General features: G+C 35.5%; 1 protein-coding gene and 1 long non-coding RNA gene across 4 annotated transcripts; one reads left to right on the plus strand and one right to left on the minus strand.

Annotated features, from left to right (window-relative positions):
• Positions 1-8,105: 8,105 nt before the first annotated feature.
• Positions 8,106-165,338, minus strand: LOC123562337 (uncharacterized). 3 transcript variants are annotated; one of them, XR_008369927.1, is made up of 149 exons: positions 165,185-165,338; positions 156,175-156,278; positions 155,709-155,777; positions 153,110-153,291; positions 151,193-151,267; positions 150,412-150,501; positions 150,152-150,250; positions 149,131-149,238; positions 148,309-148,470; positions 146,711-146,801; positions 146,257-146,405; positions 145,649-145,864; positions 145,060-145,209; positions 144,180-144,541; positions 143,665-143,889; positions 142,539-142,776; positions 141,267-141,578; positions 140,154-140,372; positions 139,632-139,760; positions 138,019-138,150; positions 137,252-137,440; positions 136,265-136,390; positions 135,674-135,985; positions 134,972-135,166; positions 133,593-133,733; positions 132,492-132,677; positions 131,127-131,288; positions 130,138-130,341; positions 129,279-129,407; positions 128,780-128,968; positions 126,539-126,679; positions 125,615-125,803; positions 124,566-124,694; positions 123,888-124,088; positions 122,332-122,469; positions 119,961-121,574; positions 119,042-119,227; positions 118,725-118,847; positions 117,673-117,861; positions 117,282-117,419; positions 116,814-116,999; positions 116,267-116,401; positions 114,859-115,050; positions 114,256-114,402; positions 113,690-113,893; positions 113,218-113,349; positions 112,099-112,275; positions 109,223-109,351; positions 108,730-108,918; positions 108,119-108,247; positions 107,488-107,679; positions 106,691-106,816; positions 105,683-105,865; positions 102,614-102,955; positions 100,345-100,656; positions 99,810-100,142; positions 99,208-99,342; positions 98,639-98,824; positions 97,178-97,318; positions 96,474-96,668; positions 95,163-95,297; positions 94,746-94,931; positions 94,247-94,384; positions 91,851-92,039; positions 91,239-91,370; positions 89,240-89,569; positions 88,093-88,284; positions 87,078-87,209; positions 86,369-86,557; positions 85,614-85,745; positions 84,697-84,882; positions 84,010-84,141; positions 83,499-83,684; positions 81,582-81,722; positions 81,052-81,246; positions 80,475-80,612; positions 69,967-70,155; positions 69,321-69,449; positions 68,251-68,427; positions 67,504-67,628; positions 65,718-66,342; positions 65,153-65,473; positions 64,100-64,288; positions 63,305-63,613; positions 62,552-62,680; positions 62,025-62,342; positions 61,487-61,669; positions 60,957-61,109; positions 60,391-60,579; positions 59,638-59,760; positions 58,669-58,851; positions 58,147-58,269; positions 57,046-57,231; positions 54,800-55,114; positions 54,220-54,366; positions 53,656-53,955; positions 53,091-53,273; positions 52,630-52,752; positions 51,630-51,830; positions 50,618-50,746; positions 50,038-50,223; positions 49,443-49,571; positions 48,905-49,084; positions 48,318-48,446; positions 47,476-47,991; positions 46,166-46,285; positions 45,513-45,695; positions 44,688-44,816; positions 43,959-44,267; positions 43,292-43,474; positions 42,195-42,326; positions 38,081-38,266; positions 37,576-37,887; positions 36,926-37,072; positions 35,833-36,015; positions 35,459-35,578; positions 34,532-34,714; positions 33,756-33,884; positions 33,329-33,520; positions 30,944-31,072; positions 30,519-30,701; positions 29,775-29,921; positions 27,474-27,622; positions 27,010-27,178; positions 25,995-26,177; positions 25,431-25,745; positions 24,365-24,496; positions 23,517-23,843; positions 22,837-23,154; positions 22,307-22,489; positions 21,909-22,031; positions 21,333-21,515; positions 20,341-20,490; positions 19,848-20,030; positions 19,129-19,251; positions 18,480-18,677; positions 17,848-17,994; positions 17,227-17,568; positions 16,531-16,789; positions 15,484-15,636; positions 14,664-14,839; positions 13,913-14,128; positions 13,407-13,672; positions 12,589-12,861; positions 12,223-12,325; positions 11,718-11,869; positions 10,918-10,954; positions 9,193-9,242; positions 8,106-8,923 (listed from the first exon to the last, which is right to left on the minus strand). XR_008369927.1 is itself a non-coding variant. In XM_053537137.1 (149 exons), exons 2-149 carry the CDS (start codon positions 156,254-156,256, stop codon positions 8,857-8,859), a joined length of 28,584 nt encoding a protein of 9,527 aa, XP_053393112.1. In that variant the 5' UTR covers positions 156,257-156,278; positions 165,185-165,338; the 3' UTR covers positions 8,106-8,856. The 3 variants fall into 3 exon arrangements, 2 of the variants coding, with proteins under 2 accessions (XP_053393112.1, XP_053393111.1); XM_053537137.1 differs by lacking the exon at positions 10,918-10,954 and adding an exon at positions 11,076-11,097 and having other exon boundaries at positions 11,718-11,866; XM_053537136.1 differs by lacking the exon at positions 10,918-10,954 and adding an exon at positions 11,076-11,097.
• LOC128555266 (uncharacterized) lies at positions 74,424-75,911 on the plus strand. The gene is made up of 2 exons (XR_008369928.1): positions 74,424-74,528; positions 75,684-75,911. It is a non-coding gene; the product is annotated as an uncharacterized LOC128555266 (long non-coding RNA).
• Positions 165,339-259,331: the final 93,993 nt, after the last annotated feature.

Consider the following 259,331-nt stretch of genomic DNA (forward strand, 5'->3'; position numbering starts at 1 on the left):
ACTAGAGCTAAAGATATTTTCATTAACAACTTGCTGGATCTTTAGTTACACTTGATTTTACCATCATTTTAAAGTTCTCTTAACACTTTTAAACAACTACTGATGAATCACTTAATCTGGTATGATGTAAGGGGCTACAACAGCTGTCACAAGAGACAGCTCATTTGACTATTTTGATGCTGGATATAGAGAAATTGGCACGTCAGAGGAAGCTGGAGCTGTCACTAGAGTGTTTAATGATGGAGAACTAAGGCAGAGTTAAATGCATTTTGTAATAACAGAGAGAGACGAAGTGTATCAAAACATTTAAGTATAAAAATAATTTGTGGAAAATTTCCACAAGAGTAATGCACCATGTGTCAGATCATGTGGCTAGTAATGTGGTACAACTATTTTAAGTTTGAATTAAATTTTGTTTAGTAATAACAGAGCAAAAGAACCTGAAATTCTCAGTAAAAAGGGGGGCATTATTCATAAAATATTGGTGCCAGAGCTATGGACCATGTGTCATATGATGTGGGTGATGACATTGACAAACGCGTTAAGTTTGAATCGAATCCATTGAGTAATAACATATATGGTGAAAGGCATCAAAATTAAGCCGACATTGTAAGTAAAAAGGGGACATAATTCATGAAATATTTTCACCAGAGTTATGGACCATGTGTCATGACAAGGATAAGGTGAAAGAACTATTTGTTTGAATCAAATCCACTATAATGTAATAAGATAGAGTGAAACTGCAAATGGAATATACAGTACTGGTTGTCCAGCAGGAGTCAGTACCAGGAACAACTATGTATTTTAAGTTTGAATCAAATCCATTTGGTGGTAATGGAGATAGAAAATGTATCAAAACCTGATTTTTTAGGTTAAAAGGAAGATAATTAAAAAATATTGGTGCTAGAGTTATGGCCCTTGTGTCATGTCCTTTGATGAACATGATGATGTGGAACACAAGTTTTAAGATTGAATCAAATCCCTCTTGTAATAACGGATGTAGCGAAATTGCATCAAAATGTACAAAAAATAAAATTGGTGGCAGCGTTATGGATGTTATGTCATGATGTGAATGGTGATGTGGAACAATTATTTTAAGTCTTAATCAGATCCATTTAGTAATAAAGTGAAAGTGCACTAATACTTTAACCTGAGATGATAAGTACACATGTAATAAGGGGGGATAATTCATGAAATATTGGTGCAAGAGTTATAGCCCTTGTGCCATATGATGTGGGTCATGATGAATTAATATTTTGAGTTTGAAGCAAATCTATCAAGCAATTACAGAGATAAAGAGAAAGTGCATCAAAACTTTAACCAAAGTGTTGATGCAGAATGGACACCAACACCGATGCCAGGTTGAGTAAGATAGCTCTCCATATACTTCAAATAGTAAAGCCAAAAATAACAAGCAAATTCGATGAATTGGTATCCCCCACCGAAAGGGTTTGTGGTGAGGAATGGCAAAAAATATATATCCAGCAAAAAGTTAAGGACGTTACTAAGAAGCAAACAATTTCATTAGACAAAATCAATTTTACAGAAAATGAATACTTTCTTTTTGTTGTTGGTGGTTGGGGGGGTTGGGCAGTGGGAGTGACCGGGTGAGGGTACCAAAAAAAACCAACAAGAAAATGTGGACGGACAACGGGGCGGGGGGGGGGGGGGGGGGGGGGGGGCAGGGGATGCATGATTGGGGTGGTGGGCATGACGGTGGAGGAGAGAGGTGGGGGAACGGTAAAACTTTGCATGTTGATAAATATTCATGGAAGGTTTGAAAAAAAAAATAAAAAGGAATGAAAAATTATTATTATTTTATATACATTTTTTTTGTGGAGGGTGTTGGGAGGGGGAGGGGGTGTGACCAAGGCAAGGTGGTGACCAGGTGTGCGTACACAACTTCATATGTTTATAATAAATGTTCATGGAAAAGAATGAAAGAAGTTTAATGAAATTCTACCAATTGGTTGGTTTGTTATGTACAGATCTGTAGATTTTTAAACAATTAAAGGGCAATAATTGACCAATTAAAAAAAGAATGACAGGCATCATTGAAGTATGTTGGTTCATATTTATTTAAAGTTTCATAAAATTCTACCAGCTTGTTACTGAGAAATGGCTGCAGACGTGGATTTTTCATTAAATCAAGGGCAATAACTCTAAGGGAAATTGACCAATCAAAAAAAAAAACTTGACAGGCATCATCACAGTATGTTGGTTCATGTTTATTTGAAGTTTCATGAAATTCTACCAGCTAATTACTAAGAAATGGAAGTGGACAGACATTTTTGGGCATTTTTCATTAAATCAAGGGCAATAACTCTAAGGGTAATTGGCCAATCAAAAAAAAAACTTGACGGGCATCATCGCAGTATGTTGATGCATGTTTATTTCTAGTTTCATGAATTTCTACCTGCTAGTTACTAAGAAATGGCTGCAGACGGACGTGACGGATGGACAACGCCATTTCAATACCCCACTCCCGATTTCATCAGCGGGGGATAAAAATATCTTTAAATGGTCTTTAGCAAATCTTCAAACTTGGTCCATAGTATTCAAGACAAGCTTACTATTGTGGAGTGGCTGCTTTTTTAATTTCTGACATTTGCAGCCACCGTTACAGTTTGACCTGTCACAATATAAAACAAACAGTATGCGTCGGATTAGTTCAACCACATAGCATCCTCCCTCATATTTGTTCAAATTGGACTACTCGACCATTTTTAGCCCACCATCATCAGATGGTGGGCTATTCAAATCACTCTGCATCCGTGGTCCGTCGTCCTTCCGTCCGTCAGTTAACAATTTCTCGTTATCGCATCTCCTCTGAAACTACTGGGGGGATTTTGACTAAACTTTGTCAGAATGATGTATTGATACCCTAGTTGTGTCTCCCTGAAAATCAGGTTCAACAATTTTTGAGTGAGTTATGGCCCTTTATTTTTATAATTTACATAGATTTATATAGGGAAAAACTTTGAAAATCTTCTTGTCCAAAACCACAGGGCCTAGGGCTTTGATATTTGGTATGTAGCATCATCTAGTGATCCTCTACCAAGATTATTCAAATTATTTCCCTGGCTTCAAATATGGCCCGCCCCGGGGGTCAGATGATTTATATAGACTTATATAGGGAAAAACCTTTTGTCTAAAACCACAGGGCCTAGGACTTTGTTATTTTGTATGTGACATCATCTAGTCACTAGTGGTCCTCTACTAAGATTGTTCAAATTATTCCCCTAGGGTCAAATATGGCCCCACCCTGGGGGTCACATGGTTTACATATACTTATATAGGGAAAAACTTTGAAAATCTTCTTGTCCAAACTGTGACAAGGTTTTTTGTCACAAGATATTTCTTTTAAATTGTATTTGTTAATTTTCATTTATCATGATCATGATGATTACTGTATCTATAATTTACCTATTTACCTGTACATACATGTTAAAATATATCAGTAATTGATTTTACTGAACAACAAATATAATCTGGTATTAATCAACACCATTTGTTATATATTTGCTTCTAAACTTTTTAAGTATTTTCAATTACCTATAAAATCTTATTTAGGACCATCTAAAAGAATTAGTGTATAAAATCCCTAGTTAGTAAATCTTACATTAAAGAAAAACTTAAATTTTCAATAAAAATAATCTGTGAGATGATCCAGTTGTTTGGCTGCTATGGACACTGTTGATGGCAACCAAGCAGTATACAAGGGGACAAGGTTCCAGTGCCCTTATCATACTGCTTCATTTAGAAAATAAAAATATAACAACTGGACATCTCTCTTCAATATTTTCAAGTAAGAAACTTTTGTGTATTTTTGTTAAGAAAATTTGTGACTTAATTTTTTCTTAAATTTTGATTTAAATGTTTTGTAATTACTGTACAATGTTGAATTTCTGAGTTACTGATTATAGTATATTTATTTAATATGGAAGATATTTTCAATAATTTGAAATTAATTAGATTTCTACTATTTCTTGACATTTTACATTTATTTTATTGTTTTCCTCATTGGTACTCTCACTTACTAAGTGAGTATTTCCCCAAGAAACTTAAACTTAATTTGTAACTTTATGTTGTATAAATTCTAATATCACTTCTATAATGTTTGTATTTATTGTACATGTATATAGATCATACTGCTTCATTTAGAAAATAAAAATATAACAACTGGACATCTCTCTTCAATATTTTCAGAAAACTCCAAAATCTTTGGTGTAACATTTGTTACAAAACAACAACAACAAATAAACCAATTTAACAAAAACATCGCCCACAAACCCCGGCGGCAAAACCACAAAGCCTAGGGCTTTGATATTTGTAATGTAGCATCATCTAGTGGTTCTCTACAAAGTTTGTTCAAACTAGAGATGCTTTTGAGAAAAGGGCATGTCTCCCACAACTGCCCCTATGAAAAATATTAGTTTCTCTAGATGTTTTAGACGAGTGGATCCAATCAGTAATTCAAGGGCCATAAATCAAAAGTGCCTGGGCGGATTTGGCTAGTTATCGAACTTGGGTTAGGTCTTGTGGCCAAACACATTTTCAAGTTTGGTGAAGATCGGATGAGAAATGTTCGACTTAGAGAGCGGACAAGAGTAAACAGACGGATTTTTTTTGGTAATTGAAGGGCCATTACTCTAAAATGCCTGGACCGATTTGGCTAGTTATCGAACTTGGACGAGGTCTCATGGTCAAACACATTTTGTTTAAGTTTGGTGAAGATCTGATGAGAAATGTTCGACTTAGAGTGCGGACAAGAGTAAAAAGGCCGATTTTTCGATAATTCGAGGGCCGTAACTCCAAAATGCCTGGACCGATTTGGCTAGTTATCGAACTTGGCTGAGGTCTCATGGTCAAACACATTTTGTTCAAGTTTGGTGAAGTTCGGATGAGAAATGTTTGATTAAGAGTGCGGACATGAGTAAAAAGGCCAATTTTTCGATAATTCAAGGGCCAAAACTCCAAAATGCCTGGACCGATTTGGCTAGTTATCGAATTTGGCTGAGGTCTCATGGTCAAACACATTTTGTTTAAGTTTGGTGAAGATTGGATGAGAAATATTCGAATTAGAGTGCGGACAAGAGTAAAAAGACCGATTTTTGGTAATTCAAGGGCCATAACTCCAAGAGGCCTGGACCGATTTGGCTATTTATCGAACTTGGTTGTGGTCTTATGGTCAAACACATTTTGTTCAAGTTTGGTGAAAATCGGATGAGAAATGTTCGACTTAGAGTGCGGAAAAGCTTTGTGACAGACACACACACACACAGACTGGAGTAAATCAATATGTCTCCCACACCACTGTGTGGTGGGAGACATAATTATCCCCCTAGGGTCAAATATGGGGATCACATGGTTCATATAGACTTATATAGGGAAAAACTTTTAAAATCTTCTTGTCCATAACCTACAACATTCAAATTTGGACCACATGTCTAGTTTTGAGTGGCAAGACAAGAGTTGACCTTGATCTTGACCTAGTGACCTACTTTCACATTTCTGTAGCTACAGCCTTTAAATTTGGACCACATGCAGGTTTGTGTACCGAAACAAACTTTTGACCTACCCTCACATTTTTAAGGTACAGGCTTTAAATTTGGACCATATGCATAGTTTTGTGTTCGAAATGAAATTTGACCTAGTGACCTTCTTTCACATTTCTCAAGCTACAGCCTACAAATTTGGACCACATGCATGGTATTGTGTACCGAAATGATCTTGAGATTCACCTAGTGACCTACTTTCACATTTCTGAAGCTACAGGCTTCAAATTTGGACCATATGCATATTTTTGTGTTCTGAACTGAAACTTGACATTGATTTTTACCTAGTACCTAATTTCACATTTCTCAAGCTACAGCCTCCAAATTTGAAGCACATGTAGTTTTGTGTACCAAAATGAACTTTGACCTTGAAATTGATCTAGTGACCTACTTTCACATTTCTCAAGCTACAGGGGTCAAATCTGAACCACATGCATGGACCACATGCACAGTGTTGTGTACCGAAATGGAAGTTTGACCTTGAGCTAGTCTTGAAATTTGGAACATGCAAAAATGGCTCAATGGTGGGTGCCAAGATCACTCTGTGATCTAGTTTGTTTTTTTTGTGCCCTGAACAGGAATGTAATCATCCGTTAAACAGAAATGTAATCATTCATAATTCTGTCAGCATACATATATTCAAGGTCAAACAGAGACTTGAGCCACTATGGCCCTCTTGTTGAAAAATATATTCAAGAATCCCGGGCACATTTCAATGCCCAGTGCCACATCAAGGACCCCTCCAACCCTGCCTTTTGAAAAATATAAGGACAATATAATTATTTAAAAAAAATAATTTTCAAATTAATGATTTCTTTTAGCTAATCCTGGCAAAAATGTTTTAGTTGGTGGTTTTTAAGGCCAAAATTGGGCCCCAATCACAATGGCAATTTTTTTTTTCTTCTTCTTTAATTTAACATTTCATTAAAAAACATGTCTATTTTAATAATTCCCAATTTATATATTTTACAACACATTTTTTCTCAAATTTAAAGGCCCCGACCCTATTCCCAAATCAGTGGGAAAAACACGGGGCAATCTGTTTAACTAGTACAAGAAAAAAATCCAGGAAATGTATTTCTTGAGAATAATGTAGGACATTGTTCAAGATATATATATATAGGTATATTATATTTCTCATAGGTCAACATGCGAGAATTGTACCAATAATGTGGGTAGGTGGGTTATATTACAAGACCCGGCAATGCACTTGGCACCTGTGGTCTAACAAAAGCAGCTGATTGTAAGGAGACTTGGACTGTTTTATTAACATAGCTGCCCTTGACTATGATCAACAATTCTAGAATTTTGTCAAATCATTTTATTCAAGTATGAACTAACTGAAATTGTAGTGCTGCTCAATAACTTGGCAGAAGTTCACAGGGATAGGTTTATAGGAATTGACAGGAGAGTTTCATACCAGTGTAACAAGTGTCACATAAGCCAGGATATATATATATATCCATTGAAATGATATATTGGCTCCTTTGCCCATTCCAGTGTTGCACTTCAGGGTGTTTGCTATGTGCTGTGGTGCACTTCAGTGTGTTTTGCAATGTGCTTGTCATTCGTGTATTCATCAACCTTTAATGTCCTAGTTTCAGAGTTCGACTTAAGATCGTAGAATATTCAATTCCCAAGAACTTTTTTTATAACAAACATACATGTACTAATAAAATTCAGTTTGATTAAAATCATCAATTAACTCTACGCATTTAGGAAGATCGAGTAATTTAGTCAGATTGTAATAACATTTCACCAAGGTATCTGTAGTTGTCTAATTTATATCCATGCAAATTTTCATTACAGTAAATGCAAATACAAGGCTTGCTTAGTAAAAATAAAATTTGGCATGTTTACGACTTAAAATTAATGAATATGGAGACCCGGCTTCATTTTAGAAAGTTTCCAGCGCTAATTCTTTCAAGCAAGTTTGACTGGTCACTGATCCAGAAAGATGGTATTAAGCATTAAGAGCAAAGTGGAGCTTGACTTCACTGCCAAGATTACTGTTACAGTTTTTGTGAGATCTCGAGGAATCTCATCTAAACTCATTTGAAATACTCATTTCAGAAGAACCTGTCTTATCAAGTTTTTCATTAATCACTTGCAATGATACACAGTGCTAAAACAATTTCATTCTTACGGGATCATGGAACATGGTGGGGTGGTTAAGGCCGCCGACTTCCACTCACCTCTCATCGATGTGGGTTCGAGCCTCACTCGGGGCGTTTAATTCTTCATGGGAGGAAGCCATCCAGCTGGCTTACAGAAGGTTGGTGGTTCTACTCGGGTGCCTGCTCGTGATGAAATAATGCACGGAGGGGCACCTGGGGTCTTCCTCCACCATCAAAGCTGGAAAGTCGCCATATGACCTATATTTGTGTCTGTGTGATGTTAAACCCAACAAAATAAATTACGGAATCATGACTACCTTTTCTGTGCAGTTTGAAGGAGAACAGAAGGATAAAGGAATTTTCTTCATTTTTCAATAAACGCGAGCTTGACACGATACTGACAATTAGTATGAAAACAACAAACAATATATTAAAGGTAGAAAAGAGTTTATTACGAATATTTTATGGTTAAGTGAAAGTAGAGTGAGCATGTAAAACAAATAAATGCCTTTAATAGTAAATATTTTAACAACTATTGATAGCACTTCCATTATACTTTACTACAGGTGACTGTATGTAACAATGTATAATTATAAAGAACACATAATCTCTCATTTCAAAAAGTAACAAAAATAATTGTCATTGCAATATAATGAGCATTATTTCTTAACAGTCAAAAATTTAAATGACAGAAAAAAATATCCAAAAGGTACAAAATACATCTTCAAAAATGGTAACATTTCAACATGAATATAAACATATGCAATATCTCTGCAATGAAAAAGTGGTGTAAATAAACTTTCACATTATGCAAATTCTTAAATTATGCAGGTAACAAAGTATTATAATATATAATATTTACCCAATATATAACAAGAGATCAGAAGGCAGCAGTATTTTACAGAAGCACATAAGAAAGTACTAAACTACATTAACTATGCTACATGTAAAGATATATATTTAAACTTTTTTTTTTTCAATCTTTTTTTTTTTAACATTTTTTCCACGGAACTATGTTGTGTTGAAATCATTCTCGGCGTGTAAGTATTTTCTTTCCATTAAATTTGAGCACAAAATAGACTGTTCAATTAACCTTTGGTTATTTTTTTTCTTAAATTTTATTATGTACAGTTTTTAAATGTCCTCATATTGTAAAGTGTCAAAATTGAAAAGTCCATGGTCTAATTGGCAGTGTAGACTACGGTATTTTCACCATCAGTTAATATTGGTCGACTGACGCTGCCTTGACTGAAAAAGTAGAAAAGAACACATTAATTTTGTAAATACTGACAGGCTGTTAATGTTACAATTTTATGACATAATTCAATTTCCTTTTCTTATACTCAAACAACACAAACTTTCATGTTTAAGAGTTTTTATAAAACTTTAAAAAAAAAAACAAGTTGGTCAAATATTTACTTTTACTTGTCATTTTCGCCTTAAATTGTTATGCTGCTAGATAGCTCCTCTTATAGTAAGATAACAAACATTTATAAAACATGTTAATTAAAACTTACCCCATAGTAACATGGTAAACATTGCCTGGTACTTCTACATTGCTGGGAGTCTGCAAAGTAATTACAGAAACAGTAAAAGCCATTTTTATTTACACAATGTAACACTCTGACAAAGAATTATTAATTTTTTAAACAATATTTTGTAAATTCAATACCTTAAAAGGTGAAGTAATAACGTAAGACTTAATTCTTTGAAAGGACAATTGTTTAAAACAAATTAGAGTGCAATCTAATTAATTACAGTTAATAAAGATGAAAGTAAATTAATTCACAACAAAAACAAATGAAAAAATACATTTTAAGATCTCTAATAACAAAAGAGCTGCACTATAATTCTGCAATGCAGATACTGGCATGCCTTACAGAAAAATAACACTGTCTGACCACTATATCCAAAGCACAAGAAAAGGAAAAGGTATGTGAATTACTTCTTGATATCTTTGCTACAGATACTATATCTAGCATCACACTGGACTTTACACAACAGCCCCACTAGTCTTGTAAAGGACAGAATATCTATTTTTCTACTCCTATTATCTTACAGAATTAATAAGGAACAATACAGTGCAAAAATATCCTGCTACTACAGGTGATCAATATGATCATGGGCTATTAAAAACACAAACCATTCCTATGCTTTATTTTGACAGGAATGCTTTAACCTTTAGCCTGCTGGCGGCAAGTGTTTCTGTCTTTGCGACCAGTACAGACCAACATCAGCCTGCACAGATCATGGTCTGCACTGTTCGCTATTCGGTCAATATAGTTTCAGTGAACACCCCTTCAAATGATAAATGGTACTGCCTAAATTGAAAGATGGCCCAGTCCATTTAAGAAATGTAGCAGGCTAAAGGTTAATGCTGTTAATAATTCCATGGTCAGGAAAACATTATTCTGTCTGAAGCATGACAGCGCCGGGTCATGATTCATTGTCAAAAATTCAATGCTGATCCAACTTTCAATATATATTTGTACAGTCAAACTTTATTAACTCTTACTCCAAAAATTCGTACACCACCCTTCTCTCAAACTCATCGTCAGGTCCCGGAAAATCCCTATATAATGAATTTTGTTCGATAACTCGAACAACCGATCACTCGAACAAATTTTGCTGGTCCCATCAAGTTTGAGTTATCGAAGTTCGACTGTATTAACATATAAAACTTGTATTTTTAATGAGGTTAAATATATTATAATAATGGTTAGTCAAACATACAAAACTTTGCAAGGAGGCGTGTTACAGAACAGCTACATGGAATGGTAGGGTCATACTGGCATAAATTTCTCGCAAGAAAACGAAACCCAACACATTCCAAAATCTTTACATCCTTGTTAGAGTAAACTCGGGGAGCAGTGTTAAAAGGTGTAGCTGACAAGTCTTGATATTTGAAGCAGGTTTACCAAAAAATTATGTAGAATATAATGCAATAAAATGGATAAATCCAGAATAAACAAACAATCATATAGAAGATTGTTGATTACATCTACATTGTAACTAGTATCTACTGTTCCACTATAGTATTTAGAAATAAACAGACAATTTGAGGACTTATTTTTCACTACATACATTTTTCCATTGGTTTGAATATTTTGGACAGTGAAACTAATTTCACTTGGAAATAGATATCAGTTATGTTTTAGTAGCAAAAACAGCTAAAAGTTAAATAAGGGAAGGTAAAGACGAATTCAGAAAACTCAACAAAATACCGTCAAGAGAAAACATACCAAAATCTGTTAGTAGTGGACTTGGCCAACCTTAACGCTAGAAAATTTAATCAAAAACATGTCAGCATTGGTTAATTAATAATGCTAAAGCTTAGTAGGTGAAGCTTAATTATATTTGCCATCCAGTAAAAGCAAAAGGTAAATTATTTCTTGCTTACCGTGGTAGTGTAAGACTCAATACTAAAGAAACATAAAATTTATCGTTAGAAAATCTTTTTTCTTCCTCAAATTTATGTATTTTTTGACATCTAAAGTTCAAAATGATACCAAGTTGCAAGAATTTTAAAGAAAAAGTAATAAATAATTTCATGAATTTTACATTAAAACATTTAAATCACATTTGATCATGTGAGCCGTGCCATGAGAAAACCAACATAGTGGCTCTGCGACCAGCATGGATCCAGACCACCCTGCGCATTCGTGCAGTCTGGTCAGGATCCATGCTGTTCACTTTCAAAGTCTACTGGAATTAGAGATACTGTTAGCGAACAGCATGGATCCTGACCAGACTGCGCGGATGCGCAGGCTGGTCTCGATCCATGCTGGTCGCAAAGCCACTATGTTGGTTTTCTCATGGCACGGCTCATGTAAGGAAATGGTATAAACAGTACAGCTATTCTATTAATAAATGTACATTTTAAGACAGATAAAACTGTTCAACTGAATCTTTAATAAAATACATATTAAATTTTTTTAAGTATCAGAAAAAAGCAATTGTGCCTATAATTTAAGAGGAATTAAGTCCATAAATTTTATCATTCAGAAAGAAGAAATATTTATGTCATTTGACAGAAACTTACTGGTACTGGGAGTTGTCGTAGACGGGGTTCCTGGTAGAGATACGTTGTACTTCACCAGTGCGGCGGGCTGTATCATTGCGGCTGAACGCAAGGTTCACCTCTCCGACATCTTGGACAGCCTCATCAGGTGGCATGTACATGTCCAGTGTCTGCTAGGGAAAAGTGAAAAAGATCATGTTTTGACAACTCTACATACTCTTTACAACATACTATTTCAAAGCGGTACTTAGTATAGTAATATTAACTACTTCAATGGTTTCAGGAAGTGCAACTTACACGTATTAAGAATTCAAACAGAAATAACTGTACATCATGTCACACATTCTACATTTCCAAGGAAAATAAGGATGATTTTGTGTTTCCATGCATTTTAGAAGTTGTACTTTAAATCCTTTTAAGTAGAATGCAGAGCTTAGTTCAGTTGACAAACGTGTAGACGGGAGATACCCTGTATTAAGTATCCAGAATGAAAAAAAAAAAAATTTTTTTAGAAAGGTATCCCTACCTGAGTTTCATATTCTTTAAGGAAGCTGGGTGGGTTGGTGAAGTCTGGCTGATGTTCATAGTTGCGGTGATACACACGGTAATTGTTCAAGTAATTACTGTACCTAAAATAGCAAGAAAATTTAAAATCAAAGAGTTCTAAAAATACAAAGGTAAAGTCTGAAAAGGCCCATCACTTAATTACAAAGTTACTGTCAGGTTTTATTTCTCTTTATTAGACCGTTCTTGCTGAATGAGGCATAGACCACAATGTGCATGTTACAATTCCAGGACTTTAAATGACAGAAAAAAAAATTGCACCAGAACATACTTAGCCTAGGCACCACTGTGGGAGTAAACTTGTCAGAAACTGATAGAGAATTCATACCTGTTCCACTGGTAGAGAAGTACGGTCAAGGCGATCAGTCCTAGCAATATAATGATGGCAGCAAGAGCAACAAAACCAGCCCATGGATCATTTGTCCACCACACATATGATTTGGTTGGGCGAGCTCTGTTGTTGAGAATCAATTCATCGGAGACACCCAGGATGTTCTCACTTGCAAATGGCACCCTAATACTGTCAATGCTGGCAAAGGAACGGAGTTCAGTTCTCAAGTTATTAAGGAAGGTAACCGATGCTCCAGATGACTGTGTGACACTGAAACACAAAACAAGAAGTCAGCACTGATATTAAGCAAGATTATGACACAGTTAAAGAACTTTTCTTCATATTTAATTGAGCAGAATCATATGGTTACTGTTACCCTTAATCGGTGGTATGAACAAGCAATTAATGTGCTATCCTGTTAAAAACAATGCTCGACCAAATTTCATTTACAGAAACCAAATATATGACAGATTCGGGTGTAGGAACAAACATTTAAAAACTACTGGTAACTTCAAAAGACTTCATTATCCAATGGATGAAACAATATTATTGTCATATGCACTTTATATCATGAATTGACCTCAACCTGACAATAATATCCATTCAGCCAATAAAATACCAGCCCCCAATAATTGGCCAATCAACTTCCAGCATTTGTATATGTATGATGATTTCAATGTAAACCTAATATCCTTACATCCCCAAAATTGTATAACTTAATCTTTGCATCTTAAATAAAATAGGCAATGTCAATGTTTCATTAATGGTTTCATAACACAATTGTAAACTGGAATGTAGAAATAAAACAAACTTACATATTGAGTTGATTATTATCATTCTCATACAAGGTGTACTCTCTCGCCAGATGGTTAACAACAACAAATGTTACATCAGTTCGTGTTTTATCTACGGAAAGTGTTCCACTGGTGAGATAACGTTTGTAGTTAACGCGCTCGATTAGAACTATTCTCTGTAACTGGTTCTGAAGACCTTGGCGGATACTTTCACGCTCTTCATTGACATCAGGGTTTCCAGTGTCCAGTACCAAAATAAATCGATTTATGTCCTCAATGATGTTGATCTGATAAAAGCAAACAGCCAATTAAAGTCCTGGACAAAAATACACATAAAACATTTGTAATATCACATAAACTCCACAAAATTCTGCATATATAGAGAAATTAAAAAGTACAGTAACATTTATTTTATTTTCAAAACTGCTGCTTGATGCATCTTCATCTTCTACTTAAGACAAACCATAGGTACAAAACAAAAAAGATTTCATTTAACTCTGAAAACAGTTAATATTCAATTAACTTACAATAACAGTTGTCTCGGCAGACAGACGTTCACCACTGCTTGGAGAGTCCAGAGCTTTGGCGTTGAATTCATACTGCTTGACTTCGCGGGGTATAAACTCTTGTGTAGGTATAATCAATCCCTCGATGGGATCAACAATGAATGGGATAATTTCATTATTAATGCCTGCAATGCTATATTCCACCAAGCCATTCTCTTCTAAATCTGGATCAGTTGCCTGTAACATTTAAATACACATTTACATATTTTCAAACAGAACACAACTTGTTTCATTTACAAGATCACCCATTATTACTCTCCTACATGGAGAACAACCTATTAAGAGTAGATAACGTGAATTTCATCCTCCTAGTTTTCAGTTTGTCAAGATAGAAAACACAGAAACTGAGTATTTGTATTCAATTTTGTTAGAAATAAGTATTTTCTTTATTTTTTGTGGGAAATATTGAAGCTAGGCTATAAAAATTTGTCTTTTGTTGTATTAAATTTCCTTTACTACTACAATTTATCTGACCTTAAACCTGATCATTCTGGACACACTTGATTCTGCCTTTGCGACCAGTGTAGATCATGATGAGCCTGCACATCTGTGCAGTCTGATCATGATCTGCACTGTTCGCTATTCAGCCAGTATCTTTTTGGTAATCGCCCCTTTTAACAGTTAATGGTACTGTCCAAATTGGAAGATGGACAAGTTCATTTTAGAAATTAGAAATTTAGCAAAGTAAGGGTTAAATGTCAGACAAACTTACATGGAGCGTAACAGGTGTAACAACACTCTGAGACAGTATAGAGATGGCACCAATATAGAAGTTCCTGTCCTGTAGGGAGGCCACTGATGGATATACTGGGTACACAAAACTTGGGTTATTATCGTTGGCATCAGTCAGTGTTATGTACACAAAAGTAACTGCGTATGATGGGTAAACTGAAAAAGGATAAAAATTCATATTTGCAACTAGTACACCATTGAAATTTAACATGTAGTACTACATAATTAAAAAAGGAATTATAAAGAGCTTATAACTACAGTGTTAAAGGTTTAAAGGCGCGTGTATATCTCTAGATCTGCAATAACAATTTCAAGTCTAGCAAATTAAATAAAATATCAAATTCATTTACATATATTACATAAATTTACATTTTGGTCATTATAAGGGAAATTCCTACAACTTTTTATTTTATTTACTATTTGACAAACAGTAAGAACATTTTCTACATACATTTCAGGCTTTCTAAAAACTTATACTAGCCAAGTCTTGTTATGAGAGCGGACGCAGTGGTCTAGTGGTAACACCGACTAAGAAATCGGGGGTCGTAAGTTTAAGCCCCGGCTCCTCCAAATAAAAAATACTAACATCGGGATAAGAGTACCGTGTATGGGTGATTGGCACACTAAGGAACCAGGGAAGCTTCAGGAATGGGGACGTCTCCTATATCTTGCACTATCCTCTCACTAAGATTACTAACAGCCTTCTGGATGAGTCACCCATATGGTTTACTGGTGGCGACTATAAATAAACTTGTATACAAAACAAAAAAAAACTCTTTTTATGTAACAAAGCAATATACCTGGTACTAATTCTGTTTCTGTCTGTCTCTTTGTACGTATGTTATCATTTATGCCAATGGTGATATTCCAGAATTGTCTGTACTCTCTGTCGAGAACTCCAATAACTTCGAGACGACAATCACCACCAGGTAATGTTGTCACTTGGAATAAGTCTGAAAATACAATAAATATCACACTTCAAATGCCCATTATCATTAACATTACCCTCAAATGAGAATGTCTGCAAGTAAGTTTATTGTAAATTGTAAAACTGTGGTAATGTTGAAGTCGAATTAAAATTTTAATACCAGTAATTGTGGCCTTAAGAATATTTTCTTTTTTAACTGACAAACTCCACAATCATTTTCCAATGAGTACAGCATTTTCTTTTCTTATTTTGCTTGGTTTAATGTCCCATCGAATTTTAAAATTATAGGTCATAATGATTTTCAGCATTTTAATGGTGAAGAAAGACTCCAGATGCTCCTCCGGGTATAATTACAGGCATATGTATAACCAATGACCTTTTGTAAGCCAGACAGATGGCTTCCTTATATGAAAGAATTCTAAATCCCATGTGAAGTTTCAAACCCAAAGTGGTAAGGGGAGCGCAATTTGAAGTCGGTGACCTTAACCACTTGATCGTGAAGGCAACTAGCAGGTTAATCATAAAACTTGATTTGGATGTCACAAGTTCAATCAACATGCAAGGCAAATGTCTTTGTGGGTGTCTACTTCTAACAGGTCATTGTAATGATGGTAATATTTATATTAACCTTTACCTGCTATATTTCTAAAATGAACTGGTCCATCATTCAATCTGGGCAGTACCACTTACTATTCAAAGGGGTGTTCACTGAAAATTTACTGACTGAATAACGAAACAGCGCAGATCATAAACAGCCTGTATAGACATGCAGGTTGATCTTGGTCTGCACTTGTCACAAAGGCAGAATCATCGGACGCCAGCAGGCTGAATGTTAAGTATGTGTCAATTTTTCAGTGAGTTACCAAATTACATTTCAGAGGGCGGTTGCTAAAAGCACGAAAAATAAAATTTATCTTACTGAAGTCTGGATTTCCTAGAGACACTCCATTGCCATTGATGAAAAGGATTCTGCACGCATAAGTATTGACTTTGTTTCTTACACCCAATGTAGCTATTAAAGGATTTGCAAGGTAATCATAGTTCTCTATCACGCTGAGATAAGTCGAGGGTACAGAGAAACCCAGTCTCCTCTCAATATTAGTGTATGTCATGTCAATTGTAACCAAGGCACGGCTACTGAGTGGCTTCCAACTGCGGTCAACAGCAATGATGTAGAACTGAAGTAGAAAATGCCAAAAATATGTTTTAAAAAGTATCAAAAAATAGAAAAACAGATACAGGGTATTATTTAACAGTTTCACCAATTAATGATTATAAATCATTTCAAAAGTAGCCTGGATTTTACTGCACAACAACACTGAAATATTTGTACAAGCCATAGACATAGCCAGCTTATTACACTGTAGACAATATTTCTCAAAAATTAAAAAAAAGGAAACTATCAAGCAGAGAACAACATATTTCTTCCTTCATTCTTGAAGTATTATCATATTTTCACAGTGATTCTACCTTCCATCTTCCTCTTGTAAGTCATTAACCTTTCCCATGTGGAATAGAACATGCCATGGGTATATCTCAATACAGATAAACTTTACCATCAGCGTTGTCAACAGCTTTTTAAGTTTGCAGCGTTATCATAAAACTCAAACTGTACCTTGAACTGGCTCCTGCCATCCGCTTTTTGGAGATCTCCTATTACATACAGAACGCCATCATTGTTAATGTCAAAGAATTGTGTTTCATAGGCATACTCATTATCATCAATAAAGTAGTCCAACTCTGCGTTTGGTGTATCCTTGCTCAATGTTACTTGTCTGTCATCATCGATGGCTGTTGCTGTGAACAAGTACGTGCCTACATTCCAGACGTCTGTGATGGCTGCCGTGTACTCTTCCTGGTTGAAGGTTGGTGTGTACTGGTTACGTACAATATCGATGTATACTGTTGCCGTGGCAGATTTTGGAATAGATGCCTCATCTGTAGCAGCTACAATTAACTGCAAGATAAACCGACAATATTTCAATATTATGCAAAATCATTTGCTACCCATATTTTGTTTGGTGTGGTGGAGGTGGGGGTATTTCTTTTTTCAAATTCCAGTGTCATTTAATTGTTGCAAATCGCTTAAAGTCATCAGAACTTCTTATAGATATTTATTATATATATATCGATTTAATACATGCCTGCATACAAGTACATTGAAATATTCACTTCTTGAGTACTAGGAAATAAAGTAATGAACAAATCTCCGACAAGGCTGCAAGAACTAACTCACCGTAAATTGATCTGGTATACCAGTCTTGGTGAGCGGCCTGCTCAAGTAGATACTGCCTTCAGTAGGACTGATAACAAACTGTTCAAGACCGCCGGGGGCTGTGTAACTATGTGACTGAATACTGTAACGTATTGTTCCACTTGGAGTCTGGATAATACGACAGAAAGACAAAGTAAGAACTATCTCAGATCTACATCTCAATTTAATAGATACTTAAAACGTTTGATACTAAAATTCAAAGCTTATTAATGTCAGTAGACATTTTAACAAGGTTCTTGATAGTATTCAATACACCTTCCCTATCTGATATGCTATCAACTTTATATAGTTAGAAAGAAATCAACCTGAAGTATGAAGGTGCTACAGCCAAGAGAGAAAATAGTACCCATTCTAAACAAAGATATTCAGATGTTTTAATTATCAAGTATAATAAGATATTTAGATGTTTTAATTATCAAGTATAATCAGCAAATAATTTCCTCAAAATATGGTATTTCATAATAATATTTGAGTAGTAGAAGACTGAAATTTATCCCCCTTTTTTAAATATTTTCCAGGAGTAAATATCTTTATCTTCCCTTTGTGTGTATGGAAACATATTAAAACAAATGTACAAATAAAAGAAGATTTACATTTGCTGGATCTAGATCATTTGCAATAGTTCTGATAACAGATGCCTGGACTGGCAGGTACTCTGAGATAGTGACGTTGTAAGTATTTGACGTGAATGTAGGACCATTGGGGTTCCTCAGCACATTTATAGTGACTCGTGCAGTGTCAGAACGTGCAACAGCATTAGGACCTGGGTTATCTGTGGCGCGTACAGTCATCTGCAAGTATATTCATTCTTATCACTATTACATGATCACAGATTCTATTCATAAATTTCTACAAAAAACCAACAGAATGATGTTTACTGATACCAAGCCGATTAATTTCATCTTTCCAGAATCAAAATGACTAAACTCAGTTCATTGTTCGTCTATTCAATCTTGATAGGAGCTAATGTTCTGTTATTTTACGTTTTCAAAATGGTGTCTGTAATGGATCGGAAGCAGATTTCCTCAAAGTGGCAGACTGGTATCCTGGATTGTATTTTCCTGGTTCAGGTTTTCCACTGAGACAAACTAGAGACTAAGTTATTGAAACACTGCTTTTAAGTTCAGTTACTTCAGCTAACTACTGAACATTTCCTTAAAAAAAGTTCATGAAGACTGAATTTAAACATATAGAGCTCTATATCAAAATACCAAGTTACTGCAGAAACGAAAAATTACTTACCACAAACTGAGTAACTCCTGTTTCTGTGAGAATGCCATTTACGCTGATTACGCCAGTTGCTTCATTGATATCAAAGTACAAGTTTCCAGATGAGCTGGCCAGAATGTCGTACCTTATTGGGTGCTGAAATCAGAAAAATACAAACATGTAGTTTGGTAATTAGATAAAACAATTTTTCTTGAAGTTATGTTCAATGTACTGCACAACACAATGTTCAATGTACTGCACAACACAATGTTCAATGTACTGCACAACACAATGTTCAATGTACTGCACAACAATGTTCTGTACAACGATTCTCAAATACACAAAATGATGTAAGCTACAAAGCCTGCTACATGCTCCACAGATGCACGTCAAAAGACCATCAGGAAAAATGGTTCCAAAAATAAATATTCTTTAACATTACTTGAAAATTATATATATAACATAGTTTAGGTTATATCAATTTGAGGCCCTGATATACAAATAAAATATATGGTAAAGTCATAATTATGCCATACACGATTACAATAAACATCCCATCAACAAGCAATTAAATCGTACAATTGTTAGTATAAAATTTCTTTCTTTGTCAAAATGCCTTGTTCCTCCTCAGATTAGTGAAAATTCAAATATTATTCAAGTTTGTCAATTGACAGACTGATGCCATCGGGAAAATGAGTCCCCACCTGATATCAATGATGTAATGTTAATATTAAATTTTGTACACGACTTACATTGTCAGCATCATCAGCAACAACGCGCAATACACTAACTCCAACTGATGTAAACTCATCGATAGTTTCTTCATACTCGTCAGACCTGAACAATGGACCATTCCTGTTCCTTCTGATCAGAACTGTGACACGAATTGCAGCCGACCTGCTTGGTACTCCTTGATCAGCTGCTACTACAAAGAACTGCAACACAAATTTCCCATAAAAATGATAAAAAAAGTTTACATTAAAATTCAATTTATTTTTATTCAAAAATGCAAAAATAAATTTTCTATTGAAATACGATCTGAAAGATCAAGAATATACACAACATTCTCTAACAGTTAATTCATAAATAAAATGCAAAATCAGGACTTTAAAAGAAACATCTTGCAAGTCGTAAAATAGATCAGACCGACATTGTTAATTCGTACAATATTACAACAGGATTCTCTACATTGTATATAAAATGGCAGCCTGAACATTTCTTCAAACTTAAAAAGAAATCACTGACCCTGTAACTCTCTGGTTGGTCTGTATCATCTGTGAGAGGTTTCTTTGCAAACAGTACACCTGAACTGGGGTTAACAAAGAAGTAGTCTGGAGCCTGATCTGGTACAGCATCTGATGCACGAATGGAGTATTGTACTAAACCATTCCTTCCCTGTAGATAAACATCAATACACATTACCATATACTGAACACGAAAAAACAGCCCATCATTAACAAAGTATACAAAATTCTATTTATGTATATTCACACTGAAGAATCCTAAAGACTTACAAGGTAATTGATTGACTATACCCGGTTCAGTTTTTCATGTAATAGCTAAGGATATTACATATCATGTAACAGCTTGGGATAACTTAGAATATTAATGTCATGTAATAGCTTAGGATATTAAATATCATGTAATAACTTAGAATATTAATGTCATGTAACAGCTTAGGATATTAAATATCATGTAATAACTTAGAATATTAATGTCATGTAACAGCTTAGGATATTAAATATCATGTAATAACTTAGAATATTAATGTCATGTAACAGCTTAGGATATTAAATATCATGTAATATAATAACTTAGAATATTAATTTCATGTAATAGCTTAGGATATTAAATATCATGTAATAACTTAGAATATTAATTTCATGTAATAGCTTAGGATATTAAATATCATGTAATAGCTTAGAATATTAATGTCATGTAATAGTTTAGGATATTAAATATCACATAATAGCACAGGATATTAATATTTCAAATATCAATGGGAGAATATTGGTCAATTAAACAATCATTTAATAAAAACAGATATAGTATCAAATATTATCAACAGAAATTGGGCTATTCCATTGAATGATTTTGCTGCTTTATTTGTGACAGATTTTCATTCAGTGACATGCTAGCCAAATACTACGTAATGGTAGATGATTATCTAAACCAAATTTCTCATAAGTCAGTACTTTATTGATATTTATGTACATGTAAATCTGTGTTGTACTCACTGAATCTGCATCCACGGCATCAACACCTCCAAATGATACACCAGGAGCTTGATCTTCAGACAGCGTATACGTGAGATCTCCATGTTGGAAGACTGGAGCAGCAGCATTGCGTATGATGTACACGCGGACAATTGTGGTTGCTTGTTCAGTCGTAAAATCCCGTCTGTATGCTCTCACACGCAACTGTTATTCAAGAAATAATAGGATTACAAAACAAAGATTAACTTAATTGTCCGACTGCCTTGGTCATAGTCAAATGTCAACATAAATTCTCAGTGTAATAAAAATTTCAACATATCAGAAACATATCTAATCCATAAATTATACAGTAGAGTAGTCAGCACCTTTTACAGAACATTTTCTAATCTAATTTTCATCGAAAGTAATATTTCTACCACATACAGTTTACCTTCGTTTGCTCCAACTCGGGGGTAATTCGTACACCACCCATCGCTCGAACTTATTGTCAGGTCCTGGCAAAATATCTATTTAATATATACTTTTCAATGGCTAAAACTACCAGTACTTGTCCCATACAGTTCAAGCCAACAAACTTCAAATGTTATGGTAACTCACCAAATACGAGTTGACATCATTATTCAGCTGGGACACTGCCAGTGTGATCACACCTGTGTCAGCATTGATCTTGAACTGAGTGTTGGCATCACCGTCGCCGTAGATATCATACACCAGTACACTCTGTAAATTTAAACAATTTGACTTTATTTATTGAACAAAATAGCTTTTGACAACTTGAGCTGTTTTTTGTCTACACATAAAAAATAAAGCCCAAAAGTAATTAGTTGTTGATATTCAATGAACAATTGCAAAACAAGCCCAACTAAACATGACAGCTTATAAATATTTTAGTTTCAATTCCTGTTAATTTAGTTTATGCTGGGTTCTATTTTTAGCATGAACACAGCGACCATTTTTTCTAATATATATCCTATGTTTCAGTATGATGTACTTACACCAGCCCTTGGATCAACTGCGTCCAGATCAAACACCTGTGTTCCAACAAGCTGGTCTTCTGGGATGCTAACTTCATACTCATTGTCCTGGAAGAACGGGTCACCTTCACGTGCAATACGGATTGTTACTGAGGCATCTGATGATCTTGGGACTACACCATGGTCAGTTGCTGTTACAGTGAACTGCAAAAGGTGACAGTGATTTCCCTTGTAGATTCGAAAATCAAATGTTTTTAAATTCTTGTAAAGACATGCTATGGAAAGGTTTTAATACAGTTACCTGGGTAACTCGCTCGAAGTTACTGTCTGCCTTCTTAAAAAAGAAAACAAAAAAAAACAAGAATCAGGTGTAAAATAATTGACAGTCTTGCTATTAAATGTTATTACTAAAGTAAAACCTTAAACATAAATAGATATCCTTCAGTAAAGGTGAAACTCCTTATCTGAAATTGTAAGACAACAAAGAGAAAAAAACACAAAGGATTTTGTTGATTTATAAACTGATACTTCGGAATTTTCAACTATCTTACCCTGTAGATGTCTTCTGTTGTTTCTAGAAGAGAAACACGGGCAAAGATCACACCAGTGTCCGCATTAATGCCAAAAATGTTAGCTTCAGGTTGGTTGGGGTTAATGCTGTATCGGATTATACCATTGATACCCTCGTCAGTATCACGTGCTGTTACGTTAAGAATTGCTTCAAGGACTGGTTTGTCATCACTGATTGTAATATCGTAGCTTCCTGTGTTGATGAAAGTTGGAGTTACACTGTTCCTTATAACATTCACAACAACCGATACTGTTGCACTTCTGGATGGGAAGGCCAAGTCCTCTGCTGTTACACGCAACTGCAAGATAATCAACTTACCATTGTAATTCAAGTGAAACTCATTTTCAGTAAACTTACATCATCATTACTTTTTCAGTGACTGAAAGTCATGACAAACAGACAGTAAATTATTCTAATTTATCTTTTAAATGGAAGCAATCTAGTAATTAATTTTAACCAATTTGTCTGTAGTTTTTCTTAGTTCAACAAATTTAAACATTCAGACCCAATTTATTTTTTTCCCCATACATTTCTGTAGGAAAATTTTTTCACAAAGCTACATGTCAAACAAAACTATGTTTTGTCAAACAAAGAGGCTGTCACTGAAAAACAATACACAAACTGGATCAGAAATGTTGACTGGTTGTACAGTTTACTTACTCTGTACGTATTAACATTTTCTGAAGTGAGGGCTCTATTGGTGGTGATCAGTCCAGTAGAAGGGTGAATGCTAAACATATTGCCAAACAAGTTATTGTTCGTGAAATCATCCAGATCATAAGAGACGAGGTTCTCTGGGCTGGTAATATCAGCATCTTCTGCATTCACAGTAATTACGCTTGTACCAATAGGGTTAAAATCGTAAATTGTGGTCTCGTAGCTCAGTTCGTCAAACACTGGAGAATTCAAGTTTCTATTGATGGTGATTAAAACTGTCTCTGTAACCTCTGCAACTGGTGCTCCGGTATCATAGGCAGTAACCAGTAACTGTAAACAAAAAATGGTACAAGCTTTAACTAATTCAATCTGACTTAACCTTAGTGGTGAAAAATTGGTGCAAGTCTGTTTTAGAAAAACTCATAACACATGTAAAGAGTCAAGTTGAAGCACAAATAAATTAATCAAAGATATCCACTGGGGATCTTTCACTTAAATATTTTATATTTAGATATTTACTTCAAATGTATAAAATCCTTATCAAATACATTTTTACTAAATATATGAATTTTGTATATATAGCTACATTCATAATTCAATGTCATGCAATAACAGCCGATTGTTAAAAAACAGCCAGTTTTTTCAGTGGTAGTACACATTTATGCTGGGTTTATCTATACAAATACACAGTGTGTACTATGTTAAAACCTAATGCATAGTACTGTTAATACACATAAACTTGTTAATTTTATGTTTACATAAACTGTATCAAGAAATATTCTGTTTTTTTAAAGTATGAAATCTGTATCTGATATACCTTTAAACTACATATAAATAAAAAATAAACTTACTGTGAAGGACTGATAAAGGTTGACGTTATTCTGCCGTAAATTGCTGGTAACGTAAATATCTCCTGTGAGCACATTCAAACCGAAATAGTTGGTGCCAGGTGCAAATCCATCAAGTCTATAACGGATCTCTCCCTAAAATAACAAGAATGAAGTCAACATTATATGGCACACGAGTCCTGAAAATGCTTGATAGAATAATAATGTTGATGAGGTCTACTTGATGGAAACAGTCCGAGTTCAGTGCACAAGAAACGATGTATGAATGTGTTGACAGATGGACATTTTAAACACTATATGCCTGTGCTGGGTTTTTGACACCAGGGTCATAAAATTAAACTAAAAATTCCTGTCATTTATAAGTATGTAAGAGAATTAGGAGATGTTATAATCCATTCGGTAAAATTTTTTTTGATTTCTCTGTAATACCAGTCCACTTAATAAATAGTTCATGAATCAGACTGTAACAGGTATACAGAAATAATGAATGTATCAGTTTTATACAGAATCTGCCAATTTATATAACAATCCAACATTTTTCAGTACAATAAACTTAGGCCATATAAAAACACTAAATGCAAGATTCCTCAAATTTCATCTATTGCATAGATGTTTGTTTGTTTTGGGTTAAACGCCGTTTTTCAACAGTACTTTTTGTATTTCAGTCATGCAACGGCGGGCAGTTAACCTAACTAGTGTTCCTGGATTCTATACCAGTACAAACCTGTTCTCCGCAAGTAACTGCCAACTTCCCCACATGAATCAGAGGTGGAGGACGAATGATTTCAGACACAATGTCTTTTATCAAATCGTCACGGAGAACATACGCCCCGCCCGAGGATCGAACTCAAGACCCCGCAATCCGTAGACCGACGCTCTCCCTATTGAGCTAAGCCGGCGGGATGACATAGATGTACAAGGAAAGAATCTTACACAGTGATTATTACAGGTTCACTCAACACATACAAAGGTACCTGTGTAATAATCCATAATAATAAACTCACCTTGCAATAAATTGTATGTTTATAAATGAACAGTGCACTCTAAATGAAAAAGGAGAGAGTAGTACCTTGAGATCAGTGTCAATTGCACGAACACTGAAGAAAGTAACATTGATAGCCTGGTTGATTGGAACTTGTGTGCTATATGGAGTATTGACAAATCGTGGTGGAGCGCTATCCCGGAGTACATTTATCTCGACAGTAGCATCGGCATTCCTCTGTACACCTATTGGTCTGTCATCCACTGCACGGACGGTGAATGTAAATGTGTTTCTGAAGGATCCAGACAATGGTTTCCTCAGAGTTATATCCCCTGTCGAGGGACTAACATAGAAGAATTCCTGGTCAGTATTGTCACCTTGGTGAATGTAATACACATCATCCTGAAATTACAAAAATAAATCATGTACTCAGCTTTTTAAGTCTTTCTCCATCTCAAATTCCTTGGGGAAAAAAGTAAGATTGGTAGCTTCTAGGAATCAAAACATGTTTGTATGTATCTGTTGAAGTATCTACAGTTTTTACCAGTCACACATCAGGGCGACACCATTAGAAGAGTGTTTACTTACTAATTAACCTTTAGCCTGCTGGTGGCAAACTCCCCAGTAATCAAGTAGAAACAATATACTTACACCGTCAGCATCATTAGCAGTAAGCTGAATCACAACCCTGCCAACTTCGTATGTATCGGCAATAGTTTCCCTGTAGATAGATGGGTTGTACACGGGGCCATTCTGGTTTCTCAGCACACGTATGGTAAGATCAGCAGTCGCTACCTGGCGGGGGTTTGCACTATCGTACGCTGTGAATCGAGCCTGTGAAATACAAAGAATATGTAATACAGTGTTACTTGCTTGAGAGACAAATTGTACCAAGAGACCACTTTTTCATTTTAAATTTTAGTTGTTTAACAAACTAGTCTCAAATTCCAAGGGATCGAGTATTTTACATCGAGACAACCGAAATTCAACTTAGAATGATATTTTGTGCACACATTTATAGCACGGGATTTGAAAATATCTTTCAAACAGCCAGAATTTTGAGATAAGTGTATTCAAGATATAGAGTTTAAACTGTATGTTGTATTAATAGACCATTTGAGCTGCGCCATGAGAAAACCAACATAGTGCGTTTGCGACCGGATGGATCCAGACAAGCCTGCGCATCCGCGCAGTCTGGTCAGGATCAATGCTTTTCGCTTTCAAAGCCTATTGCAATTATAGAAACCATTAAGTGAACAGCATGGATCCTGACCAGACAGCGCAGATGCGCAGGCTGGTCTGGATCCATGCTGGTCGCAAACGCACTATGCTGGTTCTCTCATGGTGCAGCTCATTTTTTAAAAGACCACTTTTTGCCTTTCCCTTAGGTAGTCTCTTAATGCAAGTTGTATTGTATTACGAAGTCAATATTTACTGAATAGATTTTTTTTTTTGTAATTTTAAACCTAAAACCCTATTTCTGAAAAATACATTTTCATAGAAAACCAAACAAAACTGGAGTATCTTCATAAAAGGAATTCGATAAAGCTAGAAAATATCTTTGTATTTAAACTTGACCAAATGAAGATTTAAATTTGCAATGTCAAAAGAGCCTGGAGTTAGGCATTCTAAACATGAAAACAACACTGACAGGAAGTTAACATACAGTGTAGACTGTGTTCTGTGTAGTGTCAGAAAGCAGACTGTTTCTCAGATTTACTACACCAGTATTTGAATCAACGGTGATAAAACTTTGAACTGGGAACAATCCATCCAAACCATACACAATTACACCCTCAAGGTCATCATCCACTGCGTTGACTTCATAGATAGACCTGAAAATATTTTTATGAACTACGTATCATCATCAGCACTTGCTCTAGTTACAGGTTTCAAATTAAAAAAAAGACAAACAAGCCATTTTGAGGACAGTTAAGTGTTTATTTGTATACAATGTCTGTCAGCTACAGCCATGCTTTTAATTCCTATAAGTAGTTGCTATAATGATGTCAAACAGTTATACAGATCATCATGAAGAAATATGTACAGCAAAAACAAATGGTGTATTTACTGACGTTCCAGGAGTACGGGACAGTATAAAATGCAATGCCAGATGAAACTACAGTTTACCTATCAATAGCTGTATTTTCATCCAGATCGAGTGAAGCTGGTATGTTAGTAAATCGTGGTGGCTGCAGATCTCGCAGAACAGTCACAATGACCGTCGCTGTTGTGGACTGGGGATTTGTGGCACGGTTGTCTGAGGCTCTTACTGTCAACTACAAATAAAATACAAATGCAGGAGTTTCTTTAAAGTTTCAGTAGGATGTATTAACAAAATAATTCCTTGAAGCTTTGAAGTAATTGTCAAAAAAATACATGCTACAGAATAGCACACAATAATAATATGGTCAACTCTAAATACAACAATGTTCATGACAAGGAATTACATTTTTTGTATTTTAACGAATTTGTCAGGTCAGTATATAGAGAATTTTACTGATACTGTGTTTTATATCCATGATATGAATATATATACATAACAGTCATGTGCTGGTACAAGAAACAAGAGCACCGCCTTGCGGGTGCTGACGCTCATCTGATTTTTTTTGTATAATAGAAATATTGTCCTACCCATGATTTTCTAAGTCTAAAAAGGGCCATCATTCTTGCAAAAAGCAGGATAGAGTTATGTTTCTTGATGTACAGTGTCCACTTATGATGGTGAAAAACTGTTGCAAGTATTAAAGCAATAGCTTTGATAGTTTATGAGAAAAGTTGACTTAAACATAATATTCAACCAAGAAAATGATTTTTCTAAGTCCAAAAGGGGCAATAATTATTGCAAAAAGCAGGATGGAGTTATGTTGCTTGCTTTACAGGGTCAGCTTATGATGGTGAACAACAGTTGCAAGTTTTAAAGCAATAGCTTTGATGGTTCAAGAGAAAAAGTTGACCTAAACATAAAACTTAACCAAGAAATCTGATATTTTCTAAGTCCAAAAGGGGCCATCATTCTTGCAAAAAGCAGGATGGAGTTATGTTTCTTGCTGTACAGGGTCCACTTATGATGGTGAAAAACTGTTGCAAGTTTTAAAGCAATAGCTTTGAAAGTTTAGGATAAAAGTTGACCTAAACATAAAATTTAACCAAGAAAACTGATTTTCTAAGTCCAAAAGGGGCAATAATTCTTGCAAAAAGCAAGATGGAGTTATGTTTCTTGATGTACAGGGTCTGCTTATGATGGTGAACAAGTATTCCAAGTTTCAAAGTAATAGCTTTGATAGTTTAGGAGAAAAGTTGACCTAAACATAAAACTTAACCAAGAAATCTGATATTTTCTAAGTACAAAAGGGGCCATAAATCTTGCAAAATGCAAGATGGAGTTATGTTTCTTGCTATACAGGGTCAGCTTATGATGGTGAACAAGTATTCCAAGTTTCAAAGCAATAGCTTTGATAGTTTAGGAGAAAAGCTGACCTAAACATAAAACTTAACCAAGCAACGCCGACGCAGACGCCGACGCCGACGCCGACAACCGCTCAAGTGATGACAATAACTCATCATTTTTTTTCAAAAAATCAGATGAGCTAAAAATCATACCACATTTAAGTTATATTAAAATACTGAAAATATCTACAATACATGCATTTCATTTTCATGTTAAAATGTTAAAATCCATGTACAATAAATGCATTGTATTTTCATATTAAAACACATATATATAATATAGCCCAAGGTGAATTTCTAATATGCTTGACAATTTCTGTCTTGTTTGTGTGCAACTTCTCAAGACTATTGTTTGTTATTAATGTGGGAGGATAGACCAAGATACAAAAGATGATCCAATTCCAGAAGCTTCCCCCATTTCTTTACCATGCCAGGTAAAAAGTACCTATACACAGGACATTTTTCCCAATATAAGTAATTTTTAATTGCAGAAGCGTGGCCTCAATCTTTTGTAGTCAGTAACCACAGTGTTCACTTTATAATCATTTTATGTCACTCTGTCTATTGAGTGCTAAATATACACCAATTAGTGGGTCAGTGCCGAATTTTATCATGTTGGAGTACAAACTTTAGCACTCAAGATAATTTACAGCATCGAGATACCATCATTTCTGAAATAATGGATGTTGAAGTACCACGAATACACTGTAAAAATAACTGTAAAAATAACCATTACTTGTGGGTGTCACAAGTCTATCACTCCAGGCGGGTGTCACAAGTCTGTATCACTCCAGGGGGAGGGGGGGAATGCTTATGCTAACTTAACTTATATACTGGAAGGAACAGCAAACCCCTAATTAGATTATTCAAGGAGCAACATGAACCTCATCTGCGATACTTCAACATGCTTTTTAAATGGTCCAGTCATCTAAATATAATGTAAACTTCAACACCAAAACTGACTAGAAATGTTTCTCTTACAGTATATTCCTGTCTATCACTGTTATCTGACACAAGATCTGTGTTGACGTAGACAAAACAACTATCTGCATCAACCTGGAAGTACGTTCTGAAATTATTTCCCACAGTACTTCCGGATTCCGTTGTCAAACTGCATGTAAGAACATCCTGAAAAATAAATAATTTAAAATTTGTAAGCTTTACGAAATCTGACGATTGCAGACAAAAAAATCACATTATTTATTATAACTCGGCTATTTTTATGTTAAATGGTTTATTCAGTTTGATATTTTTATGGTAAATGGAAATTTTCGAAAACTATAATTATGCAAAATAAGAACAGTTATTTATACTCTACGCTGTTTATTATCTACTTGTCTTCACAAAATTGAACTTGTACAGATGGTCATAGATACAATGTTCTATACACCAGACAAGAGCTGTCACTAATGGTGACAAATGCCCACACAGTGCCTTGACCTTTGACCTTGACCTTTGACCTGGTGACCCCAAAGTCAGTAGGGGTCGTGTACTCAATAAGTATTATCAGTATGTGAAGTTTGAAGGTCCTGGGTGCAGTGGTTTGCGAGTAAAGTGCCTTCATGCAAAAAGTTAACGTTGTGACTAATGAAGGAACGGACGGACAGTTGAAAACTAATATGCCTCCCTTCGGGGGGCATAAAAAGCAGAGGTTGTAGAATTAAACCTCTGCATGTTCATACACTTTTCGTTTTTCTACATACTAAAATGTTGCAGATCACTTACACCATCAGGATCTGAGACAGTAAGCTTCTGGATGTACTGTCCAACTGCTGTTGTCTCATCAATGGTAACTCTGTAGATTTGCGGATTAAACACTGGTCCGTTCAAGTTCCTAAGCACAGTGATAAACACTTCAGCAGTTGCAGAAAGACGTGGTGCTCCTGTATCATAAGCCACAACTCTCAGCTGAAGAAGACAAACCCATAATAATTCATTATTCCCTTGATTTTAAACACACTGGTTGTTTAATAAAATAAAGATGCTCTTTCATAATATTTAAATACTGAAACAACAATTTTACATTTCAAGTCATTAACAGTCTGACAAGTGTCGGCATCTAAAAATAGATTTCAAAACCCAATCAAAATTTTTGTCTATGAATCCTACTATATGATCCGCAGATCTATTTAAGCACGCTAAAAATTTACCGTGTAAGAACCGAGTCTGAGTCCATCATTGCGAAGATTTTGTTGGACACGGATATCTCCATCTTCTGGATCCACACTGAAGAAACTTTGAGCAGGGTAGTCACCAATCTCCCTGTACTCTATCGAGTTCTGTAAAAGGACGATTTCACAAGAAAATTAAAACTAGAAAGAAAATTAAAAAGATAACTGAAGTGCATGTAAATATAAGATGTATAGACAGAGGTCACAGAGGTAAGAAAGAAACTGATTCTTTTGGTGCTGTGTTTCTAAGCATTTGTAAAGTTGTTGTGCTATTATAGTACTTTTTTTACCAATATATATCATGTGTAAAATACTCCAGGTCTTTCTAAAAACACAGACATAGTATACATTTTGCACACCTGTCTACCTTTTCCTTATAAACCTATCACAATGTAAAATAAGAACATGAATTTATAAACAAGAGCTGTCCATATGACAGCACGTTCGACTTTCCTCAGTGCTGGACTCTGAATTAATGCTTTGCCAGTAAAAACTTTGTAAAACTTTAACAAACAAGAGGGCCATGATGGCCCTATATCGCTCACCTGTTATCATTGCACTTGAGGACAAGAAGGTCCTCAGTAAAAATATTTAAGTCCAAAGGACAGGAACAACAAAGGGAAGAAATTTAACCAAAAAGAAAAAACAATTCTTACAAGGTACAGATATGTCAAAATGCACCTAAAAATTGGAGGTACCATCCATGTTGTACCACAGAAAGGTGGTCTCGGTTTTTCCCTACGGCCAATAATAAAAAAGTTACTAAAAATAAGCTATTTATAGTAACGTAAAAGGGAAGTAATTAAAAAAAAATATTGTAAGTGAACAAAAGAAGGCTCTGCCAAATAAATCTGTTGACATAAATGAAATTTCAGATCAGTATCTTCATTAGTTACAGAGATATACCCATTTTAATTTGAAATAAAGGGAGGTAATTTGACATAAATCAGTCCATAGTTAACAACCCTGATTGTCTCAGTCCATAATGAAATTTCAAATAAGTCCTATAAGTACTTACTGATATAAATCCATTTTGATTACAATCAGGGGAGGTAATCAGATATAAAATAACTCTGGAACCTACGATTGGATCTGATTTGTCATGGAATCTAAGATTTATTGTTGTTGAAGATATTTTGGAAGTTTGTATCAAATAAAACCATAAATGAAGTCTCTATATGGCTGCAAAAGCCAAAATAGCCAATTTTGGACCTTTAAGGAGCCATAACTCTGGAACCCATGATGGAATTTGGCCAGTTCAAGAAAGGAACCAAGACCTTGTGGTGATACAAGTTGTGTGCAAGTTTGGTTAAAATCAAATCATAAATGAAGCTGCTATTGTGCAGACAAGGTCAAAATAGCTAATTTTGGCCCTTTCAGGGGCCATAACTCTGGAACCCATTATGGGATCTAGCCGGTTCAAGAAAGGAACTGAGATCTTATGGTGACACAAGTTTTGTGCAAGTTTGATTAAATTCAAATCATAAATGAAGCTGCTATTGTGCAGACAAGGTCAAAATAGCTAATTTTGGCCCTTTCAGGGGCCATAACTCTAGAACCCATAAAGGATTCTGGCCAGTTCAAGAAAGGAACCAAGATCTTATGGTGATACAAGTTGTGTGCAAGTTTGGTAAAAATCAAATCATAAAGAAAGCTGCTATTGCGCAGACAAGGTCAAAATAGCTAATTCTGGCCCTTTCAGGGGCCATAACTCTGAAACCCATAATGGGATCTGGCCAGTTCAAGAAAGGAACCGAGATCTTATGGTGATACAAGTTGTGTGCAAGTTTGGTTAAAATAAAATCATAAATGAAACCATTATTGTGCAGACAAGAAATTGTTGACGCACGCACGCACGCACGGACGGACGCACAGACGACGGACGACGGACGAAGGGTGATCACAAAAGCTCACCTTGTCACTATGTGACAGGTGAGCTAAAAAAATCAAAGTTAAAAAGGGGCATAACTCTGTCAAAATTCAAACAGAGTTATGGGGATTGTTTCTCCTCAGGTAGACTTTGATACTGAATAACTATTTTAAGTTTCAAGTCAAAAAAGCTTTGATAGTAACATTAATTTTGTATTTGACTTTATCAAAAACTTTAACCCAAAAATTCTAAATTCAAAAAGGGGCATAACTCTGTCAAAATTCAATCAAAGTTATGGAGATTGTTTCTTCCGGTGCAGACTTTGATAGTAAATAACTATTTTAAGTTTCAAGTCAATAGTTTGGATAGTAACAGAGGTATCTGGCTTTATCAAAAACTTTAATCAACAGCGATGCCGGGGCGAGTGCAATAGCTCTACTTTTTCTTCCAAAAGACGAGCTAAAAAGTGATGTCACATTATACAGTGTACTTACAATAAGTCCCTGTCGTGTAGCAGTAACCTTGATGATACTGTTATTGATTTCTTCATCCTCATTGATTGTCACCAGGTAACGTGCGTTGCTGGTGAACACAGGCATAGCAAGGTCACGTGTGATAAAGATGTTAACACTGGCCGTTGCAATATTATTGGAGGGGTAACCATTATCATTAACATTCACTCGGCACTGTAAGTTATAAAATATACACAGGTAAATATTGAGTAAACACATCTATCAAGACATTGTTAATAAACTTCCAAATCAGTTGCACTTATTATTCAAAACAAATGTATTAACTTTTATGAGCAAATTTCAATGATAAGATTATTCATATAAATTAACAAGTTTTACAAGAAATTCAAAGTTGTAGTTTACATAAATTTTGTAATCAAAATTTAAAACCTCGGCGAGTATGACTTACAGAGTAGGAGACGGCACCGTTGTTAAGGACAGATCTCTGCAGATGAATCTGGCCATTGTCGCCACGGATATAGAATGTCTCTTCACAGCCACTGTTTGTGTCTCCAGTCAAAGTGTATGTCAGATAATCCTGGAAAGAAATTTTGTAACACTATTTTAGGGATGTATTACTTAAAACTGAAGAGGTTACTACGTCATCTTATTGACAAAGTATTTATATTCTGTAATGTACAATTCATTTCAAAACATATTGCTTAACATCAATAAATGAACTGTTCACAAATTCACATTGTAGAGATCTTTACAAAGATTTTACAGGTCTTCACTTGATGTAATATTCATAAAGAATATACAATTTTAGGACAATAAAAATATTTACTCCACCAGTGAAAAAGTCACTTTAAAATAAGAAAAAATTAAGTAACAAAGTAAACTACTTATAAGTATAAAAACCAGTAACTGTATCAAAATGAACAATGTGCATGAATATCACTTTGTCGCCTCAATTCCAGAGTGACGCAAGTCCATTTTTAGCAAAATTGAGATTTTAGTGCCATTTGGTATGTCTATATGACCTTTGTATGATGCTGAATGTGTGGCCTTGTAGAAAACTAACATAAACAGGCTAAATTGTAGTTCAACAAGGCTTTACGTAGTGTAAAGTCATTGACACTCAAATCTTTAAACGTTGTTTCCCAAAACTCTCAAAAAGCTAGTTATGGCATTGTGGAAATTAGGCGATGACTTACAAAAACATACCAACACACAAAAACTTACATTATCCTGATCTGTTGCAGTTACTTTGAGGATAAATGATCCAACAGCCGTATCTTCAGGAATTGTCTGCGTGTATGATGGGGGTTGGAATACAGGTGTATTCACATTACGTAGAACACTGATGGCCACATCAGCTGTTGCTTGTTGGTTGGGAGTCAGACTATCATAAGCTATCACTCTCAACTGAAAAAGTAAATTTGCCTTTAAAGCTTTTTCATCAATTTACAGAGAAAGTCCAAAAAACTCGGAGTTATACTGTGAAGACCACAGTTGAGGTTTTCTTTTACTGAGGTATGGACCTGCAACCTGCAACTTCCATTTTTTGAGGAGTTTACAATATCATCAATTACAAAAGGAAAAGATCTGGCCTACAACTTACAACATAACCTGGAACCATCTCAGTATTAATGTGTTTATGATTTTCATTTTTTTGCAATAGTATAAAATGTGAAGATACTAATAAACTTTGATAATGTGGCAGTTGAGTCCAATAAGTCCAGGGCTGTTCAAAGATAATCCATCATAAAATAATCTTAGCTATATTGCAAAGTAATTATTAGTTACCTGTATTGCAAAATAAACAGTCGGTTGTATTGCGGTCAACTGTCACATTATCAATTTGTTTTGTTGGGTTTAATGTCGCTACAGCACAATTATAGGTCATATAGCGACTTTCCAGCTGTCATGGTGGAGGAAGACCCCAGGTGCCCCTCCGTGCATTATTTCATCACGAATGGGCACCTGAGTAGAACCACCGATCTTCCATAAGCCAGCAGGATGGCTTCCTCACATGAAGAATTCAATGCCTGGGTGAGGCTCGAACCCACACCGATGAGGGGCTAGTGATTTGCAGTCAGTGACCTTAACCACTCCGTCACGGAGGACCCGCCACATTGTCAAAGTTTATTAATAGATACATATACTTACAGTGTATTCCATATTTCTATCAGCCCTCAAAGTGCCTCTTGTAAACAGCAATCCATCATTTCCAACATAGAAGAAACTTGGTGCAGACCCTAGGCCAATAACATTGTACATCATGACACCCTGAAACAGTAAGGCCATTTTTATATTCAATTTTTATTTTGAGCCTGCCTAACCATAAGGCTATCAATACTTAGTATGATTCTCCAAAAAAATCTGCAATCTACATGTTAAACTTTATGTCAAAGTCATCACCGTCTAATTAGTTTTACCATTTGTAGCGTAACATGTTTTTCTCCATAAAATAAATTTAGCATGGTAAGGGTTAAAATGCACATCCTGCAGAAATTGGTGTGAACAATTGCAAAAAATAGTACCTGTCCATCACTGTCGGTGGCAGTCACTCTGTAGATCTGTGTTCCATTAGCTTGGTTCTCTTGTACCGTAGTTGAGTATGGAGTATTACGGAATATTGGCAGTACTGCACGTGTTATAAATATCCTCACAGTAACTATTGTACTCCTCCGTGGGTTTCCGCTGTCTGTCGCCCTCATTGTGAACTATACAAAATTAAAACAATCCCTAAGTTTTCTACAAATGTTAAAACAATAAAAATGTTAGATCCAATATACTGCTAAAGATAAAGAAAATTTTTAACAATACCGACATTTACTTTCTATACTGCAGTTGGCATAAGACAACTATCACTATGCCCTTTCTGTTTCCACTTGTATTATACATCTTTATATTACACATTCACATGCTTAAAGGGTAAGGAAAGCCTGACAATAAGTTAATTTTATATGTCAGAAAGCAATCCTCAAGCATTTCATATCAATGAAAGAATTTTTAAAATCGCACCACTATTGAAAAAGATATGGCAGTTTGAAATGTAAGAAAATGTCTCATCATGGAGGCAGCCATTTTAGTGTGTTTATGACGTCATTTACACCTGCTGAATTTTTATTTAGCAAATAACCTTTTAAATAGATTAATTTTCATATGTTTCTTGAAAGTAAGGTGAAAAACATGCTAATTTCTTCCATTATAGCTGGAAAAAAGTAGAGAAATTACTTTACAGAAAGAAGTAAACACAGTTCAAATTTGTATCTAAAAATTTAACAAATCCTCCCATTTTTTTTGTTGTTGCCATGGAAACAGAATGGCCAACAATATGACCAAATATTTAAATGCTCATAACTTTCTCAATTTTATGCCGATTTTGAAAATTCTTTCACTTCTCTAAATGATTTAAGAAATCCGAGCTTTCAAAATTAACTTAAAAACAATGCTGCCTTTCCCTTTAAAAGCAAAAAAAAATCTTGATATTTATGGACTTCTGAAAATGCCAAAAAAATGTTTCTATAGGTTTACATTTTTACGCAAATGTTTACTCTTTTTTATTGACTTTTACTGGATAATAAACAAAAGTTTACAAGGTTACACAGACTTTATATGAAATGAACTTACAGAGTACTGGTCTAGTGGTGCATTGGTAAGTGACTGTCTGAGGAAGATGTCTCCACTAGATGGGTTGACAAAGAAGAAGTCTAAAGAGCTGCTGCCGCCCAAGTTGGGGCCTGTTGTATCCTCAATAATACTGTATGAAACAGAATCCTGTCGACAAAAAAGACCTAGATTTTTAACTTTTAGATAAAATTCATCAAGGAGTTAAGTTACATTTGTAAGAACAAAGAAGAAAAAAAACATTCTTTGACTTTAATTGGCATTCACTTTACCACTTAACTCTAGGTTTCTTAACTGAAAAAATCTTTGTGTAAAATAAAATTTAAATGCCATCTCAAAGTAATTGAGCCGCGCCATGGGAAAACCAACATAGTGGGTGTGCGACCAGCATGGATCCAGACCAGCCTGCGCATCCGTGCAGTCTGGTCAGGATCCATGCTGTTCGCTAACAGTTTCTCCAACTCCAATAGGCTTTAAAAGCGAACAGCATGGAGCCTGACCAGACTGCGCGGATGCGCAGGCTGGTCTGGATCCATGCTGGTCGCACACCCACTATGTTGGTTTTCCCATGGCACGGCTCAATTACCCTTTTTTGTATATTTTATTGTACAGACTCCCAACATTTAACATGCAATGAGCACTTATTTACAAACCCCATCAGTATCTGTTGCTAGAACTGTGAGCACAGCTACTCCCATTGAATACTCTTCACTGACAGTCCTAGTGTAAGTTGATTCTGACCACTGAGGAGTACTTGGGTTTCTCGTCACTGAGATGGTAACATCTGCTGTGTCTTGCAATCTACGATCTGCTGAGTCATAGGTTATAACACGCAGGGTGTAGCGGTCCCGTCCAACACTGTCCTCCGTTAGTGAGCGTCTGACGTATACATTACCAGACAAACGTTCCACATCAAAGAATGTCTGAGCTGGATACAAGCCAATTGTTTCAAAGTTCAATGGGCCCTGAAACGTAACCATTAAAACACTGACCATAATCTTCATACACAGAAATATAAAATACCAGTTTACAAAATGCTCCACATAACCCCTTAAACATGTGGCATATATAAAGTTAAAAATTCACATTAAGTATCACTCTGAACCCAGGAGGTTCAAGCTATCAAGTTTAAATTGAATATTTCTTAAGTGAGAGTACCTGTGGATCCTGGTCGAAGGCTCTAACAGTGTAAATACTTGAGTTCAGAACCTGGTTGTCCCTAATCGTCACCTGATATGGCTCATTTGTGAATACAGGTGGATTCTGGTCTCTGATGATGTTTATAATGACTACAGAATCATCAACACGCTCAGGATTTCTCTGATCTGAGGCACGGACTGAGATCTACAAAATGTAACAGTGATTTCAGTAAAATGTATTAAACTACGTGTATAATTAAGCATTACATTCTGTATCAGAACATCCGCATCTAAAAAATTTTAAATTCTAAGGCCTTCATACCTTTATTCCAAGAAAGCAAACGTTGAAATCCTGGCTTTCAAACATAAAATTACACTTGCAAATATACTAATTTTGTAGGAGTTTAAACCAGAAGGTCATGATAGTCCTAGATTGTTCACGTGTCACAGACAGCTTGAACACTTTTGGTAAAGGGTATTGCATGAAAAACTAGATGTGTGCTTGCATAGGACACAGGTGCCCCCTTACTCCTGTCTCTGTACATGGTTTTATGACTAAAGGTGAAACATTTTTTTAAGATGTTTACAACACAAACTTTTAAGAACTTTGTGTATTTTTCACTATGTGAAGGACCATAACTCTGGCATAGCTGAGTAAAATTCAAAAAAGAACACCCAGTGCAAAACTTCATAGGCTATAAAACAATCCTCTAATGTTTTCTGACTCAAGATCAAGTTCATTTTGACATAAATGCAGCACAAACTTTTATTTTTTGACTAAGTCAAAGGCCATAACTCTGGTCTTGCAAAGTGAAAAAAAAAAACAACAAAAAGCTCAAATGCACAAATTCACATGCTGGATAATATTCCTACATTATTGCATGATTCTAGGTGATTTTTTAAGATCTATGCAACACAAGCACTTTATATGCATTTTTCACTAAGGACCATAATTCCGATCTGGCCAAGTAAAATCACAAACAGAACACCTGGTGCACAACTTCACATGCTATATAACAATCCCCTAATGTTTTATGACTCTAAGTCAAATAATTTTTTAGATACATGTGACAACTTGTATCCCATTTATGCACATTTTTGATAATCTAGGGCCTTAACTCTGGTCTGACTGATAAAAATCCAGAACAAAATCCCATGTGCACAACTTCACATACTGAATAATATTCCTATGATGTTTCATGACCCTATGTCATACTTTGAGAAATGTGCGACAAAACTTTCATGCCTTTTTTTTTTTTTATTTTTTTTTAAAAGTCAAGGGCCATAACTCTGGTCTGACTGAGTGATATCTCTAAATAAACCCATATGCTGAGTAATATTCCTGTAATGTTTCATAATACTGGTTTTTGCGATACATGCAACACAAACAAAGGACATTTTTATGCCTATTTTTGACTAAGTCAAGGGCCATAACTCTGGTCTGACTGTGTGATATCCTAATTAAACCCTTGGTGCACTGCTTCCCATGCTGAATAAAAATCCTATGAGGTTGATAACTGGGTCAAATACTTTTTTTAAATATGAACAAGAATTCGGGTGGACGTATTGACAAAGGACCCAGTAACAACTTGTCTTAAGATTTTATCGTGGGTAACATTCTGGCCAAGTTTTAATTTCGATTGGGCCAAAACTGTGACCTCTACAGTGTTAATAGTAAAATTGTTGAAGACGGACAATGACAGACACAGTGCGATCACAAGTAAGCTAAAACTAACCTTACAGAAAATGAAAAAAACTGCAATTATTATGAGTAAGATTAATGCCAGGGAAATATATAAATAAAGCATGCAATCTTCATTTCAATAAATAAAAAAAAACCACTATAACAACTTATATTCAAATATTTTGATACAAAAATATGTTTCAGAAATTGATTTTGTTAAGGGAATTGAATACTGTTTCTGTATCAAACACTGCTGATGCATCAATGAAAACACAGTATAACCTGCAAGCATTAGCAAAACAGATAGACCAAATACCCTTGAATTCTGTTAACACCATAGACTAAATATCCTTGTTAGTGTGCTGCCAGCATCAGTTTAACAGCATAGCCAAATATCACTGTAATTGTGCTTGCTGCCAGCATCAGCTTAACAGTACAGACCAAATATCCTTTAAATTGTGTGGCCAGCATAAGCGTAACAGTACAGACTAAATATACTTTAAATTGTGTTGCAAGCGTAAGCTTAAATATCCTTTAAATTGTGTTGCAAGCAAAAGCGTAACAGTACAGACCAAAAATCCTTTAAATTGTGTTGCAAGCGTAAGCTTAAAAGTACAGACCAAATATCTTTTAAATTGTGTTGCAAGCATAAGCATAACAGCGCAGACCAAATATCCTTTAAACTGTGTTGCAAGCATAAGCTTAACAGCGCAGACCAAATATCTTTGTAATTGTGCTGCCAACATACGCAAAACAGAATTTTTTTTTTTTATTTTTTTTTGGATTCAACGTCGCACCGACAGATGATAGGTCATATGGCGACTTTCCAGCAAGTATAATGAACCTTACAGCTATGCACAATGTAAAACTGGACACAAGTATAATGAACCTATTATTCTTTTGTTAACAGGTAGAATCTACCTTATTTACTCATCAAACAGCAAGAGGTAATTTAAGCTACCTGACATATATCATATCATCTTAGTAATAACAAATCAACTGAAAGCATATACAAGTTGATACAAAGCACTCTACAACTATATTAAGCAGTTTTCGCATGCTACTGGTTCAACAAAAATTGTTAACTGTAATTCTTATATGCAATGGATCTAATATTTATAAGTAACTGACTAATTTCCCAAATGAACTAATATAGTCGTAGCCAATGGATCAAGCCTGCAACCGCTCTTGTGCTCCACCTACTATTCAAGTTCACTATTTGAGCCAAACTTTTTGTATATTCTCATTTCAGTAGGAATTTCAGCTACTGTTTTCTGAGCTTTGGATCCATAATTAACCTGTGTACCTGTGTGAGATTATGGATCGTCATTACTGCATTGATATTCTGACAAAGATTTGATTTAAATTGGGAACAATAGTCATCCTGTAGATATAACTGAGCCACACCATGAGAAAACCAACAGTGCATTTGCGACCAGCATGGATCCAGACCAGCCTGCGTATCCATGCAGTCTGGTCAGGATCCATACTGTTTGCTTTCAAACCCTATTGCAACCATTAGCTAACAGTATGGGTCCTGACCAGACTGTGCGGATGCGCAGGCTGGTCTGGATCCATGCTGGTCGCAAATGCACCATGTTGGTTTTCTCATGGTGCGGCTCAGTTACTGTTGTTTATCAATCACTGAAGACTATTCTTTACCTATTTTGAATGATCTATTAGAAACTTCCAGCTTGTACCCAGTATTACCATAATCTGTTTAGCATTACAATCAACTTTTGCACAGTGATGACTTGGTTACATATTTATCAATACTTTAATGAAATTCTACTGCATGCTGGCAAGTGCAATTAGGCATAATAGGCAGCAAACTGAGAACTGAACAATGAAGTATTTACTAAAATATCACAATTTAGTTATCTCTGTCCCTTATTTACCGGGGTACCACAAAGTCCATAATAAAAACCATTTAAACCATTTAAAACAGACTGGACTAAAATTCATTCATTTTGCATCTTTTAAATGTTGCCAAAGCAACGTCATTTGAAAATAACTTTTACTACCCAAAATGGTGAAACAATTACTAATTCATCCCAAACCCTTGTATAATGAATGATATTCTAGTAAGTACATTCAAACTGTTCAAGTTAAAAGCGCACATACCTGAAGTCGCTGAAATGGCACAGAAATACAATCAAGTTTTAGCAGACAACAAATCTGCACAGCTAAGAACAGCCCATGATTCACATTTCTTTATATATTATATAACAGTGCTAAACCCTAATGTAACAAATGGTTGAATGATAAATTATGTGGATCAAATTCCTTGCCAGTTTGTCCTTGTTTGATTATGTGAATCAGTTTTAGGCAAATAAGAAGGGAATAAATGTACATATGACTTAGACATTAACAAAACATAATGTAGAAACCTTCCACCTAGAATGTCTCTCTAACACAAAGAGATATTTATCTAATAGCATATACTTACCACAATTTGTGTTTCAGCAAAGTCTGTTAGAGATTTGACAAGCCAGATGTTACCATTGTCTGGATGTAGGTAGACATAGTCTCTGATAACATTGTTTGTTATAACATCTAGAAGGCTGTAGCGGATTACATCCTGGAAACAAAGGTTTCTCATGCAGCATTAAAACAATGTTTCTCAACAGTTGGGGTTTCCCCAAAAACCAAAGTGGCTGCTTTACACAAAAAGATACAAAAACCTTTTTATAAAAGTCTTTCCAATTTAAAATTGATTAGTTTGGTGTAGAGTTTTGTTTTTATTTATAGACAATTTGAGATAATGTGAAATACTAACTTTTAGGCCCTCAATGAACATTTCTGACTAAGTCAAGGACCATAACTCTGGTTTGGCATAATGAAATCCAAACCAAAACATCAGGTGCACACATTCACATCCTGAATATATTCCTATATTGTTTCATGAATCTAGGTCAATTAATTTTTCAGATATATGCAACACAAACTTTTAAAGTCTCTATGCATAGTTTTTATTAAGTCAAGGACCATAACTCTTGTCTGCTTAACATGCTATATAATAACAATTCCCTGATGTTCCATTCACTCTAGGTCAAACACATAAAATAAAAATACATGCAACACAAACTTCAATGCTCTAAGTACATTTTTGATAAAGGGCCATAACTCTGGCAGAATGAAATCCCAAACAACACCTCAGGTGCACAACTTCACATGCTGATTAACAACCCCCTATGAGATTTGATGATTCTAGGTGAAGTACTTTTTTGAGATATGCATGACACAAATTTGGATGGACAAACATCCAGATGGACAGATACACAGAGTTCTTCTCCTAAACATTTTGAGGGTCCTCCTAAACATTTTGAGGGTCACAAAAAGAACAGTATACAAGCATAACTTCTGGTTAACAGTTTCATTTAAGTTTATGAATGCAACAAGCAATTGTAAAAAACTGTGATCCTTTTATTCCTTGAATATATTTCAGTCTTAAGCAGCATGGATAGCAGATGGTTAAAAAATATTGGCACAATCAGAAAAGTATACTTGTCAGTCAGTACTAAGATACCAAAAATAATGACTTACTCCATCAGCATCATTGGCAGTGATTCTGTACACGCTGGTTCCCACCGGGGTGCTCTCTGGTAGCGAGGTTTGGTATGGTTCCTCCAGGAAGATAGGCTCATTGTCATTTCTTGTCACAGTGATGAGCACTGTTGCCGTGGCAACATCATTAGGCACCTCACTGTCATAGGCTCCAACACGCAACTATTAAAAATAATCCAGTTGTATGTATTATGTGTACCCCTATTTACAGCAATTGTGTTTTTGGAATTTAGTTTGCAAATGAAATTTAACCTTTAGCCTGCTAGCGGCGAGCTATTCTGCCTTTGCGACCAGTGCAGACCAAGATCAGCCTGCACATCTACACTGTTCACTATTCAGTCAGTAAATTTTCAGTAAACACCCCTTCGAATAATAAATGGTATTGCCCAAATTGAATGATGGACCAGTCCATTTTAGAAATTTAGCAGGCTAAGGGTTAATAATATAAGTAAGCACAGAAAAATCTGCATATTTGCCTGATACAACTAGATGAATTCTGGAAGATACAAATGAACTATAACTGTACTGGAGACAATGTCAGCTAAAAATGGGCCTACACTTTGATCTTATAATAGATTAATTTTAAAATTTACTCAGTCATATAGACTTGCATTGTTCATGGAACTCAATAGTTTGTTGAACTTACAGTATATTGTAGACTTCTGTCCAACTGTAGATCTAAAATGGCTGTGACTACACCAGTGTTAGAGTCAACCGTGAAGTATCCAGGTGTGTACGAGTCACCAAGCACAACATAGACAATGTCACCAATCAAATCGTTATCTCTTGCTGTCACCTGATACAGCTGATCATTTAGTCCTGCACGCTCAGAAATTGTAAAGCCATATGGTGTGTTGAGGAAGAATGGCGACTGATTTCGGCGAACATTAACCGTTACTGAGACATTGGTATATCTGGTGTTAATTCCACGGTTATCATTGGCTTGAACGATCATCTGTAAAAACAGTTTTGCAATGTAATTCAGAACATCTTTTTAACAATATTTTTGCTACTTGATTACTGTCAACTTAAGTACTTAAATAAGTGAATTGTCATGTTTAACATATTTAACTGATGTGACAACTATATCAGAGCACTCTCAAGCAACATTAATCTTTCATGCTTTCCTGCTGCTCTAGCAAAAATCTGTGCATGTTTGTGCATGTGCATGCAAATGCATTACGTGTTTTATGGTTTTTACACCTCAATGAAACATGAGAAGTGAGAAGTACCTATACATACATGAAGGGTTGACAATCTATTTTATGTACATGTAAACATGGAATATTTACATCCTCAACACAAGGCATTATGGATCTCAAAGTGTACATCTATTTGTGGTATGTATTACAGTATTCAATCTGACATAACTTACAGTGTATCTATCTACGTTTTGATTGCGGAACAATTCTTTCCTCACAATGACATCACCAGTATCAAAGTTGACAAGGAAGTATTCTGTAGCAGCTAAACTGGTTCCCAGCATTCGGAATGTCAAATAGTCCTAAAACAGGAAAACAAGGTCATATATCACACATACCGGTAGTCCTAAATTTGTGAATATAAAAAACCTATAAAAATACATTAATACTACACTGCAAGAAGAAAACTTTCAAACCTTTTCTGCATTTGTTTTTTGTTGGCTTGAATGCATTTTTCAAACAAGAATTATACCAATTGTCTCAATTTCACAACATACCTATCCTAGGCAATCAACAAGTAATGACAACTCATCAAATCATATATATAAATAACTTCAGTAATCAAGAGTATTATCCAAAGATGCACCAACAATCACTGATGGGAAGTATTGCTTCAATATTCCATATCAAGTACAAGTAATAGCATTATCAAGTACAAGTAATAGCATTATCAAGTACAAGTAAATACATTATCAAGTACAAGTAATAGCATATCAAGTACAAGTAAATACATTATCAAGTACAAGTAATAGCATATCAAGTACAAGTAATACCTTATCAAGTACAAGTAAATACATTATCAAGTACAAGTAATAGCATTATCAAGTACAAGTAAATACATTATCAAGTACAAGTAATAGCATTATCAAGTACAAGTAAATACATAATCAAGTACAAGTAATAGCATTATCAAGTACAAGTAATAGCATTATCAAGTACAAGTAAATACATTATCAGATACTTCAGATAAACGAAATCATAAATTCATGTTTACTTACGCCATCTAAATCAGTTGCTGTAACATCAACAGCAACCTCTCCTAGTGGGAAGTTCTCATTTATGGTCACTTCGTAACTAGGCAGACTAAACTGAGGTGCTCGTGGATTACGGATCACGGTGATTCTTACATTCGAGTAGCCAATATTGAATGGATAGAACGTGTCGTAAGCTTGAAGTCTCAACTGAAAACCAAATTGAGGAAAAAAAAATCTTCAGCAGGTAAAATATAAATTTTCCAGTTTATGAAAACAGCAGTTGTAACATATCTCTCATTTTACAATGCCCAAAAGTTGTAACATGAAAGGTCTTGATGACCTGTCCAAGTCTCACTCTAAAGAGTACAAGGAATGCGCACTAATTGTAACACTCTGTTCATACCTAGGTCTCCCTTTCACAATACATGATAGTTGTAACATTAAAGGTCTCCTTTTTACAATACATTATAGTTGTACTATATTTCTCCTTTTTACAATGTGCAATAGTTGTTATATAAAAGGTCTCCTTTTTACAATGTGTGATAGTTCATACAAGATAGTAAGATGTATTAAATATTGCACACAATGTGCTTAATGAAGTGTTCACTACTTTCAGTACAAAATGTCAATTTTAAAAAAAGGGTTGCTATTATGGTGAATTCAATCTTTATACTCACATTGTAGATAGTCTGACTCTCTGTTAGGAGACTCTGACTAACAAAGATCTGACCATCCTGATCAATTCGGAAGAAAGACAGTGCCGACCCATCACCTATAGCTTCATAGTAGATCACACTCTGTAAAAAGTAAGAAATTTGCATTTAATTTACATGTACTGGATTTTATTTCAAAACAAACAGGACATTGTTTATTCAAAAAGTCTTATGATAATCATTTAATGTTCTATTAACTCTTGAAAATAAAACCTTGATCTTGAGCAGAGTACAGTCGACACAAGCAAACCTGACATAAGCAATGCCAGACATGTACACTTCTTTCAGAGAATTAAATTAGTTTGTCAACCTTTAGATATGGTGGGGAATTCAATCTTCAATATGACCGTTCCTTCAGAACACTAATGAAGCTCACTTAATATTTGAAATTTAGAAATATTCTTATCAATATGTTTAAATATGATATAAATATTAATTTGTAACAGTGAAGTAAACACTGAACAAAAGCTGTGGGAGGACAGCAATGCTCGACTTTTCAACAGCCTTGTAAATTGAATGAATATGAAGTTGAAAAAGGGGCATAATTTTGTAAAAATGCACAACCGAATTAGAGAACTTGTACAGTGCATGTCTGCTCATCAAAGGACAAGCATGTGAAGTTTAAATTTATTCCCATTAGTGGGTACCGAGATATCAGCTTGCATACTAAAACTTACCCAAAAATTGCTAAGTTGAAAACGGGGCATACTGGTTATTTAGTAAAAATGCAAAGTAGATTTATGAAACCTGATTTCCTTTGAAGGAACCATTTGACTCTATTGTAAACAGAGACTATTGCAGGAACATAGCCGATAAAAAATTGTCTGTGGCCGATAAAAAATTGTCTGTTATGAAAAAAATGTCTTATTTCCACAGATTTGCCCTAATGTAAACAAAACTATTTCATGTTTCGATTTTATGATAACTACCATATCTCTGCTTTTATAAAACGATAAAAATAGTTGAGGTAGAAACTGTATGTATAACAACATTTTCCGTGACTGAACTTCAAAATATGTACTGCAAATTGGAGGGCAATCAATTAAAATATGTTTAGCAGTAAGTGGTGCTTGACATAGCATACATTCAGATTGTTCTTTTTTCAGACAAAATTAAGTTTAAATTTAAGAAGGTTATATATTAAACAATGTAACTGCTTCATGCATAGCAACATGCGTGACACCAATACAGCCTCCATATACTTTGAATCTGCAGATAAAAATATGTTTATGATCTTTTGGAATACTGTGTTTGTGTGAAAGATTATATTTTACCTTAAGATCATTATCAGTGGCACGAACAGTTGTGATTGGCTGTGTACTGTTTACAGGGGAAGTCTCTTGAATAGTGACGGCATAATTCTGGAGATCAAAACGAGTTGGAAATTCATCTCTTTCAATTGTTATCTGCACGGTTGTTGTACCGAATTTCTCTGGGTATGCATGATCTCGTGCTTGAGCAGTGAATGAATACGTATCTCTGACAGACAAGAATAAATTCTTCTGTACATATATACATCCTCCAGCTGTCATGAAGAAGTAATCAGTAGCTACTTCATTCAGGTTGCCGGGATTTTGTACATTAGTAATTGCATATGACACAAAATCTCCATCAGCATCTGTGGCAGTTAAACACACAACCAGTGTGCCCAGTGGTACGTTCTCGCCTACTGTACGTGTGTAGAAGTTGTCCTGGAAGACTGGGGCACTGGGATTGCGTACAACGTCTATGTAGACATCTTCACGTGCTCTCTGGGACGGGAATGCTGTATCGTAAGCTTCAACAGTCATCTGCAATTCATTTCATACAATAACATGTCTATTTCTTTAGTAGCATGTAAAACCATGCAATATTAATACAAGCATACATGTACATTTAAGGTCATAAGTATTTATTTGGTTTTCCAACCATGTTTTGGAAGATATGGGTACTGTTATTTTATCAAGAAAAGCTGCACATGTATCAGGAAGTGAGGGAGATTATATAAGAACCAAATCACTGTTGTCTATTTTAAGATTAAAAGAAAGACATTATTTCAGTAAAATGACACATTTCACAAAACTAAAACTCTTCAAAGCTAAAAAAATATCACCAACATTGCAGAAAGTGTACAAACCACATAGAGCAATGAAGAATATTGTTCACTGATAACACTCCTGTACATTGTAATCTGTCCTGTTATTTCATTCAATCTGAAGTAATCAGTAGCGGGGAAGTATCCAACAGTCGAATAGCGAATTTCACCCTGAAATAAAGTGTCATAATGTCATAGTTTGGCAATGGACAACCATTACTTCAGTAGGTATATGAAATTTACATTTCTTTTCTGCAGTATTATTTATAAGTTATTTACCTGCTCAGTTAACCAGTGTTCCTTGATTACCAGTATATTTTAAATGGTACCCCTCCAGTATAAACTGGTTCCCACCAGTATTAACTGGTTCCCTAAAGAAGTCAACTATTCCTTCACATAAATGAAAGGTGAGAGTGCAATTTACATAAGATTAGAACCTAAACATCTCAACTTGTAAGCCTTGTGCATTACCCATTGTACTAACTGGGCACTGACAGCTTCATTTAACAGCTTATTATATTTTCAAGACCGTCATAGTTTTTCCAAAGCAAAATGTTTGTTTTCAACATAAAATTATCTTTAAAACTGAAAAATACATTTTGTATACAAGTTTGACCATGTGAACTTACAACAAGATCATTGTCTCTGGCAGTCACAGACAGAATGGTATCATTAAGTTGACGGTTAGCAAATATTGTTGTCCTGTAAGGTGTGTTGATGAAGAATGGAAGCTCGTCTATCTGTCTTGTAATAAGAATTCTCACGGTAGCAAAGGCAGTTCGTGAACGACTTCTTGCACTAACTGTCAGCTGCAAAGGAAAAAGTAACTGTATACTGTGAAATCAAAAAATTTCAGAAGAAATTTATTTTCTCTAAATTTGCTGTCATTACTCGGGGAAAATGAATTTTTGCTTGAAGCCTTCTATTTATACAGTGCCGACACACGGGTGAGTCCAATAGCTCTACTTATTCCTTGAAAAGACAAGCTAAAAACAAGAAAGCTGAAGCAGCTTATGACGAGAGAAGATTTTACACCTAAATATATACTGTATTGCTCTGCTAAATGTAACAAATGCAGGTGATCATCATTCAAGCTTTGTTTTCCTTTTACAAACAGCATATATTATGTTTGTTGAATCACTATGGTAACAAGAACAATATACTTACGAGGTATACAGTGATAAATGGGTCCCTGACCAAGTCCCTTCTTACTGAGATTTCTCCAGTATCTCTATCAAGGTAGAAGTAGGTCATTCCAGAATTTGTACCGTTTATTAAATCATATGTTACTGTATCCTGTAAAACCAGAACAATTTTGTACAATCCTCAACTTGTACAACAAGTCCTTTTAACCCTTATAATGCTGGACATGATTGATTCTGCCTTTGCGGCCAGTGTAGACCAAGTCTGCACTGTTCGCTATTCAGTCACTAATTTTTCAGTAAACACCCCTTCAAATGATAAATGGTACTGCCCAAATTAAAAGATGGACCAGTCCATTATAGAAATAGAGCATGGTAAGGGTTAATACACGAGGCATAAAATGTTTAGCAAAGTAAAAGCTGATCACTAAGTGTTCTACACAATAATTTGAATAGGCATAACTGCCAGTAATCATGGTAATAAATTTATTCATAAACTTGTAACACAAGATCATATCCTTAGTGAAATTCTATATAAAGTCCTTTTACTCAAACCATTATAATCTTGAAGCTAAAAACTTACTGACACTTCTGAAATACAATGAAAGTTTGCAACTTACGCCATCAGTATCAATTGCATCCACATCAATTACACTATTACCAATGGGAGTGGTTTCTGGAATAGTGACCTGGTACGTGGCCGAAGGTTGGAAGACTGGACCTGCCTGATCACGGAGGACTGTAATCAGGACAGTTGACGTGTCTCTGGCATTAGGATAGGCGGTATCGTAAACAATTATCTCCAGCTGAAAGTGCAATAAACAAGGTTTTCATTCATCATTTGAATACTGAAATAAAAAGAATATTACATTAACTTTATCAAAAATATCAAGTTATGGACAGAAATAGATGGGACATACTGTTAAAAGTGAAGTTGAATTTCTTTAGCCTGCTGGCAGCAAGTGATTCTGCATTTGCGACCAGTGCATACCATGATCAGCCTGCATGTCTGTGCAAGCTAGTCTTGGTCAGCACTATTCTCTATTCAGTCAGTAAATTTTCAGTGAACATCCTTTTGAATAACAACTGGTACTGCCCAAACTGAATGATGGACCAGTCCATTTTAGAAATTTGGCAGGAAAAAGATTAAAAATTAATTTTTTTTCAAAACAATAGTAAAATAATGTAAAAACTACTTACACTATATGACTGTCTATTGAGACCATCCTCTCTCAAGCTTCTGATTACTTGGATGTCTCCATCATTTGGATCAATAGCGAAGAATGACTGTGCTGGATAAATACCAGTTGCTTCATATCTCAACTGGCCCTGTAATACAAATGCCATCATTACAAAATAAGACAATATTGCATATTTCCACCGTCTGATTAGCTGAGACAGAGATGTTTGAAGCTACTGTTGATGAATGAAGGACAACAGATGAGAAGACAATGGATTTTGGTAATGGTTAACCTTTAGCATGCTAGATAAACTGTCGTCTGCTGGGAATGTCTTCTGCTTAAATTGTAAAGTTCATTCAATTTGCTCCAAAACTGGAAGAAATATTGTCAGAGTAGCAAACAGCTTGGAACCTGATCAGACGCCGATTTAATCGGCGTCTGATCTGGTTCCAAGCTGTTTGCAAAGGCTGTTAAATTCGCCTGCAGCAGGCTAAGGGTTAAAGGGACTGGCCTCCAGATTGTAAGACAACAAAGCAACCTTTTTAAAATGTCAGGACATTATTGCTAAGTTTCTGAAGACTTTGAAACTTAGTTACAGATTATTTGTTACAGAAACACATGGGAATTAGATCTAGTTTTTTGGGTTTTTTTCCATTCAAAATTGAAAAGTATTTTTAACAGGATACCAGATGTAAACTGTCTTCATTGTAAAGCTTTATACAAACTGTCATTGACTACGAGTTCCTCCATGTTGTAATGGTGAAGGTTATTACTGAGGCATCAGGAGTTGGACTCCTGACTACAACCGGCTTTTTTCTTCATTTAGCATCTTTTTTAATATTTTAGAAACAAAAACTAATGTTCTAATGTTCATAATATGAAAATTTTCAGGTTTAAAGAAAGAAATCTGGACTCAGTCCCTTTAAAATTGAATCCTATTTTACTTCTAGGGATATTTGTTTGAATACAAGTGCAAGTGAAACTGTTTAAACTGCCAAGACTGATCATTTATTTTATGAAATTTCACATACCTGTAAGTCATTGTCCCTGGCATCCACACGAGTAAAGACAACTGAATCAACTGTGGTCCCAACAAAAGAGTTCTCGCTTATCTGGGTTTGGTATGGCTCATTAATGAAGAAAGGTGGGTTATTGTCACGTATAACATTGATTATCACTTGAGCATCATCAGTTCTCTCCTGTACACGCTGGTCCGAGGCTCTCAATGTGATCTATTAATAAATTGAAGGAAACTATGAAAATCAAAGTCAAATTAAATGCTTATGATAGCAAACAAAATAAAAAATTAAGCAGAAACAAGTTATGTTTTGCAACATTGCTAAAATGTTCACCCTTGAATCTGAATTTGCAGTGCAAATTATACTGTGGGCAGCTTGCTGTCCAAATATGAAAGGTGACTTACACTATCACAACACACTACAGCTTGCTGTCCAATATGAAGGACTACACATCCAACACACTAAGCTGCTGTCCAAAAGAAGTGACTTACACTATCAAACAACTAATGCGTCAATTAGGACTACACATCCAACACTACAGCCTGCTATTCAAATATGAAGTGATTACACTACAACACTAAGCCTGTATTCAATATGGAAATGTTAACATATCAGAACACTTTATAAATTTCTATCCAAACACAAAAGGGTGTCATTCATACTAACAAAATTCTACAGCCACTTTTTATTCTAACAAAAGAAGTGATTTATATTTCTAAAACACCTTCAAGTCAGTTTTTGCTCCCAACATGAAAAGTGAGTTATATTACTGAAACACTACACAGACTTCTCTGATCCAAGCATCAATTTTGTTAAACAGTACCGATTCATCTCAAAGTTATCCTTTGATCAAAGTATGAATTGCACATTACTAATAATAATTCTTTGTTTATTCTAAAATAAAAAACTAGAAAAAATATTGAAATTCTTACAAAAGAAAAGGTAGTCAAGTTTTAGTATTTAAAATGCTCAAAAACAAAAAATCTTGTAAAAATGGGATTACTATACTCACTGTAAATCTGGAGATAGTAGATCCAAGCAGCGACTTTCTAAGGTATATGTCTCCAAGGTCTGGAGTCACATAGAAATATTCTAGACCCAATGCATCTCCCAACATGATGTAACGTACGACATCCTATATATGGATAGTAAGAATTGACTACAACTTATACAACAAATAAATGTATATACGTAAGTAAACATTACATATTAGTAAGTACTCATATCTCTGTGTTAGACCAGAGCTCTTGTGGAGGGTAACATTGAAAATAAATCTATGCATGAACACAATAAATTAAATTTTTACCATCACTCTTAATGTAAAATTCTGACGTCTTAAAACAAATCCAACTATTTCATCGAAAAAGCATAGCAAATTTAGCCAAGTACGCACAGTTTTTATAATAAAAATAAAAACCTTACACAAATTTTATTTTACCTCGAGTTATTTATAAATAAAAGACAAATGTTTACCCCATCCTGATCAATGGCCGTTGAGTTAATAACAAGCTGTCCTAGAGCATAGTTGTCTGAGATTGTTGCTTGGTAGGGATCTTGGATGAAGTTTGGACCGCTGGGATTCTGGATAATGGAGACAGTCACGTTGCTCTCATCAACTCTAGATGGATCAGCCGTGTCATATGTACGTACTCTGAACTGCAAATAAAAAGGCACTACCGACTTAAATACTAGCATGATGTCCAGCTTTCTTCATTTTTTATGCTTATCTGTAGCAGTAATAAATTTTAGAACAGTGAAATACTATCCTTCAACATGTTGTTATAATAAACATGAGTATATGTAAGACACGGTAACTATCTATAGTGGACATTACAATGATACTACAGACCAAGTTTAATCAGGATCCATCAAGGGGTTCATGAAAAGTTGTTTAAAGACATTTCTATTTTTAGCTTAGAAATCCCTAAAAGGGGCTAAGCATCCCCATTTAAAGAAATTTTGGAGAAGACCTTTTGATGATACAGATCCAATATGATGAAGATTATCATCTCATTATCATTATTGGGAATATGATTACCGAGTAGAATTGTGGTCCATAGAAGAGGTTATCATACTGCAGTGAAACGGCACCACTGAAACGATCTACGCTGAATGGATAACTTGTGGTGATAGCCTCATAAACCAAATCACCAGCAAGATCATTGTCTTGTGCTGTAACTGTTAACACAGTATCTCCAATAGGGAAGGTCTCCTGGATTGTTCGGGAGTAAGGTTCATTGAAGAAGACTGGTGGGAACTGGTTCCTTGTCACAGTTATAGTTCCAGTGCTGTTAGCACAACGAGTTGGTAGACCATTGTCACACACACGGAAGTTCAACTGCAATTACAAAATATAATTATATAATGCAATTAATTGCATTAAAAATTGAGATAATTTCCAAATATTTAACCATAGACTTTCTTGCACACTACTACTTATGAGAAATGGTATTAAGTATATTCACATTTCAACTTATTTTTCAGCTATTGTTTTGGAATAAATTGCCAATAAATGACAGAACTCTTTTATGTAATGAAAAATACAACATTGAATAAATACGACTGTATCGTTATTTTTATCATGCACAATGACAAAACTTACGAAGAAGGTGTTGATTCCTGTATTTAGCACTGTCCTGCGCAGCCATACAAGCCCAGTTGATTGGTCAATGTAGAAGTAGTTCTGATTTAGTGGATTGTTGCCAAAGTTTGATGTAGACTGAGAGGTGATGTAGTATGTCAATATATCCTGAAAAAAAAAAGCCAGTCTGTTCAGAATGTGTCTCAAAATAATAAATGGCACAGATTGCAGCAAAAGAAATTATAGAAATTGAGATTATCCTTACAGTCTATCATAAAATTTAAATTGCTGCCGTATTAGTTTTTTTACATTTCCACTTTTCTGAAGAAGACATGTGATCAGTGCAAACAAGATGTAGTAAGCAATTCAGTCATTTTAGCAACTTAGCAAGTAATTCTGCCATATTAGCAGGTTAGCAAATAATTCAACCATTTAACCATCTTTACAAATATATCAGCCAGTTTAGCAACTTAGCAAGTAATTCAGCACGCTAAGCATCTAAATAGTGCTAGATCAGTACTCTTGTAAATAAAGCCATAAAAAAACTTACAAAGTAAAATATTTGATCAAGAGATGTACTCAATATAATCAAAGGACTTACATTAATGTCTGCATCTACTGCTGTCACATTGAGAACGACAGTTCCTACATTTATTGTCTCAGCAATGGTGTTGGTGTAGCTTGGCAACAAGAACTGTGGTCCATTTTGATTGCGTAGCACTGTAAACAGTACTGTAGATGTAGCAACACGATTAGGTCGAAGGTTATCTACTGCTGTTACCCGTGCAACGTACGAACTTGAATATCCATAATCCAGTCTCAAGCTATTGGTTGTGGTAATGATACCTGTCACCGAGTCCAATCTGAAGAAACTCTGTGCCGGATAATCGCCAATCATACTGTAGCGAATACTGCCCTGTAATGGTACGGTAATATAATTAATCAATCAATTAAATTTTAAAGTATTTCAAGATAAGGAAGTCATATTTATCACTGAGGTCATCTTAAAATATAAGAGAAAATGCTGAAACAGGAAGTCTCTATCTCACCAACATCAAGTGAAATATTTTGAGAAATGCCAAACAGTGATAAAAAGAGAATTAGATTTAACATAAAGGCCACTTTTACGTTTACAAGTTCAATAAGAAAACATGTTCCATCTATAAAAGAAGAGAAAATGAAAGAGATTTTTTTTGGAGAAGGGTGGGAGAGGGGGTCTGGTAAGAGAAGAAAAATCCTACATACAATCCTAGGTGCACAACTTCACATGCTGAAAAAAACCTTTCCTATATCCTAATCTGCCTAAATATATCAAATTAACAGGAACCACAGATAAAGTTGATATCAGAGTCAATCAATCACGAAGTTAAAACAGGATACTGGATCACAAGATCTTAATAATATAGTTAGAAAAGGACAACTGACCAAAAGATCTTAATAATTTAATTGTAACAGGATAATGGACCCCAAGGTTTTAAAAATGTAATTAGAACAGGATAACACAGCATAAGGGATCTTAATGCCATAGAACAGGAAAAAGGGACCACAAGTGTTGGAACAGGTCAACTGTAAACAGTATCTGTCATACAATTAAAACAGGATAACTAACTAGAACAGGATATCTGACCACAAGAGCTGATAATGCAATTAGAATAGGACAACTAATGAGAACAGGATATCTGACCACAAGAGCTGATAAAGCAATTAGAACAGGACAACTAATTAGAACAGAATATCAGATCAAAAGAGCTGATAATGCAATTAGAACAGGACAACTAATTAGAACAGGATATCTGACCACAAGAGCTGATGATGCAATCAGAACCGGACAACTAATTATAACAGGATACCTGACCACAAGAGCTGACTAGAGATGCTTTTGAGAAAAGCACATGTCTCCCACAACTGCCTAATCATCTAAATAGTAAGTCAGTCTTTATATACTGTTTACTTAATCCACATGTGCATGCGCTTTCTTGACACCAAAAGGACGCCTATACTACTAGTAGTATAGGCACCGGTTTGGGGGCAAAACTGTGCAAGAAGTCTGAGTGTTTTGGTAATTCAAGGGCCATAATTCCGAAGTGCCTAGGCCGATTTGGCTAGTTATAGAACTTGGCCAAGCACTTATTGGCAGACATTTTGTTGAAATTTGGTGAAGATCGGATGAGAAATGTTCGACTTAGAGTGCAGACAAGCTTTGTGACAGACACACACCGTGTGGTGGGAGATATAATAATGCAATTAAAACAGGATATCTGACCAAAAGAGCTAATAATGCAATTAAAACAGGGTATCTGACCACAAGAGCTGATAATGCAATTAAAACAGGATATCCGACCACAAGAGCTGATAATGCAATTAAAACAGGATATCCGACCACAAGAGCTGATAATGCAATTAAAACAGGATATCCAACCACAAGAGCTGATAATGCAATTAAAACAGGATATCCAACCACAAGAGCTGATAATGCAATTGAAACAGGATATCCAACCACAAGAGCTGGTAATGCAATTAAAACAGGATATCTGACCTAAAGGGCTGATAATGCAATTAAAACAGGATATCCGACCACAAGAGCTGATAATGCAATTAAAACAGGATATCCGACCACAAGAGCTGATAATGCAATTAAAACAGGATATCCGACCACAAGAGCTGATAATGCAATTAAAACAGGATATCCAACCACAAGAGCTGATAATGCAATTGAAACAGGATATCCAACCACAAGAGCTGATAATGCAATTAAAACAGGATATCTGACCACAAGAGCTGATAATGCAATTAAAACAGGATATCTGACCACAAGAGCTGATAACCAATGAGAACAAAATAACTTACCACAAGATCTTGATCTGTGGCAGTAACTGTATACACAGAAGCACCAGTCTGGGTAAATTCATCCAGAGTTTGTCTGTAAGGTGTTCTGATGAACTGTGGTGGGAACTGGTCACGAATTACAGTGATGAAAGCTTCTACAAAACCAGTCTTTCCTGGACTACTGTTGTCATTGGCAACAATGGTCATCTGAAATAAAGAAAACATCATTTCATTTTCACACATATCATACAAAACAAGGTGTCTAGAAGTCAGATATCAGCTATGCAGTGCAAGTATTACTAACATCATACTGATAAAACACTGCCTCCAGAAGTATTTCTTGGCCAACAATTATAAAGCTTTCAGCAGTATTTCTGGGCCACAGTCACAAAGCTTTCAGCAGTATTTCTGGGCCACAATCACAAAGCTTTTGGAAGTATTTCTGGGCCACAGTCACAAAGCTTTTGGAAGTTTTTCTGGGCCACAGTCACAAAGCTTTTGGAAGTTTTCTGGGCCACAGTGCAAAGCTTTTGGAAGTTTTTCTGGGCCACAGTCACAAAGCTTTTGGAAGTTTTTCTAGGCCATACTCACAAAGCTTCCAGAAGTGATTCTTGGCCAATAATTCTAAAGCTTTAAGCAGCATTTCTCAACACGTGCTCATAAACCTTAGTTAAATGTTATACCAGTTTCTTGAAATTTTACAAAATCTAACACTTCAATTTCCATGGTTCCAATACATTTTCTATCAAATTCTTTTGTGCATAATTGGTTCATTCAATGAAAATAATAACTGTACACTTAGTTAGAATAGTTTTTAAAATGGAAAGGAAATTATAACAACATCTTAAATTTCGACTATAGATATCTTTTCTACAATGCCTTATGAATATTGGCTCCAGATATACAACCATGGAAAGTTTATTTGTGTTCATAATGTCATTACCAGTTTCAACTTCACACAATCATTTCTATAGTAATTTACTATCCTTTCCCATCAATCATGGGGACAGTTTTCACTATCTATGAGATAAATAAAGTATTCTGGCCTTAACTCTCAAAGTATCAATTTATCAAAAAAAACAACAATTCTATTCTTTTCATTCTTAGGATTATGAAATTTACCCTGAATTCCGTCTTTGCACTGGTGAGGAGCACAGACCTCACACAGATTACACCACTGTCTGAACCGAGGCTGAAATACTCGAGGGTGTCAGTCTCTCCTGTTGCAGAGTATGTCACACGATCCTGGAAATAGTGAAATGTAACTTGTGAATAACAGTGCAACAACAATCTGTATGAAAGTCTCAAGATAAAGCATGACGGACAAACTGAGCAATGTTTTCAACATGATACTAAGGCGGGCCTGTCAAGTGAGTTTCTCTGTTAGATATTTTCTGTAATGCCAACCAACATCTGCGATATTTCTACCAAAACTTTGAACTAATTATGACCTTGTAGATTTTGTACCAGAATGAAATCAAAGTTGTCTTGAGTCCCAAGTCTTTGCACCCAAATGTCCTTTAAATACCTTTTGCTTAGGTGAGCTACATTTGATATCAACTGTTCAGTTTTTGTTTTTTTTTACAGTTTTAGATGATAAACTTCATGTAATACAATTTTTCATAAGGAAGAAATCTGTCTCACCCCGTCATCATCTGTTGCTGAGACAGTGAGGATACAACTTCCGAGAGCAATTGTTTCATTGATGGTAACACGGTATGGTGACTGGAGGAACACTGGGGCATTCTCATTCCTCGTTACTGAAATTGTGACAATCTCCTCGGCTACCTGGCTTCTATAGGCTGTATCATAGGCTTGTACACTCAGCTAAAAGAAACATGAAACCCGTCTACAGGTATCTTTCACGCAACTACTTGAGAGAAATAAAACAATAAAAGTACGGGGAAGTGACCAATGTGATTTTCTTCTCTTGCAAAAAAATATTAGCTCTATACATATATCAGCTTCCTAGTTACTTTTACATTTTCTACTGTAAATTTTCAAGAGGAAAACCCTTTGTGACAGACACAAATACAGTCGAACTTGCTTGAGAGACCAAGTCTGTTCAGAGACCACTTGCATTAAGGCACCACTTTCTCAGTTTCTTTTGATGTTGTTAAACAACAAATTATGTTGTATTGAAACCGGTCGTATTAATCTTTAGCCCACTGCCGGCAAGTGATTCTGCTTTTGCGACCAGTGCAGACCAAGATCAGCCTGATCATGGTCTGCACTGTTCGCTATTCAGTCAGTAAATTTTCATTGAACACCGCTTCGAATGATAAATGGTACTGCCCAAATAGAAAGATAGACCAGTTCATTTTTGAAATTTAGCAGGCTAAAGGTTAAGAGAGCACATTTTGTTCTTCCCATAGGAGGTCTCTTAATGTAAATTGTACTGTACAGCAAAACAATAGCTCCCTGACTAATACAGCATCAAATAATATGCTGACTGCAACAAGTTGTTTCTTGTTAAATGGTACTAATTCTTGTGAAATGCAATGAAATGTATCCATGTTGTTGAATAAATCATAATGTCCTATGAAATTGTGTATTTAAAAACATACTGATACAAGATGCTGTTTACTAGGAGTTGTGTAAGGAAATACATACAATATACTGGAAGCTAATGCCAGTTTTGAGGCTGTTTCTTGTGAACACCTCGCCAGTTTCTGGATCCACTCTGAAGTAGTATGGAGCAGTGTCGTCTCCGTCTACAACATACTCAATTCTCTCCTGTTCATATAAAATAAAACATTTGTTACAAAATAATAAACAAAGCATTTGCAAACAAATATCCATGTCCAATTTAAACAAGGAAATGTAGAGATTTCAATATCAATTTAAAGTTGAAATACATCTTGTAATGATTTTAATTAAAATATTGCAGCAGAGTTCTTATAATTTTAATTTCATTTAATGACCATTTTTCTGGTTTTCTTGCCAGTAATTAAAGCTTCTTAGACACAAGACTTTCGTTGAACTATGCGGCCAACCAAACTGATGAATTCCTCGTTGTCAATTTCATATATACACGTACAAAGTTACATATAGCGAAAAGGTGGACTTAATGCTTGCCAGACACGGGTATGCTGGATTGACCAACATAATGCTTGCCAGACACAGGCATGCTGGATTAAACAACAATGCTTTTCAGACACAGGCAACTGGAAACAAAAAAAGGTTTGGTTTGCCTGAAAAAGGCATGCTAGTTATAATCTCTGCCATATATTGAAAGTCAAGCATACTCAAAGGTTTGATTTACATGCTTTAGGCAAAACACAACTGTAGCATACTACTTTAAACTAAAATTTAAAATCTTAGTTTCAATACTCCAAGTAGTTAATAACTTTTATTACAACTTACCTCCAAATCAGAATCCACTGCAGTCACTCTGTACACAGATGTTCCTACATTAGCATTTTCAGAGACTACGGTGGAATAAGGAGTCTGTGTGAAGATAGGTGGGTTACGTGTCCTTGTCACAAACACTGTAACCGGAGCAGTGGCAAACCTCTCTTGTGGAAATCTCTGATCACGTGCTTGAACTTGCATCTAAAAGATACAAAAATCATCATACAATAATAAACAAATTCGCAGGACAGTTTGTCGTGAAGTTAGTTTTCTGTTACAGATAGTTATTACATCAACTAAGAACTTCAACATTACAGTCCCTAAATTCGCACGTTCTCCGCATTTAGTTCCTACTACACTGATATTTACATAATGGCTGCTTATAATGCTTTTACACGTTCATACAATAAGCAAAAGTAAAACATTCTTTACTGAACTGAAGAATTATGGAAATGCCAAACTATCTGTGGTTGTGTTTAATGTTGCAGAATATATTCGCTAGATCAGAAACTGGTCAAACAACCAAACACCAGTTATATCAGATTTAAGTAGAAACCAAAAAAATTCTAAGGTCTTACAGTAAATCGGTTCTCCTCCAATGAATCTGTGTACAAAGGTGTTTTCAAGTACACAAGACCAGTGCTCTCAAGGATGTAGAAGAAGTCCAAACCACGGTTGATATTGGGATTGAAATTGTCATTTTGTGGCACAAAAGAGTATCGCACAATATCCTGGAAGTTGAAAATAGATTTGTAGCCATCAATCGTGATTAAATAAAACAGATTTTAAAGCTGAAACTATGAAAACATGATTCCATTTTTTGCCACTGCAAGCACAGCTATTATATAATGTCTTGAAATAAATTTCTGAAAAAAAAAAAACAAAAAAAAAAAACATATTCGGTCATTTTTTTAAGAAGTTTTTCAGCAAATTTCATTTCAATTGTTAACTCAGCGTAGCACAAAGTATTCCACGACACTTATTCATTCAGCATGAACTTTGTACGTTTTTGTTTAAGAGATCAAACTGTAAGTTGTCATCTACTGTACAGCTGGTATTGTATGGTCATTTTGAACTACAAATGTATATTGGTTACATCATAACTTACATTATCAGGATCTGTTGCAGTGATGTTAAAGATGGTTCGTCCAATCGGGTAGTACTCACTAATTGTTGTCTGGTATGATGTTAGTTCAAACACTGGGGTACTCGGGTTACGGGTAATCTGTATCGTTACTGTTGATGTGGCAACAAGACGAGTAGACAGACTGTCGTAGGCTGTCACAATCAGCTGTTAATAGAAAACTTTCAGTTAAATTTCTCTCATTCGACTTCTAAACGTAATTTTGTATTTTCAAAATGATTCTTTTTGTACTTATATATTATGTAATTTCATTTGTCAAAGTTTAATCCAGCTTTTTGTTGCTTTTTATATAAGAATAGCTTTTTGTTGCTTTTTTTATGCAAGAACAAAATGTTGTCTTAATTTTTCTTTTAAAGCAGACCCAGCTCGTGTTTCTTTACCCGACTTGAAACACGGCTGTCCCATATGATGTCTTTTATAATAAATCTAAATAATTATACTACCAAACTTACACACTTACTACTTAACTTTTACATGTTTGATATTCTTGTATACGAATTACCTCGAATGTTGAGGCAGCTGTCGAGTCAGTCCTCAAATTGTTTCGCACTCTCACTTCACCATCATCAGAATCCAAAGTGAAATAGTATGCAGCAATATAGTTATTCGGTGACACACCATAGACAATTGAACCACGCAAGTCACTATCAATAGCTGTTACTTGATAAATTCTTTCACCAACAGCACGGTTTTCAAGGATGTTAACAGTGTATGGCTCACGTGTGAAAACTGGCGGGTCTTGATCTCGTGCAACGTCAAACAGACAATTAGTCGAAGCTGTTTTGACTGGATTGCTTTGATCACTGGCTATAATTGTGAACTATTGACAAAAATAAAAAATAAAGATCTAAATTCTTGTTAAGTAGCTAATACTTGCACATTTTATTACATTTTAAAACTATAAAAATGGCTTAAGTTTAATAAAACAATTACTTTAATTTCATATTACAAATGAATATGTATTTATTTTCAATTACATGTATGATGAACATCTGTCAAAATTTATCCATAGTTTATTTTTAGATTTACCTGGAACTGAGAGACTGCTGTGTTTGCTAGGGGATTTTTCAGAAGAAGGTTGCCATTTTGAGGGTCCAGGTAGAAATAATCCCTATCAACTTGGTCTGCATTCGTACTAAATGAATACCTCAACACATCCTATTATAAAAAAGGCAACGTATCAATGAAGTATTTGTATCATATAAAGAATGTGCTGAACGACATAAGAAATTAACAATTACATCAAATAAATGAACAGCATACAATAAAAACAACATAACTCTGTAAACTAATGATCACAAGACATTCTTGTATACATTGTACTTGTAACAAACCACTAGTCAGTTCTGCTACCCCACCTCACTTGAACATGTTCAATATTTGCAGGATCTTCCAAATCCAATTTATTTTTGTAACATCTTTACTTCTACCAATGACATAAATTAGCATGAATAAAATCACCTATTAAAGGTTTATGCTATAAAACTAAAATACTGTGTATTAACTTGAAAAACATTCAATGGATTTTTTTCTAGTGATGTTTAAGGAAGTTTGAGCTTCTCCTTTTCATTCAAATATTTGGCAGTTTTCGTCAGAGTATGATTAAAGAATCCAAAGTAAGTTCGACAATCAAGTTGAAAAAGTCAATCAGCATTTATAATGTTAGAGCTTTACAATGAGCCTTAAATCATTAATCAATTCCTCGCTAGAATGCTAATTTCAAACGAGTCCTTCAAAAATTAAGTTGAAGGTTAAAAGATTTACTTAAAAAACAAAACATACCCCATCCAAATCAGTAGCAGTGTTGTTGAATACTAATGAACCAACAGCATTATCCTCAGAGATGGTAGCTCTACATGCTGGACTCACAAACTGGGGTGCGTTTGGATTTCTGTTGATGAAGATGGTAGCAGTGGCAGTGCCTCGGACATTTGGATACGCTGTGTCGTATGCTAGCAGCTTCAAATAGTACACGTTCAGCAGAGAGTCCGTGAAAACAGAAGACCTTAAGCTGATTGCTCCCGATACAAAATCAACACTGAAGAACACTGGCGCAGGATATATTCCGTCAGACAGGTATCTAATCTCACCCTGTAAATACATGAAACAAATGCTTTATTTTCCTCATTTAATGCACTAGCGTTACTTTTATCACCTGACAAACTGAAGCTGGCTAACAGCAGTTAGTAATACTTGCAAAATCTTAACCTCTTAAATTTGTCAGGATCATGTAATACTTGACCAGCTGGTATACTAGACCATTGAAGTTAGTATTTATTCTATGGTAGTGCTCCATGTTGTAACTGAATATTGTTCTGCTATGCTGAATTTTATAAAACCATATTTTCTAATAATAATAAATATATTGCATTCTAAGGAAAATTGTCCAACAAAAATGACAGGATCATGACCTTTCTCTTGTTAGTCCTATTTGAAAATATTAGTCCTCTGGTCAATTTTCATGATCGTTAATTCTTTCGATAGTGAAAACTGGACGATAGAATGTTTAAGAACCAATCGTTCATGAATGTACAGATCAGGTTAGTTTTAAGTGCAGTAATTAAACGATATACTTACAACAAGATCATTGTCTCTTGCTGAAGTCAACTGTACAGTGGTGTTGATAGCTTGATTTCGATTTATTGTTGTGGAATAGGGGGTGTTGATGAAGAATGGCGCAAACTGATCACGTATGATTGTGATGCGTGCCACCGACGTTCCACACTGCTGGTCAGCTTCACGATTATCACATGCCAACAGTCCAATCTGCAATACAGATCAAGTTTGTATACTTAGCAAATTATCGTTGTACTGTTTCATCATAAAATGTATAATAATGTTTTCATGATAAATCCAATTGCCTTCATACAACTTAAATGAAAGATGAACTTTTTATTAAAGGGCTGGACCATTTTCTTTAAAATGATAAGATGGTGCTCTATCACAGTATATCTAATTAAGAGATTTAAGTGACCAATCAACTGAGCAGCTGCTGTAGGTAGTTACAATATCTAAATCAACTTGCTTAACCCTGGCGCTAATCTTAACAACTCTTTGGTTGATATAATTTTGTCACATACTGCACCAGAAAAAATTTTTATGCCCTAGAGTACGACTAACCTACACATTTTAGGTGAAAAATATTTATTCTCAAAAATCCATAAAAAGTAAGTACTCTGAAGTAGACTAGTGGCACAAACTTACTGACAAAAGATTTTTGCAAGATATTCTTACAGATTATAAAAAATACAATTGTATATAAGGTCATAAACTGTCGCAACGTTTGCATTTTCACCAATATCTTTATCATTTTCAGTGTCATATATACATTCTATCCCAAACTTGGCGGAAATGAACATGCTAAAAAATTTCACCCAAACTGAGGCTGAGAAGCTTTCATATTAAAATGAAAATTAGTTCTAAAGAAAAAATTACAGGAATACTTGCATAGCCAAAGGTAGTCTTTACAATAATAATTTTATACCTTCTTTGAAGTGCTGGGGTTTAAAAACAAAGAAAATATCTAAATTTAATTCTTTAGGCATGAATGTAAATATCAAAACAAAAAGCTGCTCAACATTAAGATGAATAGTTTACACCTGCGAACTTCTGTGCCCTGTAAGCACTTACATTATCTTCCACTTGAGTTCCTTCCGTCAGAGGTTTCTTCAAGGAGATGATGCCTGTATCAGCTCCAATGTAATAGTACTCATTTGCCCGGTTTACATTGCCGAAAGTATCTCCTGTAATAGAGTATGTGATCCTGTCCCCATCGGAATCTGTTGCAGATACACGTACAACTTCCTGCCCAAGTCCCCATGTTTCTGGGATGGTCTGGGTGTATGATGGGAAATCAAATACAGGTGGGTTAAGATTACGACGAACTGTGATGGTGATATCTGTAACGTCTCTTACTTGTGGATAGGCAGAGTCGTAGCATTCTATACGGAGCTAAAAATGAAATTAAATGTTAGAAATATTCAAATAATCTGGTATAAAACATGTTATAAAAATATTAAACATGATGCATTCACAATCACAATTCATTCAATGTGCAGCAGACAATAGGACTTAAGATATTTATATATATACAATAATTCATGTCAAATATTGGACACTCCTGTCTCTGTGAAATATTCCTTACTGAAAAGGCTGGCCAGAAAATGAAACTACACACAGGGTAGGCAAAACTTACTACGTAAGTATTTCCAGAGTGCTGTCTCAATGCAGCTCCATCGTACAGGAATATATTGCCACTGTCGGAATTTACTGAGAAGAAAGCAGAGGCCACAGTATATGCAACAGTCTGATAAACGATTCTGCCCCTAAGATCAGCATCGAAACAAGACGTCTGCTCAATCGAAGTTCCATTGGTATCAATCTCTCGCACAAGACCTGAATATGGCTCCTGCTGGAACTGTGGAGCAGACTGGTCCCTCTGTATCTGTATGATAACATCAGCTTGATCTGTTCTCGTGTTGATTCTCTGGTCACTGGCCTGAACTGTGAACCTGTAACTGTCTTCACCAATGTTGTACATGTATTTACTCAATGAAATTACTCCAGTGCTTGGATTAAGGTAGAAAAATTCCATTGCCTCAATTCCATCAATTACAGAGTATCGCACAACATCGCCATCAAGGTCATTGGCAGTGACCTCGACAATGCTATTGCCAACTGGAAGTGTGTCCTGAATAACTTGTGAATAGATGTCTCTGGAGAACACTGGTGGGTTAGCATTGCGAATAACAGTGATATTGACAAAAGCTGTTGCAACTTGTTGGGAGACGGTTCCTTGTGCAACTGCCTGAATCTGTAGCCTGCAGGGAGAAAAGTTCATTCAAAATTACCACTTGTTTTCTCAGTAAGATTTTTAGCACAAAAAGATGTGAATTACTGCAATTTGAAATACATTGAAATACATTGTTTTAATTCTATTACATTCAATGCAGATTCATTCAGAATTATCAATGTCCAAAAGGTACTAGATGCCATTTAACTATACAACATCCTCAGACTATACAATGTCCTTGCATTAGGTAAGTTACTTACAACCAATTAACTATACAATGTTCTCTGATTTTTAATATTTACTAACAACCAGATAACTATACAATGCCCTCAGATTAATGGTAATAACTAATAGCCAGTTAACTATACAATGCCCTCAGATTAATGATAATAACTTAAATGGCCAGTTAACTATACATCCTAAGAACAGACATAATAACCAATGGCCAGACTTAACTATACAATGTCCTCAGAATACATAATAATACTATTAATGTATATAAGTTACATTAGTTAATACATGGCATTATATACAATGTCCTCAGAATACATATAATGATAGTTCATTAATAATGTTCCTTAGTATAACAATGGCCAGTTAACTATACAATGTCCTCAGAATACATAACTAATGACTAGTTACATGTAATTATAAAATGTCTCATTTTAGTTAATAATAACCAATGGCCAGTTAACTATACAATGTCCTCAGATAATAACAATATATATGTATATAATGTCTATTTTAGATATTTACCAATGCCAGTAATTAATTCCTAGATAATACAATATGGCAAGTGACTTACAATGTCCTCAGATATTATACAATGCAACCTCAATTATGACCAACTATGCCATTATACAACCTCATCAGATTTTTAATGATTACTAAAAAAGGCCAGTTAACTAAACAAAGTCCTCAGAATAATAATAATAACTACTGGCGTGTTAACTATACAATGTCCTCACATCATTTAAATTACTAATAACCAGTTAACTATAAATGTCCTCTGATTAGTAATAATTATTAATGGAAAGTCAGCTCTACAATGTCTTCATATTTCTAATCATTAATAACTTTCTCTGCAAGTAACTGCAAACTTTCCCATATGAAACCAAGAACAAAGAGCACTCAAATTGCCTCAAGATGGAACTGTGGTCTGTTACACCTGTAGAGAAACATCACTTACCTATAGAATGTAAGGTATGCCGGGTCTGTTCTCAGATCTCTTCGTACAAAAATGTTTCCAGTGTTTGGATTGATAGCAAAGTATGTTATGCCTGGCTCAAAACTGATGATGCTGTACAGTGGTGTCTAAAATAGTGGATGGTAGGGAGACATAATTACATCACAAAATATGGCTGAACAGTGTTGGTCACACTGTATCAACACTTGGTAAATATACTAAAGGGCATTTGGTCAAGTTTTTGGAAATACAAAATAAGAATGTGTCTCTTTTGGGAAACAATATATAGGGTTAACATGGCATCAATTGTTTATAAACTTCAGTTTCTGGAAAAAGCAAAACAAAAACTTGACTACATGGAAATTTAATGATGGAAAACATGTATATGGTTCATTAAACATTTCCAGGTCACAACAACATTTGAAAGCTTCAATCCTTAATTCAGGATTTGAGCCGCGCCATGAGAAAACCAAAGTAGTGCGTTTGCGACCATTATGGATCCAGACAAGCTGCGCGTCCACACAGTCTGGGTAGGACCCATGCTGTTTACTAACGGTTTCTCTAATTGCAATAGGCTTTGAAATTGAACAGTATGGATCCTGGCTGGTCTGGATCCATGCTGGTCGCAAATGCACTATGTTGGTTTTCTCATGGCGCAGCTCATTTAATTTTCATTCATAAAAAATTCTACATTATATGAGTGGAAGATTTTTAGGACAAGCCTGATAAATCATGCTTAAAATAACTTACCCCAGGATTTGCCAAAGTGCTGATAATGGACTCATTGACATTTCTAGTCTCTGGGATAGTCACAGAATAGGTACTGAGTGAGAACCTGAGTGTGTCTAATTCACGGATGACATTAACGTTGACAGTAATTGTGGCAAACCTCTGTGGAGTACCGCCATCTCGAGCAATAACAGTAACCTGAAATATATATGGTTGATCTCAATAGAAATAGTACCGGTATAATGCAAGTCTTAACTGTATATCAAACATTAATACAATGTTAATATTTCTACAATAATATGTTTAAATGTTTACACTTTCAGTAGTTGATGCACCTTACAGATAATATTTGTTCAGTTTTCAGGAGTAAATCTGCACTGACATATAGTGAGATCTGTCTCAGTTTCTGGAATACCAAGGTTTTGATTATTAGGGGTACTTTTCTAATGCAATAAAAAATGTCTACTGCGTAACTTATTCAGATTTTAGGAGTTTAAAGTATTTAGGGATTCCAGTTTAACGACGTTTCAGTGTATTAGTAACTGTAGCAGAGACCTTGTAAACACCCGTTTCATAATGGCTAAAACCAGCAACATTCCACAAGATCATTACAAAAAATTTTTTATTACAAATCTGGCATGGCTGACTAGTAGTCTTGTGATAGAACCTTACCTGATTGAGGTAACTTTTTATGCCGAGTACTGACTGCATGAATGTGATTAAACCCGTGATAGGACCTTGCACAATAATCGTCACTTTTTATGCCGAGTACTGACTGCATGAATGTGATTAAACCCGTGATAGGACCTTGCACAATAATAGTCACTTTTTATGCCGAGTACTGACTACATGAATGTGATTAAACCTGTGATAGGACCTTGCACAATAATAGTCACTGTTTGTGCCGAGTACTGACTGCAGAAGTGTGATTACAAGCGTGACAGAACTTACTTGATAGAAGTCATTCTTTGTCCCAAACTACTGACTGCAGTACTGTATCTACACCTGTAATTGGACCTTACCCGATAGAACTACTTTTTGTGCAGAGTTCTGACTGCAGAAGTGTGATTATACTTGTGACAGAATCTTACCCGATAGAAGTCCGTGTTTGTGCTGAGTACTGACCGCAGGAGTGTGATTACACCTGTGCCAGGATTGATCAAGAAGAAGTCATCATTAAAACCATTCTGGATAGAATATGTTACAGTGTTCTCTGGTGCCTGAAATGTCATTAATGTTTATCAGTATAAAGTACCTTAAATATCTTTAATGGATGAACTTTGATGTAGTGTATTAATATTTTAAAGGTGTCTCAAATAAATGATAACTTTTTAAATTAGAACTTTTTTTTCACATACACACATTACCAAGTCAATGTGATTTCCAAAGCATGAGATTAACTGTTGGTTTTTTTTTCAAAACATGTTTGGTGTTTGAAATGAATTGTCAACCAGTCTGTCAATTTTCTTACTTGTGTAAAACAAATGTTTTATCAGCATTATGAAATCTTTTGGTTGACAAAAAAATCCACAGTGTCTGTACAAAAAGACAAAAATAATATTCCCACTTGAATATGACAATTTCACAATATGCTCAATTGGAGGACAACTATCTTCTCTGAAACCCAATTTAATGCACACATGGTGAAGTATTCTGGAAAATTTTAAGATTTGCTAAATTATTCTCTTGAGCGGCAGTAATCATTTACCACTAGTGATAAGGAAAACAGGGCCATACCTGTCTATCATTGTCGAAAGCATTTAGGTCATAGATAAACGTTCCAATAGGAGCTGTTTCTAAGATGTTTACTGTAATAGTGCCAGTATGATTGTAGACTGGAGCAAACAGGTTCCTCAGTATACTAATCCTCACAGTGGCTGTAGCTGAACGGCTTGGGAAACCTCCATCGTAGGCACGGATACGAGCCTGAAATAGTGTTAATAAAACTTACAATGAAAGACCGACTACCTGGTATTATGCTGAAAGAAATGTATTGAGGCATTTTTCACATTTTTTAAAAATAAATATTAATGAAAACGTATCCACAGCCTTCTCTCAATCTCCTTCCAAAGTCAGTAGTTTCTTAAACTTTGAAATGAGCCGCACCATGAGAAAACCAACATAGTGGCTTTGCGACCAGCATGGATCCAGACCAGCCTGTGCATCCGCGCAGTCTGGTCAGGATCCATGCTGTTTGCTAATGGTTTTTCTAATTGCAATAGGCTTTGAAAGTGAACAGTATGGATCCCGACCAGACCGTGCGGATGCACAGGCTGGTCTGGATCCATGCTGGTTGCAAAACCACTATGTTGGTTTTCTCATAGTGTGGCTCAAATAACAAATCACTGATTACAAGATATTCTAAAAACATTAGTTGTTACTTGAAGCAATTTCTGAAATTGTTCACTGTTTTTCTCTCATGAAAACTTTGCAAATTTATAGGGAATCGATCTTACCGATTTTCGTCGCGAAGCGACGAAAATCGGGATCGAATCCCACTACGGTAACATACGAGGGTATCCAAACAACACATACTATCCAAATAAAAAAATATGGAGTTCCGGTTTAGACCATGGGCGTGCGACGACCCCGATGAAATTCGGGATATCACGGTCTTCGTTAATGTTAATAAGCGTCCATCAGATCAGTAGGCGAAACGCAATATCCGCACAATAAGATGTCTGCGACCCGAAAGAATATTCAAAGTAAGCTGTTAATTTTGTTGCGTCAGAAGCTAATATACTACACTGATATAATTTGTGATACAAACATGCTTTATTCTATACTGAGCAGCATTTTTAAACGGCGACATTTTGAACATTTTTATATTTAGAGTGAGAGTGGTACACATTACACTGGCGCCGACATTTGAAAATTTGAGGAACAAAAACATTCTCCAACGAGTTCTTCAGCTCGGGGAATGAGAGAATAGATTCACCTTTGTGTCGCTTTTCAGATCGTATTTTAATTCCTTTCCGGTACTTTAGTTTCTTTGAACTTCTCTGTTACTAAGCCTATATTGAATTTTTAAAATTAAGAAATCGGTGATTTTACTTGCAGGCATGACTGATTATGGAATTATTTTACTTTTATGTAGAATATGGACGGCACTCCAGTACAGCATGTGCATGGTTGGCACTGTGACATTTTAGAAACGTGAGTAACTAATTTGTCCATTGTATAATAATAATGTAAACAAACACCCACCCATAAATAGCATAGAAATTCCTATTTTTACATTTTTATTTATTCATCAATTTGAAATTGGCCTTTTAGGATTATTATTTCTTAAGGCTCACTGCATGTATACACAGCAGTGTGCGGAATTCAGATTTGAATCCACTAGACCATTTGGGCTACCAGATAGAAAATTTAAATTTCCAAGCCCGACACTTATTCTAAATAATGAGACCTCAGGTAGACCGAATCACCGATATTACATTTTGATATTTTACGTTGTCTAACTAGAGGAGGCAGATATCGACAAGTCAAAAAAAATATAACGATATTTAACTCTTGAGTACAATTATTTGGACTAGCCCGACACTAATTTCACTACCCCGAACTTTAACACCTTAAAATACTTAATTTTTGCACCATATAACATTTTGTAGACTATAACGCCCGATTTTTTTAGGATCGGCACTTGCCAATTACTGCTACTTGGACTTTTGACAATTTGCAAGATATAATAACGAGTGCTGAATACACATTTACACACACACTGATAGCATAATTTAAGCTCTGCCTACTGCAGGTACTTGTGAGAGGTGATTGTATTCAGCCAATTAGCGCTGTGGTTACATCTTTGACACTTCGTGTTTGATTGTCAACACGTGAGAGTGCAAAAAAAACAACAACAATTCAATAAGCATTCCTCAGTCTGGACGATGCGTGATGCCTTCTTAGTGTTTATTAATGGAGATCATATGAAAATCACGATGCTGTACTCGTTTAATTAGCATGATTTTTAAAACAAATTTATAGGAAAATTTAGTAGCCTGGTCGGGCTTGTACCTGCGGAAAATCGGTAGCCCGAGTTGAAATTTGGTAGCCACAGGCTGTCGGACTACCGCGAATTTCGAACACTGACACAGTGATTAAGTTGAGCTTATGAATATGATTCTGCCGATAAGCTGTGCTCGGTCTAAATATATATATAGGGAATCAGATCGGCTTATAGAAAAAAATATAGATTTTAAACAGGCTGGTAACATTGCCCGATCGAGCTTTCGACATAAAAACTTAACATTTTTTGAAAAATAGTAAAGATGTTTCTTTCAAACTTGGTTCATCTGTTCATATGACACAAATTGAAATAAAAATAACTTGGTTGCCTTCAGTTTTGGTAGAATTATTTCCCCTTTTCAGATTTTTATGATGCATAATTTTTGAAGTCCAGAAAAATTATGTGTTAATGCATTACATTATGCTATTGGCGTTTGTTTCGTTTATTCCACACTCATTTGACACCGTGCAAATTGTCAACAGTCAGGATAGCGTTGATAAGCGCAACTTGCGCAGACATGCAATTCGGCTCGATCTTCTTTGGAATATATGTAATACTGTTTACATGTCGTACTGATACAACCACATTTTAAATAAAATTCTTATTGATACATCCACATTTTAAAATAAAGTCATATCTGATCCCACAAGTTTGTAATTACAAAAATACAGCCCTTAATCTGGAGTTCTGAAGCATGCTCGATTAGTTGGTCAGAATTATGAAGGAATTGATTTCAAACTGTCCATAAATGCAAGAGTTTAAGAGTTAGTCAGAACCATATCATGCAGAAGATGTAATTACTTTCACAAATCACAGGGCTCAAATTTTGGACCGCTAAAATGTAAGTCAATTTCATGGAATGCAAGTTAAGATCAAATTTCACACAATTTATTTTGCAAATACAAATAATTTAGTCAAAATTGTTGCGGTTTTTGTTAATGTTTGTAGATTCGCTTTCATTTGAGGATAACAGAAAACACAACATCTTTTTTTGGTTAGCCATTTTTTATTGAATGGATTACTGATTATAAAGAAATGTAGAGGTCTATCTTATAATTAAATCTAGAATGCAGGCTGTCTTACTAATTCGTACATGTATACAGTTGAATCGCTATTTATAATATTAGGTACGATAATTTGCCTTGCTGTAGTTTCAGCCAGTAGTTAAGTTACGCCATCAATGATGCGTTCCGAATTACTTTGAAGGTTTTTTTGAGTTATAACGCACAAAATTGTACGCCAAGGAAAACCGTGCAAACAATATTGATGTTTCTAGCATGATTTTTTAGGATATTCTAACATTCTTAATTGAAAGTCTAAATTTGCAAGCAGATTTCAGACTAAGCAACAAGAAAAAAAAGCTACATGCTAAAATTTTTATGTTGGTCAAAAAAGTTAAATTTTTATTCATTTACTCACATTACTTTTTGGTCCGATGCATTCAATTCTTGTTCTCCAAGGAATCCCCAGTCGAGCATGTCCCCAACAATATGATGAAGTATTTTGAGGGTATGAGCTAGACCAGTTGTTTTATGGTTCAAAATTCAGCTTTAAGTTCAGGCATGTGAAATTGGTGTCAGGCTTGGAAAATTTTCTATCTGGTTGCCAGCATGGGTTAGTTGAAATCTGAATTTTGTACACTGCACACAAAAATTACTCAAATACGTTTAAAGTTATACGTTTATGAATCATGACCGTCAGATACCAATAAACAATTGTAGCATTTTGTCAGCTCCTGTGTTCATACTAAACTGAGGAAGGCAGAACAGATTCTTCTAGCTGCTTTACCAGTCTGTTTTTGCCTTTTAATGATACCGAGCAAAGTGAAGGTCATGGACCACCAAGTCAAAAAGGTACCTGGAATTCACTGGGTTATTAAAGTAATGTTTGGCTGTTCTGGCTGGTCAGTCCTGTAAACAAACCTACTCATACAGTGACTTTTCTTTTTCCAAACTGAAATTTTTAACCGCATTTACTTCGTTTCATTATACATTTTGACAAAATTTGCTACTGTTTTATTATCATTAAAAAAAGTTTTATTTTATAACAAATTTCTCCCGCCATGCCAATGATATAATTGGGGTTATCTTATTGGCATGAAAATTGAAAAACTGCGAAAAGGATATTAGCTCTTAGACCTTTGAAATTTCAAAACAGCTGGTTGTCCATGTTTCCTTAATTTGTTCCCTTTTCACTATTTTCAGGCATCTTGGTCTATTATACAGAGTATTGTTGTACTGCTCCAAAGTGCTTGTTGACAGACTGAAACCACTTGCTTGCGGCTCATAAGGTATAAATTTCTATCATTCTGTTTCTTTATTATATAGTTGCAGCTGTGGGAAGCAGTTTCAATCATTCAAAAAGTAGGATATACTGTATACAAATTAGTATTTGTGTGAACAGATTTTTGCGATTGAGTCAGTGCAAATACCAGGAACATTAGGCGTAAAAAAATTGTCTGTTTCCTGTATCCTGACCTACCATAAATTTTTGGCCCGACCCTAAATGGACGGTCCGTCCGCCTTTGTCTTTGAGAACATTTTTTTCAACTTTTTGATAAAAACTTTTTATGCTTTAAACATGGACAGTGATGTTATAAATCAACTTACTGATGCTCTAGAGGCATAACCCCCCTATTTGTATTCATTTTTTGACACAAAAATAATTTCCAAAAAGTCTCCCTAAAAATAATTTCAAAAAATCCAAAGAAAAAGTTTTTCCGACCTACCTGCCCTAATTTATTTTAGCATGTTACCGGAAACAAAATTTTTTTAGACCTTAGTAAAGACTCCATTTCATTTTCTTGATGATAAAGCATTTCTGGACAAAACCATAAAATTTAATACATGTATGCAAATTTAAACAATTATTAGCTCAATCACCTGTCACAGGGTGACAACATGAGTTGATGTCCGTCATGTGCCAACAATTTGTAAAAAAATCTTCTTCAGAACCACTGGGCAGATTTACACCAAACTTCACAGAATGATCTTGGGGTGGTCCTCTTTCAAAATTACCCAAAGAATTTGATTCCATATAGAACTGACCGGAAAGAAAAACTGAAAATGATTTCTTGTCAGAAATTGTTAGCCGGCAGGGCTTTTCATCCTTATATGACAGAGGCCTGTATTCTGCAAATTCCCAATCCAAAAATATTGCATTTTTTCCCAACATCCCAAAATGCAAGGTAACATTTCCAAAAATCACATCAACAGATGGTTTAATTTGTGGCCGAGGAAGCGGTTCTCAGATATTGACTTTTTAGCTCACCTGTCACAAAGTGACAAGGTGAGCTTTTGTGATAGCGCGGCATCCGGCGTCCGTCCGTGCGTCGATAAACTTTTGCTTGTGACCACTCTATAGGTCACATTTTTCATAGGATCTTGATGAAAGTTGGTTAGGGTCTCTTTTTATCAATTTACAATATTTGATTTCTGTTTTACAGGTTCACTTCTTGAGAGCAGGCAGCTACAAAATGGAAGGTCAACAAATCCAGTATACTTGAAAAGCAAGAAAGAAACACCAGAAAATATAAAAAGACAGAAGAACAAGGGAACTTAAAAAAAAAAAACTTTTAAGGATAGGAATTCAGGATTTATTTAGAAACTAAATTTATTTTGAGAAGAGCAGTGTTTGACAAAGCTCTGTTACTTTAAGAGATAATGTATTATCACATTGGTTTTGTTATTGTCGAGCCCGCTTGCGGAAGCGAAGACATAGTTGTCCAAATGTCTATTCGGTGTATGTGCGTGCGTGCGTCCGTCCGGATTTGTTTGTCCAGACCATAATTTGGACACGCATGGAGCAATCTTGTTTATATATGGTATGAATGTTAACCTCAGTGAGACGGAGTGTCATGCGCAAGCCCCAGGTTCCTATCTCAAAGGTCAAGATCACACTTACAGGTCAAAAGTCAAATTCAAAAATGACTGTCCGGAGCATTTCTTCTTGATGCATGGAGGGATTTTGATGTAACTTGGCACAATTGTTCACCATCATGAGATGGAGTGTCATGCGCAAGAACCAGTTCCCTAGGTCTAAGGTCAAGGTCACACTTAGAGGTCAAAGGATACAAGAATGACAACTTTGTCTGGAGCATTTCTTCTTCATGCATGGATGGACTTTGATGTAACTTGGCACAAATGTTCACCACCATGAGACGGAGTGTCAAACGGAAGAACTAGGGCTAAGGTCAAGGTCACACTTAGAGGTCAAAAGTCAGATACAAAAATGACTTTGTCTGGAGCATTTCTTTTTGATGCATAGAGGGATTTTGATGCAACTTGGCACAATTGTTCATCATCATGCGACGGAGTGTCATGCAAAAGATCCTAGAATTACTTCCCTTTGTTGTTACTATACATAGCTTACATTTGTAACTTTTTTATTACTGGTCGTAGGGAAAAATCAAGACTACTTTTCTGTAGTACAACATGCATGTTACATCCAATTTTCAGGTGTATTTTGACCTATCTCTGCTGGTGCAGATTTTTGTGTGGACTTAGAATTTTTTTTATATATTTTTTTTAATCCTTTTTTTTAATTTTTTTTTTTTAAATTTTATATTCCTTTGTTGTTACTGTAAATAACTTATATTGTAACTTTTTGCAATCTCCTTTATTTGGCATAAATGTTTGCCTCAATGAGACAAGGAGTGACATGCACAACTCCCAGTCCTTTTGACAGCTGGCGGGCTTGACATATTGCCCGTGGGTATCTAGTTCTCGTATTTTTCACGAGATTTTAAAGAGAATGTTCTGTTATTCCCCAATGTAGTAAGCTTGTTTGTCTTTCAGTCAGTAGGTTTTCATGGCTTCCAGGTGATAACTCATGAAAAGCTTGACCGCTTTAAATATTTTTTGGTACATAGTTACAGGTCAAGTTCGACTTTGGGGTCAGTAGGTCAAAGGTCAAGATAACTTGCAAACGCTTTGGCCTGGGATCATAGCTTTTGTAACACAGGTGTAACATGATAAAATACAGGTTGTTTGAATTTGAGGTCAATAGATCAAGGTCAAGGTCACAGTGACCTTGAACCAGTTGAGCCGTTCCGAATGATAATTGAAGACCTTGAGCCTAGGTGTAAAGTTTGGTACAATGGTGTCACATCATGAAATGCAGGTCAAGTTTTATTTTGAGATGAGTAGGTCAAGGTCACAATAAGGCAAAACAGTGAAATGTTTTTCAGATTATAACTTGAGAATGCTTGAGCCTATGATCATGAAAATTGTTAGGGAGGTTGATTATGACCAGCAGGTGACCCCTATTGATGTTGAGGTCAGTAGGTCACAGGTCAAGGGTCACCCGGTTCTTTAAAATGATGCACGGAGGGGCACATGGGGTCTTCCTCCACCATTAAAACTAAAGTCGCCATATGACCTATCCTGTGTCGGTGTGATGTTAAGTTCAACAAAATAAATAATGGTTCTTTAAAACGGTTTTTATACGCCCGAAGGGACGTATTATGTTATGACGCTGGTGTCCGTCTGTCCGTTAGCAATTTCGTGTCCGCTCTGTAACTCTTGAACCCCTTGAAGGATTTCAAGTAAACTTTACACAAATGTTCACCACACCGAGACGATGTGCAGACCGCATGTTTTGGATGTCTCACTTCAAGGTCAAGGTCACACTTAGGAGTCAAAGGTCATATCAGTTTGTTTCGTGTCCGCTCTGTAACTCTTGAACCCATTGAAGGATTTCAAGAAACTTGACACAAATGTTCACCACACCAAGACGACGTGCAGAGCGCATGTTCCGGATGACTTGCTTCAAGGTCAAGGTCACACTTAGGGGTCAAAAGTCATATCAGTTGTTTCGTGTCCGCTCTGTAACTCTTGAACTGCTGGAAGGATTTCAAAGAAACTTGGCAGAAATGTTCACCACATTGTAACGATGTGCAGAGCGCAGTTCCAGATGACTCGCTTCAAGGTCAAGGTCACACTTAAGGGTCAAAGGTCATATATGACTTTGCTTTGTGTATATTGCTCTGCAGTGCAGTGGTCTTGTTTTTATTTGGCAGATCTCTTTTTTGTACTTACAATAATTTTTTTTTGAATTACTTCCCTTTTATGTTACTATAATAGCTTATTTTGAAACTTTTTTATTATTGGCCGTAGGGAAAAACCAAGACCACTTTTCTGTGGTTACAACATGGATGGTACCTCCAATTTTAAGGTGTATTTTACATACCTATACCTGATAAGGATTTTTTTGTAGACTTTGATTTTTTTTTTTGTGGACTTAGATTTGTTTTTTGAAGTTTTCCTTTTGTTGTTCCAGTCCTTTGGGGCTACAACAGTCAAGTTCTTAAAATTTTGCTCCAATCCTATGATGTAAGCCTTTGGGCGTATATTGCCCCGCATTGCGGCGCTCTTGTTGGACAATGACTTCAGGATGCTTGGGATGAGAAACACAAAATTTAGTACAAGGTTGGTCTTGACCAGGAGATTACCTGTATTGATTTAGAGTTCCAAAGGTCAGGATGACCCTGAACATTTAAACCTTTTCCATACAACAACTTGAGAACACTTTGGCGGAGGATCATGAAACTATAGAGATTGAATTTGAGGTCATTAGGTCATAGCTCAAGAAAATGCTGCTTTGATATTGGCTTAGTTCTGTGATAAGGCCATATTGTAAGGTATAATTCGTCACTCCTGTGACAACTCTAGCGTTTAGCTCACCTGAGCACAAAGTGCTCAAGGTGAGCTTTTGTGATCGCCCTGTGTCCGTCCGTCGTCAACAGTTTGACTGTTAACACTCTAGAGGTCACAATTTTGACCTAATCTTTATGAAACTTGGTCAGAATGTTACCCTCAATAAAACCTTGGACACATTTGATATTGGGTTATCTTGGATCAAAAACTAGGTCACCAAGTCAAATCAAAGGAAAAGCTTGTTAACACCGTAGAGGTCACATTTAAGGCTATATCTTCATGAAACTTGGTCAGAATGTTAATCTTTATGATCTCAAGGTCCAGTTTGAATCTGGGTTATGTAGGGTCAAAAACTAGGTCACTAGGTCAAATCAAAGGAAAAGCTAGTTTACACTCTAGAAGCCAAATTTATGACCATATCTTAATCTTAATGAAACTTTGTCAGAATTTTAATTTTGATGATCTATAGGCCAAGTTAAATCTAGTTCAGGTGGGATTAAAAATTAGGTCACTAGGTCAAATCAAAGGAAAAGCTCGTTAACACTCCAGAGGCCACATTTATGACTGCATCTTCATGAAACTTCATCAAAATGTCTTGATGGAGGGTCATGTGGGGTCAAAAACTAGGTCACCAGTCAAATCAAAGGAAAAGCTAGTTAACTCGTTAGAGGCTACATTTATGACATATCTTAATGTAACTTGGTCAGAATGTTGATCTTGATGATCTTTATGTCAATATGTCAGGTGAGCGATACAGGGCCATCATGGCCCCTCTTGTTTATTTGTTCTTGTTGTAAGAGAAAATTGTACATTTTAGAATACAGATTACAGCAAGTCACATTTTCTTATTTTGACAATACTTATTTCAAAGCCTGACAAAAGCATCCAGTACTGTTATTAAATGTTGTTATTCACAGTTCAGCTATATTTCATGTATGGATAAAACAAGTTGTGTGATCTGTGATCATAATAAATGTGTATACAGATAAAACTTAAACATGTGAACAGTTTATTCAATAAATAAAGTGTAATGCTAGTCTTTTTGATGTGTATATAAAAACAAAATTAGGATTTGTTTTAGGAGTAATTTCAGAATTACAATTAACACAAATAGAAAAAACCAAGCCTTGCAACAAGAAGGCTAATATGTCTCCCTAGACTGAGCTCTTAACCTGCCGTGGTGCAAATAGATTGTTAATGTGTGCCTGTCTGTTAAGTCTTGTTAACAGTGAGTTGCAATCTAGTAACTTTTCAGTTTGTATGATTTTTAGCTCACCTGAGCACAGTGTGAGCTGTTGTGATCACCTTAAGTCTGTCATTGTGCTTCTCAACAGTTTGCTTGTTGTTAAACACCCTAGTAGACAGTTTTTTTTTAAATGTTAAAGGGATGAGTTGAAGTCTGATCGATTCCCGATTGAGGCAGTGCCTTATTTCATATTATCCAAGTTAATTTTAACAACTTTAATATAAATAAACTTTCAAATGTTATTTTGAAAAATTAAATAAGTATTTAAAGGGCATAAAATTCACATCCAGGGTTGACTTTAATACCAGATCATATAATAATCACAGGTACTTACCACAAACAGTGTAGTAGTGTCACTCTCCAGGTTAGTATTTGCTCTAAGGCTTATTAAACCGGTTGTTTCATTGACAAAGAAGTATGATGAGGTGGAGTCATCTCCGATCATGTCATAACGTACCACATTAAATGGAGACTGCAACAAAATATTTATACAAAAAAGTGAGAAGAATAGAGAGTAATGATTTGTTGTAAATGTAACAGGAACTTAAATTTCTTTTTAACAAAGATAACAAAGAATTTTATCAAAGTACGAATATTCTCTAAGAAGTAATGTTTCAAAATTTTTTCATCAATATTTTTCATCTATTTTGATGTAGCAAGCACTGGTTTTTCAACCAATTTTGCAAAGAAAAGAATATTTTTGACATATATATCAGGTACGTTGACGAGTTAAAACCAGGTTCACACTACCCTCCAAGGGAAGCAGTGGTTACAGGGTTTCGTGTCATGGGTTTGAATCCTAAAAACCTCATAGTAGCACCTCTTCATTGACACCAGTACCAGCTTATAAGATTCATTCAGTTTCAAGACCTGACATCACACAATGAAGTAAATTGATATAAACTAATTACCACAGTATCCTGATCAACAGCTGTGGTTTTAAAGACGGACGTCAGAGCTGGGTGAGTCTCTTGAATCTGTGTTGTATATGGTGTGTTGATGAACTGAGGAGGGAAGTTGTTTCGTGTAACTTGGATAAAAATATCTGCAAGTATGGATGTGTCAAGGGAATTTGGTGTACCCAAATCATAGGCATATCCTTGGAACTGAAAAACAAACAAACATAATTGACATTTGTGGCATTTCCTTGAACATAAAACCAAACAAGTTACAAGTATCTAAACTAATAATATAAAACTCCATGATTTTTGTCATTACTTGCATTTTCCTACTAAAAAGATTATGCCAAAAAATCAAAATGACGAATTGATCATTAAGAAATAAAGACCCTATTCTTTTACCCAAGATGTTGTTCTAATGAAATGTCAAGGCCATTAAATAAGTTATATAAACATCCCACACGACAAGATCGGTCATTTTAAGACAGCTGTCTTTTCAAAACCTTCTATGATTAAAAGACAACCCAGATTTTATGACTTACGGCAAAGTTTTGGTTGATGTTAGTGTCCACGGAGTACACAGACCGGCGCAGCATGACAGCTCCTGTTACATCATCAACCATAAAGTAGTCCAGATCGTTACTGTCTCCACGCAACTCGTAACGCACAACATTGTGTGGCGACTGAAATATAATACTCTAGCTTAGGCAAGGTAAAACAATAAACAAAAAACAGTCACTTTCAAAAGTTTATCATTACACTTTCATGGATTTCAAATGGTATAAAGGAAAGATAAAGTTTTGTATGGGAAGTAGTCCGAATATACGTTTTCAAAAGTTTTGATAAGAAATTATATTAACATTTACACACAGTTTGACATAAAATGTTTATCCAATATTTAGAAACAATAAAAGTGTAAACCAGAAACAGATATTTGTACAAAGCTTTGTAAAATACTTGGTTCTTAATTTCGAAAGTATCCAAGACAATCTGCTCCTTTCAAGACATTTTGAACTTACAATATTTTTTCAAAACTTAATACAGCAATAAGTTTTTTTCTACAGTTACAAAATTAAACTTTTCAACATCTTAAATGGCTTTAGATTTGTTTCCCTTGAGGTTAACTACCTTGTAGTTGCTTTAGTATAAAAGAACAAGAGCTGTCTCCGTAGGATGACACATGCCCCCGATGGCACTTTGAATGAATAGTTATGGCCGATGTTAAAGTTTAGGACCTTTGACCTACGGAGCTGGGTCTTGCGCGCGACACATCGTCTTACTGTGTCACACATTCATGCATAGTTATTTTAAAATCCATGCATGAATGACAAAGATATGGACCGGACATGCCCATCAATGCACTATCATGAAAAATGATCTTTAACGTCTAAGTGTGACCTTGACCTTTGAGCTACGGACCTGGGTCTTGCGTGTGACACGTCGTCTTACTGTGGTACACATTCATGCCAAGTTATTTGAAAATCCATCCATCGATGACAAAGATATGGACCGGACACGCCCATCAATGCACTATCCTTTAACGTCTAAGTGTGACCTTGACCTTTGAGCTACGGACCTGGGTCTTGCGCATTGCACATCGTCTTACTGTGGTACACATTCATGCCAAGTTATTTGAAAATCCATCCATCGATGACAAAGATATGGACCGGACACGCCCATCAATGCACTATCCTTTAACATCTAAGTGTGACCTTGACCTTTGAGCTACGGACCTAGGTCTTGTGCACTGCACGTCGTCTTACTGTGGGTCACATTCATGCCAAGTTATTTGAAAATCCATCCATCGATGACAAAGATATGGACCGGACACGCCCATCAATGCACTATCCTTTAACGTCTAAGTGTGACCTTGACCTTTGAGCTACGGACCTGACTCTTGCGCACTGCACGTCGTCTTACTGTGGTACACATTCATGCCAAGTTATTTGAAAATCCATCCATCGATGACAAAGATATGGACCGGACACGAAAATTGCGGACAGACCGACAGACCGACAGACTGACAGACCGACAGACCGACAGACTGACAGACTGACAGACCGACAGACGGTTCAAAAACTATATGCCTCCCTTTGGGGGCATAAAAACAATTCTGGAACAGATGTGAAATTCATGATTTGAGCCACGCCATGAGAAAACCAACATAGTGCGCATCTGCGCAGTCTGGTCAAGTTTCTCTAACTGCAATAGGCTTTGAAAGCGAACAGTATGGATCCTGACCAGATTGCGCAGATGCGCAGGCTGGTCTGGATCCTTGCTGGTTGCAAACGCACTACGCTGGTTTTCTCATGGCACGGCTCATTTAGCTTTTCTGAAAATGTAGTAATGAGGGTAGTACTGCATAAAGTGTACTAGTATATTAGATAATCAAATGTCTATGCAAATAGAAAACTCACAAATTATTGAATCATTCTCAGAAAGTGCGAAAAACAACATACTGTAGTATCCCGGTCAGTTGCCGTGATGAATAAGATTGGCAGACCAACAGCCTGTGTATCCAGGATAGTCTCACTGTACTGCTGTGGTACAAACACCGGTGGGAATAGATTACGGTTCACTGAAATGATCACCACTGTAATATCTGACAAACGTGGGTTACCACCGTCCTGCACTCTTACACGTACCTGCAAATTGGAAACTGTATTCATACATTTACTTGACAACACTTTCAGACAAAAGTATGCACTTATAGTTCATTACAAAAAGGTAATATTCAGTAAGATTTTGCATAGTTTTGTCATGTATGTGACTTGGATTGTTTTTTGAATGGATATAACTATAAAACTGCCATCTCTTTAAACAAATCAAAAAAACTGGACAGGTGGTGAAATGTGGGCTTGGGGGTTGAGGTCTGGGGAAGGGGATAGATGGTTATAAAAAATGAAAATAAACATAGTAGTTGGTTACGTTCTGGCAATTCGCCTGTATAAAAAAAACGTGTAGTCTTACGTAGTATGTGTCAGTAGCATCTCCAGAAATAGAAGACTGCAGAAATATTCTACCAGAGCCTGAATCTATGGTGAAATATGTGGGGGCTGCACCATCTCCAATTATATCATACTGCAATGTGTTGTACGGAGCCTGAAAATACCAACATTCACTAATATATCAATATGATACCTTTCTAAAATCTAGCATTAACCTTTAGCCTGCTGCCAGCAAGTGGTTCTGCCTTTGCAACCAGTGCAGACCAAGATCTACACTGTTTGCTATTCAGTCGGTAAATTTTCAGTAAACATCCCTTCAAATAATAAATGGTACTGCCCAAATTGAAAGATGGACCAGTCCATTATAGCAGGATAAAGGTTAATGAATTTATATACTTCCTTTGTGTTAAAGAGTAGAATGACCAGAGCGATTTCACTCTAAAATTTTTAAAATTCAGCCAGAAGTTAACAGAGAATGAAAATGTTTGTTCAGAAGGAACAAATTATTTCTTATGTATACATATACTGACAGAGCATCTAAGAGTTTAAACAGTTTTAATGGCAGAGCAATATCATATTTTAAAATTCACATAAAAACATGTGTTTACATAAATAAGAGTTAAAGTAAAAAAATAAGATGTTTCCTTAAATAAATGGGAAAAAATAACATAAAACCCGGTGGCCTGACCTTTATGATTTAAACTCTTACCTGAATATCTGCATCAGTAGCCGTTACAGTCAAAATGTTTGTGTTTGTTCCCTGGTTACGGTCAATAGTCCTTGAGTACGGCTCATTCTGGAAAACTGGTGGAGCCTGGTTCCTCAAGATGTTTACGATCAACAGAGCAGTGGCAGATTTTGATGGTGATCCACCATCGCGAGCTATCAGAGATACCTGAAATTGAAATATCATTGCAAAAATAATATCCGTTTATTACTGAGTGTAAATCTTGTAATAATACATTATATTCTTTATTCTAAAAATAAAACACATTTATTACTTTTCAGTATTATTCTTATTATAGTACATCCTGATATTATTCTAAAAATACAAGTTTATTACCATTCAAAATTATTATTATAATCACACATGCTAAGTTTTTTTATAATACAAGATAATGGTAACACATGGTCACATCAACCTACCTGCGGAGACAAAGAAATGAGTGCTTTCATATTTGACCTATTATTTTACATATAAAACATTAAAATCAAGTAAATGTATCACAGAAGTGTCTTTTAATCAATTCAAACACTCTAAATAAATAGCAAGCCACACTGAATCATTCAGTCGGGCTACTCCCTCGTTGGAATATTCTTACTTTCTTGTGTTAAATTACAGACCATCAAAATACGTTTTCAAATTGGATTTAGCCTATTAATATTTAAGCAAACTGAATACAACTGCTATAATTTATGCATCGCTTTCAAAAACTATGGACATAGTATAATCCATTATTTTTTTCATATCTTTGTTAGAATTTAACACCTAAAATAGCCATGAAATATATGCCATTTACATGGTAACACTATCTGTCATAAAGTGGCATAATCATTAAATCAGAATTTCAAACAATTTTAATATATACTGCAGTGGGCAAATTTAAACAGTTTTTGGATACTTACATTGTATTGGTTAACTGATGTGCCAATAATATTGGTTCTGAGGTAGATCTGTCCAGTTGTTGGGTCGGCATAGAATAGGTCACTGTTTAGAGATCCAGAAACAATGTAATAGCCGACAACATTGTAAGGTGCCTGTAATTAAACAAAACATCTGTAAGTTACAATTATACACTAATTCAGTGTAACACCTTCACACAAACTGCAAGTAAATAAATATAAAAACTTTAATAACTTAAAAAACCCTTATACAGACCTTAATGTAATAGATCTGTTAAAATTGAAATAAATAAGACATAAATGAAATCTGAACTAAAACTTAACTTTAATGAAAAGTATTTACAATTCTAACACTTAACAAATAGTGCTTCACATAAATTTTCTTTTTAGAACTTTCGAACAAATTGAAAAGTTTGTGTTAAACCACAGAAATAAATGGATTTTTGAAAATAAATTCTGTCAAGCATTCATGTCCCTTCAAAAATTGGCAATTAGGCAGTCACCATAAAATCTTTTGTTAACCTTTAGCCTGCTGGCCGCAGGTGTTTTTGCCTTTGCAACCAGTGCGGACCAAGATCAGCCTGCTGATCTTGGTTTGCACTGTTCGCTATTCAATAAATAAATTTTTAATGAACACCCCTTCAAATAATAAATGGTGTTGCCCAAATTGAATGATAGACCAGTCCATTTTAGAAATTTAGCAGGGTAAAGGTTAAACAATATAATGATATCCAAATACATTAGGTTGAATAACATACCTGATTGTCATTGTCTGAAGCTTGCACCGTGTACACTGGTGTGCCAACATTGTGGGTCTCAAGTATTGTAGTTTGGTACAAGGCACTGGGGAACCAGACAGGTGGAAACTGGTTTCGCTCAACATAGACTGTCAACACTTCATCCCTTACACAGGGTATAAATCCACCATCACTTGCTCGTACACGAAGCTAAATTATATAAAATCAGAAATGTTAAAACGATTGTACAAAAGTGAACTTTTTTTTCATTTCAGTCAAGTAGATAATTTCACAATGAGTCACAGACTATTAATAAAAGCAATTTTGGGTCAATTCCAGTGTCAAGATTATATATGTCAACTGTTGAACCTGTATTTCAACTTTTTGTTGAACTCAAGTAAAAATTAGCTTTCCTGGACAATTGGACTATTACTATATACTTGTCACATTCTAACAGTGGCCTAGCTAGTAACCTAAGGTCTGACTGTGCAACCTTGCAGTTCTCCTGATGGCAAGGTCTCACAACTGTACAAAATATCACACTTCATCTTGGAACCAAACACTTTCATTGGTCGAAAATTGAGACATAATTCTTATTGACCAATCAAATTACTTTGCTTGAGACATGGCCCAAGAAAATGTTATAATCTTGAGGTTTGTTTAAAATGTTACTTGGCCGTAAAGATATAAAGAAAACTAAGAAAACATGTATATGTTACGAGAGACTCACCCTGTAGAGGGCATCATTATCAGCTATCAGTCCGGTTGTTGTTACAAACACAAATCCATTCTGGTCTATCCTAAACAATACAGGGGCATTGTCATCACCAACTAAACTGTAGGTCAATGCACTGAACCGACCCTGCAGAAGTATTTTATATATTACCAAACTGTAAAATATAACAATTTTACAACACTTCATGGCTCCAATGTATAGAAATGTTGAAAGTGAATTATTGTCTCCATCAAAATGGTAAGATTATTTCAAACTGCATGTAAAGTTGTTGAAAGATTTATTAATGAAAGCTAATATATAATTTACTGACAAATTGCTTTAAATAATTTGAGCCGTGCCATGAGAAAACCAACATAGTGGGTGTGCGACCAGCATGGATCCAGACCAGCCTGCGCATCCGCGCAGTCTGGTCAGGATCCATGCTGTTCGCTAACAGTTTCTCCAATTCCAATAGGCTTTAAAAGCGAACAGCATGGAGCCTGACCAGACTGCGCGGATGCGCAGGCTGGTCTGGATCCATGCTGGTCGCACACCCACTATGTTGGTTTTCCCATGGCACGGCTCATTTACTCAAGAACACACCAGGATCATCTGTTTGACTGAGAATAAGACAAATTGCTTGTTGAAAATCAAAGACATGTTTTCATAAAAAAAGGGGAGTTTGGCTTATTAAAAAGTAATGATAATTGACTGAAAAAAAGCAAATTAGGCTTGTTGAAAAATAAAGATATATGAGCCACGCCATGAGAAAACCAACATAGTGGGTTTGCGACCAGCATGGATCCAGACCAGCCTGCGCATCCGCGCAGTCTGGTCAGGATCCATGCTGTTCGCTAACAGTTTCTCCATCCAAAGCTTTAAGCGAAACATGGAGCCTGACCAGACTGCGCGATGCGCATGTGTCTGGATCCTGCTGTCATACCCCTATGTGGTTCTCATGGACGCTCATATGACTGCTTTAAAGCTATGTCTGACTGAAAACCTAGTGTTTTATCTACAATGTACTTACAGCAGCATCATTGTCAAAAGCAGAGACATTAAATATCCTGACATTGGTGCTTTGAGACTGTGGTATTGTAATTTCAGCTGGCAAGTTGCTGAATATTGGGCAGTTGGTGTTTCTAAGGACTGTGATCCTCACAGTTGCCTGGTTCGTGCCGTCACGTGATGGCACACCAAGGTCGTAAGCACGCACAAACAGCTGGAATGTGAAAATTTATAATTACATTGATGAGTTACAGTAATAGTTAATAACTATATCATTAATAAATGCAAAGGAAATCATATTCAACAATACAGGCTACCAGAAATAGGCAAAAGAAAAAAATCTTGATACATGTATATTTGATCTTGTCTGAAACTGAGCAATGTTACTAAATAGAACTCAAAAACTCAGAGAAAAGCATGGATACCCATGAGTTTTATGTTTTCCTTATGTTCTGTATATTAGTCACTTATACAGTAAAACAAAGACAAAAAGTTGTCTCTTGAAAAAGTTATGACAAAATATGTGCAATTCTTTTTTACATTTTTAGTATATCATATGAGACATTTTCTCAGAAATAAATTTTTTTTTAAAGTATTTTGTGTGAATTTTCAAATTTATATAATTATTTGTATCAGTTAAGAAGTCTGACATTTACTGAAGTGAAAAAATTAAGAAAATTTGTCAATAAATTTAATTAGTCATGAAGTTTAGCTCATACTTTCATCAGCTCTTGATTCTTGTATTTGATTTAAAACTCGTCATTCATTTATTCTGTCTAAACCTTTGAATTAACCCTTACCATGCTGGACACGATTGTTTCTGCCTTTGCGACCAGTGTAGATCCTGATCAGCCTGCACATCCATGCAGTCTGATCATGATCTGCACTGTTCGCTATTCAGTCAGTATCTTTTTTGGTATGCACCCCTTTTAACATTTAATGGTACTGTCCAAATTGAAAGATGGACAAGTTCATTAAAAAAATTTAGCAGGGTAAGGGTTAAGCATGGTGGCATATCCAAATGATCATCACTAAAATTTATGGAGCAAATATTTAAGAAGTCCTGTCCATAGAAAAAAAATCAATCTAAGAAATGCCTTTAAAGAAAAGATCAAAACTGATAATTAAAACCTTAATTGCTAAAGAATATTTCAACTGGCGATACTTACTGTGAAAGATGTCTGCTGGAAGTTATCTTCTCTAAGCGACCTTCTAACATAGACAACACCATCTGTTTCACGAACATCAAAGTATGTAAGAGCATTTCCTGAGAACGATCCTTGTGCTTCATATCGGACGACGTTATGAGGACTTCGGACATCCTGATCAGTTGCGAAAACACGTTCAATTTCCTCTCCCAGAACCTGATCCTCATATATGGTCACATTGTATTCCACTGGATTGAATGCAGGTGCAAACAAGTTTCTGTTCACAGTGACTGTAAGCATGGCTGTGTTGTAACGGGATGGACTGCCACCATCATTTACTTGCAGTCTCACCTAAAATGCAACAATTAATGTATAATGTTAAATTTACACAATCTTTAAACAAGAGCTGTCCATTAAACAGTCAATGCTCGACTATTCGATTTATTGTCCCAGAAGCATGAATATTACCCTAAATGTTAAAATATCTATAGAGTTTCAATCCAGTATCTGCATTAGTTTTGGAGAAAGTAACTTGCATGCAAAACATAACCGGAACTTTTAAGTCCAAAAGGGGGCATAATTTGGCCAAAATGCATGTCAGAGTTATGGGATTTGATGCTATCACCTAGTTTTATAACCCCGAAGACACATGTGAAGTTCCAATTCAATATCTGCATTAGTTTTGGAGATAATAACTTGCATGTAAAACTTTAACCAGGATTTTCTAAGTTAAAAAGGGGGCATAATTTATCCAAACTACAAGTTAGAGTTATGGGACTTGACCCAGTGAGGTTGGTAATTGACGTAGAAAAAGAAAAAACAAGTTTCAAAGCTATATGCCTTAAAGTAGTAGCTATATGTACTTGCACGCAAAACTTTAACCAGGATTTTCTAAGTCCAAAAGGGGGCATAATTTGGCCAAAATACATGTCAGAGTTATGGAACTTGACCTAGTGAGGTTGGCAATTGACCTAGAAAATGAAAAAACAAGTTTCAAAGCTATATGCCTTTAAATGATAACCATATGTTCTTGCATGCAAAAAACTTTAACCAAAGTGTGACGCCGACGCCCATGCCGATGCCAGGGTGAGTAGAATAGCTAGACTATTCTTTGAATAGTTGAGCTAAAGTTTGATTCTTACACCCAAAACATAACTAATTCGCATGTGTTTCCATAACATATAATCTGTCAGTAACTAAGTTTCAAAGCCTTCTAAAGAAATAGAGCAATATTTCTTGTTATCTTAAAACTTTCTTTTTTTGTTGTAGAGGTCAGTCCCTTTAAGCCATCCCTACTTTTATGGTTATATTGTTGGTATCTGTTGTGAATATAAATGAGCCCCGCCATGAGAAAACCAACATAGTGGGTTTGCGACCAGCATGGATCCAGACCAGCCTGCACATCCACGCAGTCTGGTCAGGATCCATGCTGTTCGCTTTCAAGGCCTAATGGAATTAGAGAAACTAATAGCGAACAGCATGGATCCTGACCAGACTGATGGTCACAAACCCACTATGTTGGTTTTCTCATGGCACAGCTCAAATAGCGATCTATACCACTGATATTTAAGTGTAAAGTTATCATCCTAGATCTGTATACAGAGACATTTATTTTAAAGACACAACACAAAATACCGGTAACTGTATTCTTTTATATTTCCATGATCATGGTAATTTTACATGGTTTGCATGTAAAACTTAGAAATAACAAGCATCTGTTACAAACTAACAGTGACATGGTATATAAGGCCAAGGCAATGTGTTTAACGTCTAAACATATTATTTAATCACGCAGGCTGGTCTGGATCCTTGCTATTCGCTAACGGTTTCTCTAATTGCAATAGGCTTTGAAAGCAAACAGCATGGATCCTGACCAGACTGCGCGGATGCACGGTCACAAATGCACTTTGTTGGTTTTCTCATGGTGCGGCTCAAATAACTTGATCATATTAATACAAAAGAGACCTGAAAATGCTAATTTGAAAAACAGTCTTGTTTTATACGCAAACTTGAAACCTACCTTATACTGAGTTTCTGTGTCAAAGTCCACTCTGCTTGCTAGAGTGACCTCCCCTGATGCAGAGTCAATTGAAAAGAAGCTTGGAGAAGTATCATCACCAATAATGGAGTAGGTTAGTGTGTTGAATGGTGCCTGCAAAATTTTAAGTTACAATTTTAGTTCAGAAGTTTACTCTTTAAGCAGTTTCAAAGAATGTAAGAAGCAATATTTGAACTAAAGCTGTTTTTATTTGTTTTACCAAACAACACAATGTAGTTCCTATGTGACTTTCCTACTTCAGCAGTATGGGAAGACACTAGATATGTACAGAAAGCACTATTTCAGGCATGGGTAACCCTGAAAGCACCATTTCAGGCATGGGTAACCCTGAAAGCACTATTTCAGGCATGGGTAACCCTGAACTTCAGCTATTAATGCTGCATACATGGACTCCATTATTTATATCCATTCACTTTATACCAGCTTACACACTACAAGTACTTTTAATTTATATCCGAGCTGACAATATTTTACACAAAAGTCAACACATTTCATGGAATTTGTGGTTTATTTCTAAGTAAACACCTTGGAATGAATTTAGGATGTATATTCAACTTAATTTCATGAACTTACTCGTGTGTCTGCATCATTGGCACTTGCGTCATAGACCAACTCTCCATTAACAGTATCTTCATCCAGAGACCGGAAATATGGTGCATTAATAAAGAATGGTGGGTTATCGTTTTTAATCACGAACACTGTGATGTTCACTTCTGCTCCAGTAAGCTGCGGTGTACCGAGATCATAGGTTTGTGCTCGCATCTGGAAACATAGAAACAAGTTATAATTGCTATTTATATTCTATTTCTTTTTTCTAAACATTTAATTTATGCTTTTAATTAAACCAAATCATTTATCCTGTAAATAGATGAACTGTGAAGTACATTTCAATTGGGAGGCCTGCCCACTAATTCCTGATCTTACTGTCATGAATTTGCATCTACACACTCTTTAAGTAACATGTGGAATTCAATTATTGATAAGCACAAGTTACGACAATTTACAGCTTAACCCTTAACATGCTAAATTTCTATAACGAACTTGTCCATCTTTCAATTTGGACAGTACCATTAACTGTTAAAAGGGGTGCTTACCAAAAATATACTAACAGAATGGCAAACAGAGCAGATCATGATCAGACTGCACGGATGTGCAGGCTGATCATGATCTACACTGGTCACAAAGGCAGAAGCAATCGTGCTCAGCATGGTAAGGGTTAAGATTGCACAGACAAAAGATATTTTTAGGCAAATGATATCTACCATCTGTAGACTGAACTCACAACCAACCATACATATTTAGAAGCTTTCTGCAATGATTTAGCTCAGCTGTAAACAAAACTGTAAAGTGGTTCAGTAATTGCTGGGTAATACCTATATAATACCTACTGCTGGGTAATACCTATATAATACCTACTGCTGGGTAATACCTATATAAAAAGTTCCATGCTGTAAGGTCAGCTCAATTAAATACTTACGGGAAAGTTCTCCTGTAACGTGATCGCTACTTACAAAGAAAGCAGATGCTGTACACGGAGAATACAGCAGTGACCTGCGTAGAGAAAGTTCTCCTGTAACGTGATCGCTACTTACAAAGAAAGCAGATGCTGTACACGGAGAATACAGCAGTGACCTGCGTAGAGAAAGTTCTCCTGTAACGTGATCGCTACTTACAAAGAAAGCAGATGCTGTACACGGAGAATACAGCAGTGACCTGCGTAGAGAAAGTTCTCCTGTAACGTGATCGCTACTTACAAAGAAAGCAGATGCTGTACACGGAGAATACAGCAGTGACCTGCGGAGAGAAAGTTCTCCTGTAACGTGATCGCTACTTACAAAGAAAGCAGATGCTGTACACGGAGAATACAGCAGTGACCTGCGGAGACAAAGTTCTCCTGTAACGTGATCGATACTTACAAAGAAAGCAGATGCTGTACACGGAGAATACAGCAGTGACCTGCGGAGAGAAAGTTCTCCTGTAACGTGATCGATACTTACAAAGAAAACAGATGCTGTACACGGAGAATACAGCAGTGACCTGCGTAGAGAAAGTTCTTCTGTAACGTGATCGATACTTACAAAGAAAACAGATGCTGTACACGGAGAATACAGCAGTGACCTGCGGAGAGAAAGTTCTTCTGTAACGTGATCGATACTTACAAAGAAAACAGATGCTGTACACGGAGAATACAGCAGTGACCTGCGGCGAGAAAGTTCTTCTGTAACGTGATCGATACTTACAAAGAAAACAGATGCTGTACACGGAGAATACAGCAGTGACCTGCGGAGAGAAAGTTCTTCTGTAACGTGATCGATACTTACAAAGAAAACAGATGCTGTACACGGAGAATACAGCAGTGACCTGCGGAGAGAAAGTTCTTCTGTAATGTGACTGATACTTACAAAGAAAACAGATGCTGTACACAGTGAATACAGCAGTGACCTGCGGAGAGAAAGTTCTTCTGTAACGTGATCGATACTTACAAAGAAAACAGATGCTGTACACGGAGAATACAGCAGTGACCTGCGGAGAGAAAGTTCTTCTGTAACGTGATCGATACTTACAAAGAAAACAGATGCTGTACACGGAGAATACAGCAGTGACCTGCGGAGAGAAAGTTCTTCTGTAATGTGACTGATACTTACAAAGAAAACAGATGCTGTACACAGTGAATACAGCAGTGACCTGCGGAGAGAAAGTTCTTCTGTAACGTGATCGATACTTACAAAGAAAACAGATGCTGTACACGGAGAATACAGCAGTGACCTGCGGAGAGAAAGTTCTTCTGTAATGTGATCGATACTTACAAAGAAAACAGATGCTGTACACGGAGAATACAGCAGTGACCTGCGGAGAGAAAGTTCTTCTGTAATGTGACTGATACTTACAAAGAAAACAGATGCTGTACACGGAGAATACAGCAGTGACCTGCGTAGAGAAAGTTCTCTTGTAATGTGACTGATACTTACAAAGAAAACAGATGCTGTACACGGAGAATACAGCAGTGATCTGCGTAGAGAAAGTTCTCCTGTAACTTGGTTGATATTGAAGCATTCCAAATCCTCTGGATCTCGTGTTAGTTGATAACGCACTGTATTGTGTGGAGCCTACAACACAAGTTTCAAAATGTTCAAAACCATATCATCCTATAATTATATTGCAAAACACTGATAAATATTAACCTGTACAAGGCTAACAAATTTTTAAATGTGAAAACCTTTGAAAAATAATTTTTGGCTTTTAGAGCATGTCTTAAATAAAATTAGTCCCATCTTTACTGAAGATGAAAGTCTAAACCATAAGCAAATGCTTTACCTAGGTACAATTTGCATGATAACCCGATTGAATCTGTAGAGAATGTAATACTGTCAATCCGACTATAGAACTGTTTCTATTGTCTGCAATAGCTTTTAAAATCACAAAATAAGCAAATATTTTTATCGGGAATAAAGCCTACAAAAACATTACCAATGGATCATTGTCTCTGGCTGTAGTAGTCAAGATAGTGTCGCCAAGGAAAAATGTTTCAGCTATAGTAGCAGTGTACGAATTGTTCACGAAGAATGGAGCCTGGAAGTTCTGGCGCACGCTGACTTGACAAACTGTATAGCCATATCTGGCAGGTGCACCAAGATCACGTGCTTGTACACGAATCTGAAAACAAACAGTCTGTTTTTATCAAAATCGTTCACTCAGTGGCCACAAAACCAATATACTTAATTCTACTTGGTAAACTAATTGGTAGAAGTGTCTGACCTATTTCCCAACAAGTCTCACTGAATGTCAAATACAGTTAGATCTATACAGCAAAGAAGTTTTAGAATAAGTATTTGAATGTACTGAATCAAATACAAATATCTAAGAATTCATAAACAAGTTACTTACATTGAAAAGTTCAGAGCCAGCTGCAGACAGATCACCAACAACATTTATTCTTCCATTGATTTCATCAATACTGAACAAGGTCAGTGCATTGTCATCTCCAATAATATCATAGCGGATCTGACCGAAAGGTGTTGCCTGTGGAAATAAAATTGGGTAAATACCTACAGAACTGAGCACTACATTTCCAACTGCCCCTTTATTTGTCCCCATATTGTACATTAAAGAAAAAAACAAAGTTCTGTTCTGTTAAGAAACACAACAAGCTCTATTAGTTGAGAGGAACTCAGACCCTACGAGTAAATTCAAGCCCTGTTAGGTAGCAGGAAACTACCCCGCTGGTAAAATCAAACTGTCTCTGGAAGCAAGAATTAACCCAATCATTAAAACTTAACCCTACAGGTAAAATCAAGCCTAGTAAGGATGCAGGAACTGATCCCGCTGGTAAAATCATATGAGCCATTTAGAGGCAAAAACTGAACCCGCTGGTAAAATCAAGCCATCTCAGGAGGCAGGAACTGACCCCATCATTAAGACCAAGCCAAGTAAGGTGGCAGGAACTGACCCCATCATCAAGACCAAGCCAAGTAAGGCGGCAGGAACTGACCCCATCATTAAGACGAAGCCAAGTAAAGCGGCAGGAACTGACCCTATCATTAAGACCAAGCCAAGTAAGGCAGCAGAAACTGACCCACACCAGTAAAATCAAGCCCTGTTTGGAGAAAAGAACGGACTCTTGTTGCTAAAATGAATCCCTTTTCAGAGAATCTGTAAATTGCCCTCGCTAAATCAAGCACTGTAATGAGGCAGGAACTGACCCCACCAGTAAAATAAAGCTCTATAAGGAGGCAAGAACTGACCCCAATAAATAAAATCAAGTTCTGTTCCGAGGCAGAGAACAATGCCCTCGGTAAAATCAATTGTAAGAAGTTTAAAACCCTCAAATAAAATATTACAATGGTTTAAGGTAAGGTTCTAAAAACATAAAAATTACCTGGGAAATAAACTAAACTATTACATTTTACAAACAGCTATGAATTTGAGAGCTAAAATTTCAATTGAATTAGGATTTTTAATATTTGTTTTTCAACCTATATTTCACTTCACTCATTCATGTAAACTAACCTATATGCAAAGAGTTTCTGAATTGTGTAACAATACTGTTTTTTTTCTAGCACTGACATTATTGTCTGTAAAATCATGGAGAACATTTTGCCCTCATCATTCTGGAGATCAAAGTTTTGGCCTTTTGTTACAAACAGGTCATTCATACAAAGCTATGTATATTCACATCTGCATTCAAAAGAAACTTACGGCACTGTCGCCATCTGTTGCTGTAACCTGGGTTAGGAAGAACTGGTTCGTGTTCAGCTGTTGTAACGTCACATCACACGGTACATTGTTAAATGTTGGACTGAACTCATTACGAACTATGTTCACAGTTACGAAAGCATTTCTCACAGCATTCTTTGGTGTTTCTGGATCATCATCACGTAGAGACACTTCCAACTAGATTGTAAACAAACAAAAACAAACATTTTAAAATGGTATTTTAACCACTAATACAGTCCATTATACATATTGTGAAGACAACTTGCATTTTAAAATTTATACTTTTCAAAATCAAAATTCAGAATCGTCTTTGAAAAAAAATGTGGCAAAAAAAAGTGGCATTTGCTTTCACAAAATCTCACAAAAAAATACTTATTACAATTAAAATTCTTTTAATCTTTGCATTTAATCAATGTTTCTTGAAAAAACACCTACTTATTGCAAATTTTAGGGCAAAAATGGTAATTGGATGTTGCCTTTTATTACCAACCCTTAAAAGAAAAGGAAATCTGTATTAACTGAGTTTTTATTTTGCAAGTGAAGGTTTCATGGCAAGCATACCAGCAATTCACTTAAAAATCATTTTGAGGATAATCTTCCTAAATATCCAGGTTATACAGAGATACATATCTTACAGAATGTACATACTTAGGAGTTTCTGACAAGAAATGTAAACAAAAACTTACCACTAGTGTATTTTCAGAGATCTGTGTCAATGACCGTCTGACATAGATTTCTCCAGAATTCACTGTGACATCAATATATTCAGCTGCTAGACTGTTACCGAATCTGTCCACAGCACTGTATACCAGAGTACTGTATGGAGCCTGAAATAAAACATGCAAAATATTTTCTTTCTTTTCTGCAAATGTTCCACTCCAGTTATGAATGGGAACTTCTCAAAAATGCACCCAGAGAAGACTAACAAACACAGATGGATCTTAATATTACTGTGTAAGCTGTCATTTTGCAATGTAGGCTTCTACAATAGGAAATAATCACAAAATTAAAGTCACATACTAACCAAATATATAATCAATGACAGGTTGATTAGATTGTTACACTTAAGCACAACAAAAAAACAATCTATCTTCAAATCATTGTAGCTTGCCTATTTAAAAACTGCTGTCTTAACTGATCATCATCCTTCAATTCTTACAATTTTTTACAGGGAAAAAATACAAGAAAGTGCAAAGTTAACATCTACCTTTGACACGAAGACATCCACATGTATATAGAGAATATTTGTTTGAGTGAATATGGAATATATCTCACTGAGAAGTGAGAAAATTTTTAATATTTTCATGAGCATGCAGCGGGAGTGAAAATGAAAATTTTCTCACTTCTCAGTGAGATATTTTCTATATTCACAAAAAACAAACAATTTTTTATTTTATGCTTAATTACGTTGAGATATGAATTTTGCAACAAATTTTAATCTCAGCACGGGAAAAAGACGCACGTAAACGAACATTACGTCAGATGTGTTGTGACGTTAGAAAGACGCACACGACATAAAGTTCCATTTTATTTTATTTCTTGCTGCATAACGTTATGAAATTCTCATTAAGTAAAATAATTTGAATCGAGAAATATTCTATAAAGAACGAAGTGCGACTACAATTTTCATCCTGTTCTAAGCAAATAATTTAAATTTATACACAGAGTACAAGTAGATCAGCAAAGCTGTATCATTTACAGTGAGTGGTATGCAGTCAATGATATGGATTATATCTCACCGATAAAACACAGTATTTCATCAGTTAGCATAAAATAAAGTATTTTATCACATTAAGTAACCCTGCATCTTTAGGGATTCTATTGTGTTATACTGACCTAAAGACAATAATGATATGCTGGGTGGCCAGCTGCATCTGGAAGTCTACTTGTAACATACTGTTCTATACACTATACAATACAGCTGCAATTTTTTGTAAGAAAATTCCAATTATACAGTCAAACTTCGTTAACTCAAATTCGGATAATTCGTACACAACCCTTCTCTCGAACTCATCGTCAGGTCCCGGAAAATCCCTGTATAATAAATTTTGTTCGATGGCTCAAACAACTGATCACTCGATCAAATTTTGCTGGTCCCATTGATTAGGAGTTAACGAAGTTCGACTGTAAAGCAAATTTTCACTTACTCTGATATCCTGATCAAATGCATTTAATGTAAGAATGGTAACTCCAAGGTCCTGGATCTCATTTACTGTCACTGTGTAATTCTGTGGCTGCCAGACTGGTGCAAACTGGTTCCTCTCAACATCAACATATACTGTTGTAGTAGAGGACAAACGTGGGGTACCACCATCTTGAGCCAGAACACGGATCTGAAACAAAACATTAGTCTCTAGAGACTGGTGTTTATAAATTGCATGTTTGTGTTTACACAGTTATTTACAGACTAGAACTCAAATTCTTGAATGTCTGTCTTGAAATTTCATAAAAAGAGAATTACAGGGTAAAAGGGCACCTGTTGTGTATCATCATAGATATTAGGCCCTGAAAGCCTGGTTTTTCAGAACTAGCACAAAGAAAGACATTACAACATGGCGCAGACATGATCAAATTGATTGTTTAATTATTAGTCATTCTACAACCAATTTAAACCCAACTTTTTAGCACTATTTCTGCTGAACAACAAAGCTTAACTGATGTAAATACCATTTTTTTACTAGCTTAAATGTTTCATGGAAAAAGAAAAAAGAAGTACCACATAGAACGAATTGACGTCATTGACAAGCCCTTGTGTACTGGACGAGATAATGCCGCTTGAGGGATTGATGAAGAAACGGTTTGGTGCAGGGTCATCTCCGATAATCGAGTATGTCACTCTATTATATGGATCCTGAAACCAAATAATCATTTCATGTAGATCTGGTATACAATGCACATACATGATTCAATAACAGTTAAAACAGCGATTAAGCACTACAAATGTTACAATAAAGTTGTATGATTTGATAAACTTTGTATAGTTTTTCAAGTTCCAACACAAGTTGAGCTATTGCATATCCACTTGCCATATAATTCTACACTTTTGTATTTAAACTAAAACATCATTTAACCTTTAGCCTGCTAAATTTCTAAAATGGACTGGTCCATCATTCAATTTGGGCAGTACCACTTATTATTCAAAGGGGTGTTGACTGAAAATTTACTGACTGAATTTTCAGTCCAGAGCATGATCAGCCTGTAAGGATGTGCAGGTTGATCTTGGTCTGCACTAGTGTCAAAGGCAGATTCTTTTGCCGCCAGCAGGCTAAAGGTTAACAAAAAGAACATTTCCTCATGTAACTGCACATTTATACTTACCACACTGTCAGCATCTGTTGCATTAACATCAAATACTGTGAACCCACTGTTTACAGTAAATGGGATAACAATAGAGTATGGGGTGTTTTGGAACTGTGGAGCGAACAAGTTCCTGATCACGTTAATTGTAACTTGGGCATCCTGGAATGATGTCCTGCCTCCTCCATCCCTTGCTGTCACAGTGAATGTGTAAGTGGAGGTGTCAGAGTTGTCATTATAGAGTGGAATACGGACTCTGATATCACCAGTATTACTATCTAGTTCAAAATATGTGTTCACTTGAGTGTTCAGATTGAAAGTCTGTATGGAGTAAGTTACACTGTTCCATGGTGACTGAAATATTACATAAAACATTCAATGACAAAACTAAATATACTTCATGAAAGAAACAAAAAAATTCAGTATTTTCTCTCATATAATAGATGTTTTACAACCAATTACACTTCTTGAACGCAATTTAGTTTGTTTTTCAATTGAAATTCAAGTTTATAATATAAATAGCTTTCTTTTTATAACACAAAGGGAGGAAACTTACAATTCTGTCAGCATCTGTTGCAGTTACCCTCAAAATAGGGAAATTGGTTGATTCAGTCTCTAGGACAGACTCTTCATAATTCTGTGGGCTGAAAATCGGGGCATTCTCATTTCTGTTGATGTTGATTCTAGCAGTAACTGTAGCACTCCTTGGAGGAGATCCATTGTCATAGGCAACAATCCTTCCAATGTAGAAATCTCTATTCTCCTCTAGTAACGACCGAGATACAGCTATACGTCCGTTAGTTGCATTGAATGAAAAGTACGTTGATGTAGAGTCATCACCAATGAGCACATAGTTAAGGGCCTGGTTCTGAAAAGGAACAGGTGAATTCCTTGTATGAATGTCCACCTACACTTGTGTAACTTTTTAAACATGTACCTGATACTGTAGCAACTACTGTGCTGTAAGTCAACCCAGGGAAATTTTCAGTTAACCTAGTCGAATGTTTAGTGAACCCAGCTGGATGTTCAGTGAACCCAGTCGAATGTTCAATGAACCTAGCTGAATGTTCATTAAACCCAGTCGAATGTTCAGTGAACCCAGTAGAATGTTCAGTGAACCCAGTTGAATGTTAAGTGAACCCAGCTGAATGTTAAGTGAACCCAGCTGAATGTTCAGTAAACCCAGCTGACTGCTCAGTAAACCCAGTTGAATGCTCAGTAAAACCAGCTGAATGTTAAGTGAACCCAGTTGAATGCTCAGTAAACCCAGCTGAATGTTCAGTAAACCCAGTATAATGTTCAGTAAACCCAGCTGAATTTTCAGTGAACCCAGCTGAATGCTCAGTGAACCCAGCTGAATTTTCAGTGAACCCAGCTGAATGCTCAGTGAACCCAGCTGAATGTTCAGTGAACCCAGCTGAATGCTCAGTGAACCCAGCTGAATGTTCAGTAAACCCAGCTGAATGTTAGTAAACCCAGATGAATGTTCAGTAAACCCAGTATAATGTTCAGTAAACCCAGCTGAATTTTCAGTGAACCCAGCTTAATGCTCAGTAAACCCAGCTGAATTTTCAGTGAACCCAGCTGAATGCTCAGTAAACCCAGCTGAATGTTCAGTAAACCCAGCTGAATGCTCAGTAAACCAAGCTGAATGCTCAGTAAACCCAGCTGTAAACCCAGCTGAATGTTCAATAAACCCAGCTGAATGCTCAGTAAACCCTGCTGAATGTTCAGTAAACCCAGTTGAATGCTCAGTAAACCCAGCTGAATGTTCAGTAAAGCCAGCTGAATGCCCAGTAAACCCAGCTGAATGCTCAGTAAACCCAGCTGAATGTTCTGTAAACCCAGTCTAATGTTCAGTAAACCCAGCTGAATGTTCAGTGAACCCAGCTGAATGTGAATGTTCAGTGAACCCAGATGAATGTTTAGTGAACCCAGCTGAATGTGAATGTTCAGTGAACCCAGATGAATGTTTAGTGAACCCAGCTGAATGTTCAGCAAACCCAGCTGAATGTTCAGTAAACCCAGCTGAATGCTCAGTAAACCAAGCTGAATGCTCAGTAAACCCAGCTGTAAACCCAGCTGAATGTTCAGTTAACCCAGCTGAATGTTCAATAAACCCAGCTGAATGCTCAGTAAACCCTGCTGAATGTTCAGTAAACCCAGTTGAATGCTCAGTAAACCCAGCTGAATGTTCAGTAAAGCCAGCTGAATGCCCAGTAAACCCAGCTGAATGCTCAGTAAACCCAGCTGAATGTTCTGTAAACCCAGTCTAATGTTCAGTAAACCCAGCTGAATGTTCAGTAAACCCAGCTGAATGTGAATGTTCAGTGAACCCAGATGAATGTTTAGTGAACCCAGCTGAATGTTCAGCAAACCAAGCTATATGTTAGTGAACCAAGCTGAATGTTTAGTGAACCAAGCTGAATGTTTAGTGAACCAAGCTGAATGTTCATTAAACCCAGTCAAATATTAAGTGAACCCAGCGGAATGTTAAGTGAACCCAGATGAATGTCCAGAGAACCGAGCCAAATGATCAGAGCTTTTCTACAACTAAAAACCTTTTAAACTAAATAAACCAAGATACTGATGTCACTGAAATTTTTTTCCTTGACATCTGAGCTTTTGGAATCATCAAATTACACACTACAAAATGAGAAATATACACTCATAACTGTTCTACAATTTCAAAACTTTCACACTAAATACACTCAATAAAAAAATAAGTTAACAACTGTCATATAACAAAACAATATTTACTAGATAAGCTGGGAGCTTTAAAAAAAAACAACAACAAAAAAAACAGCCTACTGAATGATACTTACAAGGTTGTCATTGTCACGGGCTGTCACTGTGATAACAACGGTTCCAAGGGCAGTGGATTCTGGGATAGTCGTTATGTATGGTGTATTAATAAAGAATGGATCGTTCTCATTCCTGATGATGTTGATTGTCACCAGAGCATTGAAGGTAGATGGCCTGTTTGGGATTCCATCATCGGTAGCCCTGACGGTCAGCTGGACAGCATTGACACCGATTGTGGTCAGTGATTCACGTAGAGTAAGTAGGCAGTTGTACGGGTTCAAGTAGAAATAGTCACCCAGGTTGGATGGTTGGTTAAATACATTAGGTGCATTAACTCCAACAATGTCACACCTAACTGTATGCTGAAATAACATAGAAACATGTATATAGACATCACAATTTTAAATAAAACTAGAAAATGCTTTTGTAAAAAAGCGCATGTCTCCCCCAATGCAAAGTCCTATAGGCAAGAAGTCAATAGGGGTCAGGAGCGAAAGTCAAAGAGACACTGATGGTTGGCTGCAATAGGGATCATCTACTTGGCATGTCCAGTCATCCCACTAAATTTCAACACTCTTGGCCTAGTGGTTCTCAAGTCACTGTTCAGGCTCCTGTGACCTTGACCTTTGATCAAGTGACCTCAATATAAATAGGGGTCATCTACTCTGCATGTCCAATCATCCTATTAAGTTTCAACATTGAAGGTCAAGTGGTTCTCAAGTTATTTCCAAAAAATGATTTTACATGAACAGGCCACTGTGACCTTGACCTTTAATAGACTGACCCGAAAATCAATAGGGGTCATCTACTCTGCATGTTCAATCACCCTATGAAGTTTCAACATTCTGGGTCAAGTGGTTCTCAAGTTATTGATCGGAACTGGTTATCAATGTTCAGGCCTCTGTGACCTTGACCTTTGACGAAGTGACCCCAAAATCAATAGGGGTCATTGACTCTGCATGAACGATCATCCTATGAAGTTTCAACATTCTGGGTCGAGAGGTTCTCAAGTAATTGATTGGAAATGGTTTTCCATGTTCAGGCCCCTGTGGCCTTGACCTTTAACAGAGTGACCCTAAAATCGTTAGGGGTCATCTACTCTGCATGACCAATCATCCTATGAAGTTTCATTCTGGGTCAAGTGGTTCTCAAGTTACTGACCGGAAATGGTTTTCAATGTTCAGGCCCCTGTGACCTTGACCTTTCACAGAGTAACCCCAAAATCGTTAGGGGTCATCTACTCTGCATGACCAATCATCCTATTAAGGTTCAACATTCTGGGTCAAGTGGTTCTCAAGTTACTGACCGGAAATGGTTTTCCATGTTCAGGCCCCTGTGACCTTGACCTTTAATGGAGTGATCCCAAAATCGATACGGGTCATCTACTTTGCATGTACAATCATCCTATGAAGTTTCAACATTCTGGGTCATGTGGTTCTCTAGTTATTGATCGGAAATGGTTTTCCATGTTCTGGCTCCTGTGACCTTGACCTTTGATGGAGTGACCCCAAAATCAATAGGGGTCATCTACTCTTCATGACCAATCATCCTATTAAGTTTCAACATTCTGGGTCAAGTGGTTCTCTAGTTATTGATCGGAAATGGTTTTCAATGTTCAGGCCCCTGTGACCTTGACCTTTGACGGAGTGACCCCAAAATCAATAGGGGTCATTTACTCTTCATGACCAATCATCCTATGAAGTTTCAACATTCTGGGTCAAGTGGTTCTCTAGTTATTGATCGGAAATGGTTTTCCATGTTCAGGCCCCTGTGACCTTGACCTTTGACGAAGTGACCCCAAAATCAATAGGGGTCATCTACTCTGCATGACCAATCATCCTATGATGTTTCAACATTCTGGGTCAAGTGGTTCTCTAGTTATTGATCGGAAATGGTTTTCAATATTCAGGCCCCTGTGACCTTGACCTTTGACGGAGTGACCCCAAAAACAATAGGGGTCGTCTACTCCAGCAGCCCTACAACCCTATGAAGTTTGAAGGTTCTAGGTCAAATGGTTCTCCAGTTATTGCTCGGAAATGAAGTGTGACGTACGGACGGACGGACGGATGGACAGACAGGGCAAAAACAATATGTCTCCTGGGGGAGACATAACAAGAGCTGTCACTAATGGTGACAAATGCCCCCCGCAGCACGCTGACCTTTGACCTGGTGACCCCAAAGTCACTAGGAATGGTGTACTCAATAAGTACTATCAGCATCAGCATGTGAAGTTTGAAGGTCCTGGGCAAGTGGTTCGCATGTAAAGTGCCTTCATGCAAAAAGTTAACATAGGCCCCTGTGACCTTGACCTTTGACCTGGTGACCCCAAAGTCAGTAGGGTTGGTGTACTCATAAAGTACTATCAGCATGTAAAGTTTGAAGGTCCTGGATGAAGTGGTTCGCGAGTAAAGTGCCTTCATGCAAAAAGTTAACGTTGGCCCCTGTGACCTTGACCTTTGACCTGGTGACCCCAAAGTCAGTAGGAGTGGTGTCCTCAATAAGTACTATCAGCATGTGAAGTTTGAAGGTCCTGGGTGCAGTGGTTTGCGAGTAAAGTGCCTTCATGCAAAAAGTTAACGTTGGCCCCTGTGACCTTGACCTTTGACCTGGTGACCCCAAAGTCAGTAGGTGTGGTATACTCAATAAGTACTATCAGCAAATGAAGTCTGAAGGTCCTGGGTGCAGTGGTTCGCGAGTAAAGTGCCTTCCTGCAAAAAGTTAACGTTGTGACGAACGAACTAACTAACTAACTAACTAACTAATGAATGGACGGACAGTTGAAAACTAATATTCCTCCCTTTGGGGGCATAAAAAATTAAATTTACATTATATGCTATATATGTAAAACCTTTTGTACAGCATACTGCACAGAAGCCGTTCATACTACACTTCCCGAGTAACACTAATGGTATTTTAGAAGCTTGTCATTGAACAGGTTATGGTTTTAATTTGTCTCAATTTTTAGGTGTTTTAAAGTATCATAGTATCATATGCTAATGTTCCACTTGTACAGTCCATATTCTATGTAGGTGTTTTGGAAAAGAATAGTGTAAATGGCATAATAATTGCCTAGTTATAATTCTAATTACCCCATCAGCATCAGAGGTGTCCAGCTGCACTAAACTCAAGCCTAGCTGATAGTCCTCTGTTATTGTCCTCTCATAATCCCGGTTGTCGAACGTCGGAGCACTTGGATTTCTGTTTACACTGATTGTGATGTTAGTGTAGGCAACCTGACTTGGATAGGCTGTGTCATAGGCTAGCAGACCAAGCTAAAATAAATTCAACACATAATATTAACATGGTTCAGGTAAGTATAAATGTGATTTCAGTGATTTTTTGTCAGGTAAAAATAAGGACATACCATTCAGAATGTTGTAAAGCTTGTCTTCTATGAACATTTAGAGGAATAAAAATATGTCAAAATCTCTCCAAGATTCTGCAAATTTCATTGAGCATTATGTTTACAAAAACAATTAAAGTTAAGATAGTGTGAACTAAATCTGCCACTAAATGTTATTAAATACAAACCTCCATATGTGACTTTGATACAGCAGAAGTACAATGTTGTGATCATGACCTTTGGCCTTTTTGACCTTGATCTTGAACCTAATGACCTTGTGTGTAGTAGACTGTACATTCTGCATGTAGTCTCGAGGTTAACAACGGATGCTAGTTTTATGAATCTTGTTCCAGCGGTTTAGAAGATATGGAGTAGACACAAATTTGAGCTGTTTGATCTTCGACCTCTTAAATGTGACTAGTTACCTGGATTTTACACTCAGCATGTCATCTTGATGAACTTAACAAACTAAGTTTTAGACGATATGGAGCAGACATGAAGTTAAGCCTTTTTTGACCTTTGGCCTCCAAGTGTGACCTTAACCTTTGACCTACTTACCTGGGTTGTATGCTCGACAAGTCATCTTGTTAAGGTTAATAACTGAGGCAAGTTTTATAAAAAAATTCTCAGCGGTTAAAGGATATGGACAAACAGACAGACATACAAAGATACAAAGGAATCAATCGATGTATGTGCGTTACTCCAACCAAGTCCCCATACACTCTGTATCTGTTGTGTATAACAATGAACTAACCGTGTAGGAGACACTATTGTCGTTGACCAGGTTGTTACGCAGCATGATATTTCCCGTTGTTTCATTAATCATGAAGTAAAATGCTGCCGAGAAGTACTGCCCAGTGAGTCCATATTGTATCCGTCCCTGAAAATATATATACAAATAATGGTCACTTTGTGAAAAACTCATTTGACTTGACATACATTTCTCTTGGTATTATAAAAATGCCCAGACTCTGTTTTAGGCTTTGGGGATAATTCTTGTGGAATTCTTGTCACATGAATAAAAAAAACAACTTTAAACTCCTTGAATAAATAAAATTAATATTTGAGCCACGCCATGAGAAAACCAACATAGTGCATTTGCAACCAGCATGGATCCAGACCAGCCTGCGCATCTGCGCAGTCTGGTCAGAATCTATGCTGTTTGCTTTCAAAGCCTATTGCATTGAGAGAAACCATTAGCGAACAGCATGGATCCTGACCTAACTGCACCGATGCGCATGCTGGTCTGGATCCATGCTGGTCGCAAACGCACTATGCTGGTTTTCTTATGGCGCGGCTCATTTATATATCTTGAAAATTAAAATCCCAATGAAACAGCAGTTGTTCCTGAACATATCAAATAGAAAGACATGATAAGCTGTATAAAAAATTATTTGTAACATTACATGACATTGTATAGAAAATGCTTTGGTAAACATTTGGAATTAGTCCTGTGCTAGATGCCTGAAAACTGTAGTAAAAGTGCTTACAGCAAAACACTGAAGACTAAACTGACATGTAAAGTTGTAACTTTGGCTGAATAATTCCTACCTGTAAATCACTGTCAACTGCTCTAGACTGTGTATATATTGTGGTTCCTGCGACTGTGCCCAGGTTTATCACTGTACTGTATGGGGCATTGTTCACCCATGCAGGTGGAGTACTGCTGCGCAGTACATTGATCCGGACAGTAGCTGTTCCAGTCCTTTCTGGTGATGACTGGTCACGGGCAAACACCAGGAACTAAAATACATTTAGAAAAACAGGTGTATTAAATTTCAAAATGCAAGAACAGCATCCTACAAGTGGATCTGTTGTGTACTGCTTCATGTAATCAGCTTCTTCTTGCAGTTGTTTGTTCAAGTTCTGAACAAGACCAAACAGGCAGTTTAAACAGATTGCCTTCTTATCAATTGCAAATTTAGTGTAACAGCACGAATTTCATAGAAATACTATGTGCAACCAAGCAGAACCGTTTGAACAACTTTGGCGAGGACGGACAAACTTGACGGACGGATGCTTGATGGACAACAGACACAGCGTGATCACAATAGTGAAACCATGAGCACAGGTGAGCTATATAATAAATCAGAAACTTGAAAATCAAATCACAAATTCAAGCGAAATTTTAAGAACCACATTCAGTGTAGAAAGATACACAGACATAGTAGGGTGTACTAACCTGATATGTGTTTGTTCCAGTGTTAGTCAGTACTTGTCTAAGGGAAATAAGTCCTGAGAATGGTCCTACGTAGAAATTGTCAATAGGATTACCAAACTGTTGCTGTTCAGCACGGAAAACCAAAACATCCTGGAACAGAAATTTAAATCGACTTACGTCATTTTACAATTTATTAATTAACATCCTAAATGTAGAAATACATACACATTCCACAGATCAAATACATTTCCCACCAATATAAAGCAAACACTGCAACAACGGTATTGCTTTATCTGGAAAATTTAAATTAATAATACATGCATATAACAGCAAAAATGTAATGTAAAGCAAGTTGAAAATAGAGACGCCCACTGGAAGCATCAAGAACTTATGTAAAAGGAATTCACGGTTTTAACAAAAATGGTCAGTAACCTATGTACAGGAGCTCAAGGTTTTGATGGCTTAGTGACTAGCAAACCTCACATTTCCCCTAATTTCAACTTTTTGGACAAGACTGTGTAAACAAAATATAAAGTATGAAGAAAACAAGAAATCAGTGAAAATCAATATTTCACTTTTTTATAGCAACATTCTAAGAATAAAAATGCATAGCGCTTGAATACACAACTCACGAAATCATCATTATCATTGGCCGTCAGCTGTATAATACTGCTTCCAAGAGGTAAAGACTCGGATACTGTAGCCTCGTACAGTTGTCTGTCAAACTGCGGTGTGTTCAGGTTACGCTGTACATTGATTGTAACAGTAGCATAGGCGGTCTGGGTGCCAGAGGAGAATGCTCTTGTTGCCATTACTTGGTACTGAAATATAAATAATATGTCATGGACATTATTATATATGATGGTTCTGAAAATAGTTTGTAAACACTGTAGAATTTGTAAGAAAAACACTATTTAAAAAAAAAACAACAAAAAAACGAGAAGTTTTATAATTTGTTGTTTACCTTTAAATCATTAGAAAAATTAATTTTGGTGAATTTCGTGGTTGTTTTCATCTAGGAGATTAAATGCTAAAGAATGACATTTACCTTTTGTAAGCTGAAATTCATGAACGCATATTCTGACCAAAAAGCGAATATAAATAATTGTGCTAACAAATAGTTACCGAGAAGGAAGCCACTTTGTTTTTATCTAGTCGCAGGTCCGAGCGTATAAAAATGGTTCCTGTTGTGCTGGACATGTTGAAGTACTGCGGGCTGTCCACAAAACCAGGGAAGGTGTAGGTGATTCCAGGCTGAAATTTGCAAACGTTCCCATTTTAAAGGTTGAAGTTTTTAATTATTTTTTTTTGTTGGGTTTAAAGTTGCACCAACACAATTATAGGTCATATGGAGGCTTTCCAGCTTAAATGGTGAAGAAAACCCCAGGTGCCCCTCTGTGCATTATTTCAACACAGGCGGGCCCCTGGGTAGAACCACTGACCTCGAGTAAGCCAGCTGGATGGCTTCCTCACAAGAAGAATTAAAACTCTGATAGAGGCCCGAGAATTAAAACTGAGTGAGGCTCGAACCCACATTAGTGATAAGAAAGTCATCTGAAGTCAGCGACATTAACCACTTGGCCATGAAGGCCCTGTTGAAATTTTAATGTAATTTTGTTTGTTTCAAGTTTGACACCATTTTCAACAGTATTTAAGTAAAGTAATGGTAGTTAGTTAATCAGGATAAGGATTGTGTACTATTACTAACTAGTTTTCCACAAGTAACTGACAACTGGATTGTGTACCAGTACTAACTTGCTTTCTTCTAGTAACTGAGAACAAGAGCACCGCCTTGCGGGTGCTGACGCTCATCTGATTTTTTTTGTATAATAGAAATATTGTCCTACCCATGATTTTCTAAGTCTAAAAAGGGCCATCACTCTTGCAAAAAGCAGGATAGAGTTATGTTTCTTGATGTACAGTGTCCACTTATGATGGTGAAAAACTGTTGCAAGTTTTAAAGCAATAGCTTTGATAGTTTATGAGAAAAGTTGACTTAAACATAATATTCAACCAAGAAAATGATTTTTCTAAGTCCAAAAGGGGCAATAATTATTGCAAAAAGCAGGATGGAGTTATGTTGCTTGCTGTACAGGGTCAGCTTATGATGGTGAACAAGAGTTGCAAGTTTTAAAGCAATAGCTTTGATAGTTTAAGAGAAAAAGTTGACCTAAACATAAAACTTAACCAAGAAATCTGATATTTTCTCCAAGTCCAAAGGGGCCATAAATCTTGCAAAAAGCAGGATGGAGTTATGTTTCTTGCTGTACAGGGTCAGCTTATGATGGTGAACAAGTGTTGCAAGTTTTAAAGGAATAGCTTTGATAGTTTAAGAGAAAAAGTTGACCTAAACATAAAACTTAACCAAGAAATCGGATATTTTCTAAGTCCAAAAGGGGCCATAAATCTTGCAAAAAGCAGGATGGAGTTATGTTTCTTGCTGTACAGGGTCAGCTTATGATGGTGAACAAGTGTTGCAAGTTTTAAAGGAATAGCTTTGATAGTTTAGGATAAAAGCTGACCTAAACATAAAACTTAACCAAGAAAACTGATTTTCTAAGTCCAAAAGGGGCAATAATTCTTGCAAAAAGCAAGATGGAGTTATGTTTCTTGATGTACAGGGTCTGCTTATGATGGTGAACAAGTATTCCAAGTTTCAAAGCAAAAGCTTTGATAGTTTAGGAGAAAAGTTGACCTAAACATAAAACTTAACCAAGAAATCTGATATTTTCTAAGTACAAAAGGGGCCATAAATCTTGCAAAAAGCAAGATGGAGTTATGTTTCTTGCTATACAGGGTCAGCTTATGATGGTGAACAAGTATTCCAAGTTTCAAAGCAATAGCTTTGATAGTTTAGGAGAAAAGCTGACCTAAACATAAAACTTAACCAGGCAACGCCGACGCAGACGCCGACGCCGACGCCGACAACCGCTCAAGTGATGACAATAACTCATCATTTTTTTTCAAAAAATCAGATGAGCTAAAAATGGCGATTTCAGACAGTCAACCGTGAAGAAGTGGAAAATAGTCCGTATGGAAGGTTATCCAAGTTTTCTATCAACCTTAATGAAAACATAAAATATGTGGTGTCTCCACAAAAAGACAAATTGAGAAAATGTGACTGGTGCATGGTGGAAGATAAATTACCAAATGTTCAATATGCATAGTACTCATTTGCCAAACTGTTCTATGTGAGAAATGCACAACTCCAATGAGCTAGCAGATTTTCCCATTAGGTTCCACGGTTCTCATAGTATACCTTGGGGTACGGTATAACATGTAAAATGGTATTTCTTTGTCTGATCTTGTACCAGTACTTCATCTTCTGTCAAGTCATGCCACCCAAGATAACTCCTGAACTCCTTATCTGAACTCCTGGTTTTTATATCACCAATGTACATAAGAAAATGTTGAAAAAGAAGGTAGAACAAAATACAAGTCTTTGAGATAATTATGTTTCAAATTGCAGAAATAATCTGATCCATAATTTTCTACGTAAGGCTTCAAAAAAAATTGTTTCCGGTATCCTGACCTACCCTAAATTTTTGGCCCAACCCTAAATGTTTTCATGGCCTAGGAGAATATTTTTTTTCAACTTTTTAACAAGAAGTTGCAAAACTGCACTTTTTATGCTTTAAACATGGTCAGTGATGTTAGAAATCAACTTACTGATGCTCTAAAGGCATAACCCCCTTACTTGTATTCATTTTTTGACACAAAAATGATTTCCTAAAAGTCTCGATAAAAAAAATCAAAAAAAAAAAATTTTGACCTACCTACCCGAATTTTTTTAGCATGTTACCGGAAACAATTTTTTTTTAGGCCTAAGACATGAAGGAAGAATTCTCTTCTAGGTGACAATGCTTCAAAAGACATCAAGATTTCAAAAAAAAAAGGAACACTATGTAATTTATGTTTTTTTTTTAAATATTACAAGTTTTAGAGTCAAATATATCTAACATCAACTGTTAATTCTTATAAACTTGGAACAAAATACATACTCCTGGCTGGGCTGAAACTGTAAGCACATTAGAGCCAACAGCTTCGTTCTCCGAAATTGTCTCCTCGTAGTTACTGGAAAAGAATGCCAGTGTTTCTGTAACTCTATTCACATTAACATCAACGAAGGTTGTGTCAGACAATGTTGGGAAACCTCCATCAAAGGCTCGCACTTGGATCTGGATGTGAAAACAAACAAAGTAAAAAATGTTGAAGTTGTAGATAAAAACTAAATGCAGCTGCTGATAATTTTTCAAAATGTGTTAATACTCATAAAATCACATTCACTAAATAGATTTAATGATGCACAGTAGGTACAAGAGATCAAATAAATAAACCTCATCTATGATTTACCTCGGCACAAATGTGCCACTTGTCAAAGGTTTCAATGTACTACATCTGTATCAATATCCCTACATACTATATTATGATACAGATTTCTTCATTAATAGAGGTGTTTAAAAAAAATGTTTAGTATATTTACAAGACATTCCCTTGCAATTTTGTGATATGTGATATGCAACATGTTAAAGAGAAAATTTGTTACATTTCCGGTTATGAAACGTTTGCATATTTGTTGACTACACAAGTACACATTATATTTTTGCTGCACTAATCCAGTAAAATTGGCGAGTGTGTGTGTGTTCGGGTTTAACGTCTTTTTCCATAATTTTTTAGTCATAAAGTCATAAACAACAATGTCTACTTCTAGCAGTGAGCATAATGCCCAATTTTATAGTGCTGCCTCACTGGAATATCACGCCATAGACATATGACATGATATCCCACCCAGTCACATTATACTGGTACGCGGATGTGCAGGCTGGTCTGGATCCATGCTGGTCGCAAACGCACTATGTTGGTTTTCTCATGGCGCGGCTCAAACGGTGAATTTTCCAACTTCTAGTGGTGGAAGACCTCAGGTTCCCCTCTTGCCCTCTTGGCATTGCTTCAGACAAGGGCAGGCACCTGGTTAGAATCACAAACCTTCTGTAAGCAATTTGGATGGCTTTGGCACATGAAGAATTCTACACCCCTAGTCCCTTTTTTAGAATTTACAATTCGAATACTGTGCCTTGCAAGAAAAATTATGACAGTATCAAATTCTCATGTTAACATACCCTGTAGAAGCTTGTAAAAGTGTTCTCCACTGAGGCAAGCAATGAGATCACTCCCGAGATTGGGTTAATGTAGAAGAAATTCGAGGCCTGGTTGTCTACAACTATCTCATATCGTATTGTGTTTTCTGGGGACTGCAAAAAAACATGTCTGTTTAATTAATTTTTGTCAACCATGCAAATATAAGTTCTGATATAGCTGTAATGTTTTTAACAAAGCACATCTTTTGTCTGAGAATATGCACTCCATCAAATGCAAAAATATCAATTATAAAAAATTTTAAATTTAAATCTTATATGGTGGGTGATCATACAGATGAGGCTGAAAGTGTTAGGTATTTTCTTTAGTGTAGAAACAAAACAATTCACATACAATAATGTAACTTTAATTGTAAATTCATTAGAGTTTCATCTGCACAAATAAGGTATTTTCCAGAACATGTTAGACATTCTATAAAGGAAATGAATGACTTACAGTGGGATCAGCATCTGTAGCATTCAGGTCAACAATGAAGGTGCCAGGGAATGCATTTTCTTGGATGGTTGTCTGAATGTTGTTGATGTTTGTGAATACAGGCGGGAAAGTGTTACGATTCACTGTGATGTACAGAACCTCAGTGGCCGTTCTGCTTCCAAAACCAAATGCAAGGCTACCTCCATCAACAGCATACAACCTCAGCTACAATTTAAAATGAAATACAATATATTTCTATAATGAACTTGTCCATCTTTCAATTTGGACAGTACCATTAACTGTTAAAAGGGGGTGCTTACCAAAAAAATACTGACTAAATGGCGAACAGTGCAAATCATGATCAGACTGCACAGATGTGCAGGCTGATCATGATCTACACTGGTCGCAAAGGCAGAATCAATCGTGTTTATCATGATGAGGGTTAATAAGAGATTTTTATTCATAGTAACGCAATAACTTCTTTTTATCAAAACTAAAAATATCAACCTAATTTATCACTGACTATATGCATTTAAAAATTTCTAATGGACTAACATAGATTTTTTAAGAAAAACAAGACACCATACCTGGTATTCACTGGCAGTGTCATCTGCTAAGTCATTAACATTCTGTACTCGCACATTGTAAACATTTGTTGAAACAGTTTCAAGATAGAAGAATGTTGGGGCAACATCATCACCAATTGCCGACACTGTTACTAAATTGAAGGGACTCTATAATGTATAAAATATATAGAATTCACATTAATGCATAAATACATTGAAATCATTTAAATATACATTAAACTATTTCAGAAATAAAGTACCACTGCTGAATATTACAGCAACTCTAAAATAGAGGAAACAACATGGTCTAGTCCATCTCTTCCTGGAAACAGCATGGACTAGTCCATCTCTTCTTGGAAACAGCATGGACTAGTCCATCTCTCCCTGGAAACAGCATGGACTAGTCCATCTCTTCCTGGAAACAACATGGTCTAGTCCATCTCTTCATAAAACTCAAGCAAATACGCATTTTCTTGTTTCAGTTCAACTCTTTTTCCCTAAATACTCTGGTTATGTAATGGCAGTCAAGTAACCAGTGTTACAGGATTTTAGGCTAATGCCAACTGGTTACAATATTAATTAACAGTCAGGTGCATTCAAACTTGATGAGAAAAAATGTTGTACCTGAGTGTCTGCATCAGAGACGGTAAATCTATAGATAGATCGGTCAGCATTGATGTTCTTATTAATCGTTGTTCTGTATGGTGTTTGTTGAAACACTGGTGGGAACTGGTTCCTGTACACACTAACAGTTACTGTTGCCGTGTTGGTACCAGCACGAGAAGGTGTGCCAAGGTCACGAGTTGTAATGGTCAACTAAAATGGAAATGATATACTTGTAATCAATAAAAAGCTGAATGATAAGTCTGGATAGAAAAAGAATTGGACATTCTTAGAAAAATATAACAGAAATGAAATATCTATGAGGACTACCACATCCTACAACACTATTTCTTTAAGTTTTTATATATCTAGCAGTTTACAATAATTATGACAGTGTTATTACAAAGATTATCACAGGCATATTCATTTAATTAAGAGATATTACTGGAAAAATGAGGCAAATGATACAATAATAGGATTATTGGCAAAATTATTGGCCAAGTTATTGGCAGGGTTGCATAGTCTGGATTATAGGCAGGGTTATGGGCAGTAAATGGCAGGGTTGCTGGCAGGGTTAATGGCAGGATTAACAGTAGGCTTATCGGCAGTTTTAATAGCATGTTTAATATCAGCATGCTTATAAGTAGGGTCATAAGCAGTTATAGGCAAGGTTAATGGCAGGCAGGTTTAATGGCAGGGTTAATGGCAGAGTTATCGGCAGGATTAATGGCAGAGTTATCGGCAAGGTTAATGGCAGGGTTATCAGCAGGATTAATGGCAGTGTTATTAGCAGGGTTATCGGCAGGATTATCAGCACGGTTAATGGCAGGGTTATCAGCAGGGTTAATGGCAGGATTATCAGCATGGTTAATGGCAGTGTTATCGGCAGGGTTATCAGCACGGTTAATGGCAGGATTATCAGCAGGGTTAATGGCAGTGTTATCAGCAAGGTTAATGGCAGGGTTATCAGCACAGTTATCGGCAGGGTTAATGGCAGGGTTATCAGCAGGATTATCAGCAAGGTTAATGGCAGGGTTATCAGCAGGGTTAATGGCAGGGTTATCAGCAAGGTTAATGGCAGGGTTATCGGCTGGGTTATCAGCAGAGCTATTAGCAGTTATCAGAAGGATAAACAGCAGTGTTTCCAACAAGGTTAACAGCAGAGTTATTAACACATTACATGCAGGATTATTGAAAGAGTTATAGATATAATACCTTTCTAGCAGGCATGTATTATATACTTTAAAGCTAACATCTAATCTGCCCATACCATTTGTTATCTGACTTAACAGTATTTTTGTTTAAATGATGGCCAGTTAAAATACACATAAGAATGGAGTTCTGTTTGCTTACAGCACATGTAATGTTTGTCATTATACAGAGTTTCTGGATGAAAAGCAAGTGAACAATGAAGAACCTGTCTACTTACAGTGTACGGTGTGTCATCTGTATCCTGGTACACAGGTTTGATCAGTGATACCACTCCATTGTTAGTTCCAACTTGGAAGTACTCAAGAGCTCGACTGTTACCAACTAGATTATACACAACATCACGGTAGGGTGACTGAAAATTCAAAATCATCTATGATCAATACATATAACACTAAAGTAACGCAGAAGTTAAAGTACAGCATCTGGCCAATCTTTTTCCATAATGGAAATCCATCTCTAAGCTTTTAACAATTTAACAAATATTCCTTTTTTTACAAAAATCTGCATATCGCAGTCTGAATGTTTGAACCAATTTTGAAAGAATAGGAGCTGGAATTGCTCTAATTTCCAGGAAAACGGACAATCAGACAAGGCCACTGTGTACCCATACCCTTAAACACACACACACACGCACACACACACACACACACACACACACACACACACACACACATTAGAGAAAACCAGTGGAAGATTTTTACAAAATACTCTTTAGTGTTCAAATGTGTAAAAAATCAGCAATGGAAATAAATAAAAAAACTTACGGCAGTGTCCTGGTCAAAAGCTGTCACTCTGAGAATCTCTGCACCAAGAGCTTGGTTTTCTGGGATTAAGTCAGTATACTGAATTGGTGAAAATGCTGGTGAAAACCTGTTCCTTGTGATATTCAGGTACACAACCGTGGTGTCTGTCAATGATGGGATACCGCCATCAATGGCTAATACACGCACCTGTAATTAACATGGGTATCTCATCAACTTTGTAATAAGGTAACATGGACATGAATTTCATTTTTTCTTTTAGTTTTTTTAAATATAAAAGCTGCAAGAGTGGCTGAAACAAAATGAAAAAAGTCAATGTTCAGAGCTATAAAAAAGATGTATATTAAAATGGCACTATCTCCAATCTCAATAAAGATATTCCAACAGTGGCTAAATGAATTCCTCTAAACTATACAACTTATAACATAATATTTTAAAGATTTCAACAGTAGAAATATGACAAACACAAACCTGATAGATTGAGGTACTGTCACTGCCAACGTTTGCATTACTTCTGTAGCTGATCATGCCAGTGGCACTGTTGATCACAAACAGACTGGGGGCAACATCATCACCAATAATTGAGTAAGAGATCGTGTTAAATGGTGACTGAAAGATACAGACACAAATTTATATAGTTTGTACTTTAGAAATGCTACTTTTTTAAGATGTACCAGTTTTATATGAATAAAAGCTATCATGTCAATGATGCTATGTACCTACTATGCACCTACATCCATACTACACACCTACATATTAACTTCTATCAGAATTATGATCAATTAAGGATAGAGATTTATATGTTTTGTATAATATCTTTCCTTCTACGAAAATTTATTGCAGAAAATAAAATCAAACTTACAATGATATCTTCATCATTGGCTGTAACTCGGATGATATTTGATCCGAACCCGAACCCGTCAGTTATATCTGCAGAGTATGGCTCATTAATGAACACAGGCGGGAAGTTGTTACGCTGAACTGTGATACTGACGGGAATCGACTGACTTGTCAGTTGTGGAGTTCCCAAATCTTGTGCAAATGCATTGTACTGAAAAAAAAAGATGGTTATATATTTTTTTCTTTTTTTATTTTTTTTTTGTGGCATGGTCTTAGAGGGAAATCATGTTCCTGCATTTCACTAAGATGCTATTTTAAACTAAAGCCATCAGTTTCTGACAAGATTCTTGATATTTCCCCTCTGGTCATGAAAAGGAAAACCTGCCCTATTCCCTGGTGGCCATATTTATCAACATACAGTAATATGAAGGAACATGGCAGAAGGAACATGTGTAAAATTACTTCAAAGGCATGCAATCAGTTGAAGAAAGAGATTTTAAAATCATTCCTTAAGACAAACAGAAAACAAGCCCCATCACCTGGTGGCAATTTTTAACAAATCAACACAGTTTGAGGGAATTTGGTAAATGGTCACCCAAAGAACTTTTAAATGAATGCATTCTGAAATCTAGCCAGCTGCTTCAGAGTATTAAAGTTTCCTTTATAGCTATTAAGAATAAAACTAGCACTTCCCCCTGGTGGCCATGATTTTAAGACAATTCAAAATAAACTGAAGGAATTTTGTAGAAATTCACCCAAGGAATATACCTCAGAAATTATGTTGAAATACTGCTATTAGGTTTCTGAGCAGAAGGCTAAGTATTCTCAAGTAAGTATTCAAGTAATGTTTTGGTTGCCATGACAATCAAAATTCTGAATGGATGACCTAGTTCGAAGGAATCTTAAAGAAAACTTCCCAAGAAACATTCCTGTGAAGTTTGATTGCAATTGGTTTAACGGTTTAGTAGTACTTTTTGTTAGAAATCATGGACAAATGAGAGAGGTCAACACAGTCATCCTCAAAGCTCAACATGAGCAAAATAAGCTCAAGTGAGATAAAAAATTAAAACTTACTGTGAATGTTTCTGTAGTCTCACCATACAGGTTGGTTCTTACATAGATAATACCAGTCTCAGAATCCAGGCTGAATCGAGACACCGTTTGATCAAAATAGTAGCGTACAGCATTGTTAGGACTCTGAAATAGAAAATTTTTGTATTAAATAAAACCTATTTGTCATTTATGTTTATAATTAATTAAACAGGTGAATAAGTAGAACTTCAAACTTTCCATTTTGGTCACAAAAAGAGACAAAAGAAACTAAGCAATCCTGGAAGAATTACTACTGTAACAGAATCTACATTTAAAAAAGAAATGCAACCCAAACTCACATTAGTATCACTATCGGAAGCCTGTATACGTAAAATGCTGATTCCTGGAGCAGTATTTTCATTGACTGTTACAGCATACTGTGTTGTTCCAAACTGAGGAGTGTTCAAATTCCTACGAACAGTGATGAATGTAGTCTCAGTATCAAACAGACTTGGACTTCCGTTATCTCGAGCTCGAATAGTCAACTGAAAATAGAAGAAAAATACAGTAACAGTTCCAAGTAGTAATCAAAGTCATATCTGTGACCATTTTCTACTGCATTTACATTTAACTTTATAGTTTTCATCAGCAGCATGATCTATAAATTCTTTCTATTGTCATTATAGCAAAAGGTATGGACATGGACACAACATTTTCAATTCTCTGAACCACTGTATTTACAATGTAGTAAAAACATATATGAGCCATGCCATGGGAAAACCAACACAGTGGCTTTGTGACCAGCATGGATCCAGACCAGCCTGCGCATCCGCTCAGTCTGGTCAGGATCCATGCTGTTCGCTTTCAAAGCCTATTGCAATTAGAGAAACCATTAGCGAACAGCATGGATCCTGACCAGACTGCGCGGATGCGCAGGCTGGTCTGGATCTATGCTGGTCGCAAAGCCACTATGTTGGTTTTCCCATGGCACGGCTCATATACAGTTTAACCTGCTTTAGCAGTCACCTTTATTAACCAGCCACTTGACTTAATCAGCCATCAGCTAACTTCTCACATTGGTATTTAGTTTTAATTTAAACACTTATCTTAAGCAGCCATCTGCCTTATGCAGCCAGGCTGTTTTTCCCTTAAAATAGGCTTTGACTGTAGTTTAGTATCTATTATAAGCGAGAAATACTTTATATAACAAAAAACAAAACATTATAATCAAGTTTTCAATTCATCTCTATCTTGATCTAAAAGAAAAATATTGCATACCCTGTAGCGTGTAGTTGATTCCTGGATAATATTCTGTTGCAGACGAACAATACCCGAGTTGGGATCGATACTGAAGAAAATTGTGGCATCATCATCACCAATCAGGTCGTATGTGATTGTATTGTAGGGTGCAACATCAATGTCACGTGCTGTAGCAGTAAAGATAGCAGATCCGGTAGTTTCTGTGTAATCTATCTCTCTATCATATGGTGTGTCAACAAAGAATGGAGCCCGAGTGTTACGAATCACGTTGATTTCAACATTGGCAAAACTATTCGCAGAACGTTGTGGAATGCCATTGTCAGTAATGGAGACAGTAAATGTATATCTAAGAGTGTCAGCATTGTCATTCAGAAGAGACTGCCTCAGTGTTACAGCTCCTGTAGCAGAGTTAACCGTGAAATACTGAGATGCTAGGGTGTTGAAGTTATTACTCATCGTGTAAATAATGGTATTATGTGGTGCCGAGACATCCTCATCTCTTGCATTTATCTGAAGAAGATTCTGATTAAGCTGTTGGGTCTCATCTATTGTTATATTGTAGAACTGTTGTGTGAATTCAGGTGTGAACAGATTTCTGAGGACAGTTATCTGTACAAGAGCAGTTGCACTTCTTGAGGGGGAGCCTCCATCACGTGCCTCAATACGCAACTGATAGAATGTAGCTGTATCAAGGGTTAGCTGGCGTGCCACAGATACATTGCGTGATGTAGGGTCAAAGTTGAAGTAAGTAACTCCAGCATCATCCCCAATCAGTCGATATGTCACATCTCCAAATGGGGACACTGTATCTGCATCTGTTGCTGTGACACGGAGAACAAAGCTATTCACATTTCTTGTCTGTTCAATCTGTGCATTGTATACATCATCACTAAAAATGGGAGCAAACTGGTTTCTAGTTACTGAAATAAACACTGAAGCATCTTGGGCCGCAGATCTGGATGGTGTCCCAAGGTCATAAGCACCAACCTGGAGGTTGTAGGATTGAGGTGCCTGAGAATCTAGAGCAACACTCCTAGCCACATAGATCATTCCAGTTTCCTCGTTAATGAAGAAATATTCACTACCTGTGGTAGCGCGAAGTTGATACCGGACAGTGTTATATGGAGCCACGGTATCCCGATCACGAGCTGTGACCTGAACAACATCTGCTCCAAGAGCTCCACTGTCAGCTACACTTGCAGAGTAAGACACTGGCTGGAAGAATGGTGCATTCTGGTTGCGATCAACAGTTATAACAACTATGGTACTATTACTTCTGCTGGGTATCCCATTGTCATAGGCAGTAATGCGAAGATTGTATGTGACCTGAGCAACATTGGCAAGGCTTTGTGTGAGGGAGATACCACCGTTGAACTCATTAACAGAGAAAAATACTGGTGCATTTCCGTCTCCAGTCACCTGATATCTAACTTGTTCAAATGTGTTTGGAGGATCATCATCAGTAGCTGTAACAGTGAATATAGTCTGGGTGGTTCCAGAATTTTCATTGATTGTTAACGAGTATGGCAAGTTTAAGAAGCGTGGTGTAAACTGGTTGCGTATCACATTGATGGTTAGGGTGGCTGTATTAACGTTCGCTCTACCATCTTGGTCTCCAAGGGTGACTTGAAGCTGGAACCAAAGCATAACAACTTATTTTACTCCATTTTCTTTTAGTACCGTAAAATTACATACCTGTACTTTCTAAGTTTGCTAAATTTAAATTCAGAATAGCTTCACATGGCCAAATATTTGGAATAAATGCCCAGAGAGCTTTTTATCACAATAATAACATTTATATAAATATCAACAGTTCTCAAATACAGTGAAAATAATTGCTGATGAAAATTTCTAGTTTGCAGTTTGAGGACTACATTCATGGTGATTTTTTTTTTTTTTGGGGGGGGGGGGGGGGGGAGGTTTAACATCACATAATTATAGATCACATGGCAACTTTCCAGCTTTTCATGGCAGAGTAAGACCACAGGTGCCTCTCCATGCTATTATTTCTGGCAGTCAGGTACCTGGGTAAAACCAACGACTTTCCGTAAGCCAGCCAGATAGCTTCTTCACAAGAAAGTATTTGACAACTCAAGCAAGGTCTCAAACACAAAGTGGCAAGCGACTGAAATTCAGAAACCAAAACAAGTGGGCTGCAGAGGCCTTACATTCAAGCTGAAGAATGCAGCCTTAAAAAGGTAGTTCTAGGCAGCTGAGAAAATTACTTCAGAAGTTGAAATATTCAACTTTTGACATTTTTTATAACTTTACATTTCAACACAAAATTATATGTCTATCAAAACAGGTAAAATGTTTATTGGCACAATATTATGTCTGAAATGTACATGTACATGTTTTTTTTCTACTTAAAATTTATCAAATCACTTACAATATACTGATTTTGTGTGGTGTCTGCATAAAGAGCTGATCTCAGAGTGACCACCCCTGTTGTCTCGGCAACTGAGAAGTAAAGAGGTGCTGGGTTGTCTCCAACCACTGTGAACTTCAGAGTATTGTAAGGAGCAGCCTGTGAATGTAACAATTACAGAATTCACTAACAAAATCACACTACCATGCATAAACCAGGAAATACCTGTCATTTTGAATAGACATCAACTGTTAATAAAACTGTATATCACATACTCGATTATATCTATTTCTTATAATTTGCAAAGGCTACAAGGCTGAAAACTGGGCCTGCATTCATCACTGTTTTATGTCTGAAATTAAGACTCAAGACTTTAAACCTAAAACATTTAAATTGCCATAACTCCCTTTGTGATAACCCTATCCTGCTGGAACTTTGCATAGATTTTTGCTGTTGATACAAGTTTCAACAAAATCTGTACACGATTATCAAATATAGGGCAATTCAGTCTAAGATTTAGACTTAAAACATTGATGAATACTGGCCCAAAGTTATGTAATATATTATATAAAAAAAAAAAACAACATTTCATGTACATGTTGAGCTAAGCTTTAAGATTACCAACTTTAATTCTTTTATCCTACAAAATGTACTAATATCTTTACCAGAGATACACTGAGATAGATCTGAAAAAATGTGGGATGTAAATTCAGCAAATAAAAAGCAACATTTATCATCTTCTTTTACACTTTGTACTCGTATCTCCTAGGGATAAACTTACTTTTTCTTATCAAAATTTCTGCCTCATGGCAAAGAGAAAATACAAAACATTTCATGACAAGAATGAGGTGTACATTGTAAGGCATATGCCCTCTGAAAATGCTTAACAGAATAATAATATAAAAGTCTAAAAAATGCTTACTTAAACATGGTAATCAGAAATGAAACTTGAGATGATATCTCCACATCATAATGATGATGTTCACTAAGTTTCATTAGAACTGGATGGAAACTGATGAAGTTCAGTTTACAAGGTACAAATGTAGCTGTATGCTAAATACATTTTGTGTATATTGTAAAGCCCCCAAAAAGGCGCATAACTCATGAAAATAATCAGACATGAAAGTGCCAACAATATGTGCATGTCTGTTGATGATGTATACAAAGTTTCATTTGGATTGGATGGAACTGTAGGGAAAGTTAAGTACAGAGGTGCTATTGTAATATCATATATATAGCCAAAAGCAGGAAAATACCTCAAAGAAAAAATTAAACTATGTACATGTTGTTGATGGTGCACACCGAATTTCATTTTAAATGGATGAAAACTGGATACCTAAAGATCTGAGTAAAAAAGGTAAATATGTAGTATACCAAATTTCATTCGAATTGGATAAAAAGGAGTTGAATACACAAAAAAGGATGAAAGAGTTATAGACGGACTGAATGAAGGACATACAGTTTAAACACTATATGTCTCCAGGGTCACTGTCACAGGGAGTATAAAATCCAGTCTTTTTAACCTGTTCCTTACAATACTGAAAAACAAGACTTTGAGGCAACAATAGTAGACTTACAATATCATTGTCTACAGCCTGGAAATCATATATCTGTGTGTTGAAGCCGACAGTTTCTAGTACTTGAGTGGTGTCTTGATAATTGCCAAAACTGGATGGAGTGATCCATGATGGAGTGTTCTCATTTCTTGAAAGGGTAAGCACAACAACTTCATAAGCTGTGCGGGCTGGAATACCATTATCTTGAGCCATAACTCGTACCTAAATTATATAAAGTATAAATATACATCTACAAGCATATATAAAATCAAGTTATAGAACATGAAGTACTGACATCCAAGTGATATTTATATTACAAGAGCAAAGTTACTGACATCTAATGCCAGAAGTCCTCATTTAAATTTTCCAGATAACAATAAAATTTCTTAATATTTAGTCACTAAGTGTATTACCACTAACTGACAAGCTGAGCAGAGAATGTTTGTTACTCTCAAACTGTCTCACTGCTAATTGATCGGCCTGCTGTCAAGTGATATAATAATTAATTAAATACCAAAATAAGTAGAATTTAATATCAAATTTAACAACACACTTTTAAAGGTACTACAGCAGTTCTCAACAATATCAGCTGTAGGGCTGCATCTAAACAAAGATGAGGTCATTTCTTTCCTTGGTATTTGTATGTACAATTTTCAATTTCTGTCCCGTATTGAAATGAAGTATGAAGGTAAAACATACCGTGTATGAAGCCTCTGAACGGGCAAACAGACTGTCTGTTGTTCTGATATTGCCGTTCTGATCAATGCTGAACAGATTGAGAGCCTCGTTATCGCCAACGATACTGTAGGACACAGCATTGAACTGGTTCTGAAACATTTACATGATTCAAACAACTGTAAGAAATGGTTATAAGGTCTAATAAGCAGAGCCAAAATACTATAAACCGGAACCTGAATTATAATATCATGTACTGAGAAATGCATCTGTTATAAACACCTATACTTCGGTTCCTGGTGTTTGTTTACCTATCAACCCCTTTATTCTGAAGAGAAAATCTAGAAAATTACCTAGGTGATACACAGTTCAAATACTTAAACCTGAACAAAAAAGTAACTATTATGAAACAGTTTTGATTGAAAGTTGCTTAGTTTTGTAAATAACACACATTTTATGTGTATATTTTTAAGTTTTATTAAATTGCTTTCTAAAATAAAATATTCACTATGTCCCCCTATGTCACGTAGTTAAGGTACCTGCTTGCAATGGCAATGCCAACTACAATGCCAAAGTGGGTATCATAGCTACATGTATCTTTATTCTCCAAATAGTCCAGCTAAAAATACAATGCTCTGCCTAGTATTTCATCACTTTTATTTAATGGATTTAATAATTCATCTGTTGAAACATTGTTTGTAAACTGATTTCCTTTAATAGGTAAAAACTGAGAAAGTTTTGTTTCAGCAGAGCAAAATGTTATTATGCTAGTGTCATACCCAAAAATGTGTACAGACTTTATTTCTTTCCCATTATTTCAAAAACATGATAAATAAATGCTATAGCAAACATAGTTATGATAACGAGTTAAATGCTCAATTTGATTCTCTGCTACAACACAACTTTTCCATATTAATTTTTGTAGATAGGTAAATAGCTGGAGATGCCTTCTGTCATATTTCAACACCAAAACATTCACCCTGCGGGAGGTTCACACCTTCTACTAATATATTCCTAGTCCATACTCACCTTTAGGGAAGGCAAACGTGTGTTACATAAAAAAAAAAACTTACTGTATCGGCATCTGTGGCAAGTACTTGGAAGACACTTGTCCCTGAACTGGTGCTCTGTGAAATATCTCTACTATACGGCGTGTTCTGGAACACTGGGCCAAAGTTATTTCTAATCACACTGATTGTGACCGTGGCAGCCTGTGCACTCTGCAGCTGTGGGGTTCCATTATCACGAGCAAATACAGTCATCTGCAGTAGAAACATGGCAGCATTATTATATGTTCATTATGATACAAAGACAACATAAATTAGTTGTATATGTTTGGGTAAAGATATTTTTCTTAGTTTTGTCATACTAAAGCACTATTTGTATGCTAATTTTCCTGCTTTTCATGGCACAGGAGGATGAGGTATCCCTACAATTATTTTCGGTGCAGGTGGGCACTGGTGGGCACTGCAGCGAAACACCTGATGTAGTGTAATCATTTTAATTTCATGGTTTGGTGAAAAGTTTCATGGGGATATCAATTTCTGGATTTTAACCGGTAAACATTTAATGAATGGGGACTATGTTTGACCATTGGGATTTATTTTAGCATGAAATCAACAAAAATATGTCCCATAAAACTATTGAGCCGTGCCATGAGAAAACCAACATAGTGGCTTTGCGACCAGCATCGATCCAGACCAGCCTGCACATCCGCGCAGTCTGGTCAGGCTCCATGCTGTTCGCTTTTAAAGCCTATTGGAATTGGAGAAACTGTTAGCGAACAGCATGGATCCTGACCAGACTGCGCGGATGCGCAGGCTGGTCTGGATCCTTGCTGGTCGCATACCCACTATGTTGGTTTTCTCATGGCACAGCTCTATTAATGACTTAACAGTATACAATATTATTCTTTACTTAAATATTTATTTAAGACTATTAGGGAAGACTGTGTGCAAACAATTTAATTTTAAAACATGGTAAATACAAGTACTTACAGTGTACTGTCCATTATCAAATCCAACATCATTTTGCAAAGACTGTCTCACAGACACCTCTCCAGTAGAGGGATTCAGGAAGAAATATTGTAGCGCCCTTTGAGTGCCCGTGGCAAAGTATTCCACATTGTTGATTCCTCCCTGTTCAAAGATGGTACAAGTTACAAGCAAGGTCATTAACATTAATCTAACTGATACATGTTAAAGGTGAGAAAAAACTGTCAAGGTATTTTTTAAAAGCAGTAAAGTTGAGGGTTGGACAGGAAAAATAATATCTCACCCTTTAAATATACGTACAAAGAAAACAGACAATACCTTGAAGCTACTGGCAAATTCAACTGATTCTAATGTTGAACAAGATGTTTATTTATTACTTTAATATATGACTTTTACTCAGTAAGAAACTCAAAACTACTGCAAAATAAATTGGCAAAAATAAAGTTTCAAGAAGCCAGGTCTAATAAAATTGCAAGAGATGGGCACAGATGCAGAATAGAAATAATGACTGCAGAACTTGCAGACTAGCTCCCAAACTCCCGCACCTGACTGATACAGAGTTCAATCTCAAATTCATCAAAGGCAAGGTGACATTTTGAGACTTGCTAGAAATGTAAGATTTATAATGTTGAAGATCAACTGAGCCAGCCAGAAATCTTATAACAAGCTATACAAGAAGTAATCATAATCGGGAATTGCGTTCAGATGTAATCAATTACATTTTGTTTTGAAATCTAAAGGGATCAAATACATCTGGAAATTTCAATTACTTGTAATCATAATCAAACAACATGTAATATAATCATGATCAAGCACCTATTTACACATTTTCTGATGTGATTATTCAAAGTTTCAGAATGCTTTTTGGTACCAGAGTTATGGGCCTTGTGTCATATGATGTGGGAAATGCTGTGGAACAACTACTTTCAGTTTAAATCAAAGCCATTTAGGAATAACTGAGATAGAGTGAAAGTGCATCAAAACTTTAACCTGAAATTCTAAGTAAAAAGGGGGGATAATTCATGAAATATTGGTGTGAGAGTTATGGCCCTTGTGCCATATAATGTGGGTGATGATGAGGAATAACTATTTAAGTTTAAAGCAAATCAATAGTTACATAGATAAGGAGAAACAAGAGCTCGTAGAACACGAAATGCCCCCCTTGATGCATTCAGTAATTGCACAATGAACAGAAATATTATTTGGTAAATGTACACAAACGTTCTACTGTTCTGGGTCAATGTTACCTTGACCTTTGACTTACTGACCTCAACATCAATTGGGGTCATCTGCTGGTCATGATCAACCTCCCTATTAAGTTTTGTGATCCTAAGCCCAAGTCAGCACAAGTTATCATGCTGAAATGGTTTAACTGTTCTGGGTCACTTTGACCTTGACCTTCAACTTTCTGACCTGAAAATCATCTGCTGGTCCTCCCTATCAAGTTTCGTGATCCTAGGCCCAAGCATTCTCAAGTGATTGTCGCGAAACCGTTTAACTGTTCTGAGTCACTTTGACCTTGACCTTTGGCCTGAAAATCAATAGGGGTCATCTGCTGGTCATGATCAACCTCCCTATCAACTTTCATGATCTTAGGCCTAAGCATTCTTGAGTTATCATCCGGAAACCGTTTAACTGTTCCGGGTCACTGTGACCTTGACCTTTGACCTACTGAACTCAAAATCAATAGGGGACATCTGCTGGTCATGAACAACCTCCCTATTAAGTTTCATGATCCTTGGCACAAGTGTTCTTGAGTTATCATCCAGAAACCATTTAACTGTTCCGGGTCACTGTGACCTTGACCTTTGACTTACTGGCCTCAAAATCAATAGGGGTCCTTTGCTGATCATGATCAACCTCCCTATCAACTTTCATGATCCTAGGCCTAGGCCTTCTTGAATTATCATCCGAAAACCGTTTAACTGTTCCAGGTCACTGTGACCTTGACCTATGACTGACTGACCTCAAAATCAATAGGGGTCATTTGCTGGTCATGATCAACCTCCCTATCAAGTTTCATGATCCTAGACTCAAGTGTTCTTGAGTTATCATCCGGAAACCAATTGGTCTACATACCGACAGACCGACCGACCAACATCTGCAAAACAATATACCCCTCCTTCTTCGAAGGGGGGCATAAAAACAGAAAGTGTAAAAAAACTTTAACCAAGGTGGGGATGCGAAGGACTCCGATGTGAGTCGTATAGTCAAGCTAAAAAAGCTATAGTGATAGACACTTACAAAGAGAGCATCTGGATCAGTGGCTCTCACAGTTTCAATTGTTATTCCAAGAGTTTGGGTCTCTGGAATAGATACTACATAGTTATCTTGGTCGAAAACTGGTCTTTCCGTGTTACGATTCACAGTGATGGTTACAACCTCTGTATCATATAATGCTGGAAAACCATTGTCATAAGCTTGTACGATCAGCTGTAATAAAAAAAAACAGGAGTTTAACTAACATACATGTTGAGTCACAAGAGTGGTAACCTCCTACACTGCATCAGTGTACCAAACTACATAATGCTTTGTGGCATACTGTAACTATCACTGCTTTTTTTCCAGCAAAAATCTGAACGCTTTAACAATTCCCTGAAACTAAATCCTACAAATGCCAACTGCCAAAAAAATTTAACACATTTTCACACTGAAACTAAATCTATTCCGATTTATTCCTTTCATAGTACAAGGAGAACTACCTAATATATTGTATATAAAAATTTCAATGCCACTAACTTACAGTATACTCTGTGGCTGTATCTCCGGCAATGCTCTGGGTAAGGGAGATAACTCCAGTGGTATCATCAACAGTGAAGAAATTAAGGGCAGAACCAACACCAACAAGTTGGTATCTAACTACTCCAAACAGCTGAAAATAAATGAGACACAATAATTAAGTGCACATGCTTTTCAAGCAAGCTTAAATGTTTTTCAAAAGAAATGAAAACATTCCTCAATTGTAATTAAAAGTTCCCTATTGTCTGCTTTATTTTTCAACAACAAAAACTATTTCTTTCTGTAAAATACTTGCAATAAAAAATTTCACTTTTATTTTTACATGTACAAAAGTTTATCCTGTCCTATTCATTGCAAATAGTTTCATATTGAAAGGAAAGAGCTATCAATACGACTTAACTTCTTAAGATGTAAAAATTTGCGAATATCAATAAATAACAGTATTTTAACTCTAAAACGTGAGGAGATTTTCAAAAATCGATTTCAATAATGTCCCTTCACATCTTAACCTTTACCCTGCTAAATTTCTAAAATGGACTGGTCCATCATTCAGTTTGGGCAAAACCATTTATTATTCAAAGGGATGTTCACTAAAAATTTACTGACTGAATAGCGAACAGTGCAGACCATGATCAGCCTGCACGGATGTGCAGGCTGATCTTGGTCTGCACTGGTCGCAAAGGCAATATCACTTGCCGCCAGCAGGCTAAAGGTTAAACACTGTTGGTCAGCTGTTAACTCTACAACTGCCGACCTCTATTACCACATACAGTGTGCATTAATTCCTAAAAAACTGTGTTTCCTATTTTCCTGTAATGAAAGCTGTGTACAATGGAAGACGCACTATGTAAAAGGCAACCTACATTATTTGCAGTACTGAAATCTGCATCAGTTGCCGTCACTGTGTAAACACTGAGAGTTGTGCTCTGGTCCTTGCTAATTGTAGTACCATAAGGTGTGCGGATGAATACAGGAGGGTTGTTATTGCGTAGAACATTCACTGTAACAGAGGCTCTCTGGGTAGTTTCACGCTGAGGTGTTCCCAGGTCAAAGGCTCTTAGTGTCAACTGAATGAGTAAAAACTATGTTATATAACAAATTCAAAGCAGCAGAACATACGAACAGATTCTGGAGAAAAACCATGAAATAACAGAAAAGAAATTTTTCATTGTTATAGCCAAACATGACAGTAAAGCATCGATTGCTCAAAGTAGCAAAGGAGTGATCACAATGCTTAAGTTCTCCAGGTTTTGAGTGATCCAAACATAGGTCAATATAGGACCTTTTGAACTGATTGAGCAAGCCAGGGTGCCGAGGTGTTGATGCTCTAAAGAAATGAGACTGAGAAACAACTGGCAAAACAGTCAAAAATTGAAATTATTTATATTAAATATAAAAGTTATGTAATCTATTGAGTTCTAGGAAAGACCTGTGTAAGAACACGCTCACAAAGCTGTAAAATTGAAAAGAAAATTATTTTATTTAGTCACAGGGTAAAATCACGAGAAATATTTCTGTTTAAACTGCATTTTGTAGTGTGTTGCTAAATAAACAATTATATACATTTAAGATTACATAAAAATAGTCTTGAAACTGCTACAGCTTATTGGTTGATTCGGAGCTAAAATTTTAAACTGACCAATGGAAAACTGCATTACAAGACTCGTAATCAGTCTAACTTGTTTACGAGAGCATCAGTTTTGAGAATTAAGTCACTGTTAAGCTAATTTGGAGGTAAATCACTAGAAAATATTCAAAACTGTGGATAAGATCTATAGGAAAAATCAAGAAAAGCTGTCATTTACATCCAGCAAGAGTAACAATTTTACAGCATAACAAAATCATTAAATACCGTGTATGTAGATGGATTGTTATCATCAATGGTTAGAGACTGTCTAAGGCTGATCTCTCCACTTGATGGGTTCACCTGGAAGTATGCTATAGCGTCCACTACGCCATTGATTGTATTGTAATTTGCTGACTCCAAGGCATAGTTTACCGTGTTGTGGGGTGCCTGCAAAATATAATTGCTTTCAAGTTTAACATCACAACAACACAATTATATCTCATTCGTCGTCTTTCCAGCTTTTGATGGTGGAGGAGGACCCCGGGTGCCCTTCCATGCATTATTTCATAACAGGCAGACACCTTGATAGAACCACCCATCGTCTATAAGCAAACTGGATGGCTTCCTCACAAAGAATTCAATGCCCTAAGTGAGACTCAAACCCGTATCAGTGAGGGGCAAGTGATTTTAGGTCATCGAACTTAATAAATCAGCCAAGGAGGCCACATTAATTACCAATTATGATCATGGCATATATTAAATCATTATAAAGTTATATATTGAGAAGCCTAGTCAGTTTTTCTTTATAACATCCCTTGTTTTCAAGGTAAATACAAATGTAGCCAGGAAAATATCACCACCTTGCTGTCTTTATCCAAAAAGGTAAGTAGTTATTTTTAATTTAATTTCAAAGTACTGGTATGAAAATTTTCATCAATATATTTTCAAGTATTGGACTGAACATCCTGGTTAATCATCATACAATTTCCACCAAATATATTTAACTTTACTAAATATATAAATTTGTTTTCTATGCAGAGCTACATTCATAATTAAATGTCATGCAGTAACAGCAGTTTTTAGTGGTAGTACACATTTATACTGTGTTCAGCTACACATGTATACAGCCTGTTCTATTTTCAACCTAACACATAATACTTTTAATACACATAAACTTGTTAATTTTATGTTCACATAAACTATATTTAGCATCTGATCATGCCGTCGCATATGAAATTTGGGTCTAGTTTTCATTTAGATATTTACCATTTATAAAGCTTCTTCACTATTTCCCATATTTCAGAAAACTGAATCTAACTACTTGCTTCTGAAATGTCAACATATCTACCTTAAAAATTTAATTATAGTTATATGAATACCACTGACCAATCAATACATGAGCCGTGCCATGAGAAAACCAACATAGTGGCTCTGCGACCAGCATTGATCCAGACTAGCCTGCGCATCCGCGCAGTCTGGTCAGGATCCATGCTGTTCGCTTTCAAAGCTTATTGCAATTACAGAAACTGTTAGCGAACAGCATGGATCCTGACCAGACTGCGCGGATGTGCAGGCTGGTCTGGATCCATGCTGGTCGCAAAGCCACTATGTTGGTTTTCTCATGGCGCAGCTCACATGTATTTCACTAACCTGGGAATCACCATCAGTTGCCAACACCTCTACGAAGGGAACGCCAAAGCTCTGAATCTCTGATATAGTTGCACCATATATCCTCCTATCCCAGACAGGGGCTTGGAAGTTACGCTGAATATCAACAACAACAACTGCCGTCGCCGACCGTGCTGGAGATCCGTTGTCTCTTGCCAGTACTCTAACCTGAAAATATACAAACAATGAAACTAATCCAAAATTGATTCAACTTGTACCGACTTTTTTCAATTTGTGTAATACTTCCACACATATTTAAAGCCATAATGTAGTAGTATCATGATAAAACTGATGAAAGCCAAACAGAACATTTCAATAAAGTTAAATCTTAAACTAATGTAGGTTAACACGATAGGACTTGCTCGTAAGGTTGCACTTATAAATGCACTGCAAGTTATCAGTTAAAAAAAAAATTATGCTGTCAATTAAGATAGGCATGTGATCAGTTACTAAGGTAGCCTATACATGTACTGTGAAATCATTTAAATTCGCTGGCATGAAATTTTGCGCAAACGTGAAAAAGGACTGTTTCGCACGGGCTTTAATTCGCGCATTTTCAATTTTAGAAATGAAAACATATAACAAAAAGATAATAATAGCGCAGTCTTAAATTCGCGCATTCGGTCCTAGCGCGAAATACGCGAAAATTCGTCCTATGCGAATAAAAATGATTTCACAGTATAATACAGCGGGGAACAAAAATGATGTCAATATTGCCCAACACATGCTTCCCTGAATGATGCTTGATAAAATTTTCATCCACAACAGGCTCGTAACTTCAGAAAAAATAATCAGGTATCTAGACAACATGCGCAACTTTACTTCATATTGACAATGTATACGTAATTTCCCATACATTGGATCGGCACTTTAAGAGACATGCTAATTGGGAAAATAAGTTTTTAGTTATTGGAAGACTGGAGTGAAGAAAATTTATGAAACTATTTACTCCCTATCATCCATATTTTCTGACAGACTTGAGCACAGTAGGTGCCACTCACTGTCCAACATCCACAGACTTGAGCACAGTAGGTGCCACTCATTGTCCAACATCCACTAGTGTCATTCACACAGTATACTTACAAAATATCTATCACGATCTCCTGATGCCAGGTTCGACCTAACGACAATTTGTGCACGTCCTTGGAACACAGTACCAGTGTTGAAGTATGTTGGTGCAGGGTCATCACCAATCACTTGGAATGAGAGCTGATTGAACTGTGACTGAAATGTTACAAACAATCTGATTAAGCAAGTACAGAAATCCGTTTAAAGAAATAAAATAACTGTCCATTTTTCTCATTTAAAGGACTCTAGGTACTTCAAAATTACCTGTTCAACTCTGTCTCAACTGGGACTTTATTCTGTAGCAGCAAGTTACAATAGAAATTACAGCTTCTAAATCAATTTATCACAAAGTGTGGATTGAAAAACATGGTATTAAAAGTGTGAAAGCAGGATAACCCTCATGGAGAGAAAAGTAAATTGTTATAAATCTTTCAACAACTAAGCAATGCATTTCTGCGATTGTTTACACATTATCTTCTTTTACAAATGTAAAAATGAGTACCCATATATAAAAGAAATGTTTACAGTGTGTCCTATATTGTGACCACAAAAGATCAGCACAGCTATCGCCCACTAATCCCACAGAACCTTTCCCAACCAATAACCTTACCAGTCCCACAGCCTTACCTCCCTAATAACCTCGCCCATCCCATAATTTTACCTCCATCTACAACACTACCAATCCCAAAACCTTACCCCACTAATGGCCTTTTCCATTCTTTAACCTTGCCACTCAATTAACCTTACCCATTCCAAAACCTTATCCCACTGACAACCTTGCTCCACCAATAACCTTACTTCATTAATAACCCTATAAAATTGATACCGGTAACTACATTCTATAAAAATCCCATAACCTTCTGGAACTAATAACTTTACACATCCGTAAGGTAACCCCTTCTATTACCTTACCAAAATAATAACTGTAACCCACTAATAACATTACCAATCCCATAGCCTTACCCCATCAATAATATCTTTACCCAGTTTTTAACCTTACAAAAGTAATCATCTTACCAATCCCATAACTATTCCAAGAGCAGTCACTATTAGTGACAAATGCCCCAAAAGCATGCAAAAAGAATGCTACAGTTGTCTGTGTAAAATATGCCAGAATACTTTAGGTATGAATCATTTTGTGACCTTGACCTTGACCTGAGAGACCTGGTCATAAGCGTGACGCACCTTAACATTTGTGTCAAATTATTTTCAAATCCCCCTATGAATGTTGAAGTTACAGCCCGAACTAGAATTTAAACGGACACAAGCGCATGCACGCACACACTGAACTGGACACAGAGTTTGAGAGCAGGATGAACAGACAGGAGGATGCAGCCTATTTATATTCCCCAAAATAAGGCCCCAAAAAAATACAGAACATGTAGAAAATTTACACTGGTATCCTGGTCCTGAGCCGACACTTCAGCTACTTGTGATCCAATGCTTGCTGTCTCCAGGATAACAGCATAGTACGTGGAGTTAAAGAACAAGGGAGAGAACTCATTCCTTCTCACGGTAATGGTTACAGTTGCTCTACCAGCAGCTGACCTTGAGGTTGGCAGGCCTTGATCTCTCACTGTCACTTCAAACTGTAAATTGAATAAGAGTATGACTTATGTAAGCAGCTAGCTAAACCTTATATCTAATAACAAGACTTAGTTATTACAAAAAATATTGATACCACAGTCATTACACATCTTACAAATAGCACTTACATATACCCCCACACTAATAATGGTTTGAAAAAAGACAAACAGCAAAATTCACCCAAGTGTGCAATAGGTAAATAAAACGATGTAGCAAAAAAGGCAACAGCTTCGTCTATTATTTAAGTAGCTAATCACTTAACTCAAAAGAAATTGTTACTAGTTCCTAGGTTCACTCCAAAATGAAAATTGCTAGATATAAAACTCTTACGTTTCTCGGTAATGATACTACTATCTCACAGACTTGAAAGTTTTATCACAAAAAAAAAAAACAGATGAATATTTTATCAGAAAATATTACCATCCATTCATCCACATTTGTTCCTACTAACATGTTTGTTAGAGCTAAAAGCTATAAGAAAAGATGAATATTTTATCTGAAAATATTACCGTCCATGTATCCACGTTTGTTCCTACTAACGTGTTTGTTAGAGTTAACGACCCGCTGCTCGAGATACTGAAGTAGTTTGCAGCATTATTGCTGAATGTCACAATACTGTAAACAAGTGAATTGTGTGGTGCTTGGGTGTCTGGGTCATTTGCTGCTAGCGAGATGATTTCAGTCTGTAGCGGGTAGTTCTCGTCTATTTCTCTATTGTATGTTGTATCAAACCATGCTGGATCATTCAGATTTCTGTTTACTGTGACCACAGCAGTTGCTGTTGCCGACAGGCCTCCAGAATCTGTGGCTACAACACGGAACTGCAACAAAAACGCAAGTGATCTGACTTTTCAAAACCATACCATTGTAAAAACAATAGCAGATCATAAAAAAGAATACCGCTCAGCAAAAAGCTTGACAAACTTCTACTGATAGTAAGTTTTGCTTCTTAACTAAAAAATACCCATCACTGTTAGCAAAAATTAAGTCAACAATGTAGTTCAGCTCTGATTTTCTCTACTTGCAAAAAAATCTATTTACATCACAAATCAGCATACATCACTTATCTTTCAGAAAGTACAAGGGACCACCACACTTACACTGTAAGAGAGAGCATCATCCGTTGTGAGTTCCCTCCTGACGGAAATAAGTCCGCTCGATGAATCAATACTGAAGTAGAAGGATCCGATGTCCAAAAAGGTCAATGAGTACGTCACTGGATCCGTCTGAAAAGCATGTATCAAAACACATCGATATTGTCTTTCAAAACAATTTACTGGACCTGGCCTCCTTAGTCTAAACAATCTTAAATAAATATCCATTTAAGAATATATTCTGCTTGTTAATATATTTTGCTTCAATGTTTTCAACTTTAAAAACAAAAAAAACTTTTCCTAGAATTTAAGCAAGTGTCGCCATGGCAAAATGCTCCATCTTGTAAATCAACCTTCCATTTAGAAACAACTCTGTTTAATTTATGTTATAACTGTCTATGTATTCAGGGGTTTTATATTGTGCTCTTGAAAAAAATATAAAAAAAAAATTTCTGCATAGATGTTATTTTAACAGACAACACAAGAAACATGGAAATTCTATGAAAACCAGGTTTTCAAACTTTGCATCTTTGTCATTTGAATCAGTCACTCTTAACAAGTTATTGAGCGAAACCGAGTTGACACAGTCCTCCTGCAAGAACAACGACATTCACCAATCTAACAAGAATTTGTAACAGAGTTACCAATGTCCCCACCTAAGGAAATTTTTCACAAAACATACTGCATGCCAATACAGTATCTTGGCATGGGCAAAAATAATAAGAGTGCCAGAATGTTTTATGTGACAATGTATTTGTGATCAAATTATATGTATTTATGATCATGTGATTTGTATATGTATTTATGATCATGTGATATGTATTTATGATCATGTGACAATGTACTTATGGTCATGTGACAATGTATTTATGGCCATATGATATGTATTTATGATCATGTGACAATGTATCTGTGATCATGTGATATATATTGAAGATCAACTAGAAGATCAGGAGGTGTCCATCATGTTCTATTAACTTGAAAAATAATTACCTGAGAATCTGAATCGGTTGCAGTAACAGTCAGTACACTACTCAGCACTGGCAATGTTTCATCCACAGTTTGGAAATAGTTGCCGTTGGAGGTGAAAAATGGTGGGCCCTGGTTGCGCACTACAGTGATCCTTATGGTTCCTGTATCAGTTCTTGCATTGACGTCATTGTCACGAGCTTCTATAGTTAACTGCAGTGGAAAACATCAACAATAATATTTCCAAGCATGGCACAGGTATACAATGTCTTCATAAATTAGAATTGGCATATTAAATTAGTAGTAATTTACACCTTCTTATGCAATACCATATCGGGTATTTAGCAAATTATTTTAAACATTTGGTTTACTAAAAATCACAGTTCAAAACAAATAGCCAAAGTCAGAGGAAATGCTTGTCTTAGGAAATGTTAACTAGGAAAAACTTATTTTAATATAATAAACTGTAAAAATTTTTCTACTTGCAACTGGAATATAAGATCATTCAACTCGTGATCTGGAGATACCAGTCCAAACTGACTGGTTATCAAACTAGATTTTAAACAGTCTGTATAAGTCTGCTTTAGCTCCAAGAAGAAAAAAACTCAGTTATTAAGCAGACACTGACTCTATCCAGTAACCTAAAGTAATAATAGCACTATCATATCTTCTTTTTTTTTTGAAATTGCACAATAAAAATAGAGGAAAATCGCTATACTTTCTTACAAAAAAAACCTAATAATCAAAACTATATTTATTCAAACAAAAAGGGAACAAGCCAAAGCACTTACAGTGTAAGGACTGTTGATATCCCCAACTACACTGTTAACAAGGAATAACCGTCCATCATATGGCTGCATGGTAAACAGATCTGCACCCGATGCTGGAACTACGCTCACAATACGGTAAGTTATACCCGCTCCCTGAATAATTAAAGCAAACAAACTGATTACACAAAATGCATTCTGCAACACTAGAAAAACTAAAAACAATGTTGAGAAACTTGGTACAGCAAGTTTGACAACTTAGAATCTAAAAAACCAACATTCAAAAATATACAAGTCTCAGATAACTTTTCAAAATACTGATTGAAACAGCAGGTAATGTAATCAACAGTCAAAATACCTCAATAGACTTGATATTGAAAAGAGATGTTTCTATTCAAAATTAGTTAACATATACCCTTGCACACACAATCATGTTTGTTTTGTTGGATTCTGCAAAATCCCAAGGGCTCGATTAGTGCCCAAGCGATTGGACAAGGGCACCAACAAAGCCAGCGGTTAAGTCTGTAGATCCTTCAACAGGAAACAAACATGCCTTAACTCTTATACTGTAGATTTAAAAAAAATGAATTAAAGAATATTATGACAAAAAAGATTCATTTCTTCTCAATGTTGTTTTGAATATGTGTTACAGGGTCATCATACAAATCTTATACATATATTATGCTATTTTTTAACAACATATTTTTCTCTCCTGTTAAAACACACTTTCAAAACAACATTTTTACAGTTTTATTCTAGAGTGCAATTTTAAAACACCATAAACAGCAGTTTTATGCTACACTGCATTTTCGAAACAACATTAACAGCTATTTTATATTAGACTGCTGTTTCAGAAGTTTTGGGTTTTACTTGGTGGTCAGTAAACCCACTCTAGATTCCTTAAAAGTACCGGTACTTAACTGTTCTACACTTACCTGTTCTGCACTAACCTATTCTACACTAACCTATTATTCACTGCAAACCTGTTCTGCACTTATCTGCTGTTCTTTGCAAACCTTTTCTGCAATCACCTGTATTGCACTAACCTGTTCTGCAAAAATCTTCTGTTCTATGCTAACCTGTTCTTCACTAGCCTGTTGATCTGTGCTAACCTGTTCTTCACTAGCCTGCTGATCTGTGCTAACCTGTTCTTCACTAGCCTGTTGATCTGTGCTAACCTGTTCTTCACTAGCCTGTTGATCTGTGCTAACCTGTTGTTTTGTGCTAACTGTTCTACACTAACCTGTTGATCTGCACTAACCTGTTCTGCACAAATCTTCTGTTCTGCACTAACCTGTTCTGTACTAGCCTGTTGTTCTGCACTAACCTGTTCTGTAATAGCCTGTTATTCTGTGCTAACTTGTGCTGCACTTTCCTGTTGTTCAGTGTTAACCTGTTCTACATTAACCTTTTGTTATGTGCTAACCTGTTCTCCACATATATACAACAACTTTACCACATACAGAGGTGGAGGATGAGTAACCCTAGATGTGACGTCAGTAAATCATATTCGAGATATGAAACACAAATTTGGATGGACAGATGGATTGACAAGGGCAATTCTTAAGTGCCCCCCACCCCAAATAAAATTTGGGGGGAGGGGCTAAAAAGATAGTTAAATATAAAGTTTCTCTCACCAGGTTGTTTGTTGGGTTATCTTGGTCTGTAGCAGCAACCTGGGTCAACACTGTACCGAGGGAAGTTGTCTCAACAACATTAAGCGAGCCGTCTGGTATAGATAACACTGGAGAAAACTCATTTACATCCTGTAAACAAATATTACAGAAATAATGTCACTGAGAACAAAAACTGGCTGCCTATCTACTTTCTGTACAATTCTTAACGTAGTCCACTTTTTCCTGCATATTTCAAATAGAGCACCTGTAATTTTCCCACACATTTCAAAAACAATCTGCATTATTTTTCCACTAGTTTTAAATAGAGCACCTATCATTTTCCTAGATATTTCAAATACAGCACCAATTATTTTCCCACGTATTTCAAAAACAACATGCGTTATTTTTCCAAAAGTTTCAAATAGAGGCCCTATCATTTTCCTATGTATTTCAAATAAAGCACCAAATATTTTCCAATGTTTTTCATAACAGAGCATCCATTATTTTCCTGCATTTGAAAATGACAAGCTAAGGTGTATTTACCAGAACATTAATGACAAGTGAAGCTGTGGCTCCAGCTATATTGCTACCCTGTCCATCAGCAGTGGTCAAAAACAGGTTATATGTAGGACGTGTTTCATAGTTTAGAGAACGCTGAACTGTTATCCGGGCAACTCCATTGAAGTTTGTTAAAGTGAAATCATCGCTGTTTGTTCCCGACAAGATGTACTCTATGTTTGGGATACTGTCTGCATCCAGAGCCTAAATAATGAATTTAAAAGTATTTACTGTTTATCTTATGAGAAAATAATTGAAAAAAGAACATAGTAACATATGCACCAGTGAGTGATAAAGGTGGGTTAAAAAGTTAAAGAGGTTCAGTAAGAATGCGATTCAAACCCTGGACATCTAAATACCATTTTGATGCTTCAATAGCAAGGTAAGCTCATCCAAAACATTCCAAATTTATGAAACGAATTCAAACCATAACATCTGTAGTTATAGGTCATATATGTTTACCGGTATGTGAAACATAGATGTATTGTACTAATACAAAAATATTTAGATAAAGTCAAAGTTTTAGAAAAGAAATGCCCTACTAAGAGTGATGGTAAAGGCTTAAAACTATATTAAGAAATATACAAAACGTAAGCTGTCCACACGACAGCACGCTCGACTTTTCTCAGTGCTTGACTCTGAATTAGAGCTTTGCCAGTAAAAACTTTATTAAAATTTAACAAAAAATTCTAAGTTAAAAAGGGGCATAACTCTATCAAAATTCAAACCAAAGTTGTGGGGATTTTTTCGTTTGGTGTAGACTTTGATAGTAAATAAATATTTTAAGTTTCAAGTCAAAAGCTTTGATAGTAACAAGAGATATTTGACTATCAAAACTGAACCAAAAAATCCTAAGTTAAAAAGGGGCATAACTCTGTTAAAATTCAATCAGAGTTATGGGGATTATTTCTCCTGGTGCAGACTTTGACAGTAAATAACTGTTTTAAGTTTCAAGTCAATAGCTTCGATAGTAACAAAGATATTTGACTTTATCAAAAACTTTAACCAATGGAGGCAATGGCGAAGGCGACACTGGGGCAAGTGCAATAGCTCTACTTTTTCTTCAAAAAGTCAAGCTAAAAAATGTAGTTGACATACCGTAATAAGGGCAACAACTGTTCCAATACCAGCATTTTCATTCACAGTCTCGACGACATTGGGTTCAACAAACACTGGAACTTGATCTTGTACATCATTAACGTTGATGGTCACAGTGGCTGTTCCCGTCCGTCTGTCAACTGGGCTGTCAACTGCTTCAACAATCAACACATACTGACTTTGGGCCTCATAATTCAGAGACCCAATTGTAGATATTTCTCCTGACTGGGAATTGATTGTAAATTGACTGTTTCCTGGCAGCTGATAGAATATTTGAGAGTTTAGGGTACCAGCCTCATCATTATCATTTGCCTGTAAACAGAATAAAATGCAAGAGTTTTCAAACACCTAAAAATACACAGCTTTAAATCATATACTGTGTGGTACAGACTGTAAAATCCACAAAATTATGCATCAATTAAAACTTTAAAATTCTGTAAAATATCAAGAAACTGCAAACTTCAAAAAGGATAAAATAAAATAAATCACCAACTCTTTTAAAAAGAATCTTACACAGCATTTCATTTGCCTGAATCAGAAAAAGGCAGGAAAAAGAGCTGTCCATAAGAAAACACTTGACTATTTAACGGCTTCTTAGTTTAACAAGGGCCAAAACTTGGCAAGATTTATACAACTGTTATTTCACATTACAATTTATAGCACATTTATATTCAATTATGGCAATGACAACAACTTGCATGCTAAACTTCAACCAAGTTTTCTAAGTCAAAAAATGGTTAAAGTTTTGCATATGGTTGTTTTCAAGATACAGCCAAATAGTGTTGCATGCAATATATCTTAACCAAATTTAAACAGTTGAAAAAGGGTTATAATTTAAAATGAATTTAACCAGAGTTATTTAATCTGGTTTTATAAGTAGGTTTGATGACATGGAAGACTTTCAATACTTGCAACAATTATTGAAATTTTAACTTGCACACAAAGCTTTAACCAAGTGTGATGTTTAGGGAAATGCCTGGTTGAGTAGAATAGTAGAGCTAAAATGAAATTAACTAAGCATGCAATGTACAATTTTTTTCTGCACTTTTCTTTGGATTTCAGACTCTTAGGTTGGGAGTTTAGTCATACTGACTCAATTTAAGTCTTATGTGATTTTATATCTATATTACTTGTGTTTCACAATACCGGTACTTCAACAACTTCCAAACATCAAAAGAGGAAAACACATTCTGATATATCTCTAGTTAGCTTTTTATCAACCAGACTGTAATTTGAAAACAAAAATTGCAAAATAACACAAAATAATCTTACAGATACTGTCCCAACAGATTGACTTGGGGAATTTTCATTGACGGTAAAGAAATATGGCGCATTTATGAAGAAGGGTGAGTTGTCATTGATGTCGGTTATTGTAATGCTCAATGTCATTGTGGCCGACAGGAAACTGCCATCTCTAGCTGAAATACGATACACGTAGGACGAGATAGATTCTCTGTTCAGCACTTTTGTCTGCTGTGTAACACCAGATGTCCGTACTGTTACCAATCCACTGAAAATATAAAAATAGACCAACTTATCACTTCTGCAAATCAATATATCACTTGAGTCAATTCAATTTGTCCTCTAAAATGTAATTTCAACATGTCAATTCAATTTGTCCTTTAACATGTAATTTCAACATAACGCCTAAATACAGACGATTTTCCCAAAAAATTTAAACTTGAAGGTTAAGAACTGGTTACAACAATGTCTGCAGCAGTATTCTTCTAAATGCAAATTCCATCCTTGTAAATTGTCAAGCCATTGCAAAACTGCTGTATTTGCTTTTGAATTTTAAAGAGTTACTGCAGTAATGCACTGTATTGCATCTGCGAGTATCAACCCTTATCTGTAAGTGCCGACAATATGCAAGATAGTTATTGAACTTGTCCTTAATACTCCGATTACTACAGTTGTTACAGTAGTCAAATGAAGTTGACTACACCTTTAGCCTGCTAAATTTTTAAAATGGACTGGTCCATCATTCAATTTGGGCAATACCATTTATGATTTGAAGGGGTGTTTACTGAAAATTTACTGACTAAATAGCAAACAGTGCAGACCATAATCAGACTGCACGAATGTGCAGGCTGATCTTGATCTGCACTGGTCGCTAAGGCAGAATCACTTGCCACCAGCAGAAGGGTTAAACCAAAAAATATGCAAAGAAATACAATTTTCTAAGTACCAAAGAACCTTATTACTCAAACACTGACTAAAGTTTTAAAGCTGCTATGAAGCTCTTAAAGTTTTTGAGAAAGTCAATCTAAACTTATCTTTATCAGTTGCAACAGCAACAATGATGCCAACTGTCAAATGACAAGAATTATTTTTTCATACGAAAAACAAGCAAGCTGAACTTTACACAATACTGAACTGACATATGGAAATAAAGTACCTTGATGAAATGACGAAGTCTGGATTAAACTGATTCTGGTTGAAGTTAACATTGGTCATCTCATAAGTCAAAGTGTCTCCATCAGGATCGGAGGCATCTCCCTGGAACACAGAAGTACCGGAAAGAGCCCCTTCACTCACTTGGATGTTCACAGTGGTAGCAGGGAATGATGGTTGTGAAACCCCAGTTTCTGTCACAGTAACCAAAACAGCAGTCTGTGAACTCCTGCAAAACAGCAACTTTTTGTTCATATAATTTTGGAATAGATAAATTCCTATTCTCAGGCATGATTAGTCTAGATCTCTACATACACTAGTTAAACACCTTTTCCACATTAGAGTCAATATATATAAGAAAGTGTTTCTAAAAAATCTACAAATTATTTTTGTCTTCAACCTCCACAACTCATGATTCATACAGCTGAAGTTGAATTCATTCGATTTGAAATAATCGAGTTGATAGACAATAAAAGTGATCATTAGATCACTACGCTTACAATGTACATTTTTCAGTACCTTTCTCCATCTGTTGCTCTCACTGTTATTGTATATGAGGCAGGTACAAATGTACCATCAGCCTGAATAAGACCCGATGCTGAGTTTATTGTAAACAGGCTCTCTCCATTATTACTAACGGCTGTAATACTGTATGTGATCTGTCGAAACTGAAAGCTTGTGTCTGCATCAGTTGCCACTACAGTGACCACGTCACGTGGAGTGTTTCCAAAGTTATCGAAGGTGTAAGTGCCTTGTGGGAATGAAGTCTCATAGGCAGCTGCAGGGAAGACGGGAGCATTATCATTTGCATCTTCAATTGAGATGGTCAATGTAAGCGTGGAGCTACGACGCTGTGCTGTTGTGGTTTCTGCTACAACAACCTGTCAAAACATTTTTTGCATTACATTTTCATATCATACTGTTCTTTGTTCCTTTCACTGCCATCTCAAAATTGATGAAAAACTAAACTGTAATTTCATATATACTGATATAAGATACTGTCTTGAAACCAAAAAATGCCCTTTTAAAATAAAAATCACAACCTATCAATTTCTAGCAACTAAAATGAAGTTAGCTTAGAGATTCTAAAGAAACATTTGTATTTTATACACATCAATCACCATTGCAGAAATCATCTATACTACAATACTATATATGAGCCATGCCATGGGAAAACCAACATAGTGGGTATGCGACCAGCATGGATCCAGACCAGCCTGCGCATCCGCGCAGTCTGGTCAGGATTCATGCTGTTCCTTAACGGTTTCTCTAATTGTAATAGGCTTTGAAAGCGAACAGCATGGATCCTGACCAGACTGCGCGGATGCGCAGGCTGGTCTGGATCCATGCTGGTCGCATACCCACTATGTTGGTTTTCTCATGGCACGGCTCATATTACCTCTAAGAGGATAGGATTTGAAGTAGCAGTCTCAAAGTCAAGGCCAGCTGTATTTGATACCCTGATAAATCCATCAGTATCTACGGTAAACAGATTTGCTAAATTTGTTGACATGGTGTAGCCATTAGCTGGCAGAGTCTCCGTGGAATACTGAAATAAAGCAAGAAAAAAATTATTACAGTCCTACTGAAAATACATTGTAAATATTGTGGCCATGCTGTAAGGTCATTAAATATCTTAGGCAAATGAATATGGTCTGAACAAGAAAGGAAGAAAATTTACAACCAGTTTTCTTAACACACTTGTTCAGAGATCTGTATCACAGGACTATTCAATGAAAAATATTTCCTTTGGTTGTATGAAACACCGAAACAATTCTTTTAGTTGAATGGTCTCAGTAATAGCAAGACGAACCGTTTAATGCCTCAAATATACTTGAATGAACCTTGCTCTATAATGTTCACAAATAGCTCCAATACCAATGCATCTAGGTAATATTTTTACAAGCAAAACTGCACAATACTTTTGTCATTTTTTTTCAGTTTTATTTCGACTTTTTTTTTCATTTTTAGAACTTCAACAAACTTACATAGTCATTATCGCTAATTGTTAACCGCAAAAAGTTGTTGTTGTTGCCAAAGAAATTGGTACGTCTGACAAGATCACCAATGTCGGCACCTTCAGAGATGGTACCAGATGTACCTCCACCAACTACTGAAAGAGTAGGCGCAAACTGGTCGGCAACACTCACAAATACATCCAAGTATGCATATGACCTGTATGTTAGCACATTGGTTTCAACAGCCTGAAATTATAGAGAACATTATTTTTTGTGAGGGACTCTTTTCTGGCTTTTTGGGTTGCGGCAATCCTTGAAATTAAATTCCAATGAAGAAAGAAACTTTTTTTAAACTTTGAAATCCATAAACTTCAGACCCCATGCAATAGCCTAATTGGCTAAGACCACAAAAGTTTATGCCAACAAAATCAAATGACTTCACAGAAGATGGAAGGGATATTACTTAAATCATCTCCCTTTCTTTTAATCATCTTGTCTGGAAGAACTCAACCACTAAACTTCTCCACTGTGAGAAAAAAATGGCATAAGAATGTTTGACATATATTCATTTCCTTGAAGAAATATTCCGATTGTAAAAAACAGAGATTTTTACTTTTTCTCAGTTTACTGCAACATACCTGAACAGTAACAACAATAAGTCCTTCAGTCGAGGCAAGGTTATTCCTGTTAATTGACTGAACTTGACTGACAGTTGCCGTGTATTCTCCATTATTAGAAAATGGAGACGTGTTGATGGTGAAGGCATTTTCATATCCAGTTGGAGATGCTACAATAAAGCAATGTTACAGTTATTACAAATAATGACAAAATAAAAATTTAAACAGACTTTTTTGTGTTATTTCTCTCCATTTCTTTTTGCCTAACTGACACTTGTTTTAATTCAATTGCATAGAACTACCTTTTATTAAACATTAAAATGTTGTGTGCCAGATCAAACTGCAGTGTTCTTTTATGAACATGTGAAAATGTTGCATCTTCCATTTCTCAGCGAATTTTTTTTAAGTAAATACTTGAACTCTGCATATGAAACTGAAGTGAAGTTTTCTTATAGCAGTAACTGAATAAACTTACTTCTAAAGATGTTAAAGGTGATTGGTGCATTAAGAGTGTCCTTATCCCTGGCCCTGATGTTGTCAGGGCTAATACTTAGTGTTCCGGCAGTCTGAAAAGGAAGATTTAAGCAAAATTTACACCCTGCTGAATGCAATGCTAAAGAGAAGGATCGTGATGCAATATCAATGTAACATTATCGCTTCATTACATCGGAAATATCTGATAAAGCTTCCACTCGTTCAGACCATCTTTGGTATTGTAAGAAGTTACACATATAAAATATGTTAAACACATTAATAACAAACTGTACCTGCTGGATATATATTCTACAGTAATTGTGCCAAGAAATTGTTAACAATGTTTAACTTGTTCCATTTAAGGTTTCGATGGAGGCCTTGAGAAACAAACATCAAACAACACTAAATCATAGAAAGAAAGAGTTGTTTGACATGAAAATTGAACAGCATGTAAAACATGTATATTACTTTACGAAACAAGTGCCAGTATACTGATATAAACATTGAATTCCGGAAAAGGGCTGCCTAAAGGGGCTCCACTTCCGGACAGTTAAACGCCTTTAAAAACTCAGCATTTTCAAAGAACTGCTACACATGTTTGTTTTGATGCATTTGCAATAGCGTGCGAGTGGTGAAATTTCACGTAACAAGGTGGAACATAGTTTTCAGCAATTGTTTATCTTTTTTTCTTTACAAATGGCATTCATTTTCAAAAGGAGACAACTTTTTCTCAAAGATTACTTAAAATAATCGGAAAAAGTTGTTTCCCTTTAAAAATGAATGCCATTTGTACTTAAAATAATCTGGAACAGTTTTCTCCCTTTGAAAATGAATGCAATTTGTAAAGAAATAAAGATAAACAATTGCTGAAAACTGTGTTCCACCTTGTTATGCGAAATTTCACCACTCGCACGCTATTGCAAATGCATCAAAACAAACATGTGTAACTGTTCTTTGAAAATGGTGAGTTTTTAAAGGCGTTTAACTGTCCGGAAGTGGAGCCCCTTTAGGCAGCCCTTTTCCGGAATTCAATGTTTATATCAGTATACTGACACTTGTTTCGTAAAGTAATATACATATTTTACATGCTGTTCAATTTTCATGTCAAACAACTCTTTCTTTCTATGATTTGGTGTTGTTTGATTTTTGTTTCTCAAGGCCTCCATCGAAACCTTAAAGCTGTTTTTCAATTAAATTTAATTCCAAGAAGACTGTTAGATCATCTAAATATGATCCTTGATTCATACCAGTAATAAAATAACTTCTCATACTTCTGAACATGATTAACCCTTACCCTGCTAAATTTCTTTAATGGACTGGCCTATCATTCAATTTCGGCAATACCATTACTATTAAAACTACATGTACTATTAAAAGGGGTGTTCACTGAAAATTTACTGACTGAACAGCGAACAGTGCAGACCATGATCAGACTGCACGGATGTACAGGTTGATCTTGGTCTGCACTGGTCGCAAAGGCAGAATTACTTTCCACCAGCAGGCTAAGGGTTAAAGTGAAGGGTCATTAATTCTGAAATACTGACTATCACACTGTCACAGAACATGGAGAAATAACATGTAGGCTATAGAAAAACTTACATTTGCTCCAGATATAATGTTGGTAGAGTATCTCGCACCAACACAAAATCCTCTATTGTCTGTCTGACAGTTAGTCCTAATAAATGCAGCAGAATTGTCATTTTCATCTATCAGAGTAATATTGAAGAAAGCTGTGCTAGATCTTGATGGGGTTCCCAAATCCTGTCAGAATAAAATTCCACCATGTAAACAACTCTCATCATTTTGGCCATGTCTTTTAAGACATCTTTTTCATTAAAATTCATAATCACAAGTTATCATCAAATATATACGATAGTTTCATTCGCTAGAAAGTGTATACTTCCTACATGCAATCAACACATCAGTTTGTATTTAGCTTATACTCTATCATTCTTTTTCTATTACTCTTCTCCAATCAGCAATTCCAGTTTGTACCATGGTCCATGTGACCACCTAATATATTTCATGACTGGATATAAAATAATCTATACTGAACTTTACATATCTCCATGTTAACAGAATGAAAAAAAAGCTTTTGACCACTGAAGTGTCTGCAAAAATATTAACCGATGCTGATAAAATGTTTAATGTATATATTTAGAAGATGAAATTTTGTTTTGTCAAACTGTTCTACTTTCACGGCGGAAACCATTGAATAAAGGTTATTTATCATTGTTCAGTACAATATTGTGCATGATGGTAAATACATTTATACTAATGTACCCATTCAAAAAAACATTCTGGACTCGCCTATCAACTCATCAAACATGTTTTTGTAACAGGTACTTCTCTAAATATACAGGATATTGTACAGACCAGTGTTAAATTACCAAATATTATTTCCTTATTATATTTCCTTACCCTTGCTTGAATTGTAAGTGGATAGAAAGTGCGGGCCTCAAAATCCAATTTCTCATTCACAGTAATTACACCAGAGACGTCATCTATAGCAAATTTGTTCGCAGTTTGCTGCAAAAATTGAACAAAGATGTTAAAATCACCAATATTATTTCTTTGTTAACACTGTCTGAAAACAGAGTATATATGCAAGTGTTTTCATCTTGTGATTCTTACTGCAGATGCAGGTTACATCACTCCCAAACATTCACTGAATTTATTTATGAACACACGTATGCATTAACTTTATCAAAATTTTATCTCTCTTTTTGAAATTTATCCACATTGCACTGACAGATAATAAACGATTTACATAATGAGATCCATGCTGTTCACTAGCAGTTTCTCTAATTGCGATAGTCTTTGAAAGCAAACAGCATGGATCCTGACCAGACTGCGCAGATGTGCAGGCTGGTCTGGATCCATGCTGGTTGCAAACGCACCATGTTGGTTTTCTCATGGTGCGGCTCATAGAACATTTATCATTTCACTGCTGTATTCTATAAATCTTGCATCTCTGACAGGGTGATATGAAAATTGTTCACCTTGCGAAATACGAAATACGAGTATAATTCAAGGTATAAATGATGGATGATATTCATACTTGGAGGGGTGAATAGTGTTTATATTACCCTCATAGAAATACAATACTTATTTTTATCATACCAAACACAATCATGTAAAGGGTCTAAATATTACAGGAAAAAACAACTTAAAATGTAGTTAAATATATTTAAGGAAATAATCAATAAAATGCAGACTATTAACACAATTAAAATATAGGATATACATGTATGTGGGGTCTTCTTTGTCCGTTAAAGACTGAAGAGCGATCATCCTTGATCTCACATTTTGACAGGTTTTTTCCACAAGGAACAAGAATATTAATTTCCTACTTCTCCAGCTTGAGAATAAACTCAAGATTTTGCAGCTTGTGATTGTTTTTGGCAAGTTTGTTACTGTATGCAATAATGAAGATATTTACCCCACTGATGATTGAATACCGCACAGCACCGTTGTTAACAAGAACACTGTCTCTATCTGTAGCAGTCACATCAAATACTGATGTACCTACAACCTTATTCTAAAAAAGAACAAACAAAAAAACAATGTAAATCTTATTTTTAATATCTGATGCTATATGTTTTATAAAATTAACCAATATATATATATACTTTAGACATTTTTTCTAGTATATCTACAAAAATTTGAAGAGATATATTATGAAAGATTTAGTGAACTCACCTCACTGACTGACAGAGTAGATGGAAGATTCCTGAAGAATGGTGTGTTGTCATTAACATCACTCAGTACAATTGTCAGGTCATACAGGGTCTGTATTAGAAGTTACACACAAAACATTTTTTTTAATTAAACAATTCCATGATATTAATGTTACAGCATCAAGAAACAAAAGCTGTCTGAGAACAGAAACGCTCGACAATTCCACAGCCTTGTCAATTGAATGAATATAAAAGTCGAAGGAGGGCATAATTTTGTAAAAATGCAAAGTAGAGTTATGGAACCTGTGCAGTGCATGTCAGATCATCACAGTGAACAAGTGTGTGAAGTTTCAATCCATTCCCACTTGTGGGTACTAAGATACCAGCTTACATACAAAAACTTAACCAAAAATTGCTAAGCAATAAAAAGGAGCAAAATTTTGTGAAAAAAGCAAAACAGATTTATTAAACCTGCGCAGTGTAAGTAAGGTTATCACAATGAATAAGTCTGTGAAGTTTCAATCTATTCCTACAAGTAGTTACTGAGATACCAGCTTACATACAAAAACAAATTGTGACGCCGACGGGGACACAGACATCAACGCGGAGTCTAATAGCTCTACATTTGCTGCAAAAAGTTAAGCTAAAACTGTGTTCTTAAGGAAAGATTAAAAAAGTACTTTACAAGTTATACAGTAAACCACTGTCAATGAAGTAATATACTGTTGGACATGATAAATGAGATAAGACCATTAAAAGAAACTTTTACAGGTTAGACAGTGTTAAATACAGGAAACACCTACCTGCTGCCCATTCCATGTACAGGTCAGTCTGAAGACAACACTGTTCCTCTCTGGTGGAATTCCATCCAAACCCCCCTGCAAATAAAAAAAGATGATTTGACTTAATGATGATTCTATTCACGATGGTCTGACTTTTTCCTTGTATTTGCAAACAATGCAACAGCTCATAAAATTGAAACAGTTATTAATATTAGCATTATCTTCAAAAGCATTACAGCGACCAAATTGTCTGCTTCCCCTGGCTGGCTGCTTAAGACAGGTTAGGCTGTAGGACTCTGTCAGACTATCAGAACAAGAACTGTCTAGTGACAGCATGCTCAACCATTTGAAACAGTCTCATATAATACTAGCTTACAATAGAACTTTCTAAGTTGAAAAGGGGCATCATTTGGTAAACTATAAGTCACAGATATGGAATCTGGCTCAGAATGGTCATTTCATGATGCTGGAGACTTATAAAATTAATGAGTCTGAAAGCATTCAGTACATTAGTTCCTTAGAAACCTACAGAACTTTCACCAACATTTCTAAGTGAAAATGAGGTATAAATTATAATTAAATTTGCCAAAATGCAAGCTAGAGTTGTGAAACCTGCTATGTGAGGTCACCTCACTATGCCAAAGATATCTTAAAAGTGTGGAAAAATTTGATGAAGTAGTTTCTGAGAAAGCTGCAAAACTTTTAACAAATTCTTTGTTTACAAGAATGATTTTGACATTGTATGTCACATGCCTCCTGAAAATGCTTGATAGAATAATAAATAAAGTCTGAAGCATAATTCTGACAAAATGCAAGCAAGAGTTATGGTTCTTGACCAATGTACTCATCTAATGATGACAACAAGTCAGCAAAGTTTCAAAGCTATTGATTTAATAGTATTCAAGAGAAATGGACATAAAGATTTAAACCAATAAGTTCAAATTTTCAAAGAACAAAAAGGGCCACAATCCTGACAAAATACTTGTGAGAGTTATGGTTCTTTGCCTGCTTACTTATCTTATGATGATAAACAAGTGTGTAAAGTTAAACAAACAAAAAAAATTAACCAACACCGACACCAATGATAAAGTGACGACAATACCTCATTCTTTTTTTTTCAAAGTTGGAAAGGGTCATAATTTTGACAAAAATGCTAGAGTTATGTAACTTGTCCTGTGGGGTTATCTTATGATGCTAAAGATCTGTGAAGGTTGAAAGCATTTGACCTGCTTTCATGCAAAAACTTGTGATGACACCAATGTAAGGCAACAACAAAAAGATTAAACAAGAACTGTCTCCATAGGATGACACATGCCCCCGATGGCACTTTGAATGAATAGTTATGGCCGATGTTAGAGTTTAGGACCTTTGACCTACGGAGCTGGGTCTTGCGCACGACACATCGTCTTACTGTGTCACACATTCATGCATAGTTATTTTAAAATCCATGCATGAATGACAAAGATATGGACCGGACAGGCCCATCAATGCACTATCATGAAAAAATGACCTTTAACGTCTAAGTGTGACCTTGACCTTTGAGGTACGGACCTGGGTCTTGCGTGCGACACATCGTCTTACTGTGGTACACATTCATGGTAAGTTATTTGAAAATCCATCCATGGATGACAAAGATATGGACCGGACACGCCCATCAATGCACTATCTTTTAACGTCTAAGTGTGACCTTGACTTTTGAGCTACGGACCTGGGTCTTGCACGCGACACGTCGTCTTACTGTGGTACACATTCATGCCAAGTTATATCCATCCATCCATGACAAAGATATGGACCGGACACGAAAATTGCGAACAGACTGACAGACTGACAGACCGACAGACGGACAGACGGTTCAAAAACTATATGCCTCCCTTCGGGGGCATAAAAAGCTGAGCTGCAAATATACAATCTACGGCACTCTGTTTTACTAGCACTTACATCTCTGTCTATGGCATTGAAGAGTCGGACATAAATGCCAGTTCCCCCTACATTCTGCAGCTGGAAGTAATTGTTGGGTTGCAGGTCAGAAGTATCTTGACTCAGTGTAACTGACAATCCACTCTGACCATAATTACCATTCAAAGGAAGCCGAGCTCTGTAGTTTTCACTATTGCTTGGTTCTGTAGAAAACAATACCAAATTTTAGAATATATATCACATCAAAGCGTAGATAATGGTTTTACAATTTTTGTTAGCTCAGCCAGATCTTTCACCTACAAAGCTGAGTGTGGAGTGCAATTCCCAGATCGTTTGCATTCAAACCAATAGCATTGTCAGTTAAGGGTCAGATTATGTTCTGTACCAACACCAGCAATCCATAGAGGTTAAATTGCAATATCAAAAACTTTTAATAATGTTGATAAAATAAGTAGTATCCAACAATTCATGACCGCCTCAGGAGAGCTTGCATCAAAAATTTAACTTGACTCTACCCCATAGGCCATACTCAGTAATGCTTTTGTTGTAATATCTTTATTAACAGAAAATATAACTATCTTTTTCTTCTCAACTCCTTTTCCGATAATTCTGCTAACTGATCGAATACTAATTAACACAGTTGAAAATGCTGTTGAATGCATTTTTCTTGATTACCTCCCTTTATGGCTCTCACTTCTTTATAAGTAATATTGAGTAAGGTCCATGTCATAGCTGTCAAGGCTCTACAATGGCCACGAGTGTGATCGGGAGTGGAAGAGGCGGTTGCCCCTCTTGGGTGGTCTGGGTGCAAAGCCCCCTAGAAGCCGGAGATGCCCTTACATGGAAAATTTAGTTTTTTACCACAAAATAGACCTGGTTTTGAATTGTCTCCCTCCATGTTTACTTTTTGTGATGTTTATTCATGCGGTAGCAATTACATGTTGTAATGGTAAATGTAAAAGCTGGAAACACCGTCAACGTTTCCGGCCAACTCGATTCAATTATTTCCTACGAAAAACAACTGTTTTATTTTTTTAAATGCGTGTGACTTGGAATAGTTGGCGTGTGAGCGTGATCTAGGACCGAAATGCGTGTGACACATGCAATGCGTGTGTCTTGACAGGTATGGCATAATGCCATGTTTCGGAGAAAAATTTTGAACATCACTAAATCATTGAAAGAAAGAATTGTTTTACATGAAAATTAAACAGCATATAAAAAATTTATATATTATTCTACAAAACCATTGTCAATTTACTCATATATGTAATACAGTCCAAAATATTAGACCTGTACATGCTCATTTTACCTTCAACATTCATTATTTTACATTTTATTTTCAATTTGCATTGTATAGCCGATAGAGTGCCTTGCCCAAGGCCACACCACATCCTGGCTACTCCCCCAATGCGGTGTGTCCTTGGCTTGGGCAAGGCACTTTATCATGATTGCCTGCCACCCAGCTGTAAATGGGTACCAGCAAATTGCTGGGGGCGAGGTATAATTGGTTTTAACTGTTCTTAATATAGGGTCGCAGAAAAGCTCTATAGAGCTTATGTCAATTGTTTCACCAAGCGACGGTAAATAAAACTTACCTTTACCTTTACCTTTACCTTTACCTTTAGAGTACTTCAAAATGTAAAAATATGTTATGTCAGGTCTTTTTATAGGACTAAGTATTAAATTCCGGAAAGGGACAACTTATGGACAGTTTAAGGATAACATGGTGTAATAGCCATATTTCATATCTTGTAACTGGATGGTAATATTTAAAAGGAAATTTGGTCACTTTAAAAATATTCAAAATTAAAAACGTTTCACTGACAGATTTTTCGAATTTTATCATTTTTGGGGGAGATAATCGGTATTGAAGTTGATATTGATGCCTATGGGAAATATATAATTTCTTTGATTATGAGAATCTGAGCTTGAATTTCGAGAAAATTTTGCGGTAGAAAGCTGCATTATATGATTCTGATACTAATATCAAAAAGAAATCTAAACTTCCCCGTAGAGAAAAGGAGAAAATTATTTTTTTCTAGTTTTCAGGGGAGATATCTCATGAAAAACCAAAATTATCAGGGGAGATAATCTAAAGGAAATTTTTGAGAACTTCTGTCACTATATAACTTGTCAATATGCACCTTATTTCTATCGTCTGACATTTTCAAAGCTTACATTATCAAGTTGTATGTATGCTTTTGGTGAAATTGAGGCCTATTACGGGTAGTCATCCTTAATGCCTTAAAAACTTACCATTAAAAAAAAACTGTTAGATGTTTTCGTTCTGAAGTCAAATGGAATTCTTTTTTAAAGGGGGACAACTCTTTTAGAATATTTAAGTATCCAATTCTACGGGACAGTTGTTTGTAAAGATTTTGTTCGTTTACTAAAAATTTCTGTGGTTATGTGATCTACTGCTGAAGTAATTTAATATATATGTTTCTGGTTCCATTAAATTAAAATGATTATGCAATAATAGATCTAGTATAAATCTACTTGGGTTCAAATATTTATCTACTGTAACTTACAATACAAGCACTTCTGAAATGTCAAATTAGATCTATATGTGATGCCATGACATTTCTTGAAAAAAAGAAGACATTAAAAATAAACTTACGAGTATCACTTTCGTCTACGCTAACGCTCAGCTGATTGTTGGTGCCAAAAAAGTCGCTTCTTGTGCAGGCTGAAATGAATCACGAATCAACAATAAAGGGAAGTAACTGTCATACATTTGAGCGATATTGTATTGTGAATGTAGGCCTACGATATACATCAACGGAACTAATGCAGAGTTATCGCACAGGCACGAGTATCGGACCTGGGACAAAAAAAACATTCACGAGACTGACAAAAACCCCTGTTTTCATCCTAAATGTGTCCAAAATGAAAAATAAGTAGTGAAATATTAGCCCTCATGTCCGGTACTCGTGCATGTGAATTATCGACGACTATAATTGAGCATCTCTTTGTTAATGTCAGGTCAACTGGCAAAGTAAAACCGTGGAATGACTATAAAGTATAGAGTGTAACAAACTTATTTAACAAACTTAATTGGAATGTTTCGGGTAATGTTGACTTACGTGTTTGAGACTGTACGGTCGATACTAAGACTACTAGGAAGACAAAGGCAAACCACCCTGGCGGTGGTGCTACACGCTCCATACTGGCAGGCGAATTACCTCCCCTGAATTTAGAAGATAAAAAAATATAGCAATATTACTGGAGGAAAAAGATATGCATGCATTTCTGCCTTCCGCAGTACACATCTAAGTATATTCTCACCGGACTTTTTGTAAGACTCTAGATTAGACAAGCACATTATCTTTATTAATGAATCATTAAAAGAATACTTTTGATGTAAAGTAAAACATTTGATATGAAGTAGCTAGGGGTCCGGTAATCAATATATCAATAGTACTGTTATGTACTGTGTTACATGTGTATATGGTAATTGCCGGGGAAAAGTTATGATTATTTATCAATATAGTTGTCAAAGTTATTATTATACCAGATTTATACAGCGCCCTTTTCATGATATACACGTTCAAAGGCGCTTTGCATATAGCAAACGCAGCCACACAGGGCGCGAAATTCATCCTCTACTAGTACAGACACAGAGCGATCTGACCAGAGGGACAGAGTGAGATAAAGCCAACGGAACAGATAGAGAGAAATCCTTTTTAGATACAGGCCTGTCCGGCTAACTTGGCGTAGCTCTTTGCGAATAGACAGTCTGGTTCTTTAACGTGCCCGGTGTATAGCGCCGATACACGCGAAGCCGTCTTTCTTGGGAAGAATCAGTACAGGCCTCTTAGTTAGGTGGGAGACACTCAAGAGCATCTGAGAAATTTCCAGTTCCTGGACAAGGATTCGAACCGCAGACTGGATTAACAGTCAAGCGTGTTACCACTAGACCACCGGCCCACCTATATGGTTGCTCTCCATCGTGATTAAATTTAAATTTGGTCTATTTAATTGATTTGGCTATATCTATTTATTTTTTACATTCTTTTACCCATAAAGAATTCAAATTCAACGAATACTACTCAATTTTTTTCATTTTAATTGATGAATAAAAAATACGCATTTTATCACTCCATAATGTCATCGAAAACAATTCTCTGTAAGGATACAAATAAGGATTGACACATCGTACTCTGAATTATATTCTAAAATTCTGCAAACACTGCAGGACTTAAAAAATATCAGAAAAGTACTAACAACAGGCTCAAAATAAACAAACAAACTGAACACTGTAGTTGCATCATCGGCAAATGGTACAGAGCCATTAACTAAAGATAAAAGTTCTTAAAAGTATATTCGTTTCATAATTGGAAATTTATTCATACATTCAATTATTGAACACCAGCGAATTGTTTACTATGTGATTACAGTTACCAAGTAATATTTAATAGGGTTTTATATACTAACTTTTTCATAATATCCCTACAGGTTAAATATTTTCACTCTATAGTATTGTTTTTAATATATTTTCTAACTTTAAAATAATATTAACAATTTTTGTAGAAGTTAAGAATATATCGGCTCTATTTTCCAGCATTTTGATATTTTATTGCCGTTTTATTACCTCCCCTTATTACTGCTTCAAGGTTCCCTTTTCCGCCGTTTGACTGCATTTTGTCTTTAATCGTATTTTAATGAAAGTTTTTAATTTTTTGATTGTTTCTGTAATTATATATGTGCGGTTAGCTTTTAAATTAATGTTATTTTACTATTTATATAATTATAAGTAGATCAATCGTTAATTCTCGCTTATGCTTCACATGTATACTTCAAAATTTGTCATGTAGATATGTTGGGTTTTATTTTTTCTCTGCTTCATATTGAAGAAATATGTTTTCGATAAATACCCGCCGTATCATTATGATCCGTATCTATATGTACATTAATACAAATATATTCTATATTTGCGCTTTTTGTCACGTTGACGTTCGCGTCCAAACGGACGTGACGTCGTTTGTTTTGTAAGTTGTTATTTCTGACGAAGACATAAAGGTCGAAACTAGTCAAGAATGTGTTGTCTTGGTATTTTTAAATCCTTTTGATTCATACATTCGTAAAATTTAAAAAGGAAAATATATTTCATGAAAACTGTATTTTTCTGACGGCGTTAGTAAGTACCCGTGAAATATATTCATGAATGGTGTAGATCAGACATTCGAAAAGGTTAATAAGACAACATACGTCCAGTAGCAACTGAATGAGAAAAACAAGTGGCCCGGAAAATCATTTACCGGTATATGAATAAAATAATTTCTCAAATGATGCGAACGATTCAAGCGGAAAAAATGTACATGTTAATGTAAAAAAATAAATCTTGCCAGGTATAATGTTTATCGGATTGTATTTATCATTAATGTAGCCGATCGGAAGTATTTGAGCCGCACCATGAGAAAACCAACATAGTGCATTTGCGACCAGCATGGATCCAGACCAGATTGCGCGGTCAGGATCCATGTTGTTCGCTAACAGTTTCTCTAATTCCAATAGGCTTTGAAAGTGAACAGCATGGATCCTGACCAGACTGCGCGGATGCGCAGGCTGGTCTTGATCCATGCTGGTCGCAAATGCACTATGTTGGTTTTCTCATGGCGCGGCTCATTTTTTTACGCTGTAAGAGCAATATACAGCCTATACATTATCTTCTAAAAGGTGACAAAAATGCTTCAGACTGTATGTCAGTACGTGTAGTCGTTGCTGAATTAATTAGGTCTATTGTGCTTTTCGAGTTCAGTACAATATTTTAAGGAAATTTTACAAGTTATTTAGCCACAACAAATGCGTATCCAATTAATTTGTCAATTTAAGTGTGTCAGTTGAAGTGCACTGCCACTTTCCATTCCTCACCCAACCATCCACAACAAAATTTGTCAGCCAACGAAGCTGTCCGAAAATAATGACATTTTAACAAGTGCACATTCTGAAGAGGACGGGAGTGGTGGTGGGGGATGGGGTGGACGGGCGGGGGTCGGGTGCTGAATGTTTGGCTGTTGGGTGTGGTTGAGTAAGGAATAATACTGAGAATACACAATAAAATGGAGTGGAAATTTACTGACAACAGCGAACAATGCAGCACTGGTCGCAATGGCAGAATCACTTGTCGCCAGCTGGCTAGAGGTTAATCACCGATTCTGTTTGTAACTGACCAAAGTTCAATTTCAGGATGCGTCTCTTAAGGTTTCAATTCCATATGCAAACACACATCCGGCTATATATTTACCCTGTGGATTTGTACTGCTTTTTTTCGTTTCGGTATAGTATAATATAATAAATAAATGTTTTCTGATGAAACATTAGTACTAGAGATTTTTTCTTCACACTTTCTTCAGGTTGTTTGGATTACCTCACGTACATACGTAACGCAGACGAGAAGCAAGTTCGAATAAACGAGACTGCTCTCAGTCACCAGCTCAGTATAGGCAGGATTGTATATTGTGAGTTCACTTGTCGTTCCGAAAGTAATGCCTTTTACGCAATTATTTATTGTAATTACAGTACAATTATGTTTTTTATCTATTTTAACTTGACAGACTGAGGTTAGTACCATTTTTAATAAAAGAAACCTAAGACTAATGTTTCGCAATTTCAACGGAAAAGTTGCAATTAAGCAAATTCTTTTCAAAAATAAAGACCTTAAATGCACACCACATTTGAAGATTTATCAAGCGTGGGCATTGTTGACGAACAGTAAGTTTAAAATGGTCCACTGAATAAACGCCCTTGAAATATTTGAGTGATTAATTGGCATTACTTTTAATAATCTCAAGTAATTCCCACGTATATTTATACAACCCGCATTCAATTGATCAATCCAACAAATAGTTCTTCCAGTGGCCCGTAACATTAAACCCAAGGATGGTCTTCATATTCTTTTTCTTCTGTGCAAACAACCAGATTAATGACAATTTTGTACTAATTCGAATAATGGTGCGATCACCAAGGGTTGAGGAAAAGCATTTCACTGTTAATCTCCATGAAAAAAAATAACTAGAGGGTAAAAGATCTGGACTATACAAACAGAAACCCTTGTCCTGCAAATTGACAATTTTGAGGAGTTTATGCCTTTGGCGCTGGGAGTTTGAAACTGGTCGATTTTTTTTCTCACGCTATTATTGTATGAAATTTGAACGAATGCAACCTATTATCTCTATATATAGATAAGTACGGTGCATAAACTGCAGATTGCTTAAACACGTTGACAATTGCATGCAAAATGCGCGTATATGGTATTGCCAAATTCGAGTAAAACTGTATAGTACTCAAGAAAATAAAACAAGAAGTACATTCTCGAAACCTTGAACCCAAGTTTAGAAAATGTGCTGTGTTCCAAGATCACTTCGATCTTGCTACGTTAAGTACGATGATGTCGCAGCAGGGTTCATTAGTCGCCAATTACTATTGTTCAAGAAACCGTAACAAAGCTGTCTACATTAAGACAAATATGGCAGAACGTTCTAACTACTGGTCACCATCACAACTGAATGGTACATGTATTTTATTTCGAGTTTTACAATAAAACCCAAACGGTTATACACAACGTTTGTATAAGTTCTCAGGTTTTTGTAATTATTCATTTAACCCCATATAGATAATGATGCTAACCTTGCAGTATAATGCGCCTCCACCCCCACCCCCACCCCCACCCCCACCCCGGGCTCATCCCCACTCCTCCATGAAAATGCTTGGCAGAATAAAACATCAAGTCAAAACAGAGAGAAACTAAAAATACCCGACAGTTATCCCGACAATATGTGTTTGTCGACTTTGTGTACTTAAGTCGCACTGTCTTCTAAAGTCTAAGATATTTCTGAACAGAACTAGATTCATCACGTGATGGAATTAGATCCACCATGAATTTACGCGGACATGCACTATATCAAAGCGGTCACAAAACACGAAAAAGTTGTTCATAAGTGGGACAAAGTTCTCAGTATACATCAAAAGCTCAACTTAGTCCCGTGACGTTCAAGCAGGGAGCCATGTTCGATCCATAGAATGCGAGCGTGCACGGATACAGAATTATGGTTCAATGATCTTTTTGCCATTATGCGCAACCTTGCTTGGCCACCAGCGAATTCCAACGATATATCAAAGTTATTGACATCGTGAATATAAAACGAAAGAACGAAAACAAACGGACAAATACCGCAACATTAATTTCAGATAATCAAGGACATAACAGCCATACTCGGATACCGATATTCTCAGTCGATCAGTAGAACAGCCAGTATTCCGGCAGGTCACGAGTTCAATCACTGTTGATTTGACAGAAGAACTTATTTGTCATGACATGGTCTGTAGTTATGAGTCACCCGCCTCTGATTCAAATGGGAACGTTGCTAGTAACTTGTGGAAAAGAAGTAAATACTGCACGGAATTTAGGTTAATTGAACACCAATCTGACTAAAGTACTTGATCTTCTAAACGAAGATCTGAGAACGACCCATTCACATTCGTCTTCTGTATATTTGGATTTCCAGTATTGCTATTTTTATTTTATCCAATCAGACTTGTTCGAATGTCAAAGAGAAAGAAAAATGTACAGTCATTCCAGGGCTCGAACCCGGGACCACTCGCTTACGAAGCAAGTAGCCTACCGACTGAGATAGCTGGCTCTCTGATACATAACGACATAAGAATTGTAAATATCAAAAGTCAAGGCTACATGTAGATTTGCAAGATGTTGTAAGCTAGGCTCTGATTGGCTAGCGAAAGGGTCGTCAGAACGAGGCTATGAATAGGTCGTTCTCAGATCCTATGCGTAGCGTTATAGGAGATGTACTTTAGTCAGATTGACTGAACAGTGAAATACTTTTGAAAAAACGGCCTTCAACCCATTTCGAACAAGACAAATTTCCCCATGCTTTTCAATGTGCATCTTAAAATACCTTGATTTATATTATAAAGACTTTCTTTATTCAGTAACAAAATACCTTTGTACGTGGGCTAAATTTCTTTGGAAGAAATATAATTTTGATCTAACTGTATAGCAAATACACAAATCATTCCCGTGGTAAGTGCTCTTCACTTCTGAATATTAATTGCTTTGTTAATATATTCTACGGGTGCATTAAAAAGTTAATTTCTTTAAGTTTAACATTAATCTGCACGTTTCCAACTGTAAAATCTCTAGCGTTAACCAATTTAAAAGTAAGAAGAAATAAAAAAAAAATACACAGACAAGATAAAATCAGCGCACGAATTAGTGAGCTGTTCAAGTGTGACTCTGTGAACTTTCCTTGTAAATATTGAACATAATAGATCTGTTTTTTACCTTTTAATACTTTTCCTCAACAAAAAACACAAACTGTGAAATGTAGAGAATGCACAGTCAAATAGTTACAGTACTCTTCATTCAAATGTGCGTTCTATTGACAATCGATTCATTAAGTTTATTATTCGTTTGTTTGGGGCCAAACGCCGTTTTTTCAGTTATGTAACGGCGGTCAAATAATCTAACCAGTGTTCCTGGATGCTGTACCAGTACTAACCTGTTCTCCGCAAGTAACTGCCAACTTTTCCACATGATTAGAGGTGGAGGACGCATGATTTCAGACACAATGTCTGTCATCAGATCGTCACGGAGAACATACGATCGCTTGAAGGGATCGAACTCGCGGCCTATAGATTCTAATGCATTTAACGTGGTGGCATTTTTTTCAGAGGTAAGCACACGGTATTAATTATGTCGATAATAAAATAAATCACTTTCAAATGTTTATAAAACCTACAGTGGCCTCGTATTTCTGATACTGTGCTGTTTTAAAAGCATGGAATTTCAAAACCAGTCTGTTGAGAGTACTGTGTGCTGTGTGTCTTAAAAAAAAAAAGATACATTATGCGACTGGGAATAGATGCGCAGCTTCAATTATTTTTTTATTTGAATTTACGTCTTTTAAGAAAATGAATCAATGTCAATAAGAAGCAAATCTGACACGTAAAACACTTATTTCACAATGAAAAATTTTCTATAGACACGACACGATTTGAAAGGATAATTGGGTGAAAACGAAGCCGGTTTACAGTACACCTATTTCAGATGTATAACAGGTAAGGGCAAAATCAGCAATATTTCATCTATACTAAAGCCATTAAATCACCATTAATAATCAAAATCACAAACATCTTTACTTTACAAAGGTCAAATAAGTAACAGACATTAATTTTGGCTTTTCATCGATGAAATAAAGAAAAAAGGCAAAACTGAGCATATTTAGACACGGACTGATTCATTTAGTTTATACTAACTTTAGCTCGATTATGACGAAAGCTTAAGTTATATTTGAATCACTCTCGAGTCCGCGTCTTGGAAAACAGTACTGGTGTCATTTGAGAAGGCACGGTCATGACCCAAGTGCGACTCGAAACTACGACCTCAAAGCTGAATGGTTGCAAAAATAACGACCTAGTGTATATATGAATAAACTACAGATTTTGAGCAAGTGCAAGGAACCCGGTACCGAATAGCTTATTCTGCGGTGTTCCATTAGGCCCATCGTTGGTTCGCCCCCTTCGCTCTGTAAACTGGTTGGGGGCGACATTGCGATAATGCTGCGACGACGCGAAGAAAAATGCAATGACAAGGCTGATAACACAATGCGAAAACACGATTATATGAATATCGCACTTTTCAAAAAACACACCATCAGTAATATGGACATTGTCAAATATGTTGAGGTGATTTAAGATTTTTTTTAGAATTTGAATTTCAAAGAAGCGCTGGACACATCCAATATTTCAAGTATCAAATAACAGGGGGCCTATTTTCAACATACGTGTTATAATTGAGATAATTTCATTTTCATTCATCTGGAATGAAACTGGAGCAATTTAGATAAATTGAATGTTTATCGAGTCGGAACTAGATTCATTCAAGTGATAAGTATTCCTGTTTGGTACAAGGTTTCTGGTTGACACCATAGATTTTAATGTTCATTTCTTGATATATATTTATTATTTATACGATATACAAAGTCTGTGTAATTCTGTGACAACAAACTGTTTTGCTGACTTTGCTGTTTGCTGGTTTTTCATATATAACATCATATAAAAGGATTGTTCCGTACATACATTGACACAAATAATGCATTTCCCTCCAATAACATGAATAAAGAAGATGTTGAAAGTTGAAATTACCCTTTTATTCAAAATCATCGGTTAAGATAAATGTTTCGGAGCACTTTTAGAATCTGTCCGTAGGTAAAATCTGCATAATTTGCAATATCCAGTACCTGTATGGTTTAAATAAAGGTAAGGCTTTTTTAGTTTGTATATTTCATAATTGGGGGGCTGCTGCCCCCCACACCCCCCGCATTTTCTAAACCTGGCGAGGAAAATATATCCATGCTACCATATCGATAAATAAAAGAATGCCCAAATAACGAGAATAGCTACGGACAGATTCTAAAGTCTAGCCAATGTTTCACTTATCTAACATTTGCTCGGAGGATGCAGTTTTTTTACATAATTTTCGGTACATGTTTTGATTGCATGAGCTTTCATTTTATAGGATTCAGAAACGGAATGTTCAATACTAGTCAAGTTATTCTTGGAATTTTTATGAAAATCGATGCTTTTGCCGAATCACTTTCCAAGACTACCTCCCTTGCAACGCACCGTGCAAGTCCGGAAAATGATCAGTGATGATAAAAGGCAGGATAACAGTTTCGCTGGGGAAAATTTCTACACAAGGAACCAGATTCTCCTGCGCAGTCTAAAACACCCGAAAAGTGCTGCCAAACATTTACTCTTTATATCCTTATTACTTTAGAGCGATAATGTACCCGTTCCGTTCCGACCCTAGCGCATTACTCACCGACGCCAAATTTTAATTTCTAAAATGCAACACAGTTCCAGACTTCTGCTATAAATGAATAAATGGACAACAAACGCTTATTTATTGACCATTCAACTTAAAACTACAAGCCGCATTGAGCGTACAGCATGTACAATGATAAATCAATTTCGCAGTCAATAAACTGTGGTAAACGGGTAGAATTGAACAGTTGAAATAAAATTTGCAAATAAAGAAATCTAAAATATTGAAAAGAATGAAAGTAAGTTACTTACCGTTTATCAAGTTGTAATTACTTTCCACTCCAGTTCTATAAAGTCGAAAAAAAATCCCTCAAAAGTCCAGTCTTCCTATCTTACGGCGTTCGCCACGCCTAGTAAGTCGCTCGATTGTCAAGTCGGGTTTATATACCCGACTATCAGCGGGTCGCTTCTTGTGAAAGCTGCCTATTGTAAACACAGTTGTTGTAAAACCGGTTCTAATGTGTACACTACGGTTTATAGTAATAATAAGTTTAAACGACGCTCAATTTTTTTTCCATTTAATATTGGGAAACGCATTTTATTTCATTCAAAATAATTTCAGTTCGTTTGCTTAAAAATTTTATGAATTATTTAAGAAATAATATATCTCATCCAGTGATTTGTCGTTGAATAAATGATTGTTTGGAGTTCAGATGCGAAGGAATTATATCACGAGGGCGCAGCCCGAGTGATATAATAATACGCATCTGAACGACAAACAATCATTTATTCAAGAGCAAATCAATAAATGAGACATATTATTTAGTTTAAACATATTTATTGCATGAATTTCACAAATAACAATAGTACAGTAACCATTTTGCATGCAAAGAATATTGACGAAAGCACATTGTACTTATAAGGTCAATCTTCTATTATAAGATATACACCAAAAACATGGCTTAAATTTACAAAACAGAATAATATTTCTTGTGCAATACATCCAATTTTAGAAGAAAATATACGATAAGAGATGTTTCTTAAAATCGTAGACACTTAACATATAAATCTGTATTCCTATAAATCCCAAGAACAAAACAAAATATTGACAGCCTGTTCGTATATATTTTAGAAGTCACAAATAAGTTAAGTGCTAGTAAGAAAATCGTTGTCACTTAACATCATACAAGGCTCTTTTATTCCTATAGTTACCAAGAAAAAGACATAATATTATCAGCCTGTTCAGTCATATTTCAGAAGTCACAAATAAGTTAAGTGCTAGTAAGAGAAGTAAAGAATTTCAAATCGTGATAGTTATAAGAAAAAATATGTAGAGAAAGAAAGGAATAAATCAATAAATGAAAATAAGTGAAAAATAATGAAAATAGAAATAATCCACCTGCAGATGAACCAGTTAAAACGTAGAAGGATGTCAGGTGTTATCAAGATATTACAGCACATGTCACAATGAAAGTCAGTGTTAATTATTAGTGAACCTTCCACTGTCAAGAATATACTTCTGGACAGCTGCAAATAGTTCTATGTTATCTTCATCAGATAAAGAGTCGTCACCAAAGAGCAGGGTAGTTTCACAAATATTTCTAGTGATAGGCACAGGACTCGCCAGAAGTGAGGTGCGACAGTTGTCATAAGCTCTACATACAAATAAGAAGTGGTGACTGTTTTCTACTTCACAGCACTGACAGGGAGGGGATTCAACAATATTACGTAGAAACAAGTGATAATTCAAGCTACTGCACTTCATCCGAAGTCTCGCGTGAAGGACCTGGGCTCTTCTATTGCCAGTGTAATAGAATTTTGGAGTTTTTGTTAACGTTATTTTTCAAAAGATTCTTGAAGCTAGTCAAAGTTGGCGCATTTCGGATTTCAGTGGACAAATTGTTCCAATCACGTATAGTAGCAGGTAAGAATGAGTTGAAGTACTGTGAAGTGCGCGAGTATACCGGTCTTATAAAATCAGGATTGCGAAGATTGTATTGGGTTGAAGCTCCTGCTGACGGAGAAATTAACTGTTGTAGATACTCCGGGGTCAGACTTTTTTTCATTTTATAAAATAAAATCAATCTGTGGTCTCTTAATCTGTTTTCAAGTAATTTCCAATGGGTTTTGCGTTGGAGATTTTCTAGGGATACTAGTCTAGTTGCTCCTGTCACAATTCGCGCACATTCATTCTGAATCTTGTCTAACTGATCCTTTTCAAAAACTGTACAGTTATTCCAGATAACGTCGGCATACAGTACTCTAAAATAGGGCGAACAAAAGAAGTAGGCCTATAGATCTATATCGTTTCAAGGGATTTCCTGTCGAGAGTCATTTTCAATTTACGCATAAATGTGTACTCGTGTCCAGACTTATATATATTATTTCGATTCTAACACGTTACCAAGGATTTTTAAGTATATCCTTGACGACATTCATTAAAAATTTGCCCGTTTTCAATTGGTTTCTTTTCCAGCGCGCCGCTAGGCCGTTTGACGCCATGACGTAATAATTGTGACGTCAGAACAGTGATTTGTTGTAGTATAATTCAATAGTTTACTGCCATTTTTTTTTTAAATGGAAACATTAATTCGATAATTTTGTGTGTTAGAAATATTGAATTTATTACAGGAATAATAACCTCATCCGTGTTGTCGATGTGAATTATTGCCTTTGGACCAGTGCAAAGGACCATAATCAGCGCACCCGTGAGTGATAAATAGTCTGACACATGTTCGCAAATCAATAAGTAACATATTATGTAGTTTACTTATTTTATTGCCATGTCCAAACATGGAACTAACCATTGAGCGAATATTGACGACCGTTTACGTAAAAAAACAAAACATGCTAAATTGATATTTTGTCAATACATTCCAATTTTGAAAAAAATCATAAGACTGTTTCTAATCTGACCTTAAATGTAAATCTGTAATATAATAAATCCCAAGAACCAAAACAAATATTGCGCTTAAAATGTAATTTTTTGAAGTACAATAGTTAAGTGCAGTACGCAAAATTATACTTAACAAATACGAATGCTTCTTTTTCCTATTATTATCAATAATTCAAAAAACATTATAGCTGTAGATATTTTTAGAAGTCACTTTTGCTGAATAAGAAATAACAAATTTAATCTGTAGTTTGTATGTAGATATAGAAAGAAAATTATATGCGAATAGTAAAAAATGATGATTAATCCATGTAGATGAATTAAAAGTGGGTGTCAGAGGTTCTGATCAGTCATTACAGCACATACAAAAATTCAGTGTTAATTATTATAACCTTTCATTCAAGATTACCTTCTGATAATTGTTTACTTTATCTACAGAAAAGATCGTAAAAACGTAGTTTCACAAATTTTAGTGATAGAAAATATGCAGATAGTTGAATCGAAGTTGTATAAGTCTACATGGAAATAAGAAGTGTGACTATTATCTAATTCAAGCACTCAAAGGGATTCAACAATATTATAAGAAACACAGCTATCGGCTACTTGCATTCATCGAATCTTCCGAAGACCTGCTCTTCATGCCAGTAATAAGTTTAGTATTCTGAACGATATTTTCAAAAATTCTGAGACTAGTAAGTTGCGCATTTCGCATTAGAAATTGTTCCAATAAATAGTAGCAGAAAATAATACAACCTACGTCTTATAAATAATCGAATTGTATGTTAAGCTCATCACAGAAACGTTTAATCTGGGTCAACCTTTCATATTCATTTTATAAAAATACAACAAAATCAGGCTCCATTTTATCTCAGTGATTCCAATGGTTCCTTGAAACTTTAAGATAAACTAGTGTGTACCATGTAAATCGCACATTATTCTAATATATGTCCAAACTATCCTTTATGTCATTATCCCAATAATGGCATACAGCCTGGTCGAACAAAACTACCCTATATTATCATAGTGTTTAAGAATTGTCGAGAGTATTCTTACCATAAATGTACGTGGGCCCGACATATAATATTATTATATTAGAAAGTTCCAAGGATTTTAAGTATATTTAAATTATAAAATTATGCGTTTTCAATTGCTTCCGCGCCTAGCCTTGAAACTCACATGACGAAAATGTGAACTAACAGTATTTTTTAGTATTTCATGTTTACCTTTTTTGTTTTAAACGGAAAAATTGAACTGATTGCGAGACAAACGATATAACGGATTATTTAGCAGTTGCGTTCATGTTTTTGACCTGCGACAGTGCAAAAGATACTGCACATCCGTTCAGTCTGATCATTTGCACTTTACGCCTACTAGTACAGGTAACACTCTTAAGTGAACATCCCTTTGAATAATAGATGGTATTGCCCAAATTGAATGATGGACAAGTCCATTTTAGAAATATAGAAAGGTAAGGGTTAAGCGCATAGAGAATGCGCAATCGCGGCCACGGCCTGGTTCGCACCCCACGGCCGCCAGGGTTTTACGCGACTTGCGCTTATAAATGCATAAAAGTTTAAAATTCTGAATAGTTCTGATTTTGTTGGTGTGTTCGTGGGATGGGGTGAAGTGGGATGAGGGTAAGAGGAGTGGTTGGGGTAAAATAACGTTGAAACAGGGGTGAAGAAGGGATGGGGGAAAAGGGGGGGGGGTAACATAATGTTGATAAAAATATATATGTGGTGGTGATTCTCTTTCAAATTTTACTCTTTCTAAAGATATAGACCAGTAATAAATATAAAGATTAACGTCCACAATTTTTGTGTTAACCAATGGTTACCGATTTCTGCCATATCGTTCTGGCGTGAGCGTGCCACAATACATCAGCCGCAATAGTTAATCAGCTTTCGCACATAGTAATTGGTGTTGCATTTTATTTTACATCAACGGCAGACACATTTTATGCAGTCGGCAAAGTTCAAAACTTAGAAACACCGCGTATTGTCGTAATATCGTGTCGTGTCGTCGTATCATAATGCCGCTATGTCGTGTCGCGTTGTCGAATCGTATTGTCGTAAAATCGTGTCGTATTGCTATAATGTCTTGTCATGTTGTCGTATCGTTTCGTCGTTACATCGTGTCTTGTTATCATGTCTTATTGTCGTAATGTCCTGTCGTGTTATCATATTGTATTGTCATAATGTCGTGTTATCGTAATTTCGTGTCCCGTTGTCGTTGTGTGATACGAGTTTCTGTGTTTCAATACAACATAGATATTATGCGACAAGACATTATGACACTACAACAGGACATCACGACATTGCGATACGCCAAATACGACAAGACATATGACATTGCGGTGTGACATCAAGACAGAAATAGCATTTAAGAAATGAACGATCCTATGCTGTCGTTTCGCATGAACACCGAAAAAAAATAGTTTCATTTCTTATATTTACATTATATTTCCTTTCCATTTGTAAACAAGATGATATTATAAATTGCACATATTTTGTGGTATTTAACATTAAAATCAGCTTCACGGCCATTCTGTTCACCAGACGGAACAACTGCGACGTCATCTAAGGAACGTTCTCCTTGACTATACGCGGACGTCGTCAAAACAGCGGTCGGTTACAGCGATGACGTAAGTTTCGCGCCTTTCCTTTTGTTGTTCATACGAAATGAACGTCATAATTTTCAATGGAAAAGAATAGGGCCATTGTAAATATTTTGTTGTGTCGCTAGTTGCGTTGACGATATGTCACGCGTTGACGTTGTACTGTCACACGTCAGGTCGCAATGTCGTAATGTCGCGTTGCAAATATAGTTATTTCATGTAGTATTGTCGCAATGCCGTGTCGCGTTGTCGTGTCGTACTGTCGTTATTTAGTGTCGCAATGTCGTTTTGTGTTGTGGTTTGGTCGAATGTGTTTATTAATGAGACGACTGGTGACATTTCGATGGTCTTAACAGAACTCGAAGTAGTTTTGCGTCGAACACAGTATAACTGACACATGCATATAAGAAATAACATTATACTCATTATGATACACAAAAGAAAACAGTTTATATTAACATTCCAAAAGGTACATAAAAAGGTTTTGGAGTTCGAACAGTGTCAGAAGAAATAAAATTTAGAATTAAGGAATATTTCGGAAAAGGGTTTTTTATTCAAGAAACCGATTTGATGATATATGTTGTTTTTTTCTTTCTTAGATATCCGAAATGCCCAGCAAAGATCTATACATATGTAGTATATTCTAATTATTTCTCCGACGTCGGAAACTATTTTCAATTATTTTCTTTAAAAATACTCGTTTAATACTGTTTGGATCTAAATACAGCTTTGGGTTCAAAAAGAAAAAGAGTTGTCGGTAGGCAAGTTTGAAGCTTTACTATTTCAAAAAATCGACTTGATATATGTTGAAAATATAGTTTTGATTCTATTCTGTTAATTATGACAAAATGAGCAGCGCCATGAGAAAACCAACATGGTGCGTTTGCGACCAGCATCCACGTAGTCAGGTCAGGATCCATGCTGTTCGCTTTCAAATCTATTGCAATTAGAGAAATCGTTAGCGAACAGCATGGATCCTGACCAGACTGCGTGGATGCTGGTCGCAAACGCGCACTATGTTGGTTTTCTCATGTCGCGGCTCAAATCATTTTAGTGTTTTTGTAAGTATTGTAAGATCACTTACACAGTTATAACCTTTTTCGTTATTATAATATTGACAGATAGTTTTTTTCCCCAATTAAACCAAATTATCGAGTTTTCACTTATTTGGTGAATTTAACAGAGCCTTAATGCGAGTTTTTAATTGAACGTAAGACTTAAATAGAAATTTATATGTATGAAAAAAAAACATAACTGAAACTAGTCATAATATAATGAAATTTCTATTTAAAGAGTATTGTTCCCTTAAATTGAATTACATAACCAATTCACATGCTGAAAAATTCCGTAGTAAACGACTGACAATTCAAACACTTGTAAAATCAATGAACTATGTATAATGATTCAACAATATTCTGAATGTTTGCCAGGTCTTGACCACTATATGAAGGTCAATTTACACCGCCTAGACTATAGCTTTGTATAAACTTGTCGAATTAGTAAATGTATTTGAAAAGCTACTAGTGCGACCGTCCTCGAGGGCATGAAGTAAACCGCCTAACTATCCAGGGTTTGTATTCAACGCCCTCGTCAGAAACTTTAAGGTATTAGCACATATTAGGAGACACTGCAATGAAGCTGAATGGCCTTGCCTCTCACAGCTTCAGGCAGGTCAGTAGATAAAGAAACATGGCGCTGTAGAGACCAACACTTAGTTTCTGATAATCAGACCATTTAGAAACATGGTTGTATACGAGGCCTTTATTCTGTATTTGAAACTACTTACCTTACTGGGATAATCTGTAGTAATCTATTCAAATGAGAGACTAGTTCCAAATGCCGCCCGGACCATTTTTAGAATTATTTTGAAATCACGTTCTATGAGTAATCAAAAATTATTTTCATTTTGAAAATGTTTGATTCAAGTTATATAAAATAATCTCCAATTTCTAGCTTTCATTGGACGGTCAAATGTGTTTGTTTTTTGGCTCACCAACGCCTTTTTTCAACAGTTTTTCAATTATGTAGCGGCGGGCAGTTAACCATAGATCTGCGCTCTCACTATTGAGCTAAGCGGGTGGGTTTGCATATCAAAAAGATATCGTGTTGTCCACTGGGCGATTGTTAGTTTTAATTTGTTAAAGGTAACAAACATATAAACGCACTAATTTTTTTACATAATATATTCAAATTTATATAAAACAAAACGGTCATGACACCATTATAACGCTCATATGACTCAAATAGGTACATAGTTTCTTTGTAGAGGATCTCTACACAATGCTTTATGCTAAATATCTAAACTCTTTGCCTTAAGGTTTTAGACAGGAAAAGTTTAAAGTGTTTCCGGTATCAGTTTATGTAAACGAATGACAAAATTTAACTTCAACATTTTTGACGACGTTACACTAACTTGCCGCGACAACGTGTGTTATGTCTATGCGTGTGCTGCACCAAAGTGATTAGGTTGTCATGGGAGAAGCATTGAGAAGGGCTCGACGATTGTTGCATTTCAGTGCTACTCCGTCTACGTTTTAAAAGCATGGACCGAGTAACGCACAATGCGAAAGTAGTCCATAAAACACATTAAGACTTTAATATTGAAAATATAAGAAGATGGTTACTGCAAATACAATGGAAGTTGCTGAATGTTGATCTCAGACGAACGTGCGATAGAAGAAACAACAACAGAAAACCTATTAAAGTACTATATTTCGATTTCATAACCTGATTTTTTTGTTGGCAGTGTATTTGAATAACAGCTTATACAATTTTCTACAGTAAATTTGGTTAACTGTCAATATAAATATAACAATATTTAATGTAACTATGTGTCCCTAAGTTTTCTCAAATAAATACTGAATTTAATTTTCAAACGTAATACGATATATTTGGGCAGTATCTAAAACATATCTAGTCTCTCAGAATAGCAGAATCAAAACAGAACAGAACAGAACAAAATTTATTGATTTAAGCGTACAAGCTCATCCATCATTACATCAATATGACCGTCACAAAAACAGTGAAGGTAGAAATGTATTGTTTGCCTTGGTTCAACAGTATTTCAGTTATATTACAACGGACAGATAATAAATAACCGTATCAATTTGGACTCTGTACTAGTACTAACCTGTTCTCCGCAAGTAACTGCCAACTTTCACACATGAAACAGAGGTGGAGGACGAATAATTTAAGACACAGTGGCCCAGTTGTTCAAAACTTTCGTTAAATTTAAATATCATTGTTAAAAATTTAACGCAAGTTTTGAACAACTGGGCCAGTGTCTTTTATCAATCGTCACGGAGAACATACGCCTCACTCGAGGATCAAACTCACGACCCGGCGATCCGTTGATCAGCGCTCTCCCTACTGAGCTAAGCGGGCGGACTGTATTGAACGTATTAAAAAGGGTATATAAAAAGTCGGGTATTTGTACATGTTTGTGGTTGTCACTTACTCACTTATTGAGCATGATATCTTATGATGAAATATATTTTATGTTTGTTTAAGCAAAAAACCTGAAAGTCTAATGTACTTTTCTAGATGGATAGGCAGATACGTAAACAGATTCTGTACAGGTATTCAGAATGTTCAAAAATTTCTTTTAGGAAGATTGAACGCTCAACAGCGCCCTGAATTAATACAGTCAAATATATAGTTCATGGTTGGTTATGGAAAAGATTCAGAACGGAAATTTGATTAAATTCATGGTTTAGTTTTGCAAACTACAGTTTCTGCGAACAACTGTGAATAAATTGTAACGTTAATGTATCATAACTGACCTTTCTGATGTTCTGACAATTTCTAACTCTAACTATAACTGGAATAAACATACATATGATATGTACAATATTACGGACAATAGAGATACAGTACAACATGGCAGTCGATAGATATAAATTACACAATGATGAACAGTATTGCGGCGTACAGACATACCTTTTATTACCTGCAGGAGACATATCCTACAACATGACATTCAATACACAACCCAATAGGCATACAGTTATGCATTGCGGCAACTAGAACACAACCCAATAGACATACAGTTATGCATTGCGGCAAATAGACATACAGTTATGCATTGCGGCAAATAGACATACAGTTATGCATTGCGGCAAATAGACATACAGTTATGCATTGCGGCAAATAGACATACGTATAAACCGTTTGATTACAGCAAATTGACATACGGTACCACTTTGCAGCCAATAGACATACATTACAACATTACGGAATATTAAGCATACAGTTACATATTGTGGCGAATAGACATTCAGTTACACTTTGCGCCAATATGCATACAGTACATTATTGCCTTCCAACAGACATACATTACATTACGGACAATAGACATACAGTAAAACATAGACGTAGAGTAACACATCGTGACCAATAGAAATTAATTTACACTTACACTCAGAAGACATGTAGTGCACAATTGCGACCAAAAGCAATACAGTTTCACATTGAGGTAAATAGACATACATTAAAACAGTGTGGCCAACAGAAATGCAGTGACACTGATGTCAGTGATGTGTGTAAAACATTACGCTCAATAGACATTCAGTACAACTTCGAGGGCCGCACACTGTCACTGAAAAATAAAACTGGATTGCGTTTTGTTTTTGTTCATAGATTGCCGATCTGGAGGGGATACACTTTTAATGTACCTGTAATAATTTAAAGATCAGAATACGCATGCATCTCTATTGTGAAACAAACTCGCATTTTTGGAGATACTACTTATGTTTTTGAATTGGGTATGTTACGCATAAAATTACAGGTTTCTTTTAAAATTTTAACAAATACCAAAAATTCAATTTAATATTTCAATGCAAATATGAATGCATAAAGCACGAATGAAAAACGACAGTATCCAATTTTACACTTGATATAAAATCCTTTTCACAACTTGAAAACGTCACTATGAAAGATATTTTTATGTATCAGAGTTGTCGCCAGGCATTGAAAGATGTTGAAGCCCGGGCTTAGATAGAATACGGAATGTTACTTATATGTGTTGTTTGGGGCACGGAGCACGGGGCTTTCCCTCGTAAGAAACCGATAAATGCTGGTGCGGTTTTAAATGAATTTTCAACTTTTGAAACAAAGCAAAATAACCGAAGCAAACCCATTAACGACGAAAGGTTAGTTCAGTTAACAAACTATCGCACGGTATGAAAATATTTCCAAAAGATACTAGACTATAAGGTATTTTAGCGCAATAACTATTACATTACCAAAACATACATTTTCGTCTATGTTCAATAACCTTTCGCCTGCTAAATTTCTAAAATGGACTGGTCCATCATTCAATTTGGGCCATTTATTACTCGAATGGGTTTTCACTGAAAATTTACAGTGCAGATCATGATCAACCTTCACGGATCTGCACTAGTCGCAAAGGCAGCCAGCAGGCTAAAGGTTAATAGTTATGTGCATCTGATACAGTGCTTTTGTTTGATAAATATTACAAAAACATAGACGAAGACACAAGAAGCACACCGAGGAACGCAGTGGTTATAATATGAGCCGTGCCATGAGAAAACCAACATAGTGGGTATGCGACCAGCATGGATCCAGACCAGCCTGCGCATCCGCTCAGTCTGGTCAGGCTCCATGCTGTTCGCTTTTAAAGCCTACTGGAATTGGAGAAACTATTAGCGAACAGCATGGATCCTGACCAGACTGCGCGGATGCGCAGGCTGGTCTGGATCCATGCTGGTCGCATACCCACTATGTTGGTTTTCCCATGGCACGGCTCATATATTTTCCAGGTAGAGTCACGAGTTCATCTAAGCAGCATTTAGAAATAAATATTTCTTATAGCTCTTAAGTTGCAATTTGAATTGTCTGCATATACACTTTAATTTATCATTTTGTTCTTGCTGAGGGATTTATGGAAGATTTATTTGTTGTCACATGAATTCTCCTGTAAAATAAAATCTTAACAGTTATAAGTAATATTTAAGCTTTAAAGCAAAATGATATGGTAATATAGACATCAGATTAAAATACGACCTATAACGGCACGTAGCGTAAAGTTACAAATCACTGGAAACAGTCGAGCGAAGTTGATCTAAAAAAAATTACAGTGTTCTCCTTTACGTTATACATGAATTCATTTATTTACATAAGCAAGTCCTTTGTTGAGCTATCCGCAGAAACTGAATGGAAATTCAAACTCTGTAAAATCAATAAATTATAATGATTCAACAATATCTGACTGACAATCATATCTTGACCGCAATGGAGGTCAGTTTATAGCGCTTAAAGCTAAGTTTTGTATAAACTTGTCGAAATTGGAGCCTCCCAGTTAAGGTACAAACGTTTAACTGCTTCGGTCCGCATTCATCAATGCTAGATGTGTCAACTATTACAGTTTGATTTTTGTAAGAACCAGATATTAGTCACATCATTCTGAAGGTCTACAGAGGCGTTAGAAGAAAGTGGCATCTTAAATGATTTAATCTTATGTGCAAATATATAATTTCATAGGACAATTTGATTAAACAGTAAACTTTAATTTAGTCCGTGCTCTGTCAATGTTAAACTAGCTGTACCCATGAAAGTTGCAGACAGTTCAGCAACATTTCATTAGTAAAGACATGTGTAAACAAAGTGGTGGAAATGAAATGAATGGCACCATCAGTTTAGACAAAGAATATTAATACACTTTAATTGACACGGATCCTGGTTCCTACTTACCTGACCTGTACTAGTAGACATTGGCGAATTAGGACGAAGCAGACTATGGAAACCTAGGACGACTGATATTTCAAGGGGATCATTTCAACATAATTTGATAACATTATGTGCGGTAGGAAAACATGCCAATTATGGTGATCAGGTTTGGCTTATAATGACACCACTTTGCGTTTAGGGATATAGATATCACTCTGTCTGTCCGTCCGTCTGTCCGTCCAAGAAAATTTGTGTAACACATATCGCCAAAAGTTTTTGACTTACCGTCATTACACTTTACGTAAATCCATCTTCATCTTGAGTGGTGAAAATCGTACAAGTGAATATGTAATATCCAATATGTTGTCCCTGTCCAGCTGTATGGCAAAAAACAGACCCAGAAATTATACTTTCTCAATGTCAGTACGGTAAAGCCGTCCTGTGTGGTTCCTCCTTAGTCTGAAAATGATTCTCAGTGTTATCTGCAGATGTATGCTAATACAAAATAAAGTTATCAGCAGCAAACATCAAGATTTGCAAAAATATGCGTGAAACGCTTTTATATTACTTGAAATACAGTGTAATTTTATAATAAAGGTAGTTAAGATTTGAGAACTTGATGTTTCTGGAATATTTTGTCAACACTGATAAAATGTTATGTCATCCATGGGCCAGTTAAGGTAATGGACTCGTAATGATAATCGGCAATTTTCGTGCGATTCCGTAACATCCGTATGCTATTTCGGCATCCTCCGGTCATGTTAGAAAAAGATTTTTCATAAGAACCGGAAAATGCCGAATTCACATTCGGAGAATACGTAAATGAACAGAAATTTCCGATTGTCACTACGGCTCCACTACCTTAAGTATGTTGTAAACTTTGGATAATTGAACCAAAAATGAACATAGCAATTTCGGCAGTCTTATATAGTCAACAGAGGATGTAGCTAGTTATGGTGACTGATTTCTGCCATCTCGTTCTGGCGTGTTGGTGCGTTTGCAGGGCGCCAGAACGCCAGGACGACAATTATACGCGCCAAGACGACAAACAAGGCATTTGTCGTTCTGGCGGGGGCGCCAACACGCTAAATTGGGAAGTTGTCGTCCTGGCGTTCTTGATTTTATGGATTTTGTCGTCTTAGTGCGTATAATTGTCGTCCTGGCGTGTTTTCGTCTTGGCGCCCTGCAAACGCGCTAAGACGCCAGAACGAGATGGCAGAAATCAGCCACCATAGCTAGTGTTGTTTTACAGCATTAAGGTATTTCTGCATGTTTGATCAACTGGAAATGACATTTTAACTTATGATAAACACCTGACAAAGCTCTTTGAAATAATGGACTGTAAAATTTAAAATCTCTTACCTTAGTGAGACTCGAACAATCGACCCCACACCCCACCCCAAACCCCCCTTAGCCGCTAGGCTACTGTGTGCGGTATAAGAAAGTATCAAAAACTCTTTTGAACTGGAAATATCTTACTGTCTATTGAAAGAAGAAGCCGATGAGTTTACAAGTGACACGAATCAGCCACCATATGCAGGTATTAAATGAATATTACATTTGTATTTAAGTATTTCTCGTGTATTGAAGTGTAGTAGTTTAAGTAAAATATGTAATAAAAATTATATTTTATGCCAGTTTAACAAGAAATTGTGGATACTACAGACGAAATGACCCGAAAAATATTAATGTATTTTTTCTCAGGTGGATAGGCAGATAGGCAGGTAGATAAATGCATTGAATAGCTCATGAAGTTTGTGTTTCTTTTCACGAAGATTGAAAGAAAACTTAAATTGCTATACAGATGATTTTACCCGGCTGAAGTATTTTTAAGAAAGATGCAGAAATTCACGTGTTCATTACTGAGGTGGTAAAGTCTAAAATAGCTACACATGTATGCATTTCTAGGAATCATTGTGGTTAGAAACTAGTAATAATTGAGCTATTAAAACTCACGTCCCGCTGAAATCTGTTTTGATGTCATGACAATTGCTTTAAACTATCATTAAAGCTATTCTGTTGTATAAATTATTAAGTATAGTTTTGGTCACAGGTAACGGGTTTGCACGCGAGGTCGGGCATTTTTCTTCATGAAAAGAACACCAGTGGTAGAAATAAAATGATGTACAAGAGCTGCCTGCAGTCCAAACTACAAAGCGCAAAAGAGACTGGACTATTCAATTTTATAGAAAGCCCTTGCCAATTACCTCTGTTGAATTGCAAAATATGAATGCAGTTTGCAATTCAAATTGCAAAATGCATTATTCTTTTTTCTTTTTTGCAGAAAAACTGACTGTCAATTTTAAACCCCGAAATGCTTAAAAAATAAAACGTGGTTCCACATATTCATTGAACTGCAAAACAAACTTTAGCTAATCAGGTCAAAATACACCTAGTGCAGTCAGACTGAAAGGTTTATTTTAGCGTGTGAAGTGTGTTGTTCTTTATTTGGAATTGCGAAGTGCAAACTATCATACATGGCTGAAATAAAAGTACGGTTCTTTACCCCAAGAGGCAGTTTGGAATGTGATGTTTATCCATTTTGCTGCTTGCAATGTGGGCTGCATACTGCATTTTTTTAGAGAAAAAGTTGCAGCTGCATTTTTGAAAAACAGTTATGTAATGAGTCATGTGAAAATTTGAGTTGACGCAAATCATTTGAGCCGCGCCATGAGAAAACCAACATAGTGCATTTGTGACCAGCATCCGCGCAGTCTGGTCAGGATCCATGCTGTTCGCTAACGGTTTCTCTAATTGTAATAGGCTTTGAAATCGTACAGCATGGATCCTGACCAGACTGTGCGGATGCGCAGGTTGGTCTGGGTCCATGCTGGTTGCAAATGCACTATGTTGGTTTTCTAATGGCGTGTCTCATTTAATTAAGTCAGTATAAAATTCCTTCTCTCTCGCTTAGCTGCACTTTTCTATAATTTATTAAATAGTAACAAACGTTAATTGCTAGCCTTAAATTATATTTTTTTACATATTATCAATGTTATTGATGTTTATACTTCCACTGAGGTGAAAATTTAACAACATTGTTATGTAAACGAGGCAAAAAGAACATGAACATCCGGGTTTGAATGAGATTACGGTGTGAAAAAAGACTTTGGCGATGTTTCATTGCGCTGGTTCATTGTGGGTTTTTTTTTTTTGTATTTTTTTTTTCAAATGAATATCAGATACATGTAAACATGTATCTTTCCTAACATCGAAACTATTATATTTTTTTAACGGATAAGCAAACATTTAGATTTTCAAATGTTGCAGAAGACGATCCCTTCAAATGTTGCAGAAGACGATCCCTTCTAATGTTGAAGAAGACGGTCCCTTCTTATGATGAAGAAGACGGTCCATTCAAATGTTAAAGAAGACTGTCCATTCAAACGCTGAAGAAGACGGTCCATTCAAATGTTGAAGAAGACGGTCCCTTCTACAATACAATACAATATTTCTTTATTTCGTCGAGGTTACATAACAGTAACTACAGACAATATAATAAATATAACAGACTGAACACATGTGGGTAACAAGAATATGGTGACAAAAAGTAAATTACTCTGTACTAATATAACATGAATTCTATGATATTTGTAAACAACAAGGAAACAAACATTTTTTTTCTACCCTAAGATGTTAATTTCCAGTTATAATAAGTGAATGATAACAGAACCAATATAATGGTCTTTCAATAACTAGTCCCAATCAAAATGTCTTTAGTTACGTCCCTTGAATAAATTTTCGCAGCGATCACAGTAGTTCATCAAATGTCAGCACTACATTTATTTATATTATGTAATCTGCTAAATGTTTTACTTGTTGATGCTCTGGCCCGGGTACTTTTGTTCTTTCTTCTTAGCTAAAGGTGTCATTTTCAGTGCAAACATAAGAAGCTATATCTATCTTTATGTATTTGTGTCTTTACATTATTGCCTGTCGTGTCATTTTTGTCCTTTTTAGGAGAAAATGTATTGTAAAAGGCGAGTCGAGTTTGCAATGGTAAATTATTTTTTTTTTATAAATTATACACAATTTATCCATACGGTGGAAAAAGGTTTATTTCTTTAGCAATAAATTCCGTTTTTGTCAAAAAGAAGTAAATTCGTAGACAAAAATTATGAAAACTAAAATTAGTGGAATTTTACCTTGTTTGTTGGGATTTGATTTCGTGGATCGAAACATCATAGTATACAAGCAAATTCTTTAAATAAGTATGTCCTAGCAAATAATGTGTCAGGTTTCCGGAAATATATATTCAACGAATGATTTTAAGAGGAACAGATGTGATAAAAAATAACAACAACGGATGTTGGACCGCTAACCTTCACATAACAAAATCTAGAAATGGTGACTTTGAAAATTGACAGGTTTTGGCTCAATATGGATAGCTTCTTCTGGCAGCTGACCGCTACCCTTTAAATTTCATATATTTTGAAGGATATCCAAGACCAATACTCCAGACCACTCGAATGAAAGTAGAACTTTGATCAAAAGGCTTAAAAGTCTGAAACTTTGATCGGACTGGTCCCATATGACATGTTTCTTATGACGAGAAATATCTCCCATCTGCGATTGAATCGTACCATTGGTCCCAACATTCAAAAAGTACTAGTGAGAAACCTACACACAACGGAACTTTGATGTAGCCTTCGAAATTCCAAAAGTAAGCAATGATGACTAACTCTGACCGGACTGGTAATACATGACTCGTTTAATTTTGAAATCGAAACACCATCTAATAACCGCTAATCTTCACATTGTCTATAATTTAACCGGTACGTTAGGCCAACGCCTTTGACCACTAAACCACATTTGAACTTAGGTGGAAAAATAAGCAGCGAATAATGCTGATGTCGACCTTGACCCCAGTCACCTAATTTGCAATCCGAATCATGTGGGTATTTCATTTAAATTTGTCAATTAAACCTAAAGTTATGGAGCGAATATTGGTTTTATTTTCTATTTTAGCAACGGTGATCGTGATCTATGGCATGCACACATTACCGTCTTCATGAGATGATTATTCCATCCAAGTTTCATGAATATCCATCCCCGCTAAATATATTGCGTTTGAATTGATCTACGACCCTCAAACTTGGCAGGTGCACTGCTCTTTGGCAGTGAACAATCTCTGTGTGGTCAGTGAGTCAAAGGTAAAGATCACAGTGACTCAAAGTACAAAAACAAACCGTTATATATAAGGAGAACGCCTTGACTTGCGATTTTCGAACTTGGAAAGCACATTGCTAGGAAAGCAAAAGAGTAAGGTCATTATCATGGCGGTTTTGGAAAAAGTGTCCCCCTAATATCTTGAGAACGCCTTGAACTATAGCCTTCGTATTTGGCAGGACGGTGAATGGTCACTGTAGATGTTTTTTAAGATCACTTGGTTGAAATTCGGAGTGCGGGAGGTCGTGGGTTCGATCCCCGGCTGCGTCATACCAAAGACGTGAAAATGGTACCAGTAGCTCCCTTGCTTGGCATTTAGCATTAAAAAGGGAAACTGGCCTCTTCTCTCATACTCTCGTGGCGATGGATTCCATCAGGAATGAGGTCCTTCACAGTCGACCTAAAATAAATTATGTATAAAGAAACACTTTCACCATGGACCCCATGCGTTAAACACAATGACGAGAAAAAGCATGTTATCATAACAGTTGGATTTGAAAGGAGCAGAAAAAATGTCTTTAAAAAATCGAAATCTAAATTCACAGGTTGAAAAGCGTATGACCATTTTGACCCTGGTCAAACAATGTGTTTGTATACGGAGAAAATTGTCATGGTGAGCCCTATTAGAGTAAAATCATTATTGATAAACCTTTAAGTGGGAGACTAATTTTGGTCCCTTGGAGATGGAGGATAAAACATTTTCAGTTATTTGGTGGAAACTAGATTGCTAACAAAAGGACGAACGGACGGACGGATGACCAGTACCATCACATAAGAACAAAATAATGTGTATATACTAATAATAGTAAATAAAAATTGAAACAAAATGAACTCGTTTGTGTTTATACAAACATTAATGCAGACGGTAAAACAATTTAGCTCTAATGTCCGATTTAGATAGAGCTAGTATGCATATATAATGCACATTAAGTGAAGACGCACATATTGTTGGAACTTTCATGTCAGATTATGTTTTCTTGAGTTATACCTCTTTGTATGAACCGGTAAATAAAACAATATGAGACGCGCCATGAGAAAACCAACATAGTGGCTTTGCGACCAGCATGGATCCAGACTAGCCTGCGCATCCGCGCAGTCTGGTCAGGATCCATGCTGTTCGCTTTCAAAGCCTATTGGAATTAGAGAAACTGTTAGCGAACAGCATGGATCCTGACCAGACTGCGTGGATGCGCAGGCTGGTCTGGATCCATGCTGGTCGCAGAGCCACTATGTTGGTTTTCCCACGGCGCGGCTCATATATCTTTTATTTACAATACGCTCAAATAAATTACTTGACTTAAATCATAATTATATTTTATTAAGGTTAATATTATTTGTAGTATTATAAAATTTTAACAATTATGTAAATGAGGCAAAATTACGCAGACATCCGTAATTTAGCAAGATGACTGTCAAAAAAAAAACGAGAGCTTGATCATGCACTTGCTGTTTTGGGGTACCTTTTTCAGATAAATCCTATATACAGGTAAAGACATATTTCCTAAAACAAGAAATGTTGTTACAGGCAAGACAGCGCTTCTATTTCCTTTTGACGAGACGATCCCTTCTTACGTGAAACATTCCCTCTTACACTAGTATTGTATAAGCATACCTGAAGTCATGAATATAACAAGTCACGATTCGTGAATCTAGTTACCTCCCTTAATGTCCACTCGGTGACCGTAATAAAATAGACATATGTCTGCGCTCAATTCTGGTTCTGCTGCTTAACTTTCTACATTGAATAAGAAACTACCATCAAATGATTTGACAAAAAATAAGCCATTGCTTTTCTTCTTCAAACAAAAATTTTTCGGATACGTGGTTTAATGCAATTGATATTACCATGATAATTTTAAAAAAGGGGTGTTTAATTTCAGTTCTCCATCTATTCTTTATGGTTCTCTATGTTTGAAATATATTAAGTTAGCTTGTTTACTTAAAATGTTAAATGCTCAATTTTGGGTAGTATAAATTAGATTTTCTTTCAAATTTAAGGTATAATGGACCGTGCAAGCATCAGAAATGTCTGCCTTCAAGTTAATAATGAATTTCTTTTAGAGTTATTATTGTTTAACAGTTAAGTAGTTTGAAATACTGTCACATTTCAGCACGAAAACCTTTATTGATATTACTAAACACTTGTTGTTGTTATTGAAACAGTCTTTTTGTTGGAAATATATACTTTTTCCATATTCAGTCTAATTAAAAATATGTTTCGCCAGGGTCAGCGCACAGTGTCGGTATTAGAAAACATTATAAATATTTTATCTTCGATTCAGCATTAAATGGTTGATATTTGAGAGAAATTTATCCATACTTTGAAGACATTTTTCTGCAATGTTCACATTGTAATTACGAATTAGTGCCTCATGATATACATCAACTGTAAAACAGAAAAAAAGTACAAAAAGTAAATAAAGAATACTTTCCTAGAATGACTAACACATAGGTAAGATATATAGTGGAATGTTTCCAATGTTTCCAAGGCGCACACCACAAGAGGTATTTTTGAAATACACTTAAAGGGTAAGGAAAGCCTGACAATAAGTTAATTTTATATGAAAGTCATCCTTAAAATTTTGATAACGTTGAAATAATTTTTAAAATCGGACCACTATTGAAAAAGATATGGCAGTTTGAAATTTAAGAAAATGGCTGATCATGGAGGCACCTATTTTGGTGTGTTTATGACGTCATTTACACACTGCTGAATTCTTTATTTGGCTAATAACCTTTTAAATAGATTAATTTTCATATGTTTCTTAAGTGTAAGGTGTAAAACATGATAATTTCTTTCATTATAGCTGGAAAAAGTAGAGACATTATTCTACAGAAATAAGTAAATACAGTTCAAATTTGTATCTAAAATTCTTATAAATCCGCCATTTTATTTTTTGCCGCCATGGAAACAAAATGGCCGCCAATTTGACCGAATATTTAAATGCTAAAAACTTTCTGATTTTTGGTCCGATTTTGAAAATTCTTTCACTTCTTTAAATGATTTAAGAAATCCCAGCTGACAAAATTAACATGAGAACACCGTTGCCTTTCCCTTTAAGAAAAGTGCTATTACAGAATTCACTGTAAAGTATATAGAAAAAAAAACTATTTTCTGTAAAATTTCATTTACCATAAAAGGATTAAATCTGTTCTTAATTCAAAACTCATAAAATATCATTTGATAATTCTGCGGGATTTTTTTTTATATTCTATAGATGTGGTAATCTTATTTGAAAATCTTAATAGTTTGATTCACATTTCTTAATGTATAAATGCGCCCTGATAAGAAAACTGCACCGATTTTCTTAGTATAGAAATAAACTACGTAAATTTCAAAATAGTTTAAATGCTTTGAGAATGCAGTAATCGTTCACATTTTTACTTATAATTCGTATTTAAAAAGGTTAATTGGTCTCTTGACAACCTGCCGTAACCGGAAAATTGAATGCACTTTTCTCAGATGGATATGTAGATAGACAGGTAGATATGATATATACATTCAATGTCTCTTAACCGTAGGCGTTTCTTCGTAAGAAAAGAAAAAGAAAAAGCAAAAACATAAAATATTCGCCTTAAAGATGATTATATCCGGTAGAGGATAGTTTTGAAAAAGTGGCTAAATTGACTAACATATGCACATTACAGTCAAACCTGAGTTAAAGGCAAAGTGCCTAGCAGTTCAAACAAGCGTGCATATTTTACAACAAAAGATTAAAGGTAAGGGTAGATTTCCCGGAAGCACAGAGCACCCCAAATACAGCCATAGAGCCATGCATCGCAAAGCAGGCCCACAACAAAAAGAAGCTTAAAAACCCCAACAAGTACATTTTAATTATATGCAAAATACAGAAAAGTGTGTGGGGGTGGGGGCAGAAAAAATGGGATCGGGTGCGGGGGAAAGCGGAGCAAGGATGAACACCCAAAAGGGAAAGCCACGTTCCTCAAACACAGTAACACCACAACATAAACCACAGCAGCGCAGACACAAGTCAAATCTCAAAGTTATCATGTCTCATAAATTAGCAGTGACATTCAGTCTTTTTAATTGTAGAGTATTTGCATATAATATACTCAATCTCTGTTATCATGTTTCACAAATCATATTAATCTCTGTTATCATGTTTCACAAATCATATTAATCTCTGTTATCATGTTTCACAAATCAAGTGGCTTTCTAGTCTTTTTAACTGATTGGGACCAGAGAAGCTATATTTTATCTCTCTGAAAGTTAACTGGACATGTGTGTGCGTGTGTGTGTTATATGTTCTGATTTGATGACGTTTGTATTTCAAGTAACGCCATTCTTGAAACTATGCAAGTAACTTATGTAGGTATCAATTTTTTACCAGTATAATTATTTAAAGTGTGTGAAGTTGGCGAGAAGTTCGACATTTGACATTGAACATTCGATCTCAGAACAACATTGGACATCTGAAGCGTGAAGTTGACAATAAGTTAAAATTTCGACATTGAACATTCGATCTCAGAACGACATTGAACATTCGATACCAGAACGACATTCGACATTCAATTTAGAACGACATTCGACATTCGATACCAGAACGACATTCGACATTCAATTTTAGAACGACATTAGACATTCGAATCCAGAACAACATTGGACATTCAATTTTAGAACGACATTCGAATCCAGAACGACATTGGACATTCGATACCAGAATGACATTGGACATTCGATTTCAGAACGACATTGGACATTCGATTTCAGAACGACATTGGACATTTGATACCAGATCGACATTGGACATTCGATTTCACAACGACATTCGACATTCGATTTCATAACGACATTGGACATTCGATTTCAGAACGACATTGGACATTCGATTTCAGAACGACATTGGACATTTGATACCAGAACGACATTGGACATTCGATTTCAGAACGACATTTTACATTCGACTTCAGAACGACATTGGACATTCGATTTCAGAACGACATTAGACATTTGATACCAGAACGACATTTGACATTCGATTTCAGATCGACATTGAACATTCGATTTCAGATCGACATTGAACATTTGATTTCAGAACGACATTCGACATTCGATACCAGAACGACATTGGACATTTGATACCAGAACGACATTCGACATTCGATTTCAGATCGACTTTGAACATTCGATTTCAGAACGACATTCGATTTCAGATCGACATTGAACATTCGATTTCAGAACGACATTCGACATTCAATACCAGATCGACATTCGACATTCGATTTCAGACCGACATTGAACATTCGATTTCAGAACGACATTCGACATTCGATACAAGAACTACATTGGACATTCGATTTCAGAACGACATTGGACATTCGATACAAGAACGACATTCGACATTCGATACCAGAACAACATTGGACATTCGATTTCAGAACGACATTGGACATTCGATTTCAGAACGACATTCGACATTCGATACCAGAACAACATTGGACATTCGATTTCAGAACGACATTGGACATTCGATACCAGAACAACATTGGACATTCGATTTCAGAACGACATTGGACATTCGAGCCTAGAACGACATTGGACATTCGAACACAGAACGACATTGGACATCCGATGTCTAATGTCGTTCTGGATTCGAATGTCCAATGTCGTTCTAGGTTCGAATGTCCAATGTCATTTTGGATTCGAATGTCCAATGTCGTTCTGGGTTCGTATGTCTAATATCGTTCTGAAATCGAATGTCCAACGTCATTCTAGGTTCGAATGTTCAATGTCGTTTTGGATTCGAATGTCCAATGTCGTTCTGTGTTCGAATGTCCAATAACGTTCTACGCTCGAATGTCCAATGTCGTTCTGAAATCAAATGTTCAACGTTGTTCTGGTATCGAATGTCGAATGTCGTTCTGAAATCGAATGTTCAATGTCGATCTGAAATCGAATGTCGAATGTCGTTCTGGTATCAAATGTCCAATGTCGTTCTGAAATCGAATGTCGAATGTCGTTCTGAAATCGAATGTCCAATGTCGTTCTGGTATCAAATGTCTAATGTCGTTCTGAAATCGAATGTCGAATGTCGTTCTGAAATCGAATGTTTAATGTCGATCTGAAATCGAATGTCCAATGTCGTTCTGAAATCGAATGTCCAATGTCGTTCTGGTTTCAAATGTCCAATGTCGTTCTGGTATTAAATGTCGAATGTCGTTCTGAAATCGAATGTCCAATGTCGTTCTGAAATCGAATGTCCAATGTCGATCTGATATTAAATGTCCAATGTTGTTCTGAAATCGAATGTCCAATGTCGTTCTGAAATCAAATGTCGAATGTAGATCTGGTATCAAATGAATGCCGTTCTGGTATCAAATGTCCAATGTCGTTCTGGTATCGAATGTCGACTGTCGTTCTGAAATCGAATGTTCAATGTCGATCTGAAATCGAATGTCCAATGTCGATCTGGTATCAAATGTCCAATGTCGTTCTGAAATCGAATGTCCAATGTCGTTCTGAAATCGAATGTCCAATGTCGTTCTGGTATTAAATGTCCAATGTCGTTCTGAAATCGAATGTCCAATGTCGTTCTGGTATCAAATGTCCAATGTCGTTCTGGTATCGAATGTCCAATGTCGTTCTGAAATCGAATGTCCAATGTCGTTCTGGTATCAAATGTCCAATGTCGTTCTGAAATCGAATGTCCAATGTCGTTCTGAAATCGAATGTCCAATGTCGTTTTGAAATCGAATGTCCAATGTCGTTCTGGTATCGAATGTCTAATGTCGTTATGGATTCGAATGTCCAATGTCGTTCTGGATTTGAATGTCCAATGTCGTTTTAAAATTGAATGTCCAATGTCGTTCTAGATTCGAATGTCTAATGTCGTTCTAAAATTGAATGTCCAGTGTCGTTCTGGATTCGAATGTCTAATGTCGTTTTAAAATTTAATGTCCAATGTCGTTCTGGTATCGAATGTCCAATGTCGTTCTGAGATCGAATGTTCAATGTCGAAAGTTTAACTTATTGTCAACTTAACGCTTCAAATGTCCAATGTCGTTCTGAGATCGAATGTTCAATGTCGAATGTCGAACTTCTCGCCAACTTCACACACTTAATTATTTAGCAGTTGAATTTCTTGTCTATCATTGCAAATTGCAAAAATTTATGTAACATGTTGATTTGTCAATGAATGGAGTGAAATGGTAAGCAACTCATAAATTGGTCCTTGCCACGACACACCTGACTACAGGTACAAGCGGTTACTTATACTGGCGTACAATGTTTTATGAAAAATATACGCTAAACTTTACAACGGTTGGAATATTTTTTTTAATACATTTGGAAAGTATATTCTTAGGAATGTCTCTATACAGACAAAAAAAACAACAACAACAAAACAATTGTAGGCATTATGACTAAAAACAGATATAGGTCACTAAAGGAACACAGTAAAATCTACCGTGAGAAGATCCTATGAAATCATATGATACAACCAAGCAAAATAAGTGCAGACTCGGTTTGATTGAGCCTATTCAGGGGAGGTACGGCTTACAGTTAGATAAAAGTTTCATTGTATTTTATAAAGTATTCCCTGCATGTGGGAAAATGTCATAGATTTGTGGTAGACTCAAATCCATTGACGGAAAGTTAGTTACTTAATTTAATGATAGAAGGTACACAAACAAGACTCATAAAATAGAAAAAATGGAAACCCACAGGCCGCCAAAACACGACAAAAAAATGAAAATGTTGCAGACTCGGTTAGAGCATGTTCATTTACGGTAGTAGAAATGCATGCTACCCTCCACGCCCTGTAGCACCGGATTGAGTGGAGCTTTACACATCTAAAGACATCCGCAGAGGTTTTCATACCGCAATTTACATGGGTAATAACTATGTCTTAAAATTATCTTTCTATTTGTTCTTTATTTTGTATATTTCAGAACATTTAACATAATAAGAATTAAATTCTACCCCCGATATAGCGATTGAAAGTACATTGTAATTTGAAACTGAATCTCTGAAACTATTTATTTAATTAAACTCCAATTTTAAACGACTATAATTATATTCAATGACATTGTATGTCATAATGATACATCTTGATAATCATAAAATAGAATGAAAATATCCATGTTAGTTAGAAAGAATACATAAATTCAAATTAACATGTAAGGAAAAGAACATAAATATAGCTCCGCAAACCACTGTATCTAACTGCTATGTGCTAAAACAATGCATCTCTAAAATAGAATGTTGTAAGATTCTTGTTAAAAACGTCGCCTAATACTAAAAGGTATATCATTCCATAGTCACAGACCTACAGTACTAAACTTTTGTCATTATAAGATTGTATTTTACTCAATGGAAAAGTATAGCAACCCTCTGTATTGCTCGCAGACTTCAAACCTGGTCTATTGGGACTACAAGGAAGCTCAGTCAATTAGAATGGTGCATTTCCAACAGAGCAGTTGTACATGAATGCGATTAAATCTGATCCTGGCTTTGATAGGTAAAACATTAGAACTGCCAAATTTCCTACTGTTTGACACATAGTTTGAATAGTTGCATTCTACTTACTTCACTCTCTGCTAGACCTTACAGTCTACCATTCCAATTAAATAGTCCAAATGCGAAATAACTTGTGACAAAACGAGTATTTCTGTAGCATCTTTCGTGAGATATTTAAGAATGCTCTTAAAGTATAAGTAGTACGACATTTCTTTTTAACGTGCTGTTTCATCTAGAATCAAAGGACTGAAAGCACTGCAGGATCGATTGTCTCTGAACAACACAGATTGTACAAAATTTTGAAAATTAGCATTTATTATTTATCAATTGACATTTAGCATTAGGAATTCAGCATTAATTATATGGCATAAAGCATTTGGTATGAAGCATTAAGCATAAAATAACTGTCATTTAGCAATAAGTAACTGTAATTTTGCATTAAGTTATTGGCATTTAACATTAACTATTCGGCATTTGGCATTTGATTGCGCACCGGCCTTACATAGATTCCCTATAGATATAACTTTCTCCGCATGTAAAAATACGACTGTTTAATACATACTACTCGTCAATGATTTCTCGAAATATATAATTTATTAGCCTCTGATCAGTTATCCGTAAGCTATACTCTGTGTACATATGAATTAAATACTGCAAATAAGGTAAGACAGAGCCCTTTGCAATATTTTGCTTGACCGATAAAACCATTACCCGCCATCATTATTAGTAATTGCATTCATGAAGTAGCTTCTGACCGTTTAACTTAACTTGATGCTTTTAAGCATTTAGAAACAAATTATTGTTTGATTTACTAGTACGTAATATATTTTTCAAAAATAAAATAAAATAAAACAACATTTCTATACAGATTTCCAAAATGAAGGTCTGTAAAGCCAGCAGAAGATATAGTTTCTAAAATAATTTCTGTTCCGTTTTGAAACGCTTCAACACTTTGTAAAAGTGTTATCTAATCCAGTCCATATCTGAAATATCGTAAAATGATATCAGACCATTATAGTTTTGCTCACTGGCTTTAAGTCGGACCGATATCATGTCTAGGTCCAATATATATCAGGTCCGTCACTAGTAATACTCCGTCTTTTACGCAGTTCACTGTTATTGACAAAAGAAAATCATCAACGTTGAAATCGGCATGCCCGTTGCATTTCTTAAGTAAACGACATTTGACCTTTGTTTTTTTTTATGTGTTTAACACATATGAATGGTAAGGTACTGACTGAGGGGATTTTTGATCATATGTTACACACATAACACTAGGCCTATTCGTTAAGAAAAATTTGTGTGGGTCATAATTTTATATCAGACAGATATAGCGCCTGCCCGCCAATATTCCGACTGCTGTCTATCCGATATAGGCAAGCGAACTGAGTGACACATCTATAAATTAGGCGCGGAGAATAATCAAAAGTAAAGTGAACCTTTGATTGAAAATCCTAGTGCCATCATTTCATTACTGTATCAACATTTTGATGGAATAGGCCTACATGTACAGTTGTATTTAAACGCTACTAACAAAATGAATTATCAAGAAAAAACAAAACAAAACATCTATAAAATCGAACCTTATATTACTCATTTACAAATATTTACAACTCAAAAGTATGTATTTACAACTTTCCCGTGTCTAGCGATGCTATGCTACTATAATCGTAAATGTATTAGCCAGAATCCAAAATAGTCGTGGATATATTAGCCAATAAATCTATTTATATCTTCGGCGTTTGTTCGGTGACCTAGTTTTCGCGCATTAATATGTTTACTGCAGTCGGAAAACAATTACAGAAATGTATATTACACTGATTGAAAATACGTTAAAATTTTGACGTTCGACAGCTGAAAATACCGCCGTGGCAAAATGATATATTTTGATGCTTAAATAAATGTACGGTATGGAACTACTTGTTTGTACCTATGACACTACTTTTGTTCGGTCTGCAGTAAGGAAATTTCCTCATTGTTAACATTGGATCGATTGTGAAACAATCGATCCAAAAAGCATCCAAAATATCTTATACTACTCCCAGGTTTGTCCTTATCTCTGGCAATGTTAATCGCCTAGGACTGTTCTCTACTGCCAAATATAATAAATTCTGTTTTTGAAGTGTTCATTTTAACTTTGTTCTCATCATCAGCCAGCTGTTAATCGTAATAGCACATTGTACAGTCCATGTAATTCGTTGTCGATTGATGTCGATTTTAAATGTTTATTTGCAATATGATCATCGGCAAACCCATGGCGGAATAACATCAAAAAAGGTTCCTGCATTAGTAAAACAGAGCCAAATGACCCAAACAGCTACCTTAAAGAACGCTACATGATAACAAACGTAGCAGTGATAACGCTGAATTTACAATCACCCGACAGCAACAAGACCTTACCACAGACACGATACTGGCTTTGGGATACATCAGGAAGTATACAATGTATTACAATCTTCAGTATAAAAGGTCGCACAAAGATCAGTTGTGATCAGGGCCCTCCATTTAACCAGTCTAACCAATGCCAACACACGCGAATAAAACGCTTATAAGCGTAGGATCATTACCATGCACACGAACGTTAAGTTTGAAGGGGAATGGTAAATTACTTACTGCTCTATAGTTTGAAAATTAAAGTTCGAGTCCAACTTTCTTCTAAAGAGGTATAACATTACCCTATTTCCATTACGACGGAAATATCCCTTGTAATTCCTTTAAATATAATTCAAGAACATTAATGGGTAATACGTCTAACTCTAAGGATGACAGGTACACTTTCCTGTTTCATTCTCAGTAAGATCTTGAAATCGATTAATACAGTCATGGTACCTCTTTCACGTACGGTTTAAAATTTTGAAACTCATTGAGTGACTTATTTATTTTGGCGGGTTTGTTCATAAAAAATTTAATGGTCAGTAATTTTTTTTTCAGCAAGTGTATTTTCATTTTTTTCATTGACATACAATTATCAGATTTGATTCCAGTCAATCTAGACACCAGTTGGTAGAGCTTTTTTGAATAACCTTTCGCACTAATGACTTTGTTACTAAGAGTCATCATTTTCTCACGATTGATTTCATGGTAGAATTTGCTACGTGCTTATTTAAATGCCTATAACTGATGTGCATCCATAAGGGGACACAGATTGCTACTTTCACACTTCGTGCATAAATGAGGAACAGTTTTTTGAAAAAAAATGATGGTGGGGAGATAAAAAAAACACCTATTCCTAAATTGATAAGATACTCATGGACACCTGTAATATTCAGCAGTTTGTGAATAAGGATGTGATAAGAACACAGAGCCCGCCCGCTTAGCTCAGTAGGGAAAGCGCAGATCTACGGATCGCGGGGTTGTAAGTTCGATCCCAGGGCGAGGCGTATATTCTCCGTGACGGTTTGATAGAAGACATTGTGTCTGAAATCATTCGTCCTCCACCTGATTCATGTGGGGAAGTTTGCAGTTACTTGTGGAGAACAGGTTTGTACTGGTACAGAATCCAGGAACACTGGTTATGTTAACTGCCCGCCGTTACATAACTGAAATACTGTTGAAAAATGGCGTTAAACCCACTGGCACCGGACCAGAAAGAAAATGCCTCTGTACATGTTATACCCTACCCCTGGGTATTCTGTACTAAGACCTATGGTCATGAACGGGAAAATACACTAACCCATTCCAATCGCGCATTTCATACCTAAAACGCAGTTCGGTAAATGTGTTCTATTGATATTGAACAAGTGGTAATCTAAATTTATCTTCCATTGTGTACCGGTTACATTTCTTAAATATTTCTTATCTGAGAGAAACAACGCGTAGTTTATGGTTTTTTCAACGTTACTAGTGAAGTTCCGGTCTAGATTACAAAACCATTCTGATTGGCTGATGTGAAAATGTATTATGGCATGAAGGGGGCAATTAGCCGGATATGCCTCCGTGGTCCACTCGAATGTAGCTATGTTTTAAGCTACGTTATATGCTTCAAAAGTTGATTGGAAGCTGCCTTGTAAAATGAAAGTGAAAGTAGGTATTTCCTGATGTCTACCTACGCAATATTAGCGTTTTCATCACGTGTCTCAGTCACGTGACCATGGTTTCACTGCATTATGGTCAACCCCATATTTTTTGGGTATATTTTGATTGCCTAAAGACAGACCTTCAAGACAAGGGTAGTCTCGCAGGAAGTGAAAGGCTAGAAATCTTGATAAAAATATGTTATAAGTTGTTAATTTTATATAGAAAATAGTAGCGGAGGCATTTAATACCTTCATACCTTATCAGCCATCGTTTAACTACAGGTTATAATGCAGTAATTCGGTCCAGAATGTGCTTCCGTGGTGTAGTCGAAAGAAGTCCCTAATAAATAGATCGTAATTTTTCCATTTTTCGCGCATTTGCGCGTAAATCGGGGGCCAAATGGGCATTATTTCACTCGTGGAATGAATTTTACATAAAATAGGACACGTTTCATCCTAATACTCGCATGTTTTCGAGTTGTTTACTTGAAAACGAAAGTAGGGTGTTTATTCTGCGGACCGCTTTCTGAAATGCGGCAATATGAGGGTACCTGACTTCAGTTGACTTGCATTTCACTGCATACTATTCAACACCCCTTTTTCTTTTCGTTTTCTTGAAGCAAATGTATGGATATCATGTGGAAAATAGGTCTACGACGGAGTGAAAATCTAGAAACTGTAACAAAATTGTTTTGAAGTAGCTGAATTTTATAGGAAACAAAGAACAATTTCTTTTATTGGTATATAGCCTACACGTGTACGCTAAATATGTGTATATGCAGCATAAATGTGTAATATGAATTAAATAAACAGTACAGATGTATACCAATGTATGACTTCAAATTCAAAATCATATATAAGATGCATTTCATTCATCATTTCGAGTTTTATTGTAAAACTGTGAATATTTTGCATTCTGTTTTTGTTTGTTTACATTTCACCTAACATGTGCACACTGCTGTGACCTCTAGACCGGATGTTCATTAGGGAAGTTCACGCAAGTTTTTTCTGAAACGTTAACGAAAGCATAAAATATGTGGAGTATCTCTGCAATATGAAATATTGAGACAATGTGACTGGTGCACGATGGAAGATAAATTACCGCTTGTTCAATATGCTCTGTTTACCCATTCACCGAACTGCGCGTTTTAGTTTATACTAATTTGTTTTAGCTCGATTTAGGTGAGAAATGTACGACTGATTTGGGTTAGTGCACTTTCCCGTTCATGACCATGGGTCTTATAGAATACCTAGGGATAGGGTATAACATGTACAGAGGCATTTTCTTTCTGGTCCGGTGCCAGTGGTTAAACCCAAAACAAACAAAACAAAAGAAAACAGAGGTCTTTGTGAAAGTACAACCAACACAAAATATAGGTTGACATAGCGCCAGAACGTTAAAAATTAAAGCATGCGTTTTATTTTTAGCATATGGGTTCCAACCGCCGCTTGTCTAGGTCAACCGTTTTTAGCGAACATTTAAATATTTATTAAGTCTGTAGCTTTGACGCGATGAATTTAAATCAAATGCCATTTTATTCACTGCAATGTAATTACGCTTCTTTTTCTCTCGTTTTTCAGCTGTTGCTTTGATATATTACATAGGTAGGCTATACATATAAATGTATTTTATATTTTAATAAGACTTAGTTTATTGTTATGATAAGTCTTTTTCTCTCTTTTTTTCAGCTGCTGCTATGAAATATTACATAATATACATATAAATGTATTTTATATTTTAAAAAGTTTATTTATTATGATAATTTTGATAAATACATATTTAAATCAGATAACTGTGTGAAAATGAGTTTTAAATTGTGATGCACTTTTTTATGACCTGTTGCGTTTGTTGCTTTTTATGCCTCTTTCAAATACACCTCAATTACATGTGAAGGAATATGAAATGTTTTGCAATTCTATTTCCCAACCTTTAAGCTGACGGTCCTTTCCGACGGGAACATTTCCAGTCATACGGGTAATAGGTTACCATCTATCTGAATGTCATAGGCTACTATCTATCTGAATGTCATAGGCTACTATCTATCTGAATGTCATAGGTTACCATCTGTCTAAATGCCATAGGTTACCATCTATCTGAATGTCATAGGTTACCGTCTATCTGAATGCCATAGGTTACCATCTGTCTGAATCTCATATGTTACCATCTGTTTGAATGTCATAGGTTACCATCTATCTGAATGTCAACAGAATCGACGGTTAGGATGCCACAAATATAACTAATCCAAATTCGGGAATCTAGTACCTCCCTTTGAGGCCTGTCCACAAACTGAACATTCTGAAATGAAATGAACATTGGATTAGAACATTACAGACACATTTTGTTATTCAGTAATGGCTCTTAACTAGGTAGTGTTCTTTTCTTATTCCAAAAGTTTCTGCTGATACAATCTCAATACTGAATAAGATATGGATAGCTATAATATCAACCAATGAAAATTTTGATGTCGCAACACTTTTGGTAGCATTGGCATATGAAATTAGAGCTATTTTTTACGAGAATGCCCAAAAGGAGAGGGGCATTTACAGACGGTTAGGTAACTGTCGATGCATCATTTAAAAGTTTAAAAATGAAAATACGCCAATCATAATAATATCTTTTCAAAATAATGTATATACATTTTCGACATAGAATGTTTTAATGATAAAAGTGGTATTTTACATAGGTATGAGAGAGCAAAACTCAAAATAGGGTATGAAAGTTCGAATAAGGAACTGGACTTTTCCGAAACGACATGGTAAAAGCAATGATAAAATAATCCTTACTGGCGGTTAAAAACGTTCCTGGGCATGAACAGAAAACAATTTATTATAACACAAGTAAGTAAGATCGAGAAACCGAATAAATAATAAGGAACTAGTTCCCTATTCCTTTTTCAAACGTCTAATAAGGAATAGAACACAGAAAATGAAAATATTTTTAAAACTTTTAAAAGTTGTCTGTACATGATCTTTTTGAACTGTTTTAAGGATATACGCAGTTTTTTTCACGGATATGATAGAGTATGACTTAAAATAGGGTATCAAAGTTCGAATAAGGAATTGGACCTTTCCAAGTCGAGATGGTACAAGCAATGAGAAAATAATCCTTACTCGTGGTTTAAAACGATCATGGGCAAGAAAAAAACACGTTACCATATAGCACGAGTAAGTAAGATCGGTGAACCGAATAAGGAATAAGGAACTGGTTCCCTATTCCTGTTTTCAAAGTCGAATAAGGAACAGAACATAGAAAATGAAAATACTTTAATCGCAATAAAATCTTTTCAAAAAATTTATATACATTATCTTCATGAAATGTTTTAAAGATGTAAGTGGTATATTTCACGGATATGAGAGAGTATGACTCACAAAAGAAGAACAAAGTTCGAATAAGGAACTGGGTTTTTCCGAGACGACATGGTTAAAGCAAGGAGAAAATAACCCGTATTCGCGGTTAAAAAGCTGGACGATAGAAGCAGTGAAATGATTATCCTTACTCGCGCTTGAAAACGTTCCACAGAATAACATAAACACGATAGATTGTAACACTGGTAAGATAGATCGAAAACCCGAATAAGGAATAAGGAACTGGTTCCCTATTCCTGTTTCAAAAGTCGAATAAGGAATAGGACACAGAAGATGAAAATACTTCAATCGCAATACAATCTTTTAAAAAATTGTATATCGAGGGCTGAGCGCGAAACTATTGTATCTTGTTCTTTATTTATATACAGTTACAATAGTTTCGCGCTCAGCCCACGATATACATTGTCGTCATAAAATGTTTTAAGGATATAAGTTATATTTTCCACGGATATAAGATAGTATGACTCAAAATAGAGGTACAAAGTTTGAAAAAGGAACTGGACTTTTCGGAGACAACATGGTACAAGCAGTGAGAAAATAATACTTACTCGGTTCTATTGCATAGAATGAACATGCTATATCATAGCACGAGTGATTAAGGTCGAGAAACCGAATAAGGAATAAGGAACTGGTTTCCTATTCCTTTTTCAAAAGTCGAATAAGGAATAGAACATAGAAAAATGAAAATATTTTAATTACAATCATATCTTTTCAAAAAGTGTATAAACATTCTCGTTATAAAATGTTTTAAGTATATAAGTGGTATTTTCCACAGATATGAGAGAGTATGACTCACAATATAGGTACAAAGTTCGAATAAGGTATGGACTTTTCGGAAACGTAAAAGCAGTGGGGTGATAATACTTAATCGCGGTTAAGAACGTTCCACTGTATAAAATGAACACATTAAATCATAACACGAGTAAGTTAGAAAGGAATATGGAACTGGTTCCTTATTCCTTTTTCAAAAGTCGAATAAGGAATAGAACATAGAAAAATGAAAATATTTTAATCACAATCATATCTTTTCAAAAAGTGTATAAACATTTTCGTCATAAAATGTTTCAAGGATATAAGTGGTATTTTACACAGATATGAGAGAGTTTGACCCAAAATAGAGGTACAAAGTTCGAATAAAGAACTGGACTTTTTCGGAGACGAATTGGTACAAGCAGTGAGATGCTTATCGTTACTCGCGCTTGAAAACGTTCCACAGCGTAAGATAAACACGTTAGATCGTAACATGGATTAGATAGATAAGATAGATTGAAAAACCGAATAAGGAATAAGGAACTGGTTCCCTATTCCTTTTTCAAAAGTCGAATAAGGAATAGGACACAGAAAATGAAAATACTTCAATCGCAATACAATCTTTTTTTAAAATTGTATATACATTGTCGTCATGAAATGTTTTAAGGATACAAGTTATATTTTCCACGGATATAAGACAGTATGACTTAAAACCGAGGTACAGAGTTCGAATAAAGAACTGGACTTTTCGGAGACGATATGGTACAAGCAGTGAGAAAATAGTCCTTACTCGCGCTTGAAAACGTTCCACAGCATACAATAAACGCGTTAAATCATAACACGAGTAAGTTAGATTAAAAAAAAAACGAATAACAAATAAGGAACTGGTTCCCTATTCCTTTTTCAAAAGTCAAATAAGGAATACAGCACAGAAAATGGAATATTTTGATCGCAATAAAACCTTTTCAAAAAGCCTATATACATGGTCGTCATAAATTGTTTTAAAGATAATAGGTGGCATTTTCCACAGATATGAGAGAGTATGGCTCAAAATAGAAGAACCAAGCTTGAATAAGGAAATGGACTTTTCCGAGACGACTTGGTACAAGCAATAAGAAAATAATCCTTACTCGCGTTTAAAAACGCTCCACAGCATAAAATGAACACGTGAGATCCTTATTCGACTTTTGAAAAAGGAATAGGGAACCAGTTCCTTATTCCTTATTCGGTTTTTCGACCTAACTTACTCGTGTTATGATCTAACGTGTTTATCTTATGCTGTGAAACGTTTTAAACTGGGAGTAGGGATTATTTTCTCACTGCTTGTACCATATCGTCTCGGCAAAAATCCATTTCCTTATTCGAACTGTGTACCTCTATTTTGAGTCATACTGTCTCATGACCGTGGAAAATACTACTTATATCCTTAAAACAATTTATGACGACAATGTATATACACTTTTTGAAAAGATTTTATTGTGATTAAAGTATTTTCATTTTCTGTGTCCTATTCCTTATTCGACGTTTGAAAAAGGAATAGGGAACCAGTTCCTTATTCCTAATTCGGTTTTTCGATCTAACTAACTCGTGTTATGATCTAACGTTTTCATTTTATACAGTGGAACGTTTTCAACCGCGATTAAGGATTATTATCTCACTGCTTCTACCATTTCGTTTCCGAAAAGTCCAGTTCCTTATTCGAACTTTGTACCTCTATTTTGAGTCATACTCTCTCATACCAGTGGAAAATACCACTTGCATCCTTGAAACATTTTATGACGACAAGGTATATACACTTTTTGAAAAGATATTGTGATTTAAATATTTTCATTTTCTATGTTCTATTCCTTATTCGACTTTTGAAAAAGGAATAGGGAACCAGTTACTTATTCTTTATTCGGTTTCTCGATCTTAATCACTCGTGCTATGATATAGCATGTTCATTCTATGCTATAGAACCGAGTAAGGATTATTTTCTCACTGCTTTTACCTAGTGTTCTCCGAATAAGGAATAAGAAAATAGTTCCTTATTCCTTATTTGAAAAGGGAATAAGGAACCAGCCTACTCGTCATAACAAAATAGTTGATGATTGTTATAAACATTCCAGTATTAGCATAACCATAGGCGTAGGAGCAGGGGGGGGGGGGGCAGCGGGGGCCAGGCCCCCCAAAGCTAGCAGAGAGAGGGCCAAAGTATAGTTTGGCCCCCCGAATATTTTGGAAAAGAGATATAAATTGCAGTCTAATATAACATTTACTTAGCATCATATAATTCTTTTCAACCTGATTTCTGATTTGCATTTGGCCTTCCCTTGTATTCTGACTTGTCTCGTTCCGTAGTGTGAGAACTGAAATCTGTACGCGCCACGCCAAGAATTGTTTACATTTTATAAAAATAATATATCATTGAGCGCAATCACTACAGTTCCTGTTTGAGCGTCTGCAAAATCAATGTAGGCCTAACTATTAAGCCTGTTTACGCATGTAAACGTTATGTATTTTTTTGTTTTTCATTGTCCATTCAAGGGAAATGATATTTCCACAACTTTATACCACAATTAGACAAATGCAGTGCTAATTGATTGTATGTCCAGGGCTTCAACAGAAGAATGTAAAAAGAATGGCACACTTAATTAGAACAATAAGACCGTTCAGTGCCTAGTCGTATGTGTATCATCAGAATAACTCAATGATTGCTAAAACATAAAGGTTTGAGGGGGCCTATGGCCTGTACAAGGCTTTGAGGCTTTGTCACGAATAATGCACCGAGGATACCTTGCCGCTACCCCCCCCCCCCCCCCCACACACACACGTGCAAACCGCCGGTCGAAAAGGTTTGCCCCCCACCCCACCCCCAAAGTTAAACTCGCTCCTACGCCCATGATAACGGCACCATTTCTACGCAATTTTGTAAAAATATCTAAAAGAAATCGAAATTGTGATTTTGCCCGATTTGTACAATGGGAAAAATATTCTTTAGCCATAAAATTGACATTTTAAAATTAAAAAATATCAAACTACCACCCTCGGAGACATTTAGAATGTTGCACAGTTTATATCTGGATCATGCAAAATGAGGCGACAATTCACGAAAACAGTAGTATGTTGTTTAAGTATCGCCTACATGCATTACATAATATAAAACATCACATATGTAATAAACCATTATATGCTATTTCTGCATTTTGGTTAGTGATGAATTGCTTTCCGAGTCATTACTGTCTTACATTGCAGAAAATATATACATATTAAGGTATTTAAATGAACTCATCAAATATTCAGTTTAACATAAAATGATTTTAGTGGCATTTAATTCAAAACTCATAAAATGACATTTTATATAATACTGGCGGAATTATTCAGGGCCCCTGGTGTATTGGGAAATAAGAAATAGTATTTTATTCTTGGCTTGTGAATGTTATGTTATATCTGCTCAGGAGAAATGTATAGTTTATTAAAGGAATTAATTATAGTTTCATATCCGTCTCAGCCAAACTCTGCCAATCAAATGTGGCTCTACTGTACCATCTAGGTAGCTGGAAAACATTCGTAAGGTATTTTGGCATACTAAGATGTGTGGTGTAAATAAGTGGTCACTGTGAGTTCTAACCAGGTACTGACAAAACTGCCAAGGTCTGCCAAGTATTTATAGTCTTGGATTGGCACACGGTGCCTAGTTTGGCCGCAGGGTTGTCATGGTGTTACCATCTGGTGGATGACATCATCATCATGTCTGGCAATATTGGCATACGGTGCCTAGCTTGACAGAGTTGCCATCTAGTAAATGCCGTTATTGCCAAGCTCGTGTGAGAGAATTAATAGTAGCGCTCACCAGAAATGGCATTCATGGTTGGCAACAGATGGTATGAGTATTGTAATGACTCTAGCATGATGTTTGCATTATAGATATCATGCGGAAGAAAGTCTAACTTTCCATGCAAACTGGTATCAGACTAGGGATATAACATGCGAGAATTTATAGCTTACTACATTCTACGTGCATTTATATCTGGAGTTAAAATGATAATGGCTAGATCGTAACAATATATAGAAAATTGAATGCTAATTCCGCTTGTATTTTGTAATGAATCTGGAAATTAAAAGTTGATGTTGTTTCTTTAATTGAATATCAGATTAAGTAATGCTAAATAACATGAAGGAAACTACGTACTTCCCTGCTGTAAAACGACCTTTTTGTGAAATGAAAGGAGGCAGAAAAAACACCTCCACAAAACAAATTGAATTAAAAGCCCAAACGAATGAAACGTGTAGAACGACGAGTGATATAAAAGCACATTTCACTCAATATTGTATGGTATTCAATTAACAAGTAATCATAATTTGTTATCTGTTTCATAAAGCACCAATTTCAAGATGAACTTTGGCACGAAAAGGGAAATAGATAAACGATGAATAATTAAAAATGTAACATTTGTTTAGATCGTTTTTTCTTAATTCGACATATTATTCTTGTAATTACGTAATACTATTTCGTGATTAAGATTAGTTTGTCGTTATTACATGAAAGGTACAATGTGTACAGTGTTTTAGGGTATAGCGGATAGCTAACACATTTTTCCTGCATTCCAATACAAAGGAATGAAATTTTAATAATAATAATAGTAGGTTTCTTTTCTGTATATCAGACAGAAAAAAAAACCTATTATTTTCAAAACATTCAGCTTTTAATAGAAATCATGTTTTTCTCTCCATACCATTGTTTACATATGCGCTGATTTAGGCTGTACATGATAGCTTTGGTCATTTTTTCAATTATTAGTTTAAAATCCACATCTAAACAGACTTCCCAAGACTTTTTTACTATAAATCTGAATAATAATGTATTCTCCTTTCAAAAACATTCAGCTTTTTAAATTTCTAACAAATACTTTTCATTCACTGATTTTTTTTTACATACACACTGATTTAGTCGATTTTCATTTGATGACATATGAAAAAAATACATTTAACATGTATGTCAGAATGTCTGTCTGCATGCCAGTAAAAGAATGATATGAACATTTATTACAGTGATTCAAGGCCAAACACAAAAGTTATCAACCTATCTTCTGATCCTCTATACCCTAAAATCTGCTATACCCTTAAGCACTGTATAGTAATTGTTAGGTTAATTTCATAGCTATAAACACTGTATATGATGTTTAATGCTAATAAAGTATATTGTATTGTATTGTATTGTATTGTATTGTATTGTATAGTAATTGCTTGATTTGTCTTAGTGTATCTTGTACATAAATGAACGTTAAAAATTGGATGTGTGTAAAAATTTAGAACATTGCAAGTTATTCACACAATTTAGCTGGACACGTTCGAAGTTTATTTGTCAAACATAAATCTAATTTTAAAACGCATAAAATCCATTAGGTATATTACTGAAAGAATTTCTATAATAAGCCTTACCGAAACCTTTCGCAATGTCACTGAAATTTAAAAAAGATAATTAAGAATTCAATAGACTAATATATGAATACCGAAGTAGATTAATGTGGGTGTTCTTTATTATAAATTTATCATCTACTGTCAGAGTTGGAAATTCAGTACAAGATTTTTTTTTAATACTTTCGGTAAACCATACTTTATATTTAATACTTGAACTGTGCGGTGACCTGTCAACATATTGCTATATTGTAAACATTCAATGAACCTGAGCAAGACGTATTCAAATTAGACCAGATTTAAATCACCAGAGCGACATGAAATTATTCAAGGACAAATTGTATCTTTTTTATGTAAAGAATTTGCCAGCGGAGCTACTGCTGTCTGACAAATTTCACATATTCTAACCTGCCACACATTATTCTCTCGTGTTTAGGGGAACATCTTCCCTGGAATAGGGATATTCCAACAAAAGAGGCATTTCACAAGCTTTATTTTAGAAAATCCTTTTGTAAATAAAATGTAAAATAAAAAGAAAATGACGAGATAGCCTGGGAATCCAGTCTGACAATTTCTAACTTTTTTCTTTCTGCAAATTGACAATATCAGAAACTCTATGAATGCCAATTAACTCTAATTAGCGCAAATTAAGTGGGATTTTAATGCATAGATAGTAGGTATGATTTCTTCTGACAAAGGACGAATGTTATCAACGGCTTCCCAGGTTAATGACAAGACAGAGTTCACGTTATCCTCGCATAGTCTGTAAGATATGGTATACTAATATTGGAAGAAAAAACTATCTATTGCAAAATTATGTCTTGAAACAAGGAAGAATTATACTTAATTCAAAACTTTAAAATAAGTCTGTCGAATTTTATTGCTTTTTACTTTACAGACGCAGCAGTCTGTTTTCTGAAAATTTTATTGCTTTGATTTACATGGCTGAAGGTATTTGTATAAACTTTAAAAAAATTAAATCACAATGTTGAGAAAACTGCGACGATTTCCTTGGTATACAAAGACACTTAATGCATTTCAAAATTGTTACAACTGTTTAAATTATGCAGTAATTTTCTTCAGTAGATCTATTATAATTCACCTTTCAGTTTAATCTCATTTGAACATCAAGAGCTATCTCTATTGGTGACAAATGCCCCCGAAGCGTGCACAAGAATGCTACAGTTGTATGCGCAAAAAATCACACATCATTTCGTGGCCTTGCCTTGACCCCAGAGACCCGGGTCATAAGCTTAACACACCTTCTCAATACGGTTAACATTTGTGTCAAATTATTTTTAAATCCCTTGATAAATGGCAGAGTTGTGGACCAGACAAGAAACACCTTTGACTTCTAAGTGTGACCTTGACCTTAGAGCTAGTGGTCTGGATCTTGCACATGACACATCGTCTCATTATGGGAAACATTTATGCCCAGTAATTTCAAAATCCCTTCATCAATGGCGGAGTTATGGACAGGACACGTAACAGACCCTGTTAATCTTTGACTTCTAAGTGCGACCTTGACCTTGGAGCTAGGGGTCTGGGTCTTGCGCGTGACACATCGTTTCTTTATGGCAAACATTTGTGCAAAGTTATTTCAAAATCCCTTCATGGATGGCAGAGTTATGGACCGGACACGAAACACTGTTAACCTTTGACCTCTAAGTGTGACCTTGACCTTGAAGCTATGGGTCTGGGTCTTGCGCATGACACGTCGTCTCATTTATGCCAAGTTATTTCAAAATCCCTTTATGGATGGCAGAGTTTCAGCCCGGGCAAGAATTTACACGGACGCACGCACGGGGGCATAAAACTGTTTTAAAGGACTATTGTTCTCTTGACTACTTGTCTGACTTCAAAAACTTAATGGTTTTTTTTCCAGATGAATACGAAAACAAACAGGTAGGTATTATAATTATATGCATTACCTCTGAAACGTTGGTATTTCTTTTTTATGAAATTTTTTTAGAAGCTTTGAATGTTCTATAGAGAGGATATATCTGGTAGACGTTGGTTTTAAAAAGGATGAATGAAAGAAAACAGTAGATAATATGCACGGTGTGTAGATTTTTTTCAGGCCCGATATATTTTCAAAAAGAAATTTGAAAAGCTACACATGCATTACTCAAAGAAGTGCTTTAGGCTTTAGATTTGCTAACATTGTGTTTATGCGGTAATACTTACTGAAAATGTAAATTATGCTTACTGGTTTCAACTATAGCTTAGCTTGTTAGAAGAAAAATTCCAAATGGGTGTCATTGGTGACCTAAAATGAACTTTGAAGTCAATAGATGGAATCATTTTCCTTTCAAATGCATTTTAATAAAAGACGTAACAGTAACCTTGACCTTAGACCTAGAGACCTTGACAATGCCTCGGACAAAGTCATTCTTGTATTTTACCTTTGGCCTCTAAGTGTGACCTTGACCTTAGACCTATGGATCTGTTGTTTTTTTTTTGCGCATGACACTCCGTCTTATGGTGGTGAACAATTATGCTAAGTTACATCAAAATCCCTCTATCCATGAAGAAGAAATGCTCCGGACAAAGTTATTCTTGTATCTGACTTTTGGCCTCTAAGTGTGACCTTGACCTTAGACCTTAGACCTACGGAGCCGGTTCTTGCGCGTGACACTCCGTCTCATGATGGTGAACAATAGTGCCAAGTTACATCAAAATCCCTCCATGCATGAAGAAGAAATGCTTCTGACAAAATCATTCTTGAATTTGACCTTTGACCTCTAAATGCGACCTTGACCTTAAACCTAGGGACCTGGTTCTTGCACGTAACACTCTGTCTTATGATGGTGGACATTTGCGCCAAGTTGCATCAAAATCTCTCCATGCATGAAGAAGAAATGCTACAGAAAACGTTTCGGTAACGGTAGACGCCGCTCGCCCGCCAAGGGCGTTCCCATAATTCTGAAAGACGGGGCGTATAAAAACAAAGTATTGTTTACTTTTTTCATGGACATATCAAAGACAAAAGTGCAGTCTGGTCAGGATCCATGCTGTTTGCTCTCAAAGCCTATTGCAATTAGAGAAACTGTTAGCGAACAGCATGGATCCTGACCAGACTGCGCGGATGCTCTGGATCCATGCTGGCCGCAAATGCATTATGTTGGTTTTCTCATGGTGAGGCTCATTTAAGACTCGTACAGTTACATTAAAAAATAAACATTAATTTCAAATTAAACATAACCTGATAAGGTGCGATTGTAGATGAACTTAATTCAAAACTCATAAAATTTCATTATATGTAACATCGCTGAATTTATTTCTTTTACCCTTAATATACATTTTAACATGTTTTGTTGTTGTTTTTTTTTACAATTTTGATATTTTGATTACATTTATAACACCTGCAACTCAATAAAACAGTAAACGTCCCCTCATGAGAAAACTGTATATATATATATTTTTTTATAGAAATAAAGTACGTTTGCTTTGATTATGTAGTAATCGTTACTGTAACTACGGTAATTCAACAGGCGTAAATGACTATGCCAATTGAGCACTATTTAACCCTATGTTATTATGTTAAACGTTTGTAATATCTTTACTTTGCGAAATGAAAGGAGGCGAAAATATTGACATATGTAATTTGTACGTGCAAGATATATAAGTTCATAAGATGACTCGGTGTAGTAAACTTTATGTAAAAACTTGAAGGCAAATGTTTTATAATAGTATTTTCAGTCTTAATATTCATGGTTTGAAATATGAAATGACCAAATGTTATATATCAAGTCAGGAAGAACTCTTGCATTAATTTGTCAGTAGAAAGAAAGTGTCTTAAATCATTTCTGCATGTTTCGTATAAATTATTAGCTAATTTCATGTCGTCTTGAAATCAGAAATTGCGTTATATGTCGAGGATCAAGTGCATAATTACCCATACTGTGAAGTATGTTTACCTCTAGAAACATCGACAATTTCAGGAGGGACTCACATCAACAAGTATTTCTCCAAAATGGAAACTGTTATTGTTTGTATTTCGACTTTTGACAAATAATAAATGAGTTCCTTTATAATTCAATAAAGATATCCATTACATAACCCCCTAATATCCCTTTGAATTAAAAAGGTATATTCTCGCATAAAAGTAAAGGGGTGTCTCTGTCTATTCTCTTTAAACGCATAATAAGTTGCCGAGTAAAATTCTGTATTTGCATATACTGTGCATTAGTTTTGTTATGAAGTTTTGAAATCATTGTGTTTCCCCAATCATGATCTGCACTTTTCGCCATTCAGTAAGTATGTTTTCGTATGCACCCTTTTAACAGTTAATGGTACTGCCCAAATTGAAAGATGGACAAGTTCATTAGAGAAATTTAGCAGGGTAAGGGTTAATGTATGGTTTTTCATATTGCAAGGAACAAGATTTAATAAAAATTAAATGCCCTGGCTAAAATAAATACTTGTTTGTGTATTTCAAATTTGCATTTTGATAAAGCGCCTCTTTAAATGAATATTGCAAATTCCGATGAAAACTAAAATTGGATTACATGAGTGTATCGTGACCACAGATTTACCATACCACATATTTACGGTCAAAACGCTTATGCGAAACCGAAGAACAAGTCGTTCCATGTCTTCATAAATTTTACGTAATTCAATTCTGTTTAACTTTCAGAAAGCTTCTGAGATTCAACTTTATCAAAAAATGCATTGCTTAAGAACATATTTGTCGTAATCTATATTTTATAACAAAAACAACGCGTATGAAAATGAGTATGCTTGCTTTCATCACATGACCAAAACAATTCTTCATCACGTGACCAAAATAAACTATAAATAACCTACAAAAAATAGCACAGTACTTAAGGTTATAACACACTAAATAGTTGTTGTTCTTTATTCTATATAAAACAGACATATTTCCAATGGCCGCAGCACACATCAGGACCCATTTTAAATGTCTGTAACCTACATTTTCTTGAAGAATATTGTCAGTGCTAAATAAAGATCAGAAGAAAAGTGGGGGTCATGTTTGATGCAAGAAAAATAATTTCAGTCAAACACACAAACTGCAAAATCAGCTAAAAAATGAGACCCCAAATTATACTGGTGGTGTATGATCTAGGTTTCCATGAAAAATTTTGTCATGTTGTTATTTCATTATGAAATGCTACCTACATGTCAAGCATAGATCTGTCATGTGATTTTAGTAAAATAAAATTGCAAAGAAAAGAAGGAAAATAGCTCTACAGAGCAAAAAAAGCCCTGAGGACTATTTGTATCCGCCATTATGCGACTACCATTTTTTTCGCGCTATTTTTCTATTTAGTGTCTGTATGGCTATAAGAAAAACTTTTTTCTCTGACACTGTGCCAGTTTCATTTGAAATGTACAAGAAACTTAAATGCATGAAAAAATATAAGGTTTTAGCTTCTAGGGTTTTATGGCATTTTCAGTACCATAAGACAAAGCGTCAGATTTTGTCAAAAATAGGTGTCGCGACATAATTTTGAAGCAGTTACCCTAAATGCAGCCTTGTTTTGCCCTGTTTTGACATTTTCTACTCTGATGTGCATACAAATTACACATTTAAACTGTTAAATATGTTCACTTTTACCTCTGATGACCATAAATTAGCAATCAACAGGCTATAAATATGCAGTTTTTGAAAAAAAAAACACTCAAAACAGTGAAAATGTAATATTTTTGGGTTTTATCCTCATTTTAAACAAAAATGCAATAAATTTGTCATTTTCTATCAAATTCTTATCGAAGTAGCCCATTTTCACCATCATCTGGCCAGATCTCAATTTTTACTAATGTCATCTACTATTCAAACATAAATTATGTCGGAGATCAAAGCAATTTTATATTTTATCTGACACGTTAATCTGACTTTGTCAACATATGGGAAAATTAGACCCATCGTGAAAATCACCACAAAAGCCGATAATACGTTTGGCCAGGTAAATCGGCTGTCGAGACTGTTTTCGGCCTACTCCGTATTTCAGGCCGATGTCTAACCCTTCTTCGCCAATGTACCGTTACATTAATACTTTTGATTATATGGATTTAGGGATATTGTTAAGTCTAATTTACAGTGATTGCAAAGATAGATTAGAAAATAGAAACCTAAATGGCTGTTGGTGGTTTAATCAGAATAACATTTATAACGGTATTCTCAACAAACACATTATTATAAAACCAAACAATGACTTTCCAAAAGTAATTTCTTCTTTCTTACAATCAGATGGAAACTCGCTTTTATAATACTTTCTTTGATGTTCATGATTATGAAATAAAGAATTTAAGTAGTTTTTTATGTAATCAAATAACTGCACATTTATTATTATGTCGTGAGCGGTGTCCAACTAGCTTAGAATCTTATGCCAGCTCGAAGATCGAAATTCAACTTCATAACTTATCGAATTTTGATCCTAAGCTACACCTGAAGATCGAAAAACGTCAAATTGCAAAATAGCTTTTAATTTAGGGCCAGCTCAATGATCGAAATTTATAATATTCCAAAAGCCAAATTTCGATCTCGTATTGAATGAACAGCCTGTTCCAAGATTGATATTGAAATGAAAAAGTCAAATATCGAGCAAGCAATTAGTGTCGAGCCATCTCGAAAATCGTACTTCAAATTTTGAAAAGCTGAATTTCAGTATAATACTGAAACTGCGATCTGCTCAAGATTAAAAGATTAAAAATCATGCAAGATCGGATATATCGAAATTCAAGTTTTTATGCCCCCGGCATCTACTGATGCGGGAGGCATATAGTGATTGTTCATCCGTCCGTTCGTTCGTCCGTCCGTCCATCCGTACGAGGTTAACCAAATGGGACCGTTTCGTCCAGCATCAATACCCCTTACTAGAATGACTTGATACTAATGCTGATGTAACCTGTGACCATTCTGTCACAGGGTGAGAAAAATGTGCAGCCAGACCGGGACTCGAACCCGGGGCCTCAGAATACCGTTCCGATGCTCTACCGACTATACCGAATAAGTCCTATACCGTGACATATTTCCCCACCATTTTGAAATTCGTCCTCGAATTTCAGCGAGTACTTTATATATAAGCAATTACAGGCGTCGGAGACTAACCAGTGTAATGCTGTCACGGTCCCATGTTGGGCGCCAAATGTCACAGGGTGAGAAAAATGTGCAGCCAGACCGGGACTAGAACCCGGGGCCTCAGAATACCGTTCCGATGCTCTACCGACTGAGCTACCCGGCCGCCTACACATTTTCTCCCCGTTTTAATATTAAAGTCTAAAATATACTTCATTTGACTGGTGTCGATCTATTTTATTGTATAATAATAGATCCGCGTGTTTCCCATGGGCTAAGTCTTTTTAGGGTTTGAAGAAAATAAAAACATCAACACACAAATCCCATCAAAAAGTATGTTAGAATACATTGCAATTTTACTTAACATCTCTTTATGAAATAGTCTTGTTGCCTTTTTCCGAAATGACGATGAGGGTTACAACACATATCTAGCTTAGATTAGCATTCATATCGTCCCCTTAATGCAAAAAGGTACCATGAGCATATGAATAAAGAAGGCACTTGGTACCTTTTTGCATTAAGGGGGCGATATAAAGTGTGCTTTTCAAGACGGTGACAAAACTAATTAAAATCTTAATAATCATTGACAAAGTTTATATAATTTCAGTTTTTGTTTTGCATTTATCAGATAACTTCAAAGAAAAACAAAGTGTATGTGATATTATCTGAACGTCGAAGACTGACCGCATCTCATGTGTGATATCCAGTCCTTCTTAAGATCTCGGCATATCTTTACAGGTATGATATATTTACTATCAAATATGGATTATAATATCACCCTTTAATTATTCATTATTGTCTTTGGAATAAATGGGTCAATTCTATTTTACTGTTAAAAAGGAGTTTCGCACAGTGCAAGCGTGAGGGGTGCAGAGTATGTCAGTAGAATATTTTGCTTATTTGTTTTCTGAGCGTCTAAATGATCTTACAGGTTTAATTGCTAGGCTTTGGCAAATTGTTTATATGCAATACATGTATTTCAGCGACTGATGACCATGATAAACCACTGCTGTATACCTATACATTATATACTGATAAAAGTAGAGGCTATTCAAATTAAATCAGATTTAAGTCAAAATTACTTGAAATTATTCAAGGGCAAATTGTATCTTTTTAATGAAAGAATTTTGGTAGAGGAGCTACAATTATCTATGATAACTTTTACGTTGTAATAAGATAAGTAAATTAAAGTTGTATGTATAGGTTCTCATTGAATGTAAGTGGAGAACTTGATTACTTACCCGTCTACTTATGCGTATAGAGACTAATAGTTTTATTGTATATTACCAAAGAATATTTACACACAAAAATACATCTTAAATTCAACTAGCACAAGTTAAATATTCAATATGCCTGCAATCTTAACCCACCAACAAAAATACTTATCTTCAGTTTTGACATTCACTTTGTAAAGCTTCCCGTTTTATGTGCCTTCGGCTTCCTATGCATGCTAGGAACATGTACTGTGCTACTTTTTTTATTGAGCTTGACGATTTCTTATGAGAATAAAATCATGGGCAAAGGTCGCAAGGTACGACGCATAACTTCTGTTGCCGAAAGTCTTACACAAACCATTTGATTTGTATGAACATTTCCACTACACTGCATATACCTGTAAATTTTAGACAGTTTCTTTCAAAAGGACGACAGCTGAACAAGTAGTTCAAATGGTGTCTTTTCAGGCATTTTAGCAATCGTGGCAAAACGAGCAGACGACGTTGCTTATTATCAAATGTTTATTTCACTGAAATTCAATTTTCGAAAACGTCAGGTTATGAAATACCTTGTAGCAAAAGTTCCTTTAGATTATTATTGCATTACGATATCAAAATTTAGTAAAGTATTTCGGCAACTTCACGGCGGTATATTAGCAATATATTTATTACGTTCATACAAGTCCTCAGTATGACCACACGCTCTAGCAAATCTAATTAATTTAGAGATAATATCCCGTAAGCTGTTGGGGAAACTGTTGCTTCCCCATCTCATACTCTACTATGTGTCAATTGCACATCTGTCTAAACCTCATCTTGTTCGTCCTTTTTAAAAAGCAGCAACATCTGTAAGTTTTTCATGTCTTAAATGCATAGCAGAATACACATATTTAGCCGTATTTTTAATAATTTGTAAATACTTGATGATAATATTCTCGTAACTTTATTGATACATGCAAATAGATAGTCAGTACCATATTTTTTAGGAAGATTTCTTATAAGCGGATATAATAATAGAATACGACATTTAGATACTACAGTTTGACAATTGTCTGTTATTGCATGGCACACATTTAGGAACGTAGCTCTATATACAAAACAAATTTATATATTATTTTGTAAAGATAAATGAATTTGATGTGGAGTTTCTACATTTGAAGTAAATATCTGAAGATAAAATATTTTAGTGAAAGACTGGCATTTAATGTCTTAAAAGAGATGACACACCTGTACCTACATTTAAATAAGACAAGATCACAAGTTTCAATAAATTCTGATATATCAAATTCTACTGCACATATTAATTATAAGTGAGTAAGTAAATATTTTATTATAGTGACATATGTTATACAATCTACATATAAAAAACAAATATTAACTACATTATTCTTAGAACACCCGGCCCCGTGGGCCTATAAGTAACGTTCAACCAGTATATACATATTTCAAAGACGTCAGATTTTAAAAATGCAACTACATACATATTTTCAAACGATGATAGCGTGATAGCGGTAAATTAAATGTATCAATACCGATAATAAAAAAAAAGGAATATTTACGTATTTCAAGCACAATAGTAATTCGGCTATTCTGTATAAAATATACAAATAGTGAGAAATAGACCATTTCCCATTCGGCGAACTTAGCATTCTCGGGATTTCTCGCAAAATACCGCATTTTCAAAACGAGGCGCAGACTGCCGGGTCAGAACTAAGTGATAATGATAATGAAACGATAGGATGTTGCTTAACAATAATCCAGCAGAATGTCGCTTTATACCTGGTAATCATGACAGCGTGTATGAAAACCAAACTTTAAATGTGGATTCCCTAGATCGGCCTTTTGATGAGGCTGAAATAAATAAAACACTGTCTTCTCTCAATAGGAATAAAGCACCCGGATGTGACAGGATTGTATCTGACTTTTTCATTGATTCAAAAGCATTCATTTCCCCTTTTCTAGTGGATAATTTCAATAAGATTTATCAAGATGGTGTGTATCCATTATGTTGGACTAAGGGTATAATTGTTCTCAAACATAAGAAGTGAGATAGATCGGACCCTTCAAATTATAGGGGAATTTCTCTAATTAGCACAATGGCAAATATATTTTCTCTTGCTTTAAGAAATAGACTAAATAAATGGTGTGAAGATGAAAATGTTTTTACGGATATTCAGTACAACTTTAGAAGTAATAGGAGTACTACTGACTGTATATTTATTTTACATAGTATCATTCAAAAAGTGATTAATAACGGAAATACCCTATATTGTGCGTTTGTAGACTATGAAAAAGCCTTCGACACTATTGTTAGAGAAGCTCTGTGGTACAAACTATTAGAAACTGGAGTCAGTTCTAGAATGGTAACAATGCTTAAGGCTATTTACAAGCAAGTATCCGCATGTGTTAAGGTCTCTTCTGACATTTCTGAATTTTTCAATGTGTCCATAGGCTTAAAACAAGGGGAGCCACTCTCGCCGATCCTGTTTTTACTCTTTGTGAATGATGTAACAGTAAATATTGATTTTGATTCATTGACTGAGAGTGACCTTAATCAGTTATGCATTTATATGTTATTATTTGCCGATGACATGGTAATATTTACCACAGATTATAATGGCCTCCAAGCACAGTTAGATAGTTTGCACGTTTACTCAATTAAATGGGGATTAAAGATTAACATAAAAAAAACGAAAATCTGTATTTTTAGGAAAAGAAGGCAAAACTTGAATTTTCAATGGTATATCAATGATCAACAGTTAGAAATTGTTGACTCTTTTTGTTATTTAGGAGTAAAATTCTATTGTAATGGTTCAATGACTGAAGCGATGAAAGCTTTATCTGACCAAGCTTCTAAAGCTGTAAATAGTTTATATTCTATTTTTTCGAGAGTAAAATTTGATGTAAAAACCAAAATGATGCTATTTGACCGAATGGTCGCACCGATATTGCTTTACGGAGCTGAAGTTTGGGGTCCTTATAATACAAATATTATGGATCGGGTACAAATCAAGTTCTACAAAAGAATACTGGGTGTAAAACCTCAAACTCCAAATACAGCAGTATATGGAGAACTTGGGGCATATCCAATGTCTATTGTATGCAGAGAAAGAGTCCTTAAATATTGGCATAAAATAATGTTAGAACCAGATTCCATCATGTATAATGTATACAAAGCGCAATACAGTGACATGAATCGGCCTAACTGTAAATCATGGGCCAGATATGTACACACACAATTAGACAGCCTAGGATACAGCTATATATTCAATGGTTTTGATCGAAATATCAATTATTTGTATATATTATGTAATCGCTTACACGACCAATTTCAACAAGAATGGCACGATAAAGTCACTGGTATGCAAAAACTTGATTATTATGTAAGATTCAAATCATCTTATAAGTATGAATCATATCTGGATAAGATTGAAAATGATTTGTTAAGAAAATTGTTTACATGTTTCAGATTATCATCGCATAGTCTAACTATTGAAACCGGGCGTTACAACAATATTGAAAGAGCAAACAGGATTTGTCATCAATGTAATTCAAATATGGTTGAAACTGAATATCACTTCTTAATGATTTGCCAGAAATATAAAGATCTACGTATGAAATATTTACCAAAACTCTCATGGCCAAATTTGGTAAAATTTGATAATTTGTTATCAACAGGAAATAGGAAAACACTAATCGATATTTGTAGATTTTTAAAGGAAACATACAATCTAATAGTTGCATTTTGTGTATATTGTATTTAATGATCTTGCCATATTCACTCATGTTTATGTTTATGTTTATATGTATATTTTCACTGTTCTTTAGCCAAAGACATATGTTGTGTCGAGTTTGCTAAATAAATGTTGTTGTTTTGTTGTTGACAAATAATTTACCATTCCTACCGAAAAGTCACTGTTCTAGTGTCCCTTAAGAGTCAATAAAAAGAAATCTTAAATGTTAATTTTAATTTAGTCACAATTGATAGATCTAAATTACATAAGTGCGACACAGTGCTCTGACTTTCAAATCACTGCTGTTTTTCAAAATTGGCAGTTGATATTCAAAGCTTTAATCCCTCTATTCTTTAGACTAATTTAAATACTAATAAAATTTCATGAGGAAAAGGCGCTGAAATGATTTCAGTCCGTCACGGCATTTTCAGTTGCTATAAATTTGTGTCTGTTAGGAATAGTAATTAGATATTTTGTACAACGCTTTTTTCGTTTTCTTTTTATTATTTTTAATACTTATGCTCAGTTTTGTATATACCAGATTTCTCAGTAAATTACTATTGTTCTAGTTATCCTCGATTTTTGGAACCAGGTTTCGTGTTTCTGACATTTAATTTAACTCAGTGACTGGAATTTGAATTAAAGTAAAATCAAGTTGAAATATCACTTTTCAATAAATGCAAAGATATCGGATTATAACTAGCATTTAGTAGCTTTTCAACCGGGATGTCCATTTTATTCAGCAAGGAAGAACTATGATAGTGGGTTTATTCTCAACTGATCCCCTCACTTTAGCCGACAAAACTATTCACTTTTATACAGTTGCAAGTAAAATATTGTTGTGCCTTGGTGGTTAGTCTATCAGTCGTGCGAAAATGCAAAAGAAAGAAAGTTTTATTTCGCATATTTGCAAAATATTCTATGCTGTTGACAATCTAAATGCAAGCAGTTATCTGAATATATATAGCGCCGTATGGAAACTTTAAATGACACCCTAAAATATAACAGATCAAAAGAACTTTACCAGTTTCCATTTTATGTGATCTAGTTTCCATTTTATGTGATCTAGTTTCCATTTTATGTGATCTTGAAATGCGGTAAGATTTTAATTAACAACAATGTAAATGTGTTTCCCACCAATCAAATAGTTTTAGGCTTGCCTCGAGTTTTTTTTTATACATCTGGAGACATTTTCCTGTTTTAAATAAATACTTGCAAATTGGTCACAGTAATCAGAAAACCAACCTGGTGTCAATTAAGAGGACCGTCCCAATGTTGTCAAGATTTTTATCATATTCAAGCACAAATAAGAGAATTAATTGAATCATTATGCCTATAATGCCAAATTACATTTTAGAGCGCTGACTGTCTTTTTAATCATTTAATCAAACACATCTTCTCATTGTTTGTATTAGTTCTTTAGTGCGAGTTTTAAGCTTTTACTTTCACTGATAATATAATGGATATGTATAGAAATGAAGTTTTCATTCATTTCGTTATGGAACCAACCGGCAGGAAATGTGTGAAGAAGTCTTTTAAAAAAATAAAACCAAGAATAAAATTCAATTTTGTCAGATATTTTATTAGAAAGAACGATTATTACAATATGTCCACCCAGCAGTCTGCGCCTTGTTTTGGATAACAATGTGCAGATAACTCTGCATGTAACCACGGAATGGGAAAAGGGTCTATTGAGCTGAAACAGATAGCTATATATATATAATGCATTATCGCTCGGATGTCGGAAGAGTACTTTCTATGCGGACTGCAAAGCAGAAGGAGACCGTGCTAAATGATTGGGGCAATTCCAACGAGACAGCCCGCAAAGCATCTACAACACACACTTTAGTATTATATTAATGAAATACATATTGTTATTAACGCTGATAAGAATGTTAAAGGTTTACGTAACAATTTATTTATACATGATATGTAAGCAGTTAAGAGCGTACTTACAAATGATACACATGTATTACATAATAAAACACATATATTGCATAACAATGAAATACACTATCAAATGTTATCCAATTGATATCAGTTAATCAGTTTGCAGAATGCAAACAATTTCTACGCATAAAGGTAGGCTCTGACAATATATTTAGCCAGTTTTCGGACATGGTTTTGCCTAAAATTGATAATTGTTAAGCAGGCGGTAATTGTACAAAATTATTATTGGTAAAAATGTCGGCGAATATACTAGATCTGATTGAACTGTATTTGGTGCAAGTAATAATGGCAAAATGAGTCTCATCTTCTACTTCCGAGTTTTTACATAATTTACAGAGCCTCTGATTTGGTGGTTCTCCGCGCAAAATCTAAATTGCGCTAAGAGGGAGCGTTCATATTTCTTTCAAAGACTTAAATATTCAACGGTTCTTGCGTAAGTTGACATATTGCAAAAAAAAAAGTTGGTAAGTTCGTAGTTTTGGGGTATTCTGTACATTGATGGTCTAAAGTCTTTCATATTAAGTATAACCTAAAGGCAAACAAAATAACACACCTAGAAGTTTTAACAGGCCTTTACAATTTTGAAGTTTCACAATGGAATGTGATATGTACATCTTTGATGTTATGAAATAAATTAATGTAAATTTTCTTTTCTTCAAGGCAACATCGCTCGATCAGCTATTCATTAATCATTTAAACACACACAAAACCAATATTTGTACTGAAAATAATACTTCAAAATTGTTTACCCAAAATAAATCCTCTACACACATACATTCAACTAACAAAAGCTTAAGGAATTTCAAAATGTAGAAAAAGTCACCCCCACTTCGCAAAATAAACAGTGTATTCTTTGGGTATATTTTATAAGGTGTACAATACTACTGTAAAAATCCTACCTTGTCTCTTAAAGACAATCATTGACCTTTGTAGAGCGTCCGCGTCGACTGCGGGAAATTAGGGTTCAAGTGTGGGAGGTGATGGGTTCGGTCTCTGTCGCGGCATACAAAGACGTAAAATATGTACCAGTAGCGTCCATGCTTGGTTTTCAGCATATTAGAAAGGAAACCTCTCTCACATCCCCAAGGTAACACATGTCATCAGGAATGAGATGTCGAGAGTTTCAGGCTTGTTTCACGTTCGGTCTAAGATAAATTGCTTTACTAACCTTATGTCTATTTTGTTGTGGACCTCAGAAATAGTAAAGATAAATAATATAAATTGACATTACACAAATTCCTTCCTCGGATAAACCTCCTCCGAATCTCTATAATTTCCTATTATTAAACAGCGGCTAGCATATGTTTAGTAAAATCTAAGCTTGTTTGTTTTCGGTTGCAGGAGATGAGTATACATTATACAAGCACTGTTCATTGATAAATGTAGGGATAACGCATGTGGTTTTTTGTGTTATAACGTCTGCAGAATCCCGTGGGATTGGTTGGTGCCCTAGCCCGTATTGTTAGTAACAATAATACGTGAAACGAACGCTATTCTAGACATAAAACGCGAAAAAACAACAACTAATAAATGAACACATTCTCTCTCAACGTCATTAAATTTAATTTCCCTGAAATGCGTTTTACATTTTGCCATGGAACGCGTATATATAAAAAGGTGTTATAACAGCACGTGAGCGCGAGAATCTCTCTGTTAACACACGTTTTCTCTCTTCTTAAAACACCCTCCAAAAGTGACAAGAACAACAGTTTTATGCTAGAATATTACATTTGATATGTTTGCCTGACATAATAAAAGTATATTTGAAAAAAAATCTTGAATCAGCCGCAACGTTTTTTTTCTTGAATACATTTGTTTATAATAAAGGAATTTATGTTCTCTTGAGAAATAAATTTATGTTATTTTTCAGTAGGCACGCAAGAGCTATAATATCTGCTTCTGTTATTTCAATTCAGTCTATATAATATAACGTGCCTCGATTAATCAATTTCACGCACGAGCAGTTCACGGGTGTGGTCATTTTGGTCATTGTATATTTCAAATCGGTTCATTCACAAATAACTAAGCAGGCAAGTCGACACTTCGTGTACAAAAATACTACCCACCCTCCTCACCCCAACACTTTTTTTGAAAGAATTTCTGCTGCCGTGTTATATATTTTTAGTGCCAATACACCAGGTCATGCCACACACTGCCACGCCGATATACAGTGCCTTTTATGGATAAAGACAATCATTCTGCCAAGAAGTCCATAGCTTGCAACCAAGTATATGAAGGCTATATTATGGATTCTGTGTTTTTTGTAACAGTTAAAAAGACACTTGATATTTACAGAATATCAGAAACGTTTAGTTCTGTATTGAATACAAACTCTTTTCAAGTGTTCTACAGTAAACACGCGGGCAGCAGTGGACTTGTTTATTTTGCTGCAAAATCTCATCATCTTAAGATCAAGATCAAGAAAGCTAAAAATATCATTTTAAAGACTTTAGTTTAAATTGATAGTCGTGACTTTTGTTCCCATCGTGGCTGATATATTACTGCATAAACATGATTGTCCGAGAGCTCACGGACTTTTAATGCAACAATTGAGGCCAAAACAAGTTTATACATTTTTGGAAACAATATTTCATATCCTCCACGAAAACCCATTCCTTAAGTGTCAAAGCCGTGCCTATCTATATTTTGTTCACTTATGTTTGTGATAGGGTAGGTAAAACTCATTTGTTACATGGCCAACATTCCAATACATTGACCAGTAGTTTCGGCAAAGTAGTCTCCCTTGAATATACACCGATCGCGGACCCGATAACGTTTATCGATAAACAGTTATACTATAGATTTGTATAGGAAAATATATTTCAAACATTAAAAACGTGTTTTTATCGTTATTTAACAAAATTTTATAACCTCGTGAAGTAATCTTCATTTTTTGCCCTTTATTTCAATATATTTTTTATCGGTATGATACAAAAACTTTTTGCTTCCATTTTTGTTTGAAGTTGATGACTATGGTTTCTATGTATTTCTATATAGAAATTTTGAAAAGATCGGTTATGTCAGGTTTTAAAAGGCTATAAAAACATTTTCTATCAAAATGACATTATTTTATAACCTCGTGAAGTATTCTCCATTGTCTGAACATTGTCTTGGTATTTTTTATTTTAAAATTGAATAATGATAAATTGCTTCCATTTTAATTTGAAAATGAAGTAATCGCAATCTTGAGTACGCTTTTCACAAATATTTACTTGACGGTACGACGACACGAGGCAATGCTTATCAATGTGTTGCATATCTGTTCGAGCATTTTATTTATTAATTTATATATTATGATTAAAAGTAAAACTTTTTTGAACTGGCAAACTTTAAGTCACATTTTTAATTGGAAAATAAATTTGTCTTAAAAAGTCCGCATTAAATTAAAAAGGCAATTAGAATTAATTCTATGTAATTGCTTTACAAACTGTGTGCCGGTATAAATTTTGACGATATTACAATAAACTGTTCAATAATTGAAATATTTCGCGAAAATTTTGTTATATATGGGCCTAAAATATTACATACATTACGTTCACTGCGTAACAGTATAAATTACATATTAATGAATGATGGTCATATTAACTGTGGTGATAATTTGATTTATTTACCCGTGCGTGCATTTCAATTGAAGATGAAAAAGGTACACTTTACAAAACTTATTATTCAAATTGTTTAAAAAAGTATATATTTATCAAATACAATATTCACTTTCACCGGTATATGACCTTTTTCATTATCATGATATTGACAGAAATCTTTTATGAAAACAAAGACATTTTTATATTTTTATATATTTTTATTATTATTATACATTCCATAAAGAAAAATAAATTCCTACTCCACAAATCTTCATGGTCCATGGGGACCCCTGTTATGCAAAATTTAGGGGGTAAGGTAAAGTTTACGTCTACCAGTTTTTTCACTGTTTAATTACAGTAGCTATATGATTGTCAGTAAATGTATATATGTCAACCAATGTTAGGAAAAAAATCATCAAAAAAAGAATGAAGGGCAAACTTGATATTTATGGTCAAAGGTCAAATTTATGTACAAATCACAAAAATTGGTATATTTGAAATTTATTTTATTCTTAAAAATTAGTTTGTTATCATAAGTCACTCAGCTTTATATATGTAATGTGTATATATCAGCCAAAGTCAGAAATGCAAATCTTATTGCAAAACGTCAAAGTAAACCCTGATAATTGAAGGTCAAAGTTCATTTTCATGCAAAAATATGAAAAATGTTACATTCACATTTTCTAAAGTTTTTAATATGTATTCACATTGTTAGTCAATGAAGTTAATTCATTTTAATGTCTGTATGTCAGGCAAAGTCAGCAGTGCAAAGGTAATCCAAAAACTGTCAAGGGTAAAGCTTATATCAAAGGTCAAAGGTCACATTTGTGTGAAAAATTGCATGAATAGTTTCCTGTTTGAAATATGACAGCTATATCTTATCATTATTTGTAGATGCTCGTGATTTATTTTAATGTATATATATATATCCCACAATGTCAGTAATAAAAATATCGTCTAAAATTAGACAAGTTCAAACGTGATATTAAGGGTCAAAGGTCATTTTCAAGTAAAAGAATGAAAAAAATAGCTCTTTAACATTTCTTCTTGTTAATGATATTTTGTCGATATTAATCAACAATATCAGTTCATTTTAATTTATAAAATGTAGGCGATGTCTGGTTTGCACATATTATTTCAAAACATTCACGGTCAACCATAATTTCAAAGGTCAAAGGTCAAAAAATGAGTTGCAATAATATCACCTGTTTGAAATAATTTTTATTGTTTAAATGTATTTGTTTTGTCATTTTAGTATGATTATTGTTCATTTTACTGTATATATGTCAGACGATGTCATGGAAGAGAAAATAAGTCAAAGTCGAACCTGGTATTAAAGGTCAGGGGTCATTTTTGTGCAAAAGATCAAATTGTAGCATACTTACTCGTTACTTTGTTCAAAAATAATAGCGCTAGATAGAATTTTCTGTTAGCAATTTATTTTAATGTATACATGTCAAGTAAGGTCAGGAATGTAGGTCTTTTCCAAATAAGGCAAAGCCAAACCTATTTTCAAAGGTCAAAGGTCAAATTTGCGTGACAATTAGCTAAAAAAACCAGTATTTTTGCAATTATTTTTTTGAGGGTATTTCAAAACTATTAATAATAACTAATTATTATTCATTTTAAAGTACATGTATATATAACAGTTAATATCATTCTTGAAGTAATAATGAAAAATTAGTCAAGGTCAAATCTGACATTAAATGTCAATGGAGAGGGCCTTAAAAATCTCGCCATTATGAAAACAACTGGCTGGAACAAGTTGGGGAGTAAATGCAAAAGTCCTCTGCAAGTCTACACAGGCAACGTACGGCCCATAGCAGATTACGCATCAGCCTCATTGGTACCTGCTTCCAAAATCAGTAAAGATAAGCTGCACAAGGTTAAATTTCAGGTCTGAGGATCCCGGGGCAATTAAAACAACTCCAATAAAATAAATGGAAAGAGACAAGACAAGAGTACAAAGCTTTTGTGCATGCAGAGAAGGCAAAGAGACTACCACTCAAACTCGAGAGCAGAACCAAGAACAGACTGAAAAGATAGAGTCTTAACCACATCGACAAAGAAAGGGAAAGCAGCAGCACTGGACACAAAGGCAGAGCCGCTCGAGCCCAATGAATGGGTTCCCAGACAATGTGCTCCCAAGATGAGATTGGAGGTGCCAGGAGTAGAAGAAAAGCGAAAGCAAAATCAGGCTAACCAACAATCTCTTACGCTAGAAATGATCAATAAACCCTATCTAGCACACTCTTGGATCCAAGGATATACCGACTGATCAGTGGAAAAGGCAATTCAGAAAGCTGGGAGTGGTGCCTACATCAAATTTTCAGACAGCTCCTCCTTCATACTCTCTCATCCAGTCGGCAAGAGATGCCCCAACAACAGATCCAGATGCAAGCCCTCACATCGGCGACTCTCGAACTGTATGAGCGAGGAGAAAATGGACAATACATTCCCAACAGACCCCAAGTCAGCTCTTCAGGCTCACTCAGCAGGTCCATCAGACAATTAAATCAGACAGCTGTTAAAAAACACCAATCTCCTGCCTGAGAGCAACAATGTAGCATTTCGATAGATTCCTGCACATGTGGGCATAGCTGGAAATGAAGCTGCGCACAGACTTGCAAAGACATCAACCAGGCAATTACAGCAACCAGGCAAATACAGCCCAACCTCCAACTTCATTCAGAGAAGCTCAGACTCTTTGGAAGAACAGCTTTGTGTCAGACTGGAAGAACATAAATGGAGGTTACCTGCCAAATCAGGACTATCTACACAAGCTAAACAGCCAATTAACTTCCGTCTTCGTACTGAAGACTGTGGCCTGAAAAAAACATATGAAGAAACCGGGAGTTGCAGAGAAAGCTAAATGTCAGTGCAAATCAAAGGAACAAACACCGTTTCTCATTCTGCAGAGCTGTTCCTATCTGGAAGAACCACGCCAAAAAGTTTGGCCATAGACATCGCATTTGAAACCAAGCCGTAGAGAGATGCCAACGGCCTGCAGACTACGGTGCAGTTCATGGCCGCATCTAATCATAAGATATACAACGGCCATAAGAAGATGGAAGGTAGAAAGGAAAGAAGTAACTAAAGGCTAACATTAAAATGAATTAACATCAAGTTATAACAAGTTATGTTTGAACAAAGAAATAAAAAAAAACAGTGTTATCTTATGAATTTATTACCTGAAAATGAGTTTTAAACTTTAACATCAGGGCTGATCTAGACTCATGTCTTATGATATCTTCATTGTTGACATTGACCCATATATATACATGTATGAAACTTCAAGGAATAACCATAACATACAAATAATGACAAAATACCTTTAAACAATGAAAAGTTTTGCTAAAATGCTTATTTGTTGCGATCTTTCACGCAAATTTCACCTTTTACCTTTGATATAAGCTTTACCAATCACTGTTTTTGATATTAGATCTGCATTGCTGACATTGATTTACAAATAAACATAAGACAAAATTATTTTCAATGAAAATGACAAGATAATTTGTAACGAAGAAGAAATTAAAAATGCTGTATTTTGAATTTTTACATGAAAATGACCTTTGACCTTTAATGTCAGGTTTGACCTTGACTTATTTTTCATTATTATTTCAACAGTAATGTTATCTGTTGTATATACTTTAAAATTAAAACTGATCAGTTTTACTAGTAATGACAAAAATAACCTACACAATAAAATTGCAAAATTCTAGTTATTTTGCGAATTCTTACACAAATTTGACCTTTGACCTTTGATAATAGGTTTGCCTTTGACTTATAAGAATAGGACCTACATTGTTGACCTTGCTTTACATATATACATTAAAGTAAATTGCTAACAGTGAATTATAATACAAATAATACAATGAGGGATAAAATGTATTAATGCATCAAATACAAATGTTAATTTTGCAGACACAATTTCAGTGTTATAATAATGTATTCTCTTGCACTTGCGTTGGATTCATATTTTTGTTTCCTTTGAATACATTATCATTATGTCGAGAATTCTTTGAACGTCTTGACCTCGGATTTTCGGAAGCTGGATTTGCGTAGCACAATGCATTCTCCTTGCATTGTCTAGTGCATGTGTGCTTATCATATTTAGAGCTTAGCATCATAGCGTTGCCTATTTTGTTTCTATGCATTTTGGCTAGAAATCTATCATTTCAAGTCATGCTTCATTTCATGATACTTCTATCTCATACAATATGCCATGATATTTTATCAATTTTCTGTAATGATATTATAATAATAAAAGTCACGGCCTTATCCCATTCAATCAACATTTGTTATTTATTGTCAATAGTCAGAAGCGACTGATATATGGTTTATATCTAGGTCACCTCTCAGCGTCGTTAACCTCTCAGAGTGCGAGCGAGTCTGTCGATACTTATATTCATGTCCTACTGATAACATGAACTCAAAAATTCAGAAACATACAATGTGCTCATATCTACTGCTGAAAAGACTTAATTAATTAAGCAAGGACATAAATTACTTCATACAAGGGGATTAGACTTTTATTCAAGGTAATCAGGAAGGTCTAATACGTATCAGTTGTTCCAGAGGTAACCAAATGTTTCCTTTTTAAGGAGTGCGTGAGTCTCGGAGAAGTTAACTATTTAAGTCCGTTTTACTCCTATATCAAACAGTCATTATTAGACACAATTATTTGTTATTCAAATGAAGAATGTATTTAAAATTTGGGTGTATTTCTTTACATACATAAATCATCTAATCTGTAACAAGCCGTCCTTAGTAATACTTCAACCCAGTGATGACCTTGGTGCAACATTTTTATATGTTCAGATAAAATAATTCTTACATTGAACTACTATATTTAGATAATAATTTATATATATAATTTAGAAACTATTATTAAAGTAAATCATGATTTTCAAGGATTTGGTGGGTGGTTTCATGAATAATCCATTAAGACAGCAACAGACCATTAACATCGATTGTAAAGTTTTATCGTTGAATTTAAAGTAACAAGCGAATGGTATACAATATATTTTGTAAGCTGTATTATAGTTGAATAGTTTTACATTTACAGGTAAAATGTCTATTGTACGATGATAAGACATAAATAAAGAATAAAATAAATAGTTGTTTTGGTGAGACAAAGTATGAGTCATATTATATTACTTGGTATACATTAATTCATACAGAGCTATATGAGCCACACCATGGGAAAACCAACATAGTGGCTTTGCGACCAGCATAGATCCAGACCAGCCTGCGCATCCGCGCAGTCTGGTCAGAATCAATGCTATTCGCTAACAGTTTCTCTAACTGCAATAGGCTTTGAAAGCGAACAGCATGGATCCTGACCAGACTGCGCGGTCCCAAAGCCACTATGTTGTTTTTTTCATGGCGCGGCTCATATAATGATTCTGCTCCTCATGTTCAAGAACATAGTTTCGACATTATCTTTATTAATAAGTTCAAAACATTTCTACTAAAGATTGAAATGTTAATTAGCTTAATTCATTTTTATTCTTTTCTATACTTTTTGTTATTCAGAAATTCTAGATTGTTTACCGCAAAGTAAAAGTATACATGTAGTAAATAAAGTGTGTGTTTATTATAGTGTCATACCCTACTGAAAGGGCCATCCAAGTTGGCTCATAAGATACCTACATATATTGGACAGCTACTTCCCGATTCCTATTTTTAATGCCAGGCACCAGGCAGGTAGCAATCGGTAACCATTATTTAACTAGCTGGCGGCTCATCAACCGGTCTCTCTTTAGTAACAAGACCTGCCTCTGAAAGGACTCGAACCTTCGATCTCCCGATTGCGGGGCAGGTGCCTTATCCATTATGCCACCGTAGCTCAGTATAATTAATTGCCATTGTGTAACCATGCAAATGATCATTTTTTCAGAAGAGGACATCAGCTATTCAAGTTACAAAATCATTATACGAGCTCTAAGCATTATGGTTTTATAGTGATATTTCAATTAAAAAAAGCCGAAAGATGCTCACTGAAATGCCTAAGCGTCCGATAACGAGACAAGATAAAGATAAGATCAGTTTATTAAAGTCTTACTTTGCACGATATACAATATATACACAGTAAAACATCACATATAAAACTTGTCAGAAATGTGAGAGACTATAATCTATTCACAAGTATCTAAAATGCGTTTGTGAACATTTCTATGTTTGTTATGTTATGTTGTAAATGTATATATATGAATAAAATATTGTTTAAACCAAGATTAGCATTGCTGACACATTTATAAGAGACCTTATGGCAAAATTGCTTAAATGTAATTAGAATTATGTAATATGTTCACTAAAGAAACTTTTACAAGTAATTAGGTGGGCGATATAATGATAATAATGATATAGGATAATACAAATGTATATATAGAATCATTTTGGCCCTCTTATTATGACTAAGCCAACGAAACTCTGCAGGTGAGACCTACTTTAATATGTAAACCACTGAAACTGCATGAAAGATCTGTCTCAGTTTGGTATGATGGTGATGATGATGATGATAAAAATAGTATTAATAATAAAGATGATAATGATAAAAATAATGATAATAAAGTCTTAATTTAACGAGAGAACATTAAAACAAGTCAGTCCTCCACGATGCCCTCAACAACGTACATGCATTCACAGAGACATTCATCACAAACAAAACATACAATAATCAATCTATAAGAAATGAAATCACGACAAGAGCCGCAAGTAAAATTTCTTGCAATGTCAGCGAAAAAAAAAAGTAAATTTTATTTAGAGTGTGAATAGATTGCTGTATGAATACGTCTGTGTTTTTCTTTACATAAATTTGTAATCTAAATTCAGTGAAAGGTATCTTCAATACTTTCGATGTGATAACCCTGTCGACACACTGCTATATTATATGAATAAAACTACCATAGCAAGACCATAATTATGTATTATTAAATCAGATAAGATCTAAATCGTCATTCATTTACACGAAAATATTTTTAAAAACTGCATCTTTTTTATGAGAAGAATTTGAAAGCTGAGCTTCAACCGTCTATAATAATTTCACGTAGAAATAGATGTTCGTACCGATATTAAGTAATTCATTATTCACCTACTGTGCGTACAATTGTATTGTAAATGACACCATATCAAGGAATAAAGAAAAAATCTAATTTCTTTAAGTCAACTAGCAAAGATTAAAAGGTTCAGAAATATGGATAAAATCGAGGTGTCTACAATGCTTTACAAGCCTGCAATAACATTACATTTAGAAACATTCAAAGTTTTAAGTGTTTTTGGCTTTAAACATAAATGTATTTTTTTTTTTATTATGAACATGTAATTTGCAACTTAGCTTGACTAAATTGCATCATGTCTCCCGTACTTTTGTATGAAATAGTCACAGCGAAGTATAGGTTTCAAGATTTCTTATTCAATATAAAATTCAAAAGCTCCTGCACATCAAAGATGAAGGTGTCCACACGTTGGTGGATCTGTTAGTTCCTAAACATCCTAACCATCGAATTTATTTTTGTTGAGGTAGGCATGTGTTTATGAAAACAAATTATTGGACCGAAGTTGTCAATGCAAACGTATTAAAAGTAATAATATGAATACGAAGTGTGTTGCGTTTGATGTTCTTTCTGTGAATACAGAGTAGGCCGCCAGCTGACTATTAACAATTTTTTAAATGAGCCGCACCATGAGAAAACCAACATAGTGCGTTTGCGACCAGCATGGATCCAGACCAGCCTGCGCATCCGCGCAGTCTGGTCAGGATCCATGCTGTTCGCTTTCAAAGCCTATTGCAATTAGAGAAACCGCTAGCGAACAGCACGGATCCTGACCAGACTGCGCGGATGCGCAGGCTGGTCTGGATCCATGCCGGTCGCAAACGCACTATGTTGGTTTTCTCATGGCGCGGCTCAAATTTGCTTTACACCAAACACGACCATGAAACATCTAAGGCTGCACCTCATGCATGATGTTAATTCTCATTGGTGTCGGTAAGTGTTAGTATTTCATCATGGAGATCTTAATAATGCATGTTGTACAGTCTGTCTCTAATTCACGACCATGAGTATTATACCTAGGAGTATAAAATTTAGAACCAGCCCGACATTTAGTTAGACGAGTGTTTCTCGTTGCAGAGTTGGTGCAGCCGTTCTGCGCATGCGCGGAATTATTATCAACTGGAACGCACGGCAAAAATACTCATTTTTTTGCATGTCCGCACGCATTTAGTGTATAATGTGCATAATATACTGACTAAAGGTTAGGGTTAGAATCACCATGGTTACAAAATATATACATTTAAGGTATTTTTGTTCAAATTTAGTTAATCCGGTATATACCGGTGTCTGTAATATATCACGGGTGCACCAACTCTGTATTTAGTCACAGCCTTAGTAGACCTGTTGCCTTGAAGGAAACCGTATTTAGATTCACAGTAGTTTACAATCTATATATCCATACATCGAAGTATGCGATTTGATAACTGCACCTCACTAATTATTGCAATTGTTTACTTTACACGTCTAATAAATGATTATAATACTTGTCTACTCAATTGGTCACGTAAATTAACGTATATTACACTTCACGTTTCCATATATCACATATATGATTTCATTTTGTGCGCTACATTTATCCACTTAAATTGATAATCAACGTTTTGTTGATGAATCTTATATGTCCATACATCTATATTATCTTATTAACATGTTCAGTCAATCGAAGTTAAAATGTACAGCAACTGGTGGTTTTAATGCCTAATAATTGATTTTTAATTGATTGCATTAGGAGCTGTCTTGAATACGGTGCATGTATCATTCCCTCCAATTTTGCCAAATTTAACTTTTGATATATCAAATCTCCCTTTAATCACTATTTGAAGGCCAAATAAAATAAATAATCACGAAGTTTCAAAAACAGGATTTTCACCTTGAAATGTGATACGTACATCTTTAATGTTATACGTGAAATTTCTTTTCTTTACGGCACAAACGCTCGGTTAGCTTTTCATAAATTATCTAAACACACAGAAACAAATTTACGTTTGTACTGAAAATAATAATAATGGTTTACCTATTGTCTGTAAGTATTGACCTGGCACTCATTAATCTTCGCCAATACTTTCGGGCGTTTTCGTTAATTTACGCAATATTAGTATTTTGAAAGTATCTACATTACTAAAGTAACATGTAAAGTAAATCGATGACACGGTGGCGTAGAGGTAAGGTGTCTGACTTCCACGCACGTTACCACGGGTTCGAAATCAGTTGCTGAATTGAACTTTTTTCTTCAATTTAATGTATTGTAATGTTATCGTTTATATTATTTTATGTATCATATTTCATGAATTTTAATTCTTTTCTCTTGTTGTATTTTTTTCTGGAACGCTGGTGACAGGTAATTTGTCTTTTTATCAAAGATACTTTTAAAACAATTATTTTCCACTTTTTACAACGGGCAAATATGATTACTCTTAATAAATGAACCATAAATATCACGATAGGTTTGATCAAATGAGTAGTAAGTCTGCATATAAAATTTGGGGGAAAAAAAAGGTATGGTCTGACGTAGGACTCGAACCCACAATCCTGATATTGGCAGGTAAACGCTTTGTCCGCACAGCTACCTGCACATGTGACAAAATAACAGTTAGAAATTATATATGTAATATTTAGTTATATCGCTATTTATGTTCGGACACCGAAAATTAATTTACGGAAATATACGGAATATTCATTAGTGCCAGGTCAATACTTACGGACAATATATAGACATAAATTGAACTAACAAAAGCTGAATGAGTTTGCTTAACACACCTATAGCTTCGCATCCAGACCTTTTTGGAATTTAAAACGGTTGGAAAAGTGCTTTCTTGAAGACTTGATAAATGGTACCATTAGTTTCCCTGCTTGTCGCTCAGCGTATTCTTACAACTTTTAGCCGTAACAAAGCAAACAGCATAACATTATATGACGGAAAATTCCAACTGATTGTAGTGGGATTCTAACTCGGGTCGCTCGGGTGCTAGTCCAATGCTCTAATTACTGAGCCAAAGAGTCGACTCCCTGACGCAGTTGTCAGAGATTGACTTTAAACGTGCAGGTTATTTGTAAGCGACCTTAAAGTATAAACAAGAGGACCAAGATGGCACTAGGTCGCTCACCTGAGTAACACACCATAACAGTGTAAACATGTTTGACCTAGTGATTTCATGGAGACAAATATTCTGACCAATTTTCATCAAGATTAAACCAAAAATGTGGCCTCTTGAGTGTACACAAGCATTTTCTTTGACCTAGTGACCTAAGTTTTTACCCCACATGACCCAGATTCGAATTTGCCCAAGATTTCCTGAAAACAAATATTCTGACAAAGTTTCGGGAAGATTGGAGCAAAAAAGTGGCCTCTAGAGTGTATACAAGCTTTTCCTTTGATTTGACCTAGTGACCTAGTTTTTAAACCCACGTGACCCAGATTTAAAATCTTTCAAGACTTTATGATAACAAACATTCTGACCAAGCTTGATGAAGATAGAATCAAAAATGTGCCCACTAGAGTGTAAACAAACTTATTCTTTGATTTGGCCTGGTGACCTAGCTTTTTACCCCACGTAACCCAGATAAAAATCAATCCGAGATTTCTTGCAGACAAATATTCTGACAAAGTTTCATGCACTTCAAATGAAAAATGCAGCCCCTATTGCATACACAAAGTTTTTCTTTTATTTTTACAGCTGACCTAGTTTTTGACCCAAAATGGCCCAGATTCGAAACTAGGCTAAAAATCATCAAGATAAACATTTTGACCAATAAGTTTCATGAGGATATGGTCAGAAACGTGGTCTCTAGAGCGTTATCAAGCTTTTCATGGAGACAAATATTCCGACCAATTTTCATCAAGATTGGACCAAAAATGTGGCCTCTTGAGTGTACACAAGCATTTTCTTTGATTTGACCTAGTGACCTAAGTTTTTACCCCACATAACCCAGATTCGAATTTGCCCAATATTTCATAAAAACAAATATTCTGACAAAGTTTCGGGAAGATTGGAGCAAACAAGTGGCATCTAGAGTGTATACAAGCTTTTCCTTTGATTTGACCTAGTGACCTAGTTTTTAAACCCATGTGACCCAGATTTAAAATCTTTCAAGACTTTATGATAACAAACATTCTGAACAAGTATTATGAAGATAGAATCAAAAATGTGTCCCCTAGAGTGTAAACAAGCTGATTCTTTGATTTGGTTTAGTGACCTAGCTTTTTACCTCTCGTAACCCAGATAAAAACCAATCACCAATGACCTAGTTTTTGACACAAAATGGCCCAGATTCGAAACTAGGCTATAAATCATCAAGATAAACATTTTGACCAATAAGTTTCATGAGGATATGGTCAGAAACGTGGCCTCTAGAGTGTTATCAAGCTTTTCATTCGATTTGACCAGATGACCTAGTTTTTGACCCCACATGATCCAGATTCAAACTTAACCTAGAGATAATCAAGGCAAACATTTTGACCAATTCTCATGAGTTTCAAACTTAAACTGTGGACTCTAGAGTGTTAACAAGATTTTCATTTGATCTTGCCTACTGACCTAGATTTTGAACCCACATAACCCAGTTTCAAACTTGACCTAAAAAAATCACGGCAAACATTCTGACCAAGTTTCATAATGATTGAGTCAAAATTGTGGCATCTAGAATGTTCACAAGCATTTACTTTGATTTGACTTGGTGACCTAGTTTTTGACCCCACATAACCCAATTTCGAACTTGATCTAGAAATAAGACAAACATTCTGACCAAGTTTCATAAAGACTGGGTCACAATTGTGGCCTCAAGAGTGTTCACAAGCTTTTCCTTTGAACTAGCCTACTGACCTAGTTTTTGACCCAACATGACCCAATTTCGAACTTGGCCTAGAGATCATCAAGACAAACACTCTGGCCAAGTTTCATAAAGGATAGGGTCATAACTGTGGCCTCTAGAAAGGTCACAAGGCAAATGTTGACGGACGACGCAAGACGCACGCCGACGGACTATTTAAGTCTAAATTTGCCTCACATTTCCTCGTACAGATTCCTAATTTTTTGTCAATGATACACTGGCTTTCACCGATACGTCAACAATGTACCTGCAGTTATACTTTGATGTGACATTCTGTTTTAACAATTGTGCTTCAACATGTCGCAAGCATCCGGGAGACAAATCTTGATATGGACTAAGGCCTCACTCCTAGCCAAAGCTTCTGAGGCTTAAAGGAAAGCTATTACGGAGAGTCGCTGACTATGGAATTATGAAGCTGTCTGTGGCGTTTGTATATAGCGCCCAGAGTTTAACACCCAGTTAACACCGAGTTCTGAGACACAGGCGTCGATACCTCATCACCATCAAGCACACTGTCACTTATCAGGCTATGTAGAAGTGTTAAATTGAATCTGTGCACAGACAAATCAAGTAGCACGAGGACTGTTACAGAATTGTTTTCAAGTATGGAAGCCCTGGAGGGACAATTAATTTCCGTACTTCCAACTTCTTACTTCCGACTTCCACACTTCTTACTTCCGACTTCCAAAGAGAGAAAGTTGGAAGTCAGAAGTGCGGAAGTTGGAAGTCAGGAAGTTAGAAGTCAGAAGTTTGGAAGTTAGAAGTCAGAAGTGCGGAATTTAGAAGAGGGAAGTAAGAAGTCAATAAGTCGGAAGTAAGAAGTGTGGACGTTGGAAATCAGAAGTCGAAAGTCAGGAAGTTAGAAGTCAGAAGGGCGGAAGTTAGAAGTCAGAAGTGTGGAAGTTAGAAGTAGTTAGTAGGAAGTCAAGAAATTGGAAGTGAGAAGTGTGGAAGTTGGAAATCAGAAGTCGAAAGTCAGGAAGTTGGAAGTCAGAAGTGTGGAAGTTAGAAGTCAGAAGTGCGGAAGTTAGAAGTAGGAAGTAGGAAGACAAGAAGTTGGAAGTGAGAAGTGCAAAAGTTAGAAGTCAGAAGTGGGAAAGTACGGAAATCAATTGTCCCTCCAAGGCTTCCATATTCAAGAGACTTGATGTCTTTATGTACCTTTATCAAAGTAAGCTCGGTTGAGCGAAACCTCTGCATGTACATGGTATTCCCTTTTGATGTTTGTTTCATTATGATGCTGCTCAAACTATTTTCTCGTTTGTAAAGATATAAGCATGTTTAATTTTGACAGCTAACAACTTCCATTAGAGAGCAACTTAATGGCATGGACTTGTGTGTGATATATTCTAATTTCTTAATACTTCTTTTATTCATTATTTATAAAATCGTACTGATATTGTTATCTTAATTAAAAGCTCAGTAGAATTCCACATTTGACCTTTGAACTATTCAAAATCATCTACTGTACATTTCTACTCAAAAAACTCTTTTTTCCAAGGCACAAATTTCAAAATTTATGGGAGACGAACCCCGTAATCTCTTCATGCAGTAATATTACAACACCTTCTAAAATTAAGATAATCATTATATTGAGAACAGTTGTTCAGCGTACATTTTTAAAGCCTAGAATTCAGATCTCAGAGCACTTTAAAAGAAATTCTCTACTCGCTGAGCTCGCAAGTATTATATTAAGCTGAAGTCCAGGAGAGAGCAGAAAACAGACCTACTGTCTTCTAGTTATACAAGATATTTTGCTTCTTTTCCCTTTCTCTACCCATCTGACTGCTTGTTCCTTGTATAAGGCCTGGACAGCTATCATCTTTGTTTTACTAAAAAAGAATTGCCATTAAAAATATTGGTTAACTTTATCTGACATTTTTACTTGCGTTTACATCAGGTCAAGAGGTCAGGGCATGCGTATGATGTTAACAGGTATAATTTATTATACAAAAAAAAAATAATTCAAAAGTGGTGAGAGTGTATCTCCAAATATACACCAAAATGCACCAGAGCTCTTCTGCAGATCATTTTTCCGTGGGAGGATGCCCCCAAACCCCCTAACATGTCCCGATTAGCATCCAGTTTTGGCTGGCTTAGCCCCTTATGTCTCATTTACCGTTTAGGTATCAATTATATAACATAAAACATTAAATGCATTTTTACCATTTTTGGTTTTTTGGTTAGAGAAGTACATTACTGTGCTCAAAATAAAGAACTGTAATTTGGACCAAATTGCTTCTTATTTAAAATCTTTTTGAGTACATGTATAAAGAGAAATTTTCTATAGTTTACTCTAAAAAATATTCTGGCCTTCAAGTTCCGGAGAAAATAATATTCTCACTTTCATAGAAGTCAAAAACATTTCTAAGCTTCAAGTAAAATCCCAGCAGTACCACCGGACACGAACTATAACGCACACACTTTTTCCATTGTTTACCTTTGTTTGTACCTGTCCAGACAGGAAGGCGATAACACAACAGCGACAACACGATGGTGATGACACGAGAGTACGATAGCATGATGATGATGGAGTGAAAGCACGATGACGAAGACGCGAAGTAATATCGCTTCTTCGTCATCGTGCTTTCGTAGCATCACACTACATCATCATCGTGTCACCGTAGTATCGCGTCTTCGCTACTGAAGCGATAACACGACAGAGATGACACGATGATGATGACATAATAGTATGATAGCACGACGGTGATGGAGCGAAGGCACGATGACGAAGACGCGAAGTAATATCGCGTCTTCGTCATCGTGCTGTCGTAGCATCGCTCAATCACCGTCGTGTCATCGTAGTATCGCGTCTTCATCATCGTACCTTCGCGTCTTGGTCATCGTGCCTTCGCTCCATCACCATCGTGCTATCGTACTGCCGTGTCATCAACATATTGTCATCGTATTGTAGTGGCATCGCATGTACCTGAGGCGACAGCGATAGCACGATGGCCCTAACGGAACACCGTAGTTTTTCCCTCTTCTCTGGGATCATCAACTAATGACGTACTGTCAATAAAGTTGGTTTATGGTGAGATTATATGGATTGTATTTGAGATCACAGTTACCAAAAATAGAAAAAATGGTTTCCACTCAATATCTTAAGTTATGGTTATTATCAACAAAGTTGATGTGTAGATAGATTTAATCGAGACAAAGGTTGGAATTGTATTAGGGGTCACTCAGATCAAGGTCTTGTTGTTACTAAAATTTAAAAAAAAAAGATCTGCTCAATATCCTTAGTTTGGTACAACTATTGTCACCAAACATAGTATGTAGATAGCTTTAACCGAGACAAAGGTTTCAATTGTATAAGGGGCCATTCGGATTAAGGTCAAGGTCATTGTTACTAAAATTAAAGAAATTGTCTGCTAAATATTTTTAGTTGGGTACACCCATTGTCACTAAACTTGGTCTGTAAACAGTTGTTTTTTTTATCGAGACAAAGGTAGGAATTGTATCAAGGGTCACTATTGTCAAGGTCAATGTCACGTTACTAAAAACAGAAAAAATGGTTTCCGCACAATAACCTTTAGTCCGCACAATAAATTTTAGTTAGGAATATGATTACTTAAATAATCTGCATACTTTAATTTAAAACTTTCACCGTCGCGAAAAGCGTTGGTCTATTGTACCTCTTGTGCTTTCTGCTCAATCACGGGTGGTAAACGCGCAATCCAATTCCCACTGGGAATACGCTAAAATGGGTTGCGCGACTTCCGGTGCTGGAGTTGCGCATCAATATATGAGCGGTGTCATGAGAAAACCAACATAGTGGCTTTGCGACCAGCATGGATCCAGACCAGCCTGCGCATTCGCGCAGTCTGGTCAGGATCCATGCTGTTCGCTTACAGTTTCTCCAACTCCAATAGGCTTTAAAAGCGAACAGCATGGATCCTGACCAGACTGCGCGGATGCGCAGGCTGGTCTGGATCCATGCTGGTCGCAAAGCCACTATGTTGGTTTTCTCATGGTGCGGCTCATATACAAAATCGAGGTAGGTGGGTTTTTGTTTTTGTAAATAATGACACATTTATGAATGTTTTCGAAAAAAGCAAAATGCTATTCGACACAAAAATGAATAAAGATCATATGTGTGAAATACCAACTTATTAAAAATATTAATTTAAGAATCAGCTCTGTTATTACGAAAACTCTGCTGGCTCGAACTGTCAAAAAAGCATGAAATCATGAAAAATGCCAATTTTCTAACTCTTGTGCCTTCTTTCTGGAATGTGTGACGCTTCTAATGACCAAACACGTGTAAAACAGTCATGAATATTACATATACTTGAATGAAATGTTGCTTTTGGGGGAAAGATTGGCAAAAAAATAATCGGGAATGGGGTTGCACCCCGGGAATGGAGTTGCGCGTATAAATTATATACATTATGATGTATATGAGCAACTCCATTCCCGGTGCGCAACCCCATTCCCGATTATTTTTTGTCAATTATGTCCCCTTAAGCAGGATTTGATGCAAATAATTTTGATATTCGTTACTTTATAACAGTTGAGTTATCATAAAAAGCATCAAATGTCCTCAGATTAGGCATATGAGGTCAGAAACGTCCATTTTTGTTGATTTCATACTTTTTTCACGCTTCTTGTCGCCTGAGTTTTTGTGATAATAGAGCCGAATCATAACTTACAAACCAGATATTTTACACATATGGTGTATTATCATATTTGTGTCGAATAGCATTTTGCTTTTTTCGAGAAAATTTATTTTTGTCTCATACTAAGCAAGATCATAACTTCCCATACCTCAATTTCGTCTTTTTTTAGGCGCAACACTAGCACCGGACGTTGCGCAACCCATTTTAAGCGTATTCCCAGCGGGAATTGGATTGCGCGTTTACCACCCGTGTCAATGTCATTTGTTTGGATACACCTACTATAACCAAACTTGGTGTGTAGATCGCTTTTATCTTGACAAAAATCGGATTTTATTTCGGTTCCCTAGGTAAAGGTCACTGTTACTAAAACAGAAAAACGGTTTACACAAAAGTGGAAAACCTGGCTTCGTGGCGTTGGTCGGTTTTAATAATATTGCAAGAAGTAATTATATTTATTTTAATGCGTTCCTGAAACAATTTAATCGTATTAATAAACTCAAATCACTTTTCAGGATAATGTTACAGGACTTGTGTTTTGTAAATATGTAAATAACCGTCTAGGTCATGGTGAAACTTTCAAAATTTTGAATTATAAAATAGCGCATACAATAAATAATTAATGTGATTTTTTAAAATATAACTCAGTAGTTCCATAGGAGATTATTTATGTTTTCATATAGCACATAGGGAAAATAAGCTTTGCCACCTGGCGACCATGTTTTAAACAAAATAGTATTACATTGTATATGGAGGAATTTGATAGAGGGTCACTTGAGGAATATTGCTGTGAAGTTATTTTGAAATCGGGATAGCAGTTTCAGAGGAGATTTTCAAAGTTTTCCATATAGCAGTAAAGGGGAAACAAGCCTCGCCCCCTTGCACTATGTATTTAATGAAACAAAATAGTTTGAATGAATTTGGTAGAACATTTCTGAGAAATTATTCAAAATCGGGCCATCGCTTTCTGAGGATAAATTTTTTAAGTTTTTCATTTGGTTGCCATACCAGTCAAATTCTGCATGATTGACATAAATTTGAAGGAGTCTGAAAGAATACTCCTCTATGTACATTCTTTTGAAGTTTGGTTGAATCTGGCGTAATGGTTAAGGAGGATATGTTCTTTAAAGAAAATTTAGGGTGACGGACGGATGGACAACGGATGGACGACGGCCGGACGACCTTAAAGCTCACACTGTGCATTTCGATAAACCTTGGTGATATTTATTGGATTATGCATGTTTGTTCAGTTTTATAAATTGCAAGTTCTAATTGATAAAACTTACAAGAGAACACATCTTGCCTAAAATGTACGAGAGGAATTATTACATGTTTATATTCCGCCATGTTAAATTAACATTCGTGCCATTGGGTTGGACCGTGTTGTCAATAAGAAGGTAAAATAATGAATCCAGGTATTTTATCTAACATATACACAAACTCTAGGCAAAAGGATTCACAACATTCTAATTGACAACACGATCAAACGCAACGAAAATATCACTGATGTTAATAAGAAAATAAAAAATAAATTTTAAATCCCTAACACTCTTTCAATTTTACTTTAGGTAAAATGTATATTGTTTTTAATTCTAATTAGAGATATTGTCAAAATATATGTATATTATTGACAAATATCCATTTTTATTCAGTTTAACAAATTTTATTATTGGCAGTGGGGTATATTGGTAATTGCATAACATTCAGGTTTAATTCTATTGGGTCAAAGTGCTCTTTTTTTTTCATTAAAACAACCACTTTTCAGGGTTCATCAAATTTATTAGGTACAATGGGTACATTATATAGAAACAACAATATCATGCAAAAATACAAAATAAAGATATGTTTTAAAAAATGTGATCGGTTTAAAGGCTGTTTTGACTTATATTTGGATAAGATCATCCATTGGTACATTTTTTTCTTGTTTTCAATTCATCAGTACTTACCGATGGCCTTTGTTTGGCATTCTGAAGTGAAGGCTTTTATATGAAGTCATCTTACTATCGCAATTTAAAGGTATCTTTACTCTTATGATAATATATATATTTTTGAAACATTCTGTAACTGAAGTATCAAGCTTAAAGAGGGAATTTATATTCAAACTTGCCTTATCAGTATCAGTGTCATTTTCGTAATTGAAATTGTGTTGGACCGAGTTGTCAATAAGTTAATAAGTATAGGTAAGAGGATTCATATAATCTTCTTCCCCGTTTATATGAATTGGTGGAGGACATTCATTCAAACATGGCTCGATTTGTTTCCAGTTCAACAAAGAAGGAAATCAAGCTTTGTATATTCTGTGATAAACAACGGTTTACGCCCGGGCCGGTAAGAGAGCATTATGACGTCAATTATGACGTCAAATACAACGGTTCATCGTTCAGATGATTCAGTATTCTAACATGGCTTGAATTGGTTTCCAGTTAAACAAAGAAGAAAATCAAACGCAATATATCCTGCGATAAACAATGGTTGACACACGGACCGTTAAGAGAGCATTATGACGTCAATTTTGACGTCATGTAGCCGCCTGACGTCCGATACATTACTCCTCGCGTAAATGAATTCCATCATAATATTTATTGCAATATATCAACGTGCATGTCAGAATGAAAACAATCAAGGCCTTCTTGTGATTTATCGTCTAATGTACCACGCGAAGGCCTTGATTATTTGTTAATTTAACCATTCGGGCTAACGCTCTCATGGTTCAATTCCTACGCATCTGAACTCTGAACCGTGGTAAGTTAGACGATAAACCACTCGAAGGTCTTGATTATTTGTTAATTCAAACATGGCCCGATTTGATTTCCAGTTAAACAAAGAAGGAAATCAAGCTCTGTATATTCTGCGATAAACAACGGTTTACGCGCGGACCGGTAAGAGAGCATTATGACTTTAATTATGACGTCAAATTGCTGCATGACGTCCAATGCATTACTCCTCGGGTAAATGTTTATTAAAATATGTCAATGAGAATGTCAGAATGAAAACAATCAAAGCCTTCTTTTGATTTATCGTCTAATTTACAACGGTTCATCGTTCAGATGATTCAATATATTACCACTCGGGCTAACGCTCTCGTGGTTCAATTCCTACGCATCTGAACTCTGAACCGTGGTAAATTAGACAATAAACCACTCAAAGGCCTTGATTATTTGTTAAATTTATCATGATTGAATTACCCTTAAGCCGGTGCTATTGCGACCTGAATGGTGTTGCACATTTCACAACCTCACATTACCTCTCATGAACAGACTCAGTCAAACCGAATATGCTATTATGTTGCTTTGTAACGTTCTTTGCTTCCGACTTTTATTATCAAAAGAAGAGCACCTTTGCATGTCCTCGTGAAATTAAACCTGTCAGTTATGCAATTATCAATGTACCTGAACACACGTGGATATTTGTCAATAATTATCAATGCTCACTGAAACGTATGATCTAATATTCTGAATGTTTTGAACTACCTACTTATCTGTCTGGGTCGCATACAGGCATAGTAAAATTTTAACTTGAAAAAAAAATAGAATGGAATGCGTACTGCTGCGAAAAGATTTAAATTGAGCAGAAAATGTCTCGGGGAAAGTTGTTTGCTCTACTTTCATAATATTTTATCTTATGTCAAGGGCAATGTAACACATTATATCATTATTATATAAGATATTTTGCTCCAATGGGCAAAAAGTGATAACTCTAAAAGAGGTGCGCTAAAATACATATTTATCATTATAATTTTACCTAAATAATCCTTTATATCAGAGGAATTTACAGAAAATTTTGGTTCGGTTAAAGGCATGATAAGGTAGAGGTGTATAATAAAAGGTTTTTATGCAGTTGCGTGATCTCGGCTCTCATGGATTGTCCTCCGTCTGTCAACAATGCTTTTCGTAACGCATTAGATATATCTTATTCACAATGTTACGTTGATTTTGTGCTACCACAAGAAATCTGCCCAGTAGGATATTGGACAATTTTGCTGTGGAAACATTGGAGTAATTGCTATTGGATTAGTCAAAATTGTCACTGAATTCAACATTATTAACTCATTACTGGCCTTCATGAAACTTATATAAAATTTCAAAATTTTAAAATGTCCGCAGGATTTCTTTGATTACACAAGATGTACTATCCTTGGGTTTGTCAAAATTGCTAGGCTTCACATTTCTAACATGTAAAAGCATTATTTCCTCAGCAATCTCCATGAAACTTATAAAGAATATAAATGTTTATAACATTTCGTACAAGTACAACAGTGGCCATGATTGTTTTACATAATATCAGAGTTACGGGCACTACCATAATATTTTCATATTTAACGTTTTGGAGACCTCATTTTCCTGATCAGTCCCAATGAAACTCAGTCAATTTACATATCACCACAAGAACACGCAAACGTTTATAAGTAACACCTGCTGTGTAATGGCACAACATTATTTTTTTATTTCACTTTATAACAAAAACATAAGCTCACAAGATCTTGAACAAGTTTAATAATAAGAGAATATGCATTTGTTTTTCGTAAAAATGAAATCTCAATATTCAGGAAAAACAAATACATTTTTTTTTAATTTTACGCTAATTTGTGAAAAAATAAGAAGCAAAAAGAGCAGCTGGCTCTAAATGGCTCATCTGACAATACGTCTGGTCTAATTAACGAAAAGGCTCAGCCTGGCTTACTCGATTATATCAGGTCTATTCTAAGACGAGAGGCACAGACTGGCTCTAAACGGCTCGCTCGAGCATACCTGGACTATTCTACAACAAGAGGTTCTAGTTGGCTCTAAATGGCTCACTCGAATATTTCTGGTCTATTTTCACAAAAAGAGACCCAAGCTGGCTCTAAGCGGCTTACTTAAGTATACCTGCTTATCCTATGACAAGAGGTTCAAGCTTGCTCTAAATGGTTCGTTTGAGTACTAGTTTATCTGGCGTTTTTATGATAAGAGGCCTAACCTGCCTCTGAGCGGCTCACCTGAGTATACATAGTCTATCCGATGAAAAGAGGCCCTAGCTGGCTCTAAACGGCTCATTTGAGTATACCTGGTCTATATTACGACAAGAGACCCATGTTGGCTCTAACTGGCTCACTTGAGTACACCAGGTCTATTCTACGACAAGTGGCTGCAATGGGTTTTAAATTACTCACTTGAGTATACCTGGTTGATTCTGCCAAAACGATATCAAGCTGGCTCTAAACGGCCCTCTCGAGTATACTTGGTCTATCTTAATTTTTAAGACAAGAGCCTCAAGCTGGCTCTAAACGGCACACTTGAGAATACCTTTCTACATCAAGAGCCTCAATCTGGCTCTAAATGTCTCACTCGAATAAATATAGTCTATTCTAAAAGAGACCCCAGCTGGCTCTAAATGTCTCACTCGAATAAATATAGTCTATTCTAAAAGAGGCTCAAGCTGGCTCTAAACGGCTCTTTTGAGTACACCTGGTGTATTCTATGACAAGGGGCTCTAACTGGCTCACTTTAGTAAATCAAGCTGGCTCTTAAACGGCTTACTGGAACTTACCTGGTCCTTTCTACGACAAGAGGCTAATGCTGGCTTTAAACGGCCCACTTGACAATATACCTGGTATATTCTATGACAAGGGGCTCAAACTGACTCTAAACGGCTCACATGAGTAAATCTGGTCTATTTTAAGACACGAGCTTCAAGCTGGCTCTAAATGCCTCACTTCAGTAAATGTAGTCTATTATACAAGAGGCTCAAGCTGGCTCTAAAAGGCTAACTTGAGTCAATATTGTCGTCTATTTTAAGACAAGAGGCACAAGGTGGCTCTAAACGGCTCACTCGATAACACCTGGTATTTTCTATCACAAGAGGCTAAAGCTGGCTCTAAATGTCTCACTGTAGAATACCTGGTTTTTTTCTACGACAGAGGCTCAAACTGACTCCAAACGACTCTTTTGCGAATATCTAGTATAGTCTGTAACAAGAGCATCAGGCTGACTTTAAACCGCTCACTTGAGTAAAACTGGTCTACTAGTATTTTAAGACACGAGGCTCAATCTGGCTCTAAACGTCTAACTTAATATAACCAGGGTTTTTTTCTACGACAGATTTTCAAGCTGGCTATAAACTGCTCTCTTGTGAATACCTGGTATTTTCTACAACTCTAAACGGCAAGAAGCCCAAGGTGACTCTAAACGGCTCACTCGAGTGGATCTGGACTATTTTGACAAGAGTTTCAACCTCATTCGAGTAAATCCAGTCAATTCAACAAGAGGCGCAAGCTAGCTCTAAGCGGCTTGCTTGGGTATACCTTCTATTCTATGACAAGAGGACCAAGCTTGCTCTAAATGGCTCATTTGAGTATAACTGGTATATCTTATGACAAGAAGCCTAACATGCCTCTCAGCGGCACATCTGAGTTTACCCGGTCTATCCTAGGAAAAGAGACCCTAGCTGGCCCTAAACGGGTCATTTGAGTATACCTGGTCTATTCTGTGACAAGAGGCTCATATTGGCTCTAACTGGCTCACTTAAGTACAACAGGTCTGTACTACGTCTAATGGCCGAATTCGGCTCTAAATGGCTCATCTGATTTAGTATATATGTTTGATTCTACGAAAAGGACCACAAGTTGGCTCTAAACGGCTCTTTCGAGTATATCTGGTATGTAGCCTCAAGTTACCTCTAACCGGCTCACTTCAGAATACTTTTCTACATCAAGAGCCTCGAGCTGGCTCTAAATGTCTCACTCGAGTAAATCCAGTCTATTCTACAAGAGGCTCAATCAAACACAAGTATCCTGGTATATTCCACGACAAGAGGCTAAAGATTGCTCTAACCGGCTCACTTGGGTATATCTAGTGTATTCTACGACAAGAGGGTTAAACTGACTCTAACCGGTTCATGTGAGGGGATCTGGTCGTCTATCTTAAGACAAGAGGCTAAATCTGGCTCTAAACAGCTCATTTGAGGATACCTGGTCTTTTCTACCACAAGAGGCTAGGCTACATCTAAACGACTTACTTGACAATATACCTGGTCTATTCTATGACAAGAGGCTCAGTCAAGCTCTTTATGGCTCACTTCAAAATATCTGTTAATTTGTGCCACAAGGCGCTAAAACTAGCTCTAACCGGCTCACTTCAATAAATCTAGTCGCCTTTTTAAGACAAGAGGCTCAAGTTGGCTCTAAACGTCTCACTTGAGAATACATTGTCTTTACTGCGACAAGAGGCTCAAGTTGGCTCTGAACTGCTTACTCGGAAAAAAGCCTGGTCTCTTCTATGACAATAAGCTCAAGCTGGCTCTAAACGTGTCACTTGAGTATACCATGTCTTTTCTAAGAAAAGACGCTCAAGCATACTCTGAATGGATCTCTTGAGTATATCTGGACTATTCTACGGAAAAAGCCTCAAGCTGGCTCTAAATTGTGCACTTGAATAAATCTGGTATGTTCTACGACAAGCGGCTCAAGTTGCTCTTTACGGCTCAGCTGAGTATATTTGGTTTATTCTACAAGAGGCTCAATCTGGAATATAGCTGGTCTGTTTTACAACAAAAGTTTACATTGAAGCTTTACAAGAGTTATGCAATGCCGGTGAAATTGGCAAATTTTAAATTTTATTTATAGTTTGAATAGACTAATGTATGAATGCCAGAGTTAATGTGGGTGTACTTCTAAAGGCTTTGTCATCAAATGTGTGTTCTTATATTTGAACTTTGTGGTCGCTTATATTATATACGAATAAAATCATCCGAGCAAGACTACAATTATATCAATATTGAAATAATATGAAAGAAATTTGACAACCGAGCCACAGCTATCTATAACACTTTTCAAGTTGAAATATGATAGGTAAACGAAAAGCGTATTTATAAGTGGTGTTTGCTGTAAGATAAGTAATTACCCACTATTATCATTCTTCGGCATACAGAAGCCAATGTTTGTATCATTATCCAGACAAAAAAAATAAGTTTGCATAAAATGTTTTAATTCAACCAGCAAACCTGAAACGGTTATTAAAGAGATATGGTTACAGATAGTGAAGAAACGAAGTGCTGACAAATGATTAATCCACCCACAACCACCTCTCCAGCTTTGACATTCCATAGTTTACAGTTTTCAGTGCTTTTGACATTTAACATAAAACATATTTTACTAGTTCTTTCGTTAAAACTTCAGTTTGAAAACAGCTTGAATACATTATGTGTGTACATATTTCTAAGACAGCACAGTACTGTCAGTAGTTTTATATGAAAAAGTCATAACCGATTTTTAAGCTGAAAATTCAAACGCAAGTCGATGTTCAGTCGGATCTTCTATTCCCCAAGACCTGTTACATATACAAGTCTGTCCTCTCTCAATTCTATTGTCTGCAGAAGATTACAATACATTTGCAACAAATGTGATATGAAATAATATTTACATGTACCTATTAATTTCTCCCCCCTATTCTATCTACTGTTGTGGCGCTGTCACGTCTCGAAACGGTAGCGACGCATTCGGACAATGTCACCATCAAGTTGCATTTTTACTATTTTGAAGCGTAATATAGTGCACACGGTAAGAAACTATATATAGTTGTTTTTTTTAGACGTTTCGGCATTCGCGGCATGACGCATGGTGTACACTACAGTAGTGACGTCTCGAAACACTTGTCCCTGCACCTCACCGCGGCATGACGCATGGTGTACATTACAGTAGTGTCGTCTCGAAACACTTGTCCCTGCACCTCACCGCGGCATGACGCATGGTGTACACTACAGTAGTGACGTCTCGAAACACTTGTCCCTGCACCTCACCGCGGAATGACGCATGGTGTACACTACAGTAGTGTCGTCTCGAAACACTTGTCCCTGCACCTCACCGCGGCATGACGCATGGTGTACACTACAGTAGTGTCGTCTCGAAACACTTGTCCCTGCACCTCACCGCGGCATGACGCATGGTGTACACTACAGTAGTGACGTCTCGAAACACTTGTCCCTGCACCTCACCGCGGCATGACGCATGGTGTACACTACAGTAGTGTCGTCTCGAAACACTTGTCCCTGCACCTCACCGCGGATGACGCATGGTGTACACTACAGTAGTGACGTCTCGAAACACTTGTCCCTGCACCTCACCGCGGCATGACGCATGGTGTACACTACAGTAGTGTCGTCTCGAAACACTTGTCCCTGCACCTCACCGCGGCATGACGCATGGTGTACACTACAGTAGTGACGTCTCGAAACACTTGTCCTTGCACCTCACCGCGGCATGACGCATGGTGTACACTACAGTAGTGACGTCTCGAAACACTTGTCCCTGCACCTCACCGCTAGGGGTTCGAAATTTCGCGTGGGGTGTAGAATACTTTGATGTAAAGAAGCAATATAGCTGGATTATGAAAACGCAGGTGCCCGCTCGTGACTGGAATAATGCCTGGATGATACCGGAGTTCTTCATCCGCCGACAATAGCTGGCAAAGTAACATTAAACTCAACGAAAAAAAATCTCTGATATGCAATAATCAAACGATAAAATCTATCTTATCTTATTTATCTATTACAGGGACATAAACATCTAGATCAGTTTAAACATATTTTATTTCATGAAATATTTACGAAACATTAGTTAAGGAATTGGACAGAAAGCTACAACAGCTTACGGTTGTCCTCTCCTCTCTTCGTGCGCGTTAGAGTGACAAAGATTGTTAAAAGAAATAAAATGAAATCGGGCAAGACAATAGGGAAAGGAAAATGTATTGGTGATTTAAAAGATAAAAACAGGGATAGAAAGCAAGGTTATGGTGATGTCAAAGCAGCCCTCTAAGTCTTTTAGTGAACTTTTGGACTGTCTGTAACCGGGAGTCTCATATCTCAAAATAATGATTTACCGAATTTTCAATATTTTTTTATCAGTACCTATGATCGTAAGTAATTTGTAAATAACGTCTTGCAATAAATCTTGTAGCAGAATTTCACTTGAAATCTAAATCTGAATTACGGTAGTTTCTAAGTGATATATTAATACGTTCACTAAGTCTACATTATTCTATACATTGGTAGTACTTTTAGGCATACAGAATATTACATAATGTGCTGATAACCATGTGTCCGTACGACATCATTTTGTTCTTCCTAGACGTTCTCTAAATTGTGCATTTTTAGCTCGACTATTCGAAGAATAAGTAGAGCTATCCTACTCACCACGGCGTCGGCGTCACGCCCTGGTTAAGCTTTTTCGTACCAGTCCACATTTTGACAAAGTCTTTTGAGATAAAGCTTTGAAACTTTCAACACTTGTTCACCATCACCATGTCTAGTTATAGGCAAGAATACATAACTCTGTCAAGCATTTTGACTGAATTATGGCCCCTTTTGACTTAGAAATCTTGGTTAAGTTTTTCGTACCAGTTCATTTTTTGACAAAGTCTTTTGAGATAAAGCTTTGAAACTTTCAACACTTGTTTATCATCACCATGTCCAGTTGTAGGCAAGAGTACATAACTCCATCAAGCATTTGATTGAATTATTCCCCTTTTGACTTAGATTGTGTTTTTTCATTACAAGTAAGCAATTATTGGACTATGCTATTGAGATACCCTTGAACTGATTATCACTGATGATTACCAGTTCTCATGCCCAATGCTGGCAAAGTACAAAAACTCCGATAAAATCTTGTATGCGAATAATCAACGATAAAATCTTCTCACTTATAAATCTTGGAATAACATTTTAGATCAGTTTAACATATTTTTAATTTCATATGAAATTTTAAAACTTGTTAGTATTATGGCCCATAAAGGCAAAAGTCTACTTGTCCTCTTTTTTGGCGATTATGGGTTTTGAACTAAAATTGTTTAGAATTAATGATACATGTGTCAGTCAAGGAATGACAATTATGGTTTTAAAATTAAAACATTGTATATAATGAAAGGTTATGGTGATGTCAAGCAGCTCTAGTCTTAGTGCAATGTTACTGTCTGTAACGATCTTGATCTAAATAATGATTTACTGAATTTTAATTTTTTTTATAGTCCTATGATGCTAACATAAACTTTAAATAACCTGTCAACATCATTAGTGCAAGAATTTCACTTGAAATCTAAATCTGAAATTTTGTTTTAAATCCATTTATATTCTTTTAGTCTAAAATTCATAATGAAGTATTTTGACCAAATTCTTACAATAATTCTGTAACATGGTCCGTACGCATCTTTTGTCTCCGACGCTCTTGTGTTTTACGAAACTTCTTATCTACATGTAATATAAGAAGAGAGCACGGCCTAGCTTTCAGTTAATTGGTCGTTTTGTTACATCGCAAAAAATAATTGTATTCACTTTAAGGCCATTAATCGTCTTTTGCAAAATAAATTTGCTCTAAATACATCATCACACACACGTATGGAACAGAATTAGGGCAAAAACTGCATTGTCCTTTCGTACATCCAATCTTGCGATTTACATATATGCATTTGTGATTCTCATGTTCGCATGCTTCCTTCTGACATCCCATTTGGCATTGTTACATGACCATTTGTGCATCTTATGTTTACGTATAAATATCGTATGTTAGCTACACTTTGGATGAAATCTTCAAAAAGAAAAAAGAAGAAAAAAATACATATTCCGTCGAAACGCATTCTCGCACACCAGAGGTCTACCATGTTCTCGGGATTTATGGATGAGAATGGCCGAAGCGTTCCATCCTTTCTGATTATCGAGCATGATTTTAAAGGTCTAGTTGACGAAAGGTATTCCAGACCAACAGCACGGTGTTTATATAGTTTTCAGCATTGAACTGCATAGCACATCCCATGGGCAGTTTAAGGAATTGAGTAAAGCTGAAAATCGGGGACAAAAATATTATTTTAAATTCGTCCGACAAATAGTGTCATGAATACTCCAACCTGAAACAGTTTAACTCAAATTTCTTTTCTGATTCACACACTTTTATTACTATTCAAGGCCATGATATGGTAAATATTTCACAAGGTCATTTAGGTCATGGTACGTAAAGACGTTAATGACTTCACGTAAGACTTGTCTTTTTTTTCCAAAGATATGAATGAATTCATACAAGGGTTGTCATATGGTACGAATGAAATATTAATTGCATTCGTACAATGATTTTCAGATTTAATTCTCTAAAAAGTATTTTTTTTATGAGGCAGGCCTCAAAAATGTTAACTTATATATAGCCGTTTTATTCCACTACCAAACAGCGACAAGTTCAGAATATGGGTGTATCTCTTCACTTTTGACAAAACGTCAAATGATGACAAAACAATTTTGCATGTACATATATAATAGTTCTATTAATTACACTGGATATTTAGATAGGTATTAATACATTGAAATGTAGAAAGATAATTGAGCCGCGCCATGGGAAAACCAACATAGTGGCTCTGCGACCAGCATGGATCCAGACCAGCCTGCGCAGTCTGGTCAGTATCCATGCTGTTCGCTAACTGTTTCTCTAATTGCAATACGATGCACAGGCTGGTCTGTATCCATGCGGTCGCAAAGCCACTATGTTGGTTTTCTCATGGCGCGGCTCAATTATGATTTTTAACAACGTGTATAAAGCAAGCTTTTCAAGTTGAATTTAAAGTGGCATTCATACAGAAAAAATTTGGGATATATCTTCTCTTGTTTAAGGAAAAATGAATTGCTCAATTTTTAATTTACCTAAATTTGGAATACTTATTGTTACTGCATGTTTGTGCTATTTTAATTAAATGCGTCCGTTTAGCATTTGCAAGGGAAGAATTCAATATTTAACAAAAAAGTTGTTTTATTACATTGCTTTTCAGAAGTAAAAGAGCGGGAAAGTAAATCAAATATTTTCGGCAAAACATTAAAGTCGTTACGCTGTTTGCACGTGCAGATATCGCATTTAGATAATTCGACTCATTTCGGTAAGTTACTTATAAATGAAAATGTACTTGAAGGAGAAATAGAAAAATTCACCGACGAAGCTTCAATTGATCTTTCACAATATGAAATGTGATACGTGCATCTTAATGGTTATGCATTAATTTCCTTTATTTAAGGCAACCTCACTCTAGTCATATATCGTCTAATCACAAACAGAAAATATTGAAAAAGATTCTAGTATTACAGAAAAAATTGTTTATGCAAAATTAATGCTGTACAATAGTTGATTATGTTTTAATATCCAAAACGTCGCGAAAAAATCAAGTACATATACTTACTTTGCACGCCTTCACCTCTCCATCCAAGAGTATCTCTTATATTTTTTCTATTTTAAGAAATATGTATAATTCTACAAGAGGATATATAAAGGTATAATAAAGAAAGCTGGTCAAAAATACCTGTTAAAGATGGTAACGGGCCATTTGGTTCTGGGCAATTCGGGTATGAAAGGAATTGGAACCATGCTTATACCCTTGTGATCGTAAGAGGCGGACCGTTCAGAATACCTCAACGGAACACTACCCGGTTTAAATTACACAAATGTTAATATCAAAGATATAAATGCATTTCATACAAGGGTTATCTGAATCATTTCTCTCTAAAAAAAGTTATTTTTACGATTATATTCCCATTTCAAACAGCCATAAGATCCGTATGTATTATTTCAAGGAACAATATTTTCAAAATGTAAGTGCACCTCTTTACTTTTGATCATTACCAACTTTTAGTAACATCTATCTATCTATCGGAAAATCGATAAATTTGCCTATATAAACAAAGAAGGAAAAAAATACTTAAACTTAAATAGAAAAAGTTCTATTTGGAAATCAAAAATTCGATACCCCACAAATTAAAGTTTAATTTATTCCGGAAATTATGACTTTTTTTAAAAAAATATTTTAATATTTGGTTGGTCCTTTTTGACTTTAAATAGACCTCAGTTCATATAGACTCTGTAGGAAACGGGTTAAAAAACTGACTTTTTCAAATATAACATAAAATGAGATATTTTCCGCAAATAATAAAAAAAATGAAAGCGTCAACCTAGTGATGACCCAGACGAAATAATTTTGTGTGCTTATAGGCCTATGTATTTTTTCCTAATTATTACACTGGATATTTAGATCAGTGTTTATACATTAAGAAATAGAAACAAAAGATTTTAAGAACAAGGTGAAAGTGCTTACATGTAACATGAAAATGCCACTTTAACTTGGGGAGGGGGTGGAGTTGAGTTTTTTCCGCCATTGTCTGAACAGCACGAAAGTGCTGTTTGGTTACCTATTTAGTACTTTTCACATTGACTTTAAACTGATATTCATATAGAAAAAAATAATAAAAAATATATATTCTGGCATTATGCGCATCTTATTACACTTAGCGTGTTTTTGGTGAATGTTTTATAAAAGCAATTTTCGGATGCTGTGCCTCCTGATGTGTTAAATTAACGATAATGCCGCAAAAGTATTTGAAGTTGATGCTTTAGAAATAAAGAAATCGGACTAATAAAATAATAGTTCTTTTCTTCAATCGTCTACGCAGTGATCTCCCTTACCTATAGGCAAATATTTCTGAAGTTGAAGGGAAGCAACTCCTTCGTGCAGTTGGACTTTTCTTAAAAAGACTGCCCCCAGTCAAAACAAAAAAAAATATTTCATACTGCTAACAGGAAGAGTTTGTTATGTTGGATTAAAGACTATACTTCCTCCACCCTTTTATACACACACACATCTATTTCAGTTGAAAAATGCGTATAATTCCACTCTTAAGGGATTATGAATGTATTGCTCAAGTTTTTATTAATCTAAATGCATATACTAGTATAGAGTCTAGATGATATAAAAAGAAAAGGAGAAAGTTCAATAATTTCGATAAACTGACAAATGGATAAGAAATATGAACACAGTAATTTTTAAATTCGTGATAGATAGTTACTTGACCCGCACAGAACGGACAAAACAGTATTCATCTAAATGTTGTTAGGTACTTGTGATGAGATGAAATATACCTAAATTGATGATTTTCAAACCAATAATGTGTTCTCAACTTAATAATTCCCTTACCAAAGATAAAGATAAAATAGGTATCAAATCTGAAAACCCACTGCCTCAAGGCTCAGCTGAGCATATTTGGTCTATTCTACAAGATGCTCAATCTGACTTGAATGTAGCTGGTCAAAGTTTACATTGAAGCTTAACAAGAGTTTTGCAATGCCGGTGAAATTAGCAAATTATATATATAGTTTGAATAGACCTATGTATGAAAATGACAGAGATTAATGTGGGCGTATTTCTTTTAAGAACTACATAAAGGCTTTGTCGTTAAAATACAGAACAAGGTGTAGGAATGGTAAAACGTCCTTATATTTGAACTTTGTGGACCATTATACCATTATTGAAATTATAAAAGATTTAAATCATCAAACGACATGTGATTATGAAAGAAATTTGACAACCGAGCTACAGCTATCTATAACAATTTTCAAGTTGAAATATGATTTCATATGAAAAGTGTATTTATAAGTTCTGTTTAGATAAGTAATTACCCATGCATGATTTACATTCTTCGGCATACAGAAGCCAATGTTTGTATTGTGAATGCCACTACATTATACAGACAAAAAAAGATCAAGTTTGCATAAAATGTTTTTGATTCAACCAGCAAACCTTAAACGGTGAATAGATATGGTTACGACACGGAAGCTACCGATGTAAATACAGAATATGATCAAAATATAATTGATGATGACTTAGATAAAGAAATCTCCATGACAGAACTAAGGAAAGCAATTTTTTCACAGAATAACAATAAAAGTAGTGGTATCGATGACATAGTTGCAGAGATTTATAAATGTTCATTCGATGAAATATCTCATTTTATATTAGCCCTTTTTAATAGAATATTTCTCACAGGTGATTATCCAACTGCGTGGGGTGCAGGAATAATTGTCCCGATTTTTAAAGGGGGAGATGTGGAAGAAGCTAAAAACTACAGAGGCATAACTTTAATTAATATCATTGCAAAAATTTATTCACAGGTTTTACTAAATCGTCTGACAGAATGGTCAGTAAAACACAAAAAGATAATAGATAACCAGTACGGTTTTCAAAAAGGAAAATCAACTATAGATTGTATCTTTATATTACACTCAATAATTGCAAAAACACTTTCAAACAATATGAAGTTATACGTTGCTTTTATAGATTTTGAAAAGTGTTTTGATAAATTAGAACGTTCCTTTATGTTTCATAAATTGATTCAAGAAAATGTGAGCTCTAAGTTTGTAAAAGCCATACAAAATATGTACAGCTGTGTTAAAGCTGCAGTAAGGTATAACAATCAATTTTCACCCAGTTTCGATTCAAATATTGGTGCAAAACAGGGAGACCCTAGCTCTAGCCTTTTATTTTTATTCTTTGTGAATGATTTAATCAATAATATTAACGGAAATATCGAAAATATATTTAATATAGATGATTTGAAATTATATATGCTTTTATTTGCAGATGATACGGTCTTATTTGCACATAAACCAGAAGCCCTACAGTCATTGCTTAATGATCTGTCTGCTTATTGCGACACTTGGAAACTAAAAGTAAATACCACTAAAACAAAAATTATGATATTTGAACAAGGTAGACACACAATTTATAACTTCAATTTTAATGGACAAATTTTAGACATTGTTAACTCCTTTAAATATCTAGGAATATATTTCTTCAAAAATGGTCACTGGTTTCGAACACAAAATCATCTGGCTAAGCATTCTTTATTTGCATTGCATAACTTATTTACAGTATTTAATCAAGTAGAATTAAAAGTACAAGATCAATGTAAATTATTTGATAGCTTGGTTGGTTCAATACTTAACTATGGCGCGGAAATTCATGGATATGGTGAAGGAAAGTGTATTGAGAAAGTCCACTGTAAATTTCTGAGGAAAATACTCTGTGTTAGAAAATCGACCAACTTAGACGGTTTATATGGAGACGTAGGTAGATATCCGATGAAAATACACCGAAAAATAATAATGATTAAATATTGGGTAAAAATATTAAAATCAGATGAAAATTGTATTTTAAAGAAAATTTACACCATGTTAAAGGAAGATGCAAACAATAACCTTTCATACAACGGTAAAAATTGGGCATATATGGTCAAATTCGTATTAAACAAAATAGGAATGACAAATATATGGCTAAACCAAGATAATATGTGTGTTAACTTACAAGTTATAAAACAAAGAATACTTGACATATACAAACAAAGCTGGTACTCAACCATAAATAATTCGAGCAGGTTGTCATCATATAGCTTATTTAAACATGAATTTGAACAAGAAAAATATTTAAATACTATAAATATCAATAAATATAGAATAACGCTAAGTAAATTCCGTTTGTCATCTCATAATTTGGAAATAGAAAAAGGTAGGCATGAAAATGTCCAAAGAGAAGAAAGAAAGTGCCGAAACTGTTCTATGAATTTGATAGAGGACGAATACCATTTTTTATTAGTATGTCCAAAATACTATCAGTTGCGTCGAAAAATTTTCAAGCCGTATTTTTGTAGGTGGCCTACGCTACAGAAATTTGAAACCCTCATGTCCGCTACAAATAATAAAGTACTGATCAGTCTAGCAAAATATTTGTACTATGCATTAAAAGAAAGATTGTGATTTTGCATTTTCATTGTGAATCCATTTTATATATTCTATGCAATTGCCATTTTTGAATAAGTATATGTTTTGCCTATTCATTCATTTACTCATTGTTCAAAACAATTTTTATGCAATGTACTTTTTTTTTAACATTGTCACCACATTTATTTCCTAGTAGCGCTGTATCCGAGGTAAATGTGTCTCAAATATTGATATTCGTTCATTTATTCATTTTTCAAAACAATTTTTACACAATGTACGTTTCTTTTTCTACATTGTCATTACACTTACTATAGTAGCGTTTTATACGAGACAAATGTGTCTCAAATATTGATACTTCTAATAATGTTTTATTAACGGCTATTAGAATAATGTCAAATTTTTCACACTTTGTACTTGTTAAGGTGTACAATATTTCTCTGGGTAAAATTCTCACGCTTCATACTCTGTACTGGAATTGATTATCGACTATGAATTGAATGACAATTTTATGTCGAATAAACTATGTTAAATATGTATGGTTACAGATAGGGAAAATCAAAGCACTTGAAGGGCTGACAGCAAGGGGCTCATTGAAGAAGTACCACCAATAAAGTAGATATATATTAAATTATTAATACGTTCACTGAAGTCCTCACATATAATATGATATATATATACATTGATAGTACTTTTAGGCATACAGTATATTACATTATGTGTTTCAAGGGGTACAGCACGTATATGCTGTATAACCATGTGTCCGTACGACATCATTTTGTTCTTCCTAGACGTTCTCTAAATTGTGCATCTTTTTACGAAACTTTTTATCTACATGTAATATAAGAAGAGCGCACGGCCCAGCTTTCAGTTAATTTGCCGTTTTGTTTATTTACATCGCAAAAATACTTTAATGAACAAAACAATCTGTTATTGTTTATGGTAGAAAATTCAAATAGAATATATTGTTTACCTGTCTAGCTACTTATTTGTTATTGCATGTTAGTGCTATTTGATATACATGTTACGAATTAAATACATCCGTTTGCAATGGCGAATAAAGTATGCAATATTCAACAAAATTTCTCTTTACTAAGTGATTTTTGGAAGAAGAAATCAACACTTTGGGCAAACATTAAAACCGTGATCAGTGTTGCATTTGCAGATACTGCACGTATTTTGTTACGTTTTATATAAATAAAAGTGTCAATTCTAATCTTATTTGAAAAAGAAAAAGAAAAGAATTCACGATGCAATGTGATACGTGAATCCATATTGTGCATAATTGTATTCACTTTAAGGAGACGTCACGGCTGAGATAGTTTAGCATTATTACAATACACAGTCGGTATTGAAACTGTGTTTCCAATACATGTGCTCATTAGATAAATCCTCAATATCTATGTGAAAATAAGGGATGTGTTTTGTATGATTGCAACACTGTGAGTTGCTCTAATTACTGACAAATGACTGAAACAATAGGAATTCGTACGAGAGACGGATAGACAAAACGACAGTGAGGTAACAATATATTCTTTTATTGTTTTAATGTATGAGTTGTAAGCTACAATAAAGAATACCCATTTTATGAAAATCAAACTGGAAGGTAGAAATAACAGGTAAAAAATAATTAGGTCATGAGTCATCATATACCTGTCAAAATTTGTCATTAGTTTTCACGGGCTGTCAAAATTATTTTTATCTCTCTATTCTGCAAATGTACTGTTTTTGAAAGTATCTTGGACGGATATTGTAGTGTGTAACTTACTTTACATTCCGCATTAATATTTGTGCTTGAAATTGTTTTGATGAGCTCATCCACGTCTCATATGAATGTCTATTGTTTTAGTTTACTGTCTGTTATAAAGGTACCAAATCACAATATTGAGATATAAGAATTGTTCCTTTCTGGTAGACAATTGAAACTATTTGGTTGAATCATAATATAACAGTTTTTGGAAAGAACTGATTTTTCTGTTTTATAAACGTGTACATGTACAATTCTATAAAAGGCTATTATGAAGATATAAGCTTATAGTCTCTGTAAAAATGTTAAATTCGCACAGTTAATTGGTAGACTTACCCTAAGCCTTTTTTACACAAGGGAAACAATCCGTTTATATAGTGAATTTGTTGAGTGAACACCCTCTCTTAATCCTAATCCTGACCATGTTATATCAGTGCAAAGGAAAAGTAACCTACCTATGATAAATGCCATGTTTGATTACACAGTTATGCATCTAACAGTCTTGAAATTGATTTCTTCGATTTTCTCATATTTCTAGATATTTTCCCATACTTTGACGCATATGTATGGGTAGATGAGATTGTTCTCTTTCCAGCAGTAGCCTTTTCAATATATTTCACCTTGTGAAATTCTGTGGGTTTTGACTTTTAAAAACAATCGTCTGTTTGTTGACAAATTTCACCACAAAAAATGTCCTACTTTCCCCAGGGCAATCAATTATTTGATCTTTACATAGTTTTGTATTCAGGTTGCTAATCCATGTGGCAAGTATGCATGCTTTTTTCATTATTAGAGGTAAAAAGTGCATAGTTTGCATGAGGTTCTAGGTCAATAGTCACCTAAGCCTATCATAAAGTCTTTGCGGAGTTGTCTCCATTTTTTCCAAATATTTCATCTAGGATCATTTTTTTTTTTTCAGCTCAAATAACTCTTTTTCAGGAAATGATATTTTAATAATTTTTTCAGTCCTTGTATTTTGATGCAGTTAACTACACATATATTTAATATAGTTAGCTCCTACTTGAAGTTTGTATTTTCAGTTACAATGCCTATAATTGGTATATCAGCTGGTCAAAAATACCTGTCAAAAATGGTGCCCCATGTGGTTCTGTGACAACATGTATATAGAAGGAATTGGAGCCACTGCCTAACCTTTGTATGACTAATAGGATCTGCTGTAACTCTGTGATTCCAGTAGGTATTAAAGTTTTAGTACCCTATCTCATATATCTATTAATTTTGAGGTGTGAAACCAACTTTAAGTCCTGATTTGCGCCATATAACCGTCGCCAGACTTTGAAATACTAAAACTGATGTTTTGTCCTATGTTTTTAAATCATGTAGGGATTTTAATGACACTTGGCGTGAATATGACATATACACAACAACAAAAAGCTACGCCGAGTTTCAGCAATACAGAATTATATATAAAGAGATATGAAAAACAAGAACACACTGTAGAGAAACCCTGTATATAACGAACACATACATAATACATACTATCTATCTATCTCTATCATTTTTGTCTAACCCATCGTGCGCGTCGAGAAATAAATAGAAATCGGGCAAGATAAAAGGGACAGGAATATGTATTGATGATTCAAAAGATAAAAACAGGTTATGTTGATATCAAAGCAGTTCACTCTTAGTGAGATTTGTGGACTGCCAGTCACGGAGTCTCATATCTTAAAATAACTCTACAGAATAAAAAGAAATCAGTACCTATGATCGCAAGAAGTTTGTAAATAACGTCCTATAAAAGTCAGATCGCGATATC

Source organism: Mercenaria mercenaria, chromosome 2 (genome assembly GCF_021730395.1).
Source record: "Mercenaria mercenaria strain notata chromosome 2, MADL_Memer_1, whole genome shotgun sequence".
NCBI classification, from domain to species: Eukaryota; Metazoa; Mollusca; class Bivalvia; order Venerida; family Veneridae; genus Mercenaria; species Mercenaria mercenaria.

Excerpts from the sequence above, each read along its gene's own strand:
- LOC123562337 (XM_053537136.1), bottom strand. The coding sequence starts at position 156,256 with ATGGAGCGTGTAGCACCACCGCCAGGGTGGTTTGCCTTTGTCTTCCTA. Across the intron at positions 70,156-80,474 it reads ACACTACTACACTGTTTGTG|GCTCGTATCCGTGCCTACGA; the intron begins GTAAGTACCTGT and ends ACACTATTTCAG. Across the intron at positions 48,447-48,904 it reads CCAGAGACAATGATCTTGTT|GGTGAAATTCGCTATTCGAC; the intron begins GTAAGTTCACAT and ends ACTTTATTTCAG.